Consider the following 288,358-nt stretch of genomic DNA (forward strand, 5'->3'; position numbering starts at 1 on the left):
AGGTGAAATTGGGTTTAATGTCACGTCCAAGATTTTTGCACATATATAGCGACGTGTATGCGTGTGTGTGTGTGTGAGTGTGTGTGTGTGTGGCTGCTTGTACTAGTCCGGATTGATGCTAGCCCACTAAAATACCATGCCGCAGTATAACATGAATACCCTACTCAAACACAGTACATGAATCCAAGCTGACCAGTCCCTGTTTTAGCTCCTTAATGCCGAGCGCCAGACAGGGTAACAACAAGTACCATCTTTTAACATCTTTTGGTATGACGAGGCCAGGGATCGACAATGTAAGACTTAAGACTTAATTATTGATGGTAAGCAAGAAAATCATTAATCATGTTGTAATCTGTGTCAAAACTATTATAACTGATTATGTTGATGCTCTATCTTTGTATTCTGCTTACCTCTAACCTAATCTTGTTTGTTGATAGCCCCTCGTCTACGTTGTAGCCAGTCCAATGTACGTTCACTTTCTCCTTTAGGACCGATAATATTTTGGCTTTATACCTGTATTTGTTTTAAAAAGATAAAAAATAAATCAACGATTTAGGCAGAAAATGAAGGATAACATGAATTTCCATTTTCACTGTTCTGTAAATAACTTTTGCCCCACTGACATTTTCCCAGAATCTATTATTAGCAGATGGAAAACACAACACTACTGGAATACAAAGTGTATAGAAGTTCTTTTAAAAACAATAAGTCAAACCAACCAACTCAAACCACTATGCACTTCCTGTCAGAAAACATTTAACTTCTATCACATGTCTCCCTAATTTCGATAATACAATAACAAGTTCTTGTCAGTAACTGTAACCATGAACTGGACTTCAAAGAGAACATCAAATTATAGAATTTTTATACTCAGATGCTACTTACATGAGTTAATCTGCATGTCATCACATAAAATGTCAGCTTAAAACCCAAAGGTTTCAAAAGAGATGAAAACTGGAGTTACTTGGCATAGGTTGTAGCTGGGTAACAGATGGGAATGAGCAGACAGAAAAGACATTATGTTATTCAGCATAAACTGCAGAAATGGTTCCGTAATGAACACAAATGTCATTTTCACTACTGCCGCAATGCATTTCTGTTAGCAATTTCAAGAGTCACAAAAAGTGTGATCCTTCAAGCAAAGTTTCTGTTTCAAAGAGCTAAAAAGTTCAGATGAAATGCCTGGTATGAAAAAGCGGGACAGACAATTGATTTTCGGTCAGGAGAGTTAAAGCAATTAATTGATATGAAATAATAAATATTGATAGATAAGGAAGATCATGATCCATCAGTATCTTAGCAAATCGTTTCAATCTGAACATAATCATAAAAAAATACTTGTGTGAAACGTGATGAAAACAATTCAATATATGAAATTTCCTTCAACAGTGCAAACAGTAATTACATACCAAAAGCCATCCTCTTCCAATGCCTCCACAATCATGCCAACATTGAATTTGCAGGGGGACATCTATGGACAAAATCAGTGTTATGTGTGTTTATATTAAAGCATGGTACCAGTGTTCGAAATACCTGCCTGCCCGACCGTCCGAGACGGGTTGATTTCAACTCGGGCTGCCAGATTTTCAAATCCCCCTGCCCGACGGTCAGGTTATATTTCATATGTAAAAATATTCTAAATATTTCCCGATGATAAGCATTATTTACATGATGTATTCTAGGATATTAAATACAAATCTGACCTAAAAAGTGTTTGCTATTTCTTTTCTTGCATTACTTCATGTTCAATGAATTCGATTTAAAGTTTTAATTAAATTATCCTGAGAAACATATGATTATAGTGGGCAGGCAGGTTTTGGTCAGGGCTGGCAAGTATTTCAGCTAGCCAGTCCTGTGGTCTGGCTGAAATTTTGGGAGTTTCATACCCTCATGGTACTAAGTGGACAAAGAGGACTCAGTCATTTCTGTATATTCTATTTTGAAGTTTTCAATTTATATTTTAACAATTTAAAGCGAAGGCATATCAGATTGTTTGAACTGGATACTGATGATTCATATCTTATACCAGATGCTGTATGACAAATACCGTATTCGACGTAATAAGCGCCCAGGGCGCTCTCAAAATTAGAAATTGGGGGCTCTTATTAGAATAGTATTTTGGTGAAAAAAAACAGAGTTGAAAGATAAATTTCTTGGTTTATGCTGACAGTCTGATATTTTTATATACGACAGATATATTTTTCCAGAATTTAATAACCCATAATTAAGGCTGCATATAACACACGAGTGCGTATTATACGTGAATAAATAAGTCTTGTGTACATTGATCAATTGGAAGCGGTGCTAATTGGGATTGTTCACTCGCCAATATATTAACAAATATCGCCGTGGGCGCTTATTAGAGTGGGGCGCTTATTACGTCGAATACGGTAAGCCAAATAAGGGAAGAAAAATACACAAATACAATCCACATTGTATTAACACAGTGCCTGTGTCAATTTCCAGTTTTTCACAATACTGATCTTGCTATAGGAGTGAGTGAGTGAGTGAGTTGGGTTTAACGCCGTTTTAACAGTATTCCAGTCATATCCTAGCGTGTCAGCTTCATGTGGGAGGAAAGCCCGAAGTGATGCAGGTCTTAGACGTCTTGCTATAGGAAATGTGGTGATTATCATATTGATAAAACAGTGAATCATTAGCTCTCATCTGAATAAAAAACATGTGGATAGTAATGTTACCAAGGATCATAATCAGGGCGAGTCGGGCAGTAACTGACAAGCTTATATGCTAGTGTATACATGTATGTGGATTTTCATGGGCCATGGACACTGTTGCTGTGCATGTCAATAACTGATATTGATCATGTTGATGACGATCTCCAGAATTAACGTTTTTGTTCCTATTTTTGTATTGTTGCTTAACACTGCACTCAGCAACAATCCAGCCTGTTCATAAGCGACTCTTGACAACCTAGTGGTTGATGTTATGAGCAACAATTCACCCTACTGGCATGATTGGGGTACGATGACACACAATCAACAGTGAGTGAGTGAGTTGGGTTTAACGCCGCTTTTAACAGTATTCCAGTTATATCACGGCGTGTCAGCTTAATGTGGGAGGAAAGCCCGAAGTGATGCAGGTCTCAGACGTTTACCACTTCGATGAAACCCACGAGCACGGGTATGGTGCTGACAAACCTAGAAACATAATCGGGGCGAACCGGGATTCAAACCCACAATCATAGGTTTCTGGCGTGCCCAAGGGACGCAACTCTGCACAGCGAATCGCGGAATTAGACGACTGGGCCACCCATGCCCCCCACAATCAACAGAGTCACACAAACTGAGTAGTCACCCAAATCGACCAGCATAGATCAATTCTAACCCCGGACTCGAAACAAGGTAAGAATGAAGGTACATTTACCAAGTCTAATGTAACACCAGAGAAACTAAACATTCCATTTTATGCAGTTCCTGTCTTAGAACTTGGTTCTGTGTCCTCAGCTCCTGAATCAAAGAGTCCTTCTCTTTCAGTTGTTCTTGCAGCACTAATACTTCAGCAGCTGCCTCCTGATTGTTTCCAGTTCCCTTCAAATATAATATACATTTTCATTGTCATACTAATGATAATAATCACAAAACAACTATAGAAATGATTCTCATGTTGACGTTCCTTGAGTGAGTGAGTGAGAGTGTTTAAATGACAAAGATCTGATTCTGTCCTTACCTTGTTTTCTTGTTTAATCTGTTTCAGTTGATGGTTGAATTCTTCTTTGGAGATATCACCATTTCTTAATTCTGTTTTCTATAAAGGGTTGCCTCATCTTTAAATGAAGCAGTCTCCAAGGAAAGACATGTGTTGACTTTTGTATTCCTTTGCTCCTTAAGTTTACCAAGGCTGAATAATTCCATGATATCAAGGATGAGACGATAACATCTGTCTGAGGTTGTAGCTACTGCTAGCTGAACTTTGAAACGGCCACCAAAACGGTGCTGGAAAAAGGCAACAAATAGAAGATTCAAAACATATTCAGTAAAAATCAACAAATGAATACATCTTAACATGCATTACATGTCTTAAAGAATACATGAGAAAATGAGAAAAATAATATGTAAGCCAGCTGTTACACTAGCTTCAGGTGCTCAATATCATTTGGGTTTTCTAATTAGCATGTCCAATAATGCAATCGTTTTCCATGTGGTACTTATGTGGCTATAACTCATTCAGAGTTAGCATCACCACCCGGCTACAAGTACAGGTGTTCAAAACTGCATCACACTGATAGAATTGTAATACATGACATGACATCATGGGATATTGTTATGGTACATAACCTCATGTGTGGCCACATGGAAAATAGGCTATGATATCTTACACATGAGTGAGTGAGTGAGTGAGTATGGTTTTACGCCACTTTTAGCAATATTCCAGCAATATCACGGCGGGGGACACCAGAAATGCTTACACGTGAGGTCTCTGTTGGTTTCACTGCTGCCTGGCACTGTTTCCTCCATTGAGTATCTGCACTGCAAAGAAGTGCTGTCTCACTTTTACCAGCTTTGGGGTGAAGGTTGTGAAAGGCCTAGAGAAAAAATAAAATGAAACATTATATGCGATATATCAAAAGTGCTGGAAATAAGACAGAAATGATTGTCCATCGAACTGGATTAGTGCACACATATTTTGTGAAAGATTTTTCTTAAACTGCTTTACAGTATTTGAAATTCAGAGGAAGTCGGGGGTGTTGAGGTCTTCCTGTATGATATTTGAATCTAGGAACCTTCCAAACTTGTAAAATTGGGGATGACAAGGATCCCATGCTTAATTTGGTACCAGTGGTCTGTGGGGTGGATTAACACTGCATCCTTCCTATTTCACGGAGAGGAATATTCATAAGGGAAACACGTCTGGCTAAAAAAATATAAATATGTTACCATTACTATAGCCTTAAAATTAAGGGGTTGTTCATCTGTAGGAGAGGCCTCTGCCAGGGACATGCAGGGTGTGTCCACTGATTTGGCAGCCAAAACAGCTCCTGAAGAAATACACATGAGATATAGCCTATATATAAAAAGAAAGTAGTAACTTATAGTTTTGTTTAATTTTTTTTTTTCTCTACCTTCATATTTAACTTTATATACACTCATCAGCATGTCAAGTGTCTCCAGGCAGTCGTCTGCATCTTCTGTTTTGTACGAGCGGATACAGCTTTTTTGAAAAGGGGGGGGGGGGGGGGGGGGGGGGGGGGGGGGATGCACAATTAAGATCTATTTATTGTGTTTGATGGTAATTTATACAGAAATAAAGATTTTTTTCGAAATAAAGGGGGGCACCCCCCTCTGTATCCGCCCATGATATGCTCCCGACGACTGCTCCTTGTTCTTTGCACACATGCCACGCCCCTTGAATTTTCCCAAACAGCGATCGTGTCGCATATATACTCCATCAAAAAGTATCTCCCTCTCACCCTCGGTCCAATTCAGCCTCCTCTTGCCACCATCTACATTAAACCGTCGCATCTCGTATGTTGACACTCATGTGCAGACGGCAAAGTGTTTACGGTCCAGTGTTTACATTGAACACGGAAGTCAAATCTCGCGCCAAGGCCGCTTACATCGCATAAAAAAACAACTGAGATCGGACTTAAGTCCTGAGTTAAAAACTCAGCTGAGTTTTTGCTGAGTTTGATTCGAGAAATGCAGTTGAGTAAAAAACTCAGCTGAGTTTTTTTTGTCGCTTTGTTGACGTTTTGCAATCGGTACTGAAAGTGTTGCCCTTGATGTATGAATATCACACTTTTAAAAATTAAGAAGATTAATTTGTATATGTTTCTTAGTCTATGGTGTAGTATCGCCGAGCAGGCTACATCATATGCATGCATTTAGTTTGTACAGCGGTACGCGAAATGTGAAGGTCTAATGCAAAGTAAAGTTGCCCGTAGCCTCAATGTTGTGAATATTGACAGCAACACATGTAAGTATTTGTCAGATATAACTGAGAGCAATGAGAAATGTTCTCAAGAAATTGTAAGAGTAACAGGCACTCTAGTAGGGCTGGGATGAGTCTAAATTTACTACCCGGGTACCCACCCCCCTAATACCCGACCCTACCCGGGTACCCACTGTAGGTCTCAGATGTCTTAAAATGTCCGATTGGGAACATTTTTAGCATAGCCGTGGCAAAACGTATTTAGATACATGTATTAAACAATCTGGTCATTCATACACTGAAGTTGAATCAAGTTATATCTTTGTTCAACCATATGAAAAATCAGAAGGAATGGGTGCATAGTCAGAAAGAAATGCGAACATTAATGACTTGTAGTGTAACCATAGAGTTCCAGATAATTTTTGTAATTAAACAATATATCACGTGACTAACCACGGTTCCAGGTAGTCCTGTAGGTACCCGGGTCCTTCTCAGTACCCACCCGACCCGGGTACCCGAGTTACCCGTCCCAGCCCTACACTCTAGTCATCAACTAGATATCATGATACAATGTTCAAAATAAAAGAAATGGAAATCACTGAAATTTGATTTTATTAAATTGTAGTCCATGGTAGTATTTGTTGTGATTTGAATGCTTGAATTGTTGTGGGAAATAACACAAAGACTGATAAATAAAATGAGTTTGCATTATTTCATCGATGCAATATGTTAGCCCAGACTGACAGAATGCCTCGCTGTTTTCTGACGTAGAAAATACCGTGGCAATATTCCATTTTTCATGACGTTTTTCCCGCTATATTCCATTGTGACAATTCGTCTTGTAGTTGAAGACTCAACAAATGTTGATATTATAAACTATTAATCACTACAAAATATGTGCTAGTTAAAAGTATTCAGTTGTAAACGACCGTTGCCGAAGGTGCAACAGGATAACTCTTTAGCTTGGCTCCGTCTCTACATGTCAGTAGTTGTCGCAGCGCGCATTGATCCGGGAACCAGACCGGAAGCGACAGTTTTGACCGTCGCTTATATCATTTCAAAAGGAGAGTTATTGCCCTTTGGAACCAAAAAATCAAGCTCCTTCCCAGCGCGTGACACCTTCGTTACACTCTCGGTATAGAGAGCTCCGCAAACGGGTTATCGCTGTGAGGAGCTTGCAAAAAGATCGCCCATTGATAAAATACAGGATGACAATGAAACTTGCGCAATGTAGCACACGTGACTATATTGATTGTTTGGTCTCCTGGGAACCGAGGTGTTTGTGTTGACTTAATCGTGGATGAGTTTCTACATTTTGTGGATAGTAACAACTAGAATATACTCTGTTGTACGATGGGAACAGATTCACTTGAAGGAGCACTAGGTCCTGACTTGTACCTCGCTGTCTGACACTGCCTGCTTAATTGAGCTCATCAGCTGCCGTGAGTTTATGTTTTCTGTCTGACGCAACTGAGTGTGAGGTGAGGTGAAATTGGGTTTAACGTCGCGTCCAAGATTATTGCACATATAAAGCGACGCGCATGCACGTGTGTGTGTGTGTTTGGCTGCTTATACTAGTCCGGACTGATGCCGATTTATAGTGCTAGCTCACTGAGATACCATGCCGCAGTGTAACATGAATACCCCACTCAGACACAGTATACTGACTCCGAGCCGACCAGTCCTTGTTTTAGGCCCTTAAAGGGGCACTGATCTAACGCAATTCCCCGGGACTGGTTGTTGCCTTTGTTATTGTTTTTTCCCAGTGAGTACCCGGATGTATAGCAGAAATCAAGACTAGTTCGCGACCTCTGCTGAGCCATTCGTTAGCGCATTAGTCGCTTTTATGGGTAGTAATAAGGGCGTATGGTCACATTGATGAACAAAATGAAATGCAGTTTTCGAGATAATAAGGAAATGTAGGTATCTTTGTGGGTAGCATCGGTAATGGTGACGAAGTTTTGATAAGTCACTTGCTTGGTAATTTTGCGATTTTCGTTTACACTATTTTGACTTGCAACACAAAGTACATATTTCACCTGAGCATTGCTTTTTTATAGTGTGTATTTTTTTTAACTGTCAAATGTGTAACGAATTTATTAAAGGTCTAAATATTCAGTTATTTTACAAAGTGACTAAAAAACATTTCCATCTGTATTATTATGATAACGAATTCCAAACATTTTGATGTTTAATGTCATCACCAAGAGACTGAAAATGTTGGGGTGAGAAAAGTACATTTCTATGTTGTTTGGCTTCTAATCCTACATAATAATCTGTTGTGATGTTTGTAGGCCCTTTTGTTCGTCTTAATCAATCTGGACAGATTTTTTAGTCAAAATGACTGAAATATTTACACATTTTATAAATTGCCTGAGAGAATCAATTTTTACAAATTGACGGTAATATATACACGCTTACAAAGGAAAAGACCTGTGAAAACAACGTCTATCGCGCATTGAAGAATTTCCCAACCAAGACGTAGAGAAACAAGAACGAATCGGTTCAAATGAGGAAAACAAAATGCAAATATCATAATTACAACCTACCAAATTTATGTGTATAATTTTTAGGCAGCGTCCTTGTTCGAGGAATGTATCCGTGAATATCCACACAAAGGAACAATATCCCACTCGTCTGCAGATGTACAAAGAAACTTATTCGATGTCACGTGTCTCAGTAACAATCAAATTTTTTAAAAGATATATGTCGTTTCGGGATATTATAACCCGTGTTCGTTTCTCAACTGATCACTTGGATTGTTTCAGGTGTTTTACATAGGTGTCAAGTCTCAATGGTCGGCTGAGAAAGCCCACATGATAACTATTTTCATAACGTTCACAGTTCCTAAAAAATCCATTGAGTGATAGATAACAATGATCAATCAATCAACGTATTATCAGTTAACCCTTTGACCAAAGTATGTTGTTTTTACATCGGCACTTCACGCCATGGTATGAGTGTATTCCCTTTGTTTTAGTAAACCTAGACATGTAAACACTCACTCTTGACATATCCACTGTGCAAGATAACAGTGATTAATCAATCAACGTATTTTCTGTTAATCCTTTGATGACTAGGAACGTTCCGTTGATTTACAAAAAAATAAATCAACTGATCATTTATCTCTTGCTGGGCTGCCACGTGCATATTACATAACACACATTTCACCTCACTTCAAACCTGGATTTAGATTGAATAATTACCCCAAACACAATAAATGCCAAATGGGAACCTTTGTCAGGTAATCTAAGTGGTGCTACCACTAATTGTACCTGTAATAAATTCATTAACTGAGCATCAAGTGAATGACGACAAATACACAAGTGAAGGGTTATACGAGAAAACGTGGATGTCAACAAGGGAGTAGTAATCGTATTATCGACGCAAGCCGAAATCCGAAAATGCTTTCACTGCATGGATACTTTTTTTAGTATAAAACTATAACCATCTGGGGTATTTCCAAATGACGACATCCGATGAGCTCCGCTGTTCTTTTTGTCTGCTTGTTTAGGCTGAAGAAATTAATTAACATGCACCCTTTGTCGAAATCTGTATAGATCACAGTTAACCAATCAGTGTTTATGCAAAAATGCGTAAAACAAATATTGCCTCCAGCCTCCAAGTTTATTTAGCTGTCCTTGCAGACGGTAGCCCAGTCTCTGGTCACGCTCAGTTGCGTTGCGTATCATCCGGGTACTCACGGGGAAAAAAACAATAACAAAGGCAACAACCAGTCCGGGGAATTGCGTTAGATCAGTGCCCCTTTAATGCCGAGCGCTAGACTGGGTAACAACAAGTACCATCTTTTAACGTCTTTTGGTATGACGCGGCCGGGGATCGAACCCCGGACCTTCCGCTCTCCGGGCGGACGCTCTACCACAAGACCATGGAGGCGGCCTCAACTGAGTGTGACGAGGGATTGGGCTACCATAGGTATATTAATTAGGACAGCGGATGATAAAAGTATGTTCAAGTATAAGGTGTATACTTTTATATGCTGACCAGGATATAAGGTGTAATTAGACTTGACTTGAGGTAAGGGGATTTCAGTTGGGTGAATTGTTTGTTATGTAATTGAATGTACAGCTTGTGATCTGATTGATTCAAGTGAGGAGCTGTTTTCAGTGAAAGTATTGGCATTCCCACATAGACAGGAGATATACCTTTTCTTTCAGGTATACTGTCCCTTGTCGTCTTTTCCATATTTTAATCACAGTAAATTCTTTGCTACTTGCGCTCCTAGTTTGACACAGCTCGAGTACATTCATATACACTAAGTAAAACAAGTTTACATGTCCAATAACGTTTCTTTTAAAAATTAAAACATTCTCAATTAATTATTTATTAATGACATAAAATAAAAACTGGGAGTGTAACCCCAGGTTACAGTACCATTTTGAAATAACGATGTCTGATGTGGATTTGGAGAATCATACGACTTGTGATTATGACTTTGCATATTAAAAATGCCATATTGTCATGATGAATTGTTTGTATTGTGGTATTAATACATTCTTCTTAACTGCAGTTAGATTGTTTAGTCAATTCATTTTAATTGTGCGGGTGGTTTTGTAGTAAACGCCTTTGCTTCACCTTGCATCGTAACAGCGTTCTTTTTCAACTGATCTTCCCTAAACTACCCGCTAGGTGGGGCATTGTACCCATGTGGGGCATTTTACCCATGTGGGGCATTGTACCCATGTGGAGTATTGTACCCATGAAGGGTATTGTATCCATGTTGGGATTGTACCCATGTGGGGCATTGTACCCTTTTGGGTTTTGAACCCATGTTTGGTATTGTACCCATGTGAGGCATTGTACCAATGTGGGGCATTGTACCCTTTTGAGTTTTGAACTCATGTGGGACATTGTACCCATGTTGGGTATTGTACACATGTGGGGTATTGTACACATGCGGGTCATTATACACATGGATGGTATTGTACCCATGTGGGGCATTGTACCCATTTGGGGCATTGTACCCATGTAGGGCATTGTACCAATGTAGGGCATTGTACCCATGTGGGGTATTGTACCCATGAGGGGCATTGTACACATGTGGGGTATTGTACCCATGTAGGTCATTGTACCGATGTAGGGCATTGTACCCATGTGGGGTATTGTACCCATGAGGGGCATTGTACCCATGTGGGGTATTGTACCCATGTAGGTCATTGTACCAATGTAGGGCATTGTACCCATGTGGGGTATTGTACCCATGAGGGGCATTGTACACATGTGGGGTATTGTACCCATGAGGGGCATTGTACACATGTGGGGTATTGTACCCATGTAGGTCATTGTACCAATGTAGGGCATTGTACCCATGTGGAGTATTGTACCCATGAGGGGCATTGTACACATGTGGGGTATTGGCATGTGGGGTCTTGTACCGATGTGGGGCATTGTACCCATGTTGGGCATTGTACACATGTGGGGTATTGTACCCATGTGGGTTATTGTACCCATGTGGGTTATTGTACCCATGTGGGGTATTGTACCGATGTGGGGCATTGTACCCATGTTGGGCATTGTACCCATATGGGGTATTGTACCCATGTTGGGCATTGTACCCATGTGGGGTATTGTACACATGTTGGGCATTGTACACATGTTTGGTATTATACCCATGTAGGATATTGTACCCATGTGGGGCATTGTACCCATGTTGGGTATTGTACCCATGTCGGATATTATACCCATGTGAGGTATTGTACACATGCGGGTCATTATACACATGGATGTTATTGTACCCATTTGGGGCATTGTACCCATGTAGGGCATTGTACCAATGTAGGGCATTGTACCCATATGGGGCATTGTACCCAAGTGAGGCATTGTATCCATGTGGGGCATTGTACCCATGTTGGGTATTGTACTGATATTGGGCATTGTACCCATGTGTGGTATTGTAACCATGTGTGGCATTGTACCCATGTGGGGCATTGTACCAATGTGGGGTATTATGCCTATGTGGGATATTGTACCCATGTGGGGCATTGTACCTCTGTTGGGTATTGAACCCATATTGGGCATTCTACCCATGTCTGGTATTGAACCCATTTCGGTCATTGTACCCATGTGGGACATTGTACCCATTTGGGTAAAAGCCTTTTTGGGTATTGTACCTATGTAGGGCATTGAACCCATTTGGGACATTGTACCCATGTGGGGTATTGTACCCATGTTGGGCATTGTACACATGTAGGGTATTGTACCCATGTTGGGCATTGTACACATGTGGTGTATTATACCCATGTGGGGCATTGTACCCATATGGGGCATATTACCCATGTTGGGTATTGTACCCATGTCGGGATTGTACCCATGTGGGGCATTGTACCCATGTGGGGCATTGTACCCATGTGGAGGATTGTACCAATGTGGGGTATTGAGCCCATGTGGGACATTGTACCCATGTGGGGTTTTGTACCCATGTGGGTCATTGTGCCCATGTGGGGTATTGTACCCATATGGGGTATTGTACCCATGTTGGGCATTGTACCCATGTGGGGTTTTGTACCCATGTGGGTCATTGTGCCCATGTGGGGTATTGTACCCATATGGGGCATTGTACCCATGTTGGGCATTGTACCCATATGGGGTATTGTACCCATGTTGGGCATTGTACCCATGTGGGGTATTGTACACATGTTGGGCATTGTACACATGTTTGGTATTGTACCCATGTGGGGTCTTGTACCGATGTGGGGCATTGTAACCATGTGGGGCATTGTACCCATGTGGAGGATTGTACCAATGTGGGGTATTGAGCCCATGTGGGACATTGTACCCATGTGGGTCATTGTGCCCATGTGGGGTATTGCACCCATGTGGGTCATTTTGCCCATGTGGGGTATTGTACCAATGTGGAGGATTGTTCCAATGTGGGGCATTGTACCCATATGGGGCATTGTACCTATGTGGGGCATTGTACTCATGTGGGGTATTTTACCCATGTGGGGCATTGTACCCATGTTTGGTATTGTACCCATGTGTGGCATTGTACCCAAGTTGGGTATTGTACTCATGTTGGGCATTGTACCCATGTTGGTCATTGAACCCATTTCAGTCATTGTACACATGTGGGTTATTGTACCCATATGGGGGATTGTATCCATGTGGGGCATTGTACCCATGTTGGGCATTGTACCCATGTTGGTCATTGTACACATGTGGGGCATTGCACCCATGTTTGGTATTGTACCCATGTTGGGGATGTATCTATGTGGGGCATTTTGTACCCATGACGAGCTTTGTACCAATGTTGGGTATTGTACCCATGTTGGGCATTGTACGTATGCTGGGTATTGAATCCATGTGGGGTATTTTACCCATGTGGGACATTGTACGCATTTGGATATTGAACCCATGTGGGGCATTGTACCCATATTGGGTCATTGTACCCATTTGGGTAAAAGCCATGTTTGGTATTGTACCTATGTAGGGCATTGTACCCATGTGGGACATTGTATCCATGTGGGGCATTGTACCCATGTGGGGCATTGTACTCAAGTGGGGCATTTCACCCATGTTGGGTGTTGTAAGCTTGTGGGGCATTGTACCCATGTGGGACATTGTACCCATGTGGGTCATTGTACCTATGTGAAGTATTGTACCCATGTGGGGCATTTTACCCATGTTGGGTGTTGTAAGCTTCTGGGGCATTGTACGCTTGTCGGACATTGTACCAATGTTTGGTATTGTACCCATGTCGGGCACTGTACTCAAGTGGGGCATTTGACCCATGTTGGGTGTTGTAAGCTTGTGGGGCATTGTACCCATGTTGGTCATTGTACCTATGTGGAGTATTGTACCCATGTGGGTCATTTTGCCCATGTGGGGTATTGTACCAATGTGGGGCATTGTACCCATTTGGAGCATTGTACCCATGTGGGTCATTGTGCCCATGTTGGGTATTGTACCAATGTGGGGGATTGTTCCAATGTGGGGCATTGTACCCATGTGGGGCATTGTACTCATGTGGGGTATTTTACCCCTGTGGGGCATTGTACCCATGTTTGGTATTGTACCCATGTGTGGCATTGTACCCATTTTGGGTATTGTACTCATGTGGGGAATTTTACCCATGTGGGGCATTGTACCCATATTGGGTCATTGTACCCATTTGGGTAAAAGCCATGTTTGGTATTGTACCTATGTAGGGCATTGTACCCATGTGGGTTATTATACCCATGTGTGACATTGTACACATGTGGGGGATTGTATCGATGTGGGGCATTGCACCCATGTGGGGTATTGTACGCATGTGGGGCATTTTACACATGTGGTGTATTATACCCATGTGGGGCATTCTACCCATGTAGGGCATTGTGCCCATGTGGGGGATTGTACCGATTTGGGGTATTGTACCCATGTTGGGATTGTACCCATGTTTGAGCATTGTAACCATGTGGGGCATTTTACCCATATGGGACATTGACCCATGTGGCGTATTATACCCATGTGCGATATTGTACCCATGTGGGACATTGTACCCATTTTGTTTTTTTTACCCATGTGGGGTATTGTACCCATGTTTGGTATTTTACCCCTGTAGGGTAATGAACCCATATGGGGTATTGTACCAATGTAAGGTATCGAACCCATTTCTGTCATTGTACCCATGTGTGTCATTGTACCTATGTGGGACATTGTACCCATGTGGGGGATTGTACCCATGTGTGGCATTGTACCCATGTGGGGGATTGTACCAATGTGGGGCATTGTACCCATGTCGGGCATTGACCCCATGTGGGGCATTGCACCCATGTTGGGTATTGTACCCATGCCGGACATTGTACCGATGTTTGGTATTTTACCCATGTGGGGCATTGTACCCATGTTTGGTATTTTACCCATGTGAGGCATTGCACCCATGTGGGGCATTGTACCCATGTTTGGTATTTTACCCATGTGGGTCATTGTACCCATGTGGGTCATTGTACCCATATGGGGCATTGTACCCATGTGGGGCATTTTACCCATATTTGGCATTGACCCATGTGGGCATTGTACCCATGTTGGGTATTGTACCCATGTGGGGCATTGAACTCATGTGTGGTATTGAACCAATGTTGGGTATTGAACCAATGTGGGCCAATGTATTCAAGTGGGGCATTTTACCCAAGTGGGGCATTGTACCCATGTGGGGTATTGTACCCATATTGGGCATTGTACCCATGTTGGGTATTGTACCCATGTGGGGCATTGTACCCATGTTTGGTATTGTACCCATGTTGGGCTTTAAACCCATTTCGGTCATTGTACGCATGTTGGGGATTGTACCCATGTGGGGCATTGTACTCAAGAGGGGCATTTTACCCAAGTGGGGCATTGTATGCATGTGGGGTATTGAACCCAGGTGGGGCATTGAACTCATGTGTGGTATTGAACCCATGTTGCGTATTGAACCAATGTGGGGCATTGTACTCAAGTGGGGCATTTTACCCATGTGGGGCATTGTATGCATGTGGGGTATTGAACCCATGTTGGGTATTGTACCGATATGGGGCATTTTACCCATGTTGCGGATTTTACCCATGTTGGGTATTGTACCCATGTTGTGCATTTTACCCATATGGGGCATTGTACCCATGTGGGGCATTGTACCCATGTTGGTTATTGTACCTATGTGGGGCATTGTACCCATGTTTGGTATTGTACCCATGTTGGCTATTGAACCCATGTGGGGCATTGTACCCATGTTGGGCATTGTACCCATGTTGGGTATTGAACCCATGTCGGTCATTGTACCCATGTGGGGGATTGTACCCATGTGGGGCATTGTACCCATGTGGGGTATTGTACCGATGTGTGGCATTGTACCCATGTGGCGGATTGTACCCATGTTGGGCATTGTACCTATGTAGGGTATTGTACCCATGTGGGGCATTGTAAGCATGTGGGGTTTTATACCCATGTGGGGCATTGTACCCATGTGGGGCATTGTACCCATGTTGGGTATTGTACCCATAAGGGGCGATCTTGTAGCCTAGTGGTTAAAGCATTCCCTCGTCACGCCGAAGATCCGGGTTCGATTCCCGACATGGGTAAAATGTGTGAAGGCCATTTCTGGTGTCCGCAGCTGTGATATTGCTGGAATAGTGCTTAAAGCGGCCTAAAACAATACTCACTCCCTATTGTACCTATGATGGGCATTTTACCCATGTTGGGTTTTGAACCCATGTTGGGTATTGTACCCATGTGGGGCATGTACCCATGTGGGGCATTTTACCAATGTTGGGCATTGTACCCATGTGAGGCATTGTACCCATGTTGGGCATTGAACACATGTGGGGCATTGTGCCCATGTGGGGCATTGTACCAATGAGGGGCATTGTACCCATGGGGATTATTGTACCCATTTGGGGCATTGTATCCATGTGGGGCATTGTACCCATGTGGGGCATTTTACCCATGTGGCGTATTTTACCCATTTTGGGTTTTTTTTCCCGTGTTGTGCATTTTACCCATATGGGGCATTGTACCCATGTGGGGCATTAAACCCATTTCGGTCATTGTACGCATGTGGGGGATTGTACCCATGTGAGGTATTGTACCCATGTGGGGTATTGTAGCCATGTGTGGCATTCTATACATGTTGGGTATTGTTCCCATGTTTGGCATTGTACCCATGTTTGGTTTTGTACCCATGTTGGCTATTGAACCCATGTGAGGCATTGTACCCATGTGGGGCATTGTTCCCATGTTGGGTATTGAACACATGTTGGTCATTGTAGCCATGTGGGGGATTGTACCCATGTGGGGCATTGTACCCATGTGGGGTATTGTACCGATGTGTGGCATTGTACCCATGTGGCGGATTGTACCCATGTTTGGCATTGTACCTATGTAGGGCATTGTACCCATGTGGGGCATTGTACCCATGTGGGGCATAGTACCCATGTTGGGTATTGAACCTATGTGGGGGATTGTACCCATGTTGGGGATTGTACCCATGTGGGGCAGTGTACCCATGTGGGGTATTGTACCGATGTGTGGCATTGTACCCATGTGGCGGATTGTACCAATGTTGGGTATTGTACCTATGTAGGGCATTGTACCTATGTGGGGTTTTATACCCATGTGGGCCATTGTACCCATGTGGGGTATTGTCCCTATGTTAGGTATTGTACCGATATGGGGTATTGTACCCATGTTGGGCATTGTACCCATGTTGGGCATTGTACCTATGTAGGGCATTGTACCCATGTGGGGCATTGTAAGCATGTGGGGTTTTATACCCATGTGGGGCATTGTACCCATGTGGGGCATTGTACCCATGTTGGGTATTGTACCCATAAGGGGCGATCTTGTAGCCTAGTGGTTAAAGCATTCCCTCGTCACGCCGAAGATCCGGGTTCGATTCCCGACATGGGTAAAATGTGTGAAGGCCATTTCTGGTGTCCGCAGCTGTGATATTGCTGGAATAGTGCTTAAAGCGGCCTAAAACAATACTCACTCCCTATTGTACCTATGATGGGCATTTTACCCATGTTGGGTTTTGAACCCATGTTGGGTATTGTACCCATGTGGGGCATGTACCCATGTGGGGCATTTTACCAATGTTGGGCATTGTACCCATGTGAGGCATTGTACCCATGTTGGGCATTGAACACATGTGGGGCATTGTGCCCATGTGGGGCATTGTACCAATGAGGGGCATTGTACCCATGGGGATTATTGTACCCATTTGGGGCATTGTATCCATGTGGGGCATTGTACCCATGTGGGGCATTTTACCCATGTGGCGTATTTTACCCATTTTGGGTTTTTTTTCCCGTGTTGTGCATTTTACCCATATGGGGCATTGTACCCATGTGGGGCATTAAACCCATTTCGGTCATTGTACGCATGTGGGGGATTGTACCCATGTGAGGTATTGTACCCATGTGGGGTATTGTAGCCATGTGTGGCATTCTATACATGTTGGGTATTGTTCCCATGTTTGGCATTGTACCCATGTTTGGTTTTGTACCCATGTTGGCTATTGAACCCATGTGAGGCATTGTACCCATGTGGGGCATTGTTCCCATGTTGGGTATTGAACACATGTTGGTCATTGTAGCCATGTGGGGGATTGTACCCATGTGGGGCATTGTACCCATGTGGGGTATTGTACCGATGTGTGGCATTGTACCCATGTGGCGGATTGTACCCATGTTTGGCATTGTACCTATGTAGGGCATTGTACCCATGTGGGGCATTGTACCCATGTGGGGCATAGTACCCATGTTGGGTATTGAACCTATGTGGGGGATTGTACCCATGTTGGGGATTGTACCCATGTGGGGCAGTGTACCCATGTGGGGTATTGTACCGATGTGTGGCATTGTACCCATGTGGCGGATTGTACCAATGTTGGGTATTGTACCTATGTAGGGCATTGTACCTATGTGGGGTTTTATACCCATGTGGGCCATTGTACCCATGTGGGGTATTGTCCCTATGTTAGGTATTGTACCGATATGGGGTATTGTACCCATGTTGGGCATTGTACCCATGTTGGGCATTGTACCTATGTAGGGCATTGTACCCATGTGGGGCATTGTAACCATGTGGGGTTTTATACCCATGTGGGCCATTGTACCCATGTGGGGTATTGTCCCTATGTTAGGTATTGTACCCATATGGGGTATTGTACCCATGTTGGGCATTGTACCCATGTTGGGTATTGTACCCATAAGGGGCGATCTGGTAGCCTAGTGGTTAAAGCATTCCCTCGTCACTCCGAAGACCCGGGTTCGATTCCCGACATGGGTACAATGTGTGAAGCCCATTTCTGGTGTCCGCCGCTGTGATATTGCTGGAATAGTGCTTAAAGCGGCCTCAAACAATACTCACTCCCTATTGTTCCTATGATGGGCATTTTACCCATGTGGGGCAATGTACCCATGTGGGGTATTGTACCCATGTGGGGCATTGTACCCAATTGGGGTATTGTATCCATGTTTGTCATTTTACAAAAGTGGGGCATTGTACCCATGTTGGGCATTGTACCCATGTAGGGCATTGTACCAATGTGGGGCATTGTACCCATGTGGGATATTGTACCCATGTGGGTAATTTTACCTATGTTGGGTATTGTACCCAAATGGGGCATTGTACCCATGTCGGGCATTGTACCCATGTAGGGCATTGTACCCAGGGGGGGGCAATGTACCCATGTGGGGTATTGTACCCATGTGGTGCATTGTACCCAATTGGGGTATTGTACCCATGTGTTGCTTTGTACCCATGTTTGGCATTGTACCCTTGTGGGGGATTGTACCCATGTTTAGCGTTGTACCGATGTAGGGCATGGTAACCCATGTGGGGCAATGTACCCATGTGGGGTATTGTACCCATGTGGGGCATTGTACCCAATTGGGGTATTGTACCCATGTGTCGCTTTGTACCCATGTTTGGCATTGTACCCATGTTGGGTATTGTACCCATAAGGGGCGATCTGGTAGCCTAGTGGTTAAAGCATTCCCTCTGGTGTCCGCCGCTGTTATATTGCTGGAATAGTGCTTAAAGCGGCCTCAAACAATACTCACTCCCTATTGTACCTATGATGGGCATTTTACACATGTGGGGCAATGTACCCATGTAGGGTATTGTACCCATGTGGGGCATTGTACCCAATTGGGGTATTGGATCCATGTTTGTCATTTTACCAAAGTGGGGCATTGTACCCATGTTGGGCATTGTACCCATGTAGGGCATTGTACCAATGTGGGGCATTGTACCCATGTGGGTAATTTTATATATGTTGGGTATTGTACCCATATGGGGCATTATACCCATGTCGGGCATTGTACCCATGTAGGGCATTGTACCCATGTGGGGCAATGTACCCATGTGGGGTATTGTACCCATGTGGTGCATTGTACCCAATTGGGGTATTGTACCCATGTGTCCATTTGTACCTATGTTTGGCATTGTACCCATGTGGGGGATTGTACCCATGTTTAGCGTTGTACCGATGTAGGGCATTGTACCCATGTGGGGTATTGTACCCATGTGGGGCATTGTACCCAATTGGGGTATTGTACCCATGTGTCGCTTTGTACCCATGTTTGGCATTGTACCCATGTTGGGTATTGTACCCATAAGGGGCGATCTGGTAGCCTAGTGGTTAAAGCATTCCCTCGTCACTCCGAAGACCCGGGTTCGATTCCCGACATGGGTACAATGTGTGAAGCCCATTTCTGGTGTCCGCCGCTGTGATATTGCTGGAATAGTGCTTAAAGCAGCCTCAAACAATACTCATTCCCTATTGTACCTATGATGGGCATTTTACCCATGTGGGGAAATGTACCCATGTGGGGCATTGTGCCCAATTGGGGTATTGTATCCATGTATGTCATTTTACCAAAGTGGGGCATTGTACCCATGTTGGGTATTGTACCCATATGGGGCATTCTACCCATGTCGGGCATTGTACCCATGTAGGGCATTGTACCCAGGGGGGGCAATATACCCATATGGGGTATTGTACCCATGTGGTGCATTGTACCCAATTGGGGTATTGTACCCATGTGTCGCTTTGTACCCATGTTTGGCATTGTACCCATGTGGGGGATTGTACCCATGTTTAGCGTTGTACCGATGTAGGGCATTGTACCCATTTGGGGCAATGTACCCATGTGGGGTATTGTACCCATGTGGGGCATTGTACCCAATTGGGGTATTGTACCCATGTGTCGCTTTGTACCCATGTTTGTCATTGTACCCATGTGGGTCATTGTACCCATGTGGGGTATTTTACCTATCCGGGGTATTGTACCCATGTGGGGCGTTGTACCCATGTGGGGCATTGTACCCATGTGGGGTATTGTACCCATGTGGGGTATTGTACCCATGTGGGGCATTGTACCCAATTGGGGTATTGTACTCATGTGGGGTATTGTACCTTTGTGGGGGATTGTACCCATGTTGGGCATTTTACCCATGTGGGGCATTGTACCTATGTGGGGTATTGTACCCATGTGGGGCATTGTACCCATTTGGGGTATTGTACCCATGTGGGGCTTTGTACCCATGTTTGGAATTGTACCCATCTGGGGCATTGTACCCATTTTGGGTATTGTACTCATGTGGGGTATTGTACCCTTGTGGGGCATTGTACCCATTTAGGGTTTTGAGCCCATTTTTGGTATTGTACTCATGTGGGGCATGTACCCATGTGGGGCATTTTACCAATGTTGGGCATTGTACCCATGTGGGGCGTTGTACCAATGAGGGGCATTGTACCCATGGGGATCATTGTGCCCATGTGGGTCATTGTACCAATGAGGGGCATTGTACCCATGGGGATCATTGTACCCATGTGGGGCATTGTATCGATGTGGGCTTTGTACCCATGTGGAGTATTGTACCCATGTGGGGTTTTGAACCCATGTTGGGTATTGTATCCATGTGGGGCATTGAACCCATGTGGGGCATTGAACTCATGTGTGGTATTGAACCCATGTTGGGTATTGAACCAATGTGGGCCAATGTATTCAAGTGGGGCATTTTACCCAAGTGGGGCATTGTACCCATGTTGGGTATTGTACCCATATGGGGTATTGTACCCATGTGGGGTATTGTAACTTTGTGGGGCATTGTACCCATGTTGGGTTTAGAACCCATGTTGGGTATTGTACTCATGTGGGGCATGTACCCATGTGGGGCCTTTTACCAATGTTGGGCATTGTACCCATGTGGGGCATTGTGCCCATGTGGGGCATTGTACCAATGAGGGGCATTGTTCCCATGTGGGGCATTGTATCGATGTGGGCATTGTACCCATGCGGGGTATTGTACCCATGTGGGGCATTGTACCCATGTTGGGTTTTGAACCCATGTTGGTTATTGTACCCATGTGGGGCATTGTATTCATGTTGGGCATTGTACCCATGTTGTGGATTGTACCCATGTGGGGTATTTTACCCATGTGGGGCAATGTACCCATGTGCGGTATTGTACCCATGTGGGGTATTGTACCCAATTGGGGTATTGTACCTATGTGTCGCTTTGTACCCATGTTTGGCATTGTACCCATGTTGGGCATTGTTTCCATGTAGGGAATTGTACCCATATTGGGCATTGTACCCATGTGGGGCATTGTACCCATGTGGGGCATTGTATGCATGTGGGGTATTGAACCCATGTGGTGCATTTTACCCATATGGGGCATTCTACCCATGTGGGGTATTGTATCCATATGGGGCATTGTACCCATGTTGGGCATTTTACCCATGTGGGGTATTTTACCTATGTTGGGTATTGTACCCATGTGGTGCATTTGACCCATATGGGACATTGTACCCATGTGGGGCATTGTACCCATGTTTAGCATTGTACCGATGTATGGCATTGTACCCATGTGGGGCAATGTAACCATGTGCGGTACTGTACCCATTTGGGGCATTGTACCCAATTGGGGTATTGTACCTATGTGTCGCTTTGTACCCATGTTTGGCATTGTACCCATGTTGGGCATTGTTTCCATGTTTGGCATTGTACCCATATGGGGCATTGTACCCATGTGGGGCATTGTACCCATGTGGGGCATTGTATGCATGTGGGGTATTGAACCCATGTGGTGAATTTTACCCATATGGGGCATTATACCCATGTGGGGTTTTGTACCAATATGGGGAATTGTACCCATGTTGGGCATTTTAACCATGTGGGGTATTTTACCCATTTTGGGTATTGTACCCATGTGGTGCATTTTACCCATATGGGGCATTGTATGCATGTGGGGTATTGAACCCATGTGGGGCATTGTACTCAAGCGGGGCATTTTACCCATGTGGATCATTGTATGCATGTGGGGTATTGAACCCATGTGGGGCATTGAACTCATGTGTGGTATTGTACCCATGTGGGGCATCGTGCCCATGTGGCTCATTGTACAAATGAGGGGCATTGTACCCATGGGGATCATTGTACCCATGTGGGGCATTGTATCGATGTGGGCATTGTACCCATGTGGGGTATTGTACCCATGTGGGGCATTGTACCCATGTTGGGTTTTGAACCCATGTTGGGTATTGTACCCATGTGGGGCATTGTATTCATGTTGGGCATTGTACCCATGTTGTGGATTGTACCCATGTGGGGTATTTTACCCATGTGGGGCATTGTACCGAATTGAGGTATTGTACCCCTGTTTGTCATTTTACGAAAGTGGGGCATTGTACCCATGTGGTTCATTGTACCCATTTGGGATATTGTACCCATGTGGGTTATTGTACCCATGTGGGTCATTTTACCTATGTTGGGTATTGTACCCATATGGGGCATTCTACCCATGTCGGGCATTGTACCGATGTAGGGCATTGTACCCATGTGGGGTATTGTACCCATGTGGGGCATTGTACCCAATTGGGGTATTGTACCCATGTGTCGCCTTGTACCCATGTTTGGCATTGTACCCATGTGGGGCATTGTACCCATGTTGGGCATTGTACCGATGTATGGCATTGTACCCATGTGGGGCAATGTACCCATGTACGGTATTGTACCCATGTGGGGCATTGTACCCAATTGGGGTATTGTACCTATGTGTCGCTTTGTAGCCATGCTTGGCATTGTACCCATGTTGGGCATTATTTCCATGTAGGGCATTGTACCCATATTGGGCATTGTACCCATGTGGGGCATTGTATGCATGTGGGGTATTGAACCCATGTGGTGCATTTTACCCATATGGGGCATTGTACCCATGTGGGGTTTTGTACCCATGTTGGGCATTTTACCCATGTGGGGTAGTTTACCCATGTTGGGTAGTTTACCCATGTTGGGTATTGTACACATGTGGTGCATTTTACCCATATGGGACATTGTACCCATGTGGGGTATTGTACCCATGTGGGGCATTGTACCCATGTTGAGTATTGTACTCATATGGGGCATTGTACCCATGTTTGGTATTGTACCCATGTTGGCTATTGAACCGAGGTTGGGCATTTTTCACATGTGGGGCATTGTACCCATGCTGAGTATTTTACCCATGTGGGGTATTTTACCCATGTTGGGTATTGTACCCATGTGGTGCATTTTACCCATATGGGGCATTGTATGCATGTGAGGTATTGAACCCATGTGGGGCATTGAACTCATGTGTGGTATTGAACCCATGTTGGGTATTGAACCAATGTGGGACATTGTACTCAAGCGGGGCATTTTACCCATGTGGATCATTGTATGCATGTGGGGTATTGAACCCATGTGGGGCATTGAACTCATGTGTGGTATTGTACCCATGTGGGGCATCGTGCCCATGTGGCTCATTGTACAAATGAGGGGCATTGTACCCATGGGGATCATTGTACCCATGTGGGGCATTGTATCGATGTGGGCATTGTACCCATGTGGGGTATTGTACCCATGTGGGGCATTGTACCCATGTTGGGTTTTGAACCCATGTTGGGTATTGTACCCATGTGGGGCATTGTATTCATGTTGGGCATTGTACCCATGTTGTGGATTGTACCCATGTGGGGTATTTTACCCATGTGGGGCATTGTACCCAATTGAGGTATTGTACCCCTGTTTGTCATTTTACGAAAGTGGGGCATTGTACCCATGTAGGGCATTGTACCCATTTGGGGCATTGTACCCATGTGGTTCATTGTACCCATTTGGGATATTGTACCCATGTGGGTTATTGTAACCATGTGGGTCATTTTACCTATGTTGGGTATTGTACCCATATGGGGCATTCTACCCATGTCGGGCATTGTACCGATGTAGGGCATTGTACCCATGTGGGGTATTGTACCCATGTGGGGCATTGTACCCAATTGGGGTATTGTACCCATGTGTCGCTTTGTACCCATGTTTGGCATTGTACCCATGTGGGGCATTGTACCCATGTTGGGCATTGTACCGATGTATGGCATTGTACCGATGTATGGCATTGTACCCATGTGGGGCAATGTACCCATGTGGGGTTTTGTACCCATGTTGGGCATTTTACCCATGTGGGGTAGTTTACCCATTTTGGGTATTGTACACATGTGGTGCATTTTACCCATATGGGACATTGTACCCATGTGGGGTATTGTACCCATGTGGGGCATTGTACCCATGTTGAGTATTGTACTCATATGGGGCATTGTACCCATGTTTGGTATTGTACCCATGTTGGCTATTGAACCGGGGTGGGGCATTTTTCCCATGTGGGGCATTGTACCCATGCTGAGTATTGTACCCATGTGGGGCATTGTACCCATATTTGGTATTGTACCCATGTTGGGCATTAAACCCATTTCGGTCATTGTACCCATGTGGGGTATTGTACCCATGTGGGGTATTGTACTCAAGTGGGGCATTTTACCCATATGGGGCATTGTACCCATGTGGGGTTTTGTACCCATGTTGGGCATTTTACCCATGTGGGGTAGTTTACCCATTTTGGGTATTGTACACATGTGGTGCATTTTACCCATATGGGACATTGTACCCATGTGGGGTATTGTACCCATGTGGGGCATTGTACCCATGTTGAGTATTGTACTCATATGGGGCATTGTACCCATGTTTGGTATTGTACCCATGTTGGCTATTGAACCGAGGTGGGGCATTTTTCCCATGTGGGGCATTGTACCCATGCTGAGTATTGTACCCATGTGGGGCATTGTACCCATATTTGGTATTGTACCCATGTTGGGCATTAAACCCATTTCGGTCATTGTACCCATGTGGGGTATTGTACCCATGTGGGGTATTGTACTCAAGTGGGGCATTTTACCCATGTGGGGCATTGTATGCATGTGAGGTATTGAACCCATGTTGGGTATTGAACCCATGTGGGGCATTGAACTCATGTGTGGTATTGAACCCATGTTGGGTATTGAACCAATGTGTGCCAATGTACTCAAGCGGGGCATTTTACCCATGTGGGGCATTGTATGCATGTGGGGTATTGAACCCATGTTGGGTATTGAATCCATGTAGGGCATTGAACTCATGTGGTATTGAACCCATGTTGGGTATTGAACCAATGTGGGCCAATGTACTGAAGCGGGGCATTTTACCCAAGTGGGACATTGTACCCATGTGGGGTATTGTACCAATATGGGGTATTGTACCCATGTGGGGCATTTTACCCATGTGGCGTATTTTACCCATGTTGGGTATTGTACCCATGTTGTGCATTTTACCCATATGGGGCATTGTACCCATGTGGGGTATTGTACCCATGTGGGGTATTATACCCATGTGGGGCATTGTACCCATGTTTGGTATTGTACCAATGTTGGCTATTGAACCCATGTGGGGCATTTTACCAATGTGGGGCATTGTACCCATGTGGGGCATAGTACCCATGTTGGGTATTGAACCCATGTCGGTCATTGTACCCATGTCGGGGATTGTACCCATGTGTGGCATTGTACCCATGTGGGGTATTGTACCGATGTGTGGCATAGTACCCATGTGGGGCATTGTACCCATGTGGGGCATTGAACCCATGTGGGGCATTGTGCCCATGTGCGTCATTGTACCAATGAGGGGCATTGTACCCATGGGGATCATTGTACCCATGTGGGGCATTGTACCTATGTTGGGTTTTGAACCCATGTTGGGTATTGTACCCATGTGGGGCATTTTACCCATGTGGCGTATTTTACCCATTTTGGGTATTGTACCCATGTTGTGCATTTTACCCATATGGGGCATTGTACCCATGTGGGGCATTAAACCCATTTCGGTCATTGTACGCATGTGGGGGATTGTACCCATGTGAGGTATTGTACCCATGTGGGGTATTGTAGCCATGTGTGGCATTCTACCCATGTTGGGTATTGTTCCCATGTTTGGCATTGTACCCATGTTTGGTTTTGTACCCATGTTAGCTATTGAACCCATGTGGGGCATTGTACCCATGTGGGGCATAGTTCCCATGTTGGGTATTGAACCCATGTCGGTCATTGTACCCATGTGGGGGATTGTACCCATGTGGGGCATTGTACCCATGTGGGGTATTGTACCCATGTGTGGCATTGTACCTATGTGGCGGATTGTACCCATGTTGGGCATTGTACCCATGTGGGGCATTGTACCCATGTGGGGCATAGTACCCATGTTGGGTATTGAACCCATGTTGGCTATTGAACCCATGTGGGGCATTGTACCCATGTGGGGCATTAAACCCATTTCGGTCATTGTACGCATGTGGGGGATTGTACCCATGTGAGGTATTGTACCCATGTTGGCTATTGAACCCATGTGGGGCATTGTACCCATGTGGGGCATTAAACCCATTTCGGTCATTGTACGCATGTGGGGGATTGTACCCATGTGGGGCATTTTACCCATGTGGCGTATTGTACCCATTTTGGGTATTGTACCCATGTTGTGCATTTTACCCATATGGGGCATTGTACCCATGTGGGGCATTAAACCCATTTCGGTCATTGTACGCATGTGGGGGATTGTACCCATGTGAGGTATTGTACCCATGTGGGGTATTATAGCCATGTGTGGCATTCTACCCATGTTGGGTATTGTTCCCATGTTTGGCATTGTACCCATGTTTGGTTTTGTACCCATGTTGGCTATTGAACCCATGTGGGGCATTGTACCCATGTGGGGCATAGTTCCCATGTTGGGTATTGAACCCATGTCGGTCATTGTACCCATGTGGGGGATTGTACCCATGTGGGGCATTGTACCCATGTGGGGTATTGTACCTATGTGTGGCATTGTACCTATGTGGCAGATTGTACCCATGTTGGGCATTGTACCCATGTGGGGCATTGTACCAATGTGGGGCATAGTACCCATGTTGGGTATTGAACCCATGTCGGTCATTGTACCCATGTGGGGGATTTTACCCATGTGGGGCATTGTACCCATGTAAATAATGTGATAAACATAAATATGTATAAACAGTAGGATTAGACCTTTCAAATGATGTATAACATGTAGTTGCAAAGATGTTTTACTAGACTAACATTTAGTCTATGAATGGTGCAGGACTAATGTTTTACAAGCACATATTTTCCTTGATAAATGTTGGCTTCATCTATCACACAAGAGTCTCTGGGAACTTTGTGTTCACAGCAGATAAAGCTTCTGGTTGACTGGTGTTGAAAGAGTCAAGTGGCTAATCTATGAAGATTTCAAAGATGTCTTGTGTACACACATAAAAACTGAGACTTAAAGATTTTAACCACACACTTATTTATGCTCAGAATGGCCTAAAGTACACCATTTCAGGTCCACATTTAACAAAATTTCTTCGGGGGGCATGCCCCAAACCCCCCTAGATAGCTTCGCGCCTACCGCGTCACAGGGGACCCCGTTATTTGGAAACACAACGCAAACACTGATTGTACCCATGTGATATGTACCCATGTGGGGTATTGTACCCATGTGGGGTATTGTACCCATGTGGGGTATTGTACCCATGTGGGGCATTGTACCCATGTGGGGTATTGTACCCATGTGGAATGTACCCATGTGGGACATTGTACCCATGTGGGGTATTGTACCCATGTGGGGTATTGTACCCATGTGGGGCATTGTACCCATGTGGGGCATTGTACCCATGTTGGGTTTTGAACCCATCTTGGGTATTGTACCCATGTGGGGTATTTTACCCATGTGGGGCATTGTACCCATGTGGGGCATTGTACCCATGTGGGGCAATGTATCCATGTGGGGTGTTGTACCCATGTGGGGCATTGTATCCAATTGGGGTATTGTGCCCTTGTTTGTCATTGTACCCATGTGGGGTATTGTACCCATCTTGAGCATTGTACCGATATGGGGCATTGTGCCCATGTAGAGCATTGTCCCCATGTGGGGTATTGTACCCATGTGGGGCATTGTACCCAATTGGGGCATTGTACCAATGTAGGGCAATGTACCCATGTGGGGTATTGTTCCCATGTGAGGCATTGTACCCATGTGGGGGATTGTACCCATGTGGAGCATTGTACCAATGTGGGGGATTGTATCCTTGTGGCGGATTGTACCCATGTGGGGTTAGGTCATATCCCCTCAACAGGATGTAACACGTTCTACTTTTGTAGTCCTGCCAAGTTATGGTGAGATTTGTGAGACTTGTCTCGTACTTCTGCAATTTGGTGAAGACATCTCGCATGACAATAGCATAAATAACACATAACCATTTCGCATCAACGAGTGAAGCCGGTCAACATATTGGGCAAAACATCTGCAAGGGTTAATCAATACAGACTTTGAGTCTTTTATTCATTGCGTAATCAATCATAAGATCATAATTGTAATATTGCTATTGTTAGCTACTGTAAATATTTCTTCACAGGTTGCAATGAGGTTTGGACAGTGTGCCACTGCTCAGCATTAATAAAATGTGTTATGAATTATGGGATACGGTTGTTTGTTTGTTCAGGTAGATAGACATGACAGCGGCAACTTCTTCCTTGCGTGCTGTAGTTATGTGAACAACTACACCTGAGATGGCCAGTTCAGATGACCTCACAATTGTGTTGCCAACACAGGATGACCCTGAAGACGAGACGATGGAGCTTATCACCTCAGAAGGTATTCCACAGACAATCAACTCAGGTCTGTTGGCATTTCTATTTCATAATTAAATCAACCAAGAAATCATTTTAAACCATAAAGTGACCAAATCACCTGAAATCAACGATTAAGTACTGTACCTTCACGGGCAGATGTGTGGCCCCATTACATGTATACCGTATTCGACGTACCGGTAATGAGTGCCCAGGGCACTCTCAAAGAAATAGGCGCTTATTACGTCGAATACGGTAATATAAAAATGAAAATATAACCAAAACCAAGCTTATCTTCATCAGGTGATTATTCAGCATTGTAACAGGAGACTAGATTAAAAAATCCAACGTGGACTCTAAAATGATGGACGTAAACACTGGGACAAAAGTGTGTTTGTCTTGTGTGGAAGGAGAAAGCTTGCATTTAAGGATTGTGTAAGGATTGTTTTAGCTTCACTGAACTGAACCCTCAGTTACACCAGTCCAGTAATTAAATTTGATTTATATTTACCCATTCAAAAAAAAAAAAAAGATATCCACACTATAAGGAAACATATATGATAGTCGTCTTTGATGTGATAATTGTATAATATGATTAATAGGATGTAATATTTCCTTCTGTATTATTGATTGGAACGACGAGTTCCACCCGCGTGTCCCAAACAGTTTCCGTAACAGAACTCGAACACTACAAGGGTGACCTGTACCACACCTGGTAAACACATTCACCATCTTCTGTAGCTGTGCCTTTTGCTATCATGGTTTCATCAGTAAATGTATTTCTTCTGTTTCTGTGGATACCAGTTTGCACTTCGTCTGGGTGTCGTTTCTTTTGCAGAATTATTCTTGACATGTTTATTTACATAGTACACACTTTCAACACTCACGTTCAAAGACCGCCTCCATGGTCTAATGGTAGAGCGTCCGGGGTTCGTTAAAACATGGCACTTGTTGTTTCCCTGCCTGGCGCCCAGCACTAAGGGGCTCGTCGTCAGTATACTGTGTCTGAGTAGGGTAGTCGTGTTAAACCGCCGCATGATACCTCAGTGTGATAGCACTATAAAATCGGCATTAGTCCGAACTAGTACAAGCAGTCACGCACGCAAGCCCACATGCACGCATGCACGCACCTGCACACACAGACACATACACGTCGCTATTTAAGTGCAATAGTCTTGAATGCGACGTTACACCCCACTTCCCCTCAACTCACACTTAAGTTCGGGGGCACGGGTGGCCCAGTCGTCTACGGCGCCGCGATTCGCTGTGCAGAGTTGCGTCCCCTGGACACGCCGGAAACCTATGGTTGTGGGTTCAAATCCCGGTTCACCCCAATTATGTTTCTAGGTTTGTCAGCACCATATCCAAGCTCGTGGGTTTCACCGAAGTGGTAAACGCCTGAGACCTGCATCACTTCGGGCTTTCTTCCAACATTAAGCTGACACACCACGATATAACTGGAATTCTGTTAAAAGCGGCATTAAACCCAACTCACACTCACACTTAAGTTCAAATTTTATTTGTGGAACTTTGTATACATGGTGCCTTTAGGAATTATTGAAAACTGTATATTTTGGGTTTCCATGGCAAAGCAGAGTATGGCTCATAAACCATTCAGTAACTCTTGGTGAAACTCTGAATGTACAGTTTTTATCATGTGGGTATTCTGGCTTCAAACAGCCCCCCACGCCCACCATCTCCCCCTTAGCTTGGTTTGGGAAGCAACACAATTTATCGGTTGGTCAGGCCTGGGGACTTAGTTAATTGTGTGGCATTGTACCTGGACAGCATGGGATTTTTCTCGAAATGATGTGTTAATTAAACAAGCAAGCAAACGAATCAATTCAGGAGCTGTGTAAGCTTTTTGCTGTTTTGCGTTTGCTCCAAATTGGGTTAGAGTACGTTTCAATAGCATAGATCAACAGAAATGTAATATATATGCACAGATCCGGCAACTTGAACTGGTACGTTTTGATGCTTTGTGTTTGCATTTCCTTGGCAATATGTTCAAATGAAACTTAGAAAATGTATTAGGCTGGTTAATAGGATTGGTGCTTATCATTTTCAAAGAATTCTAAGATTATTTCACTATAATTGTAAGCTTGCAAGGATTGTGAGGGATGTGGATGGCACTGTCTTGTTTATAATGGTATGATATTAAAATGGTTGCCATTAAATTTGATTTGATGCCTTTACAAAAAACTGAAGGATAATATCACTTTTCAAAATGTAATGCACATGGGCTCCCGCAGAAGGTGAGCTACACAGGTCATGTGTGTTTCTTAAATGTTATTCAGCGTTATACTCTTGTGTCATTGATGGTGTTGACAGGCGATGTCACTCATACCATCACCACTCTCGTCGGGACGCAGAACATATTTACTGGGCCGACAGGGACAGTTGGTGAAGGTAGGTCCTACCACATTGACAGGTTTGAAGGAAACTAAAAAATTAGGACACTGCTGGAGATTGCATATGGTACAATGGGGTTGCCTACAAAAGTAGAAGATGTTTCACATATAATATCTCTCACATATCAGAGCAAGTGAGTGAATGATGTTTGACGCTACCATCAGCAATGTTCCGGATACATGCATTTCACGGCATCACATATAAACTAGTCGTGTTCAATATTTAAAACAATCAACTTTAATCTCGAAAAATATTGTTTGTGTTGCTTGTAACTAAATTATTTTATTCTTAAATACTGTTGACAAATTGAAAATTTCACAACTATTTTTTTAAAACTAACCAGACTGTGATTTCCTGGGTAGAGAGAGAGAGAGAGACTAGAATTGGGAATCATGAGTCGAGACAAACTGCTCCTCATGCCATATATTCAAAACACGGATTATAAACCCACAGTATAAGCATTCTTAATAATAATTTTATTTCATTATAAATGAAATGAACAAGATTGTTTTTGTTTGTAGCTACCCTTGATCTCCGTATAGATGATGCCGAAGAAATATTTGTTGAAACGGAGAGCTTCAGGAATGTGGAAAGGAAACTGAAGGATTTTGGTCATGTCACCATCTGTGGTGCTTCAGGGGAAGGTAAAACTACAGCAGCTCTCGTGCTGGGTTCACAGTACAGACAAAAGGGGTACAAACTTGCATTTGTGGACAGAATTGAACAGTTTGACTTGGATAGGTTCTTGAGCTCATCACCTAGAATATTTCTGATCATAGATGATATGTTTGGTACTGTTGGGTTATCTACAGATGTTTCACAGCTTACGACAATTCTCAATACACTTTATCAACACTTACAACACTGCAAAAGAGAATCTGAGAAACGAAAGCAGCAAACTAAGAAAGAAGGTAAAGATGAAAGTAAAACAAGTGGAGTTTCTGACCCAAAAGAACATCCCACAAAGGATATTGGTGTTATCTTCACATCCAAGACATATAACTTCCATGCTGGGCTTGCCCAGCTGCAGTATGAGAGATTCGCACTGTTCAAGAGTCAAACAGTAATGGATTTAACAACTCAGAAGCAACACCGGTATACTGAGGCAGAGAAAAAGGCTATATATGAACACCATAGGAATCGACACAGAGAATCTTCTGATGAAGTTTTTGAAGATCTACCTGACTATGAAGACTTGGACACAGATTCAAATATTTTTGGAATTCCTCTTACTTGTAAACTTTTTTTTGAATTTTCATCTTTTACCCGAAATGCAAGGAACTTTTTCAAGAAACCTCTACTTTATCTCACGCTAGAACTTCGAAAATTACTGAAGTCCAACACTGATCGATCTGCTATATTAATTCTAATGCTACTATGTGAGGATAAGTTAGATTTGGCCAAGTTGCAAGCAGACGGCAAGGACCAGAAACTGGACATCATGGTCAGAACTGTTTTAGAGTTAAGGCCAAAAGCTTCACGTTTAGGAATGCACGAAGCGGCAACGACCTTTAGAGGAACATTCTTTACCCGTGGTGATGTTGTTGGATTTGCCCATTCCTCGATATCTGACGCTTGTGCTTGTTCGCTGTTTGACATTAGTCCAACATTTGTGCTGACTCATTGCAGTGACAATTTTATATATGAGCGTGTGCAACCACAGCCAGTACAAGAAGCCATAATTGATGATCATCTCCACCTGATCTATGTCTCCGAAGCATATCATGATATCCTAACTACACGATTTGCTGAGTCAATAAAGAATGGTCAGTTTTCAAAATCAGTGACACACCCCATTCTCCAACAAGAGCAAGTAGCTCTTCAATTACTTGAGAAACTACAACATGATGGATCCATGGACAAATGCTGGGTCCACAAGAGAGAAAAGGAGAATTGCTTTTTGTTTTGGGCAGTTCTTGGACATAATAACAATTTTGTCTTTGAAATAGAAAACCTAACCCGAGAAGAATTTACTCAAACAGAGATCAGTGAAGCGATGTTAGGTTGTGTGTTCAAAAATAACCTGACCGCATTAGAGTGGCTTTTCTCCAGAAGTGAAAGTCCAGACATTGGTATTGACAGTTTGCTTTTGCTGGCAGCTGCAACTGGTAGTTCCGAAATACTTGTTTATCTAATAGAAAATGGTGCCAATGTATTAAGTACTAATGCAGACAAGAAAACCATCATACACCTAGCATGCATGGCAGGACATGCGAAGACACTAACGGTATTAAAAGAACACGACATCAAACTCTTTAATGATGAGTTGAAGGATGAAGTAATGAACTCTACAGATAATGAAGGCAGGACTCCTCTTATGGTTGCAGCACTCACAGGATCTAATGATTGCTATCAGGTATTGCAATCAATATCAAACAAGAAAACCAAAGACAACAATAGAGATGACATAGTTCACCTAGCCTGTAAGGGTGGTAACACGGTCATAGTACAACATCTTGTGTCCCCTTCAAATATCAATACTAGAGGACAGAACGAGTGGACTCCTGTAATGATGGCAGCCTTCAAAGGACATCAAAGTGTGTTTGACCTCCTTGTATCTAAAAATGCTGACCTGACACTGGTGGGCAAGAATGGCAATAGTTTACTTCATCTTGCCTGCGATGGAGGTGACACCGCCATAGTACAATATCTTGTGTCCCCATCAAATGTCAATACTAGAGGACAGTATGGATGGACACCCGTAATGATGGCAGCCTTCAAAGGACATCAAAGTGTGTTTGACCTCCTAGTATCTAAAACTGCTGACCTGACACTGGTGGACAACGACGGCAATAGTTTACTTCATCTTGCCTGTTATGGTGGTAACACAGCCATTGTACAATATCTTGTGTCCCCTTCAAAGGTCAATACTAGAGGACAGTATGGGAGGACTCCTGTAATGATGGCAGCCTTCAAAGGACATCAAAGTGTGTTTGACCTCCTGGTATCTAAAGATGCTGACCTGACACTAGTGGACAAAGACGGTGATAGTTTACTTCATATTGCCTGCAATGGCGGTAACACCGCCATAGTACAACATCTTTTGTCCCCTTCAAATGTCAATACTAGAGGACAGAACGGGAATACTCCTGTAATGATGGCAGCCTTTAATGGATATCAAAGTGTGTTTGACCTCCTGGTATCTAAAGATGCTGACCTGACACTGGTGGACAACAACGGTGATAGTTTACTTCAGCCTGCCTGTTATGGTGGTAACACCGCCATAGTACAATATCTTGTGTCTCCTTCAAATGTCAATACTAGAGGACAGTATGGGAGGACTCCTGTAATGATGGCAGCTGTCAAAGGACATCAACATGTGTTTGACCTCCTGGAATCTAAAAATGCTGACCTGACACTGGTGGACAACAATGGTGATAGTTTATTTCATAATGCCTGTTATGGTGGTAACACCGCCATAGTACAATATCTTGTGTCCCCTTCAAATATCAATACTAGAGGACAGTATGGGAGGACTCCTGTAATGATGGCAGCCTTCAAAGGACATCAAAGTGTGTTTGACCTCCTGGTATCTAAAAATGCTGACCTGACACTGGTGGACAAAAATGGCAATAGTTCACTTCATCTTGCCTGCAATGGCGGAAACACCGCCATAGCACAATATCTTGTGTCTCCATCAAATGTCAATACTCGAGGACAGAACGAGTGGACTCCTGTAATGATAGCAGCTTTCAAAGGACATCAAAGTGTGTTTGACCTCCTGGTATCTAAAGATGCTGACCTGACACTGGTGGACAACAACGGTGATAGTTTACCTCATCTTGCCTGCAATGGCGGAAACACCACCATAGTGCAATATCTTGTGTCCCCTTCAAATATAAATACTAGAGGACAGAACGAGTGGACTCCTGTAATGATGGCAGCCTTCAAAGGACATCAAAGTGTGTTTGACCTCCTAGTATCTAAAAATGCTGTCCTGACACTGGTGGACAACAACGGTGATAGTTTACTTCATCTTGCCTGTTATGGCGGAAACAACGCCATAGTACAATATCTTGTGTCTCCATCAAATGTCAATACTCGAGGACAGAACAGGTGGACTCCTGTAATGATGGCAGCCATGAAAGGACATCAAAGTGTGTTTCACCTCCTGGTATCTAAACATGCTGACCTGACACTGGTGGACAACAACGGTGATAGTTTACTTCAGCCTGCCTGTTATGGTGGTAACACCGCTATAGTACAACATCTTGTGTCTCCATCAAATGTCAATACTAGAGGACAGAACGGGTGGACTCCTGTAATGATGGCAGCCTTCAAAGGACATAAAAGTGTGTTTGACCTCCTAGTATCTAAAAATGCTGACCTGACACTGGTGGACAAAAACGGCAATGGTTTACTTCATCTTGCCTGTTATGGTTGTAACACCCCCATAGTACAACATCTTGTGTCTCCATCAAATGTCAATACTAGAGGACAGTATGGATGTACACTTGTAATGATGGCAGCCTTCAAAGGACATCAAAGTGTGTTTGACCTCCTAGTATCTAAAAATGCTGACCTGACACTGGTGGACAACAACGGCAATGGTTTACTTCATCTTGCCTGTTATGGTGGTAACACGGTCATAGTACAACATCTTGTGTCTCCATCAAATGTCAATACTAGAGGACAGTATGGACGGACTCCTGTAATGATAGCAGGCGTCAAAGGACATCAAAGTGTGTTTGACCTCCTGGTATCTAAAAATGCTGACCTGACACTGGTGGCCAAGAATGGCAATAGTTTACTTCATCTTGCCTGCAAAGGAGGTGACACTGCCATAGTACAATATGTTGTGTCCCCATCAAATGTCAATACTCGAGGACAGTATGGACGGACACCCGTAATGATGGCAGTCGGCAAAGGACATCAAAGTGTGTTTCACCTCCTGGTATCTAAAACTGCTGACCTGACACTGGTGGACAACGACGGCAATAGTTTACTTCATATTGCCTGCAATGGCGGTGACACCGCCATAGTACAACATCTTGTGTCCCCTTCAAATGTCAATACAAGAGGACAGAACGGGTGGACTCCTGTAATGATGGAAGCCGTCAAAGGACATCAAAGTGTGTTTGATCTCCTGGTATCTGAACATGCTGACCTGAGACTGGTGGACAACAACGGTGATAGTTTACTTCATCTTGCCTGTTATGGTGGTAACACAGCTATAGTACAACATCTTGTGTCCCCTTCAAATGTCAATACTAGAGGACAGAACGGGTGGACTCCTGTAATGATGGCAGCCTTCAAAGGACATCAAAGTGTGTTTGACCTCCTGGTATCTGAAGATGCTGACCTGACACTGGTGGACAACAATGTTGATAGTTTACTTCATATTGCCTGCGATGGCGGTAACACCGCCATAGTACAATATCTTGTGTCTCCATCAAATGTCAATACTAGAGGACAGAACGGGTGGACTCCTGTAATGATGGCAGCCGTCAAAGGACATCAAAGTGTGTTTGACCTCCTGGTATCTAAAGATGCTGACCTGACACTGGTGGACAACAACGGTGATAGTTTACTTTATCCTGCCTGTTATGGTGGTAACACCGCCATAGTACAATATCTTGTGTCCCCTTCAAATATCAATATTAGAGGACATTATGGGAGGACTCCTGTAATGATGGCAGCCTTCAAAGGACATCAAAGTGTGTTTGACCTCCTGGTATCTGAAGATGCTGACCTGACACTGGTGGACAACAATGGTGATAGTTTACTTCATATTGCCTGCGATGGCGGTAACACCGCCATAGTACAATATCTTGTGTCTCCATCAAATGTCAATACTAGAGGACAGAACGGGTGGACTCCTGTAATGATGGCAGCCGTCAAAGGACATCAAAGTGTGTTTGACCTCCTGGTATCTAAAGATGCTGACCTGACACTGGTGGACAACAACGGTGATAGTTTACTTTATCCTGCCAGTTATGGTGGTAACACCGCCATAGTACAATATCTTGTGTCCCCTTCAAATATCAATATTAGAGGACATTATGGGAGGACTCCTGTAATGATGGCAGCCTTCAAAGGACATCAAAGTGTGTTTCACCTCCTGGTATCTAAACATGCTGACCTGACACTGGTGGACAACAACGGTGATAGTTTACTTCATAATGCCTGTTATGGTGGTAACACCGCCATAGTGCAACATCTTGTGTCCCCTTCAAATGTCAATACTAGAGGACAGTATGGACGGACTCCTGTAATGATAGAAGCCGTCAAAGGACATCAAAGTGTGTTTGACCTTCTTGTATCTAAAAATGCTGACCTGACACTGGTGGACAACAACGGTGATGGTTTACTTCATCTTGCCTGCAATGGCGGAAACAACGCCATAGTACAATATCTTGTGTCTCCATCACATGTCAATACTCGAGGACAGAACGGGTGGACTCCTGTAATGATGGCAGCCATGAAAGGACATAAAAGTGTGTTTGACCTCCTGGTATCTAAAAATGCTGACCTGACACTGGTGGACAACAACGGTGATAGTTTACTTCATCTTGCCTGTTATGGTGGTAACACCGCCATAGTACAATATCTTGTGTCTCCATCAAATGTCAATACTAGAGGACAGAACGGGTGGACTCCTTTAATGATGGCAGCCATGAAAGGACATCAAAGTGTGTTTGACCTCCTGGTATCTAAAAATGCTGACCTGACAGTGGTGGACAACAACGGTGATAGTTCACTTCATCTTGCCTGTTATGGTGGTAACACCGCCATAGTACAATATCTTGTGTCTCCATCAAATGTCAATACTCGAGGACAGGACGGGTGGACTCCTGTAATGATGGCAGCCGTCGAAGGACATCAAAGTGTGTTTGACCTCCTGGTATCTAAAGATGCTGACCTGACAGTGGTGGACAACAATGGTGATAGTTTACTTCATAATGCCTGTTTTGGTGGTAACACCGCCATAGTACAATATCTTTTGTCCCCTTCAAATGTCAATACTAGAGGACAGGACGGGTGGACTCCTGTAATGATTGCAGCCTTAAAAGGACATCAAAGTGTGTTTGACCTCCTGGTGTCTAAAAATGCTGATCTGACACTGGTGGAGAACAATGGTGATAGCTTACTTCATCTTGCCTGTTATGGTGGTAACACCGCCATAGTACAACATCTTGTGTCCCCTTCAAAGGTCAATACTAGAGGACAGTATGGACGGACTCCTGCAATGATAGCAGCCGTCAAAGGACATCAAAGTGTGTTTGACCTTCTTGTATCTAAAAATGCTGACCTGACACTGGTGGACAACAACGGTGATAGTTCACCTCATCTTGCCTGCAATGGCGGAAACACCGCCATAGTACAATATCTTGTGTCTCCATCACATGTCAATACTAGAGGACATTATGGGAGGACTCCTGTAATGATGGCAGCCGTGAAAGGACACCAAAGTGTGTTTCACCTCCTGGTATCTAAACATGCTGACCTGACAGTGGTGGACAACAACGGTGATAGTTTACTTCATCTTGCCTGTTATGGTGGTAACACCGCCATAGTACAATATCTTGTGTATCCATCAAATGTCAATACTCGAGGACAGGACGGGTGGACTCCTGTAATGATGGCAGCCTTCAAAGGACATCAAAGTGTGTTTGACCTCCTAGTATCTAAACATGCTGACCTGACACTGGTGGACATCAATGGTGATAGCTTACTTCATCTTGCCTGTTATGGTGGTAACACAGCAATTGTGCAACATCTTGTATGCCCTTCAAATATCAATACTAGAGGACAGTATGGACAGACTCCTGTAATGATAGCAGCCTTCAAAGGACATCAAAGTGTGTTTGACCTCCTTGTATCTAACAATGCTGACCTGACACACTGGATAGCAATGATTATACCTTTAGTCAGATCAAGACTACGATAGTATAACAACAGCGTCCCCTGCATTCATTGTTAAATCCATTTAGGTATTCCTTGTTTAATGTGAGAGTTGCGGTGAAAACTACGATATTTGCTGATGTTTCAGAAATCGGCAATTTCCGGATGACGTAATGCCGAGTAATATATATATATATATATATATATATGCTCTTCAAAAAAAGAAACTTGACACTGACTTTCAAAATGGAAAATAATGCGATTGTTTCAAAATAGGACACAGAAACCATAACTGAGACACTGTTTGAAGATCAATGTACACAATGTTCAAAACATTATTCGTGTCACCTAGACAGACACACGTAATCGATACAGTTAATGTCACAGGGGTACAGAAAATGTCAGTATCGATTGTGCCCACCACGTGCATCAATCACCGATTGACACCGACGACCCATAGATGCAATCAAGTTGTCAATTCCAGCTATATGACGGCGGTCTGTAAATAATCGAGTCTGGACCAGACAATCCAGTGAGTGGAATCATGAGCATCGATCCACGCAATTGGGATCGATGACATGCATCAACCAAGTCAGCGAGCCTGACCACCCGATCCCGTTAGTCGCCTTTTACAACAAGCATAGTCGCCTTTTACGGCAAGCATGGGTTGCTGAAGACCTATTCTACTCTGGATCTTCACGGGTGTCATAAAGAAGGTTGAGACATTAATCATTTGAGGTCAGGTGACATGAATGTTTGTAGATTTTCGAAATGACATGCTCATTAATCTACGGAGTCTTCAGAATATATGCTACATATTTTATCAGAGAGTTTTTAGTATCATGGGGAAAATGTAATTGGCATAATGCAGCATAATATTGATACAATCATACAGAATGTATTGATGGCTTAATGGTCTTATTCCTAGGTCCCCTAAATAACCCTGCAGAGTTGCGCCTCTGAGCAGTACCAGGTTCTGCTGTCTATTGTATGAAACCAGCTTGATTATTATCTGTATGTGAGTGGTGCTCACTATATTGACCATTGGTTGGCTCAGGATGCATTAGATGAGGATGCATGGAATGTTCAGGTGTTCTCAGACATCCAAATTCCTTGAGTGGCATCTGAGAGCCATGCTGCAACCTTATGTTCAGCGTGAGTGAGTGAGTGAGTGAGTTTAATTAAAGTCACGTCGGCAATATTTCAGCCATAATGTGACTTGAACAAGTTATACAATAGTTATAAAAACTGTCGACGAAGGACAGTATAATAACTAGCAATATATCACAGATTGACTTAAAACTAGTTGTAGAACATTAAAAATATCTGATTATTGAGGTACGACACAATATAAAAATGGGGCTATGGATCGCCAGCAGCAAGGTTAAGGTCACCATACTAGGGACCAAGGGGACTTACGGTACCTCTGCTACCTGCATTGTTTTCTGATGATCAGGGATGTACCAGATTTATCCTGATCAAGATCCTTGATTTGTCAGCCCCATTTCAATGCTCTTGAATCACAAAATCTTACATAAGAGTAAACAAAACTTATCCACGCTCAATGTTCAAAGTCAAACTGCACACATTGTTGGTATTTGCTTGGCAAATGTTGACCTCATAGCCAAGTTATTGATGACTGACATTAAAATTTAGTTACCCACTAGGTTATACATGCTATGTCATAATGTCATGATGATATATATAAACAACGTTTCATTGTATACATATGAATTATTGTGATAAATGTAAGCGTTTGCTTTGTTAACTTTTGTTAAAGCTGGAAGAATAATGAATTACCCATTGAACTTTTGAACTTGTTGAAACAAAAATATTTCATTTACGTATTTAGGGATACTTCTCGGAAATGATCATTTCCATTTGCATAATAAAGCATTTGACAGAAATATTGTTTTAATTATTTTAAAATATCATCCCATGGAGATATAGAGCACCTCCGTGGTCTTTGAGATAGAGCATCTCACCAGAGATGGGTCGGCTCGGAGTCAGTACACTGTGTCTGAGAAGGGCATGGGTGGCCCAGTCGTCTGAGGCGCCGCGATTCGCTGTGCAGAGTTGCGTCCCTTGGGCACGTCAGAAACCTATGATTGGAATACTTTTGAAAGCGGCGTGAAACCCAACTCACTCACTCTGAGAGGGTATCCATGCATCTCATTGTACTCTGGGGCTAGCACTATGAAACCGGCATTAGTCCGGACTAGTACAAGCAGCCACACACACACGTGCATGCCCATATGGGGGTGTTGCTATATACGTGCATTATTCTTGAACGCGACATTTTAAAGCCTTATATAACCTCACTTCACCCGATGGCGGTACCCGGGTAGAACAGGTCCTCAGGTTATAATTCTTTGTGTAAGAGTTGAGGAAAATGAATTATATAGTGACAATGTGTGACCTGACTAATTCATGTAGTAGTATACCTGTAGGGTCATACATTGTTCATGCTATCAACCACTGGTCTCTTGGCTCAGAGACAGTGATGTACAGACCTCTGTCAGTGAGTGAGTGAGTATTGTTTTACGCCTTTAATATTCCAGCAATATTCCAACAATATCACGGCTTCAGACACTGTACCCCTGTTGGGAATCGAACCCGGGTCTTCGGTCTGACGAGCGAACGCTTTAACCACTAGACTACCCGACCTCCCAAGACCTTTGTGACAAAGCTGGGATTTTACTTTCTTGTAATGCACCCACTCACACACTTATAGCTATCGCTTGAACACATATATATGTGTATGACCACTCGAGCAGCAGTGACCCATAGCATGAGCAGTGATCTATGACATTCGACACTTTTACACACAATCAGTCGAGTCACAAATTGTAACCAAAGAGTATGCTTGACAAGTACTGTAAACCTTGGAAAAAATGCGACTCAAAATCAATGCGACTCCCCCCACCCCATTCCCGTGGAATGATACATATTCTAATTTAATCCAATCAAACACAAATAACATCGCTTATTAGCACTGAGTAAATCACTTCCGTAATAACAATATAAAGTGTTTTCCTAAAAACAATACACGGTTTATATGTTTATTCTGTTGACTGGCATTAAGAAAGTTCAAAGGCAAAAGATAATTGAACCAACAACAGTTCATGATTGGAGTTGTCAATGATGCCTAGATTGACGCGAGTAGGTAGAACTCTTGACCACAGCTGTGATAACTCACCGGATGCCTATTGTGTTATTCCTTTTCTGTAAATGACATTGTTTTGTACTTGTTACAACTGCTGCTCAGTAAACCGTGTTTGTGTATATATTCAAGTTGGTATTTCCGCAGTTAGTCCGTCTCATTGTTGATAGTGATTTTTGGAGACATAAATGCGAAGTTTCATTCGAACAAAGACCAGTCGTATTTTTCGCATTTAATTCACGCTCGCGTTAATTTTAAGATTTACAGTATATATACAGGTAGGACACCGTGTTTATACTGTAAAGTAGATATCAGATGTAGTTACACTGGAGTGGAGAAGCCTGTTGTGAACACAAAAGGGTAGTAAACATATTGACAGGCGAAGTCAGTAATATCTACTCTACTGTTTAAACATTGCCTTCTACCTTTATATATACTTGTCAACCACACTCTGTAAATTCCCCGTGTGCGAAATACGCTGGAGTCGGAAAGCGCACGTAAAATCTCCAAAGTAAGTAAGTACTCTGCACATCACTTGCTTGAAAGCGGTGTTAGAACCTACACCGAAACGTCGCTCCTGATTGTAATAAAGAAGTTGTTCATCCACACATCTTATCCTTACTTAGTACTCCAACATCAATGCCTCTCAAAGAAGCCATTTAGAGTTGTGCCATGAATAATAAAGCACAGTGCCTGTGGACATGTTACATATTCAATGCATTCGTACTCAATATGTCTTCTGGTATTATTTACGGATGCACAGCAGCATAACACAACATCGTCGGTAAATGTAACACAAAATACGAAATTGACGTTGCATAATTATCAGCGAGAAGATTTTTTCAGTTCAATCCGAAAACGATGAAGAAATTGTTTAGTTTTTGGTTATTAAGTTTAACGTATCACATCACAAAATATCACAAAATATATACTACCCGTGAAGATCCGGGGTAGAACAGGTCTTCAGCAACCCATGCTTACCGTGAAAGGTGACTATGCTTGTCGTAAGAGCCGACTAACGGGATCGGGTGGTCAGGCTCGCTGACCTGGTTGATGCATGTCATTGATCCCAATTGCGTGGGTCGATGCTCATGATATTGATCACTGTATTGTCTGGTCCAGATTCGATTATTTACAGACCGCCGTCATATAGCTTGAATATTGCTGAGTGCGGCGTAAAACAACAAACCAACCAACCAAAACAACAACCAAAAACCTCTGAGAATGCCATGGACGATTGGTCATCTTTCTTTAATCGATTGATGCATCTGTAAAATCTCTTGCAACGCTCCTTCCTGGACGGCTACGAAGAGACAATGCACCGAACGAAGCATCGCGCGGGCGACGTTTTCGTTTACATACAACTGGAAACAGAGGCAGATGCATATTATGTGTGTCATGAGGCTGTCAAAGGTTACGTCTCTGATGTGTGCCATATAGGTTCAAATAGGTTCATGTTTCTAGTTTGGTAAACGTGGTAAACTCCTGCATCACTGTGGCCTTTTTTTCCACATCAAGCGGATATCCCGTCATCTAACTGAAATATACTGTTCAGAGCGGCGTTAAAACCGACTCACTCACTCACTCACTGATTCTTGTTTGCTCTGTTAAGATTCAGTAGAAGTTCATACCATTGTATTTCAACAATAAGTGGTTGTCGGTAATGTAGTTCTATCTACTGTCAGCTTTGTTGGTTTATTGTTTAACGCCGCACTCAGCAATATTCCAGCTATATGACGGCGGTCTGTAAATAATCGAGGCTGGACCAGACAATCCAGTGATTGGTATCATGAGCATCGATCCACGCAATTTGGATCGATGACATGCTTCAACCAAGTCAGCGAGCCTGACCACCCGATCCCGTTAGTCGCCTCTTACGACAAGCATAGTCGCCTTTTACGGCAAGTATGGGTTGCTGAAGACCTATTCCACCCCGGATCTTCACGAGTTTCCAGGTAAGAATAGGTCCCTGGGGACCTGTGCTGGCCGTAATGGATCTTGTGGTCAAGGCTCGGTGACTCGGTTGACTGCGTGTCATCGTACCCTAAGACGTGTTTTGAACTACTCTCGCCAGCTACAGTGAAAATCGACCTTTTTACAAGTTTTACAAGGAGAACACTGGTAAATAGCTGCTGAAATAGTATTTAGAGACTCTGTTGTAACATCACTTCTATATTGTATGATGTATTTCTCGGAAAATGACGGACATGACTCTGAGTGATTCAAATGACGTGGAATCTGTCATGTCGGGCCCGTCGTTCACTCAACCGCCACAAGTCAACAGCGATCGTAAGACACATCATCAGGTGAGAACAAACACTGTTCTAGCGACACAAAGAAATGAAGTGAGGAAGACGACCATACAGACAAAAAATAGGCATACTGTAACATGTGATGTGCATTCGAGCATGACGAGTGCACGTGAGGCGAACGGTGATAATGGCGGACAGCAGGGGTCAGAGTCCAACCCGGCCAGGACGGGTGGTGATAGTAATCCCGACACGGAAATGATTCTAGCCGCGATTGATGATTTGAAGCGTTCCTTTAATCAAAAACTTGTGGACAGTGAATCGAGAATTATTGAAAAGATTCTAGCAAAAGTGAACACTGAGTTGAAACAGGTGCATACTGAGTTGAAGAAGGATGTGAAGAGATTAGATGTGAAGATTGATAAAGTGTGAAAGTTTGTGAACAGCATATAGAAGAAACTAGATCGACACTGCGTAAAGAAATAGAATGTCATAAAGACTCGTGTGAACATCTGAAGAAACAACTTACACAAGGGACACCGAGTCAAGGTATAGAACTGAACATTGTGCTACGAAATGTGCCAGAATCTAATAATGAGCCAAAGTAAACAGCGTAGTAAAAGAGGGAATGAAGCACGAGATGTACAGTTTGTCAGTGCCGAGAGGAAAACATCGAGACACAGCCGGTACCCTGGTGTGATCGTAGTGAGATGTACAGTTTGTCAGTGCCGAGAGGAAAACATCGAGACACAGCCGGTACCCTGGTGTGATCGTAGTGAGATGTACAGTTTGTCAGTGCCGAGAGGAAAACATCGAGACAAAGCCGGTGCCCTGGTGTGATCGTAGCGAGATGTACAGTTTGTCAGTACCGAGAGGAAAACATCGAGACACAGCCGGTGCCCTGGTGTGATCGTAGCGAGATGTACAGTTTGTCAGTACCGAGAGGAAAACATCGAGACACAGCCGGTACCCTGGTGTGATCGTAGTGAGATGTACAGTTTGTCAGTGCCGAGAGGAAAACATCGAGACAAAGCCGGTGCCCTGGTGTGATCGTAGCGAGATGTACAGTTTGTCAGTACCGAGAGGAAAACATCGAGACACAGCCGGTGCCCTGGTGTGATCGTAGCGAGATGTACAGTTTGTCAGTACCGAGAGGAAAACATCGAGACACAGCCGGTGCCCTGGTGTGATCGTAGTGAGATGTACAGTTTGTCAGTGCCGAGAGGAAAACATCGAGACAAAGCCGGTGCCCCGGTGTGATCGTAGCGAGATGTACAGTTTGTCAGTGCCGAGAGAAAAACATCGAGACACAGCCGGTGCCCCGGTGTGATCGTAGCGAGATGTACAGTTTGTCAGTGCCGAGAGGAAAACATCGAGACAAAGCAGGTGCCCCGGTGTGATCGTAGCGAGATGTACAGTTTGTCAGTGCCGAGAGGAAAACATCGAGACACAGCCGGTTCCCCGGTGTGATCGTAGCGAGATGTACAGTTTGTCAGCGCCGAGAGGAAAACATCGAGACACAGCCGGTACCCCGGTGTGATCGTAGCGAGATGTACAGTTTGTCAGCGCCGAGAGGAAAACATCGAGACACAGCCGGTACCCTGGTGTGATCGTAGCGAGATGTACAGTTTGTCAGTGCCGAGAGGAAAACATCGAGACACAGCCGGTACCCTGGTGTGATCGTAGCGAGATGTACAGTTTGTCAGTGCCGAGAGGAAAACATCGAGACACAGCCGGTACCCTGGTGTGATCGTAGCGAGATGTACAGTTTGTCAGTGCCGAGAGGAAAACATCGAGACACAGCCGGTACCCTGGTGTGATCGTAGCGAGATGTACAGTTTGTCAGTGCCGAGAGGAAAACATCGAGACACAGCCGGTACCCTGGTGTGATCGTAGCGAGATGTACAGTTTGTCAGCGCCGAGAGGAAAACATCGAGACACAGCCGGTACCCTGGTGTGATCGTAGCGAGATGTACAGTATGTCAGTGCCGAGAGGAAAACATCGAGACACAGCCGGTACACCGGTGTGATCGTAGCGAGATGTCGATCACTTGATGATAAATATGCCATCTTAACAGACAAGAAAATGCTCAAATATCGAGGAACTACACATACGTGTTCATGACACCAGACAAGAGTCACCAACAACGCAGAATGGAGTCCAACTTCAAGATGTTGGTGGACTCTATGGGGAACGAAGACCTCAGGTTCATGGGAGGACGCATACAACGACAACGCTACAACGACGACAGCGACACAGGCGGTGAGACACGGCGAGGGGAGACATCTACACGACACGACAGACAAAGACAACGTTAACGCGACACACTTGTTCGGGATATTGTTTATCGACAAACACCACGTGACAACACCGGATCAACCAATTGGGCGCCACGACGAGGACACACCAGTCACAGCCGAGTGTACATGGGCGGAGCTAACAGATCGACGTACTATCATTAGGCCTCATGCGGGTTCTGGAATGTTAACGGATGGGTAAATGACGATATTTCTGATGATTTTAAATTGAGATCAACTTGTGTATCACATCTTGACTTAGACATTATTGGCGTTGCTGAAACGTACCTTACTGTGAATAAAACTCTAAATGTGCTAGATTACACGTGGTTTGGACACAACAGAAAAAATCAGCATCGACGCGCGAAACGCGAGTCTGGCGGAGTGGTTGTTTTAATTTAAAATGAGTTTTTACTACATTTTGATGTGACTGTTTTAGATATTGAATATGAAGGAATAATGTGGTTAAAGCTGAACCACAAGACTGATACGACTTGCAGTTTCTGTATATGTGTGTACTACTTACCCCCAGAATTTTCGACCAGAGACATCGATGCAGCCGACTTTTACGACACTCTGTTATCACAGACATCCACTTATCATGTGCAAAATATTAGCTATATATGTGGTGATATGAACAGTAGATGTGGAAATCTGCTGGACTATATTGAAGAACTGAATGTTCTACCACCAAGAGAAACTATTGATTTAGTTAGAAATAATTATGGACAGCTTTTTATAGATTTCCTTATCAGTGCTAATTTTTGTATTTTAAATGGTAGAAATAATGTAAAGAATGATTTTACTTGTGTTTCATGCAAGGGAGCATCTGTTGTCGATTATTGTATATATCCATATGAGAATGTGAATAGTGTTTCAGATTTGAAGGTGACACGTGTATCTGACCTGGTGGAAGCAGCGGGATGTGTAGGGTGTGTCAGTGGACCATTCGTTTCTATCATGGAGTGAGAAACTACCTTCTGTGTCTATAAGTGATCATGTTCAAGAATGCGTGACCAATTCTCTGTGTATGACTAAATATGTTGTATCAACTGTGCCTGACACTTTTATGAGTTCAACTAACTGTGAACATATACTTCATGAAACCATCAATAAACTGGAAATTTCTAGCTGTCATCAATCTGATATTGATGCGGCCTACAATTGTTTTACTTGTACAGTGAGAGAGGAGATGGATCGAACTCTACCTAACAGAAAACTCACCTTTACATGGGGACCTAACAAGAGGAGGCGGTTGAGGAAGAAACCATGGTGGAATAATACACTTAACGAACTGTGGACTGACATGTGTAAGGCAGAACGTGAATGGTGTAAGTGTAAAACAGTTAGAAAACGCCGTCTTCGTGAGATATTCACTCATAAAAGGAAGATATTCGACAAGGAGACAAGAAAATGTAAACATAACTATAACACAGAATGCCCGTTTGAGCCTATGTGAAGAAAACAAGAACGATTTTTGGAAGAAGATTGGAAAGATAGGGGTGGGATACAACAGAATTCAATCTGTACCAATGGAGGTGAGGCTAGAGGACGGCAGTCTATCTGCTGATAAAGAGACTGTGCTGAACACCTGGAGAGACAAGTACAGTGTTCTACTGAGTGGTGAGGCTTCAAATACCCCCGAGGAGGAAGTCAGCCCAGATGAAGAAGAGGGACCTTCTCATGATGCAGACAGCCTAGAGATCAATAAAACATTTACATGTGAGGAAGTGTTTGAGGCGGTAAGATCACCAAGCAGAAAAAAGGCTCCTGGTTGTGATAACATCCCCACTGATGTTATGAAAACTACCAACTGTATCCAGTTTCTTCATAACCTTTTAACCTGTGTTTTGTAAATGGAATAATCCCTACAGAATGGACGAAAGGTATAATAAATCCAATCCCAAAATCATCAATTGCTGACAAGTACGACCCGTTATCATACAGAGGGATATCACTCACGAACTCAAGCTATAAACTGTATTGTTCTGTTTTAAATGCCCGATTGTATAAGTATGCAGAAAACCAGGACATCATAGCAGACGAACAGAACGGTTTCAGGAAAGGACGATCTACTGTAGAACACCTATCATCCCTCACCTCCATAATGGTGTCACGGAAATCACTCAAGAAATCAACGTTTTTAGCTTTTATAGATTTTAAAAAGGCGTATGACACAATAAACCGAGATATTCTATGGAAACGACTGTCACAAGCTGGTATTAATGGAAGAATATATGTTGCTCTTCAATCGTTATATAAGAATGTGAAATCATGCATCAGGATATAGGGGAAACTCTCCCAGTGGTTTAATGTACAGTGTGGTCTTAAACAGGGGTGCCTACTATCCCCTTTATTATTTAACATGCATATAAATGACTTGGTTATCACACTGAAGGGACAGGATATCGGTGTAACTAGAGATGGAGACAAGGTATGTGTATTAGCATATGTAGACGATATAGTGATCTTAGCGGAGAATGAAGCGGACCTAAATGTTCTGTTAGACTGTCTCAATAATTGGTGCTGTGTTAACAAGATGTCGGTGAATCAGGGAAAATCTAAAGTTATGCATTGCAGAAGTTTATCGACGCCAAGAACTGATCAGGAATTTCACTGTGGAACAATTATCTTAGATCTTTCGGACAATTATAGGTACCTTGGACTCCTGATTACAGAGTTGTTAAACTATTCACGCATGGAGAAAGCTGTTTTAAGTTCTGCCACACACGCACTGGGACTACTCATCTCGAAGATCAAGGCAATTGGAGGGATGCATATAGGTACATATACCAAGATGTACGACACCATGGTATGGTCGTCGGTTGAGTACGGTCAGCTATATGGGGGACAAGGAACCAACCGTCCATAAAAACTGTACAAAACAGAGCAATGAAGTTTTTTATGGGCCTTCGAAACTCAGCTCCTAACGCTGCCGTTGAGGGGGATATGGGATGGACACCCACGCCTGTCAAGCTTTGGGGAAGTGCAATACGTGTATATACTAGAATGAATAGCCTCAGCAGAAATCGTCTTACATACAAGATCTTCCAATGGACAAAGACACAAGCCCATAGAAATTAAAACACCTGGATCAAGCAGATACGACACAAACTAAAGGCACTCAACTTATTGGAATTAGAAGAAGTTTCAAACGGCACCTACATTAAACAGAATGTCGCCAGGATCAGGGAAGCAGTTTACGACCAACATATGCGGGATAGGAAGCAGACTACAGCTTGTACTCAAAGTAAGACTGACAAGGGAGGTAACAAACTTAGACACTACTTTACTTTCAAGACCGAGTTTACTGCTGAGCCATACATTACAGAGAGAATACCCCGACGCCACAGAAGAGCCCTGTCGTTGTTCCGATGTGGAGTAGCCCCCTTACATGTGGAGACAGGGCGATATAATAATACACCCACTGAAGAGAGAGTATGTTTTAATTGTAAAGATGTTGTGGAAAATGAAGCACATGTACTTTTACACTGCCCCTATATATAAATGTTACTAAAAATATGTTAGTTTTATGTTCAACGTTAAATGCCAATTTTTATATGTCTGATGTTGATCAGTTAGCTTTTATTATGTCATGCCCATATATTTTTAAAGTTACTGCCAAAACCTGCATGGATGTCTTAGATGTTAGAAAATTACTTTTATATACATCTTAAACTTTTATAAATATTTTATGCTATTTACCCTTTTTAATAACGTATATATATTTATTCCATATTTTATGTCTGTGTATCATTTTACGTTCTAATGTCTCTCTCATAATCCCATACGGGATGGCTCATCACATGTATTTTATTACGTGACCTGTATATATTTTTTCATGTGTATGAGGTGAGACATGAAATAAAAAAAATAAAATTACCTACCTACCTATCAAGGAACTGAAATGTGTTAAAAAAAAGGCTTCCGTCAATGTTGTTGTATATTCATGTAAATATAAATCTTTAATTACCGGACTATAGAAGCTGGTGGTTTAAAATCTTGTGATAGTAAATTGGCGCAGCCCACGGCAAATAGGTCGCCTTTTACGACCAGCAGTGGGGTGATGAGGACATTCCATCCCAGGCCCAAAAGGGGACAGTCCGTTGGAATACTATTCCGGACTGGAATACTATTTCAAACAAGTGTGAAATAGTTTGATTTTTGAATAATCAGCTGATACTATATTTATTTCGATCACCATTTTCTGAACAAATCGATATATTTGGTTTGGTAATGGTATTATGTAAGGTGAATGTAAGAAGTGACAATTTACAAGATTTGTTCTAAATCTATGTGTACCTATACATCCCCTAGTGACATATTCATAGAACTATATATCTCTAGAAAAGGGACCGCCTCCGTGGTCTAGAGGTAGAGCGTCCGGGGTTCGATTTCCGGCCGCGTCATAACAAAAAACGTTACAAGTTTGTACTTGTTGTTACCCTGTCTGGCGCTCGGCATTAAGGGGCTAAAACAAGGACTGGTCGGCTCGGAGTCAGTACATTGTGTCTGAGTGGGGTTTTCATGTTTAACTGTGGCATGGTATCTCAGTAGGCTAGCACTATAAATGGACTAGTACAAGCGGACACACACACGGGCATGCACGTTGCTATATAAGTGCAATAATCTTGGACGCGACGTTAAACCCAATTTCACCTCACCTCACCTCTAGATACCTTGCATTCCATATGAAATCGAATGTTTTTAAATACACTCTCTCATGTTTTATCGATTGCTCCACGACTAGTTTAACGATTTCATTTGGCTCTCATTAAAATATAAACAGCCGTTTCTTTGGAAAATGTGGGGAAAACCCATGGGGTGATAGGTATTTACAGGTAACAACAGTAACAAACAACACATTAACCAAAACAATATTGTTGTTAACTAATATAAAGTATCAGATCTGTAAGCTTTATTCATGATATTATCGCACACATTTTGTGACAAACATGTATGTTCATTGATTTCTCCTACCTGATTTCCCCAGACTGAAATAAACTCGCCTCAGGTTATTCCTGGGAAATGTATGATCACACAAAGTGCTTTGAGACTTGCGCAATCAATAACACGTGACATATTGATTGGTTGTTGTCCTTGTAACCAAGGTGTGTGTGTTTGACTTGATCATGGACGACTTTCTACATTTATTTTGAAAGGAACAACTAGAATATACTCAGCTGTACTGTGGAAAACTCAGTTTTGCCTGCACCTCAGTGTTTGACACTGCCTACTTGGGCTCATCAGCTGTCGCGAGTATATTGTTCTGTCTGACGCAATTGTGTATGAGATCTGTGAAGATCCGGGGTAGAATATGTCTTCAGCAACCCATGCTTGCCATTAAAGGCGATTGTGCTTGTCGTAAGAGGCGACTAAAGGGATCGGGTGGTCAGGCTGTCTGACTTGGTTGATGCATGTCATCGATCCTAATTGCGTGGATCGATGCTCATGATGTCAATCACAGGATTGTCTGTTCAAGACTCGATTATTTACAGACCGCCGTCATATACCTAGAATATTGCTGAGTGCGGCGTTAAACAACAATGACAACCCCCCACCCCCACAAATTGGGATTCAGAACATTGTATTTCTATGTCAGGTACACTAAAATATGAACAGAGTCAAAATCAAACTTGTCGCCATGGAAACAGAAAAGTATAAATTCTCAACAGAGAGAGAGAGAGAGAGAGAGAGAGAGAGACCTGATATTTCCTGGACGCAATCGGCTGCAATGTAGCTTCATTATCTTGTTTATTTATATTCCAGAACATTGAACAATGTGTTTATTCAGTAAACAAAGATCTGTATCTCTTTCATTAAACACAAATTAAGCTGATCACGGTTGATGGCTTTCAAATCTCTGTTGGAATAATACAGTTGATAGTCCTATTAACGAGCCTGCACTTGTTTGTCAGATAGGTTTCGTTCAGACTTGTAATTGTGTTGTCTCTTGCCTACCCCCGACTTCCTTGGTCACAAGTCAATGAGCTAGAATCTCATTAACTTCTAAATGAACTGTTGGTTTCAGCATTGGTAGCAATTGTAGACCTTCTTTTCCTGTATTTACTAAGGCTCATTTTCCGTAAGAATAAGTCATGAATGGTAGTCAAAGCTATCTGACTTGTTTTAAATGACAGGTTTTGGAGCTACATACTGTCCAAAATGTTTTAATGCACAAAACACACGCGCTGTACATTTGAGTTGTTTTTTTAGGTATGATGATGTTATATTGGACTTTTTCCCTCCCTGTTCTGAAACATATTTGTAACCTTGACAGTTGATATATACTTAAGTAAGGAGAATTCAATATTTCTTCCATTAATTGGACTCTGCCTACATGAAAATAACATGCTTAAGTTTTATTCCACTGATTCACGTATGTACTAGTGAACACGCTAAAAGTATATCCTCATGAGTGAGTGAGTATGGTTTTACGCTGCTTTTAGCAATATTCCAGCAATATCACGGCGGGGGACATCAGAAATGGGCTTCACACATTGTACCCATGTCGGGAATCGAACCACGGTCTTCGACGTGACGAGCGAACGCTTTAACCACTAGGCTACCCGACCGCCCCTTGTACAGTAAAGCAGTAAAATCATGTATAATAATTCTTTCCTGATATTTTCAGGTGTTGTGTTCATGGTTATTCACAGTCAATATTATGAAATGTGTATACAGTTGAAACGTAGCAACAGACACCAACAAACCATGAAAATATCGTTGTCACAACAAAATATATTTTGCGGCCAAGATGTGAGTGGTGATGTTTGTTCACTGCAAATCAACGTTCAAGTTGACGATATAATATATTCATCTGTAATACTTTTGTGAAGCCAAACCACAGTGGCCAATTGACAACGAGAAGCTGGTGATCATTGTGTTTCACTCTATAACATTGGATTCACTCCAGAATATTCGATATTAACATGTACCATTGGAACACATATAATTATTTGGTTGATTGGATTGATTTGTTGTTTAACGCCGCACTCAGTAAAATAATCGAGTCTGGACCAGACAATCCAGTGATTAATATCATGAGCATTGATCGACGCAATTGGGATCGATGACATGCATCAACGGTCATGTCCGTTGGATGCCTCAAACAACAAACTTTTGGAATCAGTGGCGCTGTTTTTTTTTTTTGCCAAAGGTGTTCTTGCAGTAAAAGTGTTCGCTAAGCATGCCACAGACTCGAGTTCCATTCCAAATGTGGTTCTCACTCATTCCAGTGACGTATTCACATTTGTGTATACATTGCGGATATTCTCAGGAACTTTGGTAGTTCCTAATTGTTACTAATTAAAGAAGGAGCACGGGTGGCCAAGGCGTGAGAGGCGCCGCGATTCGCTGTGCAGAGTTGCGTCCTTTGGGCACGCCAGAAACCTATGATTGTGGGTTCGAATCCCGGTCAGCACCATACCTGTGCTCGTAGGTTTCACCGAAGTGGTATGCTGTGATATAACTGGAATACTGTTAAAAGCGGCGTTAAACCCAACTCACTCACTCTTAATACTATGATGTACGTTGAATGTAACGGGTACCATTTTGAAAATATTTTCTAGATCTAAGTGTTCGGAATCAACAGATTGAATTGTACCCTATAACCCATAAAGATATATGCATATAAACTATAATATACCTACTGATATCTAGATGACAATGAATTCCATATGAAAATGAAATAAGCCTTGTAAAACATCCCTTCATGTTCTTATTGATTGTTCCAAGGCTAGATTTTCGATTTTCTATCTTGCTCCTCATAATAGGGTGATGTAAATCATAAATAGAACCACAGCCATTTCTTGGGAAAGAGTGGGAAAAACCAATGGGGGTGTCAGGTTTTTTCAGGTAGCAACATTAAAAACATCATGTCAACAAAAACAAGTTCGTTCTTTATTAATATATAATCTCCGATCCGTAAGTTTTATTCATATTATTACACATGTACTTTTATCAGACCCACATGTTTCGTGATTTCTCTCTCCTATTTTCCCAGTACTCAAAATCGACTTGCCTTGTGCAATTCCCTGGAAGTTATCGATTATATATAGGATGACAATGAAACTTGCGCAATGTCTCACACGTGACTATATCGACTGTTTGGTCTCCTGGTAACCGAGGTGTTTGTGTAGACTTGATCACCGACGAGCTTCTACATTTTGTGGATGGGAAGATCTAGAATAAACTCTGTTGTACGATGGGAACACTTGAAGGAGCACTGTGGGTTCTGACCTGTACCTCGCTGTCTGACACTGCCTGCTAGAGATCATCAGCTGCCGTGAGTTTATGTTTTGTCTGACGCAACTGATCATGAGTGTGACGAGGGATTGGGCTACCGTAGGTAAATTAATTAGGACAGCGGGTGTTTAAGTATAGGGTATATACTTTAATCTGTTGATCAGGATATCAGGTGCAATTAGACTTGACTTGAGGTAAGGGGATTTCAGTTGAGTGAATTGCTTGTTATGTAAATGAATGTACAGCTTATGATCTGATTGATTCAAGTGAGTAGCCGTTTTCAGTTAAAGTGGGTAGCTTATCGGCAAAGCATTTTAAAACACGTGTGATTGTTGTAGAAGGGCAGTGGTGTTTGTAAAGTGATGTGACACAGCCTCGAGAGTTGCCTCTCCCTGTTTTATCTATACTGTTTGTCTGTTTGTTTGTTTTTTAACGCTGCACTCCGCAATATTCCACATATATGACGGTGGTCAGTAAATAATCGAGTCTGGTCCATACAAGCCTGTGATTGACATCATGAACATCGATCCGAGCAATTGGGATATGATGACATCTGCAACTGGGAGCACAATCATCTCAGACCTGTCTATTTCTGTCCCGCAAACCGTTCTGTCCGATATCCGATTTTCCATCCCGTTATATTCTCAACCTTTCCTCTTTCATATTCCAAGATTAATTAACGTGACGTCATAGAGCGCTAGTTACACTGGCCCGTACCAGTCTGCTCCTTGTAACTCAACTTTTTATCAAGCCCAAGATTGATTAATTAACCCTCCGCTTGGTGACTTCTACAAGGTTTGGACCTGGTTCCCTCGGCCAATACCATTTATCCCCCCTTTGAACACTTCCCAAACTACCAACTACGCGACCCGTGCCTTAATTCCCAAACTAACTCTACCAGTCTCTCGTAAATAAATCGCATTGTATTCTGTCATCATTTGATTCCTACATAGACCCGAGATATACCTTCTGTCAGGTATACTGTCTCTTGTCGTCTTTTCCATATTTTAATCACGGTAAATACTTTGCTACTTGCGCTCCTAGTTTGACACAGCTCGAGTACATTCATATACACCAAGTAAAACAAGTTTACATGTCCAATTACGTTTCTTTTAAAAATTAAAACATTCTCTATTAATTATTTATTAATGAAATAAAATAAAAACCGGGAGTGTAACCCCAGGTTACAGTACCATTTTCAAATAACGATGTCTGATGTGGATTTGGAGAATCATACGACTTGTGATTATGACTTTGCATATTAATAATGCCATATTGTCGTAATGAATTATTTGTATTGTGGTATTAATACATTCTTCTTAACTGCAGTTAGATTGTTTAGTCAATCCATTTAAATTGTGCGAGTGGTTTTGAGGTAAACGCCTTTGCTTCACCTTGCCTCTTAACAGCGTTCTTTTTTAACTGATCTTTCCTTAACTAACCTGCTAGGTACGCTGACAAAGCCATTACAATCTTAAAACTTATAGCGCATCTTGTACAGACAGTAAACCAGTACACCCTTCGCCTTTATCAGTAACGTAAAATGTGGCGTATGGTGAATATATCTTTTCACCTAAACAATGACATGTCTTACATTGTTATAGTAAACCACTAAATGGGTGCGGGTATATGGTGCCGTTTCTGATATGGTGAAGCGAGGCACTGGGTTCCGCTAATTGTTCCCGACAGTTCACATTGTTGACGTTTTGCAATTGGTATTTCAAGTATTGTCCTTTATGCTTGAATATTACACAAGAAAATATTTTAATTGTGTGTTTAAAGAATGGGGAAAACCAATTGAGATGCTCGGTATTTACAGGTAACAACATTAAAAACAACATATCAACAAATACAGTATCGTTCTTAATGAATGTATAGTCTCTGATCTGTAAGCTTTGTTTATGAAATTATTACAGATGTATTTTTGACAGACCCGCATATTTAATGATTTCTCTGACAAAGTAAACAGCGTAGTAAAAGAGGGAATGAAGCACGAGATGTACAGTTTGTCAGTGCCGAGAGGAAAACATCGAGACACAGCCGGTACCCCGGTGTGATCGTAGCGAGATGTCGATCACTTGATGATAAATATGCATCTTAACAGACAAGAAAATGCTCAAAGATCGAGGATACACATACGTGCTCATGACACCGGACAAGAGTCACCAACAACGCAGAATGGAGTCCAACTTCAAGATGTTGGTGGACTCTATGGGGAACGAAGACCTCAGGTTCATGGGTGGACGCATACAACGACAACGCTACAACGACGACAGCGACACAGGCGGTGAGACGCAGCGAGGGGAGACATCTACACGACACGACAGACAAGGACAACGTTAACGCGACACACTTGTTCGGGATATTGTTTATCAACAAACATCACGTGACAACACCGAATCAACCAATCGGACGCCACGACGAGGACACACCAGTCACAGCCGAGGGTACATGGGCGGAGCTAACAGATCGACGTACTATCATTAGGCCTCATGCGGGTTCTGGAATGTTAACGGATGGGTAAATGACGATATTTCTGATGATTTTAAATTGAGATCAACTTGTGTATCACATCTTGACTTAGACATTATTGGCGTTGCTGAAACGCACCTAACTGTGAATAAAACTCTAAATGTGCCAGATTACACGTGGTTTGGACACAACAGAAAAAAATCAGCATCGACGCGCGAAACGCGGGTCTGGCGGTGTGGGTTTTTTAATTAAAAATGAGTTTTTACTAAATTTTGATGTGACTGTTTTAGATACTGAATATGATGGAATAATGTGGTTAGAGCTTAACCACAAGACTGATACGACTTGCAGTTTCTGTATATGTGTGTGCTACTTACCCCCAGAGTGTTCGACCAGAGGCATCGATGCAGCCGACTTTTACGACACTCTGTTATCACAGATATCCACTTACCATGTGCAAAATATTAGCTATATATGTGGTGATATGAACAGCAGATGTGGAAATCTGCTGGACTATATTGAAGGACTGGATGTTCTACCACCAAGAGAAACTATTGATTTAGTTAGAAATAGTTATGGACAGCTTTTTATAGATTTCCTTATCAGTGCTATTTTTTGTATTTCAAATGGTAGAAATAATGTAAAGAATGATTTTACTTGTGTTTCATTCAATGGGGGCATCTGTTGTCGATTATTGTATATATCCATATGAGAATATGAATAGTATATCAGATTTCAAGGTGACACGTGTATCTGACCTGGTGGAAGCAGCGGGGGTGTAGGGTGTGTCAGTGTTCAAGCCATAACCAAACTGGACCATTCGTTTCTATCATGGACTGTGAAACTACCTTCTGTGTCTATAAGTGATCATGTTCAAGAATGCGTTACCAATTCTCAGTGTATGACTAAATATGATGTATCAACTGTGCCTGACACTTTTATGAGTTCAACTAACTGTGAACATATACTCCATGAAACCATCAATAAACTGGAAGCTTCTAGCTGTCATCAATCTGATATTGATGCGGCCTACAATAGTTTTACCTGTACAGTGAGAGAGGAGATGGATCGAACTCTACCTAACAGAAAACTCACCTTTACATGGGGACCTAACAAGAGGAGGCGGTTGAGGAAGAAACCATGGTGGAATAATACACTTAAGGAACTGTGGACTGACATGTGTAAGGCAGAAAGTGAATGGTGTAAGTGTAAAACAGTTAGAAAACGCCGTCTTCGTGAGATATTCACTCATAAAAGGAAGATATTCGACAAGGAGACAAGAAAATGTAAATGTAACTATAACACAGAATGCCTGTTTGAGCTGGAAAACCTATGTGAAGAAAACAAGAACGATTTTTGGAAGAAGATTGGAAAGATAGGGGTGGTATACAACAGAATTCAATCTGTATCAATGGAGGTGAGACTAGAGGACGGCAGTCTATCTGCTGATAAAGAGACTGTGCTGAACACCTGGAGAGACAAGTACAGTGTTCTACTGAATGGTGAAACTTCAAATACCCCTGAGGAGAAAGTCAGCCCAGGTGAAGAAGAGGGACCTTCTCATGATGCAGACAGCCTCGAGATCAATAAAACATTTACATACGAGGAAGTGTTTGAGGCGGTAAGATCAGCAAGCAGAAATAAGGCTCCTGGTTGTGATAACATCCCCGCTGTATTGTTCTGTTTTAAATGCCCGATTGTATAAGTATGCAGAAAACAACGACATCATAGCAGACGAACAGAACGGTTTCAGGAAAGGACGATCTACTGTAGAACACCTATCATCACTCACCTCTATAATGGAGTCACTGAAATCACTCAAGAAATCAACGTTTTTAGCTTTTATAGATTTTAAAAAGGCGTATGACACAATAAACCGAGATATTCTATGGAAACGACTGTCACAAGCTGGTATTAATGGAAGAATATATGTTGCTCTTCAATCGTTATACAAGAACGTGAAAACATGCATCAGGATATACGGGAAGCTCTCCCAGTGGTTAATGTACAGTGTGGTCTTCAACAGGGGTGCCTACTATCCCCTTTATTATTTAACATGTATATAAATGACTTGCTTATCACACTGAAGGGACTGGATATCGGTGTAACTATAGATGGAGACAAGGTATGTGTGTTAGCATATGCAGACGATATAGTGATCTTAGCGGAGAATGAAGCGGACCTAAATGTTCGTTTAGACTGTTTCAATAATTATTGCTGTGTTAACAAGATGTCGGTGAATCAGGAAAAATCTAAAGTTATTCATTGCAGAAGTTTATCGACGCCAAGAACTGATCAGGAATTTCACTGTGGAACAATTATCTTAGATCTTTCGGACACTTATAGGTACCTTGGACTCCTGATTACAGAGTTTTTAGACTATTCACGCATGGAGAAAGCTGTGTTAAGTTCTGCCACACGCGCTCTGGGACTACTCATCTCGAAGTTCAAGGCGATTGGAGGGATGCATTTAGGTACATATACCAAGATGTACGACACCATGGTATGGTCGTCGGTTGAGTACGGTCAGCTATATGGGGGACAAGGAACCAACCGTCTATAAAAAACTGTACAAAACAGAGCAATGAAGTTTTTTATGGGCCTTCGAAACTCAGCTCCTAACGCTGCCGTTGAGGGGGATATGGGATGGACACCCACGCCTGTCAAGCTTTGGGGAAGTGCAATACGTGTATATACTAGAATGAATAGCCTCAGCAGAAATCGTCTTACATACACGATCTTCCAATGGACAAAGACACAAGCCCAAAGAAATTAAAACACCTGGACCAAGCAGATACGACATAAACTAAAGGCACTCAACTTATTGGAATTAGAAGAAGTTTCAAACGGCACCTACATTAAACAGAATGTCGCCAGGGCCAGGGAAGCAGTTTACGACCAACATATGCAGGACTGGAAGCAGACGATAGCTTGTGCTCACAGTAAGACTGGCAAGGGAGGTAACAAACTTAGACACTACTCTACTTTCAAGACTGAGTTTACTGCTGAGCCATACATTACAGAGAGAATACCCCGACGCCACAGAAGAGCCCTGTCGTTGTTCCGATGTGGAGTAGCCCCCTTACATGTGGAGACAGGGCGATATAATAATACACCCCTTGAAGAAAGGGTATGTTTTAATTGTAAAGATGTTGTTGAAAATGAAGCACATGTACTTTTACACTGCTCCTTTATAAAAATGTTACTAAAAATATGTTAGTTTTATGTTCAACGTTAATCGCAATTTTTATGATGTCTGATGTTGATCATCATACGGAATGGCTCATCACATGTATTTTATCACGTGACCTGTATATATGTTTTATGTGTATGAGGTGAGACATGAAATAAAAACAAATAAAAAAGATTACCTACCTACCTATCAAGGAACTGAAATGCGTTAAAAAAAGTTTTCCATAAATTTTGTTGTACATTCATGAAATATAAACCTTTAATTACCGGACTATAAAAGCTGGTGGTTTAAACTCTTGTGATAGTAAATTGGCGCAGCCCACGGCAAATAGGTCGCCTTTTACGACCAGCAGTGGGGTGATGAGGACATTCCATCCCAGGCCCAAAAGGGGACAGTCCATTGGAATACTACTCCGGACTGGAATACTATTTCAAACAAGTGTGAAATAGTTTGATTTTTGAATAATCAGCTGATAATATATCTATTTCAATCACCATTTTCTGAACAAATCGATATATTTTGTTTGGTAATGGTATTATGTAAGGTGAATGTAACAAGTGACTATTTACAAGATTTGTTCTAAATCTATGTGTACCCATATGTGTACCTATACATCCCTTAGTGACATATTCATAGAACTATATATCTCTAGAAAAGGGACCGCCTCCGTAATCTAGAGGTAGAGCGCCCGCCCGGGTAGCGGAAGGTCCGGGGTTCGATTTCCGGCCGCGTCATACCAAAAGACGTTACAAGTTTGTACTTGTTGTTACCCTGTCTGGCGCTCGGCATTAAGGGGCTAAAACAAGGACTGGTCGTCTCGGTGTCAGTATATTGTGTCTGAGTGGGGTTTTCATGTTAAACTGTGGCATGGTACCTCAGTGGGCTAGCACTATAAATCGGTCCGAACTAGTACAAGCGGACACACACACGTGCATGCACGTCGCTATATAAGTGCAATAATCTTGGACGCGACGTTAAACCCAATTTCACCTCACCTCACCTCTAGATACCTTTGCATTCCATATGAAATCGAATGTGTTTAAATACATTCCCTCATGTTTTATCGATTGCTCCACGACTAGTTTAACGATTTCATTTGGCGCTCATTAAAATATAAACACATCCATTTCTTGGGAAACAGTGGGGAAAACCCATGGGGGTGATAGGTATTTACAGGTAACAACAGTAACAAACAACACGTTAACCAAAACAATATTGTTGTTAACTAATATAAAGTATCAGATCTGTAAGCTTTATTCATGATATTATCGCACACATTTTGTGACAAACATGTATGTTCATTGATTTCTCCTACCTGATTTCCCCAGACTGAAATAAACTCGCCTCAGGTTATTCCTGGGAAATGAATGATCACACAAAGTGCTTTGAGACGCGCAATCAATAACACGTGACATATTGATTGGTTGTTGTCCTTGTAACCAAAGGTGTGTGTGTTTGACTTGATCATGGACGACTTTCTACATTTATTTTGAAAGGAACAACTAGAATATACTCAGCTGTACTGTGGAAAACTCAGTTTTGCCTGCACCTCAGTGTTTGACACTGCCTACTTGGGCTCATCAGCTGTCGTGAGTATATTGTTCTGTCTGACGCAATTGTGTATGAGATCTGTGAAGATCCGGGGTAGAATATGTCTTCAGCAACCCATGCTTGCCATTAAAGGCGATTGTGCTTGTCGTAAGAGGCGACTAAAGGGATCGGGTGGTCAGGCTGTCTGACTTGGTTGATGCATGTCATCGATCCCAATTGCGTGGATCGATGCTCATGATGTCAATCACAGGATTGTCTGTTCAAGACTCGATTATTTACAGACCGCCGTCATATAGCTAGAATATTGCTGAGTGCGGCGTTAAACAACAAATTGGGATTCAGAACATTGTATTTCTATGCCAGGTACACTAAAATATGAACAGAGTCAAAATCAAACTTGTCGCCATGGAAACAGAAAAATATAAATTCTCAACAGAGAGAGACCTGATATTTCCTGGACGCAATGGGCGGCAATGTAGCTTCATTATCTTGTTTATTTATATTCCAGAACATTGATCAATGTGTTTATTCAGTAAACAAAGATCTGTATCTCTTTCATTAAACACAAACTGTGCTGATCACGGTTGATGGCTTTCAAATCTCTGTTGGAATAATGCAGTTGATAGTCCTGTTAACGAGCCAGCACTTGTTTGTCAGATAGGTTTCGTTAAGACTTGTAATTTTGTTGTCTCTTGCCTACCCCCGACTTCCTTGGTCACAAGTCAATGAGCTAGAATCTCATTAACTTCTAAATGAACTGTTGGTTTCAGTATTGGTAGCAATTGTAGACCTTCTTTTCCTGTATTTACTAAGGCTCATTTTCCGTAAGAATAAGTCATGAATGGTAGTCAAAGCTATCTGACTTTTTTTAACTGACAGGTTTTGGAGCTACATACTGTCCAAAATGTTTTAATGCACAAAACACACGCGCTGTACATTTGAGGTTTTTTTTTAGGTATGATGATGTTTATATGGGCCTTTTTCCCTCCCTGTTCTGAAACATATTTGTAACTTTGACAGATAATATATACTTAAGTAAGGATAATTCAATATACTTCCATTAATTGGACTCTGCCTACATGAAAATAACATGCTTAAGTTTTATTCCATTGATTCAAGAGTGTACCAGCAAACACGCCTAAAGTATATCCTCATGAGTGAGTGAGTATGGTTTTACGCCGCTTTTAGCAATATTCCAGCAATACCACGGCGGGGGACACCAGAATTTGGCTTCACACATTGTACCCATGTCGGGAATTGAACAACGGTCTTCGGCGTGACGAGCGAACGCTTTAACCACTAAGCTACCCGACCGCCCCTTGTCCAGTAAAGCAGTAAAATCATGTATAATAATTCTTTCCTGATATTTTCCGGTGTTGTGTTCATGGTTATTCACAGTTAATGTTATGAAATGTGTATAGAGTTACGTAGTAACAGACACCAACGAACTATGAAACTATCGTTGTCATAAGAAAATATTTTTGCGGCTGCTATGTGAGTGGTGTTGTTTGATCACTGCACATCAACGTTCAAGTTGACGATATAATTTATTCATCTGGAATACTTTTGTGAAGCCAAACCACAGTGGCCCATTGTCAACGAGAATCGTTATATGACTTAGGCTACACTCCAGTGAATTTTAGTTGATTTGATTGATTTGTTGTTTAACGCCGCACTCAGCAATATTCCAGCTATATGATGGCGGTCTGTAAAATAATCGAATCTGGACCAGACAATCCAGTGCTAATATCATGATCATCGATCGACGCAATTGGGATCGATGACATGTATCAACGGTCATGTCCGTTGGATGTCTCAAACAACAAACTTGTGGAATCAGTGGCGTTGTTGTTGTTTTTTGCCAAGGATGTTCATGAAGTAAATGTGTTCGCTAAGCATGCCACAGACTCGAGTTCCATTCCAAATGTAGTTCTCACTGATTCCAGTGACGTATTCACATTTGTGTATACATTGCGGATATTCTCAGGAACTTTGGTTGTTCCTAATTGTTACTTATTAAAGAAGGGGCACGGGTGGCCCAGTCGTCGCACAATTCGCTGTGCAGAGTTGCGTCCTTTGGGCACGCCAGAAACCTATGATTGTAGGTTCGAATCCCGGTCAGCACCATAACCGTGCTCGTGGGTTTCACCGAAGTGGTATGCTGTGATATAACTGGAATACTTTTAAAAGCGGCGCTAAATCCAACTCACTCACTCTTAATACTATTATGTACGTTGAATGTAACGGGTACCATTTTGAAAATATTTCCTAAATCTATGTGTTCTGAATCACCAGATTGAAGTGTACCCTATAACCCATAAGACATATGCATTTAAACTATAATATACCTACTGATCTCTAGGTAACAATGAATTCCATATGAAAATGAAATAAACTTGGTAATACATCCCTTCATGTTCTTATCGATTGTTCCAAGGCCCGAGTTTCGATTTTCTATCTTGCTCCTCATAATAGGGTGATGTAAATCATAAATAGAACCACAGCCATTTCTTGGGAAAGAGTGCGAAAAACCAATGGGGGTGTCAGGTATTTTCAGGTAACAACATTAAAAACATCATGTCAACAAAAAGAAGTTCGTTCTTAATTAATATTAAATCTCCGATCTGTAAGCTTTATTTATATTATTACACATGTATTTTTATCAGACCCACATGTTTCGTGATTTCTCTCTCCTATTTTCCCTGTACTCAATATCGACTTGCCTTGTGCTTTTCCCTGGAAGTTATCGATTATATACAGGATGACAATGAAACTTGCGCAATGTCTCACACGTGACTATATTGATTGTTTGGTCTCCTGGTAACCGAGGTGTTTGTGTAGACTTGATCACCGACGAGCTTCTACATTTTGTGGATAGGAAGATCTAGAGTAAAATTCTGATGTACGATGGGAACACTTGAAGGAGCTTGTGGAGCTTGTGATCTGATTGATTCAAGTGAGTAGCTGTTTTCAGTGAAAGTAGGTAGCTTATCGACAAAGCATTTTAAAACACGTGTGATTGTTGTAGAAGGGCAGTGGTGTTTGTAAATTGATGTGACATAGCCTCGAGAGTTGCCTCTCCCTGTTTTATCTATAATGTTTGTCTGTTTGTTTGTTGTTTAACGCTGCACTCAGCAATATTCCACCTATATGACGGTGGTCAGTAAATAATCGAGTCTGGTCCATACAATCCTGTGATTGACATCATGAGCATCGATCCGAGCAATTGGGATATGATGACATCTGCAACTGGGAGCACAATCACCTCCGACCTGTCTATTTCTGTCCCGCAAACCGTTCTGTCTGATATCCGATTTTCGATCCCGTTATATTCTCAACCTTTCCTCTCCCATCTTCCAAATTTAATTAACGTGACGTCATAGAACGCCAGTTACACTGGCCCGTACCAGTCTGCTCCTTGTAACTCAACTTATCAAGCCCAAGATTGATTAATTAACCAATCGCTTGGTGACTTCTACAAGGTTTGGACCTGGTTCCCTCGGTCAATACCATTTATCCCCCCTTTGAACACTTCCCAAACTACCAACTACGCCACCCGTGCCTTACCTCCCACACTTACTCTACCAGTCTCTCGTAAATAAATCGCATTGTATCCTGTCATCATTTGATTCCTACATAGACCCAAGATATACCTTCTCTTTCAGGTATACTGTCTCTTGTCGTCTTTTCCATATTTTAATCACAGTAAATACTTTGCTACTTGCGCTCCTAGTTTGACACAGCTCGAGTACATTCATATACACAAAGTAAAACAAGTTTACATGTCCAATAACGTTTCTTTTAAAAATTAAAACATTCTCTATTAATTATTTATTAATGACATAAAATAAAAACCGAGTGTGTAACCCCAGGTTACAGTACCATTTTGAAATAATAATGTCTGATGTGGATTTGGAGAATCATACGACTTGTGATTATGACTTTGCATATTAATAATGCCATATTGTCATAATGAATTATTTGTATTGTGGTATTAATACATTCTTCTTAACTGCAGTTAGATTGTTTAGTAAATCCATTTAAATTGTGTGAGTGGTTTTGAGGTAAACGCCTTTGCTTCACCTTGCCTCTTAACAGCGTTCTTTTTTAACTGATCTTCCCTTAACTAACCTGCTAGGTACGCTGACAAAGCCGGTACAATCTTAAAACTTACAGCGCATCTTGTACAGACAGTAAACCAGTACACCCTTCGCCTTTATCAGTAACGTAAAATGTGGTGTATGGTGAATATATCTTTTCACCTAAACAATGACATGTCTTATATTGTTATAGTAAACCACTAAATGGGTGCGGGTATATGGTGCCGTTTCTGATATGGTGAAGCGAGGCACTGGGTTCTGCTAATTGTTCCCGACAGTTCACATTGTTGACGTTTTGCAATTGGTATTTCAAGTATTGCCCTTTATGCTTGAATATTACACAAGAAATTATTTTAATTGTGTGTTTAAAGAATGTGGAAAACCAATTGAGATGCTTGGTATTTACAGGTTACACCATTAAAAACAACATATCAACAAATACAGTATCGTTCTTAATGAATGTATAGTCTCTGATCTGTAAGCTTTGTTTATGATATTATTACATATGTATTTTTGACAGACCCGCATATTTAATGATTTCTCTTACATAGTTTCTCTGTACTCAAAATCATCGACTTGCCTTGTGCTATTCCCTGGAAGTAATTGATTATGCACAGGTTGACAATGAAACTTGCGCAATGTATCACACGTGACTATATTGATTGTTTGGTTTCCTGGTAACCGAAGTGTTTGTGTAGACTTGATCACCAACGAGCTTCTACATTTTGTGGATAGGAACAACTAGAACATACTCTGTTGTACGATGGGAACACAGTTTCACTTGAAGGAGCACTAGGTCCTGACTTGTAGGCCTACCCCGATGTCTGACAATGCCTGCTTGAGATCATCAGTTGCCGTGAGTTTATTTTTCTGTCTGACGCAACTGAGTGTGACAAGGAATTTGGCTACCGTAGGTAAATTAATAAGGACAGCGGATGTTTAAAGTATGTTCAAGTATAGGGTGTATACTTATATATGTTGACCAGGATATAAGGTGAAATTAGACTTGACTTGAGGTAAGGGGATTTCAGTTGGGTGAATTGCTTGTTATGTAAATGAATGTACAGCTTATGATCTGATTGATTCAAGTGAGTAGCTGTTTTCAGTTAAAGTAGGTAGCTTATCGGCAAATCATTTTAAAACACTTGTGATTGTTGTAGAAGGGCAGTGGTGTTTGTAAGTTGTAAGACACAGCCTCGAGTGTTGCCTCCCTATTTTATCTGTAATGTGTGTCTGTTTGTTTGTTGTTTAACGCTGCACTCAGCAATATTCCACCTATATGACGGTGGTCAGCAAATAATCAAGTCTGGTCCATACATGCCTGTGATTGACATCATGAGCATCGATTACAGTAATTGGGATATGATGACATCTGCAACTGGGAGCACAATGACCTTCGACCTGTCTATTTCTGTCCCGCAAACCGTTCTTTCCAATATCCGATTTTCCATCCCGTTATATTGTCAACCTTTCCTCTCCCATCTTCCAAGATTAATTAACGTGACGTCATAGAGCGCTATTTACACTGGCCCGTACCAGTCTGCTCCTTGTAACACAACTTTTTATAAAGCCAAGATTGATTAATTAACCATCCGCTTGGTGACTTCTACAAGGTTTGGACCTAGTTCCCTCGGCCAATACCATTTATCCCCCCTTTGAACACTTCCCAAACTACCAACTACGCCACCCGTGCCTTACTTCCCACACTTACTCTACCAGTCCCTCGTAAATAAATCGCATTGTATCCTGTCATCATTTGATTCTTACATAGACCCGAGATATACCTTCTCTTTCAGGTATACTGTCTCTTGTCGTCTTTTCCATATTTTAATCACAGTAAATACTTTGCTACTTGCGCTCCTAGTTTGACACAGCTCGAGTACATTCATATACACTAATGTACACATATGCACATATATGTCCAATTACGTTTCTTTTAAAAATTAAAACATTCTCCATTAATTATTTATTAATGACATAAAATAAAAACCGGGAGTGTAACCCCAGGTTACAGTACCATTTTGAAATAACGATGTCTGATGTGGATTTGGAGAATCATACGACTTGTGATTATGACTTTGCATATTAATAATGCGATATTGTCATAATGAATTATTTGTATTGTGGTATTAATACATTCTTCTTAACTGCAGTTAGATTGTTTAGTAAATCCATTTAAATTGTGTGAGTGGTTTTGAGGTAAACGCCTTTGCTTCACCTTGCCTCTTAACAGCGTTCTTTTTCAACTGATCTTCCCTTAACTAACCTGCTAGGTACGCTGACAAAGCCGGTACAATCTTAAAACTTACAGCGCATCTTGTACAGACAGTAAACCAGTACACCCTTCGCCTTTATCAGTAACGTAAAATGTGGTGTATGGTGAATATATCTTTTCACCTAAACAATGACATGTCTTATATTGTTATAGTAAACCACTAAATTGGTGCGGGTATATGGTGCCGTTTCTGATATGGTGAAGCGAGGCACTGGGTTCTGCTAATTGTTCCCGACAGTTCACATTGTTGACGTTTTGCAATTGGTATTTCAAGTATTGCCCTTTATGCTTGAATATTACACAAGAAATTATTTTAATTGTGTGTTTAAAGAATGTGGAAAACCAATTGAGATGCTTGGTATTTACAGGTTACACCATTAAAAACAACATTTCAACAAATACAGTATCGTTCTTAATGAATGTATAGTCTCTGATCTGTAAGCTTTGTTTATGATATTATTACATATGTATTTTTGACAGACCCGCATATTTAATGATTTCTTTTACATAATTTCCCTGTACTCAAAATCATCGACTTGCCTTGTGCTATTCCCTGGAAGTAATTGATTATGCACAGGTTGACAATGAAACTTGCGCAATGTATCACACGTGACTATATTGATTGTTTGGTTTCCTGGTAACCGAAGTGTTTGTGTAGACTTGATCACCAACGAGCTTCTACATTTTGTGGATAGGAACAACTAGAACATACTCTGTTGTACGATGGGAACACAGTTTCACTTGAAGGAGCACTAGGTCCTGACTTGTAGGCCTACCCCGGTGTCTGACACTGCCTGCTTGAGATCATCAGTTGCCGTGAGTTTATTTTTCTGTCTGACGCAACTGTGTGCGATGAGGAATTTGGCTACCGTAGGTAAATTAATAAGGACAGCGGATGTTTAAAGTATGTTCAAGTATAGGGTGTATACTTATATATGTTGACCAGGATATAAGGTGAAATTAGACTTGACTTGAGGTAAGGGGATTTCAGTTGGGTGAATTGCTTGTTATGTAAATGAATGTACAGCTTATGATCTGGTTGATTCAAGTGAGTAGCTGTTTTCAGTGAAAGTAGGTAGCCTATCGGCAAATCATTTTAAAACACTAATGATTGTTGTAGAAGGGCAGTGGTGTTTGTAAAGTGATGTGACACAGCCTCGAGTGTTGCCTCTCCCTGTTTTATCTGTAATGTGTGTCTGTGTGTTTGTTGTTTAACGCTGCACTCAGCAATATTCCACCTATATGACGGTGGGCTGTAAATAATCGAGTCTGGTCCATATAAGCCTGTGATTGACATCATGAGCATCGATTACAGTAATTGGGATATGATGACATCTGCAACTGGGAGCACAATGACCTTCGACCTGTCTATTTCTGTCCCGCAAACCGTTCTGTCCGATATCCGATTTTCTATCCCGTTATATTCTCAACCTTTCTTCTCCCATCTTAATTAACGTGACGTCATAGAGCGCCAGTTACACTGGCCCGTACCAGTCTGCTCCTTGTAACTCAACTTATCAAGCCCAAGATTGATTCATTAACCATCCGCTTGGTGACTTCTACAAGGTTTGGACCTGGTTCCCTCGGCCAATACCATTTATCCCCCCTTTGAACACTTCCCAAACTACCAACTACGCGATCCGTGCCTTACTTCCCACACTTACTCTACCAGTCCCTCGTAAATATATCGCATTGTATCCTGTCATCATTTGATTCTTACATAGACCCGAGATATACCTTCTCTTTCAGGTATACTGTCTCTTGTCGTCTTTTCCATATTTTAATCACAGTAATTTCTTTGCTACTTGCGCTCCTAGTTTGACACAGCTCGAGTACATTCATGTACACTAAGTAAAACAAGTTTACATGTCCAATTACCTTTCTTTTAAAATTAAAACATTCTCCATTAATTATTTATTAATGACATAAAATAAAAACCGGGAGTGTAACCCTAGGTTACAGTACCATTTTGAAATAACGATGTCTGATGTGGATTTGGAGAATCATACGACTTGTGATTATGACTTTGCATATTAATAATGCCATATTGTTGTAATGAATTATTTGTATTGTGGTATTAATACATTCTTCTTAACTGCAGTTAGATTGTTTAGTAAATCCATTTTAATTGTGCGAGTGGTTTTGAGGTAACGCCTTTGCTTCACCTTGCCTCTTAACAGCGTTCTTTTTCAACTGATCTTCCCTTAACTAACCTGCTAGGTACGCTGACAAAGCCGGTACAATCTTAAAACTTATAGCACATGTTGTACAGACAGTCAACCAGTACATCCTTCGCCTTTATCAGTAACGTAAAATGTGGTGTATGGAGAATATATCTTTTCACCTAAATAATGACAAGTATTATATTGTTATAGTAAACCACTAAATTGGTGCGGGTGAATGGTGCCGTTTCTGATATGGTGAAGCGAGGCACTGGGTTCTGCTAATTGTTCCCGACAGTTCACATTGTTGACGTTTTGCAATTGCTATTTCAAGTATTGCCCTTTATGCTTGAATATTACACAAGAAAATATTTTAATCGTGTGTTTAAAGAATGGGGAAAACCAATTGAGATGCTCGGTATTTACAGGTTACACCATTAAAAACAACATATCAACAAATACAGTATCGTTCTTAATGAATGTATAGTCTCTGATCTGTAAGCTTTGTTTATGATATTATTACATATGTATTTTTGACAGACCCGCATATTTAATGATTTCTCTTACATATTTTTCCTGTACTCAAAATCATCGACTTGCCTTGTGCTATTCCCTGGAAGTAATTGATTATGCACAGGTTGAAAATGAAACTTGCGCAATGTATCACACGTGACTATATTGATTGTTTGGTTTCCTGGTAACCGAGGTGTTTGTGTAGACTTGATCACCAACGAGCTTCTGCATTTTGATGATAGGAACAAGTAGAACATACTCTTTTGTACGATGGGAACACAGTTTCATTTGAAGGAGCACTAGGTCCTGACTTGTAGGCCTACCTCGCTGTCTGACACTGCATGCGTGAGATCATCATCTGCCGTGAGTTTATTTTTCTGTCTGATGCAACTGTGTGCGACGAGGAATTTGGCTACCGTAGGTAAATTAATAAGGACAGCGGATGTTTAAAGTATGTTCAAGTATAGGGTGTATACTTATACATGTTGACCAGGATATAAGGTGAAATTAGACTTGACTTGAGGTAAGGGGATTTCAGTTGGGTGAATTGCTTGTTATGTAAATGAATGTACAGCTTATGATCTGGTTGATTCAAGTGAGTAGCTGTTTTCAGTGAAAGTAGGTAGCTTATCGGCAAATCATTTTAAAACACTAATGATTGTTGTAGAAGGGCAGTGGTGTTTGTAAAGTGATGTGACACAGCCTCGAGTGTTGCCTCTCCCTGTTTTATCTGTAATGTGTGTCTGTGTGTTTGTTGTTTAACGCTGCACTCAGCAATATTCCACCTATATGACGGTGGGCTGTAAATAATCGAGTCTGGTCCATACAAGCCTGTGATTGACATCATGAGCATCGATTACAGTAATTGGGATATGATGACATCTGCAACTGGGAGCACAATGACCTTCGACCTGTCTATTTCTGTCCCGCAAACCGTTCTGTCCGATATCCGATTTTCTATCCCGTTATATTCTCAACCTTTCTTCTCCCATCTTAATTAACGTGACGTCATAGAGCGCCAGTTACACTGGCCCGTACCAGTCTGCTCCTTGTAACTCAACTTATCAAGCCCAAGATTGATTCATTAACCATCCGCTTGGTGACTTCTACAAGGTTTGGACCTGGTTCCCTCGGCCAATACCATTTATCCCCCCTTTGAACACTTCCCAAACTACCAACTACGCGATCCGTGCCTTACTTCCCACACTTACTCTACCAGTCCCTCGTAAATATATCGCATTGTATCCTGTCATCATTTGATTCTTACATAGACCCGAGATATACCTTCTCTTTCAGGTATACTGTCTCTTGTCGTCTTTTCCATATTTTAATCACAGTAATTTCTTTGCTACTTGCGCTCCTAGTTTGACACAGCTCGAGTACATTCATGTACACTAAGTAAAACAAGTTTACATGTCCAATTACCTTTCTTTTAAAATTAAAACATTCTCCATTAATTATTTATTAATGACATAAAATAAAAACCGGGAGTGTAACCCTAGGTTACAGTACCATTTTGAAATAACGATGTCTGATGTGGATTTGGAGAATCATACGACTTGTGATTATGACTTTGCATATTAATAATGCCATATTGTTGTAATGAATTATTTGTATTGTGGTATTAATACATTCTTCTTAACTGCAGTTAGATTGTTTAGTAAATCCATTTTAAATGTGCGAGTGGTTTTGAGGTAACGCCTTTGCTTCACCTTGCCTCTTAACAGCGTTTTTTTCAACTGATCTTCCCTTAACTAACCTGCTAGGTACGCTGACAAAGCCGGTACAATCTTAAAACTTATAGCACATGTTGTACAGACAGTCAACCAGTACATCCTTCGCCTTTATCAGTAACGTAAAATGTGGTGTATAGAGAATATATCTTTTCACCTAAATAATGACAAGTATTATATTGTTATAGTAAACCACTAAATTGGTGCGGGTGAATGGTGCCGTTTCTGATATGGTGAAGCGAGGCACTGGGTTCTGCTAATTGTTCCCGACAGTTCACATTGTTGACGTTTTGCAATTGGTATTTCAAGTATTGCCCTTTATGCTTGAATATTACACAAGAAAATATTTTAATCGTGTGTTTAAAGAATGGGGAAAACCAATTGAGATGCTCGGTATTTACAGGTTACACCATTAAAAACAACATATCAACAAATACAGTATCGTTCTTAATGAATGTATAGTCTCTGATCTGTAAGCTTTGTTTATGATATTATTACATATGTATTTTTGACAGACCCGCATATTTAATGATTTCTCTTACATATTTTTCCTGTACTCAAAATCATCGACTTGCCTTGTGCTATTCCCTGGAAGTAATTGATTATGCACAGGTTGAAAATGAAACTTGCGCAATGTATCACACGTGACTATATTGATTGTTTGGTTTCCTGGTAACCGAGGTGTTTGTGTAGACTTGATCACCAACGAGCTTCTGCATTTTGATGATAGGAACAAGTAGAACATACTCTTTTGTACGATGGGAACACAGTTTCATTTGAAGGAGCACTAGGTCCTGACTTGTAGGCCTACCTCGCTGTCTGACACTGCATGCGTGAGATCATCATCTGCCGTGAGTTTATTTTTCTGTCTGACGCAACTGAGTGTGACGAGGGATTGGGCTGCCGTAGGTAAATTAATAAGGACAGCGGATGTCTAAATTATGTTCAAGTATAGGGTGTATACTTATATATGTTGACCAGGATATAAGGTGAAATTAGACTTGACTTGAGGTAAGGGGATTTCAGTTGGGTGAATTGCTTGTTATGTAAATGAATGTGCAGCTTATGATCTGATTGATTCAAGTGAGTAGCTGTTTTCAGTTAAAGTAGGTAGCTTATCGGCAAATCATTTTAAAACACTAATGATTGTTGTAGAAGGGCAGTGGTGTTTGTAAAGTGATGTGACACAGCCTCGAGTGTTGCCTCTCCCTGTTTTATCTGTAATGTGTGTCTGTGTGTTTGTTGTTTAACGCTGCACTCAGCAATATTCCACCTATATGACGGTGGGCTGTAAATAATCGAGTCTGGTCCATATAAGCCTGTGATTGACATCATGAGCATCGATTACAGTAATTGGGATATGATGACATCTGCAACTGGGAGCACAATGACCTTCGACCTGTCTATTTCTGTCCCGCAAACCGTTCTGTCCGATATCCGATTTTCTATCCCGTTATATTCTCAACCTTTCTTCTCCCATCTTCCAAGATTAATTAACGTGACGTCATAGAGCGCTAGTTACACTGGCCCGTACCAGTCTGCTCCTTGTAACTCAACTTATCAAGCCCAAGATTGATTCATTAACCATCCGCTTGGTGACTTCTACAAGGTTTGGACCTGGTTCCCTCGGCCAATACCATTTATCCCCCCTTTGAACACTTCCCGAACTTCCAACTACGTGACCCGTGCCTTACCTCCCACACTTACTCTACCAGTCCCTCATAAATAAATCGCATTGTATCCTGTCATCATTTGATTCTTACATAGACCCGAGATATACCTTCTCTTTCAGGTATACTGTCTCTTGTCGTCTTTTCCATATTTTAATCACAGTAAATTCTTTGCTACTTGCGCTCCTTGTTTGACACAGTTCGAGTACATTCATATACACTAAGTAAAACAAGTTTACATGTCCAATTACCTTTCTTTTAAAAATTAAAACATTCTCTATTAATTATTTATTAATTAATGACATAAAATAAAAACCGGGAGTGTAACCCCAGGTTACAGTACCACTTTGAAATAACGATGTCTGATGTGGATTTGGAGAATCATACGACTTGTGATTATGACTTTGCATATTAATAATCCCATATTGTCATAATGAATTATTTGTATGATGGTATTAATACATTCTTCTTAACTGCAGTTAGATTGTTTAGTAAATCCATTTTAATTGTGTGAGTGGTTTTGAGGTAAACGCCTTTGCTTCACCTTGCCTCTTAACAGCGTTCTTTTTCAACTGATCTTCCCTTAACTAACCTGCTAGGTACGCTGACAAAGCCGGTACAATCTTAAAACTTATAGCACATGTTGTACAGACAGTCAACCAGTACATCCTTCGCCTTTATCAGTAACGTAAAATGTGGTGTATGGAGAATATATCTTTTCACCTAAATAATGACAAGTATTATATTGTTATAGTAAACCACTAAATTGGTGCGGGTGAATGGTGCCGTTTCTGATATGGTGAAGCGAGGCACTGGGTTCTGCTAATTGTTCCCGACAGTTCACATTGTTGACGTTTTGCAAGTGGTATTTCAAGTATTGCCCTTTATGCTTGAATATTACACAAGAAAATATTTTAATTGTGTGTTTAGAGAATGGGGAAAACCAATTGAGATGCTCGGTATTTACAGGTAACACCATTAAAAACAACATATCAACAAATACAGTATCGTTCTTAATGAATGTATAGTCTCCGATCTGTAAGCTTTGTTTATGATATTAGTATTCTCCTATATATCACCTTCCAATACAACAAATAATGCAACACTCTCTGGATTGCTATGCAGTGCACCACCCCACACCGTTTAAATCAACTTTAATATCACATTTACATATATCTCAGTCATTTCACATCCATGATATACACAATATCTAACATATGACATTGAATAAATTGACAATATACAAATACTGACGACGAGTCTCGATTAACGCAACGAGCTTCAAATATACGTGGCAACGAGCCCTACAAAAGGCAACAAGCCATAATCAGTGATAATAAAATATCATGAGCAACAAGCTACTGTTTCCATGCGACAGGCATCAATTTCTCCGCGCGATAAGCCTCCATGTTTGCGACATTCTCAGGGCGACAAGCCTCCATCTTTTGCGACATACCTTGTCGTGGGCGACAGGCCATCATGGTTAACACCGTTAACCGCACATGCTGCAACTTAGAAACAATCATTAATAAAAGTAAAGTTTTCAGTGGTGCACTGCAAACGAGAATGACCACAGCAAAAAAAGTAAGACGGAAACCTCCCGGATACCTACCCATTTTGGATCCGGCCCGGATACCTTCCGGAAACCTTCCCCCAAAAATATCAAAATTTGGGGGGTGCATTTCGTTCACTTAAGTGTGAAACACATAAAAAAATTATCTTGAAAATACCAAGAAATTTGAAGGTTGCTGAAGGCATCTGGTAGGTTTCCGGATGGTTTCCGGAAGGTTTCCGGAAGGTATCTAGATGCAAATTTTCTTCATGTCTTGTTTCTGGTAAATTATGTTAGCCTGTGCATAACAGATAGCTGTTGTAATATTCTGTGTTACTTTAATGGTAAATATCCTCCTAAAACATTTTTGGAGAAGACAATTGTTCAATTTCATATATTGTTCTTTTCAGATGTTAATGGTATTTAATGAACAAACATCAGTTCTCGTATAATGATATCCTTAAATTTTGTGTCCAGACTTCCAGTTTGTACTGAGAAAAAGAAAAAGTCATTGACAATGTGCTCACTTGGGCCTTTGGTCCCAGTGACATTATAATACGACTATTTGCAACGGTACATGTACTTGTTATATCCAAAATGCTAACTTCATTGAAATTTATCTCACCCTAGTTTTATGGTACTACAGTGAGCTCTTCCTCAGTTACTGTGAATTCTTTTATTAAAAGAGATTGAGGGTTAACTTGACACTGGAGTTGTAACCACTGCTCATATATGTGTATTCAAATAATATAACTACGGGCTTAATACTTCACAAATATCTCCAGAAATAGGCATTTTAGTTATAATTGCAGAAATACTTTATGAATGACCCCTTCACTATTGCCTTGATCTTACACTTCAACCCTTCATGAGTTATCACTTTTGAGTGTGAATTTGACCTTCAATATCAATGATAAATATTTCAAAAACATTTCAAAGAGCTATCCAGCATATAAACCAAATATGCAGTCCTTTGGTAGAATTCAACATATCATTGAAAAAAATATAAAAATAATATAACCAGTATATGTATAAAAGTTCCTTAGATTTCTGCAGAAAAGGCAATTTAGGGGAAAATGTAGTATATATAGGTCACGCACGACCTTTTTTCCAACTTCGACCTCTGCCCAAAGGAAGAGTTAGACCACATACAAACATTTTGTCTGGTTGTGACTTTGACAAAACAGATCAATGTGTCATCAGACGTTCTCAGAGCTAAGGAAACAAGTGTTATTTATTCCTGAGATGCCCACATTGAGGCAAAATCATGAAACATCCCCATTTACACAGCTGGCAAATGAAACATAAGCAACAATCAAATTATCAATTTCTTTTATTCATATGCCTATAGTATATCGCCCATTGAACAGTGTTCACATGATGGTTCCTGATGGAGTATGCAATTTCATCCTATTCAATACTCATAACAGAGTGTGATAACTGTTCTCTTGTCAGTGCCTACGGATAATGTTCACCAGTTCAGAGGACTTACTTTCCCTCAATCCTTCTTTTCTTTCTATATTGCCATGGATGAACAGGAACCAGGATGAGGGTATGCCAGTTGGACAATCTCTGCTGCATTGTGTTAGTAGAATTGTGAACTTTCCATTTCGTGTTTGGGCCCACATTGAAAGACAATAAGTCCCATTTATCATTCCTGTCAAGTGTTTACCACATGGCTCAAGACAAGAATTTCTTGAATGTCCTGTAATCAAAGCTATCTGACTTATTTTACTGACATTTTTCGGAGCTACACACTGTCCAAAATGTTTTAATGCACAAAACACACTCGCTGTACATTTGAGGGTTTTTGGGTGGTATGATGTTTATATGGGACTTTTCCCCTCCCTGTTCTGAAACATCTTTGTAGCTTGAACAGATGATATATACTGAAGTAAGTAAATCAATATACTTCCATTAATTGGACTCTTCCTACATGAAAATAACATGCTTAAGTTTTATTCCATTGATTCAAGTGTGTACTAGCGAACACGCTAAAAGTATATCCTAATAAGTGAGTGAGTATGGTTTTACGCCGCTTTTAGCAATATTCCAGCAATATCACGGTGGGTGGCACCAGAAATGGGCTTCACACATTGTACCCATGTCGGGAATCGAACCCGGGTCTTCGGCGTGACGAGGAAACGCTTTAACCACTGGGCTACCCGACCGCCCCTTGTACAGTTCAGCAGCGGAATTATGTATAATAATTCTTTCCTGATATTTTCCGGTGTTGTGTTTATGGTTATTCACAGTCAATGTTATGAAATGTGTGTACAGTTGAAACGTAGCAACAGACGCCAACGAACCGTGAGACTATCGTTGTCACAACAAAATATATTTTGCGGCCAATATGTAAGTGGTGGTGTATGTTCACTGCACATCAACGTTCAAGTTGACGATATAATTTATTCATCTGTAATACTTTTGTAAAGCCAAACCACAGTGTCCCATTGACAACGAGAAGCTGGTGATCATTGTGTTTCACTCTATAACATTGGATTCACTCCAGAATATTCGATTTTAACATGTACCACTGGAACACATATAATTATTTGGATTGGATTGATTTGTTGTTTAACGCCGCACTCAGCCATATTCCAGCTATATGACAGCGGTCTGTAAAATAATCGAGTCTGGACCAGACAATCAAGTGATTAATATCATGAGCATCGATGGACGCAATTGGGATCGATGACATTTATCAACGGTCATGTCCGTTGGATGTCTCAAACAACAAACTTTTGGAATCAGTGGCGCTGTTTTTTTTTTTTTGCCAAAGGTGTTCTTGCAGTAAAAGTGTTCGCTAAGCATGCCACAGACTCGAGTTCCATTCCAAATGTGGTTCTCACTCATTCCAGTGACGTATTCACATTTGTGTATACATTGCGGATATTCTCAGGAACTTTGATTGTTCCTAATTGTTACTAATATAAGAAGGAGCACGGGTAGCCCAGTCGTGTGAGGCGCCGCGATTCGCTGTGCAGAGTTGCGTCCTTTGGGCACGCAAGAAACCTATGATTGTGGGTTCGAATCCCGGTCAGCACCATACCCGTGCTCGTGGGTTTCACCGAAGTGGTATGCTGTGATATAACTGGAATACTGTTAAAAGCGGCGCTCAATCCAACTCACTCACTCTTAATACTATCATGTACGTTGAATGTAACGGGTACCATTTTGAAAATATTTTCTATATCTATGTGTTCGGAATCAACAGATTGAAGTGTACCCTATTACCCATAAAGACATATGCATATAAGCTATAATAATACCTACTGATCTCTAGATGACAATGAATTCCATATGAAAATGAAATAAGCCTGGTAATACATCCCTTCATGTTCTTATCGATTGTTCCAAGGCTAGATTTTCGATTTTCTATCTTGCTCCTCATAACAGGGTGATGTAAATCATAAATAGAACCACAGCCATTTCTTGGGAAAGAGTGGGAAAATCCAATGGCGGTGTCAGGTATTTTCAGGTAACAACATTAAAAACATCATGTCAACAAAAACAAGTTCGTTCTTTATTAATATAAAATCTCCGATCTGTAAGCTTTATTCATATTATTACACATGTATTTTTATCAGACCCACCTGTTTGTGATTTCTCTCTCCTATTTTCCCTGTACTCAAAATCGAAATCGACTTGCCTTGTGCAATTCCCTGGAAGTTATCGATTATATATAGGATGACAATGAAACTTGCGCAATGTCTCACACGTGACTATATGGATTGTTTGGTCTCCTGGTAACCGAGGTGTTTGTGTAGACTTGATCACCGACGAGCTTCTACATTATGAGGATGGGAAGATCTAGATTAAACTCTGTTGTACGATAGGAACACTTGAAGGAGCACTGTAGGTCCTGACCTGTACCTCGCTGTCTGACACTGCCTGCTGGAGATCATCAGCTGCCGTGAGTTTATGTTTTGTCTGACGCAACTGATCATGAGTGTGACGAGGGATTGTGCTACCGTAGGTATATTAATCAGGACAGCGGGTGTTTAATGTATGTTTAAGTATGGGTATATACTTTTATCTGTTGATCAGGATATAAGGTGCAATTACACTTGACTTGAGGTAAGGGGATTTCAGTTGGGTGAATTGCTTGTTATGTAAATGCATGTACAGCTTGTGATCTGATTGATTCAAGGGAGTAGCTGTTTTTAGTTAAAGTAGGTAGCTTATCGACGAAGGATTTTAAAACACGTGTGATTGTTGTAGAAGGGCAGTGGTGTTTGTAAAGTGATGCGACACAGCCTCGAGTGTTGCCTCTCCCTGTTTTATCTGTAATGTGTGTCTGTTTGTTTGTTATTTAACGCTGCACTCAGCAATATTCCACCTATATGACGGTGGACTGTAAATAATCAAGTCTGGTCCATACAATCCTGTGATTGAAATCATGAGCATTGATCACAGCAATTGAGATATGATGACATCTGCAACTGGGAGCACAATGACCTCCGACCTGTCTTTTTCTGTCCCACAAACCGTTCTGTCCGATATCCGATTTTCCATCCCGTTATACTCTCAACCTTTCCTCTCCCATCTCCAAGATTAATTAACGTGACGTCATAGAGCGCTAGTTACACTGGCCCGTACCAGTCTGCTCCTTGTAACTCAACTTATCAAGCCAACTTGTGAGAATGACTTTGCATATTAATCATGCCATATTGCCGTAATGAATTATTTGTATGGTGGTATTAATACATTCTTCTTAACTGCAGTTAGATTGTTTAGTAAATCCATTTTAATTGTGCGAGTGGTTTTGAGGTAAACGCCTTTGCTTCACCTTGCATCGTAACAGCGTTCTTTTTCAGTTGATCTTCCCTTAATTAACCTGCTAGGTATGCTGACAAAGCCGGTACAATCTTAAAACTTATAGCGCATGTTGTACAGACAGTCAACCAGTACATCCTTCGCCTTTATCAGTAACGTAAAATGTGGAGTATTGTTATAGTCAACCACTAAATTGGTGCGGGTATATGGTGCCGTTTCTGATATGGTGAAACGAGGTACTTGGTTCTGCTAATTGTTCCCGACAGTTCACATTGTTGACGTTTTGCAATTGCTATTTCAAGTATTGCCCTTTATGCTTGAATATTACACAAGAAAATATTTTAATTGTGAGTTTAAAGAATGGGGAAAACCAAATTAGATGTTTGGTATTTACAGGTAACAACATTAAAAACAACATATCTACAAATACAGTATCGTTCTTAATGAATGTATAGTCTCTGATCTGTAAGCTTTGTTTATGATATTATTACATATGTATTTTTGACAGACCCGCATATTTAATGATTTCTCTCACATATTTTCCCTGTACTCAAAATCATCGACTTGCCTTGTGCTATTCCCTGGAAGTAATTGATTATGCACAGGTTGACAATGAAACTTGCGCAATGTATCACCCGTACGCGTGACTATATTGATTGTTTGGTTTCCTGGTAACCGAGGTGTTTGTGTAGACTTGATCACCAACGAGCTTCTACATTTTGTGGAAAGGAACAACTAGAACATACTCTTTTGTACGATGGGAACACAGTTTCACTTTAAAGAGCACTAGTTCCTGACTTGTAGGCCTACCTCGCTGTCTGACACTGCCTGCGTGAGATCATCATCTGCCGTGAGTTTATTTTTCTGTCTGACGCAACTGAGTGTGACGAGGGATTGGGATACCGTAGGTAAATTAATAAGGACAGCGGATGTTTAAAGTATGTTCAAGTATAGGGTGTACTCTTTTATATGTTGACCAGGATATAAGGTGACATTAGACTTGACTTGAGGTAAGGGGATTTCAGTTGGGTGAATTGCTTGTTATGTAAATGAATGTACAGCTTATGATCTGATTGATTCAAGTGAGTAGCTGTTTTCAGTGAAAGTAGGTAGCTTATCGGCAAATCATTTTAAAACACTTGTGATTGTTGTAGAAGGGCAGTGGTGTTTGTAAGTTGATGCGACACAGCCTCGAGTGTTGCCTCTCCCTGTTTTATCTGTAATGTGTGTCTGTTTGTTGTTTAACGCTGCACTCAGCAATATTCCACCTATATGACGGTGGACTGTAAATAATCAAGTCTGGTCCATACAATCCTGTGATTGAAATCATGAGCATTGATCACAGCAATTGAGATATGATGACATCTGCAACTGGGAGCACAATGACCTTCGACCTGTCTTTTTCTCTCCCGCAAACCGTTCTGTCCGATATCCGATTTTCCATCCCGTTATATTCTCAACCTTTTCTCTCCCATCTCCAAGATTAATTAACGTGACGTCATAGAGCGCTAGTTACACTGACCCGTACCAGTCTGCTCCTTGTAACTCAACTTATCAAGCCCAAGATTGATTGATTAACCATCCACATAGTGACTTCTACAAGTTTTGGACCTTGTTCCCAATACCATTTATCCCCCTTAAATGCTAGGTACGCTGACAAAGCCGGTACAATCTTAAAACTTATAGCGCATGTTGTACAGACAGTCAACCAGTACATCCTTCGCCTTTATCAGTAACGTAAAATGTGGTGTATGGTTATAGTAAACCACTAAACCAACAAATACAGTATCGTTCCAAATGAATATATATTATCCGATCTGTAAGCTTTGTTCATAATATCATTAAACAATGTCATGTATTTTCGACAGACGCGCAAATTTAACGATTTTTCTTACATGTTTTCCTTGTATTTAAAATCGACTTGCCTTGTGCTATTCCCTGGAAGATATTGATGACACACGGGTTGACAATGAAACTTGCGCAAGGTATCACACGTGACTAAATTGATTGTTTGGTTTCCTGGTAACCGAGGTGTTGGTGTTGACTTATTTCAACACACACGTAAAAAGGCCAAATGATATCTCCATACCAAACGTTTGTCATGACCTCGGGTTACACAAACAACTAAAATATATTTCATGTGTAATATTCAAGCATCAACGTCAACCATTTTAATACTGATTACAAAACGTCAACAATGTGAACTGATGGGAGCAATCAGCTGATCCCACTGCCTCGCTTCAGATGGCACGTGTGACGTTATCAGAAAGGGCACCATATAACCGCACTCATCAAGAGGTTTACTAAAACAATGTAAGCATCACTGATGTCAGGACTTGACACTAGACATGTCATTGTTTAGACTAAAAGATGTATTGTCCATACACCACACTTTACCTTACTGATAAAGGTGAAAGATGTACTGGTTAACTGTCTATACAACATGCACGGTAAGTATTAAGATTGTGTCAAAGTCTACACAAACACCTCGGTTACCAGGACACTAACCAATCAATATAGTCACGTGTGATACATTGCGCAAGTTTCATTGTCAACCTGTGCATAATCAATTACTTCCAGGGAAAAGCACAAGGCAAGTCGATTTTGAGTACAGGGAAAATATGTAAGAGAAATCATTAAATATGCGGGTCTGTCAAAAATACATCTGTAATAATATCATAAACAAAGCTCACAGATCGGAGACTATACATTCATTAAGAACGATACTGTATTTGTTGATATGTTGTTTTTAATGTTGCTACATGGAAATACCTAACACCCCCATTGATTTTCCGCACTCTTTCCCAAGAAATGGCTGTGGTTAAATGCTTTACATCACCCTATTATGAGGAGCGGCAGAGTTATTTTTGGAACAATCGATAAAAACATGAAGGGATGTATTACCAAGTTTATTTCGCTTTCCTATGCATGGAATGCATTGTTATTGAGAGATCTGTAGGTATATTATAGTTTTTATGCATATCTATTTAGGGGATGTATGGGTCTTCAAGTCTGTCGATTGCAAACAAATAGATTTAGAAAAAATCTTCAAAATGGCACCAGATACATTCAACTTAGCTAACACTATAAAGAAACAAAACATAATCGATTTGTTCACAAACGGGTGATCAAAGTAAATATATTATCAGCAGGATGTTTGACAACACTTATGCTTACCCCTCATCAAACAATTTATGTAAATGGGTGTTGTTTCAAAGTTTAGTGAAAGTCATAAGGACAGGTATGTGTGATTGTATCCGCTCTCCACCTCAGCAGTGACTTCTACTTTCGTTATTGAGTTGGCAAGAGAGGCAATTGCATGAGCTAACTGCTGATTCAGGGATTCTTCTGTGAGAGGTTGGAATTCTTCTTATGACGTACTGTGTTATGTGGTTGCTGGTTTTGAGGGGTCTGATTGTTTGATGTGTTTGTTTATTTTAAGGACGTGTTGTTTCATGGGACAGGTGTTTTTGGTAGATGTGTAAGCAAAGACAAGTAATGGTTATTTATATACATCTATATTTCTTGTAATAAGAAGACTATTCGCCAAATGCATTTGAAAAGAAACTACCTTTTTCCTGGGAACTATTGAAAATAAATCATCACATATTTATACTTTAAATTTGTTAGTTTTCATTCATAATTAACTTTCGTCAGTTGCTCGGTATGGTCAGCTCAAAGTGATATATTGTCTAAATCAGGAACTATCTGTTTCCTGTGTCTCCTATGGTAATTTATAGAACAATTCTCAATGAATTAGTTTAAATTGCTAGAAAAAACATCCGACATCATCCTGAAGTGTTGCATCCGTCATTAAAGTATAAACTTAGCAATTTATCCCACCCTCCAAACACAAGACCACGCCCACACTGACGTGTTAAAAAACACAACAATACCAGTGTCATTGAATAAATTGTTCTCCCTCTCCTTACCAACCTAATTAAATAAAATATTTGGCCGTCGGGTATTATCCTACAAGGAGTCGGGTAATGGCTGATGGGGTATTGGCATGTGGGGTATTGTACCCATGTAGGGTATTGTACTCATGTGGGGCATTGTACCAATGTGGGGTATTGGCATGTGGGGCATTGTACCCATGTTGGATAATGTACCCATGTGGGGTATTGTACCAATTTTGGGCATTGTACCCATGTGGGGCATTGTACCCATGTAGGGTATTGTACCCATGTAGGGTATTGTACCCATGTGGGGTATTGTACCCATGTGGGGTATTGTACCCATGTGGGGCATTGTACCCATGATGGGCATTGACAGTAAACCAGTACATCCTTCGCCTTTGTCAGTAACGTAAAATGTGGTGTATGGAGAATATATCTTTTCACCTAAACAATGACATGTCTTATATTGTTATAGTAAACCACTAAATGCGTGCGGGTATATGGTGGTGTTTCTGATATGGTGAAGCGAGGCACTGGGTTCTGCTAATTGTTCCCGACAGTTCAGATTGTTGACGTTTTGCAATTGGTATTTCAAGTATTGCCCTTTATGCTTGAATATTACACAAGAAAATATTTGAATTGTGTGTTTAACGAATGGGGAAAACCAATTGAGATGCTCGGTATTTACAGGTAACAACATTAAAAACAACATATCAACAAATACAGTATCGTTCTTAATGAATGTATAGTCTCTGATCTGTAAGCTTTGTTTATGAAATTATTACAGATGTATTTTTGACAGACTCGCATATTTAATGATTTCTCTAACATATCTTCCCTGTACTCAAAATCATCGACGTGCCTTGTGCTATTCCCTGGAAGTAATTGATTATGCACAGGTTGACAATGAAACTTGCGCAATGTATCACCCGTGACTATATTGATTGTTTGGTTTCCTGGTAACCGAAGTGTTTGTGTAGACTTGATCACCAACGAGCTTCTACATTTTGTGGATAGGAACAACTAGAACATACTCTGTTGTACGATGGGAACACAGTTTCACTTGAAGGAGCGATAGGTCCTGACTTGTAGGCCTACCTCGCTGTCTGACACTGCCTGTTTGAGCTCATCATCTGCCGTGAGTGTATTTTTCTGTCTGACGCAACTGAGTGTGACGAGGGATTGGGCTACCGTAGGTAAATTAATAAGGACAGCAGATGTTTAAAGTATGTTCAAGTATAGGGTGTATACTTTTATATGTGGACCAGAATAAAGGTGAAATTAGACTTGACTTGAGGTAAGGGGATTTCAGTTGGGTGAATTGCTTGTTATGTAAATGAATGTACAGCTTGGGATCTGTTTGATTCAAGTGAGTAGCTGTTTTCAGTTAAAGTAGGTAGCTTATCGGCAAATCATTTTAAAACACTTGTGATTTTTGTAGAAGGGCAGTGGTGTTTGTAAGTTGATGCGACACAGCCTCGAGTATTGCCTCTCCCTGTTTTATCTGTAATGTGTGTCTGTTTGTTTGTTATTTAACGCTGCACTCAGCAATATTCCACCTATATGACTGTGGTCTGTAAATAATCGAGTCTGGTCCATACAGTCCTGTGATTGACATCACGAGCATCGTTCCGAGCAATTGGGATATGATGACATCTGCAACTGGGAGCACAATTACCTCCGACCTGTCTATTTCTGTCCCGCAAACCGTTCTGTCCGATATCCGAATTTCCATCCCGTTATATTCTCAACCTTTCCTCTCCCATCTTCCAAGATTAATTAACGTTACGTCATAGAGCGCTAGTTACACTGGCCCGTACCAGTCTGCTCCTTGTAACTCAACTTATTAAGCCCAAGATTGATTAATTAACCATCCGCTTGGTGACTTCTACAAGGTTTGGACCTGGCTCCCTCGGCCAATACCATTTATCCCCCTTTTGAACACTTCCCAAACTACCAACTACGCGATCCGTGCCTTACTTCCCACACTTACTCTACCAGTCTCTCGTAAATAAATCGCATTGTACCCTGTCATCATTTGATTCCTACACAGACACAAGATATACCTTCTCTTTCAGGTATACTGTCTCTTGTCGTCTTTTCCATGTTTAATCACAGTAAATACTTTGCTACTTGCAATCCTAGTTTGACACAGCTCGAGTACATTCATATACACTAAGTAAAACAAGTTTACATGTCCAATTACGTTTCTTTTAAAAATTAAAACATTCTCTATTAATTATTTGTTAATGACAAAAAAATATAAACCGGGAGTGTAAACCCAGGTTACAGTACCATTTTGAAATAACGATGTCTGATGTGGATTTGGAGAATCATACGACTTGTGATTATGACTTTGCATATTAATAATGCCATATTGTCGTAATGAATTATTTGTAATGTGGTATTAATACATTCTTCTTAACTGCAGTTAGATTGTTTAGTAAATCCATTTTAATTGTGCGAGTGGTTTTGAGGTAAACGCCTTTGCTTCATCTTGCATCGTGACAGCGTTCTTTTTCAACTGATCTTCCCTTAACTTACCTGCTAGGTACGCTGACAGAGCCGGTACAATCTTAAAACTTACAGCGCATGTTGTACAGACAGTCAACCAGTACATCCTTCGCCTTTGTCAGTAACGTAAAATGTGGTGTATGGAGAATATATCTTTTCACCTAAACAATGACATGTATTATATTGGTGTAGTAAACCACTAAATGGGTGCGGGTATATGGTGCCGTTTTTGATGTGGTGAAGCGAGGCACTGGGTTCTGCTAATTGTTCCCGACAGTTCAGATTGTTGACGTTTTGCAATTGCTATTTCAAGTATTGCCCTTTATGCTTGAATATAAGACAAGAAAATATTTGAATTGTGTGTTTAAAGAATGGGGAAAACCAATTGAGATGCTCGGTATTTACAGGTAACAACATTCAAAACAACATATCAAGAAATACAGTATCGTTCTTAATGAATGTATAGTCTCCAATCTGTAAGCTTTGTTTATGATATTATTACATATGTATTTTTGACAGACCCGCATATTTAATGATTTCTCTTACATATTTTTCCTGTACTCAAAATCATCGACTTGCCTTGTGCTATTCCCTGGAAGTAATTGATTATGCACAGGTTGAAAATGAAACTTGAGCAATGTATCACACGTGACTATATTGATAGTTTGGTTTCCTGGTAACCGAGGTGTTTGTGTAGACTTGATCACCAACGAGCTTCTACCTTTTTTTGGATAGGAACAACTAGAACATACTCTTTTGTACGATGGGAACACAGTTTCACTTGAAGGAGCACTAGGTCCTGACTTGTAGGCCTACCTCGCTGTCTGACACTGCCTGCCTGAGCTCATCAGCTGCCGTGAGTGTATTTTTCTGTCTGACGCAACTGAGTGTGACGAGGGATTGGGCTACCGTAGGTAAATTAAAGACAGCGGATGTTTAAAGTATGTTCAAGTATAGGGTGTATACTTTTATATGTTGACCAGGATATTAGGTGAAATTAGACTTGACTTGAGGTAAGTGGATTTCAGTTGGGTGAATTGCTTGTAATGTAAATGAATGTACAGCTTGGGATCTGATTGATTCAAGTGAGTAGCTGTTTTCAGTTAAAGTAGGTAGCTTATCGGCAAAGCATTTTAAAACACTTGTGATTGTTGTAGAAGGGCAGTGGTGTTTGTAAGTTGTAAGACACAGCCTCGAGTGTTGCCTCGAGTGTTGCCTCGAGCTCTCCCTGTTTTATCTGTAATGTGTGTCTGTTTGTTTGTTGTTTAACGCTGCACTCAGCAATATTCCACTTATATGACGGTGGTCTGTAAATAATCAAGTCTGGTCCATACAATCCTGTGATTGACATCATGAGCATCGATTACAGCTATAGGGATATGATGACATCTGCAACTGGGAGCACAATGACCTCCGACCTGTCTATTTCTGTCCCGCAAACCGTTCTGTCCGATATCCGAATTTCCATCCCGTTATATTCTCAACCTTTCCACTCCCATCTCCCAAGATTAATTAACGTGACGTCATAGAGCGCTAGTTACACTGGCCCGTCCCAGTCTGCTCCTTGTAACTCAACTTATCAAGCCCAAGATTGATTAATTAACCATCCGTATGGAGAATATATCTTTTCACCTAAACAATGACATGTCTTATATTGTTGTAGTAAACCACTAAACTGGTGCGGGTAAATGGTGCCGTTTTTGATATGGTGAAGCGAGGCACTGGGTTCTGCTAATTGTTCCCGACAGTTCACATTGTTGACGTTTTGCAATTGGTATTTCAAGTATTGCCCTTTATGCTTGAATATTACACAAGAAATTATTTGAATTGTGTGTTTAAAGATTGGGGAAAACCGATTGCGATGCTTGGTATTTACAGGTAACAACATTAAAAACAACATATCAACAAATACAGTATCGTTCTTAATGAATGTATAGTCTCCGATCTGTAAGATTTGTTTATGATATTATTATTCTCCTATATATCACCTTCCAATACAACAAATAACGCAACACTCTCTGGATTGCTGTGCAGTTCACCACACCACACCGTTCAAATCAACATTAACATCACATTTACATATATCTCAGTCATTTCAAATCCATGATATACACAATATCTAACATATGACATTGACTAAATTGACAATATACAAATACTGACGACGAGTCTCGATTAACGCAACGAGCTTCAAATATACGTGGCAACGAGCCCTACAAAAGGCAACAAGCCATAATCAGTGATAATAAAATATCATGAGCAACGAGCTACTGTTTCCATGCGACAGGTATCAATTTCTCAGCGTGATAAGCCTCCATGTTTGCGACATTGGCGCACTGCAAGCGAGAATGACGTCCACTCTATACATGCTTGACCTTATATAGCCCCTTATAAGCGCCCTCTACTATTATACAACACCATGTTGTATTTTCCTACGGTAGGAGAAAGTAATTTCTTTCTTATTCGTACCTCAAACGAAAGAAATAATATTTCTCCTATATATCACCTTCCAATACAACAAATAACGCAACACTCCCTAAATTGCTATGCAGTGCACCACAACTCGAGATTCAAAGAACGGGCTGATAATATAAAATACTATAGTCCTAACGACATTGATACTGACAAACGATGTTCTACTGAAACCTTTACATATCCATCTTTTGCGTTCTCACTTTACCATCTACCATGCCTCTTAAACATCCTGTCCGGGACACCATTGTTAGCTGCAGCTGTTGCACCGCCCGCACGCAAACTATGCAAACCATACCTTGATATATCTCTGACAAAGGGGGCAAAAGCTTCAATAAACTATTCCCTCAAACGAGTATATGACATACTTGAATTTTGTTTTCTTAAGACGTAAGATGTCTTACACTTTGATAAGTTTCTGAAAAGATACTCTTGTGACTCATTATCAATACAAGCTGCTTCAACATATTTTTCTAACCAAGAAACCGGGCATAGCTTCCCTCTTGTTCTGCTTATTAATAACCAGGCACCATCTCGATACATATCAGTTTTCGATTTCTCAATAAACACTGTCATATAAGATTCGTAAAAAATAATATCACATCTCTTCAAATTGAGAAGCTCAGCAGATCTCAAAAAGCCGGCATAAGCAACTAAACTCATAGCAACAATGCGAATATCCTTCAAGCAATCGCTGTGTTGCCTAACATCAACCAATTGCTCTAAAATATCTACAGTAATTGGCTCTTTTTTACATTTGGGTTTAGAAAGCTTTCTCTTAGCATCCTCAAGAATATTTTGAACAAGAGAATTATCTGTCGGACTTGGCAGTCCCAACAAATTATGCACATGGCGTATGCTATAAAACGCAGTCTGAACTGATGAAAACGAATCATTACGCTGCATTACAGCAACAAGATAAATAGCAGAATGCAAAGGCTGAAAAGGAACGCCTACACATATGCTGTTTGAATTACCCGACCTTTGCCACGCTTTAAATCCGTAATTGTACCTCCTGCTAGTAGAATCAACTCGAGGACAATTCAACAAGTCCGGAACTGGTCAGCTAAATCCCTGGCAGTTCCAGGCAACATCTCCAACTCAGAAACATAAGCACGAGTAAACACATCTGTAAACATAAACATCAAAATTGCATTTTCAACGCCAACATGTTAAAATGCAAATGCTCAATACCAAATATTCCCCCTTGACATCTACCTGGCACGTAAGCCTATCTTTCTCTAGGTAGATAACAGAAATCCAACACTTGTGGTATGAAGATTAGGACACAATAATGGCCAGTAATTTGCAGAATACCACGCTGGAACTATCAAAGTACCTTTCGCTTTTGACCATTTCATGTGTTTCAACACTCTACTCACGAAGTACACAGGGTGAACTACCCAGTTATTTACACTATCCCAACTCTGTGTGAACGCATCGATGTATTCACAGCCAGGATTCCAAAACCTTGAACAGAATCTGACAGCTTTACAGTTGTAATGCGTGGCAAATCTATCGATGTCACAATTACCCCATTTTCGTTAGAGCTCATTGAAAATGTGGGTAGCTATACCCCAATCATCATAATCTACAATCCTACTGATATCATCTGCCTTCTAATTCTCTGATCTGGGTATCCATTGAATCTCCATATGAATAGCATGTGACACACATAAATCAAATATCTCTAAAGCAATTTCCTGCAAATCTGCTTTCATACTTCCTTTAGACACTATGGATTCCACATTGCTGTTATCGGTAAACAAGTTTACCCTCTGGGATGTTAGAAATCTGGATAAAGCATGTAATACAAACTTAACCGCTGTTAATTCTCTCCAAGTTTAACTTTGTTCTGCCTCGTCACGTGACCATTGACCTTGAGCCCTCTGGCTTCCATGTTGAACACAGTAACCACCATATCCCGAAGCACTTGCATCGCTATATGCAACAGGAGTCACACCTTGTGTTTCTGATAAAGTACATTGTGAATGCTTATAAATGTTACTTTTCCAAAACTCTAACTGGCGTATCACACGTGACTATATTGATCGGTTAGTGTCCTGGTAACCGAGGTGTTTGTGTAGACTTGATCACCAACGAGCTTCTACATTTTGTGGATAGGAGCAACTAGAACATACTCTGTTGTACGATTGGAACACAGTTTCACTTGAAGGAGCACTAGGTCCTGACTTGTAGGCCTACCTCGCTGTCTGACACTGCCTTGTGTGAGCTCATCAGCTGCCGTGAGTTGACGAGGGACGAGGGATTGGGGTACCGTAGGTATATTAATTAGGACAGCGGATGTTTAAAGTAAATTCAAGTATAGGGTGTATACTTTTATATGTTGACCAGGATATAAGGTGCATCCGATTTTCTATCCCGTTATATTCTCAACCTTTCTTCTCCCTTCTTCCAAGATAAATTAACGTGACGTCATAGAGCGCTAGTTACACTGGCCCGTACCAGTCTGCTCCTTGTAACTCAACTTATCAAGCCCAAGATTGATTAATTAACCATCCACTTGGTGACTTCTACAAGGTTTGGACCTGGTTCCCTCGGCCAATACCATTTATCCCCCCTTTGAACACTTCCCAAACTACCAACTACGCTGCCCGTACCTTACTTCCCACACTTACTCTACCAATCCCTCGTAAATAAATCGCATTGTATCCTGTCATCATTTGATTCCTACAAGTTTCATTGTCAACCTGTGTGTCATCAATTACTTCCAGGGAATAGCACAAGGCAAGTCGATTTTGAGTACAGGGGAAATATGTAAGAGAAATCATTAAATATGCGGGTCTGTCAAAAACACATCTGTAATAATATCATAAACAAAGCTTACATTCATTAAGAACGATACTGTATTTGTTGATATGTTGTTTTTAATGTTGCTACATGGAAATACCTAACACCCCCATTGATTTTCCGCACTCTTTCCCAAGAAATGGCTGTGGTTAAATGCTTTACATCACCCTATTATGAGGAGCGGCAGAAAAAATCGTTGAATTATTCTTGAAACAATCGATAAAAACATGAAGGGATGTATTACCAAGTTTATTTCGCTTTCCTATGCATGGAATGCATTGTTATTGAGAGATCTGTAGGTATATTATAGTTTTTATGCATATCTATTTAGGGGATATATGGGTCTGTCAAGTCTGTCGATTGCAAACAAATAGATTAAAACAAATCTTCAAAATGCCCTAGATACATTCAACTTAGCTAATACTATCAAGAAACAAAACATAATCGATTTGTTCACAAACGGGTGATCAAAGTAAATTTATTATCAGCAGGATGTTTGACAACACTTATGCTTACCCCTCATCAAACAATTTATGTAAGTGGGTAAATTTTTCAAAGTTAAGTGAAAGTCATAAGGACAGGTATGTGTGATTGTATCCCATCTCCACCTCAGCAGTGACTTCTACTTTCGTTATTGAGTTGGCAAGAGAGTTTGGAATTCTTCAACCTGGTGTTATGATGTATTGTGTGACTCGTATATGGTTGCTGGTTTTGAGAAGTCTGATTATTTGATGTGTTTGTTTATTTTAAGGATGTGTTATTTAATGGGACAGGTGTTTTGGGTAGCTGTGTAAGCAAAGACCAGTAATGTTTTACTTATATACATCTTTATTTCTTGTAATAAGAAGACTATTCTCCAAATGCATGTGAAAAGGAACTACTTTTTTACTGGGGACTATTGAAAATAAATCATCACATATTTCTTACTTCAAACTTGTTAGTTTTCATTCATTATTAACTTTCGTCAGTTGCTCGGTATGGTCAGCTCAAAGTGATATATTGTCTAAATCAGGAACTATCTGTTTCCAGTGTCTCCTATGGTAATTTATAGAACAATTCTCATGAATTAGTTTAAATTGCTAGAAAAAAACATCCGACATCATCCCGAAGTGTTGCATCCGTCATTAAAGTATAAACTTAGCAATTTATCCCACTCTCTAAACACAGGACCACGATCACACTGACGTGTTACAAAACACAACAATACCAATGTCATTGAATAAATTGTTCCCACTCTCCTTACAAACGTAACAAAATAAAATATTTGGGTGTCGGGTATTGTCCTTCTAGGTGTCGGTTAATGGCTGATGGGGTATTTGCATGTGGGGTATTGTACCCATGTTGGGCATTGTACTCATGTGGGGCATTGTACCCATGTGGGGTATTGTCCCCATGTGGGGCGTTGTACCCATGTGGGATATTGTACCCATGTGGAGCATTGTACCCATGCGTGGCATGTTACCCATGGGGGGTATTGTACCCTTGTGGGGTATTGTACCCATGTGGGGCATTGTACACATGTTGGGCATTGTACCCTAGTGGGGCATTGAACATTTGGTGGGCATTGTACCCATGTGGGGTATTGTACACATGTGGGGTATTGTACCCATGTGGGGCATTGTACACATGTGGGGCATTGTACCCTTGTGGGGCATTGTACACATGATGGGTATTGTACCCATGTGGAGCCTTGTACGGATGTCGAACATTGTTCCCATGTGGGGCATTGTACCCTTTGGGGGCATTGTACCCATGTCGGGCATTGTAGCAATGTGGGGCCTTGTACACATGTTGGGCATTGTACCCATGTGGGGTGTGTACCCTTGTGGGGTATTGTACCTTTGTGGGGCATTGTACCTTTGTGGGTATTGTACCCATGATGGGTATTGTACCCATGTGGGGCATTGTTCCCATGTGGGCATTGTACCCATGAGGGGTATTGTACCCATGTGGGGCGTTGTACCCATGTGGGGCATTGTACCCTTGTGGAGTATTGTGCCCATATGGGGTATAGTACCTTTGTGGAGCATTGTACCCATGTGGGGTATTGTACCGATGATGGGTTTTGTACCCATGTGGGGCATTGTAGCCATGTAGGGTATTGTACCCATATTGGGTAATGTGCCCATGTGGGGCATTGTACCCATGTTGGGTATTGTACCCATGATGGGCATTGTACCCATGTAGGGCATTGTAGCTATGCGGGGTATTGTACCCATGTTGGGCATTGTACGTAAGCGTGGCATTTTACCCCAGGGGGGTATTGTACCCTTGTGGGGCAGTGTACCCATGTGGAGCCTTGTACCTATGTGGGGCCTTGTACGCATGTGGGGCATTGTACGTATGTGGGGCATTGTACCCATGTGGGGTATTGTACCCATGGGGGATATTGTACCCTTTTGGGGCCTTGTACCCATGTGGGGTATTGTATCAATGTGGGGCATTGGACCGATGTGGGGAATTGTAGCCACGTGGGGCATTGTAACCATGTGGAGTAGTGTACCCATGTGGGGCATTGTACCCATGTGGGGCATTGTACCAATGGGGGGAATTGTACCCTTTTGGGGCACAGTACCCACGTCGGGCATTGTAGCAATGTGGGACATTGTACAAATGTGGGGCCTTGTACACATGTTGGGTATTGTACCCATGTGGGGTATTGTACCCATGTGGGGTGTGTACCCGTGCGGGGTATTGGGCCCATATGGGGTATTGTACCCTTGTGAAGTATTGTACCCATGTGGGGCATTGTACCCATGTGGGGTATTGTACCCATGTGGGGCATTGTACCTTTTTTGGGTATTGTCCCCATGATAGGCATAGTACCCATGTGGGACACTGTTCCCATGTGGGCATTGTACCCATATTTGGTATTGTACCCCTGGGGGGTATTGTACCCTTTTGGGGCATTGTACCTATGGGGGGCATTGTACCAAGTTGGGGCATTGTACCCATGTGGGGCCTTGTACACTTGTGGGGTATTGTACCCATGGGGGTTATTGTACCCTTTGGGGGCATTGTACCTATGGGGGGATTGTACCAATGTGGGGCCTTGTACACTTGTGGGGCATTGTACCCATGTTGGGTATTGTACCCATATGGGGTATTGTACCCATGTTGGGTATTGTACCCATGTGGGGCATTGTACCGATGAGGAGCATTGTACCCATGTGATGTATTGTACCCTAATAGGTATTTTACCCATGTGGGGTATTGTACCCTTTGGGGGCATTGTACCCATGTGAGGCATTGTACCCATGTGATGTTTTGTACCCTTATGGGCATTTTACCCATGAGGGGCATTGTACCCAAGCGTGGCATTTGTACCTGTGGGGCATTGTTCCAATGAGTGGTATTGTACCAATGAGGGGTATTGTAACCACGTTGGGCATTGTACCCATGTGGGGTTGTACCGATTCGGGTTATTGTGTCCATAAGGGGTAATGTACCCATGTGGAGCATTGTATCCATATGGGGTATTGTACCCATGATTGGAATTGTACTCATGTGGGGTATTGCACCCATACGGGGCATTGTAGCCATGTAGGGTATTGTACCCATACAGGGCATTGTAGCCATGTAGGGTATTGTACCCATATAGGGTATTGTACCCATGTTGGGCATTGTACCCATGTTGGGTATTGTACCCATGATGGGTATTGTACCCATGTAGGGCATTGTACCCATGTGGGGTATTGTACCCATGTGGGGCATTGTACCCAAGCGTAGCATTTTACCCCGGGGGGGTATTGTACCCTTGTGGGGCATTGTACCCATGTGGGGTATTGTACCCATGTGGAGCCTTGTACGGATGTCGAACATTCTTCCCATGTGGGGCATTGTACCAATGTCGGGCATTGTACCAATGTGGGGCATTGTACCAATGTGGGGCATTGTAGCAATGTGGGGCATTGTACCAATGTGGGGCATTGTAGCAATGTGGGGCATTGTAGCAATGTGGGGCCTTGTACACATGTTGGGCATTGTACCCATGTGGGGGGTGTACCCTTGTGGGGTATTGTACCTTTGTGGGGCATTGTACCTTTGTGGGGTATTGTACCCATGATGGGTATTTTACCCATGTGGGGCATTGTTCCCATGTGGGCATTGTACCCATGTGGGGTATTGTACCCATGTGGGGCGTTGTACCCATGTGGGGCATTGTACCCTTGTGGAGCATTGTGCCCATATGGGGTATAGTACCTTCGTGGAGCATTGTACCCATGTGGGGTATTGTACCGATGATGGGTTTTGTACCCATGTGGGGCATTGTACCTTTGTGGGGTATTGTACTCTTGTTGGGTATTGTACCAATGTGGGGCTATGTTCCCATGATAGGCATTGTACCTATGTGGGCCATTGTTCCCATGTTGGGTATTATACCCATGTTGGGTGTTGTTCCCATGTAGGCCATTGTACCCATGATGGGCATTACACTCATGTGAGGTATTGTACCCATGTGGGGCATTGTACCCATGTGGGGTATTGTACCCATGTGGGGCAATGTACCCATCTGGGGCATTGTACCCTTGTGGAGCATTGTACCCATGTGAAGTATTGTCCCCTTATAGGTATTTTACCCATGTGGGGTTTTGTACCCTTAAGGGGCATTGTTCCCATCTGAGGCATTGTACCCATGTGATGTATTGTACCCTGATGGGAATTTTACCCATGAGGGGTATTGTACCTTTGTGAGGCATTGTACCTATGTGGGGCATTGTACCCATGTGGGGCGTTGTTCCCAGGTGGTGTATTATACCCATGTGGGGTATTGTTCCAATGTGGGGTATTGTACCCATGTAGGCCCCTGTACCCATGATGGGCATTGTACCCATGTGTGGTATTTTAGCGATGTGGGGTATTGTACCCATATGGGGCATTGCACCCATGTGGTGTATTTTACCCATGTGGGGTTTTGTACCCTTTAGGGGCATTGTTCCCATCTGAGGCATTGTACCCATGTTATGTATTGTACCCTGATGGGAATTTTACCCATGAGGGGTATTGTACCTTTGTGGGGCATTGTACCTATGTGGGGGATTGTACCAATAAGGGGCATTGTACCAATGTGGAGTATTGTACCAATGTGCTGTATTGTACCAATATGGGGTTGTACCCATTCGGGTTATTGTGCCCATATGGGGTATTGTACCCATGTTGAGCATTGTAGACATGTGGGCTATTGTACCCATGATGGGCATTGTACTCATGTGGGGTATTGGCATGTAGAGCATTGTACCCATGTGGAGTATTGTACCCATGTAGGACATTGTACCCATGTTGGGTATTGTACCCATGTGGGGCATTCTACCCAAGCTTGGCATTTTACCCATTGGGGGTATTGTACACTTGTAGGTTATTGTACCCATGTGGTGCATTGTTCCCATGATGGGCGTTGTACCCATGTGGGGCGTTGTTCCCATGTGGTGTATTATACCCATGTGGGGTATTGTTCCAATGTGGGGTATTGTACCCATGTAGGCCCTTGTACCCATGTGTGGTATTTTAGCCATGTGGAGTATTGTACCCATATGCGGCATTGTACCCATGTGGTGTATTGTACCCATGTGAGGTATTGTACCTTTATAGGCAATTTACCCATGGGGGATATTGTACCCATCTGGGGCATTGTGCCCATGTGAGATATTGTACCCTTATAGTCATTGTACCCATGTAGGGCACTGTACCCATGTGATGTATTGTACCAATGAGGGGTATTTGACCCATGTGGAGCCTTGTACCTATGTGTGGCCTTGTACGCATGTGGGGCATTGTGCCCATGTGGGTTATTGTACCCATGTGGGGTATTGTACATATGTGGAGCCCTGTACGCATGTGGGGCATTGTACCCATGTGGGGTATTGTACCATATGGGGTATTATACCCATGTTGGGTATTGTACCCTTTTGGGGGATTGTACCCATGTGGGGCATTGTACCAATGTGGGGCCTTGTACCCATGTGGGGCCTTGTACACAAGTGGGGCATTGTACCAATGTGGGGTATTGTACTCATGTTGGGCATTGTATTCATGTGGGGTATTGTACCCATGGGGGGCATTGTACCCATGTGGGGCATTGTACCCATGTGGAGCATTGTACCCATGTGAGGTATTGTACCCTTATAGGTTTTTTACCCATGTGGGGTTTTGTACCCTTTGGGGGCATTGTACCCATGTGAGGCATTGTACCCATGTGATGTATTGTACCCTTGTAGGTTATTGTACCCATGTGTGGCATTGTTCCCATGATGGGCGTTGTACCCATGTGGGGCGTTGTTCCCATGTGGTGTATTATACCCATGTGGGGTATTGTACCCATGTGGGATATTGTACCCATGTAGGCCATTGTACCCATGATGGGCATTGTACCCATGTGTGGTATTGTACCCATGTTGGGTATTGTACCCATATGCGGCATTGTACCCAAGTGGGGTATTGTACCGATCTGGGGCATTGTGCCCATGTGAGGTATTGTACCCTTATAGTCATTGTACCCTTTGGGGGCATTGTAAACATGTAGGGCACTGTACCCATGTGATGTATTGTACCAATGAGGGGTATTTGACCCATGTGGAGCCTTGTACCTATGTGTGGCGTTGTACGCATATGGGGCATTGTATCCATGTGGGTTATTGTACCGATGTGGGGTATTGTACCCATGTGGAGCCTTGTACGCATGTGGGGCATTGTACCCATATGGGGTATTATACCCATGTTGGGTATTGTACCCTTTTGGGGGATTGTACCCATGGGGGGCATTGTACCTATGTGGGGCATTGTACCCATGTGGGGTATTGTACCCATGCGGGGTATTGTGCCCATATGGGGTATTGTACCCTTGTGATGCATTGTACCCATGTGGGGTATTGTACCGATGATGGGTATTGTACCCATGTGGGGCATTGTACCTTTGTGGGGTATTGTACCCTTGTGGGGTATTGTACCCATGTGGGACTATGTTCCCATAATAGGCATTGTACCTATGTGGGTCATTGTTCCCATGTTGGGTATTATACCCATGTTGGGTATTGTTCCCATGTGGGGTATTGTACCCATGTGGGGTAATGTACCCATGTAGGCCATTGTACCCATGATGGGCATTTCACCCATGTGAGGTATTGTACCCATTTTGGGCATTGTACCCATGTGGGGCATTGTACCCTTGTGGAGCATTGTACCCATGTGAGGTATTGTACCCTTATAGGTATTTTACCCATGTGGGGTTTTGTACCCTTTGGGGGATTGTACCCATGTGATGTATGGTACCCTTATGGGTATTTTACCCATGAGGGGTATTGTACCTATGTGGGTCATTGTACCAATAAGGGACATTGTACCAATGAGGGGTATGTACCCATGTGGTGTATTGTACCCATGTTGGGTATTGTACCCATGTGGGGTTGTACCCATTCGGGTTATTGTGCCCATATTGGGTATTGTACCTATGTGGAGCATTGTACACATGTGGGTATTGTACCCATGATGGGCTTTGTACTCATGTGGGGTATTGGCATGTGGGGTATTGTACCCATGTGGGGCATTGTAGCCATGTAGGGTATTGTACCCATATGGGGTATTGTACCCATGTGGGGTATTGTACCCATGATGGGCATTGTACCGATGTTGGGTATTGTACCCTTGTGGGGTATTGTACCCATGTGGGGTATTGTACCTATGTGGGGCATATTGGACAAAACATCTGCAAGGGTTAATCAATACAGACTTTGAGTCTTTTATTCATTGTGTAATCAATCATAATTGTAATATTGCTATTGTTAGGTACTGTAAATAATTCTTCAGAGGTTGCAATGAGGTTTGGACAGTCTACCACTGCTCAGCATTAATAAAATGTGTTATGAATTATGGGATACGGTTGTTTGTTTGTTCAGGTAGATAGACATGACAGCGGCAACTTCTTCCCTACGTGCTGTAGTTATGTGAACAACTACACCTGAGATGGCCAGTTCAGATGACCTCACAATTGTGTTGCCAACACAGGATGACCCTGAAGACGAGATGATGGAGCTTATCACCTCAGAGGGTATTCCACAGACTATCAACTCAGGTCTGTTGGCATTTCTATTTCACAATTAATCAACCAAGAAATCATTTTAAAACATAAAGTACCCAAATCACCTGAAATCAACGATTAAGTACTGTACCTTCAAGGCAGATGTGTGGCCCAATTCCATGTATAATTGATTGATGATAGAAAATATAACCAAAACCAAGCTTATCTTCATCAGGTGATTATTTAACATTGTAACAGGAGACTAGATTAACAAATCCAACGTGGACGTAAACACTGGGATAAATGTGTTTGTCTTGTGTGGAAGGAGAAAGCTCACCATCTTCTGTAGCTGTGCCTTTTGCTATCATGGTTTCATCAGTAAATGTATTTGTTCTGTTTCTATGGATACCAGTTTGCACTTCGTCTCCAATATGAGGCATTGGGTGTCGTTTCTTCTGCAGAATTATTCAGGACATGTTTATTTACATAGTACACACTTTCAACACTCACGTTCAAAGACCGCCTCCATGGTCTAATGGTAGAGCGTCCGAGGTTCGATCCCAGGCGGCGTCATACCAAAAGACGTTAAAACATGGTACTTGTTGTTTCCCTGCCTGGCGCCCGGTACTAAGGGGCTCATATAAGGCTGGTCGGCTCGTCGTCAGTATACTGTGTCTGAGTAGGGAAGTCTTGTTAAACCGCGGCATCATACCTCATGATACCTATAAAATCGGCATTAGTTCAAACTAGTACAAGCACCAAACCAGACGGTCCGCAAGATGACGTGGGGTCAATACATGACGTCGAACAGGTCTTCGTGCAAAACGTCCAGCCTCCCTCAGTCTGTTGCATACCGTTTGATCTGATATTCTGCTTACCCCAGGGATCTGTGTGGTTGTAGATGTGGCTGTGGTAGTGCGGTCTGGGAGGTGTCGCAGCCGGATGTATCGATCTTGTGCTTGGGTTGTCACCCTTGGTCTTCCTGACCTTGGTCTGTCGTCAACCCTCTTGGTGTTGGTGTTTCGGGTCCACAGTGCGGAGATTGTCTGTCTGGATACGCCAAAGTGCCTGGCCACTTCTTGCTGAGTTGCTCCAGCTTGTAATATCCCAATGGCGTTGTTCCGTTGAGCTGCATTCAGTCTTGACATTCTGTCACCGCCTCTACTGCCGTTATAAAGACTGTATGAACAGACGTTGATGTGGATTTTTATACCCATTCAGCAGGGGGGCCTGCATGCCTAAATGCAGGATCCTGTTGCGTTTGGATGAAGCTGTAAAATTGATCCTCAAACGCTACGTTTATGTGCTTTGCATGTGTTTGAGCGAATTATAGACACACCATCTTTCTGTTTGACTTATCTGGTTCTCATTTAATGTTATTATTTTAGATATTTGGCAAAAGTGGTTTTACATCTATGTCAAGTTTCTTTTTTTGAAGAGTATATAATTGTAAGCTTGCAGGGATTGTGAGGGATGTGGATGGCACTGTCTTCTTGTTTATAATGGTATGAAATTTGAGTTGAAGCCTTTACAAAAAACTGAAGAATAATATCACTATTCAAAACGTAATGCACATGTGCTCCAGTAGAAGGTGAGCTACACAGGTCATGTGTGTTTCTAAAATGTTATTAAGCGTTATACTCTTGTGTCATTGATTGGTGTTGACAGGCGATGTCACTCATAGCATCACCACTCTCGTCGGGACGCAGAACATATTTACTGGGCCGACAGGGACAGTTGGTGAAGGTAGGTCCAACCACCTTGACAGGTTTGAAGGAAACTTAAAAGTTAGGACACTGATGGATATTGCTTATGGCACAATAGGGTTGCCTACAAAAGTAGAAGATGTTTCACATATTAATATTTCTCACATATCAGAGCGAGTGAGTGAATGATGTTTGACGCTACCATCAGCAATGTTGCGGATGCATGCATTTCACGGCATCACATATAAACTACTCATGTTCAATATTTAAAACAATTAACTTTAATCTAGAAAAAGATTGTTTCTGCTGCTAGCAAGTAAGTTATTTTGTTCTTAAATACTGTTATCAAATTGAACAATTTCACAACTATTTATTTAAAACTAACTAGACTGTGATTTCCTGGGTAGAGAGAGAAGCTAGAATTTAGGAATCATGAGTCGAGACAAACAGTTCTTTATGCCAAATATTCAAAACATGGATTATAAACCCACAGCAGAAGCATTCTTAATAATAATATTATTTCATTATAAAAGAAATAACAAGATTGTTTTATTTGTAGCTACCCTTGATCTCCGTATAGATGATGCCGAAGAAATATTTGTTGAAACGGAGAGCTTCAGGAATGTGGAAAGGAAACTAAAGGATTTTGGTCATGTCACCATCTGTGGTGCTTCAGGGGAAGGTAAAACTACGGCAGCTCTCGTGCTGGGTTCACAGTACAGACAAAAGGGGTACAAACTTGCATTTGTGGACAGAATTGAACAGTTTGACTTGGATAGCTTCTTGAGCTCATCACCTAGAGTATTTCTGATCATAGATGATATGTTTGGTACTGTTAGGTTATCTACAGATGTTTCACAGCTTACAACAATTCTCAATACACTTTATCAACACTTACGACACTGCAAAAGGGCGTCTGAGAAACGAAAGCGGCAACCTAAGAAAGAAGGTAAAGATGAAAGTAAAACGAGTGGAGTTTCTGACCCAAAAGAACATCCCACAAAGGATATTCGTGTTATCTTCACATCCAAGACATATAACTTCCATGCTGGACTTACCCAGCTGCAGTATGAGAGATTCGCACTGTTCAAGAGTCAAACAGTAATGGATTTAACAACTCAGAAGCAACACCGGTATACTCAAGCAGAGAAAATGGCTATATATGATCACCATAGGAATCTACACAGAGAATCTTCTGATGAAGATTGTGAAGATCTACCTGATTATGAAGACTTGGACACAGATTCAAATATTTTTGGAATTCCTCTTACTTGTAAACTTTTTTTGGAATTTTCATCTTTTACCCGAAATGCAAAGAACTTTTTCAAGGAACCTCTATTTTATCTCAAGCTAGAACTTCTAAAATTACTGAAGTCCAACACTGATCGATCTGCCATATTAATTCTAATGCTACTGTGTGAGGATAAGTTAGATTTGGCCAAGTTGCAAGCAGACGGCAAGGACCAGAAACTGGACATCATGGTCAGAACTGTTTTAGAGTTACGGCCAAAAGCTTCACGTTTAGGAATGCACGAAGCGGCAACGACTTTTAGAGGAACATTCTTTAGCCGTGGTGATGTTGTTGGATTTGCCCATCCCTCGATATCTGATGCTTGCGCTTGTTCGTTGTTTGACATCAGTCCAGAATTTGTGCTGACTCATTGCAGTGACAATTTTATATATGAGCGTGTGCAACCACAGCCAGTTCAAGAAACCATAATTGATGATCATCTCCACCTGATCTATGTCTCAGAAGCATATCATGATATCCTAACTACACGATTTGCTGAGTCAATAAAGAATGGTCAGTTTTCAAAATCAGTGACACACCCCATTCTCCAACAAGAACAAGTAGCTCTTCAATTACTTGAGAAACTACAACATGATGGATCCATGGACGAATGCTGGGTCCACAAGAGAGAAAAGGAGAAATGCTTTTTGTTTTGGGCAGTTCTTGGACATAATAACAATTTTGTCTTTGAACTAGAAAACCTAACCCGAGAAGAATTTACTCAAACAGAGATCAGTGAAGCGATGTTAGGTTGTGTGTTCAAAAATAACCTGACCGCATTAAAGTGGCTTTTCTCCAGAAGTGAAAGTCCAGGTATTGGTATTAACAGTTTGCTTTTGCTGGCAGCTGCAAATGGGAGTTCGGAAATACTTGTTTATCTAATAGAAAATGGTGCCAATGTATTAAGTACTGATGCAGACAAGAAAACCATCATACACCTAGCATGCATGGCAGGACATGCGAATACACTAACGGTATTAAAAGAACACGACATCAAACTCTTTAATGATGAGTTGAAGGATAAAGTAATGAACTCTACAGATAATGAAGGCAGGACTCCTCTTATGGTTGCAGCACTCACAGGATCTAATGATTGCTATGAGGTATTGCAATCAATATCAAACAAGAAAACCAAAGACTACAATGGAGATGACATAGTTCACCTAGCCTGTAAGGGTGGTAACGAGGCTATAGTACAACATCTTGTGTCCCCTTCAAATGTCAATACTAGAGGACAGTATGGGCTCACTCCTGTAATGATGGCAGCCTTCGAAGGACATCAAAGTGTGTTTGACCTCCTAGTATCTAAAAATGCTGATTTGACACTGGTGGACAACAATGGTGATAGCTTACTTCATAATGCCTGTTATGGTGGTAACACCGCCATAGTACAATATCTTGTGTCCCCTTCAAATGTCAATACTAGAGGACAGAACGGGTGGACTCCTGTAATGATGGCAGCCTTCAAAGGAGATCAAAGTGTGTTTGACCTGATATCTAAAATTGCTGACCTGACACTGGTAGACAAAGACGGTGATAGTTTACTTCATCTTGCCTGCTATGGTGGTGACACCGCCATAGTACAATATCTTGTGTCCCCTTCAAATATCAATACTAGAGGACATTATGGGAGGACTCCTGTAATGATGGCAGCCTTCAATGGACATCAAAGTGTGTTTCACCTCCTGGTATCCAAAAAAGCTGACCTGACACTGGTGGACAAACATGGCAATAGTTTACTTCATAATGCCTGTTATGGTGGTAACACCGCCATAGTACAACATCTTGTGCCCACTTTAAATGTCAATACAAGAGGACAGAACGGGTGGACTCCTTTAATGATGGCAGCCATGAAAGGACATCAAAGTGTATTTGACCTCCTGGTATCTAAAGATGCTGACCTGACACTGGTGGACAACAACGGTGATAGTTTACTTCATGATGCCTGTTTTGGTGGTAACATCGCCATAGTACAATATCTTTTGTCCCCTTTAAATGTCAATACTCGAGGAAAGAACGAGTGGACTCCTGTAATGGTGGCAGCCTTCAATGGACATCAAAGTGTGTTTGACCTCCTGGTATCTAAAGATGCTGACCTGACACTGGTGGACAACAACGGCAATAGTGTACTTCATAAAGCCTGCGATGGCGGTAACACCAACATAGTACAATATCTTGTGTCCCCTTTAAATGTCAATACAAGAGGACAGGACGGGTGGACATCCATAATGATGGCAGCCTTCAAAGGACATCAAAGTGTGTTTGACCTCCTGGTATCTAAACATGCTGACCTGACACTGGTGGACAAACATGGCAATAGTTTACTTCTTCGTGCCTGTTTTGGTGGTAACACCGCCATAGTACAACATCTTGTGTCCCCTTCAAATGTCAATACAAGAGGACAGAACGGGTGGACTCCTTTAATGATGGCAGCCATGAAAGGACATCAAAGTGTATTTGACCTCCTGGTATCAAAACATGCTGACCTGACACTGGTGGACAACAACGGTGATAGTTTACTTCATAGTGCCTGTTTTGGTGGTAACACCGCCATAGTACAATATCTTGTGTCCCCTTCAAATGTCAATACTAGAGGACAGTATGGGCTCACTCCTGTAATGATGGCAGCGTTCGAAGGACATCAAAGTGTGTTAGACCTCCTGGTATCTAAAGATGCTGACCTGACACTGGTGGACAACAACGGTGATAGTTTACTTCATAATGCCTGCTATGGAGGTAACACCGCCATAGTACAATATCTTGTGTCTCAATCAAATATCAATACTAGAGGACAGAACGGGTGGACTCCTGTAATGATGGCAGCCTTCAAAGGACATCAAAGTGTGTTTGACCTCCTAGTATCTAAAAAAGCTGACCTGACACTGGTGGACAAGAAAGGCAATAGTTTACTTCTCATTGCCTGCGAAGGCGGAAACACCGCCATAGTACAATATCTTGTGTCTCCGTCAAATGTCAATACTCGAGTACGGAACGGGTGGACTCCTGTAATGATGGCAGCCATGAAAGGACATCAAAGTGTGTTTGACCTCCTTGTGTCTAAAAATGCTAACCTGACACTGGTGGACAACAACGATGATAGTTTACTTCATATTGCCTGCAATGGCGGTGACACCGCCATAGTACAACATCTTGTGTCCCGTTCAAATGTCAATACAAGAGGACAGAACGGGTGGACGCCTGTAATGATGGCAGCCGGCAAAGGACATCAAAGTGTGTTTGACCTCCTGGTATCTAAACATGCTGACCTGACATTGGTGGACACAAATGGCAATAGTTTACTTCATCTTGCCTGTTATGGTGGTAACACGGGCATAGTACAACATCTTGTGTCCCCTTCAAATGTCAATACAAGAGGACAGAACGGGTGGACTCCTGTAGTGATGGCAGCCATGAAAGGACATCAAAGTGTGTTTGACCTCCTGGTATCTAAAGATGCTGACCTGACACTGGTGGACAACAACGGTGATAGTTTACTTCATAATGCCTGTTTTGATGGTAACACCGCCATAGTACAATATCTTGTGTCCCCTTCAAATGTCAATACTAGAGGACAGTATGGGTTGACTCCTGTAATGATGGCAGCCTTCGAAGGACATCAAAGTGTGTTTGACCTCCTGGTATCTAAACATGCTGACCTGACACTGGTGGACAACAACGGTAATAGTTTACTTCATATTGCCTGCAATGGCGGTGACACCGCCATAGTACAATATCTTGTGTCCCCTTCAAATATCAATACTAGAGGACAGTATGGGTGGACTCCTGTCATGATGGCAGCCTTCAAAGGACATCAAAGTGTGTTTGACCTCCTTGTATCTAAACATGCTGACCTGACACTGGTGGACAACAACGGTGATAGTTTACTTCATATTGCCTGCGAAGGCGGTGACACCGCCATAGTACAATGTCTTGTGTCTCCATCAAATGTCAATACTAGAGGACATTATGGGAGGACTCCTGTAATGATGGCAGTCATGAAAGGAAATAAAAGTGTGTTTGACCTCCTGGTATCTAAAAATGCTGACCTGACACTGGTGGACAACAACGGTGATTGTTTGTCTGTGGTGACACCGCCATAGTACAATATCTTGTGTCTCCATCAAATGTCAATACTAGAGGACATTATGGGAGGACTCCTGTAATGATGGCAGTCATGAAAGGAAATAAAAGTGTGTTTGACCTCCTAGTATCTAAACATGCTGACCTGACACTGGTGGACAACAACGGTGATAGTTTACTTCATATTGCCTGCAAAGGCGGTGACACCGCCATAGTACAATGTCTTGTGTCTCCATCAAATGTCAATACTCGAGGACAGAGCGGGTGGACTCCTGTAATGATGGCAGCCTTCAAAGGACATCAAAGTGTGTTTGACCTCCTGGTATCTAAAAATGATGACCTGACACACTGGATAGCAATGATAATAGTTTACATGATTATACCTTTAGTCAGATCAAGACAATGATAGTATAACAACATCCCCTGCGTTCATTGTTAAATCCATTTAGGTGTTCCTTGTATAATGGGAGAGTTGCGTTGAAAACTACGACAGTTGCCGATGTTTCTGAAATCGGCAATTTCCGGATGACGTAATGCCGAGTAAGAGTTATCCACCGTTTTGTAAACGATGCTTTGGCAAACCTCTTTTTAGCAATATAAAACTCGGAAGATACACAAACAGAGACGGAAGGACGACGGGGCGTTGCTATCTCCAACCTAGTGGCCTGCAAGTACTGCAGATTGGGTCATGTTCCCTAACTTATATGAATATTGTCAGGGAAATGAGGATAAGTCTAAGCGGTTATTCATATGTATCATATGTGAATCGCATGATTCAGAATTGGGGGAAGAGATACTCAGGGAGAAGGAGTACATATATATATATATATATATATATATATATATATATATATATATATATATATATACTCTTCAAAAAAAAGAAACTTGACACTGACTTTCAAAATGCAATTGTGTCAAAATAGGACACAGAAACCATAACTGAGACACTGTTTGAAGATCAATGTACACAATGTTCGAAACATTATTCGTGTCACCAAGACAGACACACGTACACGATACAGTTAATATCACAGGGGTACAGAAAATGTCAGTATCGGTTGTGCCCACCACGTGCATCAATCACCGATTGACACCGACGACCCATAGATGCAATCAAGTTGTCAATAACACGCTGTTGGATGTGCTGCCATTCATGCTGAAGTGCATCGAGAAGCGCCGGAAGTGTTTGGGGTGGTGGATTCCTTCTGAGAACGCGTCGATCCAACTCGTCCCACAGATGCTCAATCGGGGACAAATCTGGTGACCGGGCTGGCCAAGGTAATGTCTGGATGTTATTGTGCTGTAAGAAGTCCTGACAAACACGTGCAATATGCGGTCGAGCGTTGTCCTGCTGGAACTGTCCGCCATGAACGTTGACGTGGGGAAGAACGTAAGGCTGTAGAATCAAGTCTCTGTAACGCACACCTGCCGCATGCACGAGAGGCGTCCTACCACCGTGATGAATTCCGGCCCATGCCATGACACTCCCGCCGCCAAATGGGAAAACCTGCTGTACACGGTTGGGGGCGTAACGTTCATCCCGACAGGTTGTCATGTAATGCAATGATGTCGGGTAAAACTGTATGCTGACGCAAATTATGTCTTAAAGCCTGAAGACATGACAGTCTGAAGAAATAATGAATTGGCTATATTTAGACTGTTTATTGATGTATTCTTGAGCTGTGTAAATGACTTTTGATTCGACTGTGAAAGGGAAAAACTACGTTGTAATCTCGTTGAAAAACGTCTGGATCCAACGATGGTGGTGTTGGCAACAGCGTCACCATCCTTCGACCCATCGGTAAATTTCGATTTGTAAGTATTAGATGTACTTCAAAGTGATTACATTTTAGTTGATACTGTTTCTGATTTGGTTAGTTTAGTCAAGGCGGAGAAGAAAGTATATATATATATATTATCAAGTTTAAAATTAGCAGCAGAACTAAAAGGGTTAATTCTTATTCCAACAGGCGTAATAAAAGATGACATTTTATTATTCAGATCCCCATAATGGGGGTTAAACACAATGTTGTATGCAGGGTTGGACTTATTATGATATAACTTTGTGCTATACTGTCAAGATAGTTTAATGCGGGGTTTAAGATATATCTCATCGGCCTCAGCGTACAGACTGTCAAAAGAAGTTCGGAAAGATACAAGACAAAGTCTTAGAACTTGATGGTGGATAGTATTTAATATCCTAAGGTTGCTTTTAAGGGTTCCGCCATAGTTGATTGAACCAAAGTCGAGTTTTGAAAGGATAAGTTATGTTTACAAGTGAAGGAGGGTCAACTGACCACCTCCCCATTCGGAAATTTAAATTTAAAATCAAGTGCCTTCAGACACTTAGCTTTCAGATGTTTGACATGTGGCAAAAAAGTAGGGGCTGATGAAGAATTATTCTAAAAAATGTGGATTCCTTTACAACTTTAATGGGAGTGCCTGCTTGATTTAAGTCTGGGTCACTATGGGGTATATATTGTCGACAGAATAGAACTTGAGGCTGGTTACGCTGTGACCAACCATTGGATTGTATTTAGAAAGAGCTGCAACTGTCTTTCAATTGTGTGCATATATGTAACAATGTTTCTAAGCATGTCTCGGGTAAATGTTTGAGTGACAGATAACGAATATTATCAGCACAAGTAGCAGTATCATGCACTTGCTCTAAGGCAGTGTGCAACTCATAAAGAAGGTTTGTTTGTTTGTTGTTTTACGCCGCACTCAGCAATATTCCAGCTGTATGACTGCGGCCTGTAAATAATCCAGTCTGGACCAGACAATCCAGTGAGTGGAATCATTAGCATCGATCCACGCAATTTGGGATCGATGACATGCGTCAACCAAGTCAGCGAGCCTGACCACCCGATCCCGTTAGTCGCCTTTTACGACAAGCATAGTCGCCTTTTACGGCAAGCATGGGTTGCTGAAGACCTATTCTACCCCGGATCTTCACGGGTCTCATAAAGAAGGATGAGACATTCACCATTTGAGGTCAGGTGACATGAATGTTTGTAGATTTTCGAAATGACATGCTCATTAATCTACGGAGTCTTCAGAATATATGCTACTTATTTTATCAGAGAGTTTTTAGTATCATGGGGAAAATGTAATTGGCATAATGCAGCATAATATTGATACAATCATACAGAATGTATTGATGGCTTAATGGTCTTATTCCTAGGTCCCTAAAGAGTTGTGCCTCTGAGCAGTACCAGGTTCTGCTGTCTATTGTATGAAAACAGCTTGATTATTATCCGTATGTGAGTGGTGCTCACTGTATTGACTATTGGTTGGCTCAGGATGCATTAGATGATGATGTATGGAATGGTCAGGTGTTCTCAGACATCCAAATTCCTTGAGTGGCATCTGAGAGACATGCTGCAACCTGATGTTCAGGGTGAGTGAGTGAGTGAGTGAGTTTAATTAAAGTCACGTCGGCAATATTTCAGCCATAATGTGACTTGAACAAGTTATACAATAGTTATAAAAACTGTCGACGAAGGACAGTATAATCACTAGCAATATATCACAGATTGACTTAAAACTAGTTGTAGAACATTAAAAATATCTGATTATTGAGGTACGACACAATATAAAAATGGGGCTATAGATCGCCAGCAACAAGGTTAAGGTCAGCATACTGGGGAACAAGGGGCCTTACGATACCTCTGCTACCTGTTTGTTTCCTTGATGTTCAGGGATGTACCTGATTTATCCTGATCAAGATCCTTGATTTGTCAGTCCCATACCCATGCTCTTGAATCACAAAGTCTTACATAAGAGTAAACAAAACTTATCCACGCTCAATGTTCAAAGTCAAACTGCACACACTGTTGGTATTAGCTTGGCCAATGTTGACCTCATAGCCGAGATATTGATGACTGTGACATTAAAATTTATTTACCCACTAGGTTATACATGTTATGTCATAATGTCATGATGATATATATAAACAATGTTTCATTGTATACATATGAATAATTTTGATAAATGTAAGCATTTGCTTGGAAGAATAATGAATTACACATTGAACCTTTGAACTTGTTGATACAAAAATATTTCATTTACGTATTTAGGGATACTTCTTCGGAAATGATCATTTCCATTTGCATAATAAAGCATTTGACAGAAATATTGTTTTAATTATTTTAAAATATCATCCCATGGAGATATAGACAACCTCCGTGGTCTTTAAGATAGAGCATCGCCCCGGAGATGGGTCGGCTCGGAGTCAGTACACTGTGTCTGAGGGGGGCATGGGTGGCCCAGTCGTCTGAGGCGCCGCGATTCGCTGTGCAGAGTGGTGTCCCTTGGGCACGCCAGAAACCTATGATTGTGGGTTCGAATCCCGGTTCGCCCCGATTATGTTTCTAAGTTTGTCAGCACCATACCCGTGCTCGTGGGTTTCACCGAACTGGTGAACGTCTGAGACCTGCATCACTTCGGGCTTTCCTCCCACATTAAGCTGACACGCCGTGATATAGCTGGAATACTTTTGAAAGCGGCGTGAAACCCAACTCACTCACTCTGAGAGGGTATCCATGCATCTCATTGTACTCAGTGGGCTAGCACTATAAAACCGGCATTAGTCCGGACTAGTACAAGCAGCCACACACACACGTGCATGCCCATATGGGGGTGTTGCTATATACGTGCAGTAATCTTGAACGCGACATTTTGAAGCCCTATATCCCCTCACTTCACCCGATGGAGATACCCGGGTAGAATAGCTCCTCAGGTTACCATTCTTTGTGTAAGAGTTGAGGAAAATGAATTATAGAGTGACAATGTGTGACCTGACTAATTCATGTAGTAGTATACCTGTAGGGTAATACATTGTTCATGCTATCAACCACTGGTCTCTTGGATCAGAGACAGTGGTGTACAGACCTCTGTGAGTGAGTGAGTATTGTTTTACGCCGCAATATTCCAGCAATATTCCAACAATATCACGGCTTCAGACATTGTACCCCTGTCGGGAATCGAACCCGGTTCTTCGGTCTGACGAGCGAACGCTTTAACCACTAGACTACCCTACCTCCCCAGACCTGTGTGACACAGCTGGGATTTTACTTTCTTGTAATGCACCCAGTCACACAATTATAGCTATCGCTTGAACACACATATATGTGTATGACCACTCGAGCAGCAGTGACCCATAGCATGAGCAGTGATCTATGACATTCGACACTTTTACACACAATCAGTCGAGTCACAAATTGTAACCAAAGAGTATGCTTGACAAGTACTGTAAACCTTGGAAAAAATGCAACTCAAAATCAATGCGACTCCCCCCACCTCATTCCCTGTGGAATGATACATATTCTAACTTAATCCAATCAAACACAAATAACATCGCTTATATGCACTGAGTAAAGCACTTCCGTAATAACAATATAAAGTGTTTTCCTAAAAACAATACACGGTTGATATGTTTATTCTGTTGACTGGCATTAAGAAAGTTCAAAGGCAAAAGATAATTGAACCAACAACAGTTCACTGATTGGAGTTGTCAATGATGCCTAGATTGACGCGAGTAGGTAGAACTCTTGACCACAGCTGTGATAACTCACCGGATGCCTATTGTGTAATTCCTTTTCTGTAAATGACATTGTTTTGTACTTGTTACAACTGCTGCTCAATAAACCGTGTTTGTGTATATATTCAAGTTGGTATTTCCGCAGTTAGTCCGTCTCATTGTTGATAGTGATTTTTGGAGACATAAATGCGAAGTTTCATTAATGCGAACAATGGCCATTCGTATCTTTCGCATTTAATTCACGCTCGCGTTAATTTCAAGATTTACAGTATATATACAGGTAGGACACCGTGTTTATACTGTAAAGTAGATATCAGATGTAGTTACACTGGAGTGGAGAAGCCTGTTATGTACACAAAAGGGTAGGAAACATATTGACAGGCGGAGTGAGTGAGTGAGTGAGTGAGAGTGAGTGAGTGAGAGTGAGTGAGTGAGTGAGTGAGTGAGTGAGTCCGTTAGTCCGTCCGTCCGTCCGTCCGTCCGTCCGTGAGTGAGTGAGTGAGTGAGTGAGTGAGTGAGTGAGTGAGTGAGTGAGTGAGTGAGTGAGTGAGTGAGTGAGTGAGTGAGTGAGTGAGTGAGTGAGTGAGTGAGTGAGTGAGTGAGTCAGTGAGTGAGTCAGTGAGTGATGCCTCTCAAAGAAGCCTGACCACCCGATCCCGTTAGTCGCCTCTTACGACAAGAATAGTTGCCTTTTACGGCAAGAATGGGTTGCTGAAGACCTATTCCACCCCGGATCTTCACGAGTTTCCAGGTTAGAATAGGTCCCTAGGGACCCGTGCTGGCCGTAATGGATCTTGTGGTCAAGGCTCGGTGACTCGGTTGACTGCGTGTCATCGTAGCCTAAGATGTGTTTTGAACTGCTCTCGCCAGCTACAGTGAAAATCGACCTTTTTACAAGTTTTACAAGGAGAACACTGGTAAAAAGCTGCTGAAATAGTATTTAGAGACTCTGTTGTAACATCACTTCTATATTGTATGCTGTATTTCTCGGAAAATGACGGACATGACTCTGAGTGATTCAAATGACGTGGAATCTGTCATGTCGGGCCCGTCGTTCACTCAACCGCCACAAGTCAACAGCGATCGAAAGCGACATCGATCAGGTGAGAACAAACACTGTTCTAGCGACACAAAGAAAAGAAGAGAGGAAGACGTCCATACAGACAAAAAATAGGCATTCTGTAACATGTGATGTGCATTCGAGCATGACGAGTGCACGTGAGGCGAACGGTGATAATGTCGGACAGCAGGGGTCAGAGTCCAACCCGGCCAGGACGAGTGGTGATAGTAATCCCGACACGGAAATGATACTAGCAGCGATTGAAGATTTGAAGCGTTCCTTTAATCAAAAACTTGTGGACAGTGAATCGAGAATTATTGAAAAGATTCTAGCAAAAGTGAACACTGAGTTGAAACAGGTGCATACTGAGTTGAAGAAGGATGTGAAGAGATTAGATGTTAAGACTGATAAGTTGGAGAAAAGTGTGAAAGTTTGTGAACAGCATATAGAAGAAACTAGATCGACACTGCGTAAAGAAATAGAATGTCATAAAGACTCGTGTGAACATCTGAAGAAACAACTTACACAAGGGACACCGAGTCAAGGTATAGAACTGAACATTGTGCTACGAAATGTGCCAGAATCTAATAATGAGGACCAACATATGCGGGAGTGGAAGCAGATGGTAGCTTGTACTTACAGTAAGCCTGGCAAGGGAGGTAACAAACTTAGACACTACTCTGCTTTCAAGACCGAGTTTACTGCTGAGCCATACATTACAGAGAGAATACCCCGACGCCACAGAAGAGCCCTGTCGTTGTTCCGATGTGGAGTAGCCCCCTTACATGTGGAGACAGGGCGAGATAATAATACACCCTTGAAGAGGGAGTATGTTTTAATTGTAAAGATGTTGTGGAAAATGAAGCACATGTACTTTTCACTGCCCCTATATATAAATGTTACTAAAAATATGTTAGTTTTATGTTCAACGTTAATCGCAATTTTTACGATATGTCTGATGTTGATCATCATACGGAATGGCTCATCACATGTATTTTATCACGTGACCTGTATATATATTTTTTATGTGTATGAGGTGAGACATGAAATACAAAATATATATAAAAGATTACCTACCTACCTATCAAGGAACTGAAATGCGTTAAGCAAATTTTTCCGTCATTTTTGTTGTACATTCATGAAATATAAACCTTTAATTACCGGACTATAAAAGCTGGTGGTTTAAACTCTTGTGATAGTAAATTGGCGCAGCCCACGGCAAATAGGTCGCCTTTTACGACCAGCAGTGGGGTGATGAGGACATTCCATCCCAGGCCCAAAAGGGGACAGTCCGTTGGAATACTATTCCAGACTGGAAAACTATTTCAAACAAGTGTGAAATAGTTTGATTTTTGAATAATCAGCTGATAATATATTTATTTCGATCACCATTTTCTGAACAAATCGATATATTTTGTTTGGTAATGGTATTATGTAAGGTGAATGTAACAAGTGACTATTTACAAGATTTGTTCTAAATCTATGTGTACCCATATGTGTACCTATACATCCCCTAGTGACATATAACTATATATCTCTAGAAAAGGGACCGCCTCCGTGGTCTAGAGGTAGAGCGTCCGCCTGGAGAGCGGAAGGTCCAGGGTTCGATCCCCGACCGCGTCATACCAAAAGACGTTAAAAGATGGTACTTGTTGTTACCCTGTCTGGCGCTCGGCATTAAAGGGCTAGAACAAGGACTGGTCAGTATATTGTGTCTGAGTGGGGTTTTCATGTTAAACTGTGGCATGGTATCTCAGTGAGCTAGCACTATAAATCGGCATCAGTCCGAACTAGTACAAGCGGACACACACACGTGCATGCACGTCGCTATATAAGTGCAATAATCTTGGACGCGACGTTAAACACAATTTCACCTCACCTCACCTGTAGATACCTTTGCATTCCATATGAAATCGAATGTTTTTTAAATACATTCTCTCATGTTTTATCGATTGCTCCACGACTAGTTTAACGATTTCATTTGGCTCTCATTAAAATATTAACAGCCGTTTCTTGGGAAACAGTGGGGAAAACCCATGGGGGTGATAGGTATTTACAGGTAACTACAGTAACAAACAACACATTAACCAAAACAATATTGTTGTTAACTAATATAAAGTATCAGATCTGAAAGCTTTATTCATGACATTATCGCACACATTTTGTGACAAACATGTATGTTTATTGATTTCTCCTACCTGATTTCCCCAGACTGAAATAAACTCGCCTCAGGTTATTCCTGGGAAATGAATGATCACACAAAGTGCTTTGAGACTTGCGCAATCAATAACACGCGACATATTGATTGGTTGCTGTCCTTGTAACCAAAGGTCCGTGTGTTTGACTCGATCATGGACGACTTTCTACATTCATTTTGATAGGTGAGGTGAGGTGAGGTGAAGATTATTGCACTTTTATAGCGACGTGCATGTACGTGTGTGTGTGTTTGTGTGGCTGCTTGTACTAGTCCGGACTGATGCCGATTTATAGTGCTAGCTCACTGAGATACCATGCCGCAGTTTAACATGAATACCCTACTCAGACACAGTATACTGACTCCGAGCCGACCAGTCCTTGTTTTAGCCCCTTAATGCCGAGCGCCAGACAGGATAACAACAAATACCATCTTTTAACGTCTGTTGGTATGACGCGGTCGGGGATCGAACCCCGGACCTTCCGCTCTCCAGGCGGACGCTCTCCCACTAGACCACGGAGGCGGATCATTTTGATAGAAACAACTAGAATATACTCAGCTGTACTGTACCTGATATTTCCTGGACGCAATGGCCGGCAATGTAGCTTCATTATCTTATCTATTTATATTCCTGAACATTGATCAATATGTTTATTCAGTAAACAAAGATCTGTATCTCCTCCATGAAACATAAAATAAGCTGATCACGGTTGGTGACTTTCAAATCTCTGTTTGAATAATACAGTTGATAGTCCTATTAACGAGCCAGCACTTGTTTGTCAGATAGGTTTCGTTAAGACTTGGATCGTGTTGTCTCTTGCCTAACCCCCGACTTCCTTGGTCACAAGTCAGCGAACTAGAAATGGGCTTCACACATTGTACCCATGTCGGGAATCAAACCGTTTCTTCGGCGTGATGAGCAAACGCTTTAACCACTAGGCTACCCGACCGCCCTATAGCCTCATGAAAACATTGGGGCAAATAACCAACGTAGCATTACTCATCCTGTCCTGACGTTGGTTGAATCAAACTCCATATGAACTGTCAACTATAATATTCAGAGTAAGAAGCATTCCAATACTTTACTGGGGGGCACGGGTGGCCCAGTCGTCTAAGGCGCCGCGCTACTCTGTGCAGTTCGAATCCCGGTTCGCCTCGATTATGTTTCTAGGTTTGTCAGCACCATACCCGGGCTCGTTGGTTTCACCGAATTGGTTAACGTCTGGGACCTGCATCACTTCGGGCTTTCCTCCCACATTAAGCCGACACGCCGTGATATAACTGGAATACTGTTAAAAGCGGCGTTAAACCCAACCCACCAAATACTTAACTACAATTTATTCAAAGTATAATTAATTTGACTGGAGGTGATTACTTCATGCTGTGGTTGAATAAGATCTGTACAGTAAAGTGAGTGAGTGAATATGTTTTTACGCCGCTTTTAGCAATATCCCAGCAATATCACGGCGCAGCACTCAAGAAATGGGCTTTACACATTGTACCCATGTCGGGAATCGAACCAAGGTCTACGATGTGACGAGCTCGAGCGAACTGTCATGTCCGTTGGATGTCTCAAACAACGGATGACTCAAACAACAAACTTGTTGAATCAGTGGCCTTGTTGTTGTTGCCAAGGGTGTTCTTGCAGTAAAGTGTTCGCTGAGCATGCCACAGACTCGAGTTCCATTCCAAATGTGGTTCTCACTCATTCCAGTGACGTATTCACATGTGTGTATACATTGCGGATATTCTCAGGAACTTTGGTTGTTCCTAATTGTTACTAATTAAAGAAGGAGCACGGGTGGCCCAGTCGTGTGAGGCGCCGCGATTCGCTGTGCAGAGTTGTGTCCCTTGGGCACGCCAGAAACCTATGATTGCGGGTTCGAATCCCGGTTGGCCCCGATTATGTTTCTAGATTTGGCAGCACCGTGGGTTTCACCGAAGTGGTAAACGTCTGAGACCTGCATCACTTCGGGCTTTCCTGCCACATTAAGCTGACATGCCGCTATACAACTAGAATACTTTTAAAAGCGGCGTTAAACCCAACTCACTCACTCTCTCTTAATACTATCATGTACGTTGAACGTAACGGGTACCATTTTGAAAATATTTTCTAAATCTATGTGTTCGGAATCAACAAATTGAAGTGTACCCTATATCCCATAAAGACATATGTATATAAACTATTATTTACCTACTGATCTCTAGATAACAATGAATTCCATATGAAAATGAAATAAACTTGGTAATACATCCCTTCATGTTCTTATCGATTGTTCCAAGGCCCGAGTTTCGATTTTCTACCTTGCTCCTCATAATAGGGTGATGTAAATCATAAATAGAACCACAGCCCTTTCTTGGGAAAGAGTGGGAAAAATCAATGGGGGTGTCAGGTATTTTCAGGTAACAACATTAAAAACATCATGTCAACAAAAACAAGTTTGTTCTTAATTAATATAAAATCTCCGATCTGTAAGCTTTATTCATATTATTACACATGTATTTTTATCAGACCCACATGTTTCGTGATTTCTCTCTCCTATTTTCCCTGTACTCAAAATCGACTTGCCTTGTGCTAATCCCTGGAAGTTATCGATTATATATTGGATGACAATGAAACTTGCGCAATGTCTCACACGTGACTATATTGATTGTTTGGTCTCCTGCTAACCGAGGTGTTTGTGTAGACTTGATCACCGACGAGCTTCTACATTTTGTGGATAGGAACAACTAGAACATACTCTTTTGTATGATGGGAACACAGTTTCACTTGAAGGAGCACTAGGTCCTGACATGTAGGCCTACCTCGCTGTCTGACACTGCCTGCGTGAGATCATCAGCTGCCGTGAGTTTATTTTTCTGTCTGACGCAACTGAGTGTGACGAGGGATTGGGATACCGTAGGTAAATTAATAAGGACAGCGGATGTTTAAAGAATGTTCAAGAATAGGGTGTATACTTATATATGTTGACCAGGATATAAGGTGAAATTAGACTTGACTTGAGGTAAGGGGATTTCAGTTGGGTGAATTGCTTGTTATGTAAATGAATGTACAGCTTGTGATCTGATTGATTCAAGTGAGTAGCTGTTTTCAGTGAAAGTAGGTAGCTTATCGGCAAATCATTTTAAAACACTTGTGATTGTTGTAGAAGGGCAGTGGTGTTTGTAAAGTGATGTGACACAGCCTCGAGTGTTGCCTCTCCCTGTTTTATCTGTAATGTGTGTCTGTGTGTTTGTTGTTTAACGCTGCACTCAGCAATATTCCACCTTTATGACGGTGGGCTGTAAATAATCAAGTCTGGTCCATATAAGCCTGTGATTGACATCATGAGCATCGATTACAGTAATTGGGATATGATGACATCTGCAACTGGGAGCACAATGACCTTCGACCTGTCTATTTCTGTCCCGCAAACCGTTCTGTCCGATATCCGATTTTCTATCCCGTTATATTCTCAACCTTTCCTCTCCCATCTTCCAAGATTATTAAACGTGACGTCACAGAGCGCTAGTTACACTGGCTCGTACCAGTCTGCTCCTTGTAACTCAAGTTATCAAGCCCAAGATTGATTAAGTAACCATCCGCTTAGTGACTTCTACAAGGTTTGGACCTGGTTCCCTCGGCCAATACCATTTATCCCCCCTTTGAACACTTCCCAAACTACCAACTACGCCACCCGTGCCTTACTTCCCACACTTACTCTACCAGTCCCTCGTAAATAAATCGCATTGTATCCTGTCATCATTTGATTCCTACATAGACCCGAGATATACCTTCTCTTCCAGGTATACTGTCTCAGGTCGCCTTTTCCATATTTTAATCACAGCAAATACTTTGCTACTTGCGCTCCTAGTTTGACACAGCTCATGTACATCCATATACACTAAGTAAAACAAGTTTACATGTCCAATTACGTTTCTTTTAAAAATTAAAACATTCTCTATTAATTATTTATTAATGACATAAAATAAAATCCGGGAGTGTAACCCCAGGTTACAGTACCATTTTGAAATAACGATGTCTGATGTGGATTTGGAGAATCATACGACTTGTGATTATGACTTTGCATATTAATAATGCCATATTGTCGTAATGAATTATTTGTATTGTGGTATTAATACAATCTTCTTAACTGCAGTTAGATTGTTTAGTAAATCCATTTTAATTGTGCGAGTGGTTTTGAGGTAAACGCCTTTGCTTCACCTTGCCTCCTAACAGTGTTTTTTTTCAACTGATCTTCCCTTAACTAACCTGCTAGGTACGCTGACAAAGCCGGTACAATCTTAAAACTTATAGCGCATGTTGTACAGACAGTCAACCAGTGCATCCTTCGCCTTTATCAGTAATGTAAAATGTGGTGTATGGAGAATATATCTTTTCAACTAAACAATGACATGTCTTATATTGTTATAGTAGACCACTAAATTGGTGCGGGTATATGGTGCCGTTTCTGATATGGTGAAGCGAGGCACTGGGTTCTGCTACTTGTTCCCGACAGTTCACATTGTTGACGTTTTGCAATTGGTATTTCAAGTATTGCCCTTTATGCTTGAATATTACACAAGAAATTATTTTAATTGTGTGTTTAAAGATTGGGGAAAACCAATTGAGATGCTCGGTATTTACAGGTAACAACATTAAAAACAACATATCAACAAATACAGTATCGTTCTTAATGAATGTTTAGTCTTCGATCTGTAAGCTTTGTTTATGATATTATTATTCTCCTATATATCACCTTCCAATACAACAAATAATGCAACACTCTCTGGATTGCTATGCAGTGCACCACACCACACCGTTTAAATCAACTTTAATATCACATTTACATATATCTCAGTCATTTCACATCCATGATATACACAATATCTAACATATGACATTGAATAAATTGACATTATACAAATACTGACGACGAGTCTCGATTAACGCGACGAGCTTCAAATATACGTGGCAACGAGCCCTACAAAAGGCAACAAGCCATAATCAGTGATAATAAAATATCATGAGCAACGAGCTACTGTTTCCATGCGACAGGCATCAATTTCTCCGCGCGACAAGCCTCCATGTTTGCGACATTCTCAGGGCGACAAGCCTCCATGTTTGCGACATTCTCAGGGCGACAAGCCTCCACCTTTTGCGACATACCTTGTCGTGGGCGACAGGCCATCATGGTTAACACCGTTAACCGCACATGCTGCAACTTAGAAACAATCATTAATAAAAGTAAAGTTTTCAGTGGTGCACTGCAAACGAGAATGACCACAGCAAAAAAAGTTAGACGGAAACGTTCCGGATACCTACCAATTTTGGATCCGGCCCGGATACCTTCCGGAAACCTTCCCCCCAAAATATCAAAATTTGGGGGGTGCATTTTGTTCACTTAAGTGTGAAACACATAACAAAATTATCTTGAAAATACCAAGAAATTTGAAGGTTGCTGAAGGCATCTGGAAGGTTTCCGGAAGGTTTCCGGAAGGTATCTAGATGCAAATTTTCTTCATGTCTTGTTTCTGGTAAATTATGTTAGCCTGTGCATAACAGATAGCTGTTGTAATATTCTGTGTTACTTTAATGGTAAATATCCTCCTAAAACATTTTTGGAGAAGACAATTGTTCAATTGCATATATTGTTCTTTTCAGATGTTAATGGTATTTAATGAACAAACATCAGTTCTCGTATAATGATATCCTTAAATTTTGTGTCCAGACTTCCAGTTTGTACTGAGAAAAAGAAAAAGTCATTGACAATGTGCTCACTTGGGCCTTTGGTCCCAGTGAGATTATAATACGACTATTTGCAACGGTACATGTACTTGTTATATCCAAAATGCTAACTTCATTGAAATTTATCTCACCCTAGTTTTATGGTACTACAGTGAGCTCTTCCTCAGTTACTGTGAATTCTTTTATTAAAAGAGATTGAGGGTTAACTTGACACTGGAGTTGTAACCACTGCTCATATATGTGTATTCAAATAATATAACTACGTGCTTAATACTTCACAAATATCTCCAGAAATAGGCATTTTAGTTATAATTGCAGAAATACTTTATGAATGACCCCTTCACTATTGCCTTGATCTTACACTTCAACCCTTCATGAGTTATCACTTTTGAGTGTGAATTTGACCTTCAATATCAATGATAAATATTTCAAAAACATTTCAAAGAGCTATCCAGCATATAAACCAAATATGCAGTCCTTTGGTAGAATTCAACATATCATTGACAAAAATATGAAAATAATATAACCAGTATATGTATAAAAGTTCCTAAGATTTCTGCAGAAAAGGCAATTTAGGGGAAAATGTAGTATATATAGGTCACGCACGACCTTTTTTCCAACTTCGACCCCTGCCCAAAGGAAGAGTTAGACCACATACAAACATTTTGTCTGGTTGTGACTTTGACATAACAGATCAATGTGTCATCAGACGTTCTCAGAGCTAAGGAAACAAGTGTTATTTATTCCTGAGATGCCCAAATTGAGGCAAAATCATGAAACATCCCCATTTACACAGCTGGCAAATGAAACATAAGCAACAATCAAATTATCAATTTCTTTTATTCATATGCCTATAGTATATCGCACATTGAACAGTGTTCACATGATGGTTCCTGATGGAGTATGCAATTTCATCCTATTCAATACTCATAACAGAGTGTGATAACTGTTCGCTTGACAGTACCTACGGATAATGTTCACCAGTTCAGAGAACTTACTTTCCCTCAATCCTCCTTTTCTTTCTATATTGCCATGGATGAACAGGAACCAGGATGAGGGTATGCCAGTTGGACAATCTCTGCTGCATTGTGTTAGTAGAATTGTGAACTTTCCATTTCGTGTTTGGGCCCACATTGAAAGACAATAAGTCCCATTTATCATTCCTGTCATGTGTTTACCACATTGCTCAAGACAAAAATTTCTTGAATGTCCTGTAATAAAAGCTATCTGACTTATTTTACTGACATTTTTCGGAGCTACACACTGTCCAAAATGTTTTAATGCACAAAACACACTCGCTGTACATTTGAGGGTTTTTGGGGGGTATGATGTTTATATGGGACTTTTCCCCTCCCTGTTCTGAAACATCTTTGTAGCTTGAACAGATGATATATACTGAAGTAAGTAAATCAATATACTTCCATTAATTGGACTCTGCCTACATGGAAATAACATGCTTAAGTTTTATTCCATTGATTCAAGTGTGTACTAGCGAACACGCTAAAAGTATATCCTAATAAGTGAGTGAGTATGGTTTTACGCCGCTTTTATCAATATTCCAGCAATATCACGGTGGGTGGCACCAGAAATGGGCTTCACACATTGTACCCATGTCGGGAATCGAACCCGGGTCTTCGGCGTGACGAGGAAATGCTTTAACCACTAGGCTACCCGACCGCCCCTTGTACAGTTCAGCAGCGGAATCATGTATAATAATTCTTTCCTGATATTTTCTGGTGTTGTGTTCATGGTTATTCACAGTCAATGTTATGAAATGTGTGTACAGTTGAAACGTAGCAACAGACACCAACGAACCGTGAGACTATCGTTGTCACAACAAAATATATTTTGCGGCCAATTTGTAAGTGGTGGTGTATGTTCACTGTACATCAACGTTCAAGTTGACGATATAATTTAATCATCTGTAATACTTTTGTAAAGCCAAACCACAGTGTCCCATTGACAACGAGAAGCTGGTGATCATTGTGTTTCACTCTATAACATTGGATTCACTCCAGAATATTCGATTTTAACATGTACCACTGGAACACATATAATTATTTGGTTGATTTGATTGATTTGTTGTTTAACTCCGCACTCAGCCATATTCCAGCAAAATGACAGCGGTCTGTAAAATAATCGAGCCTGGACCAGACAATCAAGTGATTAATATCATGAGCATCGATGGACGCAATTGGGATCGATGACATGTATCAACGGTCATGTCCGTTGGATGTCTGAAACAACAAACTTTTGGAATCAGTGGCGTTGTTGTTTTTGGTGTTCTTGCAGTAAAAGTGTTCGCTTAGCATGCCACAGACTCGAGTTCCATTCCAAATGTGGTTCTCACTCATTCCAGTGACGTATTCACATTTGTGTATACATTGCGGATATTCTCAGGAACTTTGATTGTTCCTAATTGTTACTAATATAAGAAGGAGCACGGGTAGCCCAGTCGTGTGAGGCGCCGCGATTCGCTGTGCAGAGTTGCGTCCTTTGGGCACGCAAGAAACCTATGATTGTGGGTTCGAATCCCGGTCAGCACCATACCCGTGCTCGTGGGTTTCACCGAAGTGGTATGCTGTGATATAACTGGGAAACTGTTAAAAGCAGCGCTCAATCCAACTCACTCACTCTTAATACTATTATGTACGTTGAATGTAACGGGTACCATTTTGAAAATATTTTCTAGATCTATGTGTTCGGAATCAACAGATTGAAGTGTACCCTATAACCCATAAAGACATATGCATAAAAGCTATAAGATACCTACTGATATCTAGATGACAATGAATTCCATATGAAAATGAAATAAACCTGGTAATACATAGAACCACAGCCATTTCTTGGGAAAGAGTGGGAAAAACCAATGGGGGTGTCAGGTATTTTCAGGTAACAACATTAAAAACATCATGTCAACAAAAACAAGTTCGTTCTTTATTAATATAAAATCTCCGATCTGTAAGCTTTATTCATATTATTACACATGTATTTTTATCAGACCCACCTGTTCGTGATTTCTCTCTCCTATTTTCCCTGTACTCAAAATCGACTTGCCTTGTGCTATTCCCTGGAAGTTATCGATTATATATAGGATGACAATGAAACTTGCGCAATGTCTCACACGTGACTATATGGATTGTTTGGTCTCCTGGTAACCGAGGTGTTTGTGTAGACTTGATCACCGACGAGCTTCTACATTATGAGGATAGGAAGATCTAGATTAAACTCTGTTGTACGATGGGAACACTTGAAGGAGCACTGTAGGTCCTGACCTGTACCTTGCTGTCTGACACTGCCTGCTAGAGATCATCAGCTGCCGTGAGTTTATGTTTTGTCTGACGCAACTGATCATGAGTGTGACGAGGGATTGGGCTACCGTAGGTAAATTAATTAGGACAGCGGGTGTTTAAGTATAGGGTATATACTTTTATCTGTTGATCAGGATATCAGGTGCAATTAGACTTGACTTGAGGTAAGGGGATTTCAGTTGGGTGAATTGCTTGTTATGTAAATGAATGTACAGCTTATGATCTGATTGATTCAAGTGAGTAGCTGTTTTCAGTTAAAGTAGGTAGCTTATCGGCAAATCATTTTAAAACACGTGTGATTGTTGTAGAAGGGCAGTGGTGTTTGTAAAGTGATGTGACACAGCCTCGAGAGTTGCCTCTCCCTGTTTTATCTATACTGTTTGTCTGTTTGTTCGTTTTTTAACGCTGCACTCAGCAATATTCCACCTATATGACGGTGGTCAGTAAATAATCGAGTCTGGTCCATACAATCCTGTGATTGACATCATGAGCATCGATCCGAGCAATTGGGATATGATGACATCTGCAACTGGGAGCACAATAATCTCCGACCTGTCTATTTCTGTCCCGCAAACCGTTCTGTCCGATATCCGAATTCTATCCCGTTATATTCTCAACCTATCCTCTCCCATCTTCCAAGATTAATTAACGTGACGTCATAGAGCGCTAGTTACACTGGCCCGTACCAGTCTGCTCCTTGTAACTCAACTCATCAAGCCCAAGATTGATTAATTAACCATCCGCTTGGTGACTTCTACAAGGTTTGGACCTGGTTCCCTCGGCCAATACCATTTATCCCCCCTTTGAACACTTCCCAAACTACCAACTACGCGACCCGTGCCTTACTCCCCACACTTACTCTACCAGTCCCTCGTAAATAAATCGCATTGTATCCTGTCATCATTTGATTCCTACATAGACCCGAGATATACCTTCTCTTTCATGTATACTGTCTCTCGTCGTCTTTTCCATATTTTTATCACAGTAAATACTTTGCTACCTGTGCTCCTAGTTTGACACAGCTCGAGTACATTCATATACACTAAGTAAAACAAGTTTACATGTCCAATTTACCTTTCTTTTAAAAATTATAACATTTTCTATCAATTATTTATTAATGACATAAAATAAAAACCGGGAGTGTAACGCCAGGTTACAGTACCATTTTGAAATAACGATGTCTGATGTGGATTTGGAGAATCATACGACTTGTGATTATGACTTTGCATATTAATAATGCCATATTGTCGTAATGAATTATTTGTATTGTGGTAATCATACATTCTTCTTAAAGCCCCACCCTGACTATAAATAGCCGCAAGGTGGCGGTGTTTCAGTTTCGAACAATGACTGTCAATGTAAACACAACCGAGTGTCGGGAGACGTTTTTTGAAAACCATACGGGAACGAGATTACCTTTGACCGTCAAACTTCGTATCAACTTGAATGACAAACCATGGATACAACAAATGCCTCCATATCAAGATATAAGTCAATAAATTTTCTGTAGTTTTATCCTAAAAAATCGAATCGATCGTGTTTGGCGTCTGCATCGATCTAAGTGGGCGGAGCTTATTTACGGTTGCGCTATAAATGGCAAAGCACATGGTCATGTGTACATGTGGCACATTTAATGCATTTGTGGTCAAAGTGTATTGTGTTGTATATTTTTACGTCAGAACAGTAGCAGAACATCAGTTTCGGTTAATGTAACAGTATCGATACTTAAATACGAAATTGACGACGCGATTCTTTCAGTTCAATCCGAAAATTACAGATATTTGTTTAGTTTTTGTCATTTGCATTCAACAGTTAGATTTGTGCCACACAATAATCAGTTTATATTCATAAAACGTAAATTATTACACAGATTTTTCAACTAGTGTTTAGGAAGGGGCCTAGGCCTAATTTGAAGCACCAGAAGTTGCGCCAATATTTCTCAGCTTGACTACAATAGATGAATATGTCACGTGTATCAACATAACAATGCACATAAGCAACTGGTAAATAAGTAACTATATATAATTGATGTTTTGGCCTCATGATAATAATGTTCTTACGATAAACGAAAACTCCAATACACATATTCCAAGACAACTCTAATTATGAATTTCCTTTTCTTTCCAGAATTTTCACACACAAAACTGAGTTTGATCATTAGATCCACACTTGTCCCATGTATTTTTTGTTTGGGGTATTTGGATACACTTCGCGCACAAGTTTTAAAATGCATTTTGGGATCCCTTTCCCGTTTTGTCCACACCAATCCTTCATTTGCTGCAACGTTTAATTCCGTTTCTTCAAGTCCAAGTATCTACGATCTCTCCAAACACTTCGTTTATTTAGCTCAGTCCAGATCAATGTGTTCGAACATGGTTGCCGCACCATTCCCTAACTGCGATTGCCTGTGCCGTGTCACGCATGGTTGACAAAAAAAGTGTGAACATACATATTCGCCTTCATCTGGTTCCACAATGAAATCTAGCTGTGACACTGATTCACTAATCACAAGAATCGACACTGAATTTATCAAAGTTTCTGTTGCACTTGCACGGGCGGGAAGAGAGGCGCCATCTTGTCGATTCAAGTTGTGAATCGGAATGATGTCATCTTGAATTGGAACTTTCTCCACGATAAAGTCACAAATGTCATAATCGAAATGACCTAAGGCTCCCTGATTATCTCGAACAATTCTTCGTCCAATTAAGCTTCACATGAAAATGTTCTGTTGCTCATATTGAAGACAAGCGAAATTGCAAAGTTCTTGACAGTTGTAAGCAGCAACTCGATGCGCTCATCGGGCGAGATCGCGTGTTCAGAAAGGCAAAAATAAAGTTTTAGAAAGTAATAAAAGAAATACCCAGTACAATGAAAAAGTACAATGTTCAGGATATTTTTCTAATAATAATATTCACGAAAATCTTTTCTTAAAATGCAAAATAATTTATTAATTTATCACAAGGTCGTAACCCTGATCACGTGGTGGGTATTTGGAAGGAATCTTTGCGATGACGCCGTGAATGAGGCCGTGTGTATTACATTGTTGAATTCAACTGCCCAGGAAGATTGTTGAGGCATTGACATTATGACAGATGTTCGTCATGGATGGAGAGAAAAATGTATCTGAGAGAAACATTGTTGCTTTGAGCTTCGAGACAAAATACTACTGCCGAAGTAGCCAGCGACCTCAATGTAAGCTTGATGAAAGTAATGTTGAAACCCATTTTCACGCACATGACAGAATTAATGTGAACAAATATTTATCTGAACATCGTTTCGAAGTCTGTGAGGCTGTCCGTATTTGAATATTTTTATCTCCATTCCGACGTGAAATAATATAATGTCTTCGTGTCTCAATTTTGCTGCCGCTGTGGAAATTTTAAATTGCGCACGGGTCTAATAAAAGAAATACTACTAGATCTACAATTGCACCGTCATAGAAGAACCAGGTCAACTTTATCTTTGTTCCCATGTTTATTAAAAATTCGTTTCCGAAATAAGCGAATCGATCTACATCATAAATTAATTCATAGACTAGACTCTAGAACCAAGTGTTGAACCTTTTTTAAAATGTCATAAAATAAATCACACAATTATTGAAAGGCATTTTTTGATAAGTCATATATATTATTTCGTCCGCCCGCTCTCTGATTAGTTGAGGCTTGAGGGGAGAAACACATACAAAACATATGGATGGCCTTATGCAAATGACACTTGGCATGCCAATCAACAGGGATCTGGGTCACTGGGACCCGCCAAGTTTCACGGATCGAGTTACCTCGGTATGACGAGCTTCGTGAGACAAGTGTTACTTTGCCAAAATACTTGGCAATGAAAAAACGACAAGAAACTACTTTGATCACTTGAAAATATTTTTGACCATTACCAGGGTTTTTTACACGATCGTTGTCATCCAGATTCCAGATGAGGCAAGACGAACACAGCGAAGAAAAACATTGTTGAAATCACCGATTGCCGTATATATTGTGAGAAATGCTATATATAAACTGCAGATATACCGTACACCACAGGATAACGATTGGTGCCCCAACACATATTATGTTTCTTGTTAATTTACACTGCTCATATGCATCACGACAAACGTATTTCGTTCCAGTCCAGAGAACTAGAACTATAATTTGTGTGTTGGATAAATCGTGGACATTAACACGGTATCATTTTATGAAGATGTGAAGACGACATGGCAGGTAGGTTTTGAAACCAAAGAAGTACGCGTTTGTTGAAAAATCTTAGAATCGTTTGGTAGATATTTATATTATCATTAAAACTTGCGTCCTTGTTGTCAAACGGCCCAAGTGGGTGGGTGTTTACATGACGTCACCCGTTTACGCATTAACTAATGAAATGTACGTGTAATCATGACGTCATATTGACCTGTCAAATCACTTGGATAAGCTCCGCCCAGTAGAGTGCGGTAGTTACTACCGCAGATGGGGCTTTAACTGCAGTTAGATTGTTTAGTAAATCCATTTTAATTGTGCGAGTGGTTTTGAGTTAAATGCCTTTGCTTCACCTTGCCTCTCAACAGCGTTCTTTTTCAACTCCTGCTAGGTACGCTGACAAAGCCGGTACAATCTTAAAACTTACAGCGCATGTTGTACAGACAGTCAACCAGTACATCCTTTGCCTTTATCAGTAACGTAAAATGTGGTGTATGGAGAATATATCTTTTCACCTAAACAATGACATGTCTTATATTGTTATAGTAAACCGCTAAATTGGTGCCGTTTTTGATATGGTGAAGCGAGGCAATGGGTTCTGCTAATTGTTCCCGACAGTTCACATTGTTGACGTTTTGCAATTTGTATTTCAAGTATTGCCCTTTATGCTTGAATATTACACAAGAAATTATTTTAATTGTGTGTTTAAAGAATGGGGAAAACCAATTGAGATGCTCAGTACTGGTCTGGTCCATACAATCCTGTGATTGACATCATGAGCATCGATCCGAGCAATTGGGATATGATGACTTCTGCAACTGGGAGCACAATGACCTTCGACCTGTCTATTTCTGTCCCGCAAACCGTTCTGTCCGATATCCGATTTTCCATCCCGTTATATTCTCAACCTTTCCTCTCCCATCTTCCAAGATTTATTAACGTGACGTCATAGAGGGCATGTGACACTGGCCCGTACCAGTCTGCCTCTTGTAACTCAACTCATCAAGCCCAAGATTGATTAATTAACCATCCGCTTAGTGACTTCTACAAAGTTTTGACCTGGTTCCCTCGGCCAATACCATTTATCCCCCTTTGAACGATTCCCAAACTACCAACTACGCGACCTGTGCCTTACTTACCACACTTACTCTACCAGTCCCTCGTAAATAAATCGCATTGTATCCTGTCATCATTTGATTCCTACATAGACCCGAGATATACCTTCTTTTTCAGGTATACTGTCTCTTGTCGTCTTTTCCATATTTTAATCACAGTAAATTCTTTGTTACTTGCGCTGCTAGTTTGACACAGCTCGAGTATATTCATATGCACTAAGTAAAACAAGTTTATATGTCCAATTACGTTTCTTTTAAAAATTAAAACATTCTCTATTAATTATTTATTAATGACATAAAATAAAAACCGAGTGTGTAACCCCAGGTTACAGTACCATTTTGAAATAACGATGTATGATGTGGATTTGGAGAATCATTCGACTTGTGATTATGACTTTGCATATTAATAATGCCATATTGTCGTAATGAATTATTTGTATTGTGGTATTAATACACTCTTCTTAACTGCAGTTAGATTGTTTAGTAAATCCATTTTAATTGTGCGAGGTAAATGCCTTTGCTTCACCTTGCCTCTTAACAGCGTTCTTTTTCAACTGATCTTCCCTCATTTCACATCCATGATATACACAATATCTAACATATGACATTGAATAAATAGACAATATACAAATACTGACGACGAGTCTCGATTAACGCGACGAGCTTGAAATATACGTGGCAACGAGCCCTACAAAAGGCAACAAGCCATAATCAGTGATAATAAAATATCATCAGCAACGAGCTACTGTTTCCATGCGACAGGCATCAATTTCTCCGCACAAGCCTCCATGTTTGCGACATTCTCAGGGCGACAAGCCTCCGTCTTCTGTGACATACCTCGTCGGGGGCGACAGGCCATCATGGTTAACACCGTTAACCGCACATACTGCAACTTAGAAACAATCATTAATAAAAGTAAAGTTTTCAGTGGCGCACTGCAAGCGAGAATGACCACAGCCAAAAAAGTGTAGGTTTCCGTCTTCCGGAAACCTTCCGGATACCTACCCATTTTGGATCTGGCCCGGATACTATCCGGAAACCTTCCCCCAAAAATGTCAAAATTTGGGGGGTGCATTTTGTTCACTTAAGTGTGAAAAATTATCTGGAAAATACAAAGAAATTTGAAGGTTGCTGGAGGCATCTGGTAGGTTTCCGGAAGGTTTCCGGAAGGTATCCGGATGCAAATTTTCTTCATGTCTTGTTTCTGGTAAATAATGTTAGCCTGTGCATAACAGATAGCTGTTGTAATATTCTGTGTAACTTTAATGGTTAATATCCTCCTAAAACATTTTTGGAGAAGACAATTGTTCAATTTCATATATTGTTCTTTTATGTTAATGGTATTTAATGAACAAACATCAGTTCTCTTATAATGATATCTTAAATTTCGTGTCCAGACTTCCAGTTTGTACTGAGAAAAAGAAAAAGTCATTGACAATGTGCTCACTTGGGCCTTTGGTCCTAGTGAGATGATAATAAGACTATTTGTAACGGCACATGTACTTGTTATATCAAAAATGCTAACTTCATTGAAATTTATCTCACCCTAGTTTTATGGTACTACAGTGAGCTCTTCCTCAGTTACTGTGAATTCTTTTATTAAAAAAGAGACACTGGAGTTGTAACCACTGCTCATATATGTGTATTCAAATAATATAACTACATGCTTAATACTTCACAAATATCTCCAGAAATAGGCATTTTAGTTATAATTGCAGAAATACTTTATGAATGACCCCTTCACTATTGCCTTTATCTTACATTTCAACCCTTCATGAGTTTTGAGTGTGAATTTGACCTTCAATATCAGTGATAAATATTTCAAAAACATTACAAAGAGCTATCCAGCACATAAACCAAATATGCAGTCCTTTGGTAGAATTCAACATATCATTGACAAAAATATGAAAATAATATAACCAGTATATGTATAAAAGTTCCTAAGATTTCTGCAGAAAAGGCAATTCAGGGGAAAATGTAGTATATATAGGTCACGCACGACCTTTTTTCCAACTTCGACCCCTGCCCAAAGGAAGAGTTAGACCACAAACAAACATTTTGTCTGGTTGTGACTTTGACATAACAGATCAATGTGTCATCAGACGTTCTCAGAGCTAAGGAAACAAGTGTTATTTATTTCTGAGATGCCCAAGCAATGCATGGTTTCATAAGATAAGTGTGGCTATTAAACTGAGGCAAAATCATGAAACATCCCCATTTACACAGCTGGCAAATGAAACATCAGCAACAATCAAATTATCAATGTCCTTTATTCATATGCCTATAGTATATCGCGTTCACATGATGGTTCCTGATGCAGTATGCAATTTCATCCTATTCTTCAATACTCCAAACAGAGTGTGATAACTGTTCGCTTGACAGTACCTACGGATAATGTTCACCAGTTCAGAGAACTTACTTTCCCTCAATCCTCCTTTTCTTTCTATATTGCCATTAACGAACAGGAACCAGGATGAGGGTATGCCAGTTGGACAATCTCTGCTGCATTGTGTTAGTAGAATTGTGAACTTTCCATTTGGTGTTTGGGTCCACATTGAAAGACAATAAGTCCTATTTATCATTCCTGTCAAGACAAGAATTTCTTGAATGTCCTGTAGTCAAAGCTATCTGACTTATTTTACTGACAGTTTTTTGAGCTACACACTGTCCAAAATGTTTTAGTGCACAAAACACACGCGCTGTACATTTGAGGGGTTTTTGGGGGTATGAAGTTTATATGGGACTTTTCCCCTCCCTGTTCTGAAACATCTTTGTAGCTTGAACAGATGATATATACTGAAGTAAGTACGCTAAAAGTATATCCTCATAAGTGAGTGAGTATGGTTTTACGCCACTTTTAGCTATATTCCAGCAATATCACGGCGGGGGACACCAGACATGGGCTTCACACATTGTACCCATGTCGGGAATCGAACCCGGGTCTTCGGCGTGACGAGCAAAAGCTTTAACCACTAGGCTACCCGACCGCCCTATAGCCTCATGAAAACATTGGGGCAAATAACAAACGTAGCATTACTCATCGTGTCGTGACGTTGGTGGAATCAAACTGCATATGAACTGTCAACTATAATATTCAGAGAAAGAAGCATTTCAATACTTAACTACCATTTATTCAAAGTATAATTAATTTGACTGCAGGTGTTTACTTCATGATGTGGTTTAATAAGACCTATACAGTAACGTGAGTGAGTGAATATGGTTTTACGCCGCCTTTAGCAATATTCCAGCAATACCAAAAATGGGCTTCACAAATTGTACCCATGTCGGGAATCGAACCCGGGTTTTCGGCGTGACGAGCGAACGCTTTAACCACTAGGCTACCCGACCGGCCTTGTACAGTTCAGCAGCGGAATCATGTATAATAATTCTTTCCTGATATTTTCCGGTGCTGTGTTCATGGTTATTCACAGTCAATATTATGAAATGTGTATACAGTTGAAACGTAGCAACAGACATCAACGAACCTTGAGTCTATCGTTGTCACAACAAAATATATTTTGCGGCTAATGTGTAAGTGGTGGTGTTTGTTCACTGCACATCAACGTTCAAGTTGACCATATAATTTAATCATCCGTAATACTTTTGTAAAGCCAAACCACAGTGGCCCATTGACAACGAGAAGCTGGTGATCATTGTGTTTCACTCTATAACATTGGATTCACTCCAGAATATTCGATATTAACATGTACCACTGGAACACATATAATTATTTGCTTGATTGGATTGATTTGTTGTTTAACGCCGCACTCAGCAATATTCCAGCTTTATGACGGCGGTCTGTAAAATAATCGAGTCTGGAACAGACAATCCAGTGATTAATATCATGAGCATCGATGGACGCAATTGGGATCAATGACATGTATCAACGGTCATGTCCGTTGGATGTCTCAAACAACAAACTTTTGAAATCAGTGGCGTTGTTGTTTTTTGCCAAAGGTGTTCTTGCAGTAAAAGTGTTCGCTAAGCATGCCACAGACTCGAGTTCCATTCCAAATGTGGTTCTCACTCATTCCAGTGACGTATTCACATTTGTGTATACATTGCGGATATTCTCAGGAACTTTGGTTGTTCCTAATTGTTACTAATTAAAGAAGGAGCACGGGTGGCCCAGTCATCTGAGGCGCCGCGATTTTCTGTGCAGAGTTGCGTCCCTTGGGGACGCCAGAAACCTATGATTGTGGGTTCGAATCCCGGTTCGCCGCAATTATGTTTCTAGATTTGGCAGCACCATGGGATTCACCGAAGTGTTAAACGTCTGAGACCTGCATCACTTCGGGCTTTCCTCCCACATTAAGCTGACATGCCGTGATATAACTGGAATACTTTTAAAAGCGGCGTTAAGCCCAACTCACTCACTCACTCTTAACACTTTCATGTACGTTGAACGTAACGGGTACCATTTTGAAAATATTTTCTAAATCTATGTGTTCGGAATCAACAAATTGAAGTGTACCCTATATCCCATAAAGACACATGGATATAAACTATAATATACCTACTGATCTCTAGATAACAATGAATTCCATATGAAAATGAGATAAACTTGGTAATACATCCCTTCATGTTCTTATCGATTGTTCAAAGGCCCGAGTTTCGATTTTCTATCTTGCTCCTCATAATAGGGTGATGTAAATCATAAATAGTACCACAGCCATTTCTTGGGAAAGAGTGGGAAAAACCAATGGGGGTGTCAGGTATTTTCAGGTAACAACATTTAAAACATCATGTCAACAAAAACAAGTTCGTTCTTAATTAATATTAAAGCTCCGATCTGTAAGCTTTATTCATATTATTACACATGTATTTTTATCATACCCACGTGTTTCGTGATTTCTCTCTCCTATTTTCCAAGTATGCAAAATCGACTTGCCTTGTGCTATTCCCTGGAAGTAATTGATTATATATAGGGTGACAATGAAACTTGCGCAATTTCTCACTCGTGACTATATGGATTGTTTGGTCTCCTGGTAACCGAGGTGTTTGTGTAAACTTGATCACCGACGAGCTTCTACATTTTATGGATAGGAAGAACAAGAAACTCTGTTGTACGTTGGGAACACAGTTTCATTTGAAGGAGCACCAGGTCCTAGCCTGTACCTCGCTGTCTGACACTGCCTGCTTGAGCTCATCAGCTGCCGTGAGTTTATTTTTCTGTCTGACGCAACTGAGTGTGACGAGGGATTGGGGTATGGTAGGTATATTAATAAGGACAGCGGATGTTTAAAGTATCTTCTAAGATTAATTAACGTGACAGCATAGAGGGCATGTGACACTGGCCCGTACCAGTCTGCTCCTTGTAACGCTACTTATTAAGCCCAAGATTGATTAATTAACCATCCACTGAGTGACTTCTACAAGGTTTGGACCTTGTTCCCAATACCATTTATCCCCCTTTTGAGACCTTCCCAAACTACCAACTACGCGACCCGTGCCTTACTCCCCACACTTACTCTACCAGTCCCTCGAAAATAAATCGAATTGTATCCTGTCATCATTTGATTCCTACATAGACCCAAAATATACCTTCTCTTTCAGGTATACTGTCTCTTGTCGTCTTTTCCATATTTTAATCACAGTAAATACTTTGCTACTTGGGGTCCTAGTTTGACACAGCTCGAGTACATTCCTATACACTAAGTAAATCAAGTTTACATGTCCAATTTACCTTTCTTGTAAAAATTATAGCATTCTCTATTAATAATTAATTAATGACATAAAATAAAAACCGAATGTGTAACCCCAGGTTACAGTACCATTTTGAAATAACGATCACTGATGTGGATTTGGAGAATCGTACGACTTGTGATTATGACTTTGCATATTAATAATGCCATATTGTCGTGATGAATTGTTTGCATTGTGGTATTAATACATTCTTCTTAACTGCAGTTAGATTGTTTAGTAAATCCATTTTAATTGTGCGAGTAGTTTTGAGGTAAATGCCTTTGCTTCACCTTGCATCGTAACAGCCTTCTTTTTCAGCTTATCTTCCCTAAACTTACCTGCTAGGTACGCTGACAAAGCCAGTACAATCTGAGAACTTTTAGCGCATGTTGTACAGACAGTACACTAGTACACCCTTCGCCTTTATCAGTAACGTAAAATGTGGTGTATGGAGAATATATCTTTTCACCTAAACAATGACATGTCTTATATTGTAATAGTAAACCACTAAATGGGTGCGGGTATATGGTGGCGTTTCTGATATGGTGAAGTGAGGCACTGGGTTCTGCTAATTGTTCCCGACAGTTCACATTGTTGACGTTTTGCAATTTGTATTTCAAGTATTGCCCTTTATGCTTAAATATTACACAAGAAAATATTTTAATTGTGTGTTAAAAGAATGGGGAAAACCAATTGAGATGCTTGGTATTTACAGGTAACAACATTAAAAACAACATATCAACAAATACAGTATCGTTCTTAATGAATTGTTTAGTCTCCGATCTGTAAGCTTTGTTTATGATATTATTACATATGTATTTTTGACAGAACCGCATATTTAATGAGTTCTCTTACATATTTTCCCTGTACTAAAAAATCATCGACTTGCCTTGTGCTATTCCCTGGAAGTAATGCGCATCACACGTGACTATATTGATTGTTTGGTTTCCTGGTAACCGAAGTGTTTGTGTAGACTTGATCACCAACGAGCTTCTACATTTTGTGGATAGGAACAACTAGAACATACTCTGTTGTACGATGGGAACACAGTTTCACTTGATGGAGCACTAGGTCCTGACTTGTAGCAGCGGATGTTTAAAGTATGTTCAAATATAGGGTGTATACTTTTATATGTTGACCAGGATATAAGGTGAAATTAGACTTGACTTGAGGTAAGGGGATTTCAGTTGGGTGAATTGCTTGTTATGTAAATGAATGTACAGCTTATGATCTGATTGATTCAAGTGAGTAGCTGTTTTCAGTTAAAGTAGGTAGCTTATCGGCAAAGCATTTTCAAACACTTGTGATTATTGTAGAAGGGCAGTGGTGTTTGTAAGTTGTTAGACACAGCCTCGAGTGTTGCCTCTCCCTGTTTTATCTGTAATGTGTGTCTGTTTGTTTGTTGTTTAACGCTGCACTCAGCAATATTTCACCTATATGACGGTGGTCTGTAAATAATCAAGTCTGGTCCATACAATCCTGTGACTGACATCATGAGCATCGATTACAGTAATTGGGATATGATGACATCTTCAACTGGGAGCACAATGACCTCCGACCTGTCTATTTCTGTCCCGCAAACCCTTCTGTCCGATATCCAATTTTCCATCCCGTTATATTCTCAACCTTTCCTCTCCCATCTCCCAAGATTAATTAACGTTACGTCATAGAGCACTAGATACACTGGCCCGTACCAGTCTGCTCCTTGTAACTCAACTTATCAAGCCCAAGATTGATTAATTAACCATCCGCTTGGTGACTTCTACAAGGTTTGGACCTGGTTCCCTCGGCCAATACCATTTATCCCCCCTTTGAATGACCACTTCACTATTGCCTTTATATTACACTTCAACCCTTCATGAGTTATCACTTTTGAGTGTGAATTTGACCTTCAATATTAGTGATAAATATTTCAAAAACATTTCAAAGAGCTATCCAGCACATAAACCAAATATGCAGTCCTTTGGTAGAATTCAACATATCATTGACAAAAATATGAAAATAATATAACCAGTATATGTATAAAAGTTCCTAAGATTTCTGCAGAAAAGGCAATTCAGGGGAAAATGTAGTATATATAGGTCACGCACGACCTTTTTTCCAACTTCGACCCCTGCCCAAAGGAAGAGTTAGACCACAAACAAACATTTTGTCTGGTTGTGACTTTGACATAACAGATCAATGTGTCATCAGACGTTCTCAGAGCTAAGGAAACAAGTGTTATTTATTCCTGAGATGCCCAAACCGAGGCAAAATCATGAAACATCCCCATTTACACAGCTGGCAAATGAAACATAAGCAACAATCAAATTATCAATTTATTTTATTCATAAGCCTATAGTATATCGCACATTGAACAGTCTTCACATGATGGTTCCTGATGCAGTATGCAATTTCATCCTATTCTTCAATACTCATAACAGAGTGTGATAACTGTTCGCTTGACAGTACATGCGGATAATGTTCACCAGTTCAGAGAACTTACTTTCCCTCAATCCTCCTTTTCTTTCTATATTGCCATGGATGAACAGGAACCAGGATGAGGGTATGCCAGTTGGACAATCTCTGCTGCATTGTGTTAGTAGAATTGTGAAATTTCCATTTGGTGTTTAGGTCCACATTGAAAGACAATAAGTCCCATTTATCATTCCTGTCAAATGTTTACCACATTGCTCAAGACAAGAATTTCTTGAATGTCCTGTAATCAAAGCTATCTGACTTATTTTACTGACAGTTATTGGAGCTACACACTGTCCAAAATGTTTAAATGCACAAATCACATGCGCTGTACATTTGAGGGTTTTTTGGGGTATGAAGTTTATATGGGATTTTTTCCCTCCCTGTTCTGTAACTTCCTTGTAGCTTGAACAGATGATATATTCTGAAGTAAGTAAATCAATATACTTCCATTAATTGGACTCTGCCTACATGAAAATAACATGCTTAAGTTTTATTCCATTGATTCAAGTGTGTACTAGCAAACACGCTAAAAGTATATCCTCATAAGTGAGTGAGTATGGTTTTACGCCGCTTTTATCAATATTCCCGCAATATCACGGTGGGGGGCACCAGAAATGGGCTTCACACATTGTACCCATGTCGGGAATCGAACCCGGGTCTTCGGCGTGACAAGCGAACGCTTTAACCACTAGGCTACCCGACCGCCCCTTGTACAGTTCAGCAGCGGAATCATGTATAATAATTCTTTCCTGATATTTTCCGGTGTTGTGTTCATGGTTATTCACAGTCAATATTATGAAATGTGTATACAGTTGAAACATAGCAACAGACACCAACGAACCGTGAGACTATCGTTGTCACAACAAAATATATTTTGCGGCCAATATGTAAGTGGTGGTGTTTGTTCACTGCACATGAACGTTCAAGTTGACGATTTAATTTATGCATCTGGAATACTTTTGTAAAGCCAAACCACAGTTGCCCATTGACAACGAGAAGCTGGTGATCATTGTGTTTCACTCTATAACATTGGATTCACTCCAGAATATTCGATATTAACATGTACCACTGGAACACATATAATTATCTGGTTGATTGGATTGATTTGTTGTTTAACGCCGCACTCAGCAATATTCCAGCTATATGACGGCGGTCTGTAAAATAATCGAGTCTGGAACAGACAATCCAGTGATTAATATGATAAGCATCGATGGACGCAATTGGGATCAATGACATGTATCAACGGTCATGTCCGTTGGATGTCTCAAACAACAAACTTTTGAAATGAGTGGCATTGTTGTTGTTTTTCTGCCAAAGGTGTTCTTGCAGTAAAAGTGTTCGCTAAGCATGCCACAGACTCGACTTCCATTCCAACTGTGGTTCTCACTCATTCCAGTGACGTATTCACATTTGTGTATACATTGCGGATATTCTCAGGAACTTTGGTTGTTCCTAATTGTTACTAATTAAAGAAGGAGCACGGGTGGCCCAGTCATCTGAGGCGCCGCGATTCGCTGTGCAGAGTTGCGTCCCTTGGGCACGCAAAGAAACCTATGATTGTGGGTTCGAATCCCGGTCAGCACCATACCCGTGCTCGTGGGTTTCACCGAAGTGGTATGCTGTGATATAACTGGAATACTGTTAAAAGCGGCGCTAAATCCAACTCACTCACTCTTAATACTATCATGTACGTTGAATGTAACGGGTACCATTTTGAAAATATTTTCTAGATCTATGTGTTCGGAATCAACAGACTGAAGTGTACCCTATAACCCATAAAGACTATAATATACCTACTGATCTCTGGATGACAATGAATTCCATATGAAAATGAAATAAGCCTGGTAATACATCTCTTCATGTTCTTATCGATTGTTCAAAGGCTAGATTTTCGCTTTTCTATCTTGCTCCTCATAATAGGGTGATGTAAATCATAAATAGAACCACAGCCATTTCCTGGGAAAGAGTGGGAAAAACCAATAGGGGTGTCAGGTATTTTCAGGTACCAACATTAAAAACATCATGTCAACAAAAACAAGTTCGTTCTTATTTAATATATAATCTGCGATCTGTAAGCTTTATTCATATTATTACACATGTATTTTTATCAGACCCACATGTTTCGTGATTTCTCTCTCCTATTTTTCCTGTACTCAAAATCGACTTGCCTTGTGCTATTCCCTGGAAGTTATTGATTATATACAGGATGACAATGAAACTTGCGCAATGTCTCACACGTGACTATATTGATTGTTTGGTCTACTGGTTATGACTTTGCATATTAATCATGCCATATTGTCGTAATGAATTATTTGTATTGTGGTATTAATACATTCTTCTTAACTGCAGTTAGATTGTTTAGTAAATCCATTTTAATTGTGCGAGTAGTTTTGAGGTAAACGCCTTTGCTTCCCCTTGCCTCTTAACAGCGTTCTTTTTCAACTGATCTTCCCTAACTAACCTGCTAGGGATGCTGGCAAAGCCGTTACAATCTTAAAACTTATAGCACATGTTGTACAGACAGTCAACCAGTACATCCTTCGCCTTTATCAGTAACGTAAAATGTGGTGTAGTGTTATAGTAAACCACTAAATTGGTGCGGGTATATGGTGCCGTTTCTGATATGGTGAAGCGAGGTACTGGGTTCTGCTAATTGTTCCCGACAGTTCACATTGTTGACGTTTTGCAATTGGTGTTTCAAGTATTGCCCTTTATACTTGAATATTACACAAGAAAATATTTTAATTGTGTGTTTAAGGAGTGGGGAAAACCAATTGAGATGTTCGGTATTTACAGGTAGCAACATTAAAAACAACATATCAACCAATACAGTATCGTTCTTAATGAATGTATAGTCTCCGATCTGAAGCTTTGTTTATGATATTATTACACAATTCAACAAGTCTGGAATCTGGTCAGCATTTTCAACGCCAACATGTTAAAATGCAAATGCTCAATACCAAATATTCCCCGTCTACCTGGCACGTTAGCCTATCTTTCTCTAGGTAGATAACAGAAATCCAACACTTGTGGTTTGAAGATTAGGACACAATAATGGCCAGTAATTTGCAGAATACCACGACGGAACTATCAAAGTACCTTTCGCTTTTGACGATTTCATGTGTTTCAACACTCTACTCACGAGGTACACAGGGGGAACTACCCAGTTATTTACACTATCCCAACTCTGAGTGAACGCATCGATGTATTCACAGCCAGGATTCCAAAACCTTGAACAGAATCTGACAGCTTTACAGTTGTAATGCATGGCAAATCTATCGATGTCACATTTACCCCATTTTCGTTCGAGCTCATTGAAAATGTGGGTAGCTATACCCCAATCATCATAATCTACAATCCTACTGATATCATCTGCCTTCTGATTCTCTGATCTGGGTATGACACACATAAATCAAATATCTCTAAAGCAATTTCCTGCAAATCTGCTTTCATACTTCCTTTAGACACTATGGATTCCACATTGCTGTTATCGGTAAACCATTTTACCCTCTGGGATGTTAGAAATCTGGATAAAGCATGTAATACAAACTTAACCGCTGTTAATTCTCTCCAAGTTGAACTTTGTTCTGCCTCGTCACATGACCATTGACCTTGAGCCCTCTGGTTTCCATATTGAACACAGTAACCACCATATCCCGAAGCACTTGCATCGCTATATACAACACGAGTCACACCTTGTGTTTCAGATAATGTACATTGTGGATGCTTATGAATGTTACTTTTCCAAAACTCTAACTGGCGCAAACTAACTTCATTCAATCTGATACTTTCGTTCCATGATGATACATCTAATGTTTGCATACTCATAAACCGAGTCATCAATTGAAACACTGAGCCTGTAACCATTTTCATAGAAATAATTTGACCAATCACTGATGCAACATCTCTCACAGAAACCTTGCTTCGAACGCCTATGTCTAACAAACGATCTATCATTTTCAGAACTTTTTCCAATCTTCTGGCCGGAACTGTCAAAGACATACTTTTAGTTTCAATGATAAGACCCAACCACTCAATGCATTGTTGAGGCTCCAAAAAGAATTTTCTACTTTCGGAAGAAATCCTGATTTGATTAAGTCATTCTTTATAGAACCACTTGTAGACACTGCACAATCTTTCGTTTTATCAGACACAATTCCATCATCCAAAAACGTTACAACCTTATGACCTTGAAACCCCCAGTATTTAACCAATTACCTTGTAACTTTCGTGAAAACATACGGGGCGGTTGTTAAGCCAAAGGCAAAACTAGAAATTTGTAGAATATGCGATTCTGACCTTTTCCCAACGCAAATCCTAAAAAGTCAGTATGTGCAGGATAAATGTCTATATGATGATAGGCAGAATGAATGTCAAATTTTGATAACCAATCTCCTTTTTCAATATACATCAAAACTGATCTCCAATCTTCATTCTTCACTGAAGCTTTCCAAATATGTTTATTTATAATAGATAAGTCTAGAATAAGTCCTTTCCTCCCTGACGATTGTGTAGCGACTGATAGAGGGCTCACTATATGAGGTTTTACGTCACAAACATCTACGAGACCTTTATGTACTAAATCTTGAATGGCCGAATCTACAAAGTCACTGTTTTTTAATAGCAGATCTGTTATTTCTCTTATCCATCATTGGAGGAGTCGAGTAAAACAGGATCTTGTACCCGTTTTAAATAATGTCTAACACAAAATCTGTTGCTCCGATATACTTCCAAAAAGAAACATTCTCTTTAAGTCTATTCTTCACGCAAATCTCAGCCTGACCCTGCTTATACTCATAATAATCGGTTGTAATTTTGAATGAATCATTATTGAGTGAAGAAGATTCAAAACTACACTTAACTTTTGTCCCGGCTTCTTCGTGATGACCTTCACCTCGTTGATTGTTTGTCTGAGTTGAGCTTGGGCTGGGTCTGGCCGTTGGCGAGTGGACAATGTCGTCTCCAATGCGAGAAGTCACCGCAGTGAAAGCAGGCCCCTGTTGACCTCTGACCTCCACGGGCACGAAAAAGTTGAGAACCACCAGCAGCAGACTGACCGTGCATGCTGTCGCTGACCGCTGTTGACGCTGGAATGGGTCGTGATCCATACCTATATGGCTTTGTTCTCGGCCCTCGTGATGCGACGGTCATCGTCGGAGTCGTCAGCCAATTCACTGGACACGTAGTTTCTCACAGTCTCCCAGCCTCCCTCGGACGAATCTGCAATCTTTATGTGTTTGTTTCTGTTCTCGATCCTAGCTATCTCGTTCAGATACGTAATCACTCTTACCGTACTGAATTCCAAATTCAATTTGTTTAAATGTCTCTAAAGTCTCTTCATTAAAAGAAGATTGCCCTCTCGTGACCATAAGTAATCTTTCTCTGCTTTCAGTTTCTGTAACTCCTTGCTTGTTTTTGAGAATTCTTCTCTTAAACCAGCAACTCTAAGATCTAATCGTTCATCTATACTTTTCGCTATCTCTTCTTAAGATGAATTCAACTGTTTCAAAATGGCGTCTAACTTGTCGTTGATAGGTGTTTGGGCTTCCATAACAAAAGTAAAGTTTTCAGTGGTGCACTGCAAGCGAGAATGACCACTCTATACATTCTTGACCTTATATAGCCCCTTATAAGCGCCCTCTACTATTACACAACACCATGTTGTATTTTCCTACGGTAGTAGAAAGTAATTTCTTTCTTATTCGTACCTCAAACGAAAGAAATAATATCAGATGTATTTTTGACAGACCCGCATATTTAATGATTTCTCTTACATATTTTTCCTGTACTCAAAATCATCGACTTGCCTTGTGCTATTCTCTGGAAGTAATTGATTATGCACAGGTTGACAATGAAACTTGCGCAATGTATCACACGTGACTATATTGATCGGTTAGTGTCCTGGTAACCGAGGTGTTTGTGTAGACTTGATCACCAACGAGCTTCTACATTTTGTGGATAGTAACAACTAGAATATACTCTGTTGTACGATGGGAACACAGTTTCATTTGAAGGAGCACTAGGTCCTGACTTGTAGGCCTACCTCGCTGTCTGACACTGCCTGCTTGAGCTCATCATCTGCCGTGAGTTTATTTTTCTGTCTGACGCAACTGAGTGTGACGAGGGATTGGGCAAACGTAGGTATATTAATAAGGACAGCGGATGTTTAAAGTATGTTCAAGTATAGGGTGTATACTTTTATATGTTGACCAGGATATAAGGTGCAATTAGACTTGACTTGAGGTAAGGGGATTTCAGTTGGGTGAATTGCTTGTTATGTAAATGAATGTACAGCTTGTGATCTGATTGATTCAAGTGAGTAGCTGTTTTCAGTTAAAGTTGGTAGCTTATCGACAAAGCATTTTAAAACACGTGTGATTGTTGTAGAAGGGCAGTGGTGTTTGTAAAGTGATGTGAGACAGCCTCGAGAGTTGCCTCTCCCTGTTTTATCTATAATGTTTGTCTGTGTGTTTGTTGTATAACGCTGCACTCAGCAATATTCCACCTATATGACGGTGGTCTGTAAAAAATCGAGTCTGGTCCATACAAGCCTGTGATTGACAACATGAGCATCGATCCAAGCAATTGGGATATGATGACATGTGCAACTGGGAGCACAATGACCTCCGACCTGTCTATTTCTGTCCCGCAAACCGTTCTGCCCGATATCCGATTTTCCATCCCGTTATATTCTCAACCTTTCTTCTCCCATCTTAACTAACGTGACGTCATAGAACGCCAGTTACACTGGCCCGTAACAGTCTGCTCCTTGTAACTCAACTTATCAAGCCCAAGATTGATTAATTAACCATCCGCTTGGTGACTTCTACAAGGTTTGGACCTGGTTCCCTCGGCCAATACCATTTATCCCCCCTTTGAACACTTCCCGAACTACCAACTACGTGACCCGTGCCTTACCTCCCACACTTACTCTACCAGTCCCTCGTAAATAAATCGCATTGTATCCTGTCATCATTTGATTCTTACATAGACCCGAGATATACCTTCTCTTCCAGGTATACTGTCTCTTGTCGTCTTTTCCATATTTTAATCACAGTAATTTCTTTGCTACTTGCGCTCCTAGTTTGACACAGCTCGAGTACATTCATATACACTAAGTAAAACAAGTTTACATGTCCAATTACGTTTCTTTTAAAAATTAAAACATTCTCTATTAATTATTTATTAATGACATAAAATAAAAACCGGGACTGTAACCCCAGGTTACAGTACCACTTTGAAATAACGATGTCTGATGTGGATTTGGAGAATCATACGACTTGTGATTATGACTTTGCATATTAATAATGCCATATTGTCATAATGAATTATTTGTATTGTGGTATTAATACATTCTTCTTAACTGCAGTTAGATTGTTTAGTAAATCCATTTAAATTGTGTGAGTGGTTTTGAGGTAAACGCCTTTGCTTCACCTTGCCTCTTAACAGCGTTCTTTTTCAACTGATCTTCCCTTAACTAACCTGCTAGGTACGCTGACAAAGCCGGTACAATCTTAAAACTTATAGCACATGTTGTACAGACAGTCAACCAGTACATCCTCCGCCTTTATCAGTAATGTAAAATGTGGTGTATGGAGAATATATCTTTTCACCTAAAAAATGACAAGTATTATATTGTTATAGTAAACCACTAAATTGGTGCGGGTGAATGGTGCCGTTTCTGATATGGTGAAGCGAGGCACTGGGTTCTGCTAATTGTTCCCGACAGTTCAGATTGTTGACGTTTTGCAATTGGTATTTCAAGTATTGCCCTTTATGCTTGAATATTACACAAGAAAATATTTGAATTGTGTGTTTAAAGAATGGGGAAAACCAATTGAGATGCTCGGTATTTACAGGTAACAACATTAAAAACAACATATCAACAAATACAGTATCGTTCTTAATGAATGTATAGTCTCTGATCTGTAAGCTTTGTTTATGATATTATTACATATGTATTTTTGACAGACCCGCATATTTAATGATTTCTCTTACATATTTTTCCTGTACTCAAAATCATCGACTTGCCTTGTGCTATTCCCTGGAAGTAATTGATTATGCACAGGTTGAAAATGAAACTTGCGCAATGTATCACACGTGACTATATTGATTGTTTGGTTTCCTGGTAACCGAGGTGTTTGTGTAGACTTGATCACCAACGAGCTTCTACATTTTGATGATAGGAACAACTAGAACATACTCTTTTGTACGATGGGAACACAATTTCATTTGAAGGAGCACTAGGTCCTGACTTGTAGGCCTACCTCACTGTCTGACACTGCCTGCGTGAGATCATCATCTGCCGTGAGTTTATTTTTCTGTCTGACGCAACTGAGTGTGACGAGGGATTGGGCTACCGTAGGTAAATTAATAAGGACAGCGGATGTCTAAAATATGTTCAAGTATAGGGTGTATACTTGTATATGTTGACCAGGATATAAGGTGAAATTAGACTTGACTTGAGGTAAGGGGATTTCAGTTGGGTGAATTGCTTGTTATGTAAATGAATGTACAGCTTGTGATCTGATTGATTCAAGTGAGTAGCTGTTTTCAGTGAAAGTAGGTAGCTTATCGGCAAATCATTTTAAAACACGTGTGATTGTTGTAGAAGGGCAGTGGTGTTTTTAAAGTGATGTGACACAGCCTCGAGTGTTGCCTCTCCCTGTTTTATTTGTAATGTGTGTCTGTTTGTTTGTTGTTTAACGCTGCACTCAGCAATATTCCACCTATATGACGGTGGGCTGTAAATAATCAAGTCTGGTCCATATAAGCCTGTGATTGACATCATGAGCATCGATTACAGTAATTGGGATATGATGACATCTGCAACTGGGAGCACAATGACCTCCGACCTGTCTATTTCTGTCTCGCAAACCGTTCTGTCCGATATCCGATTTTCTATCCCGTTATATTCTCAACCTTTCCTCTCCCATCTTCCAAGATTATTTAACGTGACGTCACAGAGCGCTAGTTACACTGGCCCGTACCAGTCTGCTCCTTGTAACTCAACTTATCAAGCCCAAGATTGATTAATTAACCATCCGCTTAGTGACTCCTACAAGGTTTGGACCTACCATTTATCCCCTCTTTGAACACTTCCCAAACTACCGACTACGCCACCCGTGCCTTACTTCCCACACTTACTCTACCAGTCCCTCATAAAGAAATCGCATTGTATCCTGTCATTATTTGATTCCTACATAGACCCGAGATATACCTTCTCTTCCAGGTATACTGTCTCTTGTCGTCTTTTCCATATTTTAATCACAGCAAATACTTTGCTACTTGCGCTCCTAGTTTGACACAGCTCGAGTACATTCATATACACTAAGTAAAACAAGTTTACATGTCCAATTACGTTTCTTTTAAAAATTAAAACATTCTCCATTAATTATTTATTAATGACATAAAATAAAAACCGGGAGTGTAACCCCAGGTTACAGTACCACTTTGAAATAACGATGTCTGATGTGGATTTGGAGAATCATACGACTTGTGATTATGACTTTGCATATTAATAATGCCATATTGTCGTAATGAATTATTTGTATTGTGGTATTAATACAATCTTCTTAACTGCAGTTAGATTGTTTAGTAAATCCATTTTAATTGTGCGAGTGGTTTTGAGGTAAACGCCTTTGCTTCACCTTGCCTCCTAACAGTGTTTTTTTTCAACTGATCTTCCCTTAACTAACCTGCTAGGTACGCTGACAAAGCCGGTACAATCTTAAAACTTATAGCACATGTTGTACAGACAGTCAACCAGTGCATCCTTCGCCTTTATCAGTAATGTAAAATGTGGTGTATGGAGAATATATCTTTTCACCTAAACAATGACATGTCTTATATTGTTATAGTAGACCACTAAATTGGTGCGGGTATATGGTGCCGTTTCTGATATGGTGAAGCGAGGCACTGGGTTCTGCTAATTGTTCCCGACAGTTCACATTGTTGACGTTTTGCAATTGGTATTTCAAGTATTGCCCTTTATGCTTGAATATTACACAAGAAATTATTTTAATTGTGTGTTTAAAGATTGGGGAAAACCAATTGAGATGCTTTGTATTTACAGGTAACAACATTAAAAACAACATATCAACAAATACAGTATCGTTCTTAATGAATGTTTAGTCTCCGATCTGTAAGCTTTGTTTATGATATTAGTATTCTCCTATATATCACCTTCCAATACAACAAATAATGCAACACTCTCTGGATTGCTATGCAGTGCACCACACCACACCGTTTAAATCAACTTTAATATCACATTTACATATATCTCAGTCATTTCACATCCATGATATACACAATATCTAACATATGACATTGAATAAATTGACAATATACAAATACTGACGACGAGTCTCGATTAACGCGACGAGCTTGAAATATACGTGGCAACGAGCCCTACAAAAGGCAACAAGCCATAATCAGTGATAATAAAATATCATGAGCAACGAGCTACTGTTTCCATGCGACAGGCATCAATTTCTCCGCGCGACAAGCCTCCATGTTTGCGACATTCTCAGGGCGACAAGCCTCCATCTTTTGCGACATACCTTGTCGTGGGCGACAGGCTATCATGGTTAACACCGTTAACCGCACATGCTGCAACTTAGAAACAATCATTAATAAAAGTAAAGTTTTCAGTGGTGCACTGCAAACGAGAATGACCACAGCAAAAAAAGTAAGACAGAAACCTTCCGGATACCTACCCATTTTGGATCCGGCCCGGATACCTTCCGGAAACCTTCCCCCAAAAATATCAAAATTTGGGGGGTGCATTTCGTTCACTTAAGTGTGAAACACATAAAAAAATTATCTTGAAAATACCAAGAAATTTGAAGGTTGCTGAAGGCATCTGGTAGGTTTCCGGATGGTTTCCGGAAGGTTTCCGGAAGGTTTCCGGAAGGTATCTAGATGCAAATTTTCTTCATGTCTTGTTTCTGGTAAATTATGTTAGCCTGTGCATAACAGATAGCTGTTGTAATATTCTGTGTTACTTTAATGGTAAATATCCTCCTAAAACATTTTTGGAGAAGACAATTGTTCAATTTCATGTATTGTTCTTTTCAGATGTTAATGGTATTTAATGAACAAACATCAGTTCTTGTATAATGATATCCTTAAATTTTGTGTCCAGACTTCCAGTTTGTACTGAGAAAAAGAAAAAGTCATTGACAATGTGCTCACTTGGGCCTTTGGTCCCAGTGAGATTATAATACGACTATTTGTAACGGTACATGTACTTGTTATATCCAAAATGCTAACTTCATTGAAATTTATCTCACCCTAGTTTTATGGTACTACAGTGAGCTCTTCCTCAGTTACTGTTAATTCTTTTATTAAAAGAGATTGAGAGTTAACTTGACACTGGAGTTGTAACCACTGCTCATATATGTGTATTCAAATAATATAACTACGTGCTTAATACTTCACAAATATCTCCAGAAATAGGCATTTTAGTAATAATTGCAGAAATACTTTATGAATGACCCCTTCACTATTGCCTTGATCTTACACTTCAACCCTTCATGAGTTATCACTTTTGAGTGTGAATTTGACCTTCAATATCAATGATAAATATTTCAAAAACATTTCAAAGAGCTATCCAGCATATAAACCAAATATGCAGTCCTTTGGTAGAATTCAACATATCATTGGAAAAAATATGAAAATAATATAACCAGTATATGTATAAAAGTTCCTAAGATTTCTGCAGAAAAGGCAATTTAGGGGAAAATGTAGTATATATAGGTCACGCACGACCTTTTTTCCAACGTCGACCCCTGCCCAAAGGAAGAGTTAGACCACAAACAAACATTTTGTCTGGTTGTGACTTTGACATAACAGATCAATGTGTCATCAGACGTTCTCAGAGCTAAGGAAACAAGTGTTATTTATTCCCGAGATGCCCAAATTGAGGCAAAATCATGAAACATCCCCATTTACACAGCTGGCAAATGAAACATAAGCAACAATCAAATTATCAATTTCTTTTATTCATATGCCTATAGTATATCGCCCATTGAACAGTGTTCACATGATGGTTCCTGATGGAGTATGCAATTTCATCCTATTCAATACTCATAACAGAGGGTGATAACTGTTCTCTTGTCAGTACCTACGGATAATGTTCACCAGTTCAGAAAACTTACTTTCCCTCAATCCTCCTTTTCTTTCTATATTGCCATGGATGAACAGGAACCAGGATGAGGGTATGCCAGTTGGACAATCTCTGCTGCATTGTGTTAGTAGAATTGTGAACTTTCCATTTCGTGTTTGGGCCCACATTGAAAGACAATAAGTCCCATTTATCATTCCTGTCAAGTGTTTACCACATGGCTCAAGACAAGAATTTCTTGAATGTCCTGTAATCAAAGCTATCTGACTTATTTTACTGACATTTTTCGGAGCTACACACTGTCCAAAATGTTTTAATGCACAAAACACACTCGCTGTACATTTGAGGGTTTTTGGGTGGTATGATGTTTATATGGGACTTTTCCCCTCCCTGTTCTGAAACATCTTTGTAGCTTGAACAGATGATATATACTGAAGTAAGTAAATCAATATACTTCCATTAATTGGACTCTTCCTACATGAAAATAACATGCTTAAGTTTTATTCCATTGATTCAAGTGTGTACTAAAGACATATCCTAATAAGTGAGTGAGTATGGTTTTACGCCGCTTTTAGCAATATTCCAGCAATATCACGGTGGGTGGCACCAGAAATGGGCTTCACACATTGTACCCATGTCGGGAATCGAACCCGGGTCTTCGGCGTGACGAGGAAACGCTTTAACCACTGGGCTACCCGACCGCCCCTTGTACAGTTCAGCAGCGGAATTATGTATAATAATTCTTTCCTGATATTTTCCGGTGTTGTGTTTATGGTTATTCACAGTCAATGTTATGAAATGTGTGTACAGTTGAAACGTAGCAACAGACGCCAACGAACCGTGAGACTATCGTTGTCACAACAAAATATATTTTGCGGCCAATATGTAAGTGGTGGTGTATGTTCACTGCACATCAACGTTCATGTTGACGATATAATTTATTCATCTGTAATACTTTTGTAAAGCCAAACCACAGTGTCCCATTGACAACGAGAAGCTGGTGATCATTGTGTTTCACTCTATAACATTGGATTCACTCCAGAATATTCGATTTTAACATGTACCACTGGAACACATATAATTATTTGGTTGATTGGATTGATTTGTTGTTTAACGCCGCACTCAGCCATATTCCAGCTATATGACAGCGGTCTGTAAAATAATCGAGTCTGGACCAGACAATCAAGTGATTAATATCATGAGCATCGATGGACGCAATTGGAATCGATGACATTTATCAACGGTCATGTCCGTTGGATGTCTCAAACAACAAACTTTTGGAATCAGTGGCGCTGTTTTTTTTTTTTGCCAAAGGTGTTCTTGCAGTAAAAGTGTTCGCTAAGCATGCCACAGACTCGAGTTCCATTCCAAATGTGGTTCTCACTCATTCCAGTGACGTATTCACATTTGTGTATACATTGCGGATATTCTCAGGAACTTTGATTGTTCCTAATTGTTACTAATATAAGAAGGAGCACGGGTAGCCCAGTCGTGTGAGGCGCCGCGATTCGCTGTGCAGAGTTGCGTCCTTTGGGCACGCAAGAAACCTATGATTGTGGGTTCGAATCCCGGTCAGCACCATACCCGTGCTCGTGGGTTTCACCGAAGTGGTATGCTGTGATATAACTGGAATACTGTTAAAAGCGGCGCTCAATCCAACTCACTCACTCTTAATACTATCATGTACGTTGAATGTAACGGGTACCATTTTGAAAATATTTTCTAGATCTATGTGTTCGGAATCAACAGATTGAAGTGTACCCTATTACCCATAAAGACATATGCATATAAGCTATAATAATACCTACTGATCTCTAGATGACAATGAATTCCATATGAAAATGAAATAAGCCTGGTAATACATCCCTTCATGTTCTTATCGATTGTTCCAAGGCTAGATTTTCGATTATCTATCTTGCTCCTCATAATAGGGTGATGTAAATCATAAATAGAACCACAGCCATTTCTTGGGAAAGAGTGGGAAAATCCAATGGCGGTGTCAGGTATTTTCAGGTAACAACATTAAAAACATCATGTCAACAAAAACAAGTTCGTTCTTTATTAATATAAAATCTCCGATCTGTAAGCTTTATTCATATTATTACACATGTATTTTTATCAGACCCACCTGTTCGTGATTTCTCTCTCCTATTTTCCCTGTACTCAAAATCGAAATCGACTTGCCTTGTGCTATTCCCTGGAAGTTATCGATTATATATAGGATGACAATGAAACTTGCGCAATGTCTCACACGTGACTATATTGATTGTTTGGTCTCCTGGTAACCGAGGTGTTTGTGTAGACTTGATCACCGACGAGCTTCTACATTATGAGGATGGGAAGATCTAGATTAAACTCTGTTGTACAATAGGAACACTTGAAGGAGCACTGTAGGTCCTGACCTGTACCTCGCTGTCTGACACTGCCTGCTAGACATCATCAGCTGCCGTGAGTTTATGTTTTGTCTGACGCAACTGATCATGAGTGTGACGAGGGATTGGGCTACCGTAGGTATATTAATTATATTGTAAATGAATGTACAGCTTATGATCTGATTGATTCAAGTGAGTAGCTGTTTTCAGTGAAAGTAGGTAGCTTATCGGCAAATCATTTTAAAACACGTGTGATTGTTGTAGAAGGGCAGTGGTGTTTGTAAGTTGATGCGACACAGCCTCGAGTGTTGCCTCTCCCTGTTTTATCTGTAATGTGTGTCTGTTTGTTGTTTAACGCTGCACTCAGCAATATTCCACCTATATGACGGTGGACTGTAAATAATCAAGTCTGGTCCATACAATCCTGTGATTGAAATCATGAGCATTGATCACAGCAATTGAGATATGATGACATCTGCAACTGGGAGCACAATGACCTTCGACCTGTCTTTTTCCGTCCCACAAACCGTTGTGTCCGATATCCGAATTTCCATCCCGTTATATTCTCAACCTTTCCTCTCCCATCTCCAAGATTAATTAACGTGACGTCATAGAGCGCTAGTTACACTGGCCCGCACCAGTCTGCTCCTTGTAACTCAACTTATCAAGCCCAAGATTGATTGATTAACAAGCCACATAGTCACTTCTACAAGTTTTGGACCTTGTTCCCAATACCATTTATCCCCCTTAAATGCTAGGTACGCTGACAAAGCCGGTACAATCTTAAAACTTATAGCGCATGTTGTACAGACAGTCAACCAGTACATCCTTCGCCTTTATCAGTAACGTAAAATGTGGTGTATGGTTATAGTAAACCACTAAACCAACAAATACAGTATCGTTCCAAATGAATATATATTATCCGACCTGTAAGCTTTTTTCATAATATCATTACACAATGTCATGTATTTTCGACAGACGCGCAAATTTAATGATTTCTCTTACATGTTTTCCTTGTACTCAAAATCGACTTGCCTTGTGCTATTCCCTGGAAGATATTGATGACACACGGGTTGACAATGAAACTTGCGCAATGTATCACACGTGGCTATATTGATTGTTTGGTTTCCTGGTAACCGAGGTGTTGGTGTTGACTTATTTCAACACACACGTAAAAAGGCCAAATGATATCTCCATACCAAACGTTTGTCATAACCTCGGGTTACACAAACAACTAAAATATATTTCATGTGTAATATTCAAGCATCAACGTCAACGTCATTTTAATACTGATTACGAAACGTCAACAATGTGAACTGATGGGAGCAATCAGCTGATCCCACTGCCTCGCTTCAGATGGCACATGTGACGTTATCAGAAAGGGCACCATATAACCGCACTCATCAAGACGTTTACTAAAACAATGTAAGCATCAATGATGTCAGGACTTGACACTAGACTTGCATTGTTTAGACTAAAAGATGTATTGTCCATACACCACACTTTACCTTACTGATAAAGGTGAAAGATGTACTGGTTAACTGTCTATACAACATGCACGGTACGTATTAAGATTGTGTCAAAGTCTACACAAACACCTCGGTTACCAGGACACTAACCAATCAATATAGTCGCGTGTGATACATTGCGCAAGTTTCATTGTCAACCTGTGCATAATCAATTACTTCCAGGGAATAGCACAAGGCAAGTCGATTTTGAGTACAGGGAAAATATGTAAGAGAAATCATTAAATATGCGGGTCTGTCAAAAATACATCTGTAATAATATCATAAACAAAGCTCACAGATCGGATACTATACATTCATTAAGAACGATACTGTATTTGTTGATATGTTGTTTTTAATGTTGCTACATGGAAATACCTAACACCCCCATTGATTTTCCGCACTCTTTCCCAAGAAATGGCTGTGGTTAAATGCTTTACATCACCCTATTATGAGGAGCGTCAGAGAAAATCGTTGAGTTATTCTTGGAACAATCGATAAAAACATGAAGGGATGTATTACCAAGTTTATTTCGCTTTCCTATGCATGGAATCCATTGTTATTGAGAGATCTGTAGGTATATTATAGTTTTTATGCATATGTATTTAGGGGATGTATGGGTCTGTCAAGTCTGTCGATTGCAAACAAATAGATTTAGAAAAAATCTTCAAAATGGCACCAGATACATTCAACTTAGCTAACACTATAAAGAAACAAAACATAATCGATTTGTTCACAAACGGGTGATCAAAGTAAATATATTATCAGTAGGATGTTTGACAACACTTATGCTTACCCCTCATCAAACAATTTATGTAAGTGGGTAAATGTTTCAAAGTTTAGTGAAAGTCATAAGGACAGGTATGTGTGATTGTATCCGCTCTTCACCTCAGCAGGGACTTCTACTTTCGTTATTGAGTTGGCAAGAGAGGCAATTGCAGGAGCTAACTGCTGATTCAGGGATTCTTCTGTGAGAGGTTGGAATTCTTCTTATGACGTACTGTGTTATGTGGTTGCTGGTTTTGAGGGGTCTGATTGTTTGATGTGTTTGTTTATTTTAAGGACGTGTTGTTTAATGGGACAGGTGTTTTTGGTAGATGTGTAAGCAAAGACGAGTAATGGTTATTTATATACATCTATATTTCTTGTAATAAGAAGACTATTCGCCAAATGCATTTGAAAAGAAACTACCTTTTCCTGGGATCTATTGAAAATAAATCATCACATATTTATACTTTAAATTTGTTAGTTTTCATTCATAATTAACTTTCGTCAGTTGCTCGGTATGGTCAGCTCAAAGTGATATATTGTCTAAATCAGGAACTATCTGTTTCCAGTGTCTCCTATGGTAATTTATAGAACAATTCTCAATGAATTAGTTTAAATTGCTAGAAAAAACATCCGACATCATCCTGAAGTGTTGCATCCGTCATTAAAGTATAAACTTAGCAATTTATCCCACCCTCCAAACACAAGACCACGCCCACACTGACGTGTTAAAAAACACAACAATACCAATGTCATTGAATAAATTGTTCTCCCACTCCTTACCAACCTAATTAAATAAAATATTTGGGTGTCGGGTATTATCCTACAAGGAGTCGGGTAATGGCTGATGGGGTATTGGCATGTGGGGTATTGTACCCATGTAGGGTATTGTACCCATGTGGGGCATTGTACCCATGTGGGGTATTGGCATGTGGGGCATTGTACCCATGTTGGATAATGTACCCATGTGGGGTATTGAACCAATTTTGGGCATTGTACCCATGTGGGGCATTGTACCCATGTAGGGTATTGTACCCATGTAGGGTATTGTACCCATGTGGGGTATTGTACCCATGTGGGGTATTGTACCCATGTGGGGCATTGTACCCATGATGGGCATTGACAGTCAACCAGTACATCCTTCGCCTTTGTCAGTAACGTAAAATGTGGTGTATGGAGAATATATCTTTTCACCTAAACAATGACATGTCTTATATTGTTATAGTAAACCACTAAATGCGTGCGGGTATATGGTGCCGTTTCTGATATGGTGAAGCGAGGCACTGGGTTCTGCTAATTGTTCTCGACAGTTCACATTGTTGACGTTTTGCAATTGCTATTTCAAGTATTGCCCTTTATGCTTGAATATTACACAAGAAAATATTTTAATTGTGTGTTTAAAGAATGGGGAAAACCAATTGAGATGCTCGGTATTTACAGGTAACAACATTAAAAACAACAAATACAGTATCGTTCTTAATGAATGTATAGTCTCTGATCTGTATGCTTTGTTTATGATATTATTACATATGTATTTTTGACAGACCTGCATATTTAATGATTTCTCTTACATATTTTCCCTGTACTCAAAATCATCGACTTGCCTTGTGCTATTCCCTAGAAGTAATTGATTATGCACAGGTTGACAATGAAACTTGCGCAATGTATCACACGTGACTATATTGATTGTTTGGTTTCCTGGTAACCGAGGTGTTTGTGTAGACTTGATCACCAACGAGCTTCTACATTTTGTGGATAGGAACAACTAGTACATACTCTTTTGTACGATGGGAACACAGTTTCACTTGAAGGAGCACTAGGTCCTGACTTGTAGGCCTACCTCGCTGTCTGACACTGCCTGCTTGAGCTCATCAGCTGCCGTGAGTTTATTTTTCTGTCTGACGCAACTGAGTGTGAGGAGGGATTGGGCTACCGTTGGTAAATTAAAGACAGCGGAAGTATGATCAAGTATAGGGTGTATACTTTTATATGTTGATCAGGATATAAGGTGAAATTAGACTTGACTTGAGGTAAGGGGATTTCAGTTGGGTGAATTGGTTGTTATGTAAATGCATGTACAGCTTATGATCTGATTGATTCAAGGGAGTAGCTGTTTTTAGTTAAAGTAGGTAGCTTATCGACGAAGCATTTTAAAACACGTGTGATTGTTGTAGACGGGCAGTGGTGTTTGTAAGTTGTAAGACACAGCCTCGAGTGTTGCCTCGAGTGTTGCCTCGAGCTCTCCCTGTTTTATCTGTAATGTGTGTCTGTTTGTTTGTTGTTTAACGCTGCACTCAGCAATATTCCACCTATATGACGGTGGTCTGTAAATAATCAAGTCTGGTCCATACAATCCTGTGATTGAAATCATGAGCATTGATCACAGCAATTGAGATAAATGACATCTGCAACTGGGAGCTCAATGACCTTTGACCTGTTTATTTCTGTCCCGCAAACCGTTCTGTCCGATACCTGAATTTCCATCCCGTTAAATTCTCAACCTTTCCTCTCCCATCTCCCAAGATTAATTAACGTGACGTCATAGAGCGCTAGTTACACTGGCCCGTACCAGTCTGCTCCTTGTAACTCAACTTATTAAGCCCAAGATTGATTAATTAACCATCCGTATGGAGAATATATCTTTTCACCTAAACAATGACATGTCTTATATTGTTGTAGTAAACCACTAAACTGGTGCGGGTAAATGGTGCCGTTTTTGATGTGGTGAAGCGAGGCACTGGGTTCTGCTAATTGTTTTGCAATTGCTATTTCAAGTATTGCCCTTTATGCTTGAATATTACACAAGAAATTATTTTAATTGTGTGTTTAAGGATTGGGGAAAACCGATTGCGATGCTTGGTATTTACAGGTAACAACATTAAAAACAACATATCAACAAATACAGTATCGTTCTTAATGAATGTATAGTCTCCGATCTGTAAGATTTGTTTATGATATTATTATTCTCCTATATATCACCTTCCAATACAACAAATAACGCAACACTCTCTGGATTGCTGTGCAGTGCACCACACCACACCGTTTAAATCAACATTAATATCACATTTACATATATCTCAGTCATTTCAAATCCATGATATACACAATATCTAACATATAACATTGACTAAATTGACAATATACAAATACTGACGACGAGTCTCGATTAACGCGACGAGCTTCAAATATACGTGGCAACGAGCCCTACAAAAGGCAACAAGCCATAATCAGTGATAATAAAATATCATGAGCAACGAGCTACTGTTTCCATGCGACAGGCATCAATTTCTCAGCGTGATAAGCCTCCATGTTTGCGACATTCTCAGGGCGACAAGCCTCCATCTTTTGCGACAAACCACGTCGTGGGCGACAGGCCATTATGGTTAACACCGTTAACCGCACATACTGCAACTTAGAAACAATCATTAATAAAAGTAAAGTTTTCAGTGGCGCACTGCAAGCGATAATGACGTCCACTCTATACATGCTTGACCTTATATAGCCCCTTATAAGCGCCCTCTACTATTATACAACACTATGTTGTATTTTCCTACGTTAGAAGAAAGTAATTTCTTTCTTATTCGTACCTCAAACGAAAGAAATAATATTTCTCCTATATATCACCTTCCAATACAAGAAATAACGCAGCACTCCCTAAATTGCTATGCAGTCCACCACAACTCGAGATTCAAAGAACGGGCTGATAATATAAAATACTATAGTCCTAACGACATTGATACTGACAAACGATGTTCTACTGAAACCTTTACATATCCATCTTTTGCGTTCTCACTTTACCATCTACCATGCCTCTTAAACATCCTGTCCGGGACACCATTGTTAGCTGCAGCTGTTGCACCGCCCGCACGGAAACTATGCAAACCATACTTTGATATATTTCTGACAAAGGGGGCAAAAGCTTCAATAAACTCTTCCCTCAAACGATTATATGACATACTTGAATTTTGTTTTCTTAAGACGTAAGATGTCTTACACTTTGATAAGTTTCTGAAAAGATACTCTTGTGACTCATTATCAATACAAGCTGCTTCAACATATTTTTCTAATCAAGAAACCGGGCATAGCTTCCCTCTTGTTCTGCTTATTAATAACCAGGCACCATCTCGATACATATCAGTTTTCGATTTCTCAATAAACACTGTCATATAAGATTCGTAAAAAATAATATCACATCTCTTCAAATTGAGAAGCTCAGCAGATCTCAAAAAGCCGGCATAAGCAACTAAACTCATAGCAACAATGCGAATATCCTTCAAGCAATCGCTGTGTTGCCTAACATCAACCAGTTGCTCTAAAATATCTACAGTAATTGGCTCTTTTTTACATTTGGGTTTAGAAAGCTTTCTCTTAGCAGCCTCAAGAATATTTTGAACAAGAGAATTATCTGTCGGACTTGGCAGTCCCAACAAATTATGCACATGGCGTATGCTATAAAACGCAGTCTGAACTGATGAAAACGAATCATTACGCTGCATTACAACAACAAGATAAATAGCACAATGCAAAGGCTGAACAGGAACTCCTACACATATGCTATTTGAATTACCCCACCTTTGCCACGCTTTAAATCCGTAATGGTACCTCCTGCTAGTAGAATCAACTCGAGGACCATTCAACAAGTCCGGAACTGGTCAGCTAAATCCCAGGCAGTTCCAGGCAACATCTCCAACTCAGAAACATAAGCACATCTATAAACATAAACATCAAAATTGCATTTTCAACGCCAACATGTTAAAATGCAAATGCTCAATACCAAATATTCCCCCTTGACATCTACCTGGCACGTAAGCCTATCTTTCTCTAGGTAGATAACAGAAATCCAACACTTGTGGTATGAAGATTAGGACACAATAATGGCCAGTAATTTGCAGAATACCACGCCGGAACTATCAAAGTACCTTTCGCTTTTGACCATTTCATGTGTTTCAACACTCTACTCACGAAGTACACAGGGTGAACTACCCAGTTATTTACACTATCCCAACTCTGTGTGAACGCATCGATGTATTCACAGCCAGGATTCCAAAACCTTGAACAGAATCTGACAGCTTTACAGTTGTAGTGCGTGGCAAATCTATCGATGTCACAATTATCCCATTTTCGTTCGAGCTCATTGAAAATGTGGGTAGCTATACCCCAATAATCATAATCTACAATCCTACTGATATCATCTGCCTTCTTTTTCTCTGATCTGGGTATCCATTGAATCTCCATATGAATAGCATGTGACACACATAAATCAAATATCTCTAAAGCAATTTCCTGCAAATCTGCTTTCATACTTCCTTTAGACACTATGGATTCCACATTGCTGTTATCGGTAAACCATTTTACCCTCTGGGATGTTAGAAATCTGGATAAAGCATGTAATACAAACTTAACCGCTGTTAATTCTCTCCAAGTTGAACTTTGTTCTGCCTCGTCACGTGACCATTGACCTTGAGCCCTCTGGTTTCCATATTTACCACAGTAACCACCATATCCTGAAGCACTTGCATCGCTATATACAACACGAGTCACACCTTGTGTTTCTGATAATGTACATTGTGAATGCTTATGAATGTTACTTTTCCAAAACTCTAACTGGCGTATCACACGTGACTATATTGATCGGTTAGTGTCCTGGTAACCGAGGTGTTTGTGTAGACTTGATCACCAACGAGCTTCTACATTTTGTGGATAGGAGCAACTAGAATATACTCTGTTGTACGATGGGAACACAGTTTCACTTGAAGGAGCACTAGGTCCTGACTTGTAGGCCTACCTCGCTGTCTGACACTGCCTTGTGTGAGCTCATCAGCTGCCGTGAGTTGACGAGGGACGAGGGATTGGGGTACCGTAGGTATATTAATTAGGACAGCGGATGTTTAAAGTATATTCAAGTATAGGGTGTATACTTTTATATGTTGACCAGGATATAAGGTGCATCCGATTTTCTATCCCGTTATATTCTCAACCTTTCTTCTCCCTTCTTCCAAGATAAATTAACGTGACGTCATAGAGCGCTAGTTACACTGGCCCGTACCAGTCTGCTCCTTGTAACTCAACTTATCAAGCCCAAGATTGATTAATTAACCATCCACTTGGTGACTTCTACAAGGTTTGGACCTGGTTCCCTCGGCCAATACCATTTATCCCCCCTTTGAACACTTCCCAAACTACCAACTACGCGGCCCGTACCTTACTTCCCACACTTACTCTACCAGTCCCTCGTAAATAAATCGCATTGTATCCTGTCATCATTTGATTCCTACAAGTTTCATTGTCAACCTGTGTGTCATCAATTACTTCCAGGGAATAGCACAAGGCAAGTTGATTTTGAGTACAGGGGAAATATGTAAGAGAAATCATTAAATATGCGGGTCTGTCAAAAACACATCTGTAATAATATCATAAACAAAGCTTACATTCATTAAGAACGATACTGTATTTGTTGATATGTTGTTTTTAATGTTGCTACATGGAAATACCTAACACCCCCATTGATTTTCCGCACTCTTTCCCAAGAAATGGCTGTGGTTAAATGCTTTACATCACCCTATTATGAGGAGCGGCAGAAAAAATCGTTGAATTATTCTTGAAACAATCGATAAAAACATGAAGGGATGTATTACCAAGTTTATTTCGCTTTCCTATGCATGGAATGCATTGTTATTGAGAGATCTGTAGGTATATTATAGTTTTTATGCATATCTATTTAGGGGATATATGGGTCTGTCAAGTCTGTCGATTGCAAACAAATAGATTAAAACAAATCTTCAAAATGGCACCAGATACATTCAACTTAGCTAATACTATCAAGAAACAAAACATAATCGATTTGTTCACAAACGGGTGATCAAAGTAAATTTATTATCAGCAGGATGTTTGACAACACTTATGCTTACCCCTCATCAAACAATTTATGTAAGTGGGTAAATGTTTCAAAGTTAAGTGAAAGTCATAAGGACAGGTATGTGTGATTGTATCCCATCTCCACCTCAGCAGTGACTTCTACTTTCGTTATTGAGTTGGCAAGAGAGTTTGGAATTCTTCAACCTGGTGTTATGATGTATTGTGTGACTCGTAAATGGTTGCTGGTTTTGAGAAGTCTGATTATTTGATGTGTTTGTTTATTTTAAGGATGTGTTATTTAATGGGACAGGTGTTTTGGGTAGCTGTGTAAGCAAAGACCAGTAATGTTTTACTTATATACATCTTTATTTCTTGTAATAAGAAGACTATTCTCCAAATGCATGTGAAAAGGAACTACTTTTTTACTGGGGACTATTGAAAATAAATCATCACATATTTCTTACTTCAAACTTGTTAGTTTTCATTCATTATTAACTTTCGTCAGTTGCTCGGTATGGTCAGCTCAAAGTGATATATTGTCTAAATCAGGAACTATCTGTTTCCAGTGTCTCCTATGGTAATTTATAGAACAATTCTCATGAATTAGTTTAAATTGCTAGAAAAAAACATCCGACATCATCCTGAGGTGTTGCATCCGTCATTAAAGTATAAACTTAGCAATTTATCCCACTCTCTAAACACAGGACCACGATCACACTGACGTGTTACAAAACACAACAATACCAATGTCATTGAATAAATTGTTCCCACTCTCCTTACAAACGTAACAAAATAAAATATTTGGGTGTCGGGTATTGTCCTTCTAGGTGTCGGTTAATGGCTGATGGGGTATTTGCATGTGGGGTATTGTACCCATGTTGGGCATTGTACTCATGTGGGGCATTGTACCCATGTGGGGTATTGTCCCCATGGTGGGCGTTGTACCCATGTGGGATATTGTACCCATGTGGAGCATTGTACCCATGCGTGGCATGTTACCCATGGGGGGTATTGTACCCTTGTGGGGTATTGTACCCATGTGGGGCATTGTACACATGTTGGGCATTGTACCCTAGTGGGGCATTGAACATTTGGTGGGCATTGTACCCATGTGGGGTATTGTACACATGTGGGGTATTGTACCCATGTGGGGCATTGTACACATGTGGGGCATTGTACCCTTGTGGGGCATTGTACACATGATGGGTATTGTACCCATGTGGAGCCTTGTACGGATGTCGAACATTGTTCCCATGTGGGGCATTGTACCCTTTGGGGGCATTGTACCCATGTCGGGCATTGTAGCAATGTGGGGCATTGTAGCAATGTGGGGCCTTGTACACATGTTGGGCATTGTACCCATGTGGGGTGTGTACCCTTGTGGGGTATTGTACCTTTGTGGGGCATTGTACCTTTGTGGGTATTGTACCCATGATGGGTATTGTACCCATGTGGGGCATTGTTCCCATGTGGGCATTGTACCCATGAGGGGTATTGTACCCATGTGGGGCGTTGTACCCATGTGGGGCATTGTACCCTTGTGGAGTATTGTGCCCATATGGGGTATAGTACCTTTGTGGAGCATTGTACCCATGTGGGGTATTGTACCGATGATGGGTTTTGTACCCATGTGGGGCATTGTAGCCATGTAGGGTATTGTACCCATATTGGGTAATGTACCCATGTGGGGCATTGTACCCATGTTGGGTATTGTACCCATGATGGGCATTGTACCCATGTAGGGCATTGTAGCTATGCGGGGTATTGTACCCATGTTGGGCATTGTACGTAAGCGTGGCATTTTACCCCAGGGGGGTATTGTACCCTTGTGGAGCCTTGTACCTATGTGGGGCCTTGTACGCATGTGGGGCATTGTACGTATGTGGGGCATTGTACCCATGTGGGGTATTGTACCCATGGGGGATATTGTACCCTTTTGGGGCCTTGTACCCATGTGGGGTATTGTATCAATGTGGGGCATTGGACCGATGTGGGGAATTGTAGCCACGTGGGGCATTGTAACCATGTGGAGTAGTGTACCCATGTGGGGCATTGTACCCATGTGGGGCATTGTACCAATGGGGGGAATTGTACCCTTTTGGGGCACAGTACCCACGTCGGGCATTGTAGCAATGTGGGACATTGTACAAATGTGGGGCCTTGTACACATGTTGGGTATTGTACCCATGTGGGGTATTGTACCCATGTGGGGTGTGTACCCGTGCGGGGTATTGGGCCCATATGGGGTATTGTACCCTTGTGAAGTATTGTACCCATGTGGGGCATTGTACCCATGTGGGGTATTGTACCCATGTGGGGCATTGTACCTTTTTTGGGTATTGTCCCCATGATAGGCATAGTACCCATGTGGGACACTGTTCCCATGTGGGCATTGTACCCATATTGGGTATTGTACCCCTGGGGGGTATTGTACCCTTTTGGGGCATTGTACCTATGGGGGGCATTGTACCAAGTTGGGGCATTGTACCCATGTGGGGCCTTGTACACTTGTGGGGTATTGTACCCATGGGGGTTATTGTACCCTTTGGGGGCATTGTACCTATGGGGGGATTGTACCAATGTGGGGCCTTGTACACTTGTGGGGCATTGTACCCACGCAGGGTATTGTACCCATGTTGGGTATTGTACCCATATGGGGTATTGTACCCATGTTGGGTATTGTACCCATGTGGGGCATTGTACCGATGAGGAGCATTGTACCCATGTGATGTATTGTACCCTAATAGGTATTTTACCCATGTGGGGTATTGTACCCTTTGGGGGCATTGTACCCATGTGAGGCATTGTACCCCTGTGATGTTTTGTACCCTTATGGGCATTTTACCCATGAGGGGCATTGTACCCAAGCGTGGCATTTGTACCTGTGGGGCATTGTACCAATGAGTGGGATTGTACCAATGAGGGGTATTGTAACCACGTGGGGCATTGTACCCATGTGGGGTTGTACCGATTCGGGTTATTGTGTCCATAAGGGGTAATGTACCCATGTGGAGCATTGTATCCATATGGGGTATTGTACCCATGATTGGAATTGTACTCATGTGGGGTATTGTACCCATACGGGGCATTGTAGCCATGTAGGGTATTGTACCCATACGGGGCATTGTAGCCATGTAGGGTATTGTACCCATATAGGGTAATGTACCCATGTTGGGCATTGTACCCATGTTGGGTATTGTACCCATGATGGGTATTGTACCCATGTAGGGCATTGTACCCATGTGGGGTATTGTACCCATGTGGGGCATTGTACCCAAGCGTAGCATTTTACCCCGGGGGGGTATTGTACCCTTGTGGGGCATTGTACCCATGTGGGGTATTGTACCCATGTGGAGCCTTGTACGGATGTCGAACATTCTTCCCATGTGGGGCATTGTACCAATGTCGGGCATTGTACCAATGTGGGGCATTGTACCAATGTGGGGCATTGTAGCAATGTGGGGCATTGTACCAATGTGGGGCATTGTAGCAATGTGGGGCATTGTAGCAATGTGGGGCCTTGTACACATGTTGGGCATTGTACCCATGTGGGGTGTGTACCCTTGTGGGGTATTGTACCTTTGTGGGGCATTGTACCTTTGTGGGGTATTGTACCCATGATGGGTATTGTACCCATGTGGGGCATTGTTCCCATGTGGGCATTGTACCCATGTGGGGTATTGTACCCATGTGGGGCGTTGTACCCATGTGGGGCATTGTACCCTTGTGGAGCATTGTGCCCATAGGGGGTATAGTACCTTTGTGGAGCATTGTACCCATGTGGGGTATTGTACCGATGATGGGTTTTGTACCCATGTGGGGCATTGTACCTTTGTGGGGTATTGTACTCTTGTTGGGTATTGTACCAATGTGGGGCTATGTTCCCATGATAGGCATTGTACCTATGTGGGCCATTGTTCCCATGTTGGGTATTATACCCATGTTGGGTGTTGTTCCCATGTAGGCCATTGTACCCATGATGGGCATTACACTCATGTGAGGTATTGTACCCATGTGGGGCATTGTACCCATGTGGGGTATTGTACCCATGTGGGGCAATGTACCCATCTGGGGCATTGTACCCTTGTGGAGCATTGTACCCATGTGAAGTATTGTCCCCTTATAGGTATTTTACCCATGTGGGGTTTTGTACCCTTAAGGGGCATTGTTCCCATCTGAGGCATTGTACCCATGTGATGTATTGTACCCTGATGGGAATTTTACCCATGAGGGGTATTGTACCTTTGTGAGGCATTGTACCTATGTGGGGCATTGTACCCATGTGGGGCGTTGTTCCCAGGTGGTGTATTATACCCATGTGGGGTATTGTTCCAATGTGGGGTATAATACCCAAGTGGGGTATTGTACCCATGTAGGCCCCTGTACCCATGATGGGCATTGTACCCATGTGTGGTATTTTAGCGATGTGGGGTATTGTACCCATATGGGGCATTGCACCCATGTGGTGTATTTTACCCATGTGGGGTTTTGTACCCTTTAGGGGCATTGTTCCCATCTGAGGCATTGTACCCATGTTATGTATTGTACCCTGATGGGAATTTTACCCATGAGGGGTATTGTACCTTTGTGGGGCATTGTACCTATGTGGGGGATTGTACCAATAAGGGGCATTGTACCAATGTGGAGTATTGTACCAATGTGCTGTATTGTACCAATATGGGGTTGTACCCATTCGGGTTATTGTGCCCATATGGGGTATTGTACCCATGTTGAGCATTGTAGACATGTGGGCTATTGTACCCATGATGGGCATTGTACTCATGTGGGGTATTGGCATGTAGAGCATTGTACCCATGTGGAGTATTGTACCCATGTAGGACATTGTACCCATGTTGGGTATTGTACCCATGTGGGGCATTCTACCCAAGCTTGGCATTTTACCCATTGGGGGTATTGTACACTTGTAGGTTATTGTACCCATGTGGTGCATTGTTCCCATGATGGGCGTTGTACCCATGTGGGGCGTTGTTCCCATGTGGTGTATTATACCCATGTGGTGTATTGTACCCATGTGGGGTATTGTACCCATGTAGGCCCTTGTACCCATGATGGGCATTGTACCCATGTGTGGTATTTTAGCCATGTGGGGTATTGTACCCATATGCGGCATTGTACCCATGTGGTGTATTGTACCTATGTGAGGTATTGTACCTTTATAGGCAATTTACCCATGGGGGATATTGTACCCATCTGGGGCATTGTGCCCATGTGAGATATTGTACCCTTATAGTCATTGTACCCATGTAGGGCACTGTACCCATGTGATGTATTGTACCAATGAGGGGTATTTGACCCATGTGGAGCCTTGTACCTATGTGTGGCGTTGTACGCATATGGGGCATTGTGCCCATGTGGGTTATTGTACCCATGTGGGGTATTGTACATATGTGGAGCCCTGTACGCATGTGGGGCATTGTACCCATGTGGGGTATTGTACCCATATGGGGTATAATAACCATGTTGGGTATTGTACCCTTTTGGGGGATTGTACCCATGTGGGGCATTGTACCAATGTGGGGCCTTGTACCCATGTGGGGCCTTGTACACAAGTGGGGCATTGTACCAATGTGGGGTATTGTACTCATGTTGGGCATTGTATTCATGTGGGGTATTGTACCCATGGGGGGCATTGTACCCATGTGGGGCATTGTACCCTTGTGGAGCATTGTACCCATGTGAGGTATTGTACCCTTATAGGTTTTTTACCCATTTGGGGTTTTGTACCCTTTGGGGGCATTGTACCCATGCGAGGCATTGTACCCATGTGATGTATTGTACCCTTGTAGGTTATTGTACCCATGTGTGGCATTGTTCCCATGATGGGCGTTGTACCCATGTGGGGCGTTGTTCCCATGTGGTGTATTATACCCATGTGGGGTATTGTACCCATGTGGGATATTGTACCCATGTAGGCCATTGTACCCATGATTGGCATTGTACCCATGTGTGGTATTGTACCCATGTTGGGTATTGTACCCATATGCGGCATTGTACCCAAGTGGGGTATTGTACCGATCTGGGGCATTGTGCCCATGTGAGGTATTGTACCCTTATAGTCATTGTACCCTTTGGGGGCATTGTAAACATGTAGGGCACTGTACCCATGTGATGTATTGTACCAATGAGGGGTATTTGACCCATGTGGAGCCTTGTACCTATGTGTGGCGTTGTACGCATATGGGGCATTGTATCCATGTGGGTTATTGTACCGATGTGGGGTATTGTACCCATGTGGAGCCTTGTACGCATGTGGGGCATTGTACCCATATGGGGTATTATACCCATGTTGGGTATTGTACCCTTTTGGGGGATTGTACCCATGGGGGGCATTGTACCTATGTGGGGCATTGTACCCATGTGGGGTATTGTACCCATGCGGGGTATTGTGCCCATATGGGGTATTGTACCCTTGTGATGCATTGTACCCATGTGGGGTATTGTACCGATGATGGGTATTGTACCCATGTGGGGCATTGTACCTTTGTGGGGTATTGTACCCTTGTGGGGTATTGTACCCATGTGGGACTATGTTCCCATAATAGGCATTGTACCTATGTGGGTCATTGTTCCCATGTTGGGTATTATACCCATGTTGGGTATTGTTCCCATGTGGGGTATTGTACCCATGTGGGGTAATGTACCCATGTAGGCCATTGTACCCATGATGGGCATTTCACCCATGTGAGGTATTGTACCCATTTTGGGCATTGTACCCATGTGGGGCATTGCACCCTTGTGGAGCATTGTACCCATGTGAGGTATTGTACCCTTATAGGTATTTTACCCATGTGGGGTTTTGTACCCTTTGGGGGATTGTACCCATGTGATGTATGGTACCCTTATGGGTATTTTACCCATGAGGGGTATTGTACCTATGTGGGTCATTGTACCAATAAGGGACATTGTACCAATGAGGGGTATGTACCCATGTGGAGTATTGTACCCATGTTGGGTATTGTACCCATGTGGGGTTGTACCCATTCGGGTTATTGTGCCCATATTGGGTATTGTACCTATGTGGAGCATTGTACACATGTGGGTATTGTACCCATGATGGGCTTTGTACTCATGTGGGGTATTGGCATGTGGGGTATTGTACCCATGTGGGGCATTGTAGCCATGTAGGGTATTGTACCCATATGGGGTATTGTACCCATGTGGGGTATTGTACCCATGATGGGCATTGTACCGATGTTGGGTATTGTACCCTTGTGGGGTATTGTACCCATGTGGGGTATTGTACCTATGTGGGGCATATTGGACAAAACATCTGTAAGGGTTAATCAATACAGACTTTGAGTCTTTTATTCATTGTGTAATCAATCATAATTGTAATATTGCTATTGTTAGCTACTGTAAATAATTCTTCAGAGGTTGCAATGAGGTTTGGACAGTCTACCACTGCTCAGCATTAATAAAATGTGTTATGAATTATGGGATACGGTTGTTTGTTTGTTCAGGTAGATAGACATGACAGCGGCAACTTCTTCCCTACGTGCTGTAGTTATGTGAACAACTACACCTGAGATGGCCAGTTCAGATGACCTCACAATTGTGTTGCCAACACAGGATGACCCTGAAGACGAGATGATGGAGCTTATCACCTCAGAGGGTATTCCACAGACTATCAACTCAGGTCTGTTGGCATTTCTATTTCACAATTAATCAACCAAGAAATCATTTTAAAACATAAAGTGACCAAATCACCTGAAATCAACGATTAAGTACTGTACCTTCAAAGGCAGATGTGTGGCCCAATTCCATGTATAATTGATTGATGATAGAAAATATAACCAAAACCAAGCTTATCTTCATCAGGTGATTATTTAACATTGTAACAGGAGACTAGATTAACAAATCCAACGTGGACGTAAACACTGGGATAAATGTGTTTGTCTTGTGTGGAAGGAGAAAGCTCACCATCTTCTGTAGCTGTGCCTTTTGCTATCATGGTTTCATCAGTAAATGTATTTGTTCTGTTTCTATGGATACCAGTTTGCACTTCGTCTCCAATATGAGGCATTGGGTGTCGTTTCTTCTGCAGAATTATTCAGGACATGTTTATTTACATAGTACACACTTTCAACACTCACGTTCAAAGACCGCCTCCATGGTCTAATGGTAGAGCGTCCGAGGTTCGATCCCAGGCGGCGTCATACCAAAAGACGTTAAAACATGGTACTTGTTGTTTCCCTGCCTGGCGCCCGGTACTAAGGGGCTCATATAAGGCTGGTCGGCTCGTCGTCAGTATACTGTGTCTGAGTAGGGAAGTCTTGTTAAACCGCGGCATCATACCTCATGATACCTATAAAATCGGCATTAGTTCAAACTAGTACAAGCACCAAACCAGACGGTCCGCAAGATGACGTGGGGTCAATACATGACGTCGAACAGGTCTTCGTGCAAAACGTCCAGCCTCCCTCAGTCTGTTGCATACCGTTTGATCTGATATTCTGCTTACCCCAGGGATCTGTGTGGTTGTAGATGTGGCTGTGGTAGTGCGGTCTGGGAGGTGTCGCAGCCGGATGTATCGATCTTGTGCTTGGGTTGTCACCCTTGGTCTTCCTGACCTTGGTCTGTCGTCAACCCTCTTGGTGTTGGTGTTTCGGGTCCACAGTGCGGAGATTGTCTGTCTGGATACGCCAAAGTGCCTGGCCACTTCTTGCTGAGTTGCTCCAGCTTGTAATATCCCAATGGCGTTGTTCCGTTGAGCTGCATTCAGTCTTGGCATTCTGTCACCGCCTCTACTGCCGTTATAAGGACTGTATGAACAGACGTTGATGTGGATTTTTATACCCATTCAGCAGGGGGGCCTGCATGCCTAAATGCAGGATCCTGTTGCGTTTGGATGAAGCTGTAAAATTGATCCTCAAACGCTACGTTTATGTGCTTTGCATGTGTTTGAGCGAATTATAGACACATCATCTTTCTGTTTGACTTATCTGGTTCTCATTTAATGTTATTATTTTAGATATTTGGCAAAAGTGGTTTTACATCTATGTCAAGTTTCTTTTTTTGAAGAGTATATAATTGTAAGCTTGCAGGGATTGTGAGGGATGTGGATGGCACTGTCTTCTTGTTTATAATGGTATGAAATTTGAGTTGAAGCCTTTACAAAAAACTGAAGAATAATATCACTATTCAAAACGTAATGCACATGTGCTCCAGTAGAAGGTGAGCTACACAGGTCATGTGTGTTTCTAAAATGTTATTAAGCGTTATACTCTTGTGTCATTGATTGGTGTTGACAGGCGATGTCACTCATAGCATCACCACTCTCGTCGGGACGCAGAACATATTTACTGGGCCGACAGGGACAGTTGGTGAAGGTAGGTCCAACCACCTTGACAGGTTTGAAGGAAACTTAAAAGTTAGGACACTGATGGATATTGCTTATGGCACAATAGGGTTGCCTACAAAAGTAGAAGATGTTTCACATATTAATATTTCTCACATATCAGAGCGAGTGAGTGAATGATGTTTGACGCTACCATCAGCAATGTTGCGGATGCATGCATTTCACGGCATCACATATAAACTACTCATGTTCAATATTTAAAACAATTAACTTTAATCTAGAAAAAGATTGTTTCTGCTGCTAGCAAGTAAGTTATTTTGTTCTTAAATACTGTTATCAAATTGAACAATTTCACAACTATTTATTTAAAACTAACTAGACTGTGATTTCCTGGGTAGAGAGAGAGAGAAGCTAGAATTTAGGAATCATGAGTCGAGACAAACAGTTCTTTATGCCAAATATTCAAAACATGGATTATAAACCCACAGCAGAAGCATTCTTAATAATAATATTATTTCATTATAAAAGAAATAACAAGATTGTTTTTATTTGTAGCTACCCTTGATCTCCGTATAGATGATGCCGAAGAAATATTTGTTGAAACGGAGAGCTTCAGGAATGTGAAAGGGAAACTGAAGGATTTTGGTCATGTCACCATCTGTGGTGCTTCAGGGGAAGGTAAAACTACAGCAGCTCTCGTGCTGGGTTCACAGTACAGACAAAAGGGGTACAAACTTGCATTTGTGGACAGAATTGAACAGTTTGACTTGGATAGCTTCTTGAGCTCATCACCTAGAGTATTTCTGATCATAGATGATATGTTTGGTACTGTTGGGTTATCTACAGATGTTTCACAGCTTACAACAATTCTCAATAGACTTTATCAACACTTACAACACTGCAAAAGAGAATCTGAGAAACGAAAGCAGCGAACTAAGAAAGAAGGTAAAGATGAAAGTAAAATGAGTGGAGTTTCTGACCCAAAAGAACATCCCAAAAAGGATATTCGTGTTATCTTCACATCCAAGACATATAACTTCAAAGCTGGGCTTGCCCAGCTGCAGTATGAGAGATTCTCACTGTTCAAGAGTCAAACAGTAATGGATTTAACAACTCAGAAGCAACACCGGTATACTCAAGCAGAGAAAAAGGCTATATATGAACACCATAGGAATCGACACAGAGAATCTTCTGATAAAGATGGTGAAGATCTACCTGATTATGAAGACTTGGACACAGATTCAAATATTTTTGGAATTCCTCTTACTTGTAAACTTTTTTTTGAATTTCCATCTTTTACCCGAAATGCAAGGAACTTTTTCAAGGAGCCTCTATTTTATCTCAAGCTAGAACTTGGAAAATTACTGAATTCCAACACTGATCGATCTGCCGTATTAATTCTAATGCTACTGTGTGAGGATAAGTTAGATTTGGCCAAGTTGCAAGCAGAAGGCAAGGACCAGAAACTGGACATCATGGTCAGAACTGTTTTTGAGTTACGGCCAAAAGCTTCACGTTTAGGAATGCACGAAGCGGCAACAACCTTTAGAGGAACATTCTTTACCCGTGGTGATGTTGTTGGATTTGCCCATTCCTCGATATCTGACGCTTGCGCTTGTTCGTTTTTTGCCATCAGTCCAACATTTGTGCTGACTCATTGCAGTGACAATTTTATATATGAGCGCGTGCAACCACAGCCAGAACAAGAAACCAACATTGATGATCATCTACACCTGATCTATGTCTCCGAAGCATATTATGACATCCTAACTACACGATTTGCTGAGTCAATAAAGAATGGTCAGTTTTCAAAATCAGTGACACACCCCATTCTCCAACAAGAACAAGTAGCTCTTCAATTACTTGAGAAACTACAACATGATGGATCCATGGACGAATACTGGGTCCACAAGAGAGAAAAGGAGCATTGCTTTTTGTTTTGGGCAGTTCTTGGACATAATAACAATTTTGTCTTTGAAATAGAAAACATAACCCGAGAAGAATTTACTCAAACAGAGATCAGTGAAGCGATGTTAGGTTGTGTGTTCAAAAATAACCTGACCGCATTAAAGTGGCTTTTCTCCAGAAGTGAAAGTCCAGACATTGGTATTAACAGTTTGCTTTTGTCGGCAGCTGCAAATGGGAGTTCGGAAATTCTTGTTTATCTAATAGAAAATGGTGCCAATGTATTAAGTACTGATGCAGACAAGAAAACCATCATACACCTAGCATGCATGGCAGGACATGAGAAGACACTAGCGGTATTAAAAGAACACGACATCAAACACTTTAATGATGAGTTGAAGGATAAAGTGATGAACTCTACAGATAATGAAGGCTGGACTCCTCTTATGGTTGCAGCACTCACAGGATCTAATGATTGCTATCAGGTATTGCAATCAATATCAAACAAGAAAACCAAAGACTACAATGGAGATGACATAGTTCACCTAGCCTGTAAGGGTGGTAACGAGGCTATAGTACAACATCTTGTGTCCCCTTCAAATGTCAATACTAGAGGACAGTATGGGAGGACTCCTGTAATGATGGCAGCCTTCAAAGGACACCAAAGTGTGGTTGACCTCCTAGTATCTAAAAATGCTGACCTGACACTGGTGGACAAAGACGGCAATGGTTTATTTCATGTTGCCTGTTATGGCGGTAACACCGCCATAGTACAATATCTTGTGTCCCCTTCAAATATCAATACTAGAGGACAGTATGGATGGACACCCGTAATGATGGCAGCCAGCAAAGGACATCAAAGTGTGTTTGACCTCCTGGTATCTAAAGATGCTGACCTGACACTGGTGGACAAAAATGGCAATAGTTTACTTCATGTTGCCTGTTATGGTGGTAACACGGTCATAGTACAACATCTTGTGTCCCCTTCAAATGTCAATACTAGAGGAGAGAACGGGTGGACTCCTGTAATGATGGCAGCCTTCAAAGGACATCAAAGTGCGTTTGACCTCCTAGTATCTAAAGATGCTGACCTGACACTGGTGGAGAACAACGGTGATAGTTTACTTCATAATGCCTGTTTGGGTGGTAACACCGCCATAGTACAATATCTTGTGTCCCCTTCAAATGTCAATACTAGAGGACAGAACGGGTTGACTCCTGTAATGATGGCAGCCTTCAAAAGACATCAAAGTGTGTTTGACCTCCTAGTATCTAAACATGCTGACCTGACAGTGGTGGACAACAACGGTGATAGTTTACTTCATAATGCCTGTTATGGTGGTAACACCGCCATTGTACAATATCTTGTGTCTCCATCAAATGTCAATACTAGAGGACAGTATGGGTGGACTCCTGTAATGATGGCAGCCGTCAAAGGACATCAAAGTGTGTTTGATCTCCTAGTATCTAAAAATGCTGACCGGACACTGGTGGACAAAAATGGCAATAGTTTACTTCATCTTGCCTGTTTTGGTGGTAACACCGCCATAGTACAATATCTTGTGTCTCCATCAAATGTCAATACTCGAGGACAGAACGGGTGGACTCCTGTAATGATGGCTGTCATGAAAGGACATCAAAGTGTGTTTGACCTCCTGGTATCTAAACATGCTGACCTGACATTGGTGGAGAACAACGGTGATAGTTTACTTCATTTTGCCTGCGTTGGCGGTGACACCGCCATAGTACAATATCTTGTGTCCCCTTCAAATGTCAATACTAGAGGACAGAACGGGTGGACTCCTGTAATGATGGCAGCCTCCAAAGGACATAAAAGTGTGTTTGACCTCCTGGTATCTAAAGATGCTGACCTGACACTGGTGGACAACAACGGTGATAGTTTACTTCATTTTGCCTGCGTTGGCGGTGACAACGCCATAGTACAATATCTTGTGTCCCCTTGAAAATATCAATACTAGAGGACAGAACGGGTGGACTCCCGTAGTGATGGCAGCCTTCAAAGGACATCAAAGTGTGTTTGACCTCCTAGTATCTCAAAATGCTGACCTGACACACTGGATAGCAATGATAATAGTTTACAGGATAATACCTTTAGTCAGATCAAGACAGCGATAGTATAACTACAGCGTCCCCTGCGTTCATTGTTAAATCCATTAAGGTATTCCTTGTATAATGTGAGAGTTGCGGTGAAAACTACGACAGTTGCCGATGTTTCCTAAATCGGTAATTTCTTGATGACGTAATGCCGAGTAAGAATTATCCACCGTTTTGTAAACGATGCTTTGGCGATCCTCTTTAGCAATATAAAACTCGGAAGATACGCAAACAGAGACGGAAGGACGAAGGGGCGTTGCTTTCTCCAACCTCGTGGCCTGCAAGTACTGCAGATTGGGTCATGTTCCCTAACTTATATTGTATATTCTTAATGGACCTTGTCATTTCAACTCCTTTCAGCGATTCAATGTATCTTGTTTCAAACTTGGTATTCAGTGAAAACAGTATGTGTTTATTTGCATGAAGTAGGATAGTTGTTGTCCACTATTATTTGAAACAGTTAGAGATATTTTGACTTAGAACTTGGTACATATAAATGTATGTATGTATGTATGTATGTATGTATGTATGTATGTATGTATGTATGTATGTATGTATGTATGTATAAAGCACAGTAAAGTTCTAACTCTCAGGCACAATATAGTAATAATTAAATAAGTGGAGTATGATTGAACACAGTTTTAATAGGCTAGCGCTTTCAACTTGTACCACGTACGAGTCTCATCAGGCCATAACTGAATAACGGACATGAAGTAGTAACATATAGTTACGTGACGTCATAACATTTAGGAGACTACGACGTCACAATACAAAGGTGACAATGGACAAATAACTTACGCCTTGACATTTAACTTAGGCGCGTATTTATGAATGAAATGTTGCTTTGTGATATGAAATATGACTTGTGATACTAGAACTGTTTTTAACTTGATTGTTTGTAGTGGATGCAATGAAAAGTATATCGGAAAGACAGAACTTAAATTAAAAAGAAGAATGAATCTTCACCGTTCACAAATAAAGCAGCCACACAACCGCACGATTCCACTCAGTGAACATTTAGAAACGGCAACTTTTTAGTTTTCCCGCTATATAAGCTAAATTTTGATCATGAACCTACATTGTTTCAAAAAGAGCAACATTTCATTTATAAATACGCGCCTAAGTTAAAGGTCAAGGCGTAAGTTATTTGTCTAAGTGCTAAGCGCTAGCCTATTAAAACTGTGTTCAATCTTACTCCTCTTATTTAATTATTACTGTATCAGAAGTGGTGTCCCAGATCTGTTGAGTGCTGATTTAGCTACCAATGATTCCAACATGGCTAGGTAACCAACAAAGGACGATGTCGCATTGGCTGGTAGCCAGGTTGTCATGTAATTCAATGATTGATGTCAAGTAAAACTGTATGCTGACGCAAATTTTGTCTAATTTCGATTTGTAAGTATTAGATGTACTTTATTTAAACTGATTACGTTTTAGTTTATACTGTTTCTGATTTGGTTAGTTGAGTCAATGCGTAGAAGACACCAAGCGGAAAGTATATATATATATATATATATATATATATATATATATATATATATATATATTAATTATCAAGTTTAATATTGGCAGTAGAACTAAAAGGGTTAATTATTATTCCAAAAGAATAAAAGATGACATTTTATTATTCAGATTATTCAGGGGGTTAAACACGATGTTGTATGCAGGTTAGACTTATTATAATATAACTTTGTGATAAGCTGTAAAGATAGTTTTATGTGGGGTTTAAGAGATGTCTCATCGGCCTCAGCGTACAGACTGTCAAAAGAAGTTCGGAAAGATACAAGACAAAGTCTTAGAATTTGATGGTGGATAGTATTTAATATCCTAAGGTTGCTTTTAAGGGTTCCGCCATAGTTGATTGAACCAAAGTCGAGTTTAGAAAGGATAAGTGATGTTTAAGTCTGGGTCACTAAGGGGTATATATTGTCGAGAGAATATAACTTGAGGCCGGTTACGCTGTGACCAACCATTGATTGTATTTAGACAAAGCTGCAACTGTCTTACAATTGTGTGCATATATATGTAACAATGTTTCTAAGCATGCCTTGGTAAATGTTTGAGTGACAGATAATGAATATGATCAGCACAAGTAGCAGTATCATGCGCTTGCTCTAAGGCGGTGTGCAACTCATAAAGAAGGTTTGTTTGTTTGTTGTTTTACGCCGCACTCAGCAATATTCCAGCTATATGACGGCGGTCTGTAAATAATCGAGTCTGGACCAGACAATCCAGTGATTGACAACATGAGCATCGATCCACGCAATTGGGATCGATGACATGCATTAGGCAAGTCAGCGAGCCTGACCACCCGATCCCGTTAGTCGCCTTTCACGGCAAGCATGGGTTGCTGAAGACCTATTCTACCCCGGATCTTCACGGGTCTCACAAAGAAGGATGACGTGAGAGACATTCACCATTTGAGGTCAGGTGACATGAATGTTTGTAGATTTTCGAAATGACACGCTCATTAATCTACGGAGTCTTCCGAACATATGCTACTTATTGTATCAGAGAGTTTTTAGTATCATGGGGAAAAATGTAATTACCATAATGCAGCATAATATTGATACAATCATACAGAATGTATTGATGGCTCAATGGTCTTATTCCTAGGTCCCCTAAATAACCCTGCAGAGTTGTGCCTCTAAGCAGTACCAGGTTCTGCTGTCTATTGTATGAAAACAGCTTGATTATTATCCGTATGTGAGTGGTGCTCACTGTATTGACCATTGGTTGGCTCAGGATGCATTAGATGATGATGTATGGAATGGTCAGGTGTTCTTAGACATCCAAATTCCTTGAGTGGCATCTGAGAGCCATGCTGCAACCTGATGTTCAGGGTGAGTGAGTGAGTGAGTGAGTGAGTGAGTTTCATTAAAGTCACGTCGGCAATATATCAGCCGTAATGTGACTTGAACAAGTTATACAATACTTATAAAACTGTCGACGAGGTAAGTATAATAACTAGCAATATATCACAGATTGACTTAACACTAGTTGTAGAACATTAAAAATATCTGATTATTGAGGTACGACACAATATAAAAATGGGGCTATAGATCGCCAGCAACAAGGTTAAGGTCACCATACTAGGGACCAAGGGGACTTACGATACCTCTGCTACCTGCATGGTTCCCTGATGTTCAGGGGTGTACCAGATTTATCCTGATCAAGATCCTTGATTTGTCTGTCCCATTTCCATGCTCTTGAGTCACAAAATCTTACATAAGAGTAAACAAAACTTATCCACGCTCAATGTTCAAAGTCAAACTGCACACATTGTTGGTATTAGCTTGGCCAATGTTGACCTCATAGCCGAGATATTGATGACTGTGATATTAAACTTTATTTACCCACTAGGTTATACATGTTATGTCATAATGTCATGATGATATATATAAACAACGTTTCATTGTATACATATGAATTATTGTGATAAATGTAAGCGTTTGCTTTGTTAACTTTTGTTAAAGCTGGAAGAATAATGAATTACCCATTGAACCTTTGAACTTGTTGAAACAAAAATATTTCATTTACGTATTTAGGGATACTTCTTCGGAAATGATCATTTCCATTTGCATAATAAAGCATTTGACAGAAATATTGTTTTAATTATTTTAAAATATCATTCCATGGAGATATAGACCACCTCCGTGGTCTTTAAGATAGAGCATCTCCCCGGAGATGGGTTGGCTCGGAATCAGTACACTGTGTCTCAGGGGGGCATGGGTGGCCCATTCGTCTGAGGCGCCGCGATTCGCTGTGCAGAGTGGCGTCCCTTGGGCACGCCAGAAACCTATGATTGTGGGTTCGAATCCCGGTTCGCCCCAATTATGTTTCTGGGTTTGTCAGCACCATGCCAGTGCTCGTGGGTTTCACCGAAGTGGTAAACGTCTGAGACCTGCATCACTTCGGGCTTTCCTCCCACATTAAGCTGACACGCCGTGATATAACTGGAATACTTTTGAAAGCAGCGTTAAACCCAACTCACTCACTCTGAGAGGGCATCCATGCATCTCATTGTACTCAGTGGGCTAGCACTATAAAACCGGCATTAGTCCGGACTAGTACAAGCAGCCACACACACACGTGCATGCCCATATGGGGGTGTTGATATATACGTGCATTAATCTTGAACGCGACATTAAGCCCTATATCACCTCACTTCACCTGATGGAGATACCCGGGTAGAATAGCTCCTCAGGTTACCATTCTTTGTGTAAGAGTTGAGGAAAATGAATTATAGAGTGACAATGTGTGACCTGACTAATTCATGTAGTAGTATACCTGTAGGGTAATACATTGTTCATGCCACCACTGGTCTCTTGGCTCAGAGACAGTGATGTACAGATCTCTGTGAGTGAGTGAGTATTGTTTTACGCCGCAATATTCCAGCAACATTCCAACAATATCAGGGCTTCAGACACTGTACCCCTGTCGAGAATCAAACCCGGTTCTTCGGTCTGACGAGCGAACGCTTTAACCACTAGACTACCCGACCTCCCCATACCTCTGTGACACAGCTGGGATTTTACTTTGTTGTAATGCACCCACTCACACAATTATAGCTATCGCTTGAACACATATATACGTATGACCACTCGAGCAGCAGTGACCCATAGCATGAGCAGTGAATTATGACATTCGACACTTTTACACACAATCAGTCGAGTCACAAATTGTAACCAAAGAGTATGCTTGACAAGTACTGTAAACCTTGAAGAAATGCGACTCAAAATCAATGCGACTGCCCCCCACTACATGGAATGATACATATTCTAACTTATTCCAATCAAACACAAATAACATCGCTTATTAGCACTGAGTAAAGCACTTCCGTAATAACAATAAACAGTGTTTTCCTAAAAATACAGTTTATATGTTTATTCTGTTGACTGGCATTAAGACAGTTCAAAGGCAAAGGATAATTGAACGAACAACAGTTCACTGATTGGATTTGTGAATGATGCCTAGATTGACGTGAGTAGGTAGAAGTTGACCGCAGCTGTGATAACTCACCGGATGCCTATTGTGTAATTCCTTTTCTGTAAATGACATTGTTTTGTACTTGTTACAACTGCTGGTCAATAAACCGTGTTTGTGTACATATTCAAGGGTTCTGGGCCGGAAGAGCGAAACCTGGCCAAAATTAACTCTAAAATCTCTTCGCTTTCGTGAAGCTACAGTAAGACTGGTCACGCTACAGTAAACACGGGATATTGCTATACCGGGACTCTCAAACTACAAGAAAAACACAGAAGTGCGCATACCGTAATCACAGTAGTAATTTATTAGATGCTGAAGTATAGTATTGTTGCACAAAAGTACTTTACATTTAACAAATTTAATAACTCTAATACTGTAATATTTCATAGATGTACATTATAATTTCTACAAAAACAACAATATCTTATATCTTAAAATATAATGGTAAATACATAAATACATTCTATAATAAATTTGCGGTGGCACTGGCATACACATTGTATTCAAGTCATTCACTCCACGTGGATCAGGTCACCAACGTGATCTGTGTACTCAACGTTGCCGATGACGTTGTTGACGAGATTGTCTTTCTGACCCTGAAGACGGTTGTCAATCAGCCGGTATCTTCTCTTTCTGGGTGGTGCTGACCAGTGGGCTCCAATTCATTGAATGGCGACTTCTACGTTACTTACTTACTTACTTATATTGGAGATTTTACGTGCGCTTTCCGACTGCAGCGTATTCCGCACACGGGCCCGGCCAAGCCATTTAATGTGTTTCCGAAAAGGGGAAAAAGTTGTTTGGCAATCCAGTAGGGGTGTTTTAGTTTAGTGGTTGCTTATATAGAATTTTGGAAATTTTGAAATTATGAAATTTTGAAAAAAATGCCTAGAGGGTTTGGGGGGCGAACTAAGGGACCTGAGTATGGAAGTTTGGACTTCTACGCTGGATTGTTCTCTTTGAAATAGCGTAACAACTTCAAAAATGTTCGGATGTCTCTTCCTGGCAAGTTTGTTGAGTTTGTGATTCCACCCCTCAACGTTATTCTAATCTAAACTACGGTAATCCGGTGTTTTTATAGCAATGACTCATTTCTCGCTTTCGTAGGACAAATACCCCAATTTGGGTTTTCGCTTTACTGATACTAGGGAAAATTGGAATTTCGCTAACCAGGCACGACACCTATTCAAGTTGGTATTTCCGCAGTTCGTCCGTCTCATTGTTGATAGTGATTTTGGGAGACATAAATGCGAAGTTTCATTAATGCGAACAATGACCATTCATATTTTTCGCATTTAATTCACGCTCGCATTATTTTCAAGATTTACAGTATATATACAGGTAGGACACCATGTTTATACTGTAAAGTAGATATCAGATGTAGTTACACTGGAGTGGAGAAGCCTGTTATGTACACAAAAGGGTAGGAAACATATTGACAGGCGAAGTCAGTAATATCTACTCTACTGTATAAACACTGTCGCCTACCAGTATGTATGTATGTTTATATATATATATATATATATATATATATACTTGTCAACCATACTTCCGGACCAACCCGTGTGCGAAATACGCTGCTGTCAGAAAGCGCACGTAAGTAAGTAAGACCATACTTCACAAAGGCAGGCATACAAATAGTATTCATTTGGATCCCATTTCATTTGAAACCATTGACCACGTGTTACTAGAATGTCAAGACCATGCCCCAGCCCGGGCGAGGTTAAAACAAGAATTGCAGTTGGATCCGCTATCTGTCACAGATCTCCTAAAGCCAAGAGATGCAATAGCGAAGGCCAAACTAACTCTATTTCTGAGAGATGGACAGCTACTCGAACGTATGTAAACAGAGCGGCCAGGGATAAAAATGAAATCATATCAATATAAGAAAATAGAAATCATATCAATACAATAACAGAACTTATGTGAATACCAAACTCACAATAGATATGTGTACCCTTCTCTCACACAGGGGTCCCAAAGAGGGACAGGTCAGCCGAAATTGCCTAGACAGAAGGCGACCTCTTAAACACTTAATGCAACAACAACATACTCTGTACCAAATTGGTGTCACATAGACACAGACGGATCATCAGATCAGATCTCAAAAGACACAGGTTTCGGAGTCCACATCGCACAACCCACCAAAAACAACCAATCTTACCGACTCCCAAACAACCAATCCATATTCACGGCCGAACTCATCGGCATGGCCTCAGCACTGCACAATCAGCAATCTACAAAAAAACCACCAAAAATCCTCATCCTAACCGCATCTCTCAGTGGACTACAAGCCCTCAAAAATAAAAAAACGCATTAAAAACCGGCCCAAACTAATAAATCAAATACTCAAAAGCTCAAACAACTTAACTAAGGCAGGTAAACAAATAGAGTTCATTTGGATCACCGCCCACGTAGGAATCTTTGGAAATGAAAATGCAGATAAAGCTGCAAAATTATCCCTTAAACTCCCAGAAATAAGCTCAAACTTACCCAGCTCAAAATCAGAAATAAAAAATGTCACTTAACAAAAAGTCAACAAAAAATGGCAAAATATATACCAAAACCCATATAAACAAATCAGGAAAGTACTAAAAAAAACCTAACTAAACCCAAAATACTACACCCATCCAAAAAAATCGACAGAATAATTACTAAACTACAAACAGGCCACACCAAACTAAATAATCACCGTAAAATAGCTAATCTACACACAACAGGAAACTGCCTACATTGCAAACAACAAGAAAACCCAGAACACGTACTCATTCACTGCACACGCTACCAAACACACCGAACAACACTACAGACCACCCTAAATCTTAAAACCGGACTTACACTAGAATCAATCCTAAATCCACAAAATAAATTAGAAAAATTCAAAGCCTTAGGCATATACTCGTACCTAATTAAAACAGGACTAATTAGTCGCATTTAAACCCCAAATAAAATATTAAAACTAAAACTACTTAATCTAACAACCACCCAACACACACAGCTCCCTTAGTTCGTCCTCCACCCACTCTTGGCATTCATTCCAAATCTCAAAATTTCAAAATTACTATATAAGCAACCCCTAAAGCCCCCTCCTGGGTTGCACAAACTCACTTTTCCTCTTTTCGGAAACACATTAAATGGCCTGGCCGGGCCCGTGTGCGACATACGCTTGCAGTCGGAAAGCGCACGTTAAATCTCCAATATAAGTAAGTAAGTACTCTGTACATCACCTGCTTGAGAGCGGTGTTAGAACCTACACCGAAACGTCGCTCCAGATTGTAATAAAGAAGTTGTTCATCCACAAATCTTATCCTTAATTAGTACCCCAACATCAATGCCTCTCAAAGAAGCCATTAAGAGTTGTGCCATGAATAATACTGTAACAGCACAGTGCTTGTGAACATGTGACATATTCGATGCATTCGTACTCAATATGTCTTCTGGTATTTATTTACGGATGAACAGTAGCATGACACAACATCGTCGGTAAATGTAACACAATAATACTACATTGACGTTGCATAATTATCAGCGAGAAGATTTTTTTCAGTTCAATCCGAAAATGATGAAGAAATTGTTAAGTTTTTGGTTACTAAGTTTAACGTTTCACATCACAAATATCCCAAAATATATAATACCCGTGAAGATCTTGGGTAGAAAAGGTCTTTAGCAAGCCATGCTTGCCGTGAAAGGCGACTATGCTTGTAAGGGGCTACTGACGGGATCGGGTGGTCAGGCTCGCTGACTTGGTTGATGCATGTCATCGTATCCCAATTGCGTGGATCGATGCTGATAATGTCCATCACTGGATAGTCTGGTCTAGACTCGATTATTTACATACCGCCGTCATATAGCTGGAATATTGCTGAGTGCGGCGTTAAAAAACAAATAAACAAACAAATACAAAATTTACTGATTCTCTTCTTAAACAGCATGTAACAGACATCTTGTTTGGAACAGGCCCATTTGAAGGATGCGCCAATAATCCGAAAATACAAGGAAATCCTACATGTACTTCTGATAGAAATGTGCATTGTCTTATTTGCAAGGTTTGCTCGAGTTATGCAAAACAAATTTATTCAAATGATTTGTTTCATAATTAACTTCATTCAAGTCGATCTCCAAACATCATGAATATCCCAAAATCTATAAAGTACAGTTACTTGTTTTCTCCAAAGATGAAGAATTGGAGATTCAAACCTGTAACGAACATATGAGTGAGTGAGTGAGTTGGTTTTAACAGTATTCCAGTTATATCATAGCCTTTCAGCTTAAAGTGGGAGGAAAGCCCGAAGTGATGCAGTACTCAGACGTTTACCACTTCGGTGAAGTCAACGAGCACGTGTTGACAAACCTAAAAACATTTTCGGGGTGAACCGGCATTCGAACCCACAATCGTAGGTTTCTGGCGTGAACATGGGACGCAACTCTGCACTGCGAATTGCGGCGCCTTAGACGACAGGGCCACCCATGTCCCAACATTTTAACTAAGGAAGCACATGTCTTCCTCTCAGGCTCAACAAAATGACGTTTAATATGATGAAATATGTATGATTTCGGACCAAAGAACTTAGTATATTTGATAGTTTCCTGAATTAATCTCACCTAACAAAAGACCGACTCCGTGGTCTTGTGGTAAAGCGTCCGCCCGGAGAGCGGAAGGTCCAGGGTTCGATCCCAGGCGCGTCATACAAAAAGACGTTTAAAGATGGTACTTGTTGTTACCCTGTCTGGCGTTCGGCATTAAAGGGCTAAAACAAGGACTGGTCGGCTCGGAGTCAGTATACTGTGTCTGAGTGGGGTATTCATGTTAAACTGCGGCATGGTATCTCAGTGGGCTAGCACTATAAATCGGCATCAGTCCGGACTAGTACAAGCAGCCACCCACACGCATACACGTCGCTATATAAGTGCAATAATCTTGGACGCAACGTTAAACCCCATTTCACCTCACCTCACCTCACCTAACAAAATCATTGATTTCGTAATGCCATGGCAGTTCCTACCTGCATCATCAACCTCATCATTGTGCGTGGGCGGTGGAGACCGAGTTGTGAGATGAAATGGGGTCTAACGTCGCGTCCAAAATTATTGAACTTACAAGCGACGTGCATGGGTGTGTATGTGTGGCTGCTTGTACTAGTCCAGACGAATGCCGATTTTATGGTGCTAGCTCACTGAGATACAATGACGCATTTTAACACGAATACCCCATTCAGTGTAGCCGACCAGTCCTTGTTTTAGCCCCTAATGCCGAGCAGTGTGAAGCCCACTTCTGGTGACCCACGCCGGATATTGCGGGAATATTGCTAAAAGCGGTGTAAAACCATACTCACTCACTAAGGCAACCGACTGGGCAAGTACCGTTCGGCTCCTGCACTATTGAAGATGAAGGCTGACATTCAGTTGGCTCCTTCTTTCCTGGGGTTGACTCCATGCAGCCTGGGACCGTCTAGTGGTCTAGTGGTAGAGTGGTAGAGATGGGAAGGTCCGTGGTTCGATTCCCGGCCGCGTCAACCAAAATATACTTGCTGTTACCCTGTTAAGCAAAAAGGGGCTAAAACAAGGACTGGTCGCCTCGGAGTCAGTATACTGTGTCTGAGTCATGTTAAACGGCGGCATTGGCCAGCACTATAGATCAGCATCAGTCCTGACTAGCACGCACGCACGCACGCACGCACGCACGCGCACGCACGCACGCACGCACGCACGCACGCACACACACACAATCACACACACAATCACACACAATCACACACACACGAACGCACGCACTCACGCACGCACACACACACACACACGTACGTTCATGCACGTCTCTATATTTGTGCAATAATCTTGGACGGGACGTTAAACCCCATTTCACTTCACCTCGCCCATGAGACTGTTACATGTGAGGTCGTGACGTCACGTACACTTCCATGCACACATCTATCCACATCATCACCAAGTGAATATGTGTGTTTACTTGAGGCCAGCATGTTGTTGACTCAAACAAACAGAAACAAACAGAAGACCATACGTTGCTTTCTTGAATAGATTTATACAGTAAGTACGAAAGACTAGAGCATTTGAATCATTTTTTCAACTTCTAGAAGGTAACACCGTCACTTTACATGACTACACGAATTCACACAGTTTGTACATCGGTTTTTCGATTCATACCTCAATGAACCGAAACAAATACACCGTCAATGCCTATAATTAAATTCGACAACGAAAACATGTTTTATCCACAATAGTTTAACCAATACCAGTTGTTTATATCAAAGCATACAAAAATGACGAGATTGATAAACATTCCTGGTGTAGGAATACATACTGTGGCGTGACATGAATCAGGTGATTGTTTAATTTATGCACATAACTTGACACACCTACAAGTCAGTAGCCAATCATCGGAGAGTAAGATCAAAACAATGTTCATAGGACCTGTCAATCAAGGCAAAAGGCGAGAAGAACCACAACAGTCAGACTGTAACGAACCGGAACAAATATGTCCGGGAGAAGGCGGCTGTTTCAAACGACATGGTCAGTTACTGCCAGATTCGAACATGATTAACCTGAGAACGGGAAAACTCAGTTGAAAAAATGCTAGATAGAAATGAAACCCGAAGACATGAAAGTTGTGGAACCGAGGCGGGGGAAAATGAGGCGAGCGAGCCTGCACGTTTTCTGTTTCATTCCTTCTCGGCCTTCGGTTTCAAAGGGTTGTTTGGACAATGAATATCCATGAATGTCGCTAAATGTCCTGTGCATGACGATACACGTGAGCAGAAAGGGAATTCCCTCGACTGTAATATTGCGATTTCCCGACATTCCCTTGAAATAAAAGTACTTACTACTTACTATTGGTCAATGTTATTTAATATCTAAAACATAAGGCAACTTTGAACCTGTCCTCCTGTGATGTGATGTGCAGTTCAAAGTGACACATGGTAGGGGGATGTGCAAAAAGTCACAAGACTGAACCTAAGTAGTCAATCAGAAGGAATAAAAATAGTCAGTTGATAAACAGGTTTATCAGCTGAGGGCTCAGTCACACACTAAGGCTTTTTACTGCCGACCTTGATAGGAGTGAGTGAGTGAGTGAGTTGAGTTTAACGCCGCTTATAACAGTATTCCAGTTATATCACGGCGTGTCAGCTTAATGTGGGAGGAAAGCCCAAAGTGATGCAGGTCTCGGACGTTTACCACTTCGGTGAAACCCACGATCACGGGTATGGTGCTGTCAAACCTAGAAACATATTCGGGGCGAACCGGGATTCGAACCCACAATCTTAGGTTTCTGGCGTGCCCAAGGGACGCCACTCTGCGCAGACTTAGACGACTGGGCCGCCCGTGCCCATCCTCTTGAGTCTTGAGTCTTTCTTGAATCAAGTTGTTCAGCATCTGCAACTACAATGAAACACTGCAGGTACAAGCCCTCTATTTAGAGGCAGGCTGAGGAGGCACTACGGGTAGCTCAAAGGAGGCAGAAAAGATGCAGAAGCATTGCCCTGATGTCTAAAGGGTTGCCGTGGTCGCCGAATGGAGGCACGGCGGTTGCCACAGTCATCGTTCAATGCACGCTGTTGGTCGCCCATAGGAGGCACAAAGGTGGCAGAAGCATCGCCCAGATTGACGGGAAAATTTGCATCTGAACGCATCTAATACCTGGCGACTTTTGGGCGACCACTGTGCCTTCATTCTGCAACAACGGCAATGCTTGTGCCTCCCTTCTGCCTCCTTTGAGCATCCAACCTCGTCAGTGACCTTTGTGAGACTGTTCAGAACATGTGCAAAAATTAACAGCGACCATGCCTGAACCTCCTGTGTACTACCTTGGAACGACCTAGGCAACCATTCTGCCTCATTTGAGCCGCCAACGACGACCTGGCAAATTTTATGGTCGCACACGGGAGGCACAAAGGTCTCCATCATGTGCACAGGCCCCATAATTTAGGTGTCTGGCCGTTTGGAACTCACCCAGTCTCCCTCTCATTATTGCGGTGAAGTCTCTAAATAATATCTTGAATTCCAGTATTTAAATAAAAATATAACTGAGCAGCTAACAACATGGTTGACATCATGTTATTATCATTTGTTTAAAATAAACAAAATTGCATGTACTTTTTGTTCAAGTACCCAAAATAGCCGCCGTGTTTCTTCTTGAATTATTTTATATGCTTAAAATGAATATACAGTCTAATTATAACGTAATATTTTGTTTTGTTTAGGTACATATTTTGAATGTTTTCACTTTTGTTTATTTATTTAGTTCTTTTTCAGGACATTGTGTGAATCGACTGTATCTTGATTAAAACATCATATTCATGCTTTGAAATTCACTCGCGTTTTAGTTTCATTCGTTTCTATGGACACTGCATATACATTGTTTACTTCAGAAATTATGGATAGAACTCCCCGAGAAGTCCTGACGGAGAATGTAAGCCCGAAGGGGAGGGAAACGGGCGGCCGAAGGCGGCCACGGTTCATATCCTACTTAATGCAAGAAATACCAGGAAAAATGAGAAAACATCGACATACACTAGTGAAACACTATAGTGTATCGCAGTATAAAACGAATTCGCCCAAAGCGTGTGAGAGAAAAAAACACGTGCAGCCTGGACTAGATGAAGTCATGACATGAAAAACTGAACAAATTCTCATCACCTGTCTCGGTAGCTCAGTGGGAAAACAGTGGGTTACAAAACTTAACCGGATATGTGAGGTTGCAGGTTCGATTCACGTCATGGAATGTTCATGTCTAAATCAAATTTCTGACTTTTAACCAATCACCAAAACAATTGTGTTTAAATTTCACGGAATGCCCTAACCCGGGCATACTTTAGCTTGAATGCCCTCTTACCCAGGCATTCATTCGTCAACACTCGCCCCTTTCCGTTACCTGCCAGAAGATTCGTCCCCCTATCGATGAATGTTTTGTCCGAAAATACGACAAACCAATCAGAATGCGCGTATGATTTCAAGTTCTTCGTCAAAGAATCCCTCAGAAATAATTTTTGATTTTATATATGTCTTGCATCTAAAAATATACCCAAGACACAGTTAAATGTGTTCAATCATACTGTATAATTCCACATGTTCCGATGTGCTTTAGCTTGCATCTGAAATATATAATACATGTGGAAATATATGTGAACCATTATGCAACGAGTTGACAATTGTTTTAGGTATGCCCGTTTGCGCTAAGACGGAACCCGGTCGCAAAAATGGCAATGAGAGGGGCACGAGTCGCTATTCGGCTTGTCCCGGAATAACACGAGTTGGTCACGAATGCCAGGCATTCTGAGGGAATAACTCCTTTCCGGGTTTACCTGTCGAACCTGTATCTATAACAGAGTGACATCATAAGATGTTTATAACAAAAACTTCTGAACCGCCTCTGTGGTCTTGTGGTTGAACGTCCGCATGATTAAAGAAGGACTGGAAGGCTCGGAGTCAGCGTACTGTTTCTGAGTCGGGTATATAAATCGCCATCAGTCCTCTTTCTCTTTCTTTAATCAATTGATGCATCTGTAAAATCTCACTTGGAACACCCCTTCATGGACAGCTACGAAGTGGTCGAACGAAGTATCACGCGGCCGACGTTTTCGTTTTCATAAAACTGGAAACAGAGGCAGATGCATCTTATGTGTGTCATGAGGCTGTCAAGAGTTACGTCTCTGATGTGTGCCATATAGGTTAAAATCCCGGTCCGGCCTCATGCTTCTAGATTGGTCAACGTGGTAAACATCACTGCGGCCTTTCTTTCCACATCAAGCGGATATCCTGTCATATAACTGAAATATACTGCTCAGAGCTGCGTTAAACCCGACCCACTCACTCACTTATTCCTACCTCCCTGGGATTCCAGGTCAGATTGGTTGGTTTGTTGTTTTACGCCGCACTCAGCAATATTCCAGCTATATGACGGCGGTCTGTAAATAATCGAGTCTGGACCAGACAATCCAGTGATTGGTATCATGAGCATCGATCCATGCAATTTGGATCGATGACATGCTTCAACCAAGTCAGCGAGCCTGACCACCCGATCCCGTTAGTCGCCTTTTACGGCAAGCATGGGTTGCTGAATACCTATTCTACCCCGGATCTTCACTGGTTTCCAGGTTGGAATGGCCGTAATGGATCTGGTGGTCAAGGCTCGGTGACTCAGTTGACTGCGTGTCATCATACCCAAACAGCGTGGATTGTCTGGTCGAGGCTCGATTATACAGGCATCCGTCATTGAGCTTCATTCTGGGAGTCATACAACAGGTTCATCTTCTCTGCAGCAGTGGTGGGCTGGTCTGAGAGAGACACACATTTGCTGATAGTGGTTGGTTTATTGTCGGCGTCATGGCTGTTGAGTGTAAATATACATCATCAACGCCAGAGAATCACCAGTCTCGACCTCCCACAAACACACACGTCATGGGGCGTTAAATTGAACACAGCCGGGACCACAGAACATCGGTGATGACACAGGTGCCCTATATTGCGACCTTTTGAGGCGACTAAATTGGATCAGGTGAATGGTCATATTATCAACCGCTTGGTTGTCTAGCCTGGTTACTTTCAGGCAAGGCGACTATGCTTGTCGTAAAAGGCGACTATGCTTGTCGTAAAAGGCGACTATGCTTGTCGTAAAAGGCGAGTATGCTTGTCGTAAAAGGCGACTATGCTTGTCGTAAAAGGCGATTAACGGGATCGGGTGGTCAAGCTCGCTGACTTGGTTAATAAATGTCATCGATCCGAATTGCGTGGATCGATGCTTAGGATATTAATCACTGGACTGTCTTGTCCAGACTCGAATATTTACAGACAGCCGTCATATAGCTGGAATATTGCTGAGTGCGGCAGTTAAACAACCAACCAACCAACCAACTTTCATGCAGCCATTTATTTTACTAGATATTGAAACTGTTACGTCCAGACTCGACTGAATGTTTCGTTGCCCTGAACAACATATTGACTTACAGAAAGACAGGTGTTTCTGGCACAGCTGATCATAACATGTCACCTGAGTCGGCTGGATCTTACCTGAGGATACATATGCTTTAAGTAAACAATATAAACCCCATTTCCATAAACCTTTGCATCAACACGAGTGGGGCCCTGGTTTACCTACCGGGGCTATTCAAAAATAAAGCGAAATCCTTTCCACAATCATAGTAAACACCAGAGTCTATGTTTACTCAAACCAAATGTTTACTCTACTTGATGCTACAAAGGATAACATCAGACCTGCGAGATGTGTGAATGTAAACACGCTGAAAGTGCACAAACCGGGCCAGGCTTAGAATACATTGTGGAGGATAGAGCCTGACATTATACTGACAGGTCTCACGATGTTAAAAGTACGCTGAGACCCGTGGAGATCCGGGGTGAAATAGGTCTTCAAAAGGCGACTATGTATGGTGGCCGAGAGGGGACATCGCTTTATCTCTTTCTCGCGGTTAAGTGAGTGAGTGAGTGAGTGAGTTTGGTTTTACGCCGCTTTTAGCAATAGTCAAGCAATATCACGGCGGGGGACACCAGAAATGGGCTAAACACATTATACCCATGACGGGAACTCGCGGTTAAGCAATATCCCCTCTTGATCACTGTAGGGGCCGCATTTGATTAATACCAATTGACTACTTACCTTAAGTGGTAAAGATTTCAGTGACTTTCTTTGTATGTCAAGGTCACTGCAATAGCCACTCGTAGTGTCACGGGGTGAGCTCCTGCGACTAGGGTGTTAATAAAAGTAACTTGGTTAATTCATGTTATAGTATCCCAATTGCGTGGATCAATGCTCATGCCATCAATCACTCGATTATTTACAGACCGCCGTCATATAGCTGCACATTGATTGATTGTTGTTTAACGCCGCACTCAGCAATATTCCAGCTATATGACGGCGATCTTCAAATAGATCGAGTCTGGACCAGACGCTCCAGTGATTGACATTATGAACAACGATCCACTCAATTGGGATCGATGACATGCATCAACCAAGTCAGCGAGCCTGATCACCAGATCGCGTGAGTCGCCTCTTACGACAAGCATAGCTGAGTGCGTAGTTAAAACCAAACCAAAACAAAACATCTTAAAATGTAATATTGTTCATACATATTGTGACATGTAATATTGTTTACACCTATCTGAATGCTGCGTTAAACAACAACCAAACAACAACAACCAAAAGAACTGAAGTCTTTTCTGTTTATTCATACGTATATTTTATCAAACTTTGATGTAGTTCGTCCATTTGGGGACCGACTTACAACGACCTGTAACCCTCAAGGGTAAGTCATGCAAATGTGTACAAACAGTCTAGGAAATAGATAGGGTAGTTTGTGCCGCGGAATACATCACGTGAAGGTACACCACAGTGAACAGTGAGTCAATGTTCTTCTCTTGTGGGACGTGCCAGGGAGAGTTACTTGTAGCATGTAAGGAAACTATCCTGCTCGACTCTGGTTGTTCTGCGTTATTCTTTGAGGACACTTGATCGACAAACGTGGTAAAGATGTGAGTATTTGAGTGTGAATGACATAATTTCTTACTGTTAAGGTATGAAGAAATCGAAGAGGAACAGACCCGTGAAGATCCGGGGTAGAATAGGTCTTCAGCAACCCATGCTTGTCGTAAAAGGCGACAAACGGGATCGGTGGGTCAGGCTCGCTGACTTGGTTGATGCATGTCATCGTATCCCAATTGCGTGGGACCCGTGAAGAACCGGGGTAGAATAGGTCTTCAGCAACCCATGCTTGCCGTAAAAGGCAACCAACGGGATTGGGTGGTCAGGCTAGCTGACTTGGTTTATGCATGTAATCGTATCCCAAAAGGCGACTATGCTTGTAAGAGGCGACTAACGGGATCGGGTGGTCAGGCTCGCTGACTTGGTTAATGCATGTCATTGATCCCAATTGCGTGGATTGATGCCCATGATATCAATCATTTGATTGTCTGGTCCCGACTCGATTATTTACAGACCGCCGTCATATAGCTGGATTATTGCTGAGTGCGGCGTTAAACAACAAACCAACCAAAAAACTGTGTGACCGTAGTAGGTAAAGGCCGACGTGATGTCGGTCCTAGCTGTTTAGGATTTTCGTGAAACGTACGAATGTGGGAATAGTGCTTAGAAACACAATCGGGCGGAACCAGGGATTCGAAATCATGGCCATTCTCAGAAATTACAGCAACATGGCGACAATGTCCATCACATTAACAAGAGTGTGAAAAGAGGAAGGAATGTCCATTTTGGAAAGTGTGGGAAGTCGTTTATTGGTATATATTTTATATATAAATGTCAACGCCAGTTAATCCCAATCTCAATTATCTGCCGAAACAGATTCCATCGGGCGTATCAGGCAAAGGTAGCGGTGAAATGTCTAGGAATGGCGACTTGAAAAGCAATGAGTATCTATCCATCATCGCCACTGCTTACCCCACACACTGATCTGAAACCTACGGAAGCGTAGTAGGGCAACGTCGATTTATTTTTTGTCTAAGTATCTTCTACGTATCTTCTACGTAGGACTTAGTATCTTCTACGTAGCACTCACGTACTTTCTCCTACGCAGAACTTAGTATTTCCTACGTAGGACTTACTATCTCCTTCTTAGGACTTAGTATCTCATGTGTAGGACTTACTTTCTCCTACGTAGCACTTAGATACTAATTCCTACGTAGGAGATAGTAATTCTAGACCATACTAATTCCTACGTAGGATATATTAAGTCCTACGTAGAAGATACTAAGTCCTACGTAGGAGATACTTAGACAAAAAAATCACCGTGGCCTCCGTAAAACGGCAACGAGGTGGCAATTATTAACTGAAAACCAACAATCGGCCATTTTGCGATGATGTATTGTCCGTAGTCGTTTTACCTATGAATATCTGCTAAAACTCGACGAGGATTAGCATCCTTAATCTACCCCCGCTGATGAAAAGTTCACTGTCAAATATATTTTGCCTGGAATTTGCAATCGCAAGTATGAATAAGTGTCGATGTTAAAATAACATGCCTTTTATGTAGTTCATGTTGCTTTTTATGTTTCACAATGATCTTTATGATTATTACTCGTAAGAGGCGACTAACGGGATCGGGGGTTCGGCTCGCTGACTTGGTTGATGTCATCGTATCCCATTTGCGTAGATGGATGCTCATGATGTCAATCAGTGGATTGTCTGGTCCAGATTATTTACAGAACGACGTCATATAGCTGGAATATTGCTGAGTGCGGCGTAAAACAAAAACAAAGCTTACTGCAACCTTTAACATCATTCTTTCACTCGCCCATAACTTCGTTGCAAACAGTTTACAAAAATGGAAAATGTAATTGCTTTTGGCATTCCTCCCATAAAGCCTCTATGCGGTGATATGATGTTTGTTTGTTTGTTGTTTAACGCCGCACTCAGCTATATGACGGCGGGCTGTAAATAGCCAAACAGTTCAGTGATTGACATCATGAGCCTCAATCCACACAATTGGAATATGATGACATTCATCAACCAAGTCAGCAAGCCTGACAACATGATCCTGTTGGTCGCCTCTCACGACAAGCATAGTCGCCTGTTACGTCAAGCATGGGTTGCTGAATATCTATTCTTACGGGTCGCGATGTGATGTTGCAAATGACGGCTAACGTCACTAACCACACTACCTTTGCGGATCCAAGGAAGAATAGGTCTTCAGAAACCAATGTTTGCTAAAATGGCGACTATGCTTGTTGTAAGAGGCGACTAACGGGATCGTCTGTCAGGTTCGCTGAATTGGTTGATGTATGTCATCGTATCCCAACTGCGTGGATCGATGCTCATGATGTCATCCACTGGATTGTCTGGTCCAGACAGATCACCGTCATACAGCTGAGTGCGGAATTACGCACCAACAAACCAAGAAACAAACACCAACCACACCTGTTAATAATGCGACGATAAAGATGACATTATGCAATGACTTTATTTGTTTTATTATCCAGAAGTGGCCAACGACATTGTGACCAACATGCAAACAGACGATCTGATCCAGGCGGTGGGGAGTATGTCCCGCTTCCAAGTCGTGATGATGTTGTACGTGTTGGGGACCCAGATCTTGATGGCGTGGGCCATGTTGATGATGTCTTTTGCGGGCACTGTTCCGGATTGGTGGTGTGTTCCCTCACTAGAACCTACAGTTAATGGGACATCTGTCAACTACCTGAACAACGCCACGTCCATGGTGTGTCCCCGCCCTGACAACATCACCTGTCAGTTTGTCTTCAGACAGGACAAAAACACGATTGCTAACGAGGTACGATGAATTACCTCGTCAGAAATGTGGTACCCCATGAAGACCCGAGTTAGAATTGATTTTCAGCGACCTATTCTTGGCGACTAACGGAATCTGGTGGTCAGACTCGCTTTCGTGATTTAAGTATCGTCATCGTATCCCAATAGCGTAGATCGATGCTTGCGATGTCAATCAATGGGTTGTCTCTTCCAAACTCAATTATTTACAGACCGCCGTCATGTGGCTGGAATATTGCTGAGTGCGGCGTTAAACAACAAACAAACAAAGCTTACAGTAGATAGTACTACATTACTGACAACTAATTATTGTTGAAATACAATGGCATGAACCTCTACTGAATCTTAACAGAGCAAACAAACAAACAAACACTCTTTAAGATATAAATTCTCAGCTAAGAATTAGTTTTGTGAAAGCGTTAACATTTCCAAAATCATATAAATGTCTGTGGCGTTAACAAACAAACAAACAAACAAACAAGAATGTGGAATTTAAGACTAGCTGGTGATCATTGTGTTTCATTTATAACATTGGATTAACTCAAGAATATTCGATATTAACATGTACCACTGGAACACATATAATTAGGTCCATAATTACAAACATATTTCTCAATATAAAGAAGTGTGAAGCCCATTTCTGGTGTCCCCTGACGTGATATTGCGCGAACATTGCTAAAAGCGGCGTAAAACCATACTCACTCACTCACTATAAAGAAACTAGCTCCTCGCGTTTACAAAAATAGAAGACATGTGAAATATAAGGTCGAAGCTCATATCAATGTGACAGGTAAAGAAGTCTGGACCCACTGAATATCGTCACCCTTGCCCCTCCAACATTCGGTTGTTTCAGTGGGATCTTGTCTGTGAGAGAAACGTGTTCAGACCTCTCATCACGTCCATACAGATGGGCGGAGTGTTGATCGGGGCCTTCTTCGGCGGACAGTCCGCTGACACCCTCGGACGGAAGTGGACATTCTACATCAGTCTGGCCCTCCACGCAGGATTCAATCTGGTGGCAGCCTTCTCGACGAGCTGGCAGATGTTTGCGGCCCTGCGTTTTCTAATCGGGTCGATGATTGGCTCCCTGCTGGTCGTCCATTATCCATATTTCTTGGAGTTTTTAGGGACAAAGTGGCGCCCCATCTCTTCAGCAAGTCCAGTCTGGGTGACGGGTGTATGTATATTTGCCCTGTCCAGCTGGCTGAGACCTGACTGGTCTCATCAACACATCATACTGGCTGCATTGCATGTACCGTTCTTCTCAGGCTGGTTGTAAGTATCTCAAGTCGAGAGTGAGAAATTGTCAGAGCCTCCATCCAACCCACGAATGGTTGACTACTAATTATAAGCTACCGATGAAATGTTGCATCATAAGCTTCCAAAATATGCCAACATGATAATCATACATTATATAAAAAATAAATGAACATTTAAATGAGCTTACACTTTTTGAACTTACTATGCTACCTTCAGAATATACCAATGTAGTCCGATTATTTAAAGCCACATTCAGCAAAATACCACCTATATGACAATGGCCAGTAAATGATGACAACTAGACTACACAAAGCAGTTGTTGAGTAGTCAGTATAGATCGCCTTCAGGTCTTCAGCAACCCATGCTGGCCGTAAAAGGCGACTATGCTTGTCGTAAGAGGCAACTAACGGGATCTGGTGGTCAGGCTCGCTGACTTGGTTGATGCATGTCATTGATCCCAAATGCGTCGATCGATGCTCATGATATCAATCACTTGATTGTCTGGTCCCGACTCGATTATTTACAGACCGCCGTCATATAGCTGGAATATTGCTGAGTGCGGCGTTAAACAACAAACAAACCAAACTAATAATAGTCAAGTGGATAGAGCGCCTGTACAGAGAGCGGAAGGTCAGTGGCTCCCTGCAGCATCATAACATTAGAAGTTAAACGACGGTAATTGTTGTTACCCTGCCTGGCGCTCAGCATAAAGGGGATAAAAACAAGGATCAGTCGGCTCGGAGTTTGCATACTTAACCTGAGTGGGGTAGCCACGGAACTTAAGTAGGGTATTTTGACAATTGTAGCCATATCCAAGCATGAATATCCTCCTAGGGATTCCGGGTTAGAATTGCTCATACTCTGTTGACTGGGTGTCATCGTACACGTCGGCGTAGAACGTTGCTCATATTATCAAGTGCTTGTTTGTCTAGTCCAGACTTCATTATTTACAGACCGCCGTTTAAAAGCTGGCATATTGATGTGTATTGTTTAATAACAAAGAACCGCGATAAGATACAGGAATGGGCTTGACACATTGTACGCATGTTTAGAATCAAACCCTGGTCTTTTGTGTCTTTTGTGTTTCTGGCGGTACTCCTGGCCCAGTCGTCTAAAGCGCCACAATTAGCTACCCCTTGGCACGCCAGAAACATATGGTTCTGAGTTGGAATCCCGGTTCGCTGGGGATGTAATTGACCTATTATTGGAATCTTTTAATTTCCAAAGCTATTTTCCCGTGACGTCAAGTGGAATCTGTTTCGGCAGAAAATCTAGGTTGTTTTCTTGCATTGCCAGGGGGCACGGGTGGCCCAGTCGTCTAAAGCGCCGCGATTTGCTGTGCAGAGTCGCGTTTCTTGGGCATGCCAGAAAGCTATGATTGTGGGTTCGAATCCCGGTTCGCCCCAATTATGTTTCAAGGTTTGTCAGCACTATACCCGTGCTCGTGGGTTTCACCGAAGCTGTAAACGTCTGAGACCTGTATCACTTCGGACTTTCCTCCCACATTAAGCTGACACGCCGCGATAAAGCTGGAATAGTGTTAAAAGCGGCGTGAAACCTCACTCACTCACTCTTGCATTGATAATTTATATTATAAACAAAGCAACGCATTTATGGAGATGCACATTTCTAGTGTTTAGCAAATTTACATTGAATAAAATGCTGGTTAGCTTTAATGACGAGAAAACCTTATTCGAATACTAGAGTACTTAGAGCATGTACACATAATATGACACTCATTTTTAACAGAATACACTGTGTACTTACATTTAGATTTATTTCGATTTAGAGTTATCTGCATTTTTGCATTTTATCTTAAATATGTTAAGAAAGTACTCATATGATCACATTTACCTTGCAAAGCATAATCCCAGAAAGTCTGCGCTGGTTGACTGTAAAAGGAAGACTGGACGAGGCAGAGAAGGTCGTGGATCAGATGTGTCGATACAACAAACGAGAGAAACCCAGCAACACTGCACAGTTGCTGAAGGAGGTGGCGGAGGAGGAGGAGAGGCTGAGAGCATCTGGAAAGAAGTACACCTACCTGGACATCTACAGGGGCTGGAGCATCTGCTGGAAGTCTCTCATCATACAGTTTCTCTGGTGAGTATAGAGGTTTAAGCAAGAAAGGGGACCGATATAAATACAGCAACTGTGATTTTTATGCGGAATGGCACATATGTTTGTTTGTTGTTCAACGCCGTACTCAGCAATATTCCAGCTATATGACGGCGGTCTGTAAATAATCGAGTCTGGACCAGACAATCGAAGGGTTTAACGCCGTACCCAGCAATATTCCAGCTATATGACGGCGGTCGGTAAATAATCGAGTCTGGACGAGACAATCGAGTGATTGACATAATGTTCATCGATCCACGCAATTGGGATACGATGACATGCATCAACCAAGTCAGCGAACCTGACCAGCCGATCCCGTCAGTCGCCTCTTACGACAAGCATAGTCGCCTTTTACGGCAAGCTTCGGTTGCTGAAGACCTATTCTACCCCGGATCTTCACGGGTCTACAGTGTGCAGTAACATAGACGGAATAAGACATTACATCACAATTTGCCAGGAGAGTGAGTGAGTGTAAGCATGGGCTGCTGAAGACCTATTCTACCCCGGATCTGCCGCGGATCTGTAGCTGTCACAAAAGAAATCTCTATATCGGTAGACAGTAGATAACCAGGATGTTTACCCATTCTTGCTTATTGTCATCTTACGTATCTACATCAGTTTTTCTGTACGTCCAACTGCAATGAGCCGAGTATGGGCGCAATGATGATATGTTGCATACATCCGCTACGGATACAGCTCAAGAAACCATGTATTTACTATGATAGGCCACAGGATTAGAGTCCTTTCAGTATACAAGAATAATATTGTGCACACATTATTAACGGATAAATTTATTAAGTTCGAAATCCGTCATAGAAGATGTATAGCTTAAGGTTATTTCCTCCTCTTCGTAGTGCAAAGTACCAACTGAAGACAAACTGTATATGACTGTATTATTATCAAAGGGTTTATACATATGAAATTTTGAAACAGTCCTCTATCGATCTTTCGTTTGAGGAGGGTAGGTGACATACTTCTACGTACTTCTAAGGTACATCATATATTCCGCAGCGTTTATTTGATTGATAGTGAACTTGAGGTTGTGCCTCGTTCAATTAATCATGCTTTTACCAAACTTCCATTGTATTCCAGTAACACACCCTTCATCTGATTAGAAGTCTGCCAGTGTATCAACTGTTCATTATCTGCCCCTGTATGCCCCTCTATTAAACCCCTATGCCTGCCGTCATCTGATCCTCAAAGGTGCAGATCCGTGAAGATCCGGGGTAGGATAGGTCTTCAGCAAGCCATGCTTGTCGTAAAAGGCGACTATGCTTGTCGTAAGAGGCGTCAACGGGGCTCTATTGGTCAGGCTCGCTGACTGGGTTGATTGATCGCAATTGCGTGGATCGATGCTCATGATGTCAATCACTGGATTGTCTGGACCAGACTTAATTATTTACGGACCGCCGTCATATAGCTGGAATATTGCTGAGCGACAAACCATCCAAACCAATAAATTAACTATGCTTTTCCCAAGCTTGCATTCTATTACAGTGAAGACGCCCTTCATCTGATTAGAAGTCTGCCAGTATATAAACTATTAATTATATGCCCCTCTGTTACACCTAGGGTGTGTCTTGGGATATTGATGACTAATAGTATGTATTCTTGTGTAAAAAACAAAAAAACTTCATGGTCCATTTTAAATCGTCCAAAATGTTTTCAACTATTTTGCTTTTCTAGAACATTTTCGGCAAATAAGGGAGAGCGATTTTTCTCTGGGATCGGCGTATTATATTTACGTGCCGACCTCATCAACACTGCAGTATATTATGCTTAGGTAAAATATGTTCAGATGCTTTTATAATTGAACCACATTGATGTAATTTCAAATATTTTATTTTATTTTTTTTTCAAAATTGCGTTGTTCCCAGCTGAGTTGAGTCAGGGCACATGTGAACTCTACCCATTAAAATATTATCATCAGTAGGCCTACGACATTTAATAAATATATTCTTACAGGATGTGCCTGTCGATGGTGTACTATGGGATATCATTCGGAGTTGGGAGACTCTCAGGCAGCCTGTATCTGAACATCTTCCTCCTGGCAGTGGTGGAAGTGCCAACCACCGCTTTGACGTTCTTCATGAACAACAAGTGAGTGGACGCTCCAAATGTCCTGTCTGTGTCATGACCCGGAAGATCCGGGTAGAATAGGTATTCAGCAACCCATGCTTGCCGTCAAAGGCGTCTATGTTTGTCGTAAGAGGCGTCCAACGGGATCGGGTGGTCAGGCTCGTTGACTTGGTTGATGCATGTCATCGTATCCAAATGGCGTGGATCGATGCTCATGACGACAACCACTGGATTGTCTGGTCGGGACTCGATTATTTACAGACCGCCGTCATATAGCTGGAATAATGCTGAGTGCGGCGTCAAAACACCAAACAAACAAACATGGAGACTGGGATAGGGTGGGACAAGACATCCAAGGTGCATGGATCGTTATGCGAAAGCTACAATTTTAACTTGTTGATTGCCGTTGTTCATCATATGAATTCCTGGATTTGGAAGGTTAGGACTCGAATATTTAGAGCCTTGATCCTTACAATAATGTGGATCGATGCTCATGATGTCAATCACTGGATATTCTTGTCCGGAACCGTTTATTTACAGACCACGTGCGTACGTAAATGGGTATGGGTAAACTCCAATCAAACATCAAATGTTCTTCCCTCGTCAAACAACTGTATGTCATGGGGGATGAATATAAGACCCCGGTCACGCAGATCAATACTCGCGATGTCAGTCTGTGGGCTGTCTGGATCTAGCTCGATAATACACAAGCGTGAATCATCACAATGAAACCCAATTAGGTAGATCGATATTCACTTGTTTGTCTGGTCCAGACACAAATAACTACAGCGTGCTCTTGGTTTTTATTGGTTTGTTGTTTAACGCCGCACTCAGCAATATTCCAGCTGTCAATTATTGAGTCTGGACCAGGCAATCTCATGTTTGACATCATGAGCACCGATCCACGCAAATTGGAAACGATGACATGCTTCAACCAAGTCAGCGAGCCTGACCACCCGATCCCGTTAGTTGCCTCTTACGACAAGCATAGTCGCCTTTTACGGCAAGCTTCGGTTGCTGAAGACCTATTCTACCCCGGATCTTCACGGGTCTACAGTGTGCAGTAACATAGACGGAATAAGACATTACATCACAATTTGCCAGGAGAGTGAGTGAGATAGCATTTAAAATCGCATCGGCATCGTGACCACCATAACATGAGATGAAGTTATGGAGTTCAGTATATGCAATTAAATATATACCCAAAAGTTACTAGTATATTAAGAACAAGAGAATTACTGGTAAGCCAGGATAAATTGAATTGTGACATGGCAAATAACCCCGTGTTACTGTGTATGAGGTCTGCCCACTGGCGCGTACTGTTGTGAGGAAAGGGGTAGTGGGTGGTCCGCGACAAGTAGTACGATGGATATCTAGTGTCCTGTCTTTGTGAATTGGTTCAACTTATCAAGGTTTACCAGTGGTAAGCAAGTATTGAATTATGGTTTTACTGCTGATTTGTTGAGAAATAATAGATTAGATTGATCTTTATAACCCAAGTCATGTTGAGATAAGAGAACCAGTAAGCATATATTGAATTATGGCTTTACTTTTGAATTCTTTTGAAGCATATACGGGATAGATTTTGGTGCAGTTGAACGCCAGCATACTCTAAATCTAAACTTTTAATACGATATATAAGTACGTCATCTATGTAACATTTGCCTTTTTTGTATAAGTGAAAAACATTACATTGAAGATTTGGCCGAAGATGGACCTCGTTCATGTTTTTCGTCATTGCTGTGAGTGGTGCTTTTGGTGTAGCCATTACAACAAGAACAGGTTTGGATTCTTTGTGACTTAGCTATATCAGCTACCAGGCAAAAGAAAGTACATTCTGAAAATTGGATTGGACCAAAATATTACACAAACGTTATCAAAACGTTACTGGGCTGAAAACACTCGCCAAAACACTGCCACTTAAGATCCAAAACACCTCTATTATACCCGTGTCCAGTTTCCACCCTTGCCGAACTAGGCTGGAATTATGGAGTTACATCTTGCCTGGACAACGATTCTAATCATAGTCCAATCAAAATCGCGTAACGAAATCAACATACGGTTCGTAAACCGCAGTGCAGAATTCGGTCGATTGCAAGATTTGCAAAGCATGTGTACTGTCAACTTAGAGTCAAAATATATTTTCCAAATGTTTTCACTTTTGTAATGAAGGTGCTCACGTAATTTGAAGCACTTCGGGATGTAAGACCCGGTTTATAATAATATTGATATTGATTATCGATTAGATCGTCTTCACTGGGCGCTGCCATTTTGTTTGAAGCAAATGCAAGGTGGAATCTGATTGGTCAGTAGGAGGGGCATAGAAAGGATATAACTCATAATAGCCACTGGTGGCGCTACGATCGAACGTAGAAATTCCAGTCTTGTTCGGCAAGGTTGGAAACTGGACTTCAGTTAACTCCCTTGCCTTGGGAAGATAGTGTAAAGTACATCACCATCGAATAACCATTTCTTGCTTGTTTCTTTTTTAAGCAGCCATCAAACATGGGTATACTTTCTTTTGCTAGGCAGTTTATGTACCATTAAGACATTTCCTTTCCAGTGTACTATATCTCTATTTTATTATGATAAATAGCAAAGGAACCATCCGCCAACCCCTGTCCCTCCCAAGTTTCGTTTTGTATTCGTTTCGAAAATCCGTGTTGCTATATAAGGAGCTGTCCAATAAAAATACAACAATGAGCAAGAGTAGTTATGCACGAGGCGAGGTGAGGTGAAATGGGGTTTAACGTTTTGCACTTACATAGCGACGTGCATGCACGTGTGTGTGTGTGTGTGTGTGTGTGTGTGTGTGTGTGTATGGCTGTTTGTACTAGTCCGGACTGATGCCAATTTATAGTGCTAGCCCACTGAGATACCATGCCGCAGTTTAACATGAATATCCCACTCAGACACAGTATACTGACTCCGAGCCGACCAGTCCTTGTTTTAGCCCCTTTATGCCGAGCGCCAGACAGGGTAACAACAAGTACCATCTTTTAACGTCTTTTGGTATGACGGGGCTGGAGATCGAACCCCGGACCTTCCGCTCTCCGGGCGGACGCTCTACCATTAGACCACGGAGGCGGTCTAGTTATGCACGAAGGAATGAGATGGTGCAGTACGATGTAAAGTGAGCGTCGTGGGTACATTGTATTTATTATAATAGAGTGGTGGCCTTCAAAGATTGGCAAAGATTGACATATACCAAATGTATTCTTTCATTATCAATCTGTCATAACCTGCGATATCGCGATCTTATGGAAAGAACATTCTGATAAATATGGAAGATATCTGAAATCTGTGAAATTCTTTATTTATGAATTTAAGTAACAGAGTTATTTTGTAATCAGACAAAGTCAAGGACAATATACCACCTTGTAAAATATTTGCGCTGCCGCTCGTATTATTGCCGAATGTCAGACATCGGGGAGTAATGAAAGTTGTAAGGAAGGTTATTTTGCGAGTTATAATGGTCTTGCATTTCAATTTCAACATAATTGTGTTAGACTAATTTCAACCATCATGTTTCATGAATAACTATTTTTTTGTGAACAAATGATAATTTCTAAAAAAATACACATAGTAGTCTCTTTCTTTCTTTACACTTATAACATGTAATATTGTTCATACACATCTTGACATGTAATGTTCATACATATTTTGACATGTAATATTGTTAATACACGTCTTTACATATAATGTTCATACATATTTTGACATGTAATATTGTTAATACACGTCTTTACATATAATGTTCATACATATTTTGACATGTAATATTGTTAATACACGTCTTTACATATAATGTTCATACATATTTTGACATGTAATATTGTTAATACACGTCTTTACATATAATGTTCATACATATTTTGACATGTAATATTGTTAATACACGTCTTTACATATAATGTTCATACATATTTTGACATGTAATGTTCATACATATTTTGACATGTAATATTGTTAATACATATTTTGACATGTAATAAAAACAATACACATCTTGACATGTAATGTTCATACATATTTTGACATGTAACATTGTTAATATACATCTTGACATTTAATGTAGGGGCGGTTGGGTAGCCTGGTGGTTAAAGCGTTCGCTCGTCACGTCGAAGACCCGGGTTCAATTCCCGACATGGGTACAATGTGCGAAGCCTATTTCTCTGGTGTTCCCCGCCGTGATATTTCTGCAATATTGCTAAAAACGGCGTAAAACCATACTCACTCACTCACATGTAATGTTCAAACATAATTTGACATGCAATGTTGTTAATACACATCTTGACATGTAATATTGTAAATACACATCTTGACATGTTGGTTGGTTGGTTGGTTGTTTGATGCCGCACTCAGCAATATTCCAGCTACATAACGGCGGCCTGTAAATAATCGAGTCTTGAGCAGACATTCCAGTGATTGATATCATGAGCATCGATCCACGCAATTGGGATGACATGCATCAACCAAGTCAGCGAGCCTGACCACCCGTACCCGTTAGTCGCCTTTTACGACAAGCGTAATGTTCACACATATTTTGACATGTAATATTGTTAATACACATTTTGACATGTAATAATGTTAATACACATTTAGACATGTTATGTTCATACATATTTGACATAATTTATTGTTAATACACAACTTGACATATAATGTTCACATGTATTTTAACATGTGATATTATTAAAACATCTTGACATGTAATGCTCATACATATTTTGACATGTCATATTGTAAATACACATCTTGACATGACATGTAATGTTTAAACATATTTTGACATGTAATATTGTTGATACACATCTTGATATATATATACTGAACCAAATTAAAAACTTCACAATCCTAACATTTTAACATTTTCACCAGTAATCATTGTCGGCCCTTATTGTGTATTTAAACAGTAATGGCCACGTATTGTCTTCAGATAACACCCGTCTTTGTGCAGGTGAATCAATCAAAATCATGTGCACAGCACTATAGTGGCAAAAGTGTTTTTTTCACGTGCAACGTCACGTGGCCATAATACCGCACGTGTTTTCAGCCATACTTGTTAGCAGTCATTAAAAAAGAAAAACACAAGAAAACAAAAGTATTTACGGCCATTTGACATGCCACTCCTTTCAAATGTGCAAACTGTTCGAAACCGTCTGAGAACTGCTCACCTTCAAGCACGACGGCCATACTGCGGGCCGATTCTGACTCAATTACACAGACGTCAACGTCAATTGTGGGCACAGCAACACTTACGATGGACTCAGAGGATTTGGAATCAAGTCGTCTTCAGTGATGAATCCCGATTTAATCTTCGATTTGCTGATGGTAGGGCGAGGGTGTTGGACGCTGTCATGAACGTTACGCCCAGTGTTGTGTACAGAAAGTTGACAGATTTCGAGGCGGAAGTGTCATGGTGTGGGGTGCTTTCTATGGCAATGCACGTTCCAGGCTTCTTGTCATCCGTGGCAACCTCAGCGCTGCTGCTTACCGCGACCAGGTACTTGCACCAAAACTTCTGCCTTTTATGGCAGCACATGGACCCGGTTTGATCTTCCAACACGACAATGCCAGACCCCACACAGCAATTTTGACAAGGAATTTCCTTCAGAATGCGGGAGTCAACGTCATGGACTGGCCGCCAAGGTCTCCCGACCCCAATCCCATCGAATACGTCTGGGATGCTCTTGGCAGAAGTCTGCGCACTCTCCAGAACCCACCACAGAATTTTCAACATCTTTGCACCATTTTGCAGCAACAATGGCGTCGTCTTTCCAATCATGTGTTCACAAGCATCACAAGTTCCATGCGGAGGCGTTGTGTGGCAGTTGTCAACGCATATGGTGACCATACACGCTACTGAACTTGTGTGCCATCAGATTCTCGTGCTTGGGACTTATGATTTAAACTGTTGATGTTATTACCGAATACCGTAGGTGCTTGGAACAAATGATGGTTACCACCGTTAATTAAAATCCGTCTTTGGACATTAATGATTAAACATTGCCTTCTCTGACACATTTGTCCGTTGTATATCAGTTATGGGATTACTTTTAAAAATGTGAAGTTTTTAATTTGACTCAGCATAATATAATGTTCATACAAATTTTGACATGTAATATTGTTCATATACATCTTGACATGTAATATTGTTCATGCATATTTGAACAAGTTATGTTAATTTTGTTATATGTTTCAGTTTCTGGGGAGAAACAAGGAATTATCATCAATGTCTTGGCGATGGCGACCAAAATTGGAGTTGGTGCAGCTTGGTGTGCCGTTCAGTTGTGGTCGAGTGAGACGTACCCTACTGTCACAAGGTATATAGAGTACATAGTTGCAGTTTCCACACTCGTTCAAGGTAGAGTATTAGAGATTATTATAGTGACATATCCCAGTTTCACAAGGTAAAATATCGTTATAGTGACATATCCCAGTTTCACAGGGAAGATATCGTTATAGCGACAAATACCACTTTCACAAGTTTGAGAACGTTATAGTGACATATCCTACTTTCACAAGGTATAGATCGTTATAGTTACATATCCCACTTTCACAAGGTAGATATCGTTATAGCGACATATCCCATTTTCACAAGGAAGATATCGTTATACCGACATATCCCATTTTCACAAAGTAACGATCTTTAGAGAGATAAATACCACTTTCACAAGGTAGAGATAGTTATAGTGACATATGCCACTTTCACAAGGCAGAGTGAGTGAGTGAGTAATTTTGACGCCGCTTTTAGCAATATTCCAGCAATATCACGGCGGGGGACACCAGAAATGGGCTTCACACATTGTACCCATGTCGGGAATCGAACCCGGGTTTTCAGCGAGACGAGCGAACGCTTTATCCACTAGGCTACCTGACCGTCCCCACAAGATAGAGAACGTTATCGCGACATATCCCACTTTCACAAGGCAGAGAATGTTATAGTGACATATATTCACTTTCACAAGGCATATAACACAATTGCGACATATCTCACTTTCACAAGGCATATAACACAATTGCGACATATCCCACTGTCACAAGGCAGAGATCGTTATAGCGACATCTCCACTGTCACAAGGCAGAGATCGTTATAGCGACATCTCCACTGTCACAAGGCAGAGATCGTTATAGCGACATATCCCACTGTCACAAGGCAAAGATCGTTATAGCGACATATCCCACTGTCACAAGGCAGAGATCGTTATAGCGACATCTCCACTGTCACAAGGCAGAGATCGTTATAGCGACATCTCCACTGTCACAAGGCAGAGATCGTTATAGCGACATATCCCACTGTCACAAGGCAAAGATCGTTATAGCGACATATCCCACTGTCACAAGGCAGAGATCGTTATAGAGACATATCCCACTGTCACAAGGCAGAGATCGTTATAGCGACATATCCCACTGTCACAAGGCAGAGATCGTTATAGCGACATATCCCACTGTCACAAGGCAGAGATCGTTATAGCTACGTATCCCACTGTCACAAGGCAGAGATCGTTATAGCGACATATCCCACTGTCACAAGGCAGAGATCGTTATAGCGACATATCCCACTGTCACAAGGCAGAGATCGTTATAACGACATATCCCACTGTCACAAGGCAGAGATCGTTATAACGACATATCCCACTGTCACAAGGCAGAGATCGTTATAGCGACATATCCCACTGTCACAAGGCAGAGATCGTTATAGCGACATATCCCACTGTCACAAGGCAGAGATCGTTATAACGACATATCCCACTGTCACAAGGCAGAGATCGTTATAACGACATATCCCACTGTCACAAGGCAGAGATCGTTATAACGACATATCCCACTGTCACAAGGCAGAGATCGTTATAGCGACATATCCCACTGTCACAAGGCAGAGATCGTTATAGCGACATATCCCACTGTCACAAGGCAGAGATCGTTATAGCGACATATCCCACTGTCACAAGGCAGAGATCGTTATAGCGACATATCCCACTGTCACAAGGCAGAGATCGTTATAGAGACATATCCCACTGTCACAAGGCAGAGATCGTTATAGCGACATATCCCACTGTCACAAGGCAGAGATCGTTATAGCGACATATCCCACTGTCACAAGGCAGAGATCGTTATAGCGACATATCCCACTGTCACAAGGCAGAGATCGTTATAGCGACATATCCCACTGTCACAAGGCAGAGATCGTTATAGAGACATATCCCACTGTCACAAGGCAGAGATCGTTATAGCGACATATCCCACTGTCACAAGGCAGAGATCGTTATAGAGACATATCCCACTGTCACAAGGCAGAGATCGTTATAGCTACATATCCCACTTCCGCAAGGTAGAACACAGTACAAGGACATATTCAAATACACAAGGTAGAGAGAAAGGCACAATAGGGATTTCTCGTTTGAAACGGTCGCACGGAATCTGTGCTCTGGGAATAGGTTTGTCGCGTGTTCTCGGCACTTGACGACGTGGATCATTGTTCATGATATATCGTCGATTACAGGGTTAAACGACGAACATACTGTCACAAGTGAAATTCCTTTGGCGCCTTATCCCATCCTTTGATTGTATATCCTTCTTGTGAATGTCATCTTTGTTTGCGTCACTATATGGATGACATATACAAGATGCGACATAAGCTACATCACACAGTACATCTTTCTCTCTTTAACCGTGACGGCCTGATTGTTGGTTCGAATCCAAGATTCGCCCTTACTGTCCTCATTGGTTTGTCGGGGGCACGGGTGGCCCAGTCGTCTAAGGCGCCGCGATTCGCTGTGCAGAGTTGCGTCCCTTGGGCATGACAGAAACCCATGATTGTGGGTTCGAATCCCGGTTCGCCCCGATTATGTTTCTAGGTTTGTCAGCACCATACCCTTGCTCGTGGGTTTCACCGAAGTGGTAAACGTCTGAGACCTGCATCACTTCGGGCTTTCCTCCCAAATTAAGCTGACACGCCGCGGTATAGCTGTAATACTGTTAAAAGCGGCGTTAAATCCAACTCACTCACACTCACTCACTGGTTTGTCACTGCCTTTGGGTTCTTACGAAAGTGATAAATGTCTTGCTTCTCGTCCGGCTTTCCTCCGACGTGGAGCTGACAAGCCGAGCTAAATGTGGTCAAATTGTCACTAATCGGAAGTTATATTTTGTTCCATGGGAACGCCTGCAACAAAGCAGACAACACGTAGACGTGTTTGAATACGCCTAGCAGGAACATAGGTGTTTCACATAGCTAATTAAGTTGATGGATGACAAAGTAGAGACAATTTAAGGATAACTTCTTTATTCACCGTCAAGGTGACGTTTCAGTATCCTCATACCGTTGTTAAGCAAGGCATAATAATGAATGGAACAGAATATATATAGCAAGTGGAGGATGAACAGTAACAACAATTGCATGCATGCGAGGGATTAACACGAGTGGGTTAAATAAGTACTTCTGTTGTCATTACTTACTCATGTTAATCTCTCTCATGTATACAAATGTTACTGTTAATCCTCCACCTACTATATATATATTCTGTATCATGTTCATTATTCAGCATTGGTTGACATAAATTGTGGCTACTTTTAAAGCTATTAACCTTGATCTTACGGTGTGTTTTTTCAGAAATCTCGGCTATGGAGCTGCAAACACCACAGCACGTATTGGCGGTATGGTCGCACCATTCATTTTTGCCATGGTAGGTTTTCTTTGATCAGATTCCAATTCGTAACGATCATTCCATTGGGTATTTTCCACAAGGTTTTCGTGAAACATCTGGATAGATGTACTCGAATATGGGACATGGACCCCGTTTTGGTCCCGATTTAGAACGGACCCGAATAACATGTGTTTGTCCGTAAGATGCGAGTCATTAACCACGAAGCAGTGTTAGAACAGTTACATCAGACCTCGGATTTGATCTTGGGCAATGCAGATTAAACCTTTTGGCAGTTGAGAGCATATGTAGAGTTATCTATGGCTGCTGTCAATTATGAATATCGTCTAGGTATTTCTCATGACATCAATGTATGGCCGCGTCCGCTTTGTGAGACACATGGAATATTCAAATGAGTGAGTGAGTATATATATATATATATATATATATACTCCTTAATTCAAAACTATTGGCTAACATTCAAACTGTTTACATAGACGAACATCCTTTATGCCTTTAAAGTAGTTACAATGTGAATAGCAAGGGACCGGCCATTGGATATTTGGGGGTACTTTTGTCTGGATATTAGATATAACAGTCGCAAAACCAGATATTTATTTCATTAAAACCAGAAGCAAGTAAAAATACTTTGTAACAAGGGGATTTTTTTGTGGCAAATTCTTATTTTTACAACAGTCTGAAGCAAATTCATTTTTCTGGGGCAGTATCTTTTTCAATAAAATCCCTCCCTCGCTGTTTGTTGTTTATAGTCCAGGTATATGATGCCTTTCTGTAAATAATCAATTCTGGATCAGACAATCCAGTGATTGACATGAGGAACATCGAACTAAGCAAATGGAATACGATGACATGCATTTACCAAGACAGCGAGCATGACCACCCGATCCCGTTAGTCGCCTCTCATAACAAGCATGGCGACCAATTCTAACCCCGATCTTCTAGCTCTGTTGATTGTTTGTTTGTTTTGTTTTGGTCTTTTTGTCTTGTTCAATATGGTGAACAAGCCTCAACATGATCAAGAATATGTCATGAGATAGTCTCCTGAACTTACCCATGAACGCAGCCTTAAACAACAAACAGCACAATAAAATAAGGCCGATGTTATTGGTCGATGTAACGTCATTTCAACAGGAAGGGGATGATGTCTTGGTGCCGTTCGTCATTGTTGGCTCGACCATGACTGTCTGTGGAGTGTTATGTCTGATCCTGAAGGAGACAAAGGGTCAACCCCTGGCCGACAGCATCAGTAAGGTCAACTCAGGTGGGCAGGTTGAGATGGTGGCGACCTCATCCGACATGGAAAAGGCAAAGATTTAAGCGGAGGGATTTAGACAGCAATCGACGCAGTGGCACATTCATTCGTCAAGCCACAGACATGCTGACTCATACATAAATACACAGATTTTTATGACCACAACACCTTCTGCAAGAACTTGTATTTGTCTGTTACATACACGGTTGACGGTTTAATGGCACGATTTTGAGCTACATGAAAAAGAACAGTTATGGCATTCCAGACATGTCGTAGTTACATGGTAGTAGCATGAGGACAGTATATCAGGAGTGTATCCGACCTCGTGGATCTGACAAAAATCAAGAAACGCTGCCACTTTGGTCTTTCCCCACAGTGCGTTTAAATCGCATTCTCTGTACAATTCGTTAACTTTTCCAAGGTAACTGTTTGATTGGCAATCTGGAAGTTGGTGAGTTATACTTTCAGAAGCCATAGAAGAACCGTCCTCACCAACCTTCCGTCCACAAAGATCAAGAGGATTACATCCCCTCTGCCTAATCAAGCAATAGACTAATTATTTAGTATCAGTTTGTTACAGCATCTTAGCGCCTCAATCTGTAATCCTTACTATGCATCTGGCTTCGTACAATGTTTCAATCACCTGTCGTTAATGTTGATCTGCTGTTTGTCACAACAATATATTTATGTATTACAAACTTCAGTCTGAAAGACTGAGTTTTCTGAAGTTGAGAAAATTTTCACTGCAGTGAACATAACAGTTGATATTTTACTGCAGTGAACATAACACTTTGACGGAACTATTGTAATACAAGAGTTACCCACCTCACATTTATCTCCCTTTATCGTAAGGGTCAAGCCCGTACACAAACCGTTGACGTCCTTTTTACGTTAGTTCCACATTGACAAGGCAACATAATGCCAAATGGTCATTTATGGAGTTAATGTCGCTTATTACCGTTTGTTATTCTCTCGAAAATGTTTCGTTAGTTTTCAAATTTCTCAAAGCGCCAGTTTTGTTATTTGACCAGCATGTATTCTTTTGCTTCCAAATGTGCCTTCGTAGTTTTCAAGAATATTTTTTGTTAAGGTTGATTTTGTATATAATCATATCTAAATGTATCATAAAGAATTTGAAACCGTAAATATATTGTTTTTACTTTTGTTTATATACTCCTAAAAAGAAACGCAAAGCCAGATTTGTGTGAGGTAGGAAAATACAATTATACAAGGAACCGTACAAAGTATTGAGCCAAAATGTTGTGGAGGGAACACTTGGTGATTGTAGTCATCTCAGTTATCGGTACATTGGAAAAGTCGACGGTGAAGGTCAGCGACCATCAGTAATGCGTATGTCCACCGTTGGAATCGATAGCGGCCTGACATCTCCTGCCCATGGAAGAGACGAGTTTGCGAATCACATCCCGGGGAATGGTAGCCCAGTCGACCTGCAACGCAAAAGCCAACTGCTGCAACGTCTGGGGTTGTTGTTGACGCCGGCCAGGCTCTTGTGATCCGTGCTTTATCCGTGCTATACACTACTGCCGTTGGCTGCAATTTTGAGGACGTGTGGTAGGAGAATTTCGTTGGTGTATCGATGAACCGTAAGATTGCCTTTGCTATACACCAAACCTATCCTGCCATGACATGAGATATCCGCCCATATCATAACGCTACCCCCTCCAAACCTGTCCACTTCCTGTACACAGTTTCCGGCGTAACGTTCTTCCCGACGTCTGTCAACCTGTGCATCCCCTCGACATAGGAGAAATCTTGATTCGTCGCTGAACCAGTCATCTCTCCATCGCAGTTGAGGCCATACCCTTTGTCGACTCAGTATGACACGTCGAACAGGACTCTTGCTCGTAAACCTTCTGCTCTTTAAACGGGTTCGTATGGTCTGGTCAGAGATTCTGCGCAGTCTGGGTATTCGGGATGCAGTTGGGGTGGATGTTGTCGCCCTTTTTACGTAGGATGTAGCGATCTTGGGCGGGGATGGTTATGTTTGGCCGATCACGTATTGACCCATTCTGTTGAAACCGTTCCCATAGCCTTGTGACGGTGCCGGGCGCTACATTGAAAACCCTGGCTACAGTTGATCGGGATTCCCCTGCCTGCAAGCGGCCTATGACGTTATGTCTTTGCACTGTTCGATTGATGCAGGTGCCAGGCAATATATAATCGTGCACTTTAATACCGTTTATAGTGCTGCTGCACGTGCAGTCCGTGCAGCTCCGTGGCCCTTTTGTTAAAGCACTGGGTGCGTTTTTCCGAATCGTACATATTTGCATGTCCTTGTTGTGATCATTTTGATCCGAAAAAATTGTCACGGACACTATAACACATTAAACCTCTTCATTTTGCACCGCTTGGTCCGCTAATTTTCCTTTTGTGACCCAAAATATCTGTTTTGCGTTTCTTTTTTTGAAGAGTATATTTTCAAAATATTGCAAACGCGAAACTTCTTTTTAAGTCGCAAATACTAAGATTGGTGAAACGCCCCTGTGTGTTAGGTAGTAATAATTTACGTTTCAAGGTTTTACATTTGTAATGAAATTACGGTAGACAACTACACAAAAGGTATATAATAAAGATATTTTCACTCCTGTCTCTCTTCGTTGTTCTTGGGGCACGGGTGGCCCAGTCGTCTAAGGCGCCGTGACTCGCTGTGCCTTGGCTACGTCAGAAACCTATGATTGTGGGTTCGAATCCCGGTTCGCCCCGATTATGTTTCTAGGGTTGTCAGCACCATACCCGTGCTCGTTGGTTTCCCCGAAGTGGTAAACGTCTAAAACCTGCATCACTTCGGGCTTTCCTCCCACATTAAGCTGACACGCCGTGATATAACTGGAATACTGTTTAAAGCGGCGTTCAACTCAATTCACTCACTCACTCACTCGTTGTTCTTATTCCAACATAACAGTGTAAGAATCAACATCAAAACGTCGCTAATGGAATAAAACAGAAATTGGTATCCATAAAGATGACTTGTTTTAATTTTTACCAAGCTATCAACTTTACAGCCGAATACACAATGACGTTTAGAAAGTGGTCAAATATACAAATTCTAGTACTTTTAGTGTTTGAGTTCTACCTGGGATTCGAACCCACACTCTCAAAGGGATGCCCTATTATCAGGCGGGTATACAAAGTTCGACGTGATCTTGACTACCAGTTGTCGAACTTTTCCTGATTTTGTGGAAGCATCCTTGACTGAGTGGGCTTGGTGGCTTACTTTGTGTGCCATGATTCTTTCTATCGGGGCACGGGATGCCCAGTTGTTCAAGGCGCCACGATTCGCTGTGCAGAGTTGCGTCCCTTTGATAGCCCCGTACCTGTCGTAAGCTTATTTTACCTTCATCCAAGATAGCGGCATACTTTGCCTAAGATATTTTTCAAACAAATAATCTGCTTTACGTTCAAACCCTGACATTTCGTTTTATGGAAACTGTGATTCAAATTGACACTTAAAATACACGAAGAACGCAGCAATGATTTCACGTCAGAAATGTTCTTGATCGCGACAGCAATCCACATAACTATGGAGTCAATAGCTTACACTATATTTCTATCCGAATCCATGCTGAAGAAGTGTGAAACAACATTCCTTGTCGATAATTTGGGAAGGATACAAATGGAAGGTGTCGGCAGGCTGTAGTAATGACCGTGACCTTACTGATAACCAGGGGCAGCTAATCTTAGTTAATACTGAGAGTGGTTTCCCTTTGTATTCGCGAGACCTTGCTCAATATTACAGTTTTCATAAAGCGCAGAGTTCCGCTGTTATATTTTCTGGATCTCATTTGTGACAATGTTATAGTCTTTATTTTCGCATTTTATAAAAAATATATCAATCTACGTATGTGACGTAAGTGCAAAACCATTAGCGCTTCTCATCAATTTTTACATCTAAAATGTTTTAGGACGAGTGATTTCAATAATTGAATATAACCATACAGTGTTGTATTTATTGATTTAGCAAGGAAATACATGTGATCAAATATGTGCATAGTATATTTGTATAACGAGTATATTCAGTTTTTTTTCTAGCAAATGTAATAGTACTTTGTTTCGTTTTTTAAAAAGCACATATGTTATCTATATTACTGAAAGACAATTGTTTTGTAAAAAGTGATTAAATATCGTCTAATGAATAATTGCATTACTTAAAAACAAGTCATTAAAGGCATAGATGTATTCCATTTTCTATAGCGATTTATTGATATTTTGACAGCAAACGTTAAGCACATATTTTTCTTACTTTCCAGAATGACAATTTGAAAAATCAAATACAAAATGGGTTCCCATGCTTGTTGGTGTCTAAAATGTCGTCAAAAGGAAACATTTGAACATTGTCCAAAATTCAATTTCCAATATATACTGAACCAAATTAAAAACTTCACAATCCTAAAATTTGAACATTTTGACTAGTTATCATTATAAGCCCTTATTGTGTATTTAAACAGTGATGGACACGTATCGTCTTCAGATAACACCCGTTTTTGTGCAGGTGAATCGATCAAAATCATGTGTACAGCACTATAGTGGCAAAAGTGGTTTTTCACGTGCAACTGCTCACGTGGCCATGATACCGCATGTGTTTTCAGCCATACTTGTTAGCAGTCATTAACAAAAAAAGAAAAACACAAGAAAACATAAGTCTTTACGGTCATTTGTCATGCCACGTCTTCTAAATGTGCAACGTGGTCGTGCCATCGGCATGTTGCAGACGGTAACGTCCGAAGCTGATCATGAGTTGTAGTCGACGGACTGTTTATGATTTACAGACGCGTCTTCAGCAAACGGGTACCACCGCTAATCGCCCTCGGCCAGGTCGACCACGTGTTACGTCACATGCAGAGGATCGACAAATTGTCTTACGTCACCTCCGTAACCGATTTTTGACGGCTACATCAACCAGAAATGAACTGTTTAGGGGTAGACTGAGTGCAGAAACTGTTCAAAACCGTCTGAGAACTGCTCACCTTCAAGCACGACGGGTATACTGCGGGCCGATTCTGACTCAATTACACAGACGTCAACGTCAATTGTGGGCACAGCGACACTTACAATGGACCCAGAAGAATTGGAATCAAGTCGTCTTCAGTGATGAATCCCGATTTAATCTTTGATTTGCTGATGGTTGGGCGAGGGTGTGGAGGCGCCGTCATGAACGTTACGCCAGTGTTGTGTACAGGAAGTTGACAGATTTCGAGGCGGAAGTGTCATGGTGTGGGGTGCTTTCTTTGGCTATGCACGTTCCAGGCTTCTTGTCATCCGTGGCAACCTCAACGCTGCTGCTTACCGCGACCAGGTACTTGCACCAGAACTTCTGCCTTTTATGGCAGCACATGGACCCGGTTTGATCTTCCAACAGGACAATGCCAGACCCAACAATTTTGACAAGGAATTTCCTTCAGAATGCGGGAGTCAACGTCACATACATAATCAACAAATAACAATTTATCCTTTGTTTCATCTTTAGCTCCCATCAAACATTCGTGTACTCTTTCTTTTATAGTGTAGTTTGTGTGTTTGTTTGTTTGTTTGTTAGCCGCCTCACAATGCATTATTTCAGCTTTAATGAATGAATGATCTTTATTTCCTCCAGTGATTTTGGAGAGTACAAATAGGTATAAGTATCATAAAATATTTACTCTTTACATCAGGGGCGGTCGGGTAGCCTAGTAATTAAAGCGTTCGCTCGTCACGCCGAAGACCAGCGTTCGAATCCCAATATTATTGTCTGAGTTATTTTCTACAATGTTGCCACCTACAAACCTGTTATTATTGCCTATGTGTAATTTAGGACAGACAATGTTACCAAACCTATAATGAATGAATGATCTTTATTTCCTCCAGTCATTTTGTTATTACTCGCCATGTGTTTCAATAGACAATGTTGCCGCCTACAAACCTGTTATTATTGTCTGTGTTATTTTCTACAATGTTGCCACCTACAAACCTGTTATTATTGTCTGTGTTATTTTCTACAATGTTGCCACCTACAAACAGGTTATTATTGTCGGAGTTATTTTCTACAATGTTGCCACCTACAAACATGTTATTATTGTCGGAGTTATTTTCTACAGACAATGTTGCCACTTACAAACCTGTTATTATTGTCTGAGTTATTTTCTACAATGTTGCCACCTACAAACCTGTTATTATTGTCTGTGTTATTTTCTACAATGTTGCCACCTACAAACATGTTATTATTGTCGGAGTTATTTTCTACAATGTTGCCACCTACAAACATGTTATTAATCCGTAGGTTAGACACAGTGACGTCATGCTGTTTAAGAACCAGCTGGCAAACAGCCCCACAGCGGCGACACGTGACCCAGTGATGGTCGGCACACGGCACCCATAGCGCTCCGTCATCCACCCTGACAGTGGCGCTGTGGGAAGAGTACGCCATTGTTACATTGTCACGTATGTGACAGTTATAGCATAGCAGAACCTGGTCCTAAAAGCAAGAGGTTAATATCATGAGCCATCTGGGAATTATTTAACACAAGCAGTGTCACTATATATAACAACCCAGCCCTCGTTGCATTCGGCTGTGACGTCAATCGTTGGGGACAGTGAACCCTGCCTGCCCCTTGGGTAGCGGTACACTATAATGAGGATGCAAACAAACGTTTTATTGTGTGTTTTAATACCATGCTGACGTAAACATGGATTGTTTATTTGTTGTTTGTTGTTAAACGCCTCACCTGTCTGATGTAATTATTTTATCCCTTTTTATCCCTCATGTCCCGACTGCAGAATTCAGTGATCCAAATCCGTACCCGTAAAACAAATTGCACTTTGTATAATAACTACACTCTGTGTGTCTGAGTCTGGATCAGGTGACATAGTAGCTGCACAAACATGCACCGTTCCATATTGTCGGGGTAGGTCACATGACATTTAAACAAAGTGACAGCGCCTAAAGAACGACTCCGTGTCCGGCTGCGTCATACCAAAAGACGTTAAAATATTGTACTTGTTGCTTCCCTTCCTGGTTCTCAGTACTAAGGGAATTAAACAAGAACTGGTTGGATCGGAATCAGTATACTGGCAAAGATAAAGGTACGAGGAAGAGTTCCATTCGAGAATAACTCGTGTTATTCCGGGATAAGACGAATAGCGACTGTGCCCCCTCTTGTAGCCATTTTTACGATTGGTTCCGTCCAAGCGCAAACGAGCACAGCTAAAAGAATTTGCCCTATATATCATATTGATTCCAGATGGTATTCAAAACACATCGGGACATATAGTATGTATATACAGTATGACTGAACAAATTTAACTGTATCTTGGCAATATTTTAAAATGCAAGACATATGTAAAATAAAAAAAATATTCCTGACCTTTCACACGCGCATTCTGATTGGTTTGTCGTATTTTCGCACATAACATTTATCGATAGGGGGACAAATCTTAATGCAGGCTACGGAAAGGGGCGAGTGGTGACGATGGAAGAGGTCTTGATGCGCGTAGAAAGGCCGCCAATTGTGTAGGGTAGAACAGAAAGACCGAGGGCGAAGTATTAACGCTGAGATGAATTAAACAGCAAGGTTTTTAAAAATCTACCTCCACGATAGAAATGAGAAATGATGATGCGTTTCGATAAAGACATGCAGAACTATATCGCTTTGTATTTGTAGAGAATTAATCGCTAAAAACACAGGTGGGTGTTGTTTTCTCTGGCGTATAATCCGTCTAAATGCAAGAAATAACAGAAAAAACATTGAGATATCTTATAGTGAAACAATACAGTGTGTCGCGGTATAAAAGGTATGCGATCTAAGTGTGCGATAGAAAAATACGCTTGCGGCATAGAGTGAGTGAGTGAGTAAGTCAGTTAGTGAGTTGAGTTTAACACCGCTTTTAACATTATTCCAGTTATAACGAACTGACGGATATAACGAACTCACTTTTTTGGTCCCGACTATTTGCTGTAGTTATGCCGAGTATATGCTTATAACGAACTACGGTTATAACGAACTAAAATTCGTAGTCCCTTTGAGTTCGTTATAACCGTAGTTTACTGTACATATATAATTATTATATATATGTGCATGTGTGTGTGTGTGTGAGAGAGAGAGTGTGTGAGAGTGTGTGTGTGTGAGTGTGTGTGTGTGTGTGTGAGAGTGTGTGTGTGTGTGAGTGTGTGTGTGTGTGTGTGTGTGTAACTGATGTTGTCTTTATCAAGGATGGTGTTGTTTTGCGGCGCACTCAGCAATATTCTGTAAGTAATCAGATCTGGACCAGACAATCCAGTGACTGGTATCATGAGCATCGACCCACGCAAATGGGATCATGTATCAACCAAGTCAACGAGCCTGACCACCCGATCCCGTTAGTCGCCTCTTACTACAAGCATAGTCGCCTTTTACAGCAAGTGTGGGTTGCTGAAGACCTATTCTAGCCCGGAATCTTCACGAATCTGTTGATTTTCAAAATGAAAATATCTCAAGTTAGCATAAGAATTGAACTAAAAGAGTGCTTTGTCAGCACACAAAGAATACTTCTACATTATTTTTTATTTTAATACACAATACACATCTGTCCATGAGCATCGAAGACATCTTTTAAAATCAACAAATGTTATATTTTCGGAACAACATTTACATTTCAAACTTTCAAAGTTGTATCCACCTCAGAGAGCACCTGTCTACAGTCAGTTTAAGTCTTATAACCAGGCCAAGGCCGCTTCAACATAGGCTTCTCGTCCGCCGTGAGTCGGAGCGACTGTACCGCACGTGCTGTACGAAATTCACGTGGCTGAAATTGACACGACACACTGGGAGATTCAGCAGAACAGCGGAACGTTTGTCACGAAATGGGGTTTAACGTCGCGTCCAAGATTAATGCACTTATATAGCGATGTGCATGTGTAAAGGATATTACCCTACCCTATTTTGTATCCCGGGGTAGAAATTCTCTACTGTCAGGATGATTCTCCCTAGAGAATTTGAACCCATACCAGTGTGTTTAATCCTATGAACATATATTTACCCCCCCCCCCCCCCCCCCCCCCTCTCATTTCTCACCCCACACCCCAACCAAACATGATAAAAATGCAAGTATCAACATAAATAACACTAGAATATTTTAGCTTATTGCTAGTTTTATTTATCCTAGGATCGGATGCACAAGTGAATTTTTACATTTGAACAATCAATTAAAAAAACACAACATTATATTTAAAAATATTCATGAAGGGAGGAATGTCTGTTTTTCTTAGTCTTAGCATTCTTAATACAGCACATCTTTTTCCATACAGAAATGTTGACATTTTTGCCCGAAAGCTCTCTTCTGGTAAACTTGGTAAGTTAAACTTTTCTGGATATGTTTTGTCCTTCAAGCAATTGAATACTTTGGAATACTCTGTTCCATCCATGGTTGACTGACAATGTCAATGTCAGACCTCAAAGTCATGAAGTCCTGTGACCAGCTGACAGCATGAATGTCATGACAGCATGCCATGCATGTGCAGAGGAAGTCTGTCGTGGGATAATATACACTGATTCAAGTTAGTGTAAATTATTCCAGGATACATTTTCCTGTTTCCACATAGGTGTTTTACCACTGGGATGAATTACCCTTATTTTTTGGACCTAACCTAGCCCAGATTTCACACACTAAGGTAGGGTACTATACTGTATAGTAAAACTTCCCCCTGGATAATATTTAGGTAGGATATAATCCTTGCTTACACATGCACTTGTGTGGCTGCTTGTACTTGTCCGGACTGATGCCGATTTATAGTGCTAGCTCACTAAGATACCATGCCGCAGTTTAACATGAATACCCCACTCAGACTCAGACACAGTATACTGACTTCGAGTCGACCAGTCCTTGTTTAAGCCTCTTAATGCCGAGCGTCAGGCATGGTAACAACAAGTACCATCCTTTAACGTATTTTAGTACGCGGCCGGGAATCAGACCCCGGACCTTCCGCTCTCCGGGCGGACGTTCTGCCACCAGACCACGGAGGCGGTCCCAACCAGCCAGAGAAATGGAAAGACTTCACTCTTGCATGTCCCCCTACTGCTCGGTGTACTTTGCTACACTATTTTAAAATATGGAGACCCTGAAGTTTTAGCGTTAGGACTATGATTATGATAAGAACTCCTTGGCTTTTCATGTTATTTTTGACAATACTGCTTACACATTTCTGGCACAAATTATTGCTGGGTTCGCAAGTAAAGCCTTATAAATAATATTTTTCAATATTTCTAAAGCAAGGGTAGCCAAAGGTTTGGATAAAAAAAATATGAAACGCTTCAATTCTTTGTTTTTCAACCAATTTTGATTTGCTTCGGTTCAAATGCGCAAATATTGAAACAACAACAATAGTTCAACAATACTGCGCAATGGCCAATCTCTCTGTTACAGCCTGCATTACGTAAAAGGCGACTGTGATTGTCGTAAGAGGCGACTAACGGGATCGGGTGGTCAGGCTCGCTGAATTGGTTGATGTATGTCATCGTATCCAAATCGCATGGATAGATGCTCATGACATTAATCACTGGATTGTCTGGTCCAGACTCGATTTTTTTACGGGGGCACGGATGGCCCAGGCGTCTGAGGCGCCGCGATTCACTGTCCAGAGTTGCGTCCCTTGGGCACGCCAGAAACCTATGATTGTGGGTTCGAATCCCGGTTCGCCCCGATTATGTTTCTGGGTTTTTCAGCACCATGCCCGTGCTCGTGAGTTTCAAGGCCGGAATCGTGAACGTATGCAAGTTACAGTCAATGTGTAAAATGACTGAAATTTTCACGTTGGCAATTTACAAAGGCGAAAATATTTCATTCGTTTTACAATTAATTTTCCTGACCTTCACCTTCACAAGATTACAGGAAACAACCAACTCTTGATCACTGAAACTGATACACAGGAAGTTAGACGAGTGTATCGATTTCCGACTTGCGCGACACCAACCCCGAGTGCCTCCAGATCCAGAATGCCATGTCAGTGTGAAACATGTAAAACAGGCAACTCGTTGGTGAGATTTGGATATGCATAACAGTAAACGTTCTGAGCTTGTTCTTGCAGTCGAACGGTGGTATGGAACAATGCCATGGACTGATACCAGGTTTTAATGCGAACACCTGGTATCATCACAATTTGATAGTGATTCATAAGCACATGTTCATGCTATAGTCGGAGTCGTATTATCCACTGCTTTCAGAAGAGATTTCTAGAGCACCAATACTCATTCACAAGGAGCGTGTTCGGGCGATACTCTAGGTACTGTTTCCCTCGCTTGAAGTAAGAGTGATAGACAGCATGTGCACACCATACCCAGCCAGCGGTGTACAGCTACACTTGTTTTAACTCTTGATCATGCAGGGGTGGTCGGGTAACCTGGTGGTTAAAGCGTTCTCTCGTCACGCCGAAGACCCGGGTTCGATTCCCGACATGGGTACAATGTGTGAAGCCCATTACTGGTCTCCCCCGCCTTGATACTGCTGAGCTGTCATTGATTTCGGGAGTCGAACCTGTGTGTTGAGAGAGAACACTGTAACCGCTGTTACTCGGTCGCCTCTGAGACACACCCGTATGGTCGCCTCTGAGACACACCCGTATGGTCGCCCCTGAGACACACCCGTATGGTCGCCTCTGAGACTTGAAGTTAGGAACAACATCAGAACGTGATAGTTTCCAAAATATTATAGTATACAATTACGATGTTTATGGATTACTGGGATTGTTGTGACATCGGCGCTGGAGATACCGGGAATTATAAAAACAGATAATTGTTTCCTTGCCGGGTGCTGCAAGTGACATGCCTGCATCCACAAGTCCGAGGTAAATACACTCTTCAAAAAAAGAAACGCAATACGGATATTTTTTGGCATAAAAGGAAAATTAGCCGACCAAGAGGTGCAAAATAAAATGAAAGGGTGGTACAGTGTCATTGAGTAATTTCCCGGATCAAAATGATCACAACAAGGATATGCAAACTGTGCTGTTAAAGCGGAACAGTTTTCCGCAATGTATGCTCCCTGACTGTCGGAACTTTCCTGTGCGCGAGTCAAATTTGTCGTTGCGTAAAGGTAAGCGAGACAAACCACGCCGTTCGCTCTCGCAATTAGGAAAATTAGGTTTTGACCACTTGTGACACACCACAGTGTGAGTATTGGCAGTATATTTATGAAAGTATGGTTAAGAATGTTTGTGTACAGTGTTTAATTGGGCTGTAGTAGGATAATATGGCGTGAATTCGCTTTGACAAGCCTTGTAATGCGACTAAGTTTTCGCGCGTTTTTTTTAATACGCTGACGCATTCAATTTATGTGTTTGATTTCCTGTATAATTTGTTGTCGCATAAGGTTAAATGTAAAAGGATATTTCTTACGTTGTTTAGGTGTGTCTGTAAACTCTGTTTTAAGGCATTTTGGAATAAAAGTTGTTATTTTTGTTGTATAACAAATTACCGTAATTATCTTAAAATGTGGACACTTTTTGTTAAACACATGATATCATATGCTAGCGACCAGGTTAAGTAACCATTTGTATTTGTATTTCTTACAGCCTTTTACCCTTTATGAGAACCTCCATCTACAGAATTAACACCTTCAAATCTGATTACCCTTGTACCATCATTTCTTGAATGGAAGAGGTTCGGGGTTATCTGACTTGTAGCTCGCAAGGGTGATGCAAGTTCACAAACCATTAGTCGACCAAGAGTAACCACCCCCGCCCAAGATTGTTACATTCGACTGCGTCATCTTCGCGAAAGGACGTCCACTGCCATCTCAACCGCATCCCAAATCGCCGACCAGACCGTACGAAACTGTTTAAGAGCAGCAGGTCTACGAGCAAGACGTCCTGTTCGACCTGTCATACTGAGTCGACAGCATTGTCAACAACGACTGCATTGGTGTCGTCAAGACAGGGTATGGTCTCAGCTGCGATGGAGAGATGTCTGGTTCAGCGACGAATCAAGATTTCTCCTCCGTCGAGGGGATGGAAGAGCACGGGTCTACACACGGTTCCTCGTACAAATGTATTTTCCTACCTTACACAAATCTTGCTTTGCGTTTTTATCTTGAAGAGTATAGAAAAATGTGTTGTCACCTCTAGTCGGTTTGTTTGTTGTTTTACGCCACAATCAGCAATATTCTAGCTATATGGCGGCGGTCTGTAAATAATCAAGTCTGGACCAGACAATCCAGTATGACATCGTGAACATCGATCTTAGCAATCGGGATACGATAACATGCTTCAACCATCCGCGAACCTGACCACCCGATCCCGTTAGTCGGCTCTTTCGAAAAGCTTGAATTGCCGAAGACCAAGATATTCACGCGTCCTATCTGTACGACTCTAGGCGACAGAGTAAAAAAAAATAAATATATGGATTTTATTTCAAGAAAACATGGAAAAGTGACATTTATACCGAGACACATATTCAGCTGAAAGGGATACTGTGATTCTGTATCCACTCTGCATTTCCGACACGTGTACTATAAATATTATGTATCATGTAATATATACGTTATAATGTACATAGTGAACGGTTTAGTGGGACCAGCTGCAGTGGAAGGAGCCGTGAAGACGCTGAGATAGAGATATGTCTATTCCAAATGTTCTGGACCCGTGAAGATCCGTGCCGCAGTAGAATAGGTCAACCCATGCTTAACGTAACAGGCAACTATGCTCGTCGTAAGAGGCGACTAACGGGATCGGGTGGTCAGGCTCGCTGACTTGGTTGATGCATGTCATGGATCCCAATTGCGTGGATCGATGCTCATGATATCAATCACAGGATTGTCTGGTTCAGACTCGATTATTTTACAGACTGCCGTCATATAGCTGTACTATTGCTGAGTGCGGCGTAAAACAACAAACCAACCAACCACATATAACCTCGACCTGCATCCACATATAACCCTGACCTGCATCCACATATAGCCCTGACCTGCATCCACATACAACCCTGACCTGAATCCACATACAACCCTGACCTGCATCCACATATAACCCTGACCCGCATCCGCATATAACCCTGACCTGAATCCACATATAACCTCGACCTGAATCCATATACAACCCTGACCTGAATCCACATATAACCTCGACCAGAATCCCCATATAACCCTGACCTGAATCCACATATAGCCCTGACCTGAATCCACATATAACCTCGACCTGCATCCACATATAACCTCGACCAGAATCATCATATAACCCTGACCTGCATCCCCATATAACCCTGACATGAATCCACATATAACCTCGACCTGCATCCACATATAGCCCTGACCTGAATCCGCATATAACCCTGACCTGAATTCACTTATAGCCCTGACCTGAATCCACATATAGCCCTGACCTGCACCCCCATATAACCTCGACCTGCATCCACATATAGCCCTGACCTGCATCCACATATAACCCTGACCTGCATCCACATATAACCCTGACCTGCATCCACATACAACCCTGACCTGCATCCACATATAACCCTGACCTGCATCCACATATAACCTCGACCTGCATCCACATATAGCCTCGACCTGCATCCACATATAACCCTGACCTGCATCCCCATATAAGCTCGACCTGCATCCACATATAGCCCTGACCTGCATCCACATATAACCCTGACCTGCATCCCCATATAACCTCGACCTGCATCCACATATAGCCTTGACCTGCATCCACATATAACCCTGACCTGCATCCGCATATAGCCCTGACCTGCACCCCCATATAACCTCGACCTGCATCCACATATAGCCCTGACCTGCATCCACATATAACCCTGACCTGCATCCACATATAACCCTGACCTGCATCCACATACAACCCTGACCTGCATCCACATATAACCCTGACCTGCATCCACATATAACCTCGACCTGCATCCACATATAGCCTCGACCTGCATCCACATATAACCCTGACCTGCATCCCCATATAAGCTCGACCTGCATCCACATATAGCCCTGACCTGCATCCACATATAACCCTGACCTGCATCCCCATATAACCTCGACCTGCATCCACATATAGCCTTGACCTGCATCCACATATAACCCTGACCTGCATCCGCATATAACCCTGACCTGCATCCACATATAACCCTGACCTGCATCCACATTTAACCCTGACCTGCATCCACATTTCTAAACCAATCACCGTATTACCCAATATTGCACTAGGATCCTGACAACCTCGAGTAAACCCTGTAATCAGCTCATTTTCCTAAAAAAGGTTTTGAAGCAGTTCTTTTCCAAACCAAGGTTTTGAAATGACTCATTTCGAAATCTGCTTTGAAGTTTTACATTTCAATTGTTATACCTATGTTTTACAATTAACGTTTTATAAAATGGCCTCTTGATTGAACACAATTGTGTTTGATGATTAGTTAAAAGTCCCTGCAACCTCCCATATCGTGTTCAGTTTTGTAATAAACTGTTTTACCACTGAACTACCGGTGCAGGTAATGAGAACTTGTTCAGTTTATCATGTCATGACTCCAGCTAGTCCATGCTGCACGTTGTTATCTGTCACACTATAAGGTATGTCGATGTTTTCTTATTTTTTTTCTGGCATTTCTTACATTTAAACGTTAACTATCTGTTTGTTCTTAAACACAATAAATGAAAAGAACTGGATATAGGTCCTCAAAATATTTACAATAAGTCGCACCACAAGAAAGGATGGTCGGAAGATCATGATAAAAAGGTAGACATGTTCACCGAAACATTGTTTTGACTTTTACTGATGATTATTTTCAGAAAAATACATTCATATTTAGCATGAGAAAGATCAGCATTGCTTGATAGAATCAGTGGTAGGACAATTTCAAACTTTTTAACATATATATTCCACAAAATATGTGAATCTGGATAGGTTAACAAGTGAAGACTAATAAGTCTTATGTAATTATGTCAATACCGCTCCATGCTTGTCATCCAATGTCATCAATTATGATGTACAGTCAAGGGTTAGTTATGTATCTATGTCTGCATGTGAGTGAGTGAGTGAGTGAGTATGGTTTTACGCCGCTTTTAGCAATATTCCAGCAATATCACGGCGTGAGACACCAGAAATTGGATTCACACATTGTACCCATGTCGGGAATCGAACCCGGGTCTTCGGCGTGACGAGCGAACGCTTTAACCACTAGGCTACCCGACCGCCCCTATGTCTGCATGTATCTGTGTATGTGAATAAGTATGTGCCTATGTATGTACGAATGTGTATGTTTCTGTATGCGAGTCTGTGTAGGTGTACGTACATGTATGTGTATGTACGTGTTTACACATGTAAATTTTATGTATGTCATCAATGTCTGTGTATGTGTGCGTTTCTGTGCATGTGTATCTATATGTGTAGATATCTGTATTTGCATGTGTCTGTGTATATGTATATTTATGTGTCTGTGTGTGTCTGTGTGTCTGTGTTTGTTTGTCTGTGTGAATGTGTGCGTGTGTGTTTGTGTCTGTGTCTGTTTCAGTGTATGTGTCTGTGTGTGTATATGTGTCTCTGTGTGTGTATGAGTCTGTGTTTATGTGTCTGTGTCTGTGTTTGTGTCTATGTATGTGTATGTGTATGTATCTGTGTATGTATTTGTGTATGTATTTGTGTTTCTGTATGTCTGTGTATATATGTGTGTGTAAATGTATGTATATATGTATGTGTATATGTTTTTGTCCGTGTATGAGATCGATGGCAAAGTTGTTTGTGCCTCTTCATGTCTCTGTATGTCTCTATAAGTGTATGTGCCTATGCATGTCTCTGTATGTTTCTATCTGTCTATCTGCCTATGTACGTCTCTATAAGTGTATGTGCCTCTGCATGTCTCTGCATGTCTCTATATGTGTATGTGCCTATGTATGTCTCTGTATGTCTCTATAAGTGTATGTGCGTTTGCATGTCTCTGTATGTCTCTATATGTGTTTGTGCCTATGTATGTCTCTGTATGTCTCTATATGTGTATGTGCCTGTGTATGTCTCTGTATGTCTTTATAAGTGTATGTGCGTTTGCATGTCCCTGTATGTCTCTATATGTGTTTGTGCGTTTGCATGTCTCTGTATGTCTCTATATGTGTATGTGCCTTTGTATGTCTCTGTGTATCTCTATATGTGTATGTGCCTTTGCATGTGTCTGTATGTCTCTATATGTCTCTATGTGTATGTGCCTTTGTATGTCTCTGTGTGTCTCTATATGTGTATGTGTCTATCCATGTCTCTGTATGTCTCTATATGTGTATGTGCGTTGGCATGCCTCTGCATGTCTCTATATGTGTATGTGCCTATGCATGTCTCTGTATGTCTCTATATGTGCATGCGCCTATGCATGTCTTTGCATGTCTCTATATGTGTATGTGCCTATGCATGTCTCTGTATATCTCTATAAGTGTATGTGCCTGTGTATGTCTCTGTATGTCTCTATATGTGTATGTGCCTATGCATGTCTCTGTATGTCTCTATATGTGTATGTGCCTATGTATGTCTCTGTATGTCTCTATATGTGTATGTGCCTATGTATGTCTCTGCATGTCTCTATATGTGTATGTGCCTATGCATGTCTCTGTATGTCTCTATATGTGTTTGCGCCTGTGCATGTCTCTGTATGTCACTATATGTGTTTGCGCCTGTGCATGTCTCTGTATGTCTCTATATGTGTATGTGCCTATACACGTCTCTGTATGTCTCTATATGTGTATGTGCCTATGCATCTCTCTGTATGTCTCTATATATGTATGTGCCTATCTATGTCTCTGTATGTCTCTATATGTGTATGTGCCTATGCATGTCTCTGTATGTCTCTATATGTGTATGTGCCTATGTATGTCTCTGTATGTCTCTATATGTGTATGTGCCTATGTATGTCTCTGTATGTCTCTATATGTGTATGTGCCTATGTATGTCTCTGCATGTCTCTATATGTGTATGTGTCTATGCATCTCTCTGTATGTCTCTATATATGTATGTGCCTATGTATGTCTCTGTATTTTTCTATATGTGTATGTGCCTATGTATGTCTCTGCATGTCTCTATATGTGTATGTGCCTATGTATGTCTCTGCATGTCTCTATATGTGTATGTGCCTATGCATGTCTCTGTATGTCTCTATATGTGTTTGCGCCTGTGCATGTCTCTGTATGTCTCTATATGTGTTTGCGCCTGTGCATGTCTCTGTATGTCTCTATATGTGTATGTGCCTATGCATGTCTCTGTATGTCTCTATATGTGTATGTGCCTATGTATGTCTCTGTATGTCTCTATATGTGTATGTGCCTATGTATGTCTCTGTATGTCTCTATATGTGTATGTGCCTATGCATGTCTCTGTATGTCTCTATATGTGTATGTGCCTATGTATGTCTCTGCATGTCTCTATATGTGTATGTGCCTATGCATGTCTCTGTATGTCTCTATATGTGTATGTGCCTATGCATGTCTCTGTATGTCTCTATATGTGTTTGCGCCTGTGCATGTCTCTGTATGTCACTATATGTGTTTGCGCCTGTGCATGTCTCTGTATGTCTCTATAAGTGTATGTGCCTATGCATCTCTCTGTATGTCTCTATATGTGTATGTGTCTGTGCAGGTCTCTGTATGTCTCTATATGTGTATGCGCCTGTTCAGGTATCTGTATGTCTCTATATGTGTTTGCGCCTGTGCATGTCTCTGTGTGTCTCTATATGTGTATGCGCCTGTGCATGTCTCTCTATGTCTCTATATGTGTATGCGCCTGTGCATGTCTCTGTATGTCTCTAAATGTGAATGCGCCTGTGCATGTCTCGGTATGTCTCTATATGTGTATGCGTCTGTGCATGTCTCTGTATGTCTCTATATGTGTATGTGCCTGTGCATGTCTCTGTATGTCTCTATATGTGTATGTGCCTATGTATGTCTCTGTATGTCTCTATATGTGTATGTGCCTATGTATGTCTCTGCATGTCTCTATATGTGTATGTGCCTATGCATGTCTCTGTATGTCTCTATATGTGTTTGCGCCTGTGCATGTCTCTGTATGTCACTATATGTGTTTGCGCCTGTGCATGTCTCTGTATGTCTCTATATGTGTATGTGCCTATACACGTCTCTGTATGTCTCTATATGTGTATGTGCCTATGCATCTCTCTGTATGTCTCTATATATGTATGTGCCTATGTATGTCTCTGTATGTCTCTATATGTGTATGTGCCTATGCATGTCTCTGTATGTCTCTATATGTGTATGTGCCTATGCATGTCTCTGTATGTCTCTATATGTGTATGTGCCTATGTATGTCTCTGTATTTCTCTATATGTGTATGTGCCTATGTATGTCTCTGCATGTCTCTATATGTGTATGTGTCTATGCATCTCTCTGTATGTCTCTATATATGTATGTGCCTATGTATGTCTCTGTATTTTTCTATATGTGTATGTGCCTATGTATGTCTCTGCATGTCTCTATATGTGTATGTGCCTATGTATGTCTCTGCATGTCTCTATATGTGTATGTGCCTATGCATGTCTCTGTATGTCTCTATATGTGTTTGCGCCTGTGCATGTCTCTGTATGTCTCTATATGTGTTTGCCCCTGTGCATGTCTCTGTATGTCTCTATATGTGTATGTGCCTATGCATGTCTCTGTATGTCTCTATATGTGTATGTGCCTATGTATGTCTCTGTATGTCTCTATATGTGTATGTGCCTATGTATGTCTCTGCATGTCTCTATATGTGTATGTGCCTATGCATGTCTCTGTATGTCTCTATATGTGTATGTGCCTATGTATGTCTCTGCATGTCTCTATATGTGTATGTGCCTATGCATGTCTCTGTATGTCTCTATATGTGTATGTGCCTATGCATGTCTCTGTATGTCTCTATATGTGTTTGCGCCTGTGCATGTCTCTGTATGTCACTATATGTGTTTGCGCCTGTGCATGTCTCTGTATGTCTCTATAAGTGTATGTGCCTATGCATCTCTCTGTATGTCTCTATATGTGTATGTGTCTGTGCAGGTCTCTGTATGTCTCTATATGTGTATGCGCCTGTTCAGGTATCTGTATGTCTCTATATGTGTTTGCGCCTGTGCATGTCTCTGTGTGTCTCTATATGTGTATGCGCCTGTGCATGTCTCTCTATGTCTCTATATGTGTATGCGCCTGTGCATGTCTCTGTATGTCTCTAAATGTGAATGCGCCTGTGCATGTCTCGGTATGTCTCTATATGTGTATGCGTCTGTGCATGTCTCTGTATGTCTCTATATGTGTATGTGCCTGTGCATGTCTCTGTATGTCTCTATATGTGTATGTGCCTGTGCATCTGCATATGTATGTGTCCGTATCTGTATCCCCGCGTCACATGTTTTCGAGCCTCACCTGTTTTCTAGGCCCAAAGCAATAGGTAAACACGCGCTTAATAACGTAATCAAGGTGAAGGTTTTAAAACCCACTGACGACATCAACGTGTTGTCTACTTGTCTCTGAAGTTATGTTACGAATTAAGCTGCCCACGTTTTGCTATGAACATTTACCGTGTTGTGAGGAATCGATAGTGTGAGGCCACAGTCAACAAAGTGTTTCCGATTTATGTGGTATGTAAACTCATGTGCTTTACACATCCTACTTTAGTGTGTGTGCCTACGTGTGTGTGTGTTTGTGTGTGAGAGAGAGAGAGAGAGAGAGAGAGAGAGAGAGAGAGAGAGAGATAGTATCTGTGAAAGAGTGTGTTTGTGTGTATGTGTCAGTGTGTGTGTCCCTTTGTGTATGTGTGTGTGTGTGTGTGGGGGGGGGGGGGGGGGGTCTGTGTGTGGGAGAGTGTGCGTGTGTATGTGTCAGAGAGTGTCAGTGTGTGTGATCATGAGTGTGTGTGTGTGTGGTGGTGGGGGGGGGGGGGGGGGGGGCTCTGTGTGTGTGGATGTGTGTGTGAGAGAGAGAGTTGGAGTGTGTATGCGTGTGTGAGAGAACGTGTGCCTGTGTGTGTCTGTGTGTTTGCGTATGTGTTTGTGTGAGATAGTGTGTCAGTATGTGTGTCTGTGTCTGTGATTGTGTCTAGGTGTGTGTGTATGTGTACTATCTCAGATAACATCGACTGACATCCCTAGTTACAGAGATCTAAAATAGACATTAATAATGCTGTACTGTGTAACATTAGTTTAGTTTCATGTCCCCTACCAGTCATAGAGACAGCTGCGTTTGCTTATTCATTACACATTTTTTTTCATTAACTGTCATACAATAGCTGAGTTACATTTATGTATGCTTGTATATTTGTTCTGGGTTAAGTAATCAGATTGTCAGTGTTAATTGGGTTTTGGATCATATACCACGTTTTCAATCATTGCTATGTTCTAGTTTTCTGACACCCATGTCACAGGAGCGAAGGTTTATTGCATACAGCGACGTTTCTGTGTAGATTACTTCACCGTTATCAAGCTGGATGACGAACAAGTGATGAGACATGTAATAAGCAACAAATTAACATTGACAATAATAGATAATAGATATCAAACAGTCATTTAAACTTGCAAACAATGATAGTCTTGCATGGGTTCTACTAGATATATTTGTTTCAGGGTCTGTAGGACAGACTAGGGTGCTACCGGTGGGACAGACTAGGGTGCTACCGGTAGGACAGACTAGGGTGCTACCGGCAGTACAGACTACCGGTGGCCCAGTCGTCTAAGGCGATTCGCTGTGCAGAGTTGCGTCCCTTGGCCACGCCAGAGACCTATGATTGTGGGTTCGAATCCGGGTTCGCCCCGATTATGTTTCTAGGTTTGTCAGCACCCGTGCTCGTGGGTTTCACCGAAGTGATAAACGTCTGAGACCTGCATCTCTTCGGGCTTCCTACAACATGTTGTAAATGGAATCGTGTTAAAAGCGGCGTTAAACCCAACTCACTCCCTCTTAGCCGCAATCATGCATTTCAGCAGTCATAACAACGTAGGTATATATATAATATATTTGCACTGTCAACTGCTGCTACAACTACCCCGACACAAATAGTAACGGTAGCGACAGCTGACACCATGATAAATCGACATCGTAATGACAAACACAAAGTACAGAAAGGTTCTGTCTGTTTGTTTGATTCACCGAAGTGGTAAACGTCTGAGACCTGCATCACTTCGGGCTTTCCTGCCACATTAAGCTGACACGCTGCGATATAACTGGAATACTGTTAAAAGAGGCGTTAAACCCAACTCACTCACTAGATTAAATTATGTTGACCCCTTCTTAAAATATAAAACGCCATGTTCTTGAATAGATCACTGAAAGTCACCAGGTGATCGCGAACACTAAAATAGGTCTCGCTACTCCTTGGCAATGCAAAAGTAGTGAACCATATAAAGAAAACCGGAGAAGATAATAACTTATATGGTGAAATGTCGCATATCGTACCAGCATCAACAATGCACCTTCCCACTTCCACACTTTACTCACTGTTAAGTACCCGTACATGTTCTTTAAACACAGAAAAAAAACATCGTTGGCGAACACCTGGTGTCATTACTGATTTTTATTTCGAACCCGGCCGCGTAGACCAAAATACGTTGAAAGATTGTACTTGTTGTTGCCCTGCCTGGAGCTCGGCTAAAGGGGACAAGCACAGTTCTGCGTGGAATCAGTATACTGCATCTGAGTTGGTGCCATGTTAAGCTGAACCATGGTACTTGTTGTTGCCCTGCCTGGAGCTCGGCTAAAGGGGACAAGAACAGGTCTGCGTGGAGTCAGTATACTGCATCAGTTTGGTTTCATGTTAAACTGAGGCATGGTACGTACCTCGGTGACTTACCACATACAGACATCAGTCCGTGAATGGATTTCTTGATCGCTTTGGTTTAAAATAAATATAAATGTAACCTACGCTGAATTTATTGTCACATTCAATTATAAGTGTGTACACACAAAAGAAGAACTGCCCTACAAATACCGAAGGACAGTCACAGTCTACTCCATTGCCTGACTCGAGAATGACACGTGTGGGCCACTCACAATGCCACATTCTGAACTGGCTGACAACTTTCTATATATCCCCCTTACACTTGCAAGTGTTAGATATACATAACTAAATGAGTACATCTGAATAGAATCCGTGATTCATGAATATTTATTTGCCATATGTTTACACTGACTTCATCTACACCTTATCACCTTGGGAAATAGTCCAATTCGCATTCCCATGATCACATCTGATAAACTTTCATTATAAATGAATTTGTTTTCTCATTTCTTAAATTATGCATATCCAATTGGCTAAAAAGCGTTCATACCTTGTCTTTGATGATGTTTTTTTTGTTTTGTTTGTTGTTTATTGTCGCACTCCATATTCCAGCTATATGACAGCTGTCTGTAAATAATCGAGTCTTGACCAGACAATCCAGTGATTAACACAATGAGCATCGATCCACGCAACTCGGATCGATGACATGCATCAACCAAGTCAGCGAGCCTGACCACCCGATCCCGTTAGTCGCCTCTTGCGACAAACATAGTCACCTTTTACGGCAAGCATGGGTTGCTGCATATCAGTGATATATATATATACTCAACAACAAAAGTTCCTGTGATACCAATATTTTATTGTATTTTTCAAACAAGTAATGTTTGGTTTTCAATATTGTAGTACATGTATGGAATCAAGTCACAAAAACGCAACTGCTACAGAAAAGCATGCATTTCATGCAAAAGTTGACTTTTATGCAAGCTCCATGCATTTCACTACCCAAGAATTGATATAAAAAAACATGTGCGTTAACGGGATTCCATATGCATTGTTTATCATCGTGCTGACCAACCACTCAGAAAATTACGCAATTATTCAACATTACGAAATGCCACGCCTGTCCGAAAATGAGCGTCTGCGGGCCATTGGTATGCTTGAAGCAGGAGCGAGTCAACGTGATGTTGCAAGACAATTTAACGTCCACAGAAACACAATTTGGTCAGTCAGAGACCATCCTCGGAGTGGCAGCTAGGCCACGCGTAACCAATAATCGACAAGACAACTGGATTCGAACAACACACCCATGAAATCGATTCCAGCCAGCATCAGTGACTTCAAGAAGCATCCCTGGCCTTCGACGAATATCTTCACACCGTACGTCGTCGCCTCAGATGTGCAGGGATTGTCGCCAGAAGACTCGCCAGACGTCCCATTTTGACAGGAAACATTACATTGGGAACAAGTTCTATTCACTGACGAGTCTCGTTTTCACCTCAGCCACAGCGATGGACGGATTCGAGTGTACCGACGTCGAGGTGAACGTTATGTCAATCATTGTGTCATGGAAGAAGATCCGTTCGGGGCGGCATCGTTATGGTATGGGGTCGGATTACAGCAAGACAGAGGACCCGTTTGATAGTTTGTCCATTGACGAGATCATCGGCCCTGTTGTTCTACCGTTTTTGCGTCATCAGGGCCCAGGCATTACCTTTCAACATGATAACGCCAGGCCTCATATTGCTCGACTTGTTCAGGATTCCCTTCATCAAAATAACGTGAATGTCATCCCCTGGCCGGCTCGCTCCCCTGATCTCTCACCAATCGAGCACATGTGGGATGAGATGGATCGGCGCCTTCAACGTCATCCACGTCTTCCACAGACACTCCAGGAACTTCGAAACATGATCCTGCAGATATGGACAGATATCCCACAGGATTTTGTGCGACGCCTGGTCCATTCCATGAGACGAAGATGTGTTGCTTGCATCGCAACCAGAGATGGACACACACGCTATTGATTTGTAAATTGACATTTTGGCATGTTCATGTTTTTTTTATGAAATCACGCATTTTCTGAAGTCACTATGGCAAATTAAAACATTTGAACACTTACAGGAGTCTTTTATCTGTTGCAAACCGAAATTGTTTCAGATTTTGTAAAAAAACATAACTTTGCATTAAATCTTATTCAATGTCACAAGAACTTTTGTTGCTCATTGTATATATATACTTAAAAGCGACAAAACCTTTCCCCCAATTAGGACGAACCCGACTGAATCATAGGCAATCTTTTATGAATCACTATCAAAGAGTGATGATACCGGGTGTCCGCGATACAGTGAACGTTTTCTGCCCAACTGGTGGCACCCGTCACAAACACACGCAAAGGCAAATCAAATGTTCACCTGAACAAACATGGCAACTGTAACTAAACCTTTGACTCAAATGTAAATACAGTTTAATTTGTACAGATCCTACAATGTGTAGATGTATCGGACATAACAGTGTCTACAGTTGAATATAGTAGCTAAAGATGTTAATCATAACTTGATCGTTCATTCCCATTCGACAGCCTCTGTGGTCTAGTGGTAGAGCGTCCGCCTGGAGAGCAGATGGTCCGGGGTTCGATTCCCGGCCGCGTCATACCACAAGACGTTAAAAGATGGTACTTGTTCTTACCATGTCTGGCGCTCGGCATTAAGGACCCAAAACAAGGACTGGTCGGCTGTGAGTCAGTATACTGTTTCTGAGTGGGGTATTCATGTTAAAACTGCGGCATGGTACCTCAGTGAGCTAGCACAATATATCGGTATTACAAGCAGCCACTCTGACACACACTTGCATGCACGTCGCAATAATCTTGGACGCGACGTTAAACCCAATTTCACCTCACCTATTCACAGATGCGAACCGGACACGCTGCATAGTGATCACGTGACATATCACTTCCGATGTTAATCGTGTCAGTTGATTTAAAGCTGCACTCAAGGTAAGCGATTCAGTTTCTGAATGGAAGATGTGAGGGACATATATTATAGCAATGAAGAATCCGCGTTTGCTACTATGGCAACAGCATAGGTCCGTTGAAGTCAATCGTTACTTGATAACTGATGCTGGGACCTGTACTCACACGTGTAGATAGGCTATGTTGGCATTCTTCACACTGATAAGGAACATTTAAACATTGCCTCGATCCCCTATGTATGTACAGTAGCGATTTTGAGCTTACCGCTGGTCATATTATTGAAAGCCATAGTGACCTACACTCGTGGAGTTCTACTTGTGATCAATTCCTTCGCTAAGTATAGGACGTACCCCAATCATCTATTCGGTGGTGATTATTAACGGGGTTTTTCTTCTTGGTCTTCTTGTCGAATTTGCTGATGGTAACTAATACAATACTATCCTGTCTTCAGAAAATATGGTATGAATTATTTTGAATAATATGTCTTTCATCTGTCCCGTGAGGAATCAAATGAAGTAGGTCAGGCGTAATGGATTCTGCCCTTGGTTTCTCGCCATGGTGCATTCACACACGTATATTAAGCCTTCTTAACGCGACCCAGATTGAGGGGTTTATAAAATAAGTGAAGTACTTTCTCAAAGCCCGAAGGCGTCATCCACGCTGAACTTTGAATGCAACATAGAATCTCGTCCACGTGAACAATAATCTGTTTCGCCATGGAGTTTCAACGACAGAAATATATATGCTGTAAACTTTATGTCGGAACTATAATGTCCTTATACCAGGGATGTGTGACGGAATAAACAAGAACCAAAACACACATGTTGACGCGTCTGAAACATTACTACAGCCACAAGCAATACCCGGTATTATATGGCAATCTCTGTATCTATAGATGTCAAACGTTAAGTATTATGATTGTTTGATATGATTTTCAGTTATCCATTCATGTAGTTTTCATTGCAATCCTGCCTCTTACGCCTAACGTAGGCTGTTGTTTAGGATAACCAAGATTTGTTTTTCTGTGGTATTGATTTTCAGATTCAATTCACATATTTCTTAAATTGAGACTTCACACTTCCATGAGATTTGTTTCCAAACAGAGAGGGGCCGCCTCCGAGGTCTAGTGGTAGAGTGTCTGCCCGGAGAGCGGAAGGTCCGGGGTTCGAATCCCGGACGCGTCATACCAAAAAACGTTACAAGATGGTACTTGTTGTTACCCTGTCTGGCGGTATTAAGGGGCTAAAACAAGGACTGGTCGGCTGTGAGTCAGTATACTGTTTCTGAGTGGGGTATTCATATTAAAACTGCGGCATGGTATCTCAGTGGGCTAGCACTATAAATCGGCTTTAGTCCGGACTAGTACAAGCAGCCACACAAACACACACACGTACATGCACGTCGCTATATAAGTGCAATAATCTTGGACGCGACGTTGAACCCCATTTCACCTCACCTCACCTCCAAACAGAGGGGATGAACACAGTGTACAAAAGTGCTGTCTGTATTTCCTATCTGATTTGTAATATAGGAGTTTTATTTGTTCAACACTTTAAGACTGTTTTTAATATTTGAGATATACCAATATTCATAATTATTCACGGCCCGAAGCTGAGCCATATGTATCTGGGAGGTGACAATAGTTATGAGCATGGGCATATTATCCTCAAAGCATTGGTATGTAGTCTTTTCAAAAGACACCATTGTGAGATTATTTTTCTTTTCGAATATTCTGAAATTTATACCTTAACAATGTTTAACTATGAAATAATGTTTAGGATTATCTTTAACAACAGAGCGCGCAAGGATATATCGGCATTCAACTTTAGGACTAAATCTGTTGTGAAGTATATTTACGAAATCTCAATGAAATCAGTACCGGTATTTTATATTTTCGTATCGCCATAATTTCAAACATGAATGAATTATCTTCATATTGTAAATTGATCAAGAGCTGCAACTATTTAAGAAATACCGCCACTGTATACAGGAGAGGTGATCTTTATTTTATATTATTTGATTCCTTTATATTACGTTGTAGCCTTGCCATGCTGGTGACAAATAGTAATGCCGTTAATCTTCAGAGTTAGGATTATCATATATCTAGATTAATGCGTTTGGATTAATGTCCTTCTTTATAAAGACAGTAGTAATCGCCTAGAAGAGGTTTCTGGATTAACAGGTTCACACTGACATGTTCAATCAATCAATTTATGATATGTACTTTTAGGCCTCAGGCCTTTGTCTGTGAACCTTATGGTACAGGCTGAATTGCAGTTCACCGTACATTTCTTTCCATGTGTGCATTGTACAAATATTTTGCGAGATATGTAACGATGTTCGAGTTTGGGGATGTCATCAACATGTTAAATTTATGAATGTTAGGATAAAGATAAATCTTAGTGTTAATGTACAGTTGTCTAAACTGTACGTATGCCGGTAGACCAACATCTAGTCTCTGAAATAAACATATCGTACAAAAGAAAATAGTTGATAAATTATTTTAATAAAAAAAATTAGTAAAAAGGAGCCCAGAGATTCTCTTCATTTTCAGATACTGCAGAAATCTAGACTTGCCAAACATTTTATCAGGGTCTGTAAGACGGGTTTGCTGGACTCACTAAGAGAAAATGACATTCATTTTCAACGCAGTTTAATTTCAAAGTTTACATTTTCTTAAATTTCTTGGTATATTGAAGTGACACCCACTCTTAATTTTCAGGTCATGACAACTTTCAGAATTTATAGAAAATGTTAACGGGATTATTCATGTCACGTGGTTAAACATACACCTCTTGGTGTGTCTTTTTTAGATAGATTACAATACCAGCGTATAGTAGTTTGATAGTGCTGCATAACACATGTTCATGTGTCGGAATCATGCAATCGATTGTGCAAATGGCAGACATGTCTTATGAATATGGAAACGGCTTTGTCGCTATTATTCACATCAATATGCGGGATATCTTTACGTTTGGCTGGTTGCCAACTGTGTCTTATCACAAAGGTGGTGTGTGTATATGTTTGGGGTGGGGTAAGTGGGATTGTTAAGAGCGACGACCTTTGTCCGGACGCTCGTATGCAACTTGGTTAAGAATTCCTTAAGATGTGCCTAATCACATAGGTGGTGTGTGCATATGTTTGGGGTGGGGGAATTGGGCTTATTAAGAGTGACGACCTTTGTCCCGACGCTCGTATGCAACAGGTTTATGTATTCCTCAAGATGTGATGTTTCCTTCGCCATGGGCAACCGTTTTTATAGATTATTAGCTTCTGTTACTCAATCAAACCAAGAACTGTTTTGAAAATAAAATAAAATAAAATTAAAAATTAAAAAGGTGGAAGTGTCTGCACACTCAGTGTGATACACATTGCGGGGATATAGGTCAGCTATCGTCACACACCGTTAACCCGCAACACATTGGTCCCAATGGCGGGCCAGGCGTACTGAGCCCTCTTCTCATACAAACAGAATTCACCAGTCAGCGAAGTGAGTCATTTCAATCTATATACATGTTCGCGTCTCACCATGGCTGTTTCAGCAGTTGTTTTTACGCCCCATATAATACACTGTGGCTATTAAATCAGTTCTTCTTACTCCCTATATTGTAGTGTTGCTATTGGAATTTGGCGATTTAATGAGGTGTCATTTGTGCAAAGTGTACGTGAAATGTATTTCGTTACACTAGTAGTCCCATTGGAGCCAGATTTATATACCTATACTGCTACTACAGAGGGAAGTTTTTATGCAAAAATGATGATGCAATTCAACGAACGCCATGAGATTGAGTTAAATTGGCTCTAGCTCATCACCACCTGGAGCCAATCAATGATACCACAGAGGGAATTTTTAGTACAAAATCCATGATGAGACTAAACTAAATTGTAATGAAAATATTCTCTATTATTTTTACTCATACACATACCATTATTTTTAACAAAGTGATATTCAACATTTTTACTAAGTTCTTCATTCATTTTACTAGGAGAACAGACTATATACTCTTCTTGGTAATTGGGAAGAAACAATTGATGACCGTATTTGGTTGGTTTGACATCATTGATATAATATAAACCTTGTGGTAATTCTCTCCATTTGATAGTTTTGTCCCTGAGCATAAATGCTTCGATAGCTTTTTCAAGTTCTTCCTTTGTTGGTTTGTAATTCTCCATTATTATATATTCATGTAAGCATTCGTTTATATGAATGTTTGATTTTTTTATGCGGTGCGATCCAACGATAGGAAGCAATCTATTTTTAATCTCCAACCAGTTGTTTGGTTTTGCCACGAATAATTGAAGCGCTTGTTGTATCCCCTGTTCTAGGAACCTTTTTTTCTCATCTTCGCTAATACCACTGGTCTTACGAGAATTTGATCGAATCTCCTGCTTCCTTGCGTTGTATTTGGTGAGTTCTGACATCACTAAACGAAACTCCTCCTCGGATATCTTACAATCAGCCAGTGCTGTTGAAATATGATCCTCAATGCTGTTTAACCTTGCTTCAGTGAGTATGAGAATATTATCATGTTTTAATGCTTTCTTTTGCAACTTAGGAGAAATAAATTTTATAGCTATTCCTGCCAGTCCTGAGATTTGGGCGGCTATTTCCATGCCAAGCACGATAGGCGCGGCGATTATTATTGATAATAAACCAACACTGGCTACAACGAGTCCCATGCCAGCTGTTACAAGTGCAGCGTCAACTCCGTCGAGAGCATTCACGGCTCTGTGATACTTTTTATACGATCCAAGTCTCATCTCCCTCTCCTTCTCTATTCCATGTTTTATGTCGCTTATTTGATGTAATCGAAATCCATCAACAGTATCCATCTTTTCAGACACTTCATCGAGTGATGGATATAAACTCATAGCGTATATAATTATATCATATACTAGTCTTATTCTGATGCATCCCCAAACAAGACTTCAATAATAATTGTAGAATGATCGGGTATATCATTCAAGTTATCTTTTATATCATTGAATTCAGTAACAAAATTTTAACTAACATTTTTTACTGCCTGACGACTCAGTAACATATGACCTGGGTTTTCTGGTAGGGGAGAGACTAACACACTTTTTCGATTTGAGGGGATACAAGCCCCGAGTACGATCCCACTATTTATTATCTTAGTTAAATTATGTGCCTTACCCATCATCACATACGGTTGGGTAAGGACGATATTCAGTAGCCACTCGATTTTTGCTTCAATCATAGTCCATTTATTATCATCGTTGTGAGTAAGATTGTATGAAGTGGTTTTATTGAGTCTACTAATGTCGCCATCATTTCAATCTCCTCGATTAACTGGGAATGCAACTTCTTTCCGCTTGTATACATTATCTTGTAAGTGTAAAGTGTATAACCTGCCATCGGTCCTGGGTTTACTGAATCCTTCTGTGTCTCAGAGATTGGAAAGCCCATTGTATTACATTGTCTAAGGGCCTGATGAATCAACCATTATTTATGATATGGAGTGTTACACTCAAGTATCCTATATGTACAGGTTGATGTTTTAAATCTAATACAGAAATTTTGAGGTCTTAAATAATACCCTGCTTTGATTTTTATATTGTAATGATGAGAAAGATTCCGTTCTACCGCTATTATTTTTTTCAACTTTGACTGGAATAGCTTAGTAGAGTTGAAGGACTTTCGAGTTGAATAGTATCCGTTGTACTTATGGTTGCACAACTCTTTATAGGGAACTAAATCGGGTGATGTAACTCCATACCATGTTAAGTTGGGTGTTATTAATATTGCTCGTCCTCTACTATGTCCAAGAGTTTCTGCTATGTTCTTTTCAAGAACTATTTGCTTTTCTCCAGCTTTTAAAATCAGCATCCCATTCAACTCATTATATTTTTCATCTTTAGATAGCTATCAGCAGAGTTGAAGGAATCTCGAGTTGAATATTATCCGTCTTACTTATCTTATCAAGTGAGTGAGTGAGTGAGTTAATATTTAAAGTCACATCGGCACTATTTCAGCCATATCATGACTTGAACAAGTTAAACATTTATATTATATATAAAAACCTGTCGCCGAAGGACAGTACAACAATTAGCAATATATCACAGATTATAATTTTAAAAACTAATTTTAGAGCAATAAAACGATCAAATTAAATCAGACGACACAGTATAAAAACGGGCTGTAGATCGCCAGCAACCAAAGCTAGGCCACCATACTAGGGACCATGGGGACTTACGGTACTTCTGCTACCTACATGGTCCCCAGCAGGATTTACACCATCCCTCGGGCTACTGGCGATGATCAGAAAGATTAGCCAAACAGTTAAAATCAACAAAAATGCTACGATTAAAATCACAGCAAAATGAAAAGATACTTTGAATGATACCGGACTTACGTACCTTCCCAGGGGGACAATTGTTTTACGATACGTCAACCCCCTGTGAAGATACAGCCACTAACAATCCAAGTCATGAATTCAATTTACCAAATTAAAATCACTTTCTATATACTATACATATTATAATCAAAATTTGTCTATTAATTCTATTTCTTTGAAAAAACCGATGAGTAAATGAGCACTGATACTAAAAAGATCCTTGATGGACGAAACTTTGTAATACTTATCCCTTGTAATGGAAAAATCAATACAGTCAAGCAGGACATGCTTGACTGTGATTCTCTCATCACAAGGGATACAAAACGGAGGATCCTCACCTTTTAATAGATATTCGTGTGTATATCTTGAATGGCCAATACGACACCGTCGTAAAATGACCTCTTCAAATCTGGACTGACACCCCAAGTAGGTGTAACCGAGAGTTGGCTTAATTTGATGTAATTTATTGATACCTACTTGGGTGTCCCACTTCATTTGCATAAGATCTCTGATGTAACATCTGATCACAGGTTTATAATCACTGTATGGAAGTAGAAGTGGTGTCACAGATTTGTTGAGGGCTGCTTTAGCAGCAGCATCAGCCATTGTGTTGCCTTTTATGCCCACATGACTGGGCAACCAACAAAAGACGATGTCGTATTGGCCAGTTGAAAGATCATTATAAAGTTCTAAAATGTTTAAAATGATTGGATGACTAGAAGAGACTTTTTTTAGTGCCTGGAGACAAGATAAAGAATCAGAAAAGATTATAAATCGTTTATATACAGATTGTTTTTGAATGTATCCCAAGGCTGTAAGGATAGCATTGGCCTCAGCAGTGAATATAGAGCTATTATCTGGTATTCTGGACGATAAATGTTTTGATCCAATGATGGTGGCAGATGCTACTTGGCCACCATCCTTGGATCCATCAGTAAAGATTGAACGGTGAGTGTCGTATTTATTTCTTAATTGTAAACATGCTTGTTGATATACGAGTGGATTGGTCTCAGATTTTATAAAACGTGTGAGGGAAATGTCTACTTCTGGCCTCACCAACTGCCAGGGAGGAGAAGACAAAAGGCGGTAAGGAGAGATGAGATCTAAATCTATATGGGCAGCAATAACATTTGATTTAATCCGAATTCCAAGTGGGGGAACCAGCTTTGGTTTCCTCATAAACAGTTCTTCATATTGAGGATGAAAAACGGAGTCATATGCAGGATTAGAAGGGTTAGAGTGCAATTTTGTGATATATTGAAGAGATAATTTAATACGGCGTAGTTTCAAAGAGGGTTCATCAGCCTCGACATAGAGACTGTCAACAGGAGAAGTTCTAAAAGCACCAAGGCACAGTCTAAGTCCTTGATGGTGGATTGAATCAAGCTGTTTTCAATTACTCTTGCAAGCTCCAGCATACACAATGGAGCCATAGTCTAATTTAGAGCGGATTAATGATCTATATAAGTGAAGGAGGGATGTCTGATCCCCTCCCCACTTAGAATTCGAGACGACTTTCAACAAATCTAGGGCCTTCAGGCATTTAGTCTTTAAATATTTAATACATGGCAAAAACGTCAAATGGTGGTCGAAAATCAATCCCAGAAATTTGGCCTCTTTTACAACCTTAATTGGAGTACCATCTAAAGAGAGCTCTGGGTCGTTATGGGTTTTATATTTCTGACAGAAATGTATACAATTTGTCTTTGTCTGTGAGAACTTAAAGCCATTCTCAAGACACCATTTCTGAATTTTATTAAGACGCAACTGTAACTGTCTTTCAATTGTACGCATATTTTTACCACGACATGAAATATTAAAATCATCCACAAACAATGACCCATCGATTGAGTCATGTAATACTTTAGATAAACTATTTATTTTTATGCTAAACAAGGCCACAGACAAAATACTGCCTTGTGGAACCCCCTGATCCTGATTATAATGATCAGTCAGGGTTGATCCAACACGAACTTGAAATTGTCTGTCAGTTAAAAACTGTGATACAAATTGAGGCAAGCGGCCTCTTAAACCAAAGTCATGTAAATCTTTTAAAATACCATGCTTCCAAGTGGTATCGTAAGCTTTTTCAAGATCGAAAAAGATAGATACAGCATGTTGTTTGTTTATAAAAGCATTTTTAATGAATGATTCTAAACGAACTAAATGATCAATTGTACTTCGGTTTTTACGAAAACCGCATTGGATATCACTGATTAAATTGTTGGTTCGTAAAAACCAAACTAAGCGATAATTCACCATGCGCTCCATGGTTTTACAAACACAGCTAGTTAATGAAATAGGTCGGTAATTGCATGGATCTGTATGATCCCTGCCAGGCTTTGGTATGGGTACAACGATGGCATTTCTCCACGAAGGAGGAAAATGTCCCGTTGTCCAAATATCATCAAAAATATTCAGTAGTGTTGTAAAAAAAGATTCAGGCAAGTGTTTTAGAAGCTGATAATGGATATCATCAGCACCAGTTGCAGTATCATGAGCTTGAGCTAAAGCATTGTTTAGCTCATGTAGTGAAAATACTTCGTTATAATCTTCGCCATTGTCGGAAATAAAATTGACTTTTTTCCTTTCTTGTTGTTGTTGATACTTCTGAAACTTTGGATTATAGTTTGACGAAGAAGAATGATTGGCTAAAGTTTCACCCAGTTTGTTTGCAATATCTGATTTTTCTGTCAATAAATTATTGTCATCTTTGAGATGATGAATACTTGATTTGGAACCTTTGTCTGTGATTGACAGATCTAATGCAGTGTACGTACCTGTTGCAGGATGTAAATATGTGTTCGAGCCGTCGTTGAAGATGCATAGATTATTGTTAGCAATAAAATCCTCAAGGATTTTCCCTTTATTATTTGAAGTGGAACTTCCCCATAGAGGGTTATGCCCATTAAGATCACCCATGATGATACAGGGCTTAGGGAGTTGGTCAAATAAATCCTGAAGGTCAGACTGCTGCAAATTTGAGGATGGAGAAATATATAGGGAACAAAGTGTTAAAGTTATTTGTAGAGTAAGACGGACAGCAACAGCCTGAAGGTTACACTTGAGATGAACAGGACTGTGGATGATGCCCTGCCTCACCAAAATGGAAGCACCGCCAGTGGCTTTATCACCAGGAGGTGAAAAAGAATGATAAGAATTGTACTGACGCAATTCAAATTTATCAGTATGCTTAAGATAGGTCTCTTGTAAACTAAAAGCTGATGGTTTATAGTCTTGTGCTAATAATTGAACTTCATTAAAATTATTCCTAAGTCCTCTGCAATTCCACTGAATTAATTTAGGACAATGTGTCATGGTGGTTCTATGGGGGATCTCTCACGGGCACGTGAGGAAGAAGGACTCCTACTATTGCTCTGGGACGATGGTGTTACATCCATGTCCAGAGCACCAAAGGAGTTTTGGAGAAGAACCTCTAAAGACGAGGATTTTATGGTAGTCTGTTTTCTGTTATTTTTTTTCTTTCTTTTCTTGTTAGAGTAGGAACGGCAGATTTGATATTAGCTGGTTCTGCAGCCTCTGGCTCTTTAGGACCAGACTCAACATCAGATTCATCAGTCAGCGGTTCAGATGAGCTTATTGTTTGAGTCGAAGAACTATTGGAGGTTATGACAGAAGATATCCTAACAGGTTGATCTGACGTAATCCATGTCAAATCAGTCTGGATAGAAATTGACACTGTGGGAGGAGTTGAAGGAGTAGAGATAGCTGTAGCAGCAGAATAGGTTCTGGTCAGTGGAGTTTGAGGAGATTGATTTTCAATAAGCTTCTTAGCTTCGTAAAACGAGATATTGTTCTCATGTTTGAGTTTCAGGATTTTTGATTGTTTTTGCCATTCAGGACATAATCTTGATGAAGCCAGATGTTGACCTTTGCAGTTTACGCATTTTATGTCAGCTGTACAGTCGGTGTTGTCGTGGCCATCACCACAGCGTTGACAGACGACGGAGTGAACACAAGATTTCGATCCGTGTCCAAACTTTTGGCACTTGAAACATCGGAGTGGATTGGGGACATACACCTCCACTCCGATGTTAAGATAACCAGCTTTAATACATGTAGGTAGGGTGGACAGTGCAAAAGTTAGCATATAGGTGTTAGACGGGATGGTGCCACCGTCTCTAGATTTCATTGTAAAGCGCTTAACTGCAGTTACCCCTTGACTTGTCAATTCATCTGTAATGTCTTGCTCCGACATGTCCGACAGGCAACGAGCTCTGTCTCGAACAATGCCTCGGCAAGAATTCAAGGTTTTGTGCACGGAGACAGCAACCTCAATATTAGCAAATGTAGTTAAAGATAGCAGATTCAGAGATTGCTGTCTACGTGAACACTCAACAAGTAGAGCTCCACTACGAAGCCGTGTCACATTTTTAACCTCTCCGCATATTCCTGAAACAGCTTTTGAAATAGCGAAGGGATTAAGCTTCAAGGGTTCTTTATCAGCTGCCTCGATCACAATAAATCGTGCCCAGGAGTCAAGTCCACGAGATAATTTATCATTTTGATCAGTGTCACCTAGATCCACATGTCTACGTTTTGATCGGTTTGAACCAGGGTATTGGTGAGACATGATGAAAAAAAGTAATTCAGCACCCCTGCTCCCTACCCACCACAGATAGTTACAAAGAACGGTGTTTTGGTGCAACGGATATCCAAGATGCAAACACCAGGGATACAGGGATGTTATACTCCAGCAAATATGACGCAAATAGCAATATTTGTATACCAAATTAAATGCCAGGCTGGCTCGGCCCATGACAAGAAATTGGACACATACCGAATTTGGAGGTCAAGATCACCAGATTGGCCCATGAGCCATCGCCTTCAGGCATAAGACTCTAGGCAAATTGTTACATTAATAGTTTGAGAATTCACGCATGTTATACACAACCAAGTCAAAATAATACATTTATAAAAATCACGTGTGTGCATACACAATTTCATGCACAGGGCCTGGCGTGACCAGCCGATTGATAGGACCGGGCCCATCCCACCACCCGTCTAGGTGAAGCAAGGGTCGAAGTAGTGTGTTGGGCAAAGGAACACCGTTCCTGGAACCAGCGCCCTCAACCACCAGACTCCCGTCCTCCGCCGACACAGGGACGCAACCCACGGCAAACAGGTTGCCCATTTTAGTCGCCTCATACGACCAGCAATGGGAGGCTGTGGAAATATTCTGCCCCGGTTCCACACGGGGGAAGAGCGATTAGCGCCACCCAGCACTCACCACGAGGAGGCTGCTCTTCACGAGTGCCTTATCTTATCAAGATTGACGCACAACTCTTTATAGGGAACTAAATGTTAATTTATTTCCATGCACTGTTTCGTTGTGTTGTATTGATGTCTTTCTTACTATTAAGTATTTTTCAAGTCCAAGTGTATCTGATATGTTCGGAGCAAGATTTTTACGCTTTTTTCCAGTGTTTAAACTCAGCATCCCATTCGACTCATTTTGTGTGAGATTGGCTCCCCTAGGTTTCAAAATTTCATCATTGAGTGAGCATACGCTGTAATACCCATCAGGTCTAACAATGCGATTGTGATCAATACCTACTCTACTATAAAAAAACTCATTATTATCCCTCGCTCCAATTATATTGGCCGGAAATACGTTACAAAACATAGAGCGACTTCAAGTTGACCAGCTGAGTTATCGATAGTATGAAGCAGTTGAATAGACTGACCATTTGTTATTCCTGGGAGTGTAACATACATATTAAATATACAAAGATTCTATATAATACCTTAATATGAAATCAACCATTATTGATAATATTGAGTGCTACACTCAAGTATCCTATATGTACAGGTTGGTGTTTTACATCTAATACGGAAATTATGAGGTCTGAAATAATACCCCGCTTTTAATTTTTTATATTGTAATGTTGAGAAAGATTCCGTTCTACCGCTATTATATTTTTCAACTTTGACTGGAATAGCTTAGTAGAGTTGAAGGACTTTCGAGTTGAATAGTATCCGTTGTACTTATGGTTGCACAACTCTTTATAGGGAACTAAATCGGGTGATGTAACTCCATACCATGTTAAGTTGGGTGTTATTAATATTGCTCGTCCTCTACTATGTCCAAGAGTTTCTGCTATGTTCTTTTCAAGAACTATTTGCTTTTCTCCAGCTTTTAAAATCAGCATCCCATTCAACTCATTTTGTGTGAGACTATGTCCCAAAGGCTTAGAAATTTCCTCATTGAGTGAGCATACGATGTATTACCCATCAGATATAGTGTGCACGTCTCCATTTATCCATATCTGATTATTATATCTCCCAGCACTTATATTGGTCCACCGCGGGTAATACGTTACATCGCAGAAAGCGACTTCAAGTTGACCAGCCGAGTTATCGATAGTATGAAGCAGTTGAAAAGACTGACCCTTTGTTATTCCTTGGATGAAATCGAGTTACATTACGAATCAGTCGATATTAGTAAGTGCCTCTGGTGCTATTTTTTTGTGTTAAATTCCCTGATACCTTTGAAAGATACAGGATCACGGCAACTAGCGATAAAATGGGGTACGATTGGTTTCACAATCCAATGCAATTTTGGCAGAACCAGTTAAACTTTGCCATATGGTGTGCCACAACAGGATGTGGTGTATCTCTTTATGCCCCAGGATTTGAACTAAATGTACTATCAGATCAGACGTATACTTAGAGAACTTAGTGCACCATTACCACAGGATCGAGCATGGCATTCCACAAATAACCCATACCATAAGAGGGCCTTCGAACATATTTGTAATGAATTTAATGTTTCTACAAGTAACGATTGGTGTATTAAAGGATCTAACCATGGTCTAGGTGTTCCGTACAGTGGACAAAGAACTGATAAAGTAGAAAGTGATGATTTAGTTAAAACAACTCATCAACCATTTATTCTATTTAAGTTGTTTTGTAAGAATCTTTTTGTAATCTTTTTGTAAGAATGCATAATCTTTATCATGGCTGGCAACTTTCGAGTAACGATTGGAGAGGTTCTCTTATGCGTTTTAAGGGTGGGTTAGCTTATATTGTTACAAAATGTGTGCAACTAAAAGATACCTCAAACGCTTGCAATGAATTTCTTAATGATAAAACAGAAAATAATTTTACTAGCCGAGGAGTTGTAAGAGTTAATGAATCAATAAGAACTAATGAATGGGCAATTTTTGGTGCATAATTGCAAACACGAACGGAAATAATTGGTTCTGGGACAGCGCTCGATGTGCAAAAACAGTTTGTCGCAAACGTAGAGGATGCTGTTAATTCACCTGTTAACATACCATCTTCTATAAATCATTATCAAGATGTATAACAGTACGCTCAATGCAAAGTAAACTACCTTTATGCGCCAGGACCATGCATGTCTCTGAGTAATATGGAACATAAGATCGGTCAAGTGATAGGCTATAATAATAAAATTGTTATTGCTACCGATCAACAAAAACCAGGTATAAATTCAGATATTAACACGGAATTAATAACGCAAACAAACAACGGCAAAACGGGAGTAGTCAAGCCACAGACACCACAACAGCCATCTACTGATGAACAACCACAAGCGTCACCACATATTGTCACATAAAATCAACAACATATCGATGAAAGAACAGTCCTTATACACTCACGTGCAAAAGAAACGTCCCCAAAGTTAGAATTATATTATAATTGTTGAATATAGTCAAAAACATGAAAAACAGTTCGGAACACATTGCCCAAACACACCAATGCATGGTATCTCAAGGAAATTCACGTGCTGCATGTCAGAAGCGGGTAAAAATGACTTTATTCAGTGAAATTCCCTGCATGTGCAGGAAATCACCCATATGAAGATCAGTTATAAAACCCGTTTGAAACTATTCTTTGCAATGATCAGCGTCTGAAACACCCACAGAACATGCCTAGATTAACTGTGGAACAGAGACAAAGAGCGATTGGAATGTTGGAGATGGGGGCAACTCACGGCCATGTTGCAAGAATCATGGGCTGCGCAAAAAGAACGAGTAGCAGACTAGGCACACGTTACAGACAAACTGGCAGGACAGCAGACAGGCCAAGGAGCGGTCGACCAAAAGTCACTACGCCACAAGAAGACCGTTATCTATGTACGCTTCATTTTAGGAACAGATTCCTCACTGTGACGTCATCATCAGCGCATAGCCTTGGTCATCGTGTCAGCAGGTGGACCGTCTCGAGACGATCTGTGAGCGAGGAATCAGAGCCTACAGACCGTTAAAGGGCATGACGTTAACACTGTAATATTGACGTCGAAGATTGGCATGGGCAAGACGTGTTCGTCAGTGGCAGCAACGAAACTGGCAAAGAATCCTTTTCAGCGACGAGAGTAGGTTCCAGTTGAACAGAGCTGACGGCCGAAGACGTGTCTACTTCCGGCGTTGGGAACGGACGGCACGTTGTTGCGTTCAGGAAACGGAACCATATGGTGGAGGGAGTGTGATGGTTTGGGGAGGCATTTGTGGGAAAACCAAGACCGACCTCATTATCATCGATGGCAACCTGACAGCCCGTCTGTATATTGATGAAGTTCTGCAGCACCATGTCCTGCCTTTCCTCCAGCAATATCCAGGAACCTTGTTTCAGCAAGACAATGCCACACCACACGCCGTAGCTGTCACAACTGCCTTTCTCAACGCCAACAACGTGCCCGTCCTGCCTTGGCCACCAAGATCCCCAGACATGTCTCCGATAGAACACTTGTGGGACCATCTTGGACGTCGGATTCGACAACTTCCACACCTCCGTTGACGAGAAATGCACTGGCTCAGGCACTGCAGAGAGAATGACGTCAGATCACCAATCACGTGATCAGAAGACTTAAACACTCGGACCGACGACGTGTTCTGGCATGTATCGACGCTAGGGGTGGACATACGCGGTATTGACAGTCTGCATTCCAATTTCAACCTCTGTGTTTTGTGATTTGCCGCTTTGGCTTGTGCTCGAATACTGGACAATCGACCCCCTTGTGATAACATTGACTCTACAGCTGTTCCATTTAACATGTTCTTTTAATTTCTGTCACACATGTTTTACATACCTTTTTGTTATTCATATAAAACGGCATTATCTATTCGTGTTTGTGTTTGTGTTTGTGTTGTTTGTTAGTTGAAAAATGTTTGGAGACGTTTCTTTTGCACGTGAGTTTAGTAGGTGGAGTAGGCTGGTTTACTTATGATTTGGTTAAATAGTTCTTAATGAACTGATTTAGATAAATAGTTCTTAACGAACTGTTTTAGATCGATTGTCTTTAGCGGATACGTACAACAGGCCAGCAATTGCTACGATCAGTGCCCACATGTTTTTATTAAGCCAAGTTGTTAACGCGTTGTCTTTGCTAATAAATTCAAGAGCCAGGAAACAATACTCCCCATTATACCTGGAAGTGCAGACGCGTCTTTCCCAGCAAGCTGTCCCAGTGCTTCTCCTAATGCTTTTAAATGCTTTTTTATCCACTCTTTTACAGAACCTCTATCACTAGGGGGTGTGTCACCCTCCTGTACCACCACCTCCGGTTGATGCGAGAGTCAAAGTCGATATAATAAATGCCAATGCGGTAAAAAAATACTGGCAATGGTTATCCCCTGTTCTCTGAACAATGTTTTAATTTTATCGGCAAGTGTATCATCGTTGAGGACTTGATCGACAATTTCTCGAATTGGACTAATTTGTGAACGAAGTGCCTTTCTATTACTGGAAGCCACTTCGCAGCGGACCAATCATTCGTCTTCTAAGTTACACAATCTTTCTGCCAAGCGGCGTCTACTGAATGCATCAGCCGCCTGTTCAAGTTTTTTTTCTCATAAGCTATATGCTTGTCGAGTTCAGATAGCTTGGCTATATTATTGATGAGTTCTCCCTGCATTGTTTGCATAGCCTGTCAAGACCTCATAATTCACTAATACTGAACTCCGGGGATGGTACCTATAACTAGGAATTATAGTAGTAGGTATGAAGAACCTTGGTAGTTTTCGCAGAAAATATTTCTCATGAGATAGTCTCGAAACCTAGTTCATTACGAACAGTGTTGATGCCATATTTACTGGCTATCATAGACAAGGCTAGGGGCTTACGAGAATGAGAATTCATGATACCAATATCCAGAGAGCCACGCAGTCGCAATATTCCTTTACTATCTATCGTAAACTTTGAATAGTCACGACCAATAGGAATTTCTTTTAAGGCATCATAATAATCATTAACGGTTGATTGCAAAAGTTCATTGTTAAGATTCATAACGCTGGTTTCATCAGAACCCTCTTCGATTGTACGGATTATCCAAGTTAACTAGATTAAAATCATCAATTTTTTATATTAAACATAAGGTTAGATAATTTCAATATAACAATGGTTTTGCAATACGGACGCAAGTTAAACCCACAACGTAGACTTCTGGATCCATTTGGGGATAACCCAAGTACCATTGAACAGAATCAAACACTGCTGGTTCGCTTTCCAAATCTCGGCGTACACGATGTACGCCCCCGACTGGGAACTGCCCCCGACTATCATTTACAATTATGTTAAATTCTGCCAGACGTTAACAGGGAGCTCGTTCAGAACATAGTTAGTGCGATTGTTAAGAAAATCGCGAATAAAATTAGCAGCAATGAAGTTTTGAGTATTGATGACAGCGATGTATACTTCTGTTACATTGATCTCTGGAGAATGAGTAAAGAACGGGAATACTTATGGTACCAAGGTATTTGTGATCAGAACGCATTGAGACTGTGTGTAGATGCTTCCAGTGGTGATAGTATCGTTGTAGAAGATAAGGCTGTTGCTGATGCATTAGTTAACTGATTCTATATTCTGCTCGACTTTGAATTACTAGATAGTCACATGCCCTTCTATGAAGCATCCCTAGGCGATAGCTTAGAATACGAACTCACTTTTAATGACTACAGCAGAGTTATCAAAGTCACTGGGGATGAAACGACTAGCTATTCCATTGACAATATCTCACTGGAGTATGATATGATAACAGATCCTGATTAAGCTAGACAAATTCTTAACCAGTATACCGGAAGTTTAGCCATTTTGTACGATCACGTGCTTCGACATCAAAAGATCACCAGGAACAGAAAAGATACGACGTGGAATATCAATCAAAATGTCCCTGCTAGATCGTTGAAGGGTATTTTAATGTTGTTAGAGGACCCCTCTGATGCATTTGCAAGAGATACTGAGAAGTTCTACAACCCCAAGATTACAAAAGTAGAATTGACCATCGAGGGCGTGCCTAATCAACTATGTAGTCAAGGCATGTGAGCATATCAACAGTGGGATGAGATTAAAAAACTCCCTTCTATAAAACGAAGCCCAGAAGTTAACGTGGTCGTGAAAGATCTGTCTCTCAGGGATGTATTGATGGCTGAGTTACTTACCACGAAGTATGTGCTATGGCTTGACATGCAAACCACAGACGATGACCAACTACAAAGCAGTAAGCGGAGAACAGAAAATGCTAGAAAGGGTGTTACTATGCAGATAACGAAGCTCCAGGAAGCGGCTGGTAAATTAAACATATATTTTACGTGATTATGGACACGCAACTTAATATACAGAATGGACGATTCGTGCAAGCAATCTATTAATGATCTCTTACCTAAAGAACCGCACTGTGCTATCATCTCCGGGCAAATGGGTTGTGGAAAAACAGCTTTTATTCTAGATATTTTAAAAAGTCATTATCAGGATGTTTTCGACCATGTTATTTTTTTGTGCCCTACTATAAACGTCAATAAAACATCCCTATCGAGAGATTGGGTAATGAATGATCCCGGGGTGCACAGAGTTGATCCAGGCGATCGTTTACAAGGCTGTTTACTAGTATGTCACGAAAAATACAAAGGAGAATGTTCTTAGTGCTGGTGACCACAGCTTTAATAACGGCTAGCTATTGTCAATTTAAACATAAGTGCCCACTTACTAATAATGGAGACTCAAGTGACACCACAACAGATATCACAACAAGTGAACGAGGAAATAACCCTGATTGTATCACAAGTGAACAAGGAAATAACCCCGATTGCACAATCACAAAAAGTGAATGAGGAAATACCAACGATTGCGAAATCACAAGCCAGAGTGACTAAGAATCCTCGAAAAATCACAGCTGGTAGGAAGGGTGCGCTAGGGAGGCAGGCAAAACTAATAAACAATTCAAATATTGAACATAGCCTGATTAAAACTTGGGCTCCCTATGTACTAGGGGTTGTTGCTATGGTGGTGGTATGGTTGTTTTTTAAGACCGGAGAAGAGAAAACGTCACCAGCGATTGCACAATCACAACAACAAGTTCAATTAGAGTTAAGCCCTTATATAATGTGATAAAAGCAATGACTACTCCAGTTACAGACGGTAAAATGTAAAACGCCATATATCATTCAGCGGTGGTCAAGCGGCTTCGCCATTGGCTATGCTCGTATAACAAAAATGATTACTAAAGCTACACCACCCAAGGTAGATTATAATGATTATATCGGCATGATGATTCTTTATATAGGATTGGCAATGGCTACAAAAGATATGCTCATCAAACAAGGGCTTATCCCAGAAGACATAATGAAGTAATTAAACATATGAATATTTTATATTCATATAAAACATTTGAATATGGTAACAATTGCGACAATGGGTGGGGCTATTGTTAATGCCTTAGCTTTTTCAGGGAGTATTTTTTTATTTTTCTACTATGAGACGAGAGCAGCGTAAAAGACATAATAAAGCATTTGAACAACTCGAAACAGCCTGGTCACAATGGGCCCGAAATAGGATGTTAAGATTAGATTTTATTAATGATGAACTGCGTAAAGAGGGGCATTCAATTCAAACGTTTAAGGATGTTGAATCTGCCTTGCACGAATACTTCCTTGTTTATGGAAAGAAACTTTATCCAATACCGAGACCAACAATAAATAAGTTTTATACACTGTCAGAGGCTCAGCAAGACTGCGAGATAGTGTTTAAAGTGTTTGGGTTATCAGTCATTGCTATTTTTAGCTACACAATAACTACGCATAATCCATGATCTATTGTGTATCAACCATTAATAATAACCCTGACTGCTAATCTATAAATAGCGCTGACTGGCTGTTCAGCTATGTTGAGCTGACTACTCATGCTACTAATAACCCCGACTGGCTAATCTTTTAATAGCGCTGACAACTATGGCTCATCAGTGGAGATGTGATTTGCATTCAGACAAATGATAAGATAGATGTAAAACCATGAATCTGTGCAGATTTACACTCAAGCTGATTCAATGAAGCCGACAATGTGTGGGTGTTTACTGTGGGATCCATTCTTATTACATCAGAAGGGGAATTATTAATTACGTTTGTTCTGTATGTGTGATAGGGGACAAAGGTCGTTATTGTTTATGTAAGGCACACAACGCTGACTGGGCCAGGAACCAGATTATTTACGCTAGAAAGAGTGAGTGAGTGAGTTAAGATTTAACGTCACATCGGCAGTATTTCAGCCATATCGTGACGAGAAGTACATTAATAATACACATAATTATACGAAATAAAAACCTGTTGACGAAGGACAGTAGAATAACTAGAATATCACAGACTTGATTTAAAACTAGTTGTGAATAATAAAAACAGTAAGCATTAATGAACATCACAATATAAAAATGGGCTAGAAATCGTCAGCCACTGAAAGGAGATCACCATACTGGGGACCATGGGGACTTACAGTACCTTAGCTTCCTGCACGGACCCCGGCAGGATTTATATCATCCCTTCAGTCACTGACGACAGTGTATCAGTTAAGCCTTAGATTAAAATAACGAATATACTACGTTTAAAAGCCTGGTATGCAGAAAAATACCTGGAATGAAATGGGACTTACATACCCTCTTAGGGGGACAATAATTTTACGCTACTTCAACCCCCCTCGAGGGTATAGCCACTAACAATCTAAGTTATTAAAGTGCACTACCAAATTCTAAAACAATACAGTTAGCACATCAAAATTTATGAAAAAGCTCTATTTCTTTTAAAAAACATAACAGTAAACGAGAATTAACATCATTAAAAAGGTCCTTAATTGTTTTAACATTGAAATATTTATCCCTTGTGATGGAAAAACCAATACAATCAAGCAGGACATGCTTGACTGTGATTCTTTCATCACAAGGGATGCAAAACGGAGGATCCTCACCATTTAAAAGATACTCATGTGTATATCTTGAATGGCCAATACGACATCGTCGCATAATGACCTCTTCAAATCTGGACTGACAGCCCAAGTAGGTGTAACCGATATTTGGTTTAATTTGATGTAATTTATTGATACCTACTTGGGCATCCCACTTCTGTTGCATAAGATCTCGGATGTAAGATCGAATCATGGGTTTAAAATCAGCGTACGGGATCAGAAGTGGTGTCACAGATTTGTTGAGTGCTGCTTTCGCAGCAGCATCGGCCATTGTGTTACCAATGATACCAACATGGCTTGGTAACCAACAAAAGACGATGTCATATTGGCCAGTAGCAAGATCATTAAATAATTCGAGAATTTCGATTAAAAGTGGATGTTTAGGTGACATATTTTTAATCGCCTGAAGGCATGAAAGAGAATCTGAAAACAGTATGAATTGTTTATGTTTAGCTTGATTACTGATATATTTAAGTGCTGTAAAAATGGCGTTTGCTTCTGCAGTGAATATGGAACTGTTATCAGGTAAACGTGAAGATATTGTTCTGGATCCAATGACGGTGGCACTAGCAACAGCGCCACCATCCTTGGATCCATCTGTAAAGATAGATTTATAAGTGTCATAATTGTTTCTTAATTGACTGTATTCTTGTTGGTAAATTAATTCGTTAGTGTCTGATTTCTTTAGTTTTGTTAATGTAAGGTCTACCTCTGGCTTCACCATTTGCCAAGGAGGAGATGAGAAAAGTTTAGTAGGAGCTATATCTTGGAGTTGAATATTAGAAGCTGATATTGCAGATTTTATTCTGATTCCGAGTGGTGGAGTAAGTGTTGATTTCTTATTGTAAAGATCTTCGTAGAGAGGATTGAAGATGCATTCAAAAGCTGGATTGGACTGATTAGAATATAATTTAGTGATGTATTGTAAAGATACTTTTAAACGGCGTTGTTTAAGAGAAGGCTCATCTGCTTCTATATAGAGACTGTGAATGGGAGACGTTCTAAAAGCTCCAAGGCAAAGCCTCAGGCCTTGATGATGGATGGTATCGAGTTTTTGTAAATTACTTTTGCAGGCTCCACCATAGATGATGGAGCCATAATCAAGTTTGGAACGAATTTGTGACCTGTACAAGTGTAAGAGGGTTGTTTGATCCCCTCCCCACTTTGAATTAGAAACAACTTTCAATAGATCGAGTGCCTTCAGGCATTTAGCTTTTAGGTATTTAATATGGGGAAGGAAAGTTAAGTGGTTATCAAAAATAAGTCCCAAGAACTTGGCCTCCTTAACAACTTTGATAGGAGTGCCATTTAGAAATAGTTCAGGGTCCTTATGTGGCTTATATTTTCTGCAGAAATGTATACAATTAGTTTTTGATTTGGAAAATTTAAACCCGTTTTCTAGACACCACTTGTTAATTTTATTAAGACATAATTGTAATTGCCTTTCTATTGTGTGCATATTTTTACCACGACAAGATAGATTAAAATCATCCACAAAAAGGGATCCATCAACTGAATCATTTAAAACTTTGGACAAACTGTTAATTTTTATACTGAATAAAGTGACAGACAAAATACTGCCTTGTGGGACACCCTGATCCTGATTATAATGATCAGACAGGGTTGTACCCACTCGGACTTGAAATTGCCTGTCTGTTAAAAACTGGGATATAAAATGAGGCAGACGGCCTCTTAATCCAAAATCATGAAGATCTTTTAAAATACCATGTTTCCATGTTGTATCGTAAGCTTTTTCTAAATCGAAAAAGATCGATACAGCATGTTGTCTATTTACAATGGAATTTTTAATGAACGATTCTAAACGTACTAAATGATCGATAGTACTTCTGTTCTTCCGGAAACCACATTGTATATTGCTAAGAAGATTATTTGTTTCCAAGTACCACACTAATCGATTATTTACCATGCGTTCCATCATTTTACAAACACAGCTAGTTAAAGAGATAGGGCGGTAATTTGATGGATCAGAATGATCTCGCCCAGGTTTGGGTATTGGTATAACAATGGCATTATGCCATGAAGGTGGAAACGTCCCTGATGTCCAAATGTCATCGAATATAGTCAACAAGGTTTCAAGGCATGATTCTGGCAAGTGTTTCAGTAGCTGATAATGAATATTATCAGCGCCTGCTGCTGTATCATGAGCTTGCCCTAAGGCAGTATGTAGCTCATGTAGTGAAAATACCTCATTGTAATCTTCACCATTATCAGATGTAAAATTTACTTTTTTCTTTTCCTGTTGGAGTTGATATTTTTGAAATTCAAGAGCGTAATTAGATGAAGAAGAATGTTGAGATAACGTTTTCCCAAGTCTATTGGCAATATCAGATTTAGTAGTTAGCAAAGTATCGCCATCCTTTAGATGGTTTACTGTAGAATTTGATCCCTTGCCTTTGATCTTTTTGATCATGTTCCATACCTTGGACATGGGGGTACGAGAGTTAATTTTTGAGACATAATTCTGCCAGGATTGACGTTTATTTTGTTTGAATAGACGTCTCGCCTTAGCATTTGAAATTTTGACGATGTTCAAGTTATGGACAGTGGGATGTTTACGGAAGTATTTCTCCGCCTTCTTACGACATTTCCTAGCGTGTTTGCAAGTGTCATCAAACCACGGTTTACGAACACGTGGGTTGATCGAGGACTTAGGTATTGATTCATCAGCAATTTCATTCAGTAGATCTGAGAACAACTGAATCGGGTCAGTAACATTCTGAAAAGACGTAGGTAGTAATTTATCTTTGCATAAAGATTGAAATAAAAGCCAATCAGCCTTCACAAAATTCCATCGAGGTGAAGGTGGATCATCAGCGGGATTAATTGGTTTAAACACCGTGGGGAAATGGTCACTCCCACATAGGTCATCATGGACAGACCATGAGAATTCATTCAACAAAACTGAATCCGTCAAAGACAGATCTAATGATGAATACGTACCAGTTGCAGGGTGTAAGTAGGTGTCCGAGTCATCGTTAAAGATGCAGATGTCATTATCAGAAACAAAATCCTCGATGACTTTACCCTTTTGATTAATGATAGAACCTCCCCATAAAGGATTATGCCCATTTAGATCACCCATGATGAGACAGGGCTTTGGGAGCTGGTCGTACAGTTTTTGTAGATCATTATGCTGAAGATTTGAAGATGGAGGAATGTATAAGGAGCAAAGTGTGAAGGCAATATGCAGTGTAAGTCTAACTGCAACAGCTTGCATATTCGTGTCAAGCGGAACAGGACTGTGAACAACGCCCTGCCGCACCAAAATAGAAGCTCCCCCAGTAGCTTTATCTCCCGGAGGAGAGAAGGAATGATACGAACTATACTGCCTTAAATCAAATTTGTCGGTTGTTTTAAGGTACGTTTCTTGTAAAGAAATTGCTGATGGACAAATATCCGTTGATAATCACAGCAAAAAAAATGCAGTTTCCGGTATCCGGATACCTGCCGGATACCACCGGACACTTACCCAAAACGCGTCCGGGTATCCGGTGGCAGATACCTTGCCGGATACCAGATCTGTGGTATCCGGCATGGACACCTCACCTGAAAGTATGTCACCTGGAATCCGGGTATCCGGCACCGGATACCTCACCGGATACCTCAATATGGGTGTCCAGGGATCCGGCACCGGATACCTCATTCTGAGTTTCCAAAAACATGTCACAATTTGGGGGGTGCATTTTGTTCAATTAAGTGTGAAACACCTAAAAATATATTGGAAACTAACCATGAAAATTGAACATTGCTGAAGGTATCCGGCAGGTATCCGGCAGGTATCCGGATGCAATTTTTCGAGATGTCTTTCTCCTAGTAAATAATGTTAGCCTGGGCATAGCAGATAGCTGTAGTAATGTTCTGTGTTATTTTAGTTGTAAATATCCCCTTGAAGTTGAGATCTATGGGCTCAAACGCACACACATACACACACACTCCGAGAGTATTAGTGAGTGAGTTTAGTTTCAAGCCGCTTTGAACAGTGTTCCATTGGTATCACCGTGTTAGCTTAAGTGGGGAGGAAAGCTCGAAGTGATGAAGGTCAGGTCTCAGATGTTCACGGCTTTGGTGAAACCTCACGATCTGACAAACCAAAGACATAATCAGGGCGAACCGGGATTCGAACCCACAATCACAGGTTTCTGGCTTGCACAACGAATTGCAGCGCCGTAGACTAGATCAACCTTTTCTTGTCGTGAGAGTCGACTAACGGGTTAGAGTGGTCCGACTGGCTGACTTTGTTGATGCATGTTATCGTATCCCAATTGCGTAGAGCGATGGTCATGATGTCAACCACTGAATTGTCTCTTTCCGGCTCGATTATATACAGACCACCTTCATGGAGCTGGAATGTTATTGAGTCCGATGTTGACCGACAAACAAACAAACAAATGGCAGACAAACCTGCAAGAGTTGACATGCTAAAGAATAGAGACCCGAGCCAGACTGTCACATCAACGTCAGCGTGGTACGTCTCCAGTAACGCCACATGGAGCACACCCGAGGCGTAAGTTAAACTTGCGTTGAAGAACAGCGTCAGGAACGACACTGTAATGACGATGACGAAATGCCAGTCTTTGGTATTGACTTCAGCGCCCACCATCTTCAACACAACGCTCCCACCTGAAACATATCATACTGTCAAGTTGTGTTTCATAAGTATAAGAATATGTTCCAAACACATATTGATTGTTGTAAAAAGGCAACAACATTGTCGTTCAGGGAAGGTGAAATGGTTGATTACGTGTCATCGTTCTCTGTGGGACTGTGTTTATACTAAACGCTGCCAAGTGCGTGTTGTTTGTAGTATGCAACTCGCCATACTGACTTCACTTCAATCTACTTGCCATGCAACTCTTCAGATTGTATTAACTACACTATACTCGCACTTTACATGATGTTATTCACCATACAGCTCTTCGTGGTGCCTTCACATCAATGTATTCACAATACACCTCTCCGTGGTGCCTTCATATCAATATATTCACCTTACAGATCTCCGTGGTGCCTTCACATCAATGTATTCACAATACAGCTCTCCGTGGTGCCTTCAAATAAATATATTCACCATACAGCTCTCCGTGGTGCCTTCACGTCAATTTTTTCACCATACAGCTCTCCGTGGTGCCTTCACATCAATGTATTCACCATACAGCTCTCCGTGGTGCCTGCACATCAATATATTCACCATACAACTCTCCGTGATGCCTTCACATCAATATAGTCACCATACAGCTCTCTGTGGTGCCTTCACATCAATATATTCACCTTACAGATCTCCGTGGTGCCTTCACATCAATATATTCACCATACAGCTATCCATGGTTCCGTCACATCAATATATTCACCATACAGCCCTCCGTGGTGCCTTCACATCAATATATTCACCATACACAGCAAAAAAAATGCAGTTTCCGGTATCCGGATACCTGCCGGATACCACCGGACACTTACCCAAAACGCGTCCGGGTATCCGGTGGCAGATACCTTGCCGGATACCAGATCTGTGGTATCCGGCATGGACACCTCACCGGAAAGTATGTCACCTGGAATCCGGGTATCCGGCACCGGATACCTCACCGGATACCTCAATCAGGGTGTCCAGGGATCCGGCACCGGATACCTCATTCTGAGTTTCCAAAAACATGTCACAATTTGGGGGGTGCATTTTGTTCAATTAAGTGTGAAACACCTAAAAATATATTGGAAACTAACCATGAAAATTGAACATTGCTGAAGGTATCCGGCAGGTATCCGGCAGGTATCCGGATGCAATTTTTCGAGATGTCTCTCTCCTAGTAAATAATGTTAGCCTGGGCATAGCAGATAGCTGTAGTAATATGCTGTGCTATTTTAGTTGTAAATATCCCCTTGAAGTTGAGATCTATGGGCATGTACTTTTGGTGAAAACATTTTTCAAGTTCATATATATTTCAATTTAGATGTCCAGCGTATTAAATGAAAAGCATTCAGTCCTGGTATGATGGTATCCTTACATTTCATCTTCATATTCCCAGTTTGTTCTAGCCTAGTGGTTGAAGCATTCGATTCACCACATCGGTACATTGCTTGGTGTCACCCATCATAATATTGTTTGAATTTTGCTCATAAAGTGGCATAACACCATACTCACTCTGACAAAAAAATGAAAGTCATTGGCTATGTGCTCACTTGGGCCTTTGTTCCTGATGAGATTAAAAGTTTATTTTGGAATTGTATCAATACTTGTTACATCTTGACAGACGAGTTTCATTGAAGTTCGAAACAGAATATCATTAACCCAAATGGGTGCATAAGACTAATGGCATCCACAGAAAACACCTAATAAAGTACTGGTACATAAAAATATCAATGTAACTTTTCTACTGACATGGAACTAAAAACTTTGTTCAGTGAGCTGTATTAATTGTAGGAAAACATTCAGGGCATTAGTATATTTGATATATGTTAGCACCTATGTTATGAATGATCAATATCATATTTCTTTAAAGAAGCAAAACAAAAAATTTGTTAAGATAAAAAATCATATTTATTGATTTTATGACATTTCATTGGTTCAGTAACCAGAGGTGTTTGCAAGAACATTCAAAAACAGAAACAGATGCTTCAATGCCATTTTCTAAATAAACAAATTAGTCAAATCTCAGAAGAATTTCAAGGTAGAAGAATATCTAAAGTCAATTATGTTTGTGCAGTAAACCACAAAAGTCATTCAGATTTGTATAGTCAGCGTCAGTGTACACCACATAAACAGTCTCACTGCTGTGGTATTGATTCCTTTAGACTTGATTAATGTTGTAATAAAACAACCTACAGAATCACACTGATGTGGCATTATTCATTCAGAATCATCACTTTCTGAGGTGAACCTGTTAGTTGTTCTGGGGAGGATTATTCATCATCCGGAGAGTCCTTTGTATGACTTGTCTGATCTGGTGTCATTGTGAAATCCAGGTGCCTGAAACAATTTATAACATCTTTAAAAGCTTGTTATTAAAAATATAAGAAACACACATATATTGACAAAGGGTAATAATTTGGTTTCTCAATGAGTAAGGTAATGACAATTTATCAAGCAACTGTTAACCAAACCATGTTAACCAATGTAAAAAAGCCATAGCAAACAGTAAATTGTACAGAAAATACAAAATTGTAATTGATCTTCTGAAAACAATTCCTGTAGTGCCATAAGGCAGGCTCACCTGAATTTTTCTCAAATGTTTGCATTACATCAAAACATAAGGAAAGGTAAACAAGGCAATGCAAATTGCATAAAATAGGTTCTTATACATAAAAACAGAACTAAAGTATTTGACGTAATAAGCGCCTCGCTCTAATAAGCGCCCATGGGAATATTTGCTAATATATTGGCTAGTGAACAATCCCAATTAGGACCCTTTCCAATTAATCAATGTATACAAGACTTATTTATTTGCGTATAATACACACTTGTGTGAGATATGCATTATCATATTTTTATCATTTATCCTATCTTTAATTCAGATTAACAATAACGGCAAAAACTGCCAAATATATTGGTCAAGTGTAATCATAATTTAAGTAGTTCCATTTGGTTTTGGAACTTTTCAAGGGTAATTGTAAATCATTTGATTGTTATAAAGTTACACAGTATTGCATCTATCGTCTGTTTCTAAATACAGTGGAACCTATCTTTGACTTGTGTGACATAATTGAATCATACCCCAAGTTCATTATGCATTGTTATGCATCTGCACAGAGTGGTCAAAGTCCTTGTCACACACATAGTTTGCTACAAGGCAGAATCCAATAAGTACAGTTGAGACATCAGGCTGTATCCAGACAAACTGTCTGATAACCTCAAGTATGGTCTTGGTCGCATCAAGGGATGTAGCTAATCCTAAATAAACATTAAACAAGTGACATAATCTCTTCTACAGAACACTTGATCAAAGCCTGTCCCACCTTTGATGTTTATCATCTCGTTACGCTCACAACAGCTCATTAGCAAGATGAGCTCAATGTCAACTCATGGTGGATTAGGGATTAACAGGGCAATTAGTGTCAGGTGGGTATTATCACTTGCAATTGTCTGTTAATTACTTAATTGAGTAGTGACGGCTTAATTAGTTTCCAACCACACTGACTGTTATGCTACTTATCAAGTCAGTTTACTGGTAACATGTGTCTGTGGACCAAGGAAATGTATCATGCCAGATACTTAAAAAGTTCTACTCATAAGTAATAAAATAATGACAGTTTTGATATGCAATTCTCCCTACAAAGACATTTAACATTTGATATACATAAACTGTCTGTTGAAACTATGATGATGCTAATATACAAGTCGCACTAAACAACCTATTCATATACTGGTACCTAGCCAAACAAACATAATTTTTTTTATGTGTATGCACATGCTTGTACACATATACCTCTACTGGCATATCACACATACAAACAATCATTAGATGGATGTAATCGTTCAAAAATATTTTACATACAAAAACAAGTGAACAGATTCTGTAATAGCATGGTTAATATTGGGAGATGTTTTAGCATTTCCATTTTCACAGAATCAAAGGCATATCCTTTCATGACTCAGATCAGCTTGTAGTGATTTAAATTCACATAAAACTGATTCATGTCAAATGACCTATCCCGCATGTGTGGGACCTGTTATAAAAATACCATTCATTACTTATTTGTGTGTCCAAATTATGCTATTATTAGAAATAATAGGTATTATTATACAGCATGGATATGATATAAGAAAGCTTTATATGGAATTGTTGAAAATTATGTACAGGAAAACATTGAAATAAATCAATCAATACGTGCATTTATCTCAGAATCTGGTAGATTTAATCAATATGGACTTCTCCTTCATTATCTACTTATAATCAGATGATTACATTATTGCTCAACTGATAGTTTGCAATAGTATAGAATTAGTATTTTATTAATACTTATTTTGTATTTCAGCATCATTTAGATAAGCCATCGGCTTGTTTGCAAATCCAGTTCACTATAAAAAAAATATATGTTTAAAACACATGTAGTAGAACATATTGCAATAGTTAAGACCCGAAAAGAAGTTATGTGTAGGATCTTCAAAATGGTATCCACAAGAGCAGGTTGTAGAATCATGTTGGTGTTTGTTGTTTAACTCTGCACTCAGCCATATTCCAGCTATATGACGGCGGTCTGTAAATAATCAAGTCTGGACCAGTCTATCCAGTGATTGACATCATGAGCATCGATCCACACAATTGGGATACAATGACATGGATCAACCAAGTCAGGGAGCCTGATCACCCGATCCATTTTGTTATCTCTCACAACTAGCATAGGTTGATCATGTTGATGGGGACTAACTTCAACCTGGAATCCCCACGTGAGTAAGTATGCGGCTGTTAGCTTTGTTTGATGTTTAACGCCACACTCAGCAATATCGCAGCTATGTGGCAGGAATCAAACCTGGGTCTTCAGCACGAAGAGTGAACGCTTCAACCGCTAGGCTACCCCACCACCAAAAATTCCCCCATGATAAAGTTGTCATCATGGTTATTGTTCAACTAGTTCAAGTGAAAATGTTCATACCCTTAAAATGTCTTTTCTTCCACTTCACGATGATCTCTGATGCAAAACTTCCCTGTTATTACAGCTGTTCTTGATTCTTCACATCTGGAAAAATATGTTGAGGCTATTAATCATTCTCAAAGAGTACAGGGAGTATATGAAATAAGACAGTGAGTCACATTAGCATACAAATTATCCAGTTAAAGTAAACATATTTCTACATTATATACATAAGCAAATACTAACATATGATAGACAGGCTACTTGTCATATAAAAATATAATTATACATTTACTTACATGTTGGCTATAAAAGTTAATGTGTCACATGTGACAGGCTTACATGTGGTAAATTACTTTAATACGTGATCATTGTAATATTCACATATTCCTTACCTTAATGTGTCACTTCAGCTGCCAGCATGACCTCAGCTGCAATCTCAATATTTGGCCAGTTTTGACGAAATGACCGATCGTGTTCAGTGTATAAGCTGGGCCTCGTCTCTAATATAACTTGGCGCAAGTTGACGACGCGCATAGAGAGCCGGGAACCAGCTTATGTCGTGTTAACCTGGTTCCCGGCTCCCTATGCGCGTCGTCAACTTGCGCCAAACAATAATGTGATATTAGAGACGGGGCCCAGCTTAGTGTTAACCCGGAACAAGCCATTTTACCCATATTCCCCTACGGTCCAGGGCGCCATTTTAGAACATGGATGTAAACAAACCTCGTGTATCGATATACACTGTGATTCTTGATTACGATAAGCTTACCTCGTGTATCGATACATTGTTCTCATTCACCTCCACCACGGAAATGCCGGCCGAAGTTCCTCTCAGCCATCCACAACGCGGAAGTCAACAGTATTTGGAAAGGCGATTGGCATTGCCAGGTACGTAGCAGGGCTTCGAGGCCTTATGATTTCTGTGCAGAGATCTTATGGAACGGATTGATGTAGATATTTTCCTGCTCTACATACTTTACCGTAAACGCCAAGGGTCCTTTTTTTAGTATTATGGTCAACTGTTTGTTAGCATAAGAGGCGTAATGGATTTGTGGTCAAAACAAGATGATCCAAATTAGATCCGCTTTTTTATAGATAATGAAGAACAGTACCAAGATCTAGGAACGATTATTAACTCTTAACTTTCGTGGGATGCTAATACAGATTATAATTTACAATAATGGCCACCAAAGACTTTATATTTTTTACGCTTAGGATATTGTTATAATTACACTGTTATGTCCTTGTTTTGTATAAGCTTCATAACTTAATCATTCAATATTTCATGGAATGACTCTGACCTTGGCGAGGATCTTTTTTGCAACAAGTGATTCCTTATGTAAAGTGTATGTTGAATGACCCTGGCTTTGTTGTCAAATAATTGTTTGACAGTTGTTAAATATGGGGTTATGTTTTATCTCTGAATGTTTGGGATGAAATATTTTAATAAGGACAGTTCTAAGTTGGAAACTCAACTGGGGCCTTTTCAATTGAATTCAATGTACAGCATGTACAGTTTGGACATTTCTCTAATGTGAATGCTACTTATGTTTGCAGAATGTCTGGATGAATGAATGAGTCAGTCATCTGCACAGCATCAATGGAAAAAGGGAAGCAATGAGGAACAAGAGAAGAGTAGCAGTGAGTGGTAAATATTTGAAATTATTCTGTTTGGTTCATCATGTTCATGTAGCTATTCTGCAAATATTTCTTCAGTTTGCTTGTTCTTTATCACCTGTTGGCATGGATGGCCTAATTATCAAAGGCACTACAACTTGCTGTGCATAGTTGCATCTCTTGGGCTTGACAGAAACCGATGGTCGTGGGTTTGAATCGAGGGTAGCATCATACACTTGCTTGTGGGTTTCATCAAAGTGGTAAACATGTAAGACCTGCATCACTTCGGGCTTTCTTCCCACATCAAGCTTACATGCCGAGATATAACTGGAATACTGTTCAAAGAGGCGTTAAACCCAATTCACTCATTTAACACCACATCCAGCAATAGTTCGGCTAAATGACAAGGATTATAAATTAATCAAATCTCAAATCTCAACTAGACAAACCAGAGATTAATGTTATGAGCTCGATCCAGACGCACCGATGATGACTGTTATGGACAACATCCCATGTTATTGGGTACGATTACGAGCTTTCAATGAGCCCACTTGCTACCTCATCTATTACTTTGGCTTGTATGGCAAGCATAGGTTGCTAGGAACATTTTTAAGAGATGTCAGTTAATGATTGTTTCAACTCATCAGCATGGAACAATATATATCTCAAATGTTTGGTATATAACAAAACTCAAAGATGATAAATTAAGTGAATTTGCTGCCTTTTATCTGTAAGTACATGTTGCAACAATTCTTTTCTTTTGCTACAATCTTTATACATAATTTTGCAGAAACTGAAGTCCAGCTTGAGATACCCGGATGACAGGTTGACAGTCTGGAAGGACCCTTCCAGATATCCGAAGTGATTGGCAGACAGCGATGAGGAGAGTCCTGTTATTTCAATGGGAGCCTACCGAGAAGTTATATGCCAATTGACACTGGGACACACTCACAAAGGGTGGTCAGGCAAATGTGAGAAGACCAACCAATGCCAAGTCGGAGTGGGATCCTTCAAGGACCTTGAAGAAATTATTGTCTTTTGCCATGTGGTAATCACTTGAAAGGAATGATGTTTGCGACTACTTGTCTATAAATGTGGACCCAAACACCAAATAGAATGTTCACAATTCTACTAACACAATGCAACAGGGATATAGCCCATCTGGCCTCCCCTCATCCTGGTTCCTGTTTTTCCATGGCAATATAGAAGGAAAAGGATGTTTGAGGGCAAGTAACTCTGAACTGGTGAGCATGGTCTGCTGATGCTTTCAAGCGAACAGTTATCCCGCTCTGTTATGAGTATTGAAGAATAGGAGGAAAGTGCATACTGCATCAGGAACCATTACATGAACACTGTTCAATGTGTGATATATGCATATAAATAAAAGAAATTGATAATTTGTTTGTTGTTTGTTTCTTTAGCCCGCTGTGTAAATGGGGATTTTCCAATATTTTGCCTCAGTTTGATAGCCACAGTTATCGTATAAAACCATGCATTGCTTGGACATCTTTGGAATAACACATTGATCTGCTATGTCAAAGGTCAATGTCACAGCCAGTCAAAAAAATTGTTAATGGCCAAACTCTTCCTTAGGGCAGGGATAGAAGTTGGCAACAGGTCATACACTTACTTTTTATCCCCCGGCATATAATACGGGGGATATAGTGATCAGCCTGTCTGTCCGTCTGTCCGTCCGTAATCATTTCCTTTTCCGGGGCAGGATTCCCAAACCATTCAGTGTATTTGATCGAAACTTGGCAACTCTTATCAGGCACATTCTGAAGTGGTGCCTTTTGATATTTTGGGATTTTTCTAATTTTTATTTTTTTAAATTTTTATGGAATGAAGTTGGACATAGACTCAATTGGGGATGGGGTTCGTTTCTGGGGCAGAATTCGAAAACCATTCAGTGTATTTGATCGAAACTTGGCAACTCTTATCAGGCACATACTGAAGTGGTGCCTTTTGATATTTTGGGATTTTTCTAATTTTTATTTTTTTAAATTTTTATGGAATCACGTTGGACATAGACTCAATTGGGGATTGGGTTCGTTTCCGGGGCAGAATTCGAAAACCATTCAGTGTATTTGATCGAAACTTGGCAAAGCTATCATGCACATACTGAAGTGGTGCCTTTCAAATTTTGGGATTTTTCTAATTTTTATTTTTTATTTTTTTTTAATGGAATCAAGTTGGACATAGACTCAATTGGGGATGAGGTTCATTTCTGGGGCAGAATTCGAAAAACATTCAATGTATTTGATCGAAACTTGGCATTCATATGGATGCGACCATGGTGGATCTTTTGTGGGTAAACAATGTATGCTTCTTAAAGAACATTCAACTGTTGACTCATTACATACAGAAATGCACTAGTGGTTACTTTACAGACATTAGCTTTCAATGTCTTTCAGTAAAAATGTTCACAGTAACTGAGGAACAGCTCTCTGTAGTGTGATGAAATCTGGTACATGTCACCCTCAGAGTGAGGCATATTGTGTTTCAAACTTAAATGAAGCTGGTATGCTCATAACAAGTACTTGTACCTTTACAAATAATCATATTATCATCTCACTAGGACCAAAGGCCCAAGTGAGCACACAGTCGATGAGTTTATACTTTCACTCAGAATAATCTGGAAGTCTGAACATGAAATTTAAGGATATCATCATACATGTATTAAAACTGATGTTTGTTCATTAAACAGCTTAACATCTAAAAAGAATTATAGATGAAATTGAAAAAAATTGTCTTCTCCAAAAGTACATGCCCATAGATTTCAACTTTAAGGGGATATTTACAACTAAAATGACACAGAATATTACTACAGCTATCTGATATGCCCAGGCTAACATTATTTACCAGAAATAAGACATCTCGAAAAATTGCATCCGGATACCTGCCGGATACCTGCCGGATACCTGCCGGATACCTGCCGGATACCTTCAGCAATGTTCAATTTTCATGGTTAGTTTCCAATATATATTTAGGTGTTTCACACTTAATTGAACAAAATGCACCCCCAAATTGTGACATGTTTTTGGAAAATCAGGATGAGGTATCCGGTGCCGGATTCTTGGTATCCGGTGCGGATCCTTGGACACCCAGATTGAGGTATCCGGTGAGGTATCCGGTGCCGGATACCCGGATTCCAGGTGGCATACTTTCAGGTGAGGTGTCCATGCCGGATACCACGGATCTGGTATCCGGCAAGGTATCTGCCACCGGATACCCGGACGCGTTTTGGGTAAGTGTCCGGTGGTATCCGGCAGGTATCCGGATACCGGAAACTGCATTTTTTTTGCTGTGAATAATTGCAGTTCGTAAAAATTGTGCCTAAGTCCTCGGCAATTCCATTGAATTAGATTCGAATGATTCATGGTGGTTCTACCGGAGATCGTTCACATAAACGTGAAGAGGAGTCACCACTGTCGTGGTGTGAAGATGGGGTGACCTCCATCTCAAGAGGCTCAAAGAAATTATGAACATCTGTAGATGTGTCAGTGAGAGTGGGGATCTTAGTTGTGATTTTTCTGTTTTGTTTTTTCTTTTGTTTTTTTGCCATTTCAGTTGATGGTTTGTTGGTAGCTGGTATATCAGGAGTGGGTGAAGATGGGGCCACAACCTGAGTCACAATGATAGAATCTGGAGACATTTCACCTGGGCTGACAGAATGAGTTGTTTGACTGTCACCTGATGTAGTCAGAGGCAGCGGGTGTTCAGAATGTGTCCACGTCAAGTCCGTCTGACATTCTATAGATCTACTGGTTGAAGGGCGAGAGACAGCAGCAGCAGCAGCATAAGATTGTTTGGATGAAGGTGTCCGGCTATCAAAGAGTCTTTTGACATCAAAGTAACTGATGTTGTTTTGACATTTGATTGTCAAAATGTCTTTTTCACGTGTCCAAAAAGGGCAGGATTTAGATGATGCTACATGTTCACCCTTACAATTTGTACATTTCAGGTCTGCTGTACAGCCTGTACCATCATGATTTCCACCACAACGGTGGCAAACAGTTGGACGATCACATGATTTGGAGCCGTGCCAAAACTTCTGACATTTGTAACATCGGAGCGGATTGGGGACATACATCTCCACTCCAATGTTAAAATAGCCCGCCTTAATAGATTGTGGAATTGTTGGAAGAGAAAAGGAGAACAAATATGTATTGGTTGGAACAATATTTTCACCATCTTTTCTATTGAAACGTTTCACTGATGTGACATTCTGTGATTTAAGTTCTTCCAAAATGTCATCTTCTGACATTTCTGCCAGGCAACAAGCTCTGTCGCGGATGATCCCCCGACTCGAATTCAACGTTCTGTGTTCAGAAACAACAACTTCTGTGTTAGCAAAGCTAGTACATTTTAAAAGATTAATAGCCTGCTGTCTCCGTGCACACTCCACCAAAAGAGAGCCGCTCCGGAGCCGTGAAACATTCTTCACCTCACCACAGATACCTTCAATGGCTTTAGATATCGCAAAGGGATTGATTTTCAAAGGTAGTTGATTATGTGATTCCACTACGATAAACCGAGCCCAAGAATTTGAAGTTTGTGAAATAGAAGCATCGTCGTCAGATGAGAAAATCTCAGCTTCCAGACGTCTCTTCTTGTCAGTGCGGTTTGAACCAGAATGATTGTGAGCCATGATGAAAGTACTTTATTCAGCACCCCTGCTCCCCACCCACCATGGAGTGCTACAAAGAGCGATGTTTTCCTGCACCGGATCTCCAACATGCAAACATCAGGGATACAGAGGTGTTATACTCCAGTAAGAACAACATGAATAGCTGCATTTGTCTAACAAATAAAATGCCAGGCTGGTCCGGCCCATGACAAGAAATTGAAGACATACAGAACTCAGAGGTCGAAAGTACCAGATTGGCCCATGAGCCACCGCCTTCTGGCGTAAGACTCTAGGCAAATTATTCAATCCAAAATTGAGAATACACACAAGTTATGGACGGCCAAGGCCAAAATATACATTAAAAGACAACACAGATGTGCATATACAATATTACGCACAGGGCCTGGCATGACCAGCCGATTGATAAGACCGGGCCTATCTTACCACCCGTCTAGGCTAAGTAAGGGTCGAAGTAGTGTGTTGGGCAAAGGAACACAGTTCCAGGAACCAGTGCCCTCAACTACCAGACTCCCGTCCTCCGCCGACACAGGGACGCAACCCACGGCAAACAGGTTGCCCATTTTAGTCGCCTCATACGACCAGCAATGGGAGGCTGTGGAAATATTCTGCCCCGGTTCCACACGGGGGAAGAGCGATTAGCGTTATCCAGCACTCACCACGAGGAGGTTGCTCTTCACGAGTGCCTACGCTAGAAAGAGAGATTACATCAACGAGTGAGTGAGTGAGTTAATATTTGACGTCACATCGGCAATATTGCAGCCATATCGTGACGAGAGAAAATGTGACTTTAATAACATATATGTAAACTGTATAAAAATGTGTCGACGAAGGACAGTAAAACAACTAGATTATCACAGATATATGTTTAAAACTAGTACAGAACCATAAAATATGACAATTCATAACATTACAATAGATAAAATTGGGCTATATATCACCAGCAACTAAAGTGAGGACACCATACTGAGGACCATGGGGACTTACAGTACCTTTGCTACCTGCATGGACCCCAGCAGGATTTTTACACCATCCCTTTAGTCACTGGCGACCGTTGACAGGGTTTAGCCGGAGATTTAAAACCAACAAATATGCTTCGATTAAAACACTGGCAGATATAAAATTATTTTGATTTATGTGGGCTTACATATCCTCTCAGGGGGACAATAATTTTACGCTACTTCAACCCCCTTCGAGGATATAGCCACTAACAATCTCTGTTAATTATCATATTCTACCAATTTATAAAATATATATCTTTGTACATCAAAATTTATTAATTAATTCTATTTCCTTTAAAAAACCAAGGATTAGATGAGCATGTACTTGATTAAAAAGATCCTTTACAGATAACACTTTGAAATATTTATCCCTTGTGATGGAAAAATCAATACAGTCAAGCAGGACATGCTTGACCGTGATTCTTTCATCACAAGGGATACAAAACGGAGGATCCTCACCTTGTAATAAATATTCGTGCGTATATCTGCTGTGGCCAATACGACATCGTCGCATAATGACCTCTTCAAATCTGGACTGACAGCCCAAGTAGGTGTAACCGATATTTGGTTTAATTGCATGTAATTTATTGATACCTACTTGGGCGTCCCACTTCTGCTGCATTAAATCTCGGATGTAAGATGTAATCGCGGGTTTGAAATCAGTGTATGGGATCAGAAGTGGTGTCACAGATTTGTTGAGTGCTGCTTTTGCAGCAGCATCGGCCATTGTGTTACCAGTGATACCAACATGGCTTGGTAACCAACAAAAGACGATGTCATATTGGCCAGTAGCAAGATCATTAAATAATTCAAGAATCTTGATTAAAAGTGGATGTTTGCAAGATATATTTTTAATCGCCTGAAGGCACGATAGAGAATCTGAAAAAATAATGAATTGTTTATGTTTAGATTGGTTTTTGATATATTGTAGTGCGGTAAAAATGGCGTTTGCTTCTGCTGTAAAGATAGAACTGTTATCTGGTAATCGCGAAGATATTGTTCTGGATCCAATGACAGTGGCACTAGCAACAGCACCACCATCCTTGGAACCATCAGTAAATATAGATTTATAAGTGTTATAAGTGGTTCTTAATTGATTGTATTCTTGTTGGTAAATTAATTGGTTAGTATCTGATTTCTTTAAGTTGGTTAATGTGAGGTCAACCTCTGGCCTTACCATTTGCCAAGGAGGTGATGAAAACAGTTGAAAGGGAGCAATATCATGCAATTTAATATTAGAAGCAAACATGGCAGACTGGATTCTTATTCCGAGTGGTGGAACGAGAGATGATTTTTTATTGTAGATATCTTGGTAAAGAGGATTAAAGACGCAATTAAAAGCTGGATTTGACTGATTTGAATATAATTTAGTGACATATTGTAAAGATAATTTCAGACGGCGTTGTTTAAGAGAAGGTTCATCCGCTTCTACATACAGACTGTGAATTGGAGATGTTCGAAAAGCTCCAAGGCAAAGCCTCAGGCCCTGATGATGGATGGTATCTAGTTTTTTTAAGTTACTTTTGCAGGCTCCACCATAGACGATGGAGCCGTAGTCAAGTTTTGAACGGATCAGGGACCTGTACAAGTGCAATAGTGTTGTCTGATCCCCTCCCCACTTCGAATTAGAAACGACTTTTAACAAATCAAGTGCCTTCAGGCATTTAGCTTTAAGGTATTTAATGTGTGGTAAAAAAGTTAAATGGCTATCGAAAATAAGTCCCAAGAACTTGGCCTCCTTCACAACTTTGATAGGGGTGCCATTTAGAAAAAGCTCAGGATCTTTATGCGGTTTATATTTCCTGCAAAAATGTATGCAGTTAGTTTTTGATTTGGAAAACTTAAACCCGTTCTCTAGACACCACTTGTGAATTTTATTGAGACATAATTGTAATTGCCTTTCTATTGTGTGCATATTTTTACCACGACAAGATATATTAAAATCATCCACAAAAAGGGATCCATCAACTGAATCATTTAAAACTTTTGACAAACTGTTAATTTTTATACTGAATAGAGTGACAGACAAAATACTGCCTTGTGGGACACCCTGATCCTGATTATAATGATCAGACAGGGTTGTACCCACTCGGACTTGAAATTGCCTGTCTGTTAAAAACTGAGATATAAAATGAGGTAAACGACCTCTCAAGCCAAAATCATGTAAATCCTTCAGAATGCCATGCTTCCAGGTAGTATCGTATGCCTTCTCAAGATCAAAGAAAATGGATACCACGTGTTGTTTATTAACAATAGCATTTTTAACAAAGGATTCTAACCGTACTAAATGATCAATAGTACTTCTATTTTTCCGGAAACCACACTGAATATTTGTGAGAAGGTTATTGGTTTCCAGATACCAAACTAATCTATTATTCACCATTCGCTCCATGGTTTTGCAAACACAACTGGTTAACGATATAGGGCGATAATTTGAGGGATCTGTATGATCCCGGCCAGGTTTTGGGATGGGGACTACAATGGCATTATGCCACGAAGGAGGAAAATGCCCTGAAGTCCATATTTGGTCAAAGATATTTAAAAGTGTCTCAAGACATGATTCAGGTAAATGCTTCAATAACTGATAATGGATATTATCAGCACCCGCTGCAGTATCATGAGCTTGCTCAAGAGCGGTATGTAGCTCATGCAATGAAAATACTTCATTGTAATCTTCACCATTAGTAGAATCAAAATTAACTTTTTTCTTTTCCTGTTGTTTCTGATATTTCTGAAACTCAGTGACATAATTTGTTGAAGAAGAATTTTTGGCAAGAGTTTCGCCAAGTTTATTTGCAATATCTAATTTATCAGTTATTAATCTGTCACCTTCTTTTAGATGATGTACAGAAGATTTTGAACCTTTGCCTTTTATTCTTTGAACCATGTTCCACACCTTGGAAATGGGTGTACGGGAATTAAGTTTTGAGACATAGTTCCTCCAAGATTGACGCTTATTTTGTTTATAAGCACGTCGTGCCTTGGCATTAGTAATTTTAACAGTATTCAAGTTGTGAACTGTTGGATGTCGGCGAAAATATTTTTCCGCTTTCTTCCTACACTTTCTTGCTTGTTTGCAATCATAGTTAAACCATGGTTTACGAAGATGAGGAGTTGCAGAGGACTTAGGAATTGTTTTGTCAGCAATATCATTGAGTTGATTCGAAAATAACTGGATGGGATCAGGTACATGTATGAAGTTGTCAGGTTGTAATATATCAACACATAAATTTTCATACAAGGACCAGTTGGCCTTGCTAAAATTCCATCGTGATGAAGTCAGGTCATCATTCGATGTTACAGTTTTTAAGACAGTAGGGAAGTGATCACTTCCACACAGGTCGTCATGCACAGACCATTCAAATTCATTGTAAATGTTTGAATCTGTGAGGGACAGATCAAGGGCAGAATAGGTTCCAGTAGCAGGATGTAAGTAGGTGTTTGAATCATCATTAAATAGACATAAACCATTATCAGAAACAAAATCTTCAATAACTCTCCCCTTGTTGTTTGTACTTGCACTTCCCCACAGAGGGTTATGCCCGTTTAAATCGCCCATGATGATGCAGGGCCTAGGGAGCTGATCATATAGATTCTGTAGATCAGACTGTCGAAGAGCAGATGAAGGTGGGATATACAAAGAGCACAAAGTAAATGCAATGTGCAAAGTAATACGGATAGCTACAGCTTGAAGATTAGTATTTAAATGTACAGGACTGTGAATGACGTTCTGTCGGACTAAAATAGTAGAGCCTCCGGTCGCTTTATCACCTGGAGGAGAAAATGAATGATGACAGTTGTACTGCCTGAGATCAAACGTATCAGTGTGCTTAAGGTATGTCTCTTGGAGACATAATGCTGACGGGTTATAATCTTGAACTAACAATTGTAAGTCATTAAAATTCTTTCTTAGTCCTCTGCAATTCCATTGAAGTATATTAGGCGAATGAATCATGGTGGTTCAATAGGGGATCTCTCACGCGAAAGTGAGGAGGAAGAACTCCTACCAGAATTCTCAGACGATTGTGTTACTTCCATGTCCAGAGCACTGTAGGAGTTTTGAAGAGGTACCTCTGAAGGAGAGGGATTCCTTGGTAATTGTTTTTTACCCAACTTTTTTCTTTCCCGATTTGACCGCTTGACATTTGCAGTTGTTGTTGGTTCAGGTGGAGTCTGACTCGCTGCCTGAGAAGGTGGTGCTGTTGTTTTTGCATCAGATTTGTCATGCTCGATGGCAGGAGCAGTCGCCAGGGGTCGATCAGATTTGACCCATGTCAACTCTGTCTGACACGAGACAGATGAAGATTGGACTGGCTTTGAGACAGCAGCAGAGTAATTTAGTGTCGACTGAGGTGGTGATTGAGACTTGAACAGTTGTCTTGCTTCTCCAAAAGTAATGTTTTTTTCACACTTTATCTTTAGTATTTTTGATTCATTTTGCCAAATAGGGCAGAATTTGGAGGAAGCCATATGTTTGCCATCACAGTTCGCACATTTGAGGGCTTGTTGGCAATCAGTACTCTCATGGTTGTCGCCACAGCGTTGACAAACCACAGAACGATTACAGGACTTAGAGCCATGGCCAAAATGTTGACATCTAAAGCATCGGAGTGGATTGGGGACATACACCTCCACTCCGATGTTGACGTATCCAGCTTTAATTGATTGTGGGATAGAAGATCTGGCAAACGTAAACAAGTACGTATTTGTTGGTTCAAAAGTTGAATCGTCCTTCTTGCGGGAGAAACGTTTAACAGCAGATACTCCCTGAGTTTGAAGCTCTTCAGCAATTTCTTGTTCAGACATGTCCGACAAAGAACGAGTCCTGTCACGGACAATGCCTCGGCAGGAGTTGAGTGTCCTGTGTTCAGAAACAACAACCTCAATATTGGCAAATTGACTGATTGATAACAGATTGATTGATTGTTGTTTCCTTACACACTCAACAAGAAGGGAGCCAGAGTGAAGTCGTGTCACGTTTTTAACCTCTCCACAATATCCTTGAATGGCTTTAGAAATGGCAAAGGGGTTCAGTTTGATGGGTTCATGATCTTTAGCCTCGATCACAAGGAAACGAGCCCAAGAATCAATATTTGCAGCTGTCTCATCAGATGAGCCTAATTCTATATGTCTACGCTTTGAACCAGGATGATTAGAAGCCATGGTGAAAGAAAAGTATTCAGCAAGCCTGCTCCCCACCCACCATGGAGTGTCAACAAGGACAGTGTTACATTGCACCGGATATCCAGAATGCAAACACCAGGGATACAGGGTTGTTATACTCCAGCAAATAAGACACGAATAGCTATATTTATCTACCAATTCAATGTCAGACTGGTTCTGCCCTAGACAAGAAATTGGAGACATACATTACTCGGAGGTCAACATCACCAGATTGTCCCATGAGCCACCGCCTTCTGGCATAAGACTCTAGGCAATTAATTCGATCACAAATTGTGAGTACATACAAGTTTAACATCACCAAGACCAAAATATACATTAAAATACAACACAGGTGTGCAGATACAATTTTACGCACAGGGCCTGGCATGACCAGCCGATTGATAAGACCGGGCCCATCTTACCACCCGTCTAGGCGAAGTAAGGGTCGAAGTAGTGTGTTGGGCAAAGGAACACAGTTCCAGGAACCAGTGCCCTCAACTACCAGACTCCCGTCCTCCGCCGACACAGGGACGCAACCCACGGCAAACAGGTTGCCCATTTTAGTCGCCTCATACGACCAGCAATGGGAGGCTGTGGAAATATTCTGCCCCGGTTCCACACGGGGGAAGAGCGATTAGCGTTACCCAGCACTCACCACGAGGAGGTTGCTCTTCACGAGTGCCTACATCAACGAGAGGAATAGGTTGAAAAGAATACGTATTTAGATACCTGAAAAAACCAACCATTTAGAGATTTGACTCATTTTGCACATACCATTTAACCACAATGGTTTTTGTGAGAGAGTTGAAGGCTTTGGCAAAACAACGTGGTCTACATAGTTATTCTCGAATGAGAAAAGCTGAATTGATTGATTTACTGAATGTTGATAAAAATAATCAACCAGTTGATGAGTTAAAATTTGTACCCACAGCCAGTGTTGGTAAATATCTAAGAGTTTGGAAGATGGATATTAATTCCAACATGGATGTTAATGATGTTAAGCCCATCGTATCTAGCAAAATTAATGAGGAGTGAGATGATTTAAATAGTATAAAATACCAGTTGATAAAATATCATTGAGTAAAAGTAACAGAGACGATAGCACTGAATATACCGAATCTTATTTCCAGAGCAATCAAGAAGTTATAACCGAATCCAATACTATAAGAACATCATTAGATACATCAATTTAGAGGATACAAGAAACTTTAAAACACTGGACTAATAGAGGTTCGGGCTGGGGTGTGGATAAAATCGATTGTTTATATTTGGATATTGCAATTGATATGCCTTTCAAAGGTGGATCTTAAATAGATTTACCCCCATATTACATGAAGAAAAAAGCCATAATTAATGTAAAAAATAAAGGTGATGACTGTTTCAGAATGATGATGAGATCTGCATTGTTCTCCGTAGATTCTAAAATTGCAAATAGACCTTCTGGCTATCCTCAAAACGACAGACTAAACCTTGATGGTATAGACGAACCTACACCAATCTCACAAATTGATTAGGCGGAAAAGCAAAATAATTTAGCTATAAATGTTTTTGGACATTCCCATAAAGGAATTGTTGTACACAGGATAAGCTCCGCCACAGAACATATTCCCAGAATCAATTCATTTCTGATCGAAAAAGATGGTAAATATCATCACGTGGATAAAGAATTTAAGCAGGCTATTATGCGATCAAACAAAACATACAGGAAAGGAATATTTCTGTTAAAGATGCCTGCATGGGTACAGCAGACAAGATCTATAAGAAGCGCATAAAGTGAGTGAGTGAGTGAGTGAGTAGGGTTTTACAACGCTTTTAGCAATATTCATGGAATATCACAGCGGGGGACACCACAAATGGGCTTCACACATTGTACCCATGTCGGGAATCGAACCCGGGTCTTTAGCGTGACCAGCGAAGGCTTTAACCACTAGGCTACCCGACTGCCCCAGAAGCGCATAAAGAAGACTGCAGAGGTGTTGGAGAGAATGCTATCAGGATTGATATGCCTAAAAAGGTAAAAAATATACTAACATTTGAACAATATTGTAATTAAATGCCAGTACTGTACGTAATTTACGCCTACCTCGAACCACTTATCAAACCTGTAGAAAATACCAAACACAATACTGAATGTAGTTTTACTTATAAAACTGAAGAACATATTCCTTGTAGGTTTGGATATATAGTTGTAGGGTATGATGGGGAAACAAACCCGCCCGTCAATTACAGAGGTCCCGCAGCAGGAAAGTTCCTAGAATATCTACAACAGGAAGAGAGAATAATCAGGGAAAATTGATCCCGTAAGAAACCCATGTGTATGACGAGAGATGATTGGAGGGCCTAAAAGAAGTCAACAAGTTGTCATGTTTGTAATAAACCCCTGAATGTGGATTCTGTAACAGATCATTGTCAGGTCTGGTGAAGAATTGGCCTTCAGCAACCCATGCTTGCCGTAAAAAGCGAAAAAAAAAGTTCAGACTCGCTCACTTAGTTGATGCATGTCATCGTATCCCAACTGCGTGAATCGATGCTCATGATGTCAATCACTGGATTGTCTGGTCCAGACTTGATTATTAACAGACCGCCGTGATATAGCTGAAATATTGCTCAATCGAAACGTAACTAACGAGCAAAATCAAATCGAAGAACCCACTCGACGCCGTGTTACTAAATTTCAACTCAAAGAAATTACGAAATGTGTACACCAATGTTTACTGCCGTATGACATCAGTACCGATGACCGACTTTTATCAATTAGCGTGTACGCGGAATTTTCAGGAGTTTCGTTGATCGATGGATCGTTTATGCATACATGTGTCATGTAAGTTATCAGAAACAATCTGACAATCTGCGCACTGTTATTTGTTTTTTTTGTTTTCCAATGTAACCAAGAGTCGGTAAGTGCAGATAACTACCCTCGTCGTTGAGCGTGATTATCCCAAACATTCTAAACGATTCTAAGCTTATCGGCGAAGTTTTAGAATTATTATTGGTGATTTGATGAAATACATAGATATCTAACCGTGATCACTATTATGCTATTTTTGAAATTCAATTATTCGAGTAAATATCCGTTGTTTAGATTTCTAAACATATGGTGTGCCAGCTGCCACTACTTCCATAGATAGAGACAGAGATAGTTAGATATTCTGTAATTGCAATATTAGTTAAATGGTCATACTTCTCCACGGCTAGTTTCCAGAGATAGTGTTCATTACTTGATCTTATACTGATATATCTTGGAAGACTAAGTCTTGAATTACGATGGACATAAAATACGTCATCTCGATGAGATTTAAAAATATCATTTACGGCCTTGGGCCAGCATTTCTTAATTTTAATTTGACAATTATCGACAGAGTAAACAATCGATTATTTAGGTTATACTCCTGTACAGGTTGCAAAATATCATATTTCGGAGATTTTCTACTCCAAATCTTGCATGTAAAACTATCTGTTCACATAAATTGAATCTGTGAAGATTAGATTCCGGGGTAGAATAGGTCTTCAGCAACCCTAGCATGCCGTAAAAGGCGACTATGTTTGTTTTAAAAGGCGTGATATTGTGTGTTTTCATCAAGTGTCACAGTCCAGGGGTTTTTTTTGGTTTTTTTTACGCCGCACTCAGCAATATTACATCTTTATGCCGGCGGTCTGTAAATAATCGAGTCTGGACCAAACATTCCAGCAATTGATATCATGAGCATCGATCCACACAATTGGGACATGATGACATCAACCTAGTCAGCGAGCCTGACCCCCCGATCCCGTTAGTCGCCTCTTACGACGAGTTGCTGAAGACCTATTCTACCCCGGAACTTCACGGTCGTCAGTGCCCAGGAGCTGTGTAGGGTAAACGTGCAGTTACTCTTTGGCAAAGGGATTATCAATGACAGAAGACAGATAGTACTGAACCGAAGTCCACAGTGCAGTAAGAATCAGCAACATGTTCCCGTCATCCAGGAACAAACTCTGGACCACCAGACCCAAAGGGCGAAGTCATGTTACCCCTTTAATACATAGTTGACAGGGAAAAGTCATACATAAGACAAACGACCGGCCTAGATGGACCAACGTTACCAGCAGCACATAGTGAAAGGGTCCTGAGCCAAAGCCACTTGTACTTCTCGCAAATAAACCAGTAAACTGGAACGATGAAACGTCTCGTGTTACATGTGTTACAATATCTCACTGTCTTACAATACAATACATCACAGTCTTACAATACAATACATCACTGTGTTACAATACAATACATCACTGTCTTACAATATCTCACTGTTACAATACACTACATCACTGTGTTACAATATCTCACTGTGTTACACTACAATACATCACTGTGTTACAATATCGCACTGTGTTGCACTACAATACATCACTGTGTTACAATATCGCACTGTGTTACAATACAATACATCACTGTGTTACAATATCTCACTGTGTTACAATACAATATCTCACTGTGTTACAATGTAATATCTCACTGTGTTACAATATCTCACTGTGTTACACTACAATACATCACTGTGTTACAATATCTCACTGTGTTACAATACAATACATCACTGTGTTACAATATCTCACTGTGTTACAATACAATACATCACTGTGTTACAATATCTCACTGTGTTACACTACAATACATCACTGTGTTACAATATCGCACTGTGTTACAATACAAAACATCACTTTGTTACAATATCTCACTGTGTTACAATACAATACATTACTGTGTTACAATATCTCACTGTGTTACACTACAATACATCACTGTGTTACAATATCTCACTGTGTTACAATACAATACATCACTGTGTTACAATATCTCACTGTGTTACACTACAATACATTAGGGTGTTACAATATCTCACTGTGTTACACTACAATACATCACTGTGTTACAATACAATACATCACTGTGTTACAATATCTCACTGTGTTACAATACAATACATCACTGTGTTACAATATCTCACTGTCTTACAATACAATACATCACTGTGTTACAATATCTCACTGTCTTACAATACAATACATCACTGTGTTAAAATATCTCACTGTGTTACAATACAATACATCACTGTGTTACAATATCTCACTGTGTTACAATACAATATCTCACTGTGATACAATACAATACATCACTGTCTTACAATACATTACATCACTGTCTGACAATACAATACATCACTGTCTTACAAGACAATACACCACTGTCATACAAGACAATACATCACTGTCTTACAAGACAATACATCACTGTCTTACAATACAATACATCACTGTCTTACAATACAATACATAACTTGCTGACAATACAATACATCACTGTCTTACAAGACAATACATCACTGTCTTACAATACATCACTGTTTTACAATATAATACATCACTATCATACAATACATTTCTTTATCAAAATACATCATTTGTTACAATACCTTGTAGTGAATACACAATGGAGAGCTGTATGGTGAATAAATTGATGTGAAGGCATCACGGAGAGCTGTATGGTGAATATATTGATGTGAAGGCACCACCAAGAGCTGTATGGTGAATATATTGATGTGAAGGCACCACGGAGAGCTGTATGGTGAATAAATTGATGTGAAGGCACCACGGAGAGCTGTATGGTGAATATATTGATGTGAAGGCACCACGGAGAGCTGTATGGTGAATAAATTGATGTGAAGGCACCACGGAGAGCTGTATGGTGAATACATTGATGTGACGGCACCACAGAGAGCTGTATGGTGACTATATTGATGTGAAGGCATCACGGAGAGTTGTATGGTGAATAAATTGATGTGAAGGCACCACGGAGTGTATGGTGAATAAATTGATGTGAAGGCACCACGGAGAGCTGTATGGTGACTATATTGATGTGAAGGCACCACGGAGAGCTGTATGGTGACTATAATGATGTGAAGGCATCACGGAGAGTTGTATGGTGAATAAATTGATGTGAAGGCACCACGGAGAGCTGTATGGTGAATAAATTGATGTGAAGGCACCACGGAGAGCTGTATGGTGACTATATTGATGTGAAGGCATCACGGAAAGCTGTATGGTGAATACATTGATGTGAAGGCACCACGGAGAGCTGTATGGTGACTATATTGATGTGAAGGCATCACGGAGAGCTGTATGGTGAATACATTGATGTGAAGGCATCACGGAGAGCTGTATGGTGAATACATTGATGTGAAGGCATCACGGACGGCTGTATCACAGCAAAAAAAATGCAGTTTCCGGTATCCGGATACCTGCCGGATACCACCGGACACTTACCCAAAACGCGTCCGGGTATCCGGTGGCAGATACCTTGCCGGATACCAGATCCGTGGTATCCGGCATGGACACCTCACCTGAAAGTATGCCACCTGGAATCCGGGTATCCGGCACCGGATACCTCACCGGATACCTCAATCTGGGTGTCCAAGGATCCGCACCGGATACCAAGAATCCGGCACCGGATACCTCATTCTGAGTTTCCAAAAACATGTCACAATTTGGGGGTGCATTTTGTTCAATTCAGTGTGAAACACCTAAATATATATTGGAAACTAACCATGAAAATTGAACATTGCTGAAGGTATCCGGCAGGTATCCGGATGCAATTTTTCGAGATGTCTTATTCCTGGTAAATAATGTTAGCCTGGGCATATCAGATAGCTGTAGTAATATTCTGTGTCATTTTAGTTGTAAATATCCCCTTAAAGTTGAGATCTATGGGCATGTACTTTTGGAGAAGACAATTTTTTTCAATTTCATCTATAATTCTTTTTAGATGTTAAGCTGTTTAATGCACAAACATCAGTTCTAATACATGTATGATGATATCCTTAAATTTCATGTTCAGACTTCCAG

General features: G+C 41.0%; 4 protein-coding genes and 1 long non-coding RNA gene across 26 annotated transcripts; 4 read left to right on the forward strand and 1 right to left on the reverse strand.

Annotated features, from left to right (window-relative positions):
* Positions 1–3,405: 3,405 nt before the first annotated feature.
* LOC125378144 lies at positions 3,406–4,988 on the reverse strand. The gene is made up of 4 exons (XR_007220013.1): positions 4,896–4,988; positions 4,427–4,543; positions 3,688–3,953; positions 3,406–3,548 (listed from the first exon to the last, which is right to left on the reverse strand). It is a non-coding gene; the product is annotated as an uncharacterized LOC125378144 (long non-coding RNA).
* A 2,134-nt stretch (positions 4,989–7,122) lies between these two features.
* LOC124123716 (serine/threonine-protein phosphatase 6 regulatory ankyrin repeat subunit B-like) lies at positions 7,123–39,819 on the forward strand. 3 transcript variants are annotated; one of them, XM_048393013.1, is made up of 6 exons: positions 7,123–7,331; positions 29,258–29,433; positions 31,716–31,793; positions 32,318–34,282; positions 34,478–36,175; positions 38,906–39,819. In XM_048393013.1, exons 2-6 carry the CDS (start codon positions 29,325–29,327, stop codon positions 39,685–39,687), a joined length of 4,632 nt encoding a protein of 1,543 aa, XP_048248970.1. In that variant the 5' UTR covers positions 7,123–7,331; positions 29,258–29,324; the 3' UTR covers positions 39,688–39,819. The 3 variants fall into 3 exon arrangements, with proteins under 3 accessions (XP_048248970.1, XP_048248969.1, XP_048248971.1); XM_048393014.1 differs by having other exon boundaries at positions 7,124–7,331; positions 32,318–34,269; positions 34,660–36,175; XM_048393012.1 differs by having other exon boundaries at positions 32,318–36,175.
* Positions 39,820–55,467: 15,648 nt separating this feature from the next.
* Positions 55,468–109,203, forward strand: LOC124112018 (serine/threonine-protein phosphatase 6 regulatory ankyrin repeat subunit B-like). Of its 11 annotated transcripts, none has more exons than XM_048393019.1 (5): positions 55,468–55,638; positions 101,184–101,359; positions 102,974–103,051; positions 103,571–108,247; positions 108,427–109,203. In XM_048393019.1, exons 2-5 carry the CDS (start codon positions 101,251–101,253, stop codon positions 108,786–108,788), a joined length of 5,226 nt encoding a protein of 1,741 aa, XP_048248976.1. In that variant the 5' UTR covers positions 55,468–55,638; positions 101,184–101,250; the 3' UTR covers positions 108,789–109,203. The 11 variants fall into 11 exon arrangements, with proteins under 11 accessions (XP_048248976.1, XP_048248979.1, XP_048248975.1 ...); XM_048393022.1 differs by lacking the exon at positions 55,468–55,638 and adding an exon at positions 62,710–62,852; XM_048393018.1 differs by lacking the exon at positions 55,468–55,638 and adding an exon at positions 69,829–70,005.
* A 10,653-nt stretch (positions 109,204–119,856) lies between these two features.
* LOC124123714 (serine/threonine-protein phosphatase 6 regulatory ankyrin repeat subunit B-like) lies at positions 119,857–177,194 on the forward strand. Of its 10 annotated transcripts, none has more exons than XM_048393028.1 (4): positions 119,857–120,026; positions 170,770–170,945; positions 172,561–172,638; positions 173,163–177,194. In XM_048393028.1, the coding sequence occupies exons 2-4, from the start codon at positions 170,837–170,839 to the stop codon at positions 176,474–176,476; spliced, it is 3,501 nt and encodes a 1,166-aa protein (XP_048248985.1). In that variant the 5' UTR covers positions 119,857–120,026; positions 170,770–170,836; the 3' UTR covers positions 176,477–177,194. The 10 variants fall into 10 exon arrangements, with proteins under 10 accessions (XP_048248985.1, XP_048248988.1, XP_048248990.1 ...); XM_048393031.1 differs by lacking the exon at positions 119,857–120,026 and adding an exon at positions 126,087–126,230; XM_048393033.1 differs by lacking the exon at positions 119,857–120,026 and adding an exon at positions 136,558–136,674.
* A 16,775-nt stretch (positions 177,195–193,969) lies between these two features.
* Positions 193,970–214,178, forward strand: LOC124126658 (organic cation transporter protein-like). Its single transcript, XM_048393041.1, has 9 exons — positions 193,970–194,114; positions 196,575–196,885; positions 197,735–198,156; positions 200,005–200,244; positions 202,225–202,359; positions 204,038–204,120; positions 208,544–208,664; positions 211,955–212,027; positions 213,138–214,178. The coding sequence occupies exons 2-9, from the start codon at positions 196,601–196,603 to the stop codon at positions 213,321–213,323; spliced, it is 1,545 nt and encodes a 514-aa protein (XP_048248998.1). The 5' UTR covers positions 193,970–194,114; positions 196,575–196,600; the 3' UTR covers positions 213,324–214,178.
* Positions 214,179–288,358: the final 74,180 nt, after the last annotated feature.

Source organism: Haliotis rufescens, unplaced genomic scaffold (assembly GCF_023055435.1).
Source record: "Haliotis rufescens isolate VD_foot unplaced genomic scaffold, xgHalRufe1.0.p SCAF_110, whole genome shotgun sequence".
Classification (NCBI taxonomy): domain Eukaryota; kingdom Metazoa; phylum Mollusca; class Gastropoda; order Lepetellida; family Haliotidae; genus Haliotis; species Haliotis rufescens.

What these genes read in the sequence shown, in the direction of transcription:
- LOC124112018 (XM_048393019.1), top strand. Translation starts at nt 101,251, where the DNA reads ATGGCCAGTTCAGATGACCTCACAATTGTGTTGCCAACACAGGATGAC. An exon ending in TCCACAGACTATCAACTCAG is followed by an intron (nt 101,360 to 102,973) that starts GTCTGTTGGCAT and finishes TGGTGTTGACAG; the next exon opens with GCGATGTCACTCATAGCATC. An exon ending in GACAGGGACAGTTGGTGAAG is followed by an intron (nt 103,052 to 103,570) that starts GTAGGTCCAACC and finishes TTTTATTTGTAG; the next exon opens with CTACCCTTGATCTCCGTATA.
- LOC124123716 (XM_048393012.1), top strand. Translation starts at nt 29,325, where the DNA reads ATGGCCAGTTCAGATGACCTCACAATTGTGTTGCCAACACAGGATGAC. An exon ending in TCCACAGACAATCAACTCAG is followed by an intron (nt 29,434 to 31,715) that starts GTCTGTTGGCAT and finishes TGGTGTTGACAG; the next exon opens with GCGATGTCACTCATACCATC. An exon ending in GACAGGGACAGTTGGTGAAG is followed by an intron (nt 31,794 to 32,317) that starts GTAGGTCCTACC and finishes TTTTGTTTGTAG; the next exon opens with CTACCCTTGATCTCCGTATA.
- LOC124126658 (XM_048393041.1), top strand. Translation starts at nt 196,601, where the DNA reads ATGCAAACAGACGATCTGATCCAGGCGGTGGGGAGTATGTCCCGCTTC. An exon ending in AGCCATTACAACAAGAACAG is followed by an intron (nt 204,121 to 208,543) that starts GTTTGGATTCTT and finishes TATATGTTTCAG; the next exon opens with TTTCTGGGGAGAAACAAGGA. An exon ending in CACCATTCATTTTTGCCATG is followed by an intron (nt 212,028 to 213,137) that starts GTAGGTTTTCTT and finishes TCATTTCAACAG; the next exon opens with GAAGGGGATGATGTCTTGGT.
- LOC124123714 (XM_048393028.1), top strand. Translation starts at nt 170,837, where the DNA reads ATGGCCAGTTCAGATGACCTCACAATTGTGTTGCCAACACAGGATGAC. An exon ending in TCCACAGACTATCAACTCAG is followed by an intron (nt 170,946 to 172,560) that starts GTCTGTTGGCAT and finishes TGGTGTTGACAG; the next exon opens with GCGATGTCACTCATAGCATC. An exon ending in GACAGGGACAGTTGGTGAAG is followed by an intron (nt 172,639 to 173,162) that starts GTAGGTCCAACC and finishes TTTTATTTGTAG; the next exon opens with CTACCCTTGATCTCCGTATA.